The 287,710-nt window shown below is 42.0% G+C and overlaps 3 protein-coding genes across 6 annotated transcripts; 1 reads left to right on the top strand and 2 right to left on the bottom strand.

The window, feature by feature from the left end:
• Positions 1–36,901: 36,901 nt before the first annotated feature.
• Positions 36,902–62,333, top strand: ESD (esterase D). 2 transcript variants are annotated; one of them, XM_004577477.3, is made up of 10 exons: positions 36,902–36,927; positions 40,632–40,678; positions 43,352–43,423; positions 44,266–44,354; positions 47,109–47,207; positions 48,915–49,039; positions 50,912–51,031; positions 53,536–53,634; positions 57,008–57,169; positions 62,200–62,333. In XM_004577477.3, exons 3-10 carry the CDS (start codon positions 43,356–43,358, stop codon positions 62,278–62,280), a joined length of 843 nt encoding a protein of 280 aa, XP_004577534.1. In that variant the 5' UTR covers positions 36,902–36,927; positions 40,632–40,678; positions 43,352–43,355; the 3' UTR covers positions 62,281–62,333. The 2 variants fall into 2 exon arrangements, with proteins under 2 accessions (XP_004577534.1, XP_058526739.1); XM_058670756.1 differs by lacking the exons at positions 36,902–36,927; positions 40,632–40,678 and adding an exon at positions 41,196–41,241.
• Positions 62,334–71,919: 9,586 nt separating this feature from the next.
• Positions 71,920–277,732, bottom strand: LRCH1 (leucine rich repeats and calponin homology domain containing 1). Of its 3 annotated transcripts, XM_058670758.1 has the most exons (21): positions 277,174–277,732; positions 169,548–169,692; positions 153,000–153,126; positions 141,600–141,705; positions 137,625–137,761; positions 136,644–136,771; positions 135,369–135,432; positions 132,624–132,732; positions 129,541–129,662; positions 128,699–128,704; positions 123,900–123,964; positions 121,648–121,734; positions 120,571–120,660; positions 120,425–120,461; positions 114,595–114,648; positions 113,869–113,941; positions 110,788–110,892; positions 102,534–102,643; positions 99,338–99,475; positions 93,298–93,375; positions 83,927–84,964 (listed from the first exon to the last, which is right to left on the bottom strand). In XM_058670758.1, exons 1-21 carry the CDS (start codon positions 277,481–277,483, stop codon positions 84,758–84,760), a joined length of 2,298 nt encoding a protein of 765 aa, XP_058526741.1. In that variant the 5' UTR covers positions 277,484–277,732; the 3' UTR covers positions 83,927–84,757. The 3 variants fall into 3 exon arrangements, with proteins under 3 accessions (XP_058526743.1, XP_058526741.1, XP_058526742.1); XM_058670760.1 differs by lacking the exons at positions 83,927–84,964; positions 110,788–110,892 and adding an exon at positions 71,920–74,757 and having other exon boundaries at positions 277,174–277,730; XM_058670759.1 differs by lacking the exon at positions 110,788–110,892 and having other exon boundaries at positions 83,930–84,964; positions 277,174–277,731.
• LOC131481567 (ran-specific GTPase-activating protein-like) lies at positions 124,934–125,838 on the bottom strand. The gene is given in 2 exon segments (XM_058670757.1): positions 124,934–125,562; positions 125,564–125,838. Coding segments are annotated over 2 exon segments (636 nt in total). The 5' UTR covers positions 125,636–125,838; the 3' UTR covers positions 124,934–124,998.
• Positions 277,733–287,710: the final 9,978 nt, after the last annotated feature.

Raw genomic sequence — 287,710 nt, 5'->3', positions numbered from 1 at the left:
ATTTGTTCTTCTATGTAAACTGGGAGGATAATCTATCATTGCCAAATACATTTGTAAAAATTGCTCCTCTCAATCAGCACCACTGAGGTGTTTGGTAACTTGCTGTGAAATGACTGCATCCTGCATGCGCTCCTTTGAGCAATGAATAGTATGTTGATGTAACTGCATCGGGATTGAGCAATAAACTCAGGTTTCTGGTTGTTGACAATAGTGGAATCTTAGGACATCTCTGTAAAGAGTAGACAGCTTTCCTACTGAGACTCATCAGGTACATTGATGTTTTCGGATTAGTTAATATATACTATTTATTAAAACCATTCAGCCAGGTTCCACAGTCATCTGCTGAGTAGACACTTATGTGTGAAGCAATTTTCTAGGTACTACTAGGGAATATAAAAATAAAACAATGAATACCAACCAAAGAAGGAAGGAAGAAAACATCACTTGAGGTCAACTCAAACATTGCAATTTATCAAGTCACATTCATGTCCTGATTTTAGCTAATCTATCAATAAACATTACAAACTTGAAAAAAAATCAAAAATTGCAATTAACTTAGAAATATGCCTCTCAATCAATTACCAATTTGTAACTGCCAAAATTATGGTCAAAGTCTTTTTGTTTCATATCTCTTTAAAAAACTCATTTGTTTTAGTTAACTCACTACTATGAAACTCACCAATAAAAACAGTAAATAAATCTAATGTTCTACAGAAAAGAAAAACCTTATTAAAGAGGAAAGTAACTAGGAATAGCTGCTTCCTCTGATACTGTAATAGTCAAACACTGTTACTGGAACAGATATTAGGCACATGATCAGAATACTGAGACGGTTCTACGGAATGAAAACTAGTTTTTGCCTAAAGTTTATGGCAACTGTCAGAATGAACCTCACTGTTGCCTGACAGAAGTCTTTTGGCTTCATATATTACAAACATGTTCTTATTTTTCTTTTTTTTTTTCCTCTCCAAAAATATATATTCAAGTGTATATAGACAAATGTCTATCTGTATATATGTACAGACCTGTTCTCATGCACTTTATTCAATATTTATATATTTATACGGAGGGAAAGTCAGTCAGTGAAGACACTTGGTATATACACGTGTGCATGTTTGCATTATGTCCACTGAAATGTGAATCGATCGCCTAATATTCCCATGACCTTCCATGGCTGTCACAGCAAATTGAAGAGTGACAAAGATGCCAGTCCTTTAAATAAACTGGATCTCATTTTGTGAAAAGACTTTAATGCAGTTCTGTGAGGTGGTGAGAAAAATGGTCCATACATCACTTATTGATCTTAAATAAAATAGGATCCTGGGCCCTTCATTTTGTCTGGGGACTTTGTGTCAAGGTTTTTAAAACACTGCTCATGTCTGTGAAGTACATTCCTCACATGATTTACAGTTCTGTGATGAAGGGATTCACTCCTAGACAGTACCATTACACCAGAGTAACAAATATTGCTCTGCTGTAGCTTGAATGATAGAAAGGAATTAAATGTTTGAGGAAACTCAGTTTGAAGCATAATCTACTTGGCCACAGTGCCATCTAATGGTCATTTTTTAAAGTGCTACTATTGCCAAATTGAACTAAATTACCATACTGCTTTTAGCAAAGGGTGCTTCTCCCATTTGTGCATCAATGAAACATATTTATACAATGTTAAATTATTCTGTGCCATATGTAACAAACACAGCGAAGATTATTTTATGTACTGATTTTAACCAAGATGATTCTAAAAGATTTCAAGAAAGAATGAATAATTGTAAATAAAGCATATTCAAAAGTGAATGCAATTTTGTGTGAGTTCATAGTTGTGCGTCTACTAAGGGGAACTGCCAACAGCTTGCTGAGACATCTAGCTGGAAACTCCAGGTATTATTTTGAAAGCTACAGAATAAAAAAAACCCCATGTTTCTGGAACCCTACTACATCACAGAATCAGGATCCACTGGTTGAATTAGCTTTAGACCACGATCCAGTATTCAGTTGTCTGTAGTACACAAATGCTCCTTGTTTGACTGCTGTGTCTGGTTCTACACGTCTTAGTATTATAGGAGACACTATTTTACTCTAAGACATACACACAAACACACTTGAGTACCTATATACCAGTGGACCCCAAGATGTGTGCGCATGTGCGCACACACACACACACACACACACACACACACTTTCAAAGGAAGTAAAGTAAATCAAGGAGATTTGATATCACTGACTGAAATGTAAAGTTTTTCCCTAGTTTATCGCTTCACCTTTACTGTTCAGTAAGGACAGTAAAGGTACAACAGCTCGAATTCAGATTACTCCCTTTAGGGTCAGTACAAAGGCTCAACAGACTAATCCTGCCCTTTCGGTGTCAGTATCCCATACGGATGCTGGTTCAGGTCATGGTTGCTCCACTTCCAATTCAGCTCTATGTTTGTGGCCTGAGAAAGCAGGGAGGATGAACCAAGTCCTGGGAACTCAGATGAAGCTTCTGGTTTCAGACCAGCCCTTCACTGGCCATTGTTGCCAAACAAAAATAAAATCTTTCGTAAAAATAAAGATTACTCCTTTTTATGAATTAAAAAAATGAGATTCAGAGTAGTTAATAATGTGTCCAAAGCCATACAGCTAGTAAGAAAAGTTTGAGTTCTCCCAAGTTCACAGAGTCCAGAAGGAAGAACCCCTGAGAACTAAGATGTGTGTCTCCAGATTAGCTTCCACATCTGTTAGTTATGTAAGTTTTGGTCAGTTACAACCTTGTGGCTCAATTTCATTGTCTTCCAAAATGGAAACATCAACTAGTACATGTCTAGGTTCATTAACAAAACATCTTAAGATTATGGCTATCACTGTGCCAGACGGCCTGCAAAATACTAGGTAAACTTACAAATGTGTTATAACTAAAAAGAGGTGCTGGTGTAATGGTATAACACTTAAGCCATTGCCTGTGACACCAGTATCCCATATGAGCTTCAGTGTGTATTCCAGCCGCTCCATTTGCAATCCAGCTTCCTACTAATGTGCCTGGCAGAAGAGCCAGGCTGAGATCTTCACTCAACTGAGAGATCTAGAAGAAGCTCCAGGATCCTCTAGTTAGGGCTGGCATAGCTTCATCCAGATTGGCCACTTGAAAATTAACGAGCCAACGGAAGACTCTCTCTCTCTCCCCACCATTCCTTTCTCTCATAACTTTGCTCTTCAAATGAACAAATAAATTCGTAAATATAAAAATAAAAGAACTCACCAAAACCTCTAAAAATCTTAGCAATCAAAGAAAAGCAAATTCTGGACAAAACTGTGATGCAGCAACAGTATTATCTTGGCAGCTTCCACTGCCCTTTCTGTGACAGCTTCTCATTAAAAAAAAAAAAAAAAAAAAACACTCTTCTCTTCTACCTGGTCTTCACCATGGTATACTGTTTCCTTCTTTGGTACTCCTTTTATTGTTTCCACCAAGATTCACTTCCCCTATGGCTCATTCCTCAGGTCACTACATTCTAGCAGAGTTCTATCAATATGCTGATGAACTGTTGCATTGCACAAACATCTCTTCAGCTGTCCACCATGATAATAACCAAAAGGCAGAAGCCAGAGGCAGACATGTGCAGTGTCAAGGAGACAAAGGAAAAACAAATTTTAGAGGCATTCCTGTTCTTCCTTAAATGATCCAGAGGGGAAAAATATATACTTACATGTACATAAATAATATATACTTCTATATGTTAAAATTTTTATAGCAATTAATTTTAATCCACGGCAATAATGATAATTTTGATAAACTCATGACCTGCATATTTTTGACCTGCATAATAATTTTGTATCAGCAAATATACAGTACAATAAAACTTATTTGTTCATTTCTGGTTACTTTGCATATGGCTTGCAAAAACAACGTTTTCCCCCCACCCCATTGGTGTATGTACTAGTGTACTGATCCTAGCTCTGTCCTTCCTTTTAGATATTCAAAACCAGTGTGTTCACTTAGAAGAACATATTATGGAAAGTCCCTATCCCAGTTGGAGGCTCTTCCATGTATACCAGTGGAAACAGAAGACCAAGACAGGACACCCAGCACCAATCTGTTGCTGCTGTTAGACTTTGGGCAAGCCCCAGGTGTCTCTTCCCTTGAGCATATACCAAAGGAGTAAGGAGCAATGATCTAACTAGGGAGTCTCTTCCTGATCAATGCTGAGTTGAATGCTAGAGTTCAGTCAAGATGCTCAGGAAATAAGCCACATGCAAAGAATATTCTGGAAGTCATGACTCGTACCTTCTCTTAGATTTTCTAGATCAATTTCAGGTAAAGAACATGAATCTTCATATAATTTTTACATCACACAAGGCAAATTGTTAATGATCTAAGGAGTTTCTAAGATGTAAGACCAAAAATCAGACATCTACATTAATGATTTTTACCATGACATTGGCCACCCCTCTGCATGGTTTCATGGCTACTGCAAGACAATAGGCTGCTCTTTTTCATAGCCCACCAGAAGTACAACCCTTCTCACAGGGAGATTTTTGTTTCCTTGAAGGGTTAGAATTTTTTTTTTTATAATCTATTTTATTGTGTTGTTGTTGACAATCTTTTCATAGTTAATTACAGTTAAAGAAAGAAAAAGAAAAAAAAGGGTTCAGGGGGATAGGGAAGTGGGCAATACTATTATGTCCATATTGTTTCCATCTTGTATCTGAGGTAAAGGAGGATATTGAGGGAGAAGCCCCACCCAGTTTCCCGCCCACCCCGAGTCCCGGATGTGGGGCATGCTCTGAGATATGTGCTCGAGTGGTGTTAATAATTCTCCAGTTATGAATCGCTGCCAGTTTCGCTCGATGAGGTCGTCCACTGATTGATATGGTCCATCATAAAGTCTCCGTTTGCCCCATTTTTCGCTGCTAACATGTAGCTGAGATGAATGATTGATCTGCTCTGTCTTCTGTCTTTTCTTGATTAGAGTTCTGAGTCCAGCAGTTCGATTGGGGAGATCTCCAAAGAAACTTTGAGGTATTCCCAGACTAGTTTCTTGCATGTTCTAGCAAGCACAGGGCCCGGCACAGTCCATCACCCCGATCAGCTGGTGGTTGCAATTGCTGGGTTGGTTCTGTTTTCAGTCCCGAGTTGCACTGGAACCAATGGGTGTTGCAATCCAGTCTGGTTCTGCCCAGCACGTACTCGGCCCTCACACTAACCAGTGGGAGCTGCAGCCTAGTTGGGGCGACCCACGATAACCCTCACCCGGCCCGCCCCTGGTTTGCCAGTATGTGTAGCAGAAGACCAGTCTGTCCCCCATCCCATTTGGCTCTGGCACTTGTCAATGGGTATTAAAGCTTAGTTCTATCTAACCAACTCAACCATCCAGTGCCAGGGTCCATGCAGTAGGTGTGAATGACACAAAGGTGTGAAGAGAACAGCTCCCTGCATGGCAGGGCCCAGGGAGCTTCCAGCTGTTTGGCAGGGCCCAGCGGATTTCTCTCTGACCACCTTGATGCAGTCTCACCACCCTTTTGCATGGACACTCAAGCACCCCACTAAGAATCCTGTAATCTATTGAGGCATTGTTTGCCCCTGTGAGATGGCTTTGGCAAATAATATCAGCTTGAGAGTTAATGTTACTGATAATGTCTTGGTGAGTGAGCCTTTAACTGCACACAGGAGTACAATCAAGCCCATGCTGTTTCCAGACACCTTATTGTGTACCTACCCATTGCCATAAAATCTGGCCTGGACATTTAGCATGCTTTCTGGGAAATGGCTTGATAAGAATTTTACAAACTAATGGAAATGATGGGAGTATGGGTTAAAACTGCCATGACAAAAAATATAGCTACTGGGACCCTAAAAGCTATCTTGTTACTGGGACCCTAAAATTATCTTGTTACTGTGACCCCAAAGGCTATCGTGTTACTGGGACCCTAAAGGCTATCCTGCTAAAGCAAAAAATATAGTTACTGTGACCTTAAGGGTTAGCCTGTCCTTGCAACTCTTTAGAACATAGAAACTGTAGTTGCTTTAGCTGCTTTCATAATTTCTAACTAGAGGAAATATAGGCTGATTTCACTAACATCACAAAGATATACTTTTGATTATTGTTTGATCATTTATGAGGTTGTAGAACCTGCAGTTGTAGAGGAACTTAATGTTTGAAACCTTTTGTCTCAGATCTTTGTTTTTTTCTCTTTTGATGTATTCCTCACATTAAGTGATGGTTAAGTTGTAGAATAAGAATTGTAGCAAGAGTGTATTACTGAATAAGATGTGTTGCCTACTGAGAAATTCTTGGCTGCAATGTTGGAATGGATAATGCCCTGTCTTAAGGTGAAACAATTTGTAGAATTATCTTTGGAAACACTCACTTGTCCATTGTAGAATTGAAACTTATATGGAGTAAACTTGGCTCATTGCTAATTACAATTATCTCCGCCGTTATAACTCTTGCTTTACTTGTTCAGATAACAAACTGTGTGAGCTTGCTGACCTAATGGCCTTTAGTGCCAATGGCCCGTAATCCCCATACACCAAGACCCCGGACTTACTAACCCATACATAATTCAAGGTAGGGGCCTGGTTGTCACAGGTGGCGCCAAGGTTAGAGCCCAGACCTGAGGAGAGTGGATGAAGACTGGCAAACCAAGATAAGCAAGGAATGTGGGACCCTTCCTCAATCATTTCTCAAGAAGTTGTAAATTGTGCCCCCCTGAAGCTATGTCAAAATGCCCCTAAAAGAAAACTTTGTACTGCTTCTGTATAAATAAAGCGGACAGCTTTCTCGCAATGTCCACAATCATCAAGGAATCCTAGTGGTCCGTCTCTCCTTTCTTTCTCTCTTCTTCTTTCTACGCCTATCTCACGCACCCTTCTCGAGCTCCGAACTCTCGGCTGGAGCTGGACTCCGGCAATCCAGCCCTCATGGGTGTTGTTGAGTGCCTCTCTATCTAGCCATCCCAGCCCCCGTCCTAGTTATCATGCCCTCCCACAGGACTAGTGACCCAAGAAGGGGGAACCCACTTTTTCCCTCTCAGGTCTCTCTGTCCCAGTTTATGCACTCTTTAGGTGGTTCTGTGATTTGACTTGACAGAATTAGTCCCCAGTGCCAGCTTCTGTGGCTATGCCCAAACATCCCTCACCCACTCTATTTTATGCTTGCACCAGCAGGAATAATCAGCCCAGCCTGGCTTTTCCCTGATCTATTCCACATGCAGCGCACAGGTGTTGTAGCCTTGCATAGTCTAGTCTGTCTCTATCCCAGCCCACGCTCTCCGGTGGGAGTAGCTGTCCAGCGAGGGAACCAGCCCCTTAATCCCCCTGCCAGTTCTGCCCCTCCCTTCCTTCCTGGATCTCACGTGTGCTGGTTGGGTGCTGCATTCATATCCAGTACAGGCAACCACGCCCTGGCATTCCATAATGTGTACTGGTTTTGTCGCGACCAAACCCGGCTCATCCCACACTCTGATCTGGTGATCGGATTTGCCAGTGGGTGATATGGACTGATTGAGCCTGGTCTGCTCCTGACCCATGCTGAATGTGTGCCAGTGGGAAACTTTCCATGGCCTATTCTGGACTGTTTCCTATCATGCTTCTTGCGCTTACCTGCAGGGACTGTGTCCTGCCAGAGGAGTTGCCCAGGCTCCTCCATCAGAACCCCTCCCAATGGCAGGTTTTGCGCATGCCAGGGGGTCCTTGAGCCAACCCAAGAAGGGTTAGAATTTTTTAAATAAAATAAACAGGTTTAGAATAGTGCAGAGAAGATCTTGCTTTAAAGCTAGATTTTTGTTGAAAATGAGCCAAGATCATTTAAGCTTTCATTTATAATTAAGATTATGAGATCTTAAGAGTGCTTACTCTTTCTTCTAGAGAACAGGACAGTATGTACTTCCTGCCCTATATTTATTTTATGTATTGGGAAATAAAACACACCATTAATCAGATGATCTTGTTTCTGAGGGCAAAGGGGTGCCTCCACCTTGAGTACAGATTATTAACTCTGGAGATGATCTCAGGAAAAAGAATTAAGTAGGGAAAAAGTAAAAGTCTTTATAAGCATATAATATCTACTGTGGTGGCCATGTAACCAAAAGTGTATTTATGCTGGGCTGAATAATCAATGTTGCAATCTTAAGCATTTTGTTAGTGAAGACCTACTGTGCAAGTGTTTTATGTAAGACTCCATTAAGTATCGGAAATCTGGGTAGGTGATTACTCTCCTGATAAATGAAGGATACATTGATGGAGAAATCATATTAGGATCTTTGAAGAAATCACATTTGGGATCAATGATTGGCACAATTAAGATGCCCAAATATCATGTCAGAGTGCCTGGGTTGAAGTTTCTACTTCACTTCCAATCTAGCTCCCTGGCACTACAGACTGTGGAGACACAGTGGATGAAGGCTCAAGCAAAGTTCCTATTATCCCTGAGGGAAATTCAAATGGAATCCTAGGCTCTTACTTTGGCCTATCCCCTTCCCAGTTATTGTTCTCATTTGGGAAGTCAACCACTGAATAGAAGATTCATTGTCAATCTCTTCCTCTCTCTCTCTCTCTCTCTCTCTCTCTCTCTCTTTCTCTCTCCTCCTCTCTTCTTTCCACCCCCCAACTTCTGCCCCTTGCCATCATCTCTCCCCACTCCTCCTTCAAATATGTAAGTAATTTCTTGCAATAATGCTTTTTAAAAATTCATGTTCATTTTGCTCAGCCTGCCAACTTTGTCACAATTTAGTGTAATATGTGGATAACTAAACACCCTAACCCACTAATGCTACTTAAGAGACCGCATAGGGTAAGATGTCCATTGAAACCGCATTAATATTTCAGCAGCTTTTAAAATTTTCACTAAACACTTGTGAAAACCAGAGTTGTGTGGAACAATGGCCAAAGTGTTAAGAATAGAGAAGAAAATTATTTTAAAGGGGAAAATGAAAATTCTAATGTTTAATATCTCTAGGCTCCACTATTAAAGTTCCACGTTCACAATGGGCTATAGAGCAGTCAGAACAAAGGTAGAAGGAAGATCTTACATCAATATTTACTGAACAGTGCTTTTATACTAAGAGTTTTCATTAATATAATTACAGTAGCCTGTTCATTTGGAAACTGAATCTCAAAGGGAAATCTAGTTGAATTTTTTTCAGCATGTACATACTTAGTCATTTATTTCTCTGATACTCTGTAAGAAATGAAATAGTAGTAATGAAGTGGTGAGATTTTTTTCTGAATTAGCAAGTAAATAGGAAATGTTAGTTATTTGCAAGTTACCATAATTAAGACAACCTAACATTTTAAGATTGGAGAGCAAATGTTATTTGCATGAAAATGTGGTGTTATAGTCAGTCATCTTCTAATAAATTCACCAGAAAAACTGACCATGATTAATTCATACCTGCACTTCTCTGCAGAACATGAATACTATGACTCACATTTGTTTCTGTACCAGTCCACCAGCTAGACCTGACCAAATCCAGAAATGCATTCATTAGGAACACTCTAAAGGAATAAATCTTGTCAACCTTAGAATTATAATCACAATCATCATGCAAATTTCTTAAGCCTACATTAAGTCATATAAATAAAACATTAAAGCTATAAAGGCATTTATACAATATCCTGCTTTGATAAATTTACTTTAATGACTGTGAAAGACAAATTAACTATCCCTTCTTCGAACAGAGTTTTTTTTAGATTTGGATTTAGTGATAGTTTATGATGCTAATGGGTTTCAGTGACCCTCCTTGTTGCTAAGAAGCCAGGAAAAGTGCATTAGCCACTGCACATAGAGGAAAACTGGACTACTTTTAACAACGTAAGGAACAGAGCACAAATACAAATCTATTAATTTATACCATTTTCTATCGGCACAGTGCTGGAGATCACAGCATATTTCCTATAAAGAGCCACATGGTATATGTTTTAGATTTTATGGCCCATACAGTATGTTGCAATCACCCAGTTCTGCTATCATATTATGAAAGTAGCCATGGACAATAATCAAGAAGATGAACTGTGTTCCAACAAGACTGAATATACTAAAACAGACTGTAGGATGGATTTGGCCCATGCACCATAATTATTCAACGCCTAGATTATGCAACACAATAATAATTATCATAACTACAATATATATGACTATTACCATCACAAGGGTTTGAGTTCCACAGTGCACACATTTGTACCATGCTTTTAAAATAAAAGATTTACTCATTTTCTTGGAAAGGCAGATTGACAGAGAGAAGGAGAGACAAAGATCTTCCATCCACTGACTCACTCCACAAGTAGCTGTAACAGCAGGTGCTGAACCCATCCAAAGCCATGATCCAGGAGCTTCTTCCAGGTCTCTCATGTGGGTGCAATGGCCCAAAGACTTAAGCCATTGTCCACTGCTTTCTCAGGCCATAAGCATGGAGCCGAATCAAAAATGGGATCCCGGTGTTGCAAGGGTAGAATTAGCCAATTGAGCCATTATACTGGGCCCCTATTTGAGCCCTTATTAGATAGTAAGTGTAATATTAACTATTTGATTATTTCACTTCTTCTTGATAATACCAACACTACAAACTTGAATCATTATCATTTTCATTAAATGTGTAAGGAAATGGAAAACTAAATAACTTATCCAAACTCACATACAGCAATTGGTAGAGCTGGTTTTATGTATTTATTTATTTATTTATGTTTAGAGCTGGTTTTAAATCTAGCATTTATCTTCTCAGCTACTTGCTCTATTTCCCGCCTACCCCAGAAATCTAGGAGCACATCTCAAGCATGACTGCCTTCCGCTTGTGAGGGCCTTGCCTGAATTAGAGAAAGACTGAAGATCAACAGATCCCTGACCTTGGGAAAGCAACCCTTTCTCATAAAGCCTCTAATTGAGGCAAGATAAATCAGATCTTTCAATCCAGAGTATCCAAACGACCAATCCTCTACATCAAGGGTCATTTTTGATCAAAGATAGAATCCTGATACACCAGATACTAGCTCTTGGTTCATATTCATGCTCAGAGATCACATCCAATCTTAAGTTCCTACTAAACAAAGGTGGAACATGTAAAATCTATATCCTCTGTATCAGCAGTTTCAAAAACAAATTCCTGGTATGATACAAAAGAGTAAATTGCAATTGAAAGACAGTACTGCTTTAATGACTGACAGACATGCTTATAAAGGAGGTTCCTTCAGAGAACACAGAGTTTATGGTTGGGATATGTATAGGAGTGAGTAGACAGGTATTTCTAGTGTCAAACAGGCATTACAGAATCAGAGACAAACATCCCACTCCATGTCAGAGCCAAAACTGTCTAGTGGTAGAACTGTCAAGTTCTCCCGTTTTCATCCAAGGCTTCAGTGACCCAATGGACTCAGCTACTCCCTCTCAGTCAGTGTGGCATTGTGCCCTGTTCTGTCATGTTTCCCCAGCAGTGCTTTCCTTCTTGCTGTTTCTTCTTCATGACTTCTGCTCACTTGCGGCCACTTCGCCCCTTCTATCACCTCATGCACTTCTCTCTCCTAAAGTTATCACTATTCATTTTTAAACATTTATTTGTTTTTATTCCAAAGGCAGATTTACAGAGAGAAGCGCACACACACACACACACACACAGAAATTCACTCTAGCAATTCACCCTTCAAATGGCCACAACAGCCAGAGCTGGGCTGATACAAAGCTGAAAGCCAGCAACTTCTTCTAGGTTTCCCACATGGCGACAGGGTCCAAAGGACTTGGACCATAACCAGGGAGCTAGATGGGAAGTGGAGTAGCTGGGACTTGAACCAGCATCCATAAAGGATGCCAGCATTGCAGGTGGAAGATTAGTCTAATAAGTCACCATTCCAGTCTCACAGCTAGTTATTACATGGTCTTTTCTCTACTCTCTTGGGCACATTTCAGAGAGGCTTGACTAGAATGGTCCAGGTTCCCCAGTACAAGCAGAGATTTTTATTTGAGTCCCCACAATAATCCAAATACCAGATCATACAAAGATGCCCTTCCCAACCCAATCAGTTCTCAGAGGGCTATGCAGAACATTCCCTTGAAAATCTGAAAGACTATAAAGTTTCCCAGGATGGCCATTCCTGGATCTGAATGCTAGTCAACATCTTAGCCTAAAAAGAAAAAGACTACTGTCATCCTATTCGGGTAAAGATGGCCACATCTTTCAATGAGTATTCTTATTTTCCTTCCAATATTCTTCCCAATTTCCCATCTATGGCCTGGTCTGAGAAACAGAGGTGTCACAGTAGTTGACATTCTAGGCAATATTATCAAGCAGTAAGTCAGCCAATTTTCTTTTATGATGCAATCTGCAAAATAATCATCATCAAAAAAAGTATACAGACATTTGCATATGAAATCCTAGGAAAACAATGGATGGCAGATGAGCAAACCTGCATGATGTTTTTCCAACGCTTTACCCTGCGAACTTTGATTCAATGCCTGAACAAGAGTGTGATTAAAACAGCCATGCTATAAAAATTAGACAAACTGCTTAAAGAAAATCTGCTAAGACTCAGCAGTGGAGAAAATCACCTAGTACCTGAATTAGAAACATTTTTGTCATTGGGCTGACCAAGTCCTTGGGTCTTCCAAGGTCACCAATCCAATCCCACCAGAAGGATGGCACAGAATGGACTGTGTCTAAATCCCTCAGGAGGATGCCCAGATCACATACTTGTGAACTGAGAATGAATTTCTATATCCATAAACCAGCACTCTCAGAGCAAATTAGTAAACATTAATTTTTAAAAGGTGTTAATACATTTTCCCCTGTAACACAACAGAAATTGAGTAATTCTATGGACTTACAATAATAAGAAAAAATATATAACAGAGCTCTTACACTTTCCTTTTACAAGTTATTACAAAGGCTCCAAATATACAGAAAGGACATGATTTGAAAGTTGTTTTATCTAATGCCAAAAGATTTAGAAAAATATTAGAAAGAGCATGGGCTTAGGGGTTACACAGAAATTATTTTAAAATCTGCTTCTTGTGATTACTGACTGCAAAAGAAAAGCACTTAAATTCTGTAAACAACATATGTTAATGAAAATCTTCTTGAACAGAGTCAGACCCATAAAAGAACATAATGCAGGTGTCAGTTCAAGTCCTGGCTGCTCCACGAAGCCTGGGAAAGCAGCAGAGGATGGCTCAAGTGCCTGAGTCCCTGCACCCCTGTAGGGGACCCACATGAAGCTTCTGGTTCCTGGCTTCAGTCTGGCCCAGCCCTAGCTATTGAAGCCATTTGGGGAGTAAACCAGTGGATAGAAGATCTCAGTCTCTGCCTCTTTCTTCCTATATAACTCTCTCTTTCATAACTCAAGTAAATATTTAAAAAAAAAAGAGTAAAATAGGTAATAACTAAGGCAATGACTAACAACATTACCAACTAGAGGACAAACTAAAAACTCCACCTCTTTGCAACTCCCTTAGAGAGACCATCCTGCCAATGTGCTACGGAAAAGGGCAAAAAACAAGGACAAAGGAGGCTGCACAGCCCCAAACAAAGAGGTCTGGCAAGGATTTCAGATTAATCTATTCCTGTCTTGGTACTTATATAATAAGGTGAGCTATCCACGGAAAAACAATCAACAAAGGCAAATGCTGCATTGTTTCACTTATATGTGGCAACTTAAAAAGTCAAACTTTTTAAAAATAAAAGGTAGAACTGTAGTTCCTAAAAGATGGGAGATCAGGAGATATTGGTCAAATTGTACAAATATAATACATTTAAAGCATGTAAAATAAAGCATGGTGGCTTATTTGAAATGTGCTAGGAGAGGAGCCCAGTGCCATGGCACAATAGCTCAGTGGCTAAATCCTTACTGCAAGGGTCCCATATGGGTATCCATTTGTGGCCCAGCTGCTCCACTTCCCATCCAGCTCTCTGCTTGTGGCCTGGAAAAGCAGTAGAGGACAGCCCCAAACCTTGGAACCCTGCACCTATATGGGAGACCAGGAAGAGTCTCCAGGCTTCTGGCTTCAGATCACCACCTGCTGTTGGCAGCCATTTGGGGAGTGAGTCAGTGGATAGAAGATCTTTCTCTCTACAAATACTATCTGATTTTCCAATAATCTTTGAAATGTGCTGGAAGAACAACTGGCATTGTTGCACATGGGTTAAGCTTTTGCCTGTGATATCAGCATCCCAAATCAGAGTGCCAGTTCAAGTCCCAGCTGCTCCATTTCAATCCCAGCATCCTGCTAACGTGCCTGATAAAGCAGCAGATACCCTAATTATTTGTTCCTCTGAAATCCCTGGAGAAACCTGGATGAGATTCCAAACACCTGGGTTTGGCCTGTCCAAACCCAACTTGTGTGGCCATTTGGGGAGCAAACCAGAAGATGGAGTATTTTTACTCTGTGTCTCTTCCTTTCTCTGCCACTCTTTCTTTTAAATAAATAAAAATAAATATTTAAACATTATTGTCATGAATGGTAGGTGTTAAGTGTCCTAAACACACAATACACACATACACAAATATACAAACTGTATTGAATTATGTGGTAATTAATTTAATTTTGGTTATCATTAGATAGTGGATATATACAGCAACTCAATCATACCTCAATAATGCTTTAAAAAAGTTTGTCATTTTTATTCCTGAAAGATTCACAATATCGTGAAGACTCCAAAAAGTTCTGCAATGAAGAAACCAACTTAACTTTATAAACAGCCAACCACTGTTGGGGTTTTGAACGTGAGGAGTAAAAATGGAAGCAATTCCTCTTCCTGCCACCTCCTATTTCTAAAGGTTTGTGGGTTCTGTCCCATGATAGTTAAACAGGACTGATTAAGTCCCGTGGGATTATTTATCACAGCAGAAGCAAAGACAAATGGGTTAACCCACCATTTTCTTTTCAAATTTTTCGTTTACTTATTTTTATTTTATTTGAAAGACAGAGATTTTTTATCCACTATTTCACTCTGCAAATACCCATAACAACCAAGTTAAGCCAGGCCAAACACCAAGAATCTGGAACTCAGTCCAGGTTTCCCATATGGGTGGCAGAGACCCCAGTATTTGAGCCATCACCAGCTGCCTCCCAGGGTGCACATTAGCAGGAGTCAGGAATTGGAAGTGAAGCCAGAACTCCAACGAGCCAAATGCGTCCCTGACACTAGGGGAAGTACAGGGAGAGCATTTGAACTGGTGAGACAAATCTGTGCTTTATCCCATCCTCAGCGCTGAGTGTGAGAGTGGCTCAGGCCTCTGTGTGGCAGCCAGCAAACGGCAGAGTGCGAAAAGCAGGAAGGATGGCTGGAGTTCTCCAATCCTGCGCCCAGGATATAAGGAGGAAGCCTCGTTGCCTCCTGCAGACAGGGACTTCAGGACCTCTGAGGATGCATGTCCTTAGTCACTTGTGAAGTAAGGCAGTGGGCTTCCAGCAACAGAGGCAACATCTGACATGCCACCAACCTCTGGGGAGAAAGGGAAATCTGGTTCAGATTCATTTTTTATTTAGAATCATTTTTTTCCTCTTATGTGTCATGGTACAGAGTAATAATAAAAGGGAGGAGTGAGGCAAAGTCACGCTTCAGTTCCAAATCTGCCCTTTTGTGATATATTAGACTAGTGGTCCCATCTGTCCACACAGAAAGGGCCCTCATGCCAACCACCCTCCCTGGGTGAAACATTAGCATGGGAACAGAAGGAGTCCTCAACCACGCCGAGCCACATCAGCCTCCAGAACAGAACCAAGAAGAGACCTGAGGGAAAAGAGCTTCAGAGCAATCCAATTAATTTCCATCTACCTTATAAGCCCAGTCAGGCCCTTTTTGCCAAAGACAGAACGTGTCCTAGGCTGACATTGCGGCATAATGGGTTAAGCAGCTACTTGCAGTGCCAGCATCTTATAGGAGCATCAGTTCCCCTGGCTGCAGTACTTCTGATCCAGCTCTCTGCTAATGCACAAAGCAACAAAGGATGATCCAAGTGTTTGGGCCCCTGTACCCATGTGGAAAACCTAGAGGAAGTTCCTGGCTTCGGCCTGAGCCAGTTCCAGCCATTGCAGCCACTTGTGCTGTAAATAAGCAGGCCTCTCTCTCTCCCTCTGTCTTTCTCTGTATGTCTGCCTTTCAAATAAATAAAATAAATCTTTTTCTTTTTAGACATATAAAAAAGAATAAAATTTCCCAAATCTCTGAAGCGCAGTATACAGATGCAGGAAAAGCCATGTGACCTGAAACTTACCAACTAGAAGTCCAGTGCACCTTAGGGGAGTTGTGGTAATCAGGAGATACAGTTCTGTGATGACTATTGTCTGGTTTGTCCTTAAAAACAAGCAAACAGGGCCCGGCGGCATGGCCTAGCGGCTAAAGTCCTCGCCTTGAACATGCCGGGATCCCATATGGGTGCCGGTTCTAATCCCAGCAGCTCCACTTCCCATCCAGCTCCCTGCTTGTGGCCTGGGAAAGCAGTCGAGGACGGCCCAATGCATTGGGACCCTGCACCCACGTGGGAGACCCGGAAGAGGTTCCAGGTTCCCGGCTTCGGATCGGCACGCATCGGCCCGTTGCGGCTCACTTAGAGAGTGAATCATCGGACGGAAGATCTTCCTCTCTGTCTCTCCTCCTCTCTGTATATCTGACTTTGTAATAAACTGAATAAATCTTTAAAAAAAAAACAAGCAAACAAACAACAACAAAAACAGATTAGAAAGCAAAGATTGGGCAGCAGGGAAGAAATGGGAACTAAAGGACAGTGGAGGGGGCTGTCCAACAGGCAGAGAAACACAAAATGGATAGTAGCGAATCACCTGAGGTCTGACAATTACATACATGTTGGGCAAAAAAAAAAAAAACCCACTTGCTTCAAAACAATGGACTTCACCCTTCAAAATACCCAAAGAACTCATTGAAAATGTAGATTCAAGAGCATTTTCTAAAATTCTATTTGAGCTTAGGGTGAGCTCAGGGAGTCTAAAGTGTTTGTTTTTGCAAAGTGATGGTTATTTTGGGGTGAGATCACTTCTCAGCACACATGAACCTAAAGGTATAACTGCATCCCAGTTATCTAATCCTTCAGCTAATATTTATCTAAAACATCCCCAGGCTGGGCATTTGGTGCAGTGGTTAAGATGACACCTGGGGGCCTGGCATGGTAGCCTCGTGGCTAAATCTTCAACTCACATACACCAGGATCCCATATAGGCTCCAGTTCACATCCCGGCTGCTCCATTTCTCATCCAGCTCCTTGCTTGTGACCTGGAAAAGCAGTAGAGCATGGCCTAAGGCCTTGGGACCCTGTACCCTTGAGGGAGACGCGGAAGAAGCTCCTGGCTCCTGGCTTCAGATCAGCCTAGCTCAGGCTGTTGCAGTCACTTGAGGAGTAAACCAGTGGATGGAAGATCTTCCCCTCTGTCTCTCCTTTTTTTAGTTAAAAAAAATCTGACTTTGAAATAAAAATAAATGCATCTTAAAAAAAAAGCCACCTGGGATGCCACATTCCATTTAAGAGTGACTAGATCAGAGTTCTAGTCCTGCGCAATCTGACACAGAGCTTTTACTTCAGGTCTCCTTTCTAAATTCAGGATAATATGGATTTATAAATGCAATTGGACCCAGACGTTTTGGAGAAGGGTTGAAGAACCTATGAACAGCAGAGATGCTGCCCAGCTGAAAGCAACGGAGCAGTAGAAGCAACAGGAGACTTGGGCATGGGTCTGAAAGGAAGGAAAGAATCCCATTTCTGGGTTGGTTTATGACAACAGAGACTATCAATGTCCAAAATGAGCAAAATGAGGTAAAAGGAAGACCCCCAAAGGGTTGTAGACCCTTCAATGAGAATTAAAACTAAAAATATTTTTTCAAATCTCAAACTATTAGGTTTTTTTTGATAGTAGTGTCTAATGGGTAAACTAAGAACCCATTAGTATAGTATTGTTCAAACTTTTCAAAATACACACACACACACACACACACACGTCTTACACTGGCATTCAGAGCTTACAAAGTGCTTTCCTGAAATTATCCCATGTAGTCCTCTATACGCCTGGGCTCACAAAGTCAGAGAAATCTTCACTTTAAAAAGCATTCAGGTCATTTTTATAAATAGGAAGTTTTAAAAATAATATCTCAAGCCAGAAACACCTTTATGTACAAAAAAGGGATCCATGTCCTGCGAAAGGAAGCTATAGAGTTACATATGATCTAATTAGTTACACTTCCACAAAAATGTGAAAATATTGAAATCTAGGGAGGCAGTTGGTAATCACCCAAATCCTCATGTGCCTCCTACCCATGTGGGAGATCAGGTACCTGGCTCCTGGCTTTGGTCTGGCCCAGCCTTCACTATCGTACACATCTGAGGAGTGAACCAGTAGATGGAAAATTTCCTCCCACACCCTGCTGTTCTTTTCAAGTCAATATTTTTAAAATAAAGAATTCAGCAAATAGGGCCTGGCACAATAGCTGAGCAGCTAAATCCTTGCCTTGCATGCACTGGGATCCCATATTGGTGCCAGTTCATGTCCCGACTGCTCCACTTCCATCCAGCTCCCTACTTGTGGCCTGGGAAAGCAGTAGGGCATAGCCCAAAGCCTTAGGACCCTGCACCCATGTGGCTCCTGGCTTCAGCTCAGCTCAGCTCAGCTCAGGCCTTTGAGGCCACTTAGAGAGTGAACTAGCAGATAGAAGATCTTTCTCCTTCTCTCTGTAAATCTGTCTTTCCAATAACAATATATAAATCTTTTTTAAAAAATCATCAAATAATATAGTAGCACTAGAGTGTGATAGAAAAGACCAGCATATTGTACCTCTTGCCTTTTAATCACGCTGTATGGTTTAAGCACTGCTTTCTTTCCAATCAGTGAATTTTCCTCCCTTCTAAAATGTGTAACAGTCTATGCCTGTACATCTATTAGTCTCAAGTGCATTTATATCTCCATTTCCTTAGTCAACAACAAATTCCACTGCTCTATTCTTGATTGTTTTTTTCTTTTTATTCCTATATTTATCAGTCCACACACATTGTCATGTCCTTGCCAACAGTAAAATTAAATATTTCCCTCATTTGGCCCACACTTTTGACTAAGCTCATGCCAAGCTTGTGTGCATGGTCCCAAGGTGGAGAGAAAATTATTCTTGGCAAATTTTCAGTCTTAGCTGAACATTTTTTAAAAGATTCACAGCATGAGAATATGTTGTCATCATAAAATATCCAAACACATAACAGCTCACAGAGGTATAGAACTGACCCTTTCACACCAACACTTCCTCTCCTCCACCTTCAACCTAAAAGACAGGAGAAACCTATTGTTTCCTCTGTTTTCTTTCAAGATTTGCTTTCTTTACCTCCGCCTCTCCACCCGCTCCCACACCTTCCTCTCATTTAGTATCTCCCCCACCAGGGATTTCTGCTGACTGTATGACTGTAGCAGCTCTCTTGCTCATTTCCAGGTTCTTGTTCCTATCCCACCAGAAAACTACCTACAGCACAACAATCAGAAGAAACCCTTTAAATCCTGTCTACTGTTCAGAATCCATCCCTGGATAACCCCCTTATGCAAAGTAAAGCACCAAGAAATCTACCACAGCCCTCTCTCCCTGGTAAGTCTCCTGTCTGTGTCCAGCCACACTTGGCTTCCCTGCTGTTCAAAAATGCCTGGGGAGTGTACATTTCAGGCCACGTGAATGAATGCTTCCCCCTCAACACCCAAGCTTAGTTCTGGGAGACTCATTTCAAAAATCTGATCTCCAGGGCCGGGCACAGTAGCCTAGCGGCTAAAGTCCTTGCCTTGCATGCGTGGGGATCCCATATGTGCACCGGTTCACATCCTGACAGCCCTGCTTCCCATCCAGCTCCATGCTTATAATCTGGAAAAACAGTTAAGGATGGCCCAAAGCCTGGGACCCTGCACCTGCATGGGAGACCTGGAAGAGCTCCTGGCTCCTGGCTTCAGACTGGCTCAGCTCCAGCTGTTGCAGCCACTTGGGGAGCAAATCAGCGGATGGAAGATCTTCCTCTCTGTCTCTCCTCCTCTCTGTATATCTGACTTTCCAATAAAGATAAATAAACCTTTTTTAAAAATCTGATCTCCATAACAGTAAATTTTTATGTTTGTGTTGTTTTAACCAGAGTTGTGATAATCTGTGACATCCACAAATTTGCCATAGCCACAGGCTAGCACCCTTTGTAGACATAAGTGAAACAAGTGCTTCCAACTTAATAAGTTAATGAAATTTCTACTCAATGTGTGGTGAGCTACTTTTGTATTTCTTTATTTATATCTGATTAGAGAGCTAGCCTTAACAGATAAGAAAACCAAATATTTAGATGGTGAAAGGGCAGAGAGAGAAAAGAAAAAAAAAAAAGCTTTGTTTTTGCTAAGTTGAATTTACTGAAAATACCCTATGGAGTAGATACTATAAACATGGCAAGCCCTGTGCCACTGTGTGGTAGGAAGAAAACTGATATATTCAATGACTGAACTCCAAACTGAGGTCATTACTAATCAATCACCCAACTAGAGGTTACTGATCACCTATCACTTAGTACTAGATTAGGCACTAGTACAAACAGGAGCAGCAGAATGAGTCCCTGGTTATGTACAATCAGTCTGACCAAAATAACAGGCCAGAGCCCAGTGAGGTAGCCTAGTGGCTAAATCCTCAACTCACATACACCAGGACCCCTTATGGCTCCCTGGTTCTCATCCAGATCCCTGCCTGTGACCTGGGAAAGCTGTTGAGGATGGCCCAGGACTCTGCACCCGTGTGGGAGACCTGGAAGAGGTTCCTAGATCCTGGCTTCAGATTGACTCAGCTCTGGTGGTTGTGGTCATCTGGGGAGTGAATCAGTGGATGGAAGATCTTTCTCTCTGTCTCTCCTCTCTGTATATCTGACTTTCCAATAAAAATAAATAAATCTTAAAAAAAAAAAAAAGAACAGGCCAGAACTTAGGAATAAACCGAGGGAGGTGCAGGATCATTTCCCTTAAACCATGCATGCTGAAAGGAAAATGAGCAGGGTAAGAGGAAAGTACCATTCATCCTTTGATGGACATTTTTGGGTTCTTTTCAACCTTTGGCTATCATCGATAATTTTACTGTAAATATTTGTGTGCATTTTTGGTGGTGAACACTTGTTTTAATTTCTTTTATCTAGAAACCTGATTGTAGTCTGGTTGAGTTATATGATGATTCTATGTTTAACATTTTTTTAGAAACCAGTATTTTCCATAGCACCTGTACTATTTTGTGTTTCTGCCAAGGATGTGTGAAGAATTCTCACCTACATTGTTAATTTCTCATTTTCAAAATTAGAGCTGGGCTCGTGGTGATAGCCTAGTGGCTAAATCATTGTCTTGCATCTGCAAGATATGGATGCTCTGGTTCCCATCCAGCTCCCTGCCTGTGGCCTAGGAAAGCAGTCAAGGACCGGCCCAAAGCCTTGGGACCCTGCACCAGTGTGGGAGACCTGGTGGAGGCTCCTGGCTCCTGGCTTCAGATCGGCTCAGCTCTGGCTGTTGTGACCACTTGGGGGAGTGAACAGATCTTTCTTTTCTATCTCTCCTTCTCTCTGTAAAATCTGACTTTCCAATAAAAATAAAATAATACTTTAAAAAAAAATTAGAGCTGACCTAGTGGGTAGGAAATATCTCATGGCAGTTTTGATTTGCATTTTCCCAACGGGTAATGATACTGAGCATATTTTTATTATATGAGCTATATGTAAGTTTAAATATAAAAATCAACAAATAGCTTAGGAAAAGAGTAAAGGAAAAGAAATTACCTTTGTTACAGCATTGAGCAGGACTAAGAATGTTAGCTAGTAGAGAACATGTATCTCTAATTCAAATGCCCATTTGAGCAACCATTGGATAAGCCAGTTCCCCATTTAACCAGCCAGATGAATACCTTTATTCATGGTAATTTCTTTTCAATTTTAACTAGAAAAAAAAATTTCTCCCATGTTCTCATTGAAAGCCCTGTATTTTCACTGTGGAAAAAAACCCACACAATTACTCTGTCCTCTAGAAATTACCAAGTCTAATATGTGACATCATCCAGGGACCAAGTAATAAGCAATTAATTAAATACTCCTGGTAAAGAGTTACTTCAGCAAAATAAATGATTAGAAATGCCCTCAGCAGAGTGAACACTTGGTGTTATCTCATTCTGCAGGTGAGAGCACTTGTGACTGACTTTTCATTGATCATACTACTGTGCAGCCCTGAAAAGCATAGTTTACATTATAGAATACTTATGCTGAATGTGGAAGGGAAGTCAGCCTAATACACTGTTGGTGGGAATGTAAACTAGTACAACCATTATGGAAAACAGTATGGAGGTTTCTCAAAAACCTGAATAGAATGGAATTCCCACTCCACTCTTGGGAAGTTACCAAAGAAATTGAAATCAGCATGTGAAAGAGTTATCTGCATCCCAGTATTTATAGTGGCTCAACTCATGATAGCTAAGATATGGAATTAACCCAGATGTTTATCAACTGATGTCTAGCTAAGGAAATTATGGTATACACACACAGTGGATACTACCCACTCACCAAAAATAATTAAATTCTGCTTTTGCAGCAGAATGGATGCAACTGGAGACCATTATGCTTAATACAATAAACCACTGCCAAAAAGACATACATATTTTTTCCCTGATTTGTGGTATCTCCTGATATAAAGAGTATTGAAAAAAAAAAGTAATGGGCTAATCTTCTACCTATGGTACCAGCATCCCATATAGGTGCCTGCCAGTTCACATCATGCTGCTCCACTTCTGATCCACTTCCCTATTAATATGCCTGGGAAAGCAGAGGAGAATGGCCCAAGTGTTTGGACCCTGCCCCTACATGGAAAACCCAAAGGAAGTTTTTGGCTCCTAGCTTCAGACCAGCCTAGATCTGGCCATTGTGGCCATTTCAGGGAGTAACCAATGGATGTTTCTCTTTCTCTCTCTCTCTCTCTAACTCTGGCTTTCAAACATATATTTTTAAAATAAATCATAAAAATGGAATATATGTGAACATATATGTATATGTGTGCATATATATATATATATATATGTATGTACTTGAGGTTGACTTATTATTTATAGCCCTTGCCTATTCTCCTGAGGAATAATGGTATATGTGTGGTCAGGTTTGGGAGCAGGCCAGACTGGGCTAGGTCACAGCAGCATCTACTGGAGCTCACAAGAGCCAGAATGAATGTGCGACAGGCCAGGTTAGGCTGCAGCTAACTGACAGTTCACATGAGCCAGATCTGCGGGTGGGCCAGACTGGACCAGGCTGTAGCAGCCATCAGTGAGAGCTGGAATGAGTGTGGGCCAATTGGGCTGGGCTGCAGTACCCACTGGTGAGTGCTAGGACCGGGAGCCATCCTTGTCAGGCTGGGCTAAAGTACCTGCTGGCATTCATGAGACCTGGAGCTGACAGTGAACCTGTAAGGAAACTTTGTAAACTCCCCTGCTAGACTGCACCTCCCACTGGTGAGTGTGAAAGTCAGGGCTGGGAGCATGCCAGACCAGGCTGGGCTACAGTAACTATCAGCATGTGTGTGAGTTGGGTCTTAAGGTGAGCTGGGCTGGGCCAGTGCCTAACACACTGAGGCAAGTGAAAGCCAGGACATGGCACAGGCCAGGCTGGGTTGGACCACAATACCTGCCGGTTCACATGAGGGCTGGGGGTAGGACAGGCTGGACTAAGCTGTTACACCCAATGCTAAGAGCTGGACTGGGGGTTGGGCTGTATCTGCTGGCGAATGCTGAGATGGTGGCAGACTTTCTCAGAGTGGGCTGCAGCACCCACTGTCACATGCAAGATTTAGGGCTGGAAGCAGGCCTGGTAGAGTAACTGTGGGAACTACCTTGGTGGGCCACTGCTTCCATTGATTAGCATGAGAGCTGGGACTGGGGGTGGACCAGGCTGGGTTAAACTACCACACCCACTGACATGCACAAAAGCCAGAATAAATACATGCCAAATGAGCTAGGCTGAGGCATCTCCTAGCAAGTGCCAGGACTGAGTGCAAGTAATGTCAGACTGGACTGCAGTCCCCCTTGACAGGCACAAGATCCAGGGCTGGGAGCAGGCCTAGCAGGGGAACTGTGGGTACTCCCCTACTGGGCTGCAACTTCCACTGGTGAACATGAGAGCCAGGGCGGGGGCAGGCTAAGCTGGTCAAAGCAACAGCATCCACTGGCCTATGTGTTGGCTAGATCTCAGGGGCAGATCAGTCTAAGCTAAGCTGCAGGACCCATGGGTGTGTATGAATGCCAGATGGAAGGCAGCATGGACCAGGTTGGGCTACAGCACATGCAGAAACCTGGGCTGGAAGCAGGCCTGGTGGGGGTTATTTGGGGTAACCCCAATAGGCCATAGCACCTACTGGTATGTGTGAAGACTGGGCCTGTGGTAGGCTGAGGTGCACTGAGCTAGGCTGCAGCACTAATCAGTTAACGTAAGAAATAGAGCTGGGCACAGAACTGATCAGGCAGCTGCATCTACCAGCATGTGCATTGGCTAATCTACGCGATGAATTAGTCCTGGCTAGTCACAAGAGTCAAATCTAAGGTCACCCCACATCAGGTTTCCTGGGAAACTCGCCAAATAGACCATTGGACTTATACCCTGATCAAAAAGCAAATCACAATATATGTGGTCCAGCCAATGCATGTACTGGAACTGGGTTCCCTCAGCTGCTGATGACTGTACAATGGACAGCATGCCCAGTTGCACATGGGTGACATGACAGCCAGCTCATCTAGGCCAGTAGAGGATATCAAGTGCCTTGTCAGAAGTTAGAAAGCAGAACAGTTTGGCCAATTCTCCTGGCCAAGCTCTGCAACATTTTCCCAGGCTTATTGATGCACTAAGTTGGACTTGGTCAGCCAACAGACCTTGGAAAGATTTTCTCAACCCTGGTGCTAAAACCAATTACATCTAAAAACTATCAAAACCACTCTTAGAACACTCTTTCCCATATTGGGGTCTCCAAAGCATCATCAAATATTGTTCCAATTCCTAGGTGCTGCTATAGTTTGCCACCAAGGAGTGGGTGACCTCCTTATGCCACTATAGACACAGGAAAAAAAATTAAAACATTTGTCTCACTCACCTTCTTCAATACCTTGACATGCCCCACCCTAACTTGAGATCCACATGGGCATGTTTTTAATAATGTAAACAAAATTAAAAGTAAAATAAAATAAAAACATTTAATGGCATGCTTGAAAAAAAAGCTGCACTAACAAAAAAAGTTGATTATGCAGCCAGATCCAATAAAGACACAGCAGTGACCTAGATTGCTATTTTCCAAAATATGTTCTAGAAAACACCAAACTGTCAGAATGCTCTAAGACAAAAAGAACTATATTCCCCAGTGGAAGTTTCATAACCTATCCTAGCATCTTGAAAATCCAGGAACTGGCCCACATTTAATCACAGAAACATAAATCCCAAGTAACTGGAGTTTCTCAATGTCACCTTGAGGAATATGGATTCAGATGGGGAAAAAAAACACTAACTGTTGTTACTTGATACTAAAACCTTAAATGAGACATAAATTCTTAATTCCAACTTCACACCTAAGTTCATTTGTGAAACATTAATTTCTATAAAGCTCCAGAAGTCTGGAAGATTCATAAGAATGGCTGTTTCTAAGCCTGTAATTATAAAGTAAATTAAAAGTATGCCATCACAAAAATTAAAAGAAAGGAATTAAGGGAGATGATTGGATAGAAAGTATCATTATGTGCTAAAAATTGTGTATATGAAATACATAAAATCTATTCTCTATATAAATAAAAACAATTAAATCGGTAAGAAATTTCAAAATAAAAAGAACAGTCTTTTCTATTTCAATCAATCTAAAGTAATAATAAAATTATCATCACCATGTTCCTTATAATTTCATAAGTTCAAAGTGACCTTGGCATTTTTCCTAGGTTTTTTTTTCCATTTTGAGTCATGTTCCAGTCCATTAAACCTCTTTCCTATTCATATAGCTTTTGCCTCATGTTACTGTCTCTGCTAATTCATTTTATTCATGCTGTTTAAACTCTGCTCTTTGCCGCCTATTGATTCCAATACAAGTATCTGCAGACCTGACTCATTTCCAATGTCTCCTAGACACAATATAATGTTCTACAATATTTACATAACATTGCTGACTTCAAGTTGGATGGATACATGAATAGGAAACAGATTGGAAAAGGCCAGAATTTAATAATTATTATGAGCAGAGATTGTTTATGTCTCCAGTTCAACTGAGCAAATCTAGACGGAAAGCAATGGTTACTTATACTCATCAGTTTCCATGCTGTCGGACAAACCTTGCTTTTGGGAGGCAGGCTTTGGTCTATTCTGAAGAATCAGATCCACTCATCATTTGGGTTGGAACCACATCACTTGGGTGATGTAACCTAATCTTTAACATAGTGGCTGGGCCAATGCATTAACTCAAATTATGTATCCCTTTGTGAATCATATCAGTAAAGATCGAATTAACTGTCTTCAGACAGCTGATTCAGTTAACTGAGTTAGTATACTAAAAAGTATTTGCTTTGCTAGAACTAATATTTTTTCCATACTTTTAGAAAAAGTAAGCTCCATGAGGTCACAGGCACTGATTTGAATACTGCTATATTTCTAGTATCTAAAGATACGCCTGGCATATGACAGATAAACAGTGTATAATGTTGAATGAAATACAGGATTGAATTGTGGCATCAATTTACTTTGCCCTGCTACATAAAAAAGACACATTCCGACTCCCAAGTCTTTCACTATTTTCAAAACAAATTCCTCCCATCCAAGTACTAACCATGCCTGACCCTCCTTAGCTTCCAAGATCAGACAAGATCAGGAGTGTTCAGGGTGGTATGACCGTAGACTCAAAACAAATTCCTTCTTGTTTTTATTAGCCATGACTTAAACTTTGACTTCTTCAGTCTATAATATTTTGATAAAAAACATTAAATGCCAGTGTATTATTCATTATTATTGTTGACAAAAGTGGTTGTTAAGCACATGAACCCTGAATCTCAACAACAGAAACAATTCCCATCTCTGCCACATTGCTAGCTCTCACTTAAGAGATACCTCTGAAGTTCAGATTCCTCACTAGCCAAACTACAAAAGCAAATGAAATTATTTCATAACTCCATAAGCTAATGCATATAGAGCAGAAAAATAGATAATTATTTTACTAATGAAATAAATGTGTCCTTTTCACAAATATTTTATAAACTGTGAGCAAATATATAATACATTTTGATAACTAGTCTTGTGGTATGAAACTATCTGTTACGTACTTGGGGTTGGCGTCATGGTATATTAAGTTAAGCCTCTTTCTGCAGTACTGACATCCCATATGGGCACCAGTTTGAGTCTCAGCTGCTTCACTTCTGATCCAGCTCCCTGCTAACGTATGTGGAAAAGCACTGAAAGATGGTCCAAGTCCTTAGGCCTCTGTACCCACATGGGAGACCCAAAGAAAACTGCTGGCTCCTGGTCTTGGACCAGCCCAGCTCTAGCTGTTGTGGACATTCGGAGAGTGAACCAGCAGATGGGAGATCTTCTCTGTGACTCCCCTCTCTATCTTTCAAATGACAATAAACTGATCTTTGAAACTCTGTTATATGCTTTATTAGATATAATTTTTTAAGATTTATTTTTATTACAAAGTCTGATATACAGAGAGGAGGAGAGACAGAGAGGAAGATCTTCCGTCTGATGATTCACTCCCCAAGTGAGCCGCAACGGGCCGGTGCTGTGCCGATCCGATGCCGGGAACCAGGAACCTCTTCCAGGTCTCCCGTGCGGGTGCAGAGTCCCAATGCATTGGGCTGTCCTCGACTGCTTTCCCAGGCCACAAGCAGGGAGCTGGATGGGAAGTGGAGCCGCTGGGATTAGAACCGGCGCCCATATGGGATCCCGGTGCGTTCAAGGCGAGGACTTTAGCCGCTGGGCCATGCCGCCAGGTCCTAGATATAATTTTTAAAGACAAAATTAGATTAATCCTAAAATAAAACCTCTATTTATTCCTAGGTTCCTTTGTCAAGCACAAAAGGAAAGAAGGTAATAATACACAGTAATATTTAAATGTGATTTAGGATGTGTAAGTTGCAGAAGCCTTATGGGAGAAATACTAGATACATTTACAAAAATCTAAATACACCTAACCTGTACAGCAGCAATTCTATTTCAGAAAATATGCTCAGTGGGAATATTTTCATTGCGCACAAAGACACCTAGTTATGTGCTGCCTAATGACGGGGGCACTTTATCAGAAGTGCATTCTAGGTGATTTAATTGTTGTACAAACATGGGAGAGTATATTTACATAAACTTAGAAGGTAGCCTAGCACACACCTACTATATAACCTATAAATCCCATGGCTATTATGAACAAAGCAGCATGAGATTAAACCAGGATGGGCGTTTGGCTTAGTGACTAAGATGCTGCTTGGTAATACCTTCTTTAGATATTGGAGTGCCTGGCATTGCCTAGATTCTAGTTCCAGCTCTATTCCTAGTTCCAGCTTTGTACTAATATGTACCTTGGAAGTCAGCAGCTTCTGGCTAGCAGTTGGGTCTTGTCATCCATGTGGGGCACGTGGACTGATTTCAGTCTCCCAGCTTTGGCCTGACCCAGCCCAGAATGGGTTTTTCGAGAGGGAATGCTAAATGAGAAATCTCTCTCTCCTCTTTCTCTGTGGTGTGTGTGTGTTCTATATGTGTGGTGTATGTGTTTTCCTTTCAAATAAAATGAAAATAAGTAAGCATTTAAAAAGATAAATAATGAACTAGTACAGTGATAAAGCTAGTTAAACTACTGCCTAGTGACCCCACCACTCTGTACCAGAGTGCAGGTTTGAGTCCTGGCTGCTCTGCTTCTGATCTAGCACCCTGCTACTGTGAAAAGGCAGCAGATGATGGCCCTAGTAGTTGGGTCTTTGCTATTCACATTGGAGTCCAAGATGGAGCTCAAAGTTCCTGGCCTCTGTCTGGTCCACCAATGGCTGCTGTGGCCATTTGGGGAGTGAAAAAGAGAAGGATGGAAGATATATTTCTCTTTCTTTTTTTCTCTCTCCTTATCCTTCTCTCTGTAACTCTGCCTCAATTAATATTTGAGATAGAGAGGGACAGAAACAGAAGTCTTCCATCCACGGTTCACTCTCCAAACGAATGCAATGACCAGAGTTGGGGCAGCCGAAAGTCAGGAGCCAGGAGTTTCCTTTGGGTCACCCACATGGGTGCAGGAGCCCAAGCACTTGAACCATCCTCCATGGTCTCTTACAAGGGAATGTAAAAATATCCAAGCACTCAAAAGAAAAATACAAATACTCAAAACTAACTCAGGGAAAAGTATGATAGTAATAATACAGGTAAAACTTTCTCAATGTCATAAAAATATGAAATCTGTATATAAAATGGATCACCCTTTGGGAAAATGTAGATTATAAGAAAATTACCAAAAAAACTACTTAAAGATCTAAACAATCATGTTAGAGAGTGAAAACATGTCACTACTGCTTAAAAACAAATTATCCAGTACAAAAAAAATTTTTTTGTAAAGAAGAATTTTCACCTTAAATAAACAGATTGCCTAATAAAAATTTAAATTGAATTTTCTAAAAATAGTAAATATGAGTGGTCACGTTTGCTTTTTGAGTTCATTCTCGAAGCATTCTACTTTTCAAATTTATTTTGGCTTTTAATATGGTAATGTTAAAAAATATGGTAATGTAATAAAAAATACCTAAAGTTGAAATGGAATATAATTCAAATCATAAAAAGTGTAACAAAATTTTTCTTTTCAGAATAAATACAATCAGTGAAAAACAAATGAGGAAAAGGCAGTGCTAATTTGGAAATGTTGAAAATTTTAGGAAAAAGGAGAGTAGAAATGTAGCCTGGAATCAGACAAGGGGGCCAGTATCAAGAGCAGATGGCCAGGGCACCCCAGAACCCTTCTTTTTTTTGGACATATACCTATTTTTAAGTTATAAAATATGTGCAGGGATAAATAGAAATGTTGTATGTGACCTAAGTTCAATGTAAATTATGAGCTTCATAAGTTACTTGAAAGCTCAACATATATGCTACCCCATATGATACCTACTAATGAAGTGTGGCTACATAAATTATTTAGAAATTAAATCAAGCTTCCACTTTTTTTTAGAAGTTCTAACCACGTTTAAAAAAAAGATTTATTAATTTTTATTGGAAAGTCAGATACAGAGAGGAAGAGCTTCTATCTGCTGATTTATTCCCTAAGTGACCGCAATGGTTGGAGTTGAACCAATGTGAAGCCAGCAGCCAGGAGCTTCTTCCAGGTCTCCCATGCAAGTGCAGGGTCCCAAAGCTTTGGGCCATCCTCAACTGCTCTTCCAGGCCACAAGCAGAGAGCTGGATGGGAATTGAGGCTACTGGAATTAGAACTGGTTCCCATATGAGATCCCAGCGCGTGCAAGGCGAAGACTTTAGCCACTAAGTTACTGCACCGGGGTCTCTACCAACATTTTGAGTATCTGATAGCTACTGCCTTTTGTGTTGGAAAGTGCCAATACAGATAATTCCATTTTTCAAAACAAAGTCTATTGATCAAAACTACTTTAATCCCTCAAAGGTACTTTTTCACGTCTGACCTTTTAGAAACGGGAAAAAAAAAATTCCATCTCCTACCAGTTTTTTTCACAGTACATTTCACTGACCTCCTCCAAGGGATACCCAATATGAATTTCTAAAGCACAAATTACTACACTCTGTCTCAGATTCACTGCTTTTACAGGCTAGAAATGTATTTTAGAATCATGCTACAGACTTCAAACCTTGATTTCCATTTTATAGATTATGCGACCCAGAACAAGCAATTAAGCTCCTGAACCTCAGGAGTTTTAGAAACATAATTATTATGAAAATTAAACCCATGTCAAAAGTCTAGCACTTAGGCCTACATGGTGGTATAACAGGTAATGCCACCAGCTGTGAACCTGGCATCCCAAATGAGTGCTAGGTTGGTTCCCAACTGCTCTGCTTTTGATTAGCTCCCTGCCATTGACCTAGGAAAAACAGGGGAAAATGATTCTTGTACTTGGCCCTCACAACCCATGAAGTTGCTGGCTCTCAGTCTGGCCCAGACCTGCTTGGTGTAGCTATCTGGGAAGTGAAACAATAGATGGGCATTTTCTCTCATTCTCTCTCTCCTTCTCTTCTAACTTGATTTTCAAATAAGGAAATTTTTAAAAGAGAGCGCATAACACTGTGCCTGATTAACAACTTCATAGATGTGGGCCCAGCACAACAGCTAGATTCGCTAATCCTCCCCCTTTCAGTGCCAGGATTTCATGTTCCAGCTGCTTCACTTCCCTTCCAGCTCCCTGCTTGTAGTCTGGGAAAGCATCAGGGGATGGCTCAAAGCCTTGGGACCCTGCACCCATGTGGGAGACCAGAAGAGGTTCCTGGTTCCAGCTCTGGATCAGCTCAGCTCTGGCCATTGCAGCCATTAGGGAAGTGAGTCGGCGGATGGAGGATCCCTCTGTCTCTCTTTCTCTGGATAGACCTGCCTTTCCAATAAAAATGAGATATAACAAAGCATTACTACTCTAAGTCACTAAGTTTTACAGTGACCTGTTACAAAGTCATAGATAACTAGAATACCATCTCACTCTAAAACACCTGTTTAGATGATTTAATGTCAAAAGCAGTATTTGATTTCTAAGTGAAAAAGGAAAATTATTTCCAAATCTTAAAGCAACTTACCTTGGGTAAGAAAACAGATTAATATGTAAACCTAAGGAAAAATATTTCTATGGATAGATTGTGAGTATATACGTTAAAAAGTAATTTAAACTAGGAAATTCAAAAACAAAACCAAAATCAGGGTGATGGGGGTGTGGAGTGCCAAGAATGCCTGTGTCTAACTCTGCTGAAAAACACAAAAGGGATTTAAAAAACGTATCAATGGCATAATCCGTTTAGAAACAACTATGTAAAAAATGGTAGCTTTGCTATATGAGACTTAGCTTTTGTTTCCTACATGTTCTTATGGAAAGCAAATAAAAATTTACTTTTGCATCCTATAAGCTATATATATATATATATTCTAAAAATGTCAGAACTATTTAACCGTTACCTGAGATTATCAGTGTAGTTCTTACTTAGATGGACACTGGAAATAAAAAGACGACCTGCTCTCTGAAAACGGACGATCACATTGCCTTCATGTTTTACAATCAGCTAGGCCTGTAAGAATTAACACAAATATGACACCTAAGTAATACCCAGATGTTGCTACCAATGCTGCATTTATTTTTTTTAAATTCACTTCATCTTTCTTAACAGTCTTATTATTAAGCCAAAACTGAAAATTCTAGAACTTTCTCTGATGCTTTCCCAGGCCATATGCAGGGAGCTGGATGGGAAGTGAAGCAGCCAGGACAGGAACCAGTGCCCATATGGGATCCCGGAATTTGCAAGGGGATGGTTAGCCAATTGAGCCATTACATTGGGCCCACAACACTTTTGCAGATTCTCACATAACATCACTTTTATATCTGGTTCATGAACTTCTCCTTGCCTTTAGCCCAAAAATCTGTGGTTCTGACATTTACAATTCCATTGTAACCCAACATCTATTACAGTGTATTAAGTTTTTATTTCTCTTAATAAAAACAACCGGTCTACTTCCATTATGTAATTTACAAACAGCAAAAATTTGTTGATCTCAGAACTGGAAGATGGCTATTCAGGATCAAGACACCAGCAGATTTGTGTCTGGTAAGGCCTTTCTGCTTCACAGATGACTATTTTGCTGTGTGCTCACTTAGTGAAAAGGGCAGGCTCCTGTGGCCCCTTCCCTAAGGACACTGATTCACGAGGGCTCACTCACTCTCATCACTTACCATTTGCCAAGAGACTTCATCTCCTTGTACTAAAACACAAAACTTGATTTCAGCAATACAAATTTGGAAAAAATATGAACATTCAAGCCACAGCAATTCTTCAAAGACTCCAAAGCCACTGTGCACTTACTATGCACAATCTCTACAGCTAGTACATGACTCAACTCCTGCTTTCAAGGAAGTTCTGTTAACAATTATAATGAAATGTGAAACGTTATCATAGAGGTGCGGCTGTACAAAGGCCATGCACCAAAGCGTACTTTGTTTTACTTGCATATTCAAAAAGTTCCCTGGCTAATGCACGTTTAAGCTAGAAAATGAAGAGCATGTAAATACTTGTCAGGTGTGCCGTGCACAGCAAGCAGCGTGTTGGGGGAACAAAAGAAACAGCAAGTGCAAAGTCATGGTGACATTAAGTATAGGGAGGAGGGAGGATGAATAAGGGTGGAAAGGATGAGAGCAAATGAATAAGGGGTGGGGAAGATGAAAGATATGCAGAGTCATGGTGACATGGATATGGAAGGGGTGAATGAATAAGGTGGAGAGGATGAGAGAGGAGGCAAAGAAAAAGGAGAAGCCTTAAACAGTTATTTTGTGAGGAGGCAAAATAGGGCAATCTGGGGTGACATATGGATATTAGGGTCTTGCAATAAGGCCAAGAAAGCTTGTCTGAAGGGAATTTCTTCCCTATTATCTGATTTTGCATAGCCAGAGATGCTAACCAAGGTCCCAGCTTGAAAAATATAAGGAAATGATCCTGTAACATGGTAAATGCAAGCGATGCACTCCTAGAATTACTGGGCTGTTGGGAACGTAAAGCACCAATTCTGTTTGGCTTTTAGCAGCCAAATGCTCTCCATGGTTGAACTGATAGTACCAAGCTTTCTTCCACTGGCTGAATGTCCCCTAACAGCTTATTTACTTCACTCTCTCTGTTTCCAAAACATTAGAGAAGCATTTTTCAGATATGCTTAGGAATATCTAGGTAACTAGGAAGCGTTTTGAAAACGGTCTAAATGAAGAAGTCATTGGGGATAATAAGGAAAGAACTTTGCAAGTATAGATAATCTTATGGGGAAGATATTAATAATCTAAATAAACCAGACCTATAAACTAAAAATAATAAACTAAGTCTAAGGATATCAGCCTCAATATATTGGTGCCTGCTACAACACTATCAAAAGATGCCTGGACAATAAGATGCTGGACTCTATGTTTGGTATACGCTTGCAATGGGGGAATCTCAACTGAACTTGAGCTGTGGTTATGCAACAAGGTGGAGGAATCCACCATGGTGGGAGGGTTTGGGGAGGGGTGGGGAGAACCCAAGTATCTATGTAATTGTGTCACATAATACAATGTAATTACTGAAGTTAAATAATAAATATATAAAAAAAAAATAAAAAAAAAAAAGATTAAAAAAAAAAAAAAAAAAAAAAAAAAGATGCCAAGTTTCCTTCATCATCTTTATCCTTGTAACAGGTGCTAAGTAGATAGGTACTTTTATTTCCACTAAAAACCTAAAGAAGAGCAGGCACTTTGACAAAGTAGACAAAACCAGTTTGCCACACTGTAATCCCATATATGTGCCAGTTTGGTTCTAGCTGCTCTGTTTCCAATCCAGCTCCCTGACGAAGGGAGCTGGAAGCTGTAACACACACACACACACACACACACACACACACACACCCACATCAGCACTAACAGAACTTCTTGTAATGTGTTCTTGTAATTTTTATCTGTGCCACCCAATGCATCATAACCCTAGGCACTTGTAGCTATTGAGCACTCAGATGTCGCAGGTGTGCATAGCACATAAAAAGATTTTGTGCAACAAATGACCACTGTGGGAAAGATTAATTAATTAGTTAATTTTTGCCAAGACAGTTAGTCAATTGGCCTTTGTGAGTTCTCATATGTGTTGATGGTTAACAAATGGCTACCATCCATTTTAGTCCAATGCACTTTGCAAAATACATCAAGAAACTGAAATTCAACAGATATGTAAGATGTTAAATTGAAAATACACTGTTGGGGCCGGCGCAGTGGCCTAGCGGCTAAAGTCCTCGCCTTGAACGCACTGAGATCCCATATGGGCGCTGGTTCTAGTCCCGGCAGCTCCACTTCCCTTCCCGCTCCCTGCTTGTGGCCTGGGAAAGCAGTTGAGGACGGCCCAAGGCATTGGGACCCTGCATCCGCGTGGGAGACCTGGAAGAGATTCCTGGTTCCTGGCTTCAGATCGGCGCAGCACCGGCCGTTGAGGTCACTTGGGGAGTGAATCATCGGACAGAGGATCTTCCTCTCTGTCTCTCCTCCTCTCTGTATATCTGACTTTGCAATAAAAATAAATAAATCTTTTTTAAAAAAAGAAAAGAAAACACACTGTTGTAGAGCAAAAGAGGAAGGAATCTCTTTGGACAGTTTTAGTTCTCTGCTTTACAAAAACAGTAGATATGGCTCCCACACAGTTCTTGTTCTGTGACAATGACTCTATGTCTTCGCCTTTTTGAGATACAGGAGGAGCAACAGTCCCTGCCTTAGTTACATATTTAAATACGATTTAGGGACCATGGCCCTAGGTAGTTCATATCTACCCACCTTTTATTACTAGTTTCATTATCTGAAACATCATCCTTAGTTCTGACTTCAGCTTAGACTGCTTTCTGTCCATATAAAAGCATGCTCCTAATATTTTAAAGAGGCCGATTTTGTGGATGTTTTAATTTTATTTATGCAGGGTAAAATAAATTTTAGTTCTGATGATTATCAAACTATACTAATACATAAGACCCTTTAGTAAAAGGACTTCAACATTATAGATGTTAGGCTAGCGTGTGCACCTCAGAACACTCAATTTGTTAAATGAACATCTTCAGTTTTGCTCAAATATTCATCAATTCTAAATAAACAAGAATCTTAAATATCCTTTTGGCTGTGAAACTCAATTTGAAGAATCTCCATCCAGCGATTTTATTTTAAATTAACAAAAAGAAAAATGACCTTTTCTATTTTTTACCTCAACATTTTCTTTAAATAACTAATTTTGATTAGACACTGTTTCAGCCCGGGTCCGAGTCCATCCATAGGCCCACAGAGTCAATTCACAGGTTTTCAGTTCAAGATACTTATGCCAAGGACCTGAGGCACACCATGGGTCCCAGCACTTATTCTCCCGTAGGGCAACTCATCTGGGTTTACATCATTTTCCTGCCAGTTTCCCTTAGCAGGATCAGCTCCCGAATTCTCAAGGTCCCTGTCAAGTTCCTAAGTCACTAGGCGGGAAAGCAGGCGTGCGGGCCTTCCTGTCAGCGGCCCCGGGCCACAGTCAGCCTGAACCACTAACCTCGTATTCACGACTTGTCCTTCTAACCACTGCTGAACCTATCCGAGTTCTTCTCTAACAGGTTTGGTTAAATTAGAGAAGCCAAACAGGCAAAGATTGGCAGCAAATTATCAACCAGAAACTCTTACTCAGCTCAACTTTTCCTGAGGGAAATATAAAACAAAACAAAAAACAGGACGTGGAGCGTGGAGAAACTGATAACCGGAAACCCTTTCATCGATATAGCGGGGAGCCAGACCTCACTTGACTGAGGCTTCGTCCAGCCTCCCGGGAACACCGAGGGCGCGCCGCGCAACTGGTTCGCCTGAGGTGAACCCGGCCATCCCAAACGCCCCGGGCACTGACGCAAGCGCGCGGAGGCCGCTGGGAAGTACCGGGAGAAGGGGCGGGGCCTGCTAGGGCCGGAGTCGGAGGACGACCCGACTACTGACCAGAGGGGGCGGGCCCGGAGAAGAAGCGGGGCGGGAGGGGGCGGGGCCCGAGGAGGGGCGAGGCCCGAGAGGGACGGGCCTAGAGAGGACAGGGCCTCGGAGTGCAGGCGCTAGGGGGCGGGGCCAGGAAGGGGCGGGGCCTGCTGGGGCCGGAGTCGGAGGACGACCCTACTACGGACCAGAGGGGCGGGCCTGGAGGAGGCGCGGGGCCCTTGGGGCGCGGTCGTCCGGGTCCCTAGTGGCCATATTGAGTCCCAGCACTTGCCCTGCGGGTTCGTTTCCTCTGCACCGCTTCCTCAGCTGCAGGTAAGACTAGATCGTGGCAAAAAGCCTGTTCGTCCTTGGCTCGCCCGAGCCCGGGGCTGCGACGGCGGCGCCTGCTGGAAGCAGAAGTCGGGGCCTGCAGCCCTGAGGTGCGCCGACACTACGTGGGAACGTCGGCCCCGGCCTTGACCTGGGGGCACGCGCTTCGCTTTGTAATCCCATCTGCTGCGCCGATTTACCCCAGCTGGCCTGTAACCCCGGGCTTGCTACCGCGTTCTCATGCCGCTACTTGGCATACTGCTTTCCGGCATGCGGTGGACGTGGGCCCGTTCCGTGGCGCGCACCGGCCCGCGAAGCATTGGCTGGCACATCTGGTTGGCCGGGCGCAGGGGGCCCGACCCCACGCGGGGGTTGGACTTTCACCCCCGGGCGGGATCAGGGAATGCAGAGGAAGCCCACGCTCTTGAAAGCTCAGGGGCGCCAAGTGTCTATAGAGTTGGCGTGGGCTGGGTTGTTTTCTATAGGGGTTCTTGTGGAAATGGCGCGCCTAGTTGCAAGGAAAATAACAGCTAACTTTAGTGCACAACGTGAATGAACTTTCATTCTTGGAGCAGCGCTGTAAATTGATATTATTGTATGCTCATTTTGCAGTTTGGGAAATGAAGCTTTGGGTTAAACAGCTTGCCTAAACTCATGGGGTTGTAAGGGGTAAAAACATAATTTGAACCTTGAGCGTTTAGCTGGAGAACCTGCTCCGACATCGTTTTTAGCATGGCCAGAGGCCAAGCCACTCGGGAGAAACCTCCCAGTCCATCCAAGAATTACAGAGTTGGATGTGACAAGGAGGAGGGGCGGGCCTGGAGAGGACTGGGCCAAGTGAAAGCATTTGCATCCATGACCACGGAGGGATGAGGACTTGGTTTAAGGACCAAGCCCTGCCTTTCAGGAAGGAGAGCACACAGTTACTGCCAGTTGCAATGGCATCAATCATCAAGCAGATTGTATAACTGACTACTCTGTCTTCAATTTTCATATCTTGCTGGTTCTTAACTATTGGTCTGATTAGCCAAGTCCAATTAGCCATCTGAACCTCCAACAGCCAGGGTGTGGTCACAGTTATTATTTGCTGATTAATTTTGGCTTGCTAATCCTGTTTCTTAAAAATAACTAACAGTATGCTTAGCACTGCTGAAACAGGTAATTATAAAAAGCTAAGATGGTTTTATGTGATTTTTTTTCAATCACAGTTTTGAAATGGAAATGAATAATAGTACCATGTAGGTTAAGTTGCGATACAGAACAGCTTCCAAAACTGGTGGGAGGAATTGCTACAGAACCCCCTAAATTCTCTTGTCCAATGTGCAGAAATCCAGTGACTGACTTCTTGGGTAGAGGAAGAAAGGGAATGTTTGTTGTAGCCTGCGGAGCAAGAGGTCATGTAGCCATGGCTCCATTTCCTGGCTCCAGGAGCGATTATGGGGAAAGCATCGTTCAGGGAATTTTGATGATGACACTGTGGGCCCATCTTCTGGGGGCTGCATGCAGGGTGGTCAGTTTTGCTGCAGGCCTGGATTTCAATCCTTAAGACAAGACGGAACATCAAGAAGTTGTCTGTTGGATAAACAAAGGAACCCCTGCATCTAGTGACTAGACCCTGGCAGATGCCCCTGTGTCTCTCTGCCAATTCAGTGAGATCATTGTAAGAGTGATTGATTTGCAATGGACAAGCACACCAAGTGAATGGAGGGAGGCTGAGTAGACCTTGGGAGATGAAGGTGGGATGATAGCTGGCCTCTGCATGCAGAGCACTAAAGATGAGCTCCTCAGGTACCCTCAGTGGGCTGGGGTCCTGTGCATTCATGCAGAAGTGATTATAGTGAGACATAATACTGGAAAGCAGCTTTCTGCTTTAATTTAACTTACACCTAATCAGGATGATGGCACTGGGAATTCAAAGAAAGGTTCACTTTGGGAGTCTTCAAATGTAGGTGAAGCAAGATGAGCATGGCCCTGGGAAGTAAACAGGATATAAAAATGCTTGGTTTTAGATTTATTAGATGTTGCTAGCTAGTGATGTACCCTGGCAGAAAGCTCCAGCAAGAAAGTCCATTTCTGGTACTAACACTTGAAGGAGATGCAGAGTTAGGGTTTTCCACCCAGAAGATGTTGCTAAAATATAAACTAAAACTGAATTGACAATGAGGTGATCACAGAAGATGGTTAAGAAATCGCAATTGTTTTTAACATATTGGTTACTCAATACTATAACTATAGTTACACAACGAAGTTAATTGTTGCTGAGGGTATGTTGGAGCCTTTAATTGATCGGGTTGATAATCTGATGGTTCTGCCCTCGGACCGGACAGGGTCTCCCCAAGAAGCTGAGGAACTAGATTGGACTATAAGATGTTGGAGTCTATGTTTAGTTTATGCTTGCAAAGAGGGAATCTCAACTGTACTTGATCAGCGGATATGCAACAAGGTGGAATATTCCACATGGGGGGTGGGGGGGGAGGGGTGGGGTGATTCCCAGTTCCAACGAAACTGTATCACATGATACAATGTAATCAATGAATAAAAAAAAAAAAAAGAAAAGCAATCAATGGACAAAAGATATCTTCTCTCTCCCTTTCTCTTTGTGACTTTACCTTTCAAATAAATAGAATAAATATTTATACAAAAAAAAAGAACTAGGCAGTGGAGGGGAGAAAGGGAAGCCTGTGAGAGAAGAGCAGCAGAGGGTGGGAGGACAGGGTGGGAGGGAAGAGTTTCACAGAGGAAGGTTTGCGCAGAGAGGCCGTGGTCAGCAGAGTCGGTTGTAGCATTGCCATCCATTGGTTTGGGGGAGTCTGTCTAGGTTGTTAACTGCCAGTGGAGTGGGACACACTGCAATTGAAGACATGGGTCAAAAGCCAAGGCATCTGAGAAAATACAAACAAGTAAAACAGAGGTATGCAGTGAACTTGAGACACAAGAAAAAAAATGGGTAAAAACTGGAATAACTCAGATATCCCGAGGTCAGTGACATTTCACTTCTGTAATTAAAAAGAACAGATTTGACAATTTGGCCTTTTAGGAACAGCTGCTTTGTGAACAAATACAACTTTTTTTTTTCTTTTAACTGATTGACTTTACTAGTTCTTACCATTGACATGTGTGTTTCTTTTCCAAATAAAGTTAATGTTTACTAACTTTGTAGAAAATTATGTAATTCCCATGGCATTGCAAAATTCTTTGTTTGGTTTTGGGCTTTTGTGGGGAGATTGTTTTGTTCCTTGCTATCTACCCAGCTCTTGTCACCCAATGCTCCCACATAATGTTGGAAAGGAGTTTCACTGGTGAGCCCTTAGTAGAACCTTCCCTTCGTGCATGCTAAGCGTGGCCTCCCCGCCAGAGCCAGCGGCAGCCCCCGGCCCCCCTGAGCCTCCACTCCTGTTTCCTTTACTCTCAGCTGTTGATTACATGTCCTATTCTAAGTAACAGCCCAAGACTAGTTTTTATATCTTTACAAATTACAATATAATTTCTTCACAGCCCAGCAAAAGATTTCAACTCGGTACCAGGCCTTGTGGTCACATAAGTCTTAAGGTGGCTAGATGAAAGCCTGTGAACTGGTGGTGCTGCAGGATCCAGGGTTGAAAGAAGACGACGTCTCAGTTTAGAATGGGTTGTGTGTAGAAGCTCCGTCTGAGAGCTTCTGTGTAGAGCTTTCCATTTGTAAACGCTTTGATTTTTCTTTTTTCCAGGATCATCAGCTTGTGGTGCAGACAAAAAACCAAAAAATAATTGACAGGTATATTTAAGTTTTACTGTTTATGAGTTACTCTGACAGTTGAATGAAAAACAGTCTAATAATTTCATTTGGAAGGCCACTATTTTTCACACAAAAGACTTACTAAAAATATAATCACCCAGTATATCATCATATATATTAAAATATATCATATTTAGTTCTTACCTTTTGTCATATTTTTTTGTTATACTTAACATTTTTTCTTGATTTGTAATTGAAGGTAGTTTCTAAAGTGGTCAGGGGAAGAAAAAAGAGGTTCCAAAAAATATTTTATGGCATTCTACAATTTGAAAAAAGTATTTTCCCTTTGCCTTTTCTAGATAAATGAAAGAATACTACATTTTAAATTTTAATTAAGAAACATTCAAAGAGCCGAATAAATAGACTACTGTGCTTTACTAAAGCAGAGGAATAATAGTATAGAATGTGAGAAATAAAAGGACAAGCTAATTTTTAAAGTTTTATGTAATTAGAATTTTTTTAAAATACTACTCATTAATTCGACAGATAATTATTAGGAACCTCCTGTGTGCCAGACACATGCTCAATATACCACGTTTTGGGTAAGCAGACATAGTTCCTAACAGGGTTCAGAAAATGGGATTCCCTTTTAAAATAACTTGGCCAATTTTACTCTTTGCACTTCTCTGTATAGCTATTCAAAGTGCACAGTATCTGTCTCTGTTCATTATTTAAGATACATTCATCAACCAAAATAGCTGAAATGTAGATATAATAATTAATAATACATATGGGGCACTTTGTTGCTTACTGAGCTCCTGGCTTTGGCTTGAGCCAGTCCCTGCGCTGTGCTCAGTATCTGGAGAGGCTGTCTTTCAAATAAATACATTTTTTAAAATGATTTTTTTCTTTTTATTGGAAAGTCATATTTACAGAGAGAGTGAGAGACAGAGGGATAAGAAATATCTCCTGTCCATCGGTTCACCCCCCCCAAGTACCCGCAACGGCCAGAACTGAGCTGATCTGAAACCAGGAACCTGGAATTTCTTTCCAGTCTCCCATGTGGGTGCAGGGTTCCAAGGCTTTGGGCCATCCTCGACTGCTTTCCCAGGCCACAAGCAGGGATCTGGATGGGAAGTGGGGCCCTCTGGGACACCAACTGGTATATATATGGTATCCCTTCGCATGCCAGGTGAGACTGTAGCCACTAGGCTACCATGTTGGGCCTATCAAATAAATACATTTTTAAAAAGAAATGAAAACATAAATCACCCATAAACAGAGGATAATTTCCCTGTGTTAAATGGTTCTGTAGAATTAGTCAGTCTTGGAATATATTTGTTTCTTTAAGCCGAGAGAGAGAGGGCGGCACAGCAGCCAAGGCTATAGGCTGTGGTGTCAGGCTGCTTGAGTTCAAATTCAAGCTTCCCAACGTAAAACTGTTTAGATTTATTGAAGAGATTAAAGATAAGATTAAAGCTGTTTTGGTGAAGAATTTTGCAAAGATGTATCCTAAATTCTTTTTGAAAGATTATTATTGTATGTCTTTGTAAGAATAATCCTCAAGCTGCAACACGTGTGCTAGTACATTTCCCGAGAGCCGCTGGAGCAGCAGTGCCTGTTCCTGGCTTGTGCTGCTGACTTAGCATGCAGGATTTACTGCTTTGCATTTTAGTGCAGTGCTTGGAGGGGTGGGAAAGGAAAGCTTCCTTCAGAGGCCTGCATCTGAGTCAGTCCGCTTCCCCTTAGTTCCTTGGGCACTTTTGGAAAAGGGAGTTTTCCTGAGTTTTTTCTCTATTGAAAACTAATGTGGGGTATTTATGTAAGTTTAAGATAACTTTTATATAAAAATTTAAAAGGTTTGTTGGTGAGAAGTTAGTCCCCAGATTTCAGAACTTCCTAATGACTTATTTGTAGGCTTACATTTTTGTCAGTTGGTTTGATTTAAAAGGAGATATACAGTGTTATTAACACTATTCCCTCAAATCTTCTGAGGTTGAATAATTTGGTTTACCATATGAAAAATAGATATCATTGTTAAGTGTTTTCTGTTATCAAAATCAACAGTATCACAGCATCTGTCTTCCTCTCATTTTAAATCAACCATGATTATGGGGCTAGCATTATGGTCTAGGGGATAAAGCTGCTGCCCCCAAGACATCAGTGTCCCATTTGGCTGCTGGTATGTGTTCTGGCTGCTCGGCTTCCATCCAGCTCTTTCTGGTGGCTGAGAAAAGCAGTGGAAGATGACTGGTGTTAGGGCCCCTGCTACTCACCTGGGAGACCTGGATGGAATGCCTGGCTTCGGCCTGGACCAGTGCTGGCCTTTGCCACCGTCTGAGATGTGAACCAGCAGGTGGAAGATCCCCGCTCTCTCTCTTCTCCCCACCCCACTTTCCCTCTCTATGACTTTCAAAATAAATAATTAAATCATTTAAAAATGAACTATGATCAGCCCAATTCCTTGACTTCTTTGCTGCAAGTTGGCAGATTATTAATATGTTTTAATTTTAAAATAATTGTTATCTTGAAATCTTTTACAAAGCATTTTGGGCAGACCACAAAAAAAAATTACTAAGCAGCAGTGGTATACTGCAGTGCTGTGGAAACCCAACTTGTGTTCTGGTAATTTAACTGAAAGCGATCAGTTTTGTTTCAAATCTTTCAGGAACTGATTCTCTATAAATTAATGAGATTCATGTTTACCACTAGGAGGATGGCGTTGAAACAGGTTTCCAGCAGCAAGAGCTTTGGGGGATTCCAGAAAGTTTTTGAACATGACAGGTAACGGCTAAGATCAAATCTTAGATCTCTCTTTTTTAATGTTTGTTTGCTGTTTTGATTTTAAACAAGTCATTATCTCTAGGTTACCCCATGTCATTTTCAAACCTGTGTGCGTCAACATCTGTTTAACAAGTTAGCTTACTGAGTGAGTGATTTCACTGCGTGAGGTAAAGGGGAGCCTGAATAAAGACCGTGTTTAGACTTGATAGTCTGCATTTCTGTAAGAATGCCTGTGCTATGTCAAGAATTCTTGACAACCTGTTCCGTGGGTATCTTTTCTATATGAGCTTCTTGATAAAATGTGGCTGGGTAAACACTGGTGCGTGCCTCTGTTGTCACTTTCCAAAGTCTGACTAACATGTAATTAAGTAAAATGACTAAATACAAACACATTTGTACAATAAAGAAACGGAGACAGAGACAGAAACGGTATTTTGGAGCCAAGTGTAGAGATGAGCAAATAATCCCTGGCTTAGTAAAACCTGGAAAGCTGCATTTTAAACACCAGCAAAAAAGAGCCTGGGAATGATAGTTTATACCAAAGTCTTGGGAATTGGAGGCACAAGGTACACCTGGATGTAAGGGTGAAAATGGATCTCAGAGAAAGGAAGATTAGGGGAAGGGTTTTATGAAGCAGGTAAGAACTCAGATCATCCCAGACTTCCCTGCAGCCCTTCCTTCAAGGGATAAAATATATACCCTAAATGGTGGATTCACTTATCTCTTGAGCATTAAATCATCTGTTTTGGACTTTTCTGTATTTCTTACTTTTTTACACAGCATAATTACCTCTGCCTGATTAATTTTAGGGTGGCATTAATATTTTGTTATTAAAATTACAGTGTTGAACTGAAGTGCAAAATGAAATTTGGTGTTTACTTGCCACCAAAGGCAGAAACTGCAAAGTGCCCTGTATTGTATTTCTTATCTGGTGAGTATTATGCACCGAGTTTTATAGAGTTTATTTTTCTTTTGAATTGTCTTATCCTTATTTTGAATTAGTGGTACGGTTTCTAGACCACTTACAAAAGATTTAAAGGCCTGCCATGGTTCACTCTGTTTATTTATCTTAAGAATGTCTTAAAATATGAATTACATTAGATTTTTCTCTTTTTCAGTTAGACCAAATAATTTAATAGAGAATGTGAGGGTCTAGATTCAATGACAAGGGCTTGGAGTGTTATTCACTTAGTTAGTATCTACCCCAGCATTTCTGGTTTGTGCAGACCTTAGTGAAACAGAACAGAATTAGATGAAACTGGGACACCATGCTGCGCCACTTAGAAATCATAGACAAGTACATCTTCTTTAAGTGTTCTCTAGAATATTTTAACTGAACGCCATAGAACTTTTTTTGCAAAAACATGGAAAATTTAAGGCTTCCTCTTAAGTGATTAAAAGACTGTAGAATAGATGGGGAGACAGTAATATTTTGGTGGTGTAGTTTTGAACACCTGTCCTGACTTTTCTTTCACAAAGTGTTGGTATTTCTTTTGAAGCAACCATGACAAGAAGAGAATCATAATATATCATGGGGTGCTGTTTTATTTTTTAAAATAGGTTTTACAACTTTGATTTCCCTAAACCTTCTTTTTGTATGTGTCATCAGGGATAAGCCCCAGACACCAGTCTGAAAATGAGAATGAATATTTCATTGTAAGAAGTGAAAGTTAAGTGCAACTTTAACTCAAAATATTTTTGTGATTGGATAAAGAATACTGATGGAAAGATTAGATCAGTTGTTAGGTTGCTACAGTTAATAGATTAAATGAAATGAAAGCATCCATATGGAAATCCTGAAGGATTGTCTATATATAAATTATTCTTATCTTTTCCTGGTCACAGTGATCAACAAAAGCAGGAAATGTTCATAGCACTCTACTTATAATATCCAAAAAAGTCTATCGGTTGGTGAGATGATAAATAAAGTGTGCTATATCCATATAATGGATTACTATTCTATAAGCAACAGTACATATGTGCATGCTACAGTGTGGATGAACACTGTAAGCTTTATGCTAAGTGAAAGGGGTCATTCGCCGTAGCCTGTATATCACATTCCATCTAAAGGAGGTGGCCAGAATAGGCGACTCCAGAACCTTCATACTAGAGGTCGCATAGAGCTGGGAGAAGGGAGTTGAGGTACTGATTAACTGCTAATGGGTCCAAGGTTTCTTTTGGGGGTGATGAAAATGTTAACCGTTAGATGGTGGTGATATTTGCATAACTGTGAACATAGTAATAATGACTGAATACTTTATGTGGATAAATTGCACATTTAAAATTATTCTGAAAATCCTTCAGGTAAAAAAAAGTATAATTTTAAGTACTAGCCATCTACAAACTCTTATGAGTAGCTCTTCTATTGGTCATAAATTCAGTTCTGTAAGTCTGCAATTCAGTTTCTTCTACATTAGTCAAATTATTTTCTTAGTAGACAAAACACACAATTTTTCCTGCAGTATCTAACATGCATTTCCCAAGTGTGAGACACTGTGTGTTGTGTCCCAGACCCAATTCAAGTATCTTGACATACCATCACATGTACGGTCCATGTGAGGTCTAAAGAGAGAACTGAGGCCCATGGTAGTCTCAATGACTAGTTCTTAAATGACTGAGTGACTACCAGATCTGATCCTGTCTGAAACCCCAAACTCATGCTTCCTGGGCTATAATTGCTCCTCACCTGAGCACACTCATGCTAAGGTCTACAGTTGCCGACCAGTGATCAGTATTTGGAGGAATTTTCCACTACAGGCAAGCAGGGATCCGGTTCATCCCACATGACTGGTCAGTCTTGACAGAACTTAACTTCTAACACTTCATCCAGTGATACTGGTAACTTTAAGTTGTACTTATTATTTTAAAATGTTTTGGGCCCACTTTTTCATAGCCAGGAGCCCAGAGCCTCTTCCAGGTCTCCCATGCAGGTTCAGGGTCCCAAGGCATTGGGCCGTCCTCGACTGCTTTCCCAGGCCACAGGCAGGGATCTGGATGGGAAGTGGGGCCAACAGGATTAGAATCAGTGCCCATATGGGATCCTGGCACATGCAAGGCAAGGAGTTTAGCTGCTAGGCTACCATGTGGGGACCTCTCACATTTTTATAGCAACAGGTACTTATAGAAAGAGAATTAAATTATATACTTCATTGCATGACTGAAAATGCATGAAATTAAGAAAAATGACAGGGAAGATGTGATGGTCATTAATCTCATTTTGGTTTAGTGAGGAATGCAAAGGCAATTATGCTAAATTTTACTGCTGAGAATTATCTATGTAGAATATTCAGATATTTGTGTCAAAATGGCTATAGTTTTAGTTCCCTGTGAATATTTATGTTGTGATGCAGAAATAATAGCATGTTTAATTAGCCATACACCACGTTGCTTTTCTCTACTTTGAAAAATACTGAATTCTGAAATATACATGGTCCTCAGGATTTTGGTCATTTTAACTTCAGGAAGTGATTGTAGCACAGTTACAAGGTGAATTAGCCTAAGACAGTTCTTGGGTTAATAATGTTATAAATTTCGTTGAAGAGAATCTGTTATATCTTATCCAATGCTATTTCTAAGGAAATATTCTTGAAGTAATATCAAGTAAGCTTGTGTTATTACAACAGGAATAAAGCTTATGAACCATTCACATTACAGAATGAAATAACTTTTTTTTTTTAATCTTCAGGTTTAACTTGCACAGAACAAAATTTCATAACAAAATCTGGTTTTCAGCAAGCTGCCTCTGAACATGGCCTTATCGTCATCGCTCCAGATACCAGCCCCCGTAAGTATTCTTGTTCCAAAGAGCCTTTGTGAAAATCTGCCTCTTAGAGACTGTTTGGCGGTATAGCACTCTTACACATTCTGTAGTAATCATTTAATATTTTTTGCTCTCAGTTATTTTCAAGTGACATTGTAGTTCTCAGATACTACACTACATTTTTTCCTCACTGCGTTGTATTCATGACGTGGCACCCAGGAAAGAGGTTAGTTCAGTAGCTATCTTCTGTAGACTAAGATACTTAAACAGAGTAGGTAACTCAACTCATTCCATGTTGGTGGTAGTGTGAAAGTAATAATATATAGTGCTTAAGAAATTACTTTGTATTTCCTGGAAAAATTACCTTGTCACATAATTACATATTTTAATGTAAATGATTAGAATATTTAGAGGCATGAAAATATCAAGTATTTGAGAACTCAACTCAATAGTTGAATATCAAGAGATGAAATTTAAATAGCTGCAAAAGCTGTTATAGTCAAAAAACTAGTCTTTAGAAGTACAGTATAGGCCACATTGTACAAGAGCAAGGCATATCTAGTTAGAAATGGAATCATTAATTTTGAATAAAATATTTTAAAAAGCATCAAAAGTATAAAATTACTAAGCATAAATTTTAAATGCATTTTTCTAGACATAATAATGGACAATTTTAATAAGAGAAAATCCTGTGTTACTAGCTAGGTAGACTGCGTATCATGAAGAATGCCTGCCCTCAGAACGCCTATTACTATCATTTTATTTGTAAATACCTTGATTTTGACTCCCAGCTCCATTTCAGCAGCAGGTAATGGCTCAGGTGGCTCACCCACCTGGGAGACCTTGACTGAGGTCCTGGGGCCTACCATTCACCTCTCCCAATATCAGCTGTCAGCATGCATCTGGGGAGCAAATTAGTCATGGGAGAACTCCCTCTGTTTGCCTGTAGCTCTGTTTGCCTGGAGGGGAAGTGGGACTGCCAGGATTGGGACCAGTACCCATGTGGGATCCTGGCACATTTAAGGCAAGGACTTTAGCTGCTAGGCTACAGTGCCAGGACCGCTCACATTTTCATAACAGGTACCTATAGAAAGAGAATTAGTGAATTCTGCCTTTCAAATAAATAAATATCACAGTGGTTGACTTTGTAATTACATGCAGGTATATATATGTAAAATGAATCCTAGTAAATTTAAAAGCAAATTTTAAAAATGTCAATGGGATATGTAGGCAAAATAGCATGGGATGATTCCAAAGTAAACTGGGATATGTTTTCAGTTCAAGATAGGTAACTGGGCATAAATGTATGCGTCTGTTCCCTTCTAAGACCACGTTTGTAAAGATAATTAAATGTTGTTAGGGAGGATCCTCAGGGAAGGGATCTCAGTTCAGTTCCCTGACAGGTAGACCATCAAGGAGGCATCTATGTGGCATACATCAGAGGAAAATTCATCCCCATGGAAGGCTGGGTGCCTGCCCGTGGCCACTAAGTTCTCCAGTGTGGAAGGATCGTTCCTTGTCCTTTATTGGCCAGAACCAGTCGCATAGCCCTTTTCAAAGATAATGGGCCAAGAAGTCTAATCCTACCATGTGTCTCAAAAGGTGGAGACTGCACGGGATTTGGGGAAAAGATTTACTGTAAATAGATTTTTGATTCATCTAAAAAAATGTGTTATTAAAGCATAAGCAATTATGACAAAGAGATGAAAGCATCAAATTTTTCCTTGATAGGTGGCTGCAATATTAAAGGAGAAGATGACAGCTGGGACTTTGGCACTGGTGCTGGATTTTATGTGGATGCCACTGAGGATCCATGGAAAACCAACTACAGGATGTATTCTTATGTAACAAAGGAGGTAATTTAATTTCTATTGTGAGTGTTAACCGCTGACTGCCATCAATGTGGCTTTGGGCACAGAGTCTTCCAGCCCCAAGAATTTTAAGCTAGGGTTTTATGTTGGTAAGTCTATTTGATACATTTTTACAAATTATCTTAGTAGGGCCCCGTGGCGTGGCCTAGCGGCTTGAACACCCCGGGATCCCATATGGGCGCCATTTCTAATCCCGGCAGCCCTGGTTCCCATCCAGCTCCCTGCTTGTGGCCTGGGAAAGCAGTCGAGGACTGCCCAATGCATTGGGACCCTGCACTGTGTGGGAGACCTGGAAGAGGTTCCTGGTTCCCGGCATCGGATCGGTGCGCACCAGCCATTGTGGCTCACTTGGGGAGTGAATCATCGGACGGAAGATCTTCCTCTCTGTCTCTCCTCGTCTCTGTATATCTGACTTTGTAATAAAAATAAATAAATCTTCAAAAAAAAAAAAAAACAACAGATTATCTTAGTGAAAATTTTGAAGCTACAAGTACAATTTTAGAATTTACTAACTGTCTTGATCCGAGTGATCAAAGGAAATGCTATATGAAGGCACCTTTCATTTCTTCAGCAGCTGGTTTATTTGGAGGTGTTTTATAGTGATGAACCAAGGTGTAGTGAGAAAGGATAACGTCAGTATGGTGTCACGGCAGGCTAATTGTCTACCTGGAGTCCATGCAACCCATGTGGGCATGGATTCAAGTCCCGGCCACTGCACTTCTGATCCTGATTCCTGCTAATGGCCTGGGAAAGCACTAGGGGATGGTTCAAGTTTTGGGGCCCATTCACTCACGTGGAAAACCCAGAAGAAGCTCCTGGCTCCCGACTTTGGTTCAGCCAGCTATGGCCATTGCAGCCATTCAGGGAGTGAACCAGTGGATGGAAGATCTTGCTCTCTGTCTCTTCCTGCCCCTCCACTAATCCGTAACTCTGACTTTGAAGTCAAATAAATCAATGTTAAGAGAAGGGATAAGTGATATAGCATTGCTTTTATTTTTAAGATTTATTAATTTTTGAAAGGTAGATTTTACAGAGAAAAGGAGAAACATACAGAGAGGTCTTCCATCCACTGGTTCACTCACAAAATGTACACAACAGCCACAGCTGAGTGAATCTGAAGCCAGGAGCCAGGATCTTCTGGGTCTCCCATGAGGGTACAGGGAGCCAAAGGACTTAAGCCATCTTGCTTTCCTAGACCATAAGCAGGAAGCAGGATCAAGTAAAACAACCAGGATATAAACCAGTGCCCGGATGGGATACCAACACTTCAGGCTACGCCATCACATGTGCTCCAGCATCACTTCTATTAATAATGTTTATATGTACCTTATATACTTTTCTAAATTTACATGATTTGATTTTTTATATATACATTATAAAAAGTCAACCAATATTATAACACTTTAATCATCTATAATTCTTACTCAATTTTATGAACAATTGTTTTGATATATTTCTATGACTGATTTTCACATAATTATACAATTGTATGCTGTTTTTTGATTGTATAAAAATATTTCCAATATTTCTGCATTAGTTTGTGTATAATTTCTCTCTTAAGGATTTTCCTTAAAATAGATTTCCAAGAAGTAAAATTGTTAGGTCAAAGTTCAGAACATTCTAAATGATCTTTGTGAATCATCTTCCTGAGGTTGCTAAGAAGTCTGTTTCATATCTGCTAGAGATTTAGTAATAACCACTATCAATCTGGGGTGATTTTTCTTCCATTTTCATCTTCGTAAGTTCAAATCATTGTAAGACTGCAATTTGGAAGTACTGATTGTGTGATTATTTTATATAATTTTGTAAGAGTTATTTTCTCTTATGCCTCTTTTCATGCTGTTAAATTCCCTCTAGCTTCCCCAACTTGTAAATGCCAATTTTCCAGTGGATCCCCAAAGGACGTCTATTTTTGGCCACTCCATGGGAGGTCATGGAGCTCTGATTTGTACTTTGAAAAATCCTGGAAAATACAAGGTAAGATTTCTTAAGCTCCTTGTGATAAATATCACTTGAAAATACAATGTCAGCAATTTCTAAAGATTGAAATGATGGAATTGTTTAAGTATTGGCACTAAGCTTTTCTGCTTATTGATGGCTTCGGGGCTGTGGGAGAAAGGTGTTCCACTTGACACACAGTGTGTGCTACAGGACCAGAAGCCCAGGAGCCTGCCCATGTGCTGGTTGGCTCACTAGAACTGGCAGAAAATGCAGCCTGAGTCTCACCGCTTTCACGCGGCTATAGTTATGAGCATACGTTCCCCTGAAGATCACTAGTCTTGATTAAAATATTGTAGCAATATCTTTCACTGATATTTTTTATCAAGAATATGTTTATAAATTCAACTTTGATTTCCTAAGCTCATAGAGCTTTAAGAATTCTATGTCCTCCTTGCCTCTGGTGAAAAGTTAAAGTGCAGGTTTATTGAAAACTTCATTCTTGGCATCATTCATTTCTTTACTAAAAATGATTATATTTTTGATAGTGGTATCTTGCTGGACCACCAGATATTTTATTTTTATTATAAAGGTGAGCATTATATAGTGCATAGCCTAGAAATTTTAAACCCATGTGCAACATCCTTTTTTCAATGATGATAAAAGATAAAATATTTCACATATCAAGAGAGATGAATATTCTATTTTTTCATTGTGTATGATTTTGTTTAAAGCTTATAAATTTATAGAATGTTAGACAGCCATACTTCACTTTATGTACCAAGCAGTCCATTTTAAATAAAAGCTATATTTTATTTAAAAAAAAGTGAAATATTTTCATGGTATGATAGTGGTGTTCTTTTTGATTTAAAATAGCATTTTATTCGTACTGAAAATCAAGATCAAGCGAGCTTTTGCCCTTCTGCTCCACGGGAGGTTTCTGTCCTCCCTGAGCTCGCCTTAGGACACCTGCGTTACCGTTTGACAGGTGTACCGCCCCAGTCAAACTCCCCACCTGGCACTGTCCCCGGAGCGGGTCGCGCCCGGCCGGCGCGCGGCCGGGCGCTTGGCGCCAAGAAGCGAGAGCCCCTCGGGGCTCGCCCCCCCGCCTCACCGGGTCAGTGAAAAAACGATAAGAATATATCCAGAACACTTGTTTTATGAGAAACCAACATGCACTCCTATGCTCATAGCAGCACAATCAGTAATTGCAAAAACATGGAAGCAACCAAAATGCCCATCAACAGAGGATTGGATAAGAAAGCTATGGTTCATCTACTCCATGGAATACTACTCAGCTATTAAAAAAAACAAAATGCAGTTCTTTGTGGCCAAATGGGCCAAACTGGAAACCATAATGCTAAGGGAAATGAGCCAATCCCAAAAGGTTAAATACCACATGTTTGCCTTAATTTAAGATGATATGATGTTAAGTATAACATGTTATGTTTTGAATGATATATGTTGTGTATAAACTAAGATTGAAGTATAGGTGAGGTGGTCACAGAAGGTGACTGGGAACTCGCATTTACTTTTAACATGTTGGTTACTCATTACTATGTCAATTAATTCCATAATGATGTAAATTTTTGCTGATGGTATGTTGGAGCTTTCAATTGACTGGGATGATGCTCTGCTGGCTCTGTCTTCAGACCAGAGAGGGTATACCTAAGAAGCCGTTGGACTTGACTGGACAATAAGATGCTGGACTCTATGTTTGGTATACGCTTGCAATGGGGGAATCTCAACTGAACTTGAGCTGTGGTTATGCAACAAGGTGGAGGAATCCACCATGGTGGGAGGGTTTGGGGAGGGGTGGGGAGAACCCAAGTATCTATGTAATTGTGTCACATAATACAATGTAATTACTGAAGTTAAATAATAAATATATAAAAAAAAATAAATAAAATAAAATAAAATAAAATAGCATTTTATTTTCTATTTTGAGTGTGAGACAGTGTCCTGTATACCACTAGAATTAATTCAGGTTTTTACTCTTTAAAAATGCTTAGTAGACATTGCTAAACTTAAACATTGATAAGTACTTTGAGCCTAAGAAATTCTGTTTCTTCACTTTATCTAGTAGAAAAAAAAAATCCTACAAAAACACAAATAGACACTAAAACACTTGAAGGCATTTCTTACTGTTTTCTTGACATTATTTAAGAGAAAGAATACCTGATATTTTAATCATATATTCACTAAAGCAAAGCATTCATTATTTTTATTTAACAACAGATTTTGAAGGAAAAAAACTAGAAATTTCCATTGTGCTTCATGTAAATAAATTCTGATGTGTTGCTTTGCAGTATTTTGACACCTGTATTTATTAGCTTTCTTGCAAGAATATGCAGAAGATGTGTTACGGAAGACTTGAGATTTAAACCCAAAATATTAGCATAAGGAAAATTGTCCATAGGAAATTTCCTGACAAGTCAGAGATTTTAACAAGCTGCAAATAACTTTTGAATTTTAAGCATTTTACATATCTATACTTGATTTAACAAAAAATATAATTTTAAAATATCTCTTGCTTTTTAAAGTCCGTGTCAGCCTTTGCTCCGATTTGTAACCCAGTGCTCTGTGTCTGGAGCAAAAAAGCCTTTGCTGCATTTTTGGGACCAGACCAAAACAAGTGGCAGGTAGGTACCGGGTGGATATTCTTCATGCTTACTCTTAAGTTTTCAAATCTGTTGAAAGAGTATACTGCATACCACAATATTATATTCCTGGACTGCTCAAGTTAAGGCTTCAGAGCTGAGCATGCATATATATATATATAAGGTATGCTGAGCTAATTTATTTCTAAATTAACATAGCCAAAATATATCAAATATGATTGCTGTTGAACTTGCCTCCTGTTAACTGTATGCTTATTTGTGTAGTAAGAACCAAGACCTGCCTTTGTGCATCTGTATCAGAATGAAGCAACTCTTGGATTTAGAGCTTAAACTTCAGATCTCAAAATCCTTAAAAGAAGATATTTTACAATGTGACATTTATGTAATTAATGTCAATGGCAAGGTTGTTTTTTTTCCAGCATGGGAAGAGGTGCTTTGAAATGGAATTTCTCACAAGAGCCATCTTTACTCTTGTCCAGATGGGTCATTTGAAAACCGCACCAAGAGTTGAAATATTTTGCAAGTGAACTCATTAGCATGTGTGTTTTTAACAAACGGAAAATAGGGGAGCAGATAAAAACCAACTTCTTTGCTCTAAATATTTCTATTGTAGTTTTCTGTCATTTCCACATGGATCCCTACTTTCTTTAAGGATTTATGATTGAAATTCTAACACACTGGAGCATCACCCCTTGGTTACTAGGTTACAGTTTTGTTCGGGTTTAGATTGCATTAGCAGAACTGTTAGGAAGAAGGCGTGCTGAGAGTGTTCATGATCGGGCACTCAGAACTGATGATGTGTGTATACATCAGTGTTTCAAGATTCCGCCCTGTATAATCTCTTTGTCTTGAGATCTTTTGTTGTAAAGATAATAGCCTTATTTGGATAAAAGATCAGCAAATTGAGGGAGAGTGGAAAAGCTTGAGGCCCAGGAAACTTAAAAAGAAATCTCAATGTGTAGTTCCCTCCAAGTGCAGTGTATTCCACTGTCTTAACTGTATTGTGTTTAGGTTAGTGTTTAATAATAATGACAGCCTGAAAGGAGGCCACGTCAAGATTTAGAACTCATTGGATTTCACAGGTTTCCATCCACTGTCTCGTTCTAAGATAAAAGGAGATGATCTTTTAGTACCTGTATATTGTAATGTTAGTGCAATCTCTAACAACCTGTATCCAATGCAATAAGATAACGCGATATAATCTGTAAACCAACAATTAACGTCAGAATATTTAAGATCTACATCGTAAAACTGTAAAACCCACTATACCCTCAATACGCTATGTTAACCGGTAATGGGGAGGGAGTGCAGGGAAATCTTTCAGGACCATAAAAAGAGTGAGAAAAAAGTACAATATAGCCTATCAAGATCAAATCTGGTAATTCATAGACAACAGACTCAAAGCAGCACTAAACAACAATAAAACTACTATACCAATGCATGAGGGGGGAATCGGGTGCGATCCTGACAACCTCTTAACAGGAGGTCATGTGCGTGGAGCAGGGGGGCACTCCAGAGTGGAGCAGGTGGTAAGGAGGAAGCTTGGATCCCAACCACGAAGACTCCCAGACCTTCACCACAAACTATTAATACGAGCAACAAGGACTATACCCCAACTGCCAAGGAGGCCACAGGGAATTGGATGCCCTCGGAGGCTGAGTACTCTGAGGTCACCCACCCCCAACCGGAGCTTCCGCAGGGGATGGAAGAAGTCCAAACACTACCGTGCAGAAACCAACGTCATCGGAAAGACAACCAGAAGCCCTGAGCGGTCCGCAGACACAGAAGAACAACAAATGTCCTTTGGGACCAGGGAGGAGAGCTTTCTCTGGTCCGAGCCTGGCTCCACCTCTGGACCCCCGCCCTCCCTCGCAGTGACCATCGGGATCGCTTTGAAAAACGCCTCACAGCAAACAATCATACAAACTAAAAAAAAAAACCTAAAATAAATAGACAAACAACAAAAAGTAGAGCTTGAAATCTGATAGGAAAGAGCTGGCGTGGATTAGCTCATGCCTTGCTGGGTGGGACACAAAGATTAGTCACTCCTCACCATGGTGTTGAGGATTTTCCTGCACACCCCGCCCCCCCCCCCAAAAATGTTCTGCACCTTAAATGTCGACAAATATCTTGTTAGAGTTACAAGCCAGTCTAGATTATCCCAAAATCTGCCAAGATCAACAAAATTATACTTCAACACAACAAATGGCTAAATACGAAAATGAAATAGACACGAGACAGCTGAATGGTACCTTATAGCCATTTTAAGGTATATAGCAGCCGGTCCTGTATATAAACTAAAATTGAGATGTCAATGAGCTAATCATAGGTTGTGGTTAGGACTTGTTTTTTTTTTTTTTTTTTTTTTTTTTAACATACTGGTTACTCAAAACCATGTCAATTCCATAATATTGCAAATTGCTGTTGATGTTATATTGGGACTCTTAATTGACTGTGATGATGATATACCAGCTCTGACTTCGGACCAGAAATGGTCTCCCCAAGAAACTGTTCAACCCATCTGGACAATAAGTAGCTGGACTCCATGCTTGGTATATGTTTGCAAGGAAAGAATCTTGATTGAATTTGAACTGTAATACTGCATCAAGGTGGAGGAATCCACCAGGGGGGAGGGGAGGGGGAGGGGTGGGGGGATACCCAGAGCCTATGAAACTGTCACATAATGCAAAATATTAATAAAGATTAAAAAAAAAAAGGAGATGATCTTTAGAAATGTAATACTTAGGGAAAATCTTTTGGTAGTTGTTGCCTTGGTCAGAGCCCAAAAGATGTGGTTAGTGAATATGCTTGCATATAATTCTGCAAAAATATTTGAAATCGAGTGGTAAAACATAAAATTGTAACTAATGGCAGCTAGCTCAGTAGGAAACTGGATGTGTTGATATGAGATTCAGATGACTTACATCTCATCTTTCAGAATGGCAGAAGGGAAGGCTAAATTTCTAGAATTGGATCCAAAAAAAAAAAAAATTTGAAGTACAGAATATTTGGAAATAGAAAAAGATCTAATGGAGTTAGAAGAATTTTTTAAAATTTCCAATTGTGGAAGGATTTATAAAGAAACAAAAACATGTTTTTATTAGCGTTAAGAAGTGATTCAGAATTGTAAAGCTTTAAAACAAAACAAAACAGGACATACTGTAAAAAATGTGATACAGGCTTCTTGCCACTAGGCTAGGAATGCTTGAAAGCAGGAAAGAGGCTGTTACTAGGAATCAAGGCTGAAGAGCATGCAGCTAAAAACCTAGCGAGATTGTGGTTTAATCAACCCTCAAGTTTAATGACTTTAAAGTGCATCGCATGCATGGTGTGTAGTGTATTCTGAGAAGGTTTTTTTTTTTTTTTTTTTTTTTAATGTTCTCTTCTTTTACAGGCTTATGATGCTACCCATCTTGTAAAATCCTATACCGGTCCTCAGTTGGACATACTGATTGACCAAGGAAAAGCGGACGAGTTTTACAACGAGTTACACCCTGAGAACTTCATAGCTGCCTGTACAGAGAAGAAAATCCCTGTTGTTTTTAGATCACAAGAGGCAAGTACTGGAAAGTTTTAGCTTGATCACAGTAACTTGAGAAAACAAAATTACCTTGCACTTTTATACTAGGAATAAAATGAAACGCTGCCTTCACTAAGGTAGTTTTTAATCCTGTTAAAGATACTTTAAAGAAAATCTCCCCATTAAATTAATATCTAAGAGCAAATCTGATGGAAGTTGGAAAGCTTTTGGTATTGAAAAATGCCAAGCTTCATACCTGAGTGATCCATCACCATCAGCATCTGAGGACGCATCCGTCTTCACATGTACTCCGTGTGGCCGTGGGTCAAGAGCTCAGCCAGGGCGGAGCAGCGCTTATCTCTCACACACAGGCACTGTATCTCACCCAGTTGCTGTTGCTGTTTATTGAAGAGCAATTACTGAATTTCAATTGACTTGGAAATTTTATCCTGACTAAAACAGTTATCTACAGAACACCCTGACTTGTAAGGAAGTTCTGCTTTTGTTTAAAAAAAAAATTAAAAATACAAACAAAATCTAAATAGAATAAGTAAAATCTCTTTCCGGCTTTCATTTAAATTTCACGCAAATTTGCATCTGATCATGATTCTTTTTAAACATGATTTTCATTCATGACAGGCACATTGATCTAAAATGTAATTACGATGAGAACACCAAACTACTGCACTTTATGGTATGTTACGATTACAAGATGAGCAACATGATCTCATTTCACTGTTGATCCCACTGGATAAGAGGTCATTTCTCCCGTTCATCTGTATGACAGATGAGGACGGGGTGGTGGCGTCAGGACTGGAGGCAAGCTCACTGGCTCTAGGTTCTGCCCTGTCTTCTCTCCAGCTCCTTGAAGCTCGGATGGAGCTAGAGCTGGCTGAGCCAGCTCAAGCAGCAGTCAGGCCATCTCCTCCTCCCTAGGGAAATTTTGAACATGGGATCAATGTCCTTGTGTGTATCATGTGTTTTTCTGTTTTGTTTTGAGATTTATATGAACATTACTCATCACAATGACATTTTAAGTCTGTCACCAACCTTTAGAAATTGTATTATGAAAACAGTATTGTGCTTAGATATAGTAATTGTAGCTCTAAGTGATGTACAAAACCATGTTTTTGTTTTGTTTTGTTTTTTCCAAATGGCACTTGCCATGTTGGGTGCCTCATCTCCTTCCCCTGAGGTTGTGCCAGGAAGTCTTGTTTCCACAAAGTTTCTGCCAGCAAAGTCTGAGAATCTGTGGAGTTCTTTTATAAAAATAGCATAAAGTTACAACACAGATGACATTCTTGGGGCAGGGTGGGGGGAGTAAATCAGCATAATTATTTCTAAAATGTTTGTATCCCAAGCAACTAATAATAGAGCTGAGCGTAGCTAATGAGGAGTCAGGAAGCAGTCAGCTCTTCTTTAAAAGAAAAAAAAAAGTAAGGACATATTGAGATCACACAGTCGCAGTCCTGAGCCAAGGACGGTTTTGCACTCTTTCCAGCAAGGCCAAGGTAACAGTGAAGTGCACAGGGCCCGGTGGCGTGGCCTAGCAGCTAAAGTCCTCGCCTTGAAAGCCCCGGGATCCCATATGGGCGCCGGTTCTAATCCCGGCAGCTCCACTTCCCATCCAGCTCCCTGCTTGTAGCCTGGGAAAGCAGGAGAGGACGACCCAATGCATTGGGACACTGCACCCACGTGGGAGACCCGGAAGAGGTTCCAGGTTCCCGGCTTCGATCGGCGTGCATCGGCCCGTTGCGGCTCACTTGGGGAGTGAAACATCAGATGGAAGATCTTCCTCTCTGTCTCTCCTCCTCTGTGTATATCCGGCTGTAATAAAATGAATAAATCTTAAAAAAAAAAAAAACAGTGAAGTGCACAGTCTGCAGCAGATTGTCTTTGCTGTCATAAATTGAGCAACCAGACAGACATGCCTGAGTGGGGGCTGCAGAGTGGTCAGGGTCAGATTTACTAGCCGACTTGTCTTTGACCTCACACTACCTAAGCTCTTATCACATGCCTGTAGGGTTGGTGGTAGGCACTGTGTAACTGTATTGTGTGTGTGTGTGTGTGTGTGTGTGTGTGTGTGTGTGTGTGTGTGTGAAGTAGTAGCTCTGAGAAAAAAATTCTCTGGGACTAGTAGGGCATGTGTAAAATAAGTAACTGATACAAAGGGAGAAAAATTATTGTAATCATGGACATGATGCGTCCTTCATTCTCTTTGCTCTTTATCCTGGTACTAAATGCTAACAATTTGTACTCTGTCAACTATGGAAATTGTTGAGTGGGAGGGGTTAGTGCATGGGGTTTTTGTTTGGTTATGATTTACGATTTCATTTATATCTATATGTATATAAAATGTGTGTGTGTTAACTACAGATGCTGTAAATTGAAAGAAACCTTTGGGCAATAGAATTTTGACAACTACTGTATGAAGATAAAATCTTAGCCTGAAAGGGAAAATGTACTGAGGAAATTTCTAGAAACAGCTGTTCCCTTTTTGAAAGCTAGGAAGAGAGTTAGTCCTTCCTCTTCAAGTCTCAGGGTCCCTTTGAAGCCTCCTAGGCTGTTTTGCCCACTGTGTCTGCCTTTTAGAGTATTCTAGAAATACCAGGGCCCCTCGCTCATCTGTGTATTCTCTGCTCCGCAGTTATCTAGCCCACAGACTAGGAGTGTTTGTTAAATAAACAAATGAATACCTTTCAGCAGTTTTCTTTGTACCCAGGGATTCATAGTCAAGATCTTCTGATTGAGTGTGGAAAATATGTTGGAACACACTGCCTGTTGGAATAACTGCCCACTGTAGCTGCTGGAGCACTAGGTCGTTTTCTGAGAGTTGAGTAAAGAATGAAAGAATGCCTTCATGTATTTTTATGCAGCAGGAGTCAGAGCTTTCTGACTCAGGATTTTCCCATTTAGAGAGTGATGTAGAGGAGAAAACAAAGGCCCTAAATACATGTCATTAAATAAACACAGTTGTACCAAGTGCTTAACAACTCAGTGCTGAAAGAAGCCACCCGGATTTAATAAGATAAACAGAACTTGCAACTGGTTAGGGTGACACCTTAGCTCTAGTTATGTAACTTCAGCAGAACGCCTGTACTTAACTGTCCCATTGCCTCCCTGTTATCATGTTTTTGAAGTCCTTCCTGGTCTCTCATGCAGGCATTTTACTTTTTTATAAAGGTAAATTTTAAGTAACACAATGGAAGTTAAGGACAAGAAATATACTGTGACTACGCAGTACCTTCAAAGTTGGCACTTTGGTTTATCCTGAGACTTCTCCAACCATGACAGTAGCAGTCGTGGAGGCTCTCTGGCCTATTCCTGCGGCTGTGCAAGACCCTGAATGGGCAAAATGACAGATCAGTGCAGATGCTCCAACTTGGGCGTTTGTCAGACATGTGCATCCTGTACCAAGTCTACTTTCTGCTGGATCCACCTTTGAATTGCTCGAAATGATAGAGCAGTTCACAGGTGTAGGTCCTAAAACCCACGGGCATGTTTAACTTTTTAACAATTCAGGAATTACACAGGTGGAAGAAGCTTTATTTTAAACACTGTTTTTATTTAAGAAACTGCCTTTGCTTTACTTGAAATACTGTTTTTATGTAAGAAATAGCAGTTGTTCAGCTGCAAGTGGATCATTGGGAGATGTAAATCCAAGTAATTTGCAAGTTTAGCCTTATTCTGGCCAACATTCCTGTACAATTGCTTCCATGCTTATAAATTACCTTGATGACTTGAAGCTACAACTTTTCACTACCTGCCATCTCCAACACACACATCCTTCTTTCTTTGGAAGTAACAGATGAAAACATCTGCTGATTCACCAGAACCTTGGTGCTTCCTCTTGTTCCCTGAATCCATAGTGTTTTTTTTAAAAATTCACTTTTATTTCTGCTATGCTTAGGATTCCCACTTTCCCCTTAACAGAGCCCATCTACTAGTTAAACTTGAAAAACACAGATCTTTGCTGGACTTTCATCTCCATCCATTTGTTCCACCTTATATTTGAATTGTAGTTAGTTGGGCAAGGAGGCTGTCCTGAAATTATCTGGTTTTTAACATCGAAAGTCTCACACCTTAATTCCTTTTTCCTTTAAGAGCCCCCTCTGTTTATGTGTTTGGAGCAAGTGTCCGTCACCAGAGAAGGGAGCTCCTCTCCATTTTCCCACAACAGTACTTGAAATGGACTGGATAAATTAAGATGTGTCTCAGCTCGGTTGGCACACTGCATTTTCTGTACTCCTTGGTTGTCTTCAAGTGATGTATTGATTTTTCTTTACTCAATTTGCTAAGGAATGTCAGGATTAAATAAGTTACTCTTTTTTCCTTAAATGAAGATTATATGCTTATATAGGAAGTGGAATTCCTGGCTTTTTGGTTTTCAAGTGTTTATTTTCAAATACTTGACAGAGAGACAGCCTGTTCATTAACTGTATGTCTATAACAGCTAGGTCTGGGCCAGGATGAAGCCAAAAACCCAGAACTCAGCACAAGTCTCCCACGACGGATAACTGAGCAACAGCCTCACTCACAATGCTCACCCCAGGAACTGGAATCCTGAGTGATTTGTAATGGCCATGTTTAGCTTCCTAGGGATAAAACACTGGCCATGTTATGTTCTTTCCTTGTACTTTTCATATTGCTTATATTGTATTTTAGGTCAGTATCTTACTGATGTTATTAACGCTCCTTTTGTTGAAATGTCCATGTTTCTAAATTGTTTCAATCCTGATTTTTACAATTCTTGTTGATGTGCTTGCCTGTTTACTCTGCACATACAACTAATGTGTTATTTTCTCTCTTTGCATGTTAATGACAGCATTTAGAAACTTGGCTGTTAAAAATGTTTCAGTTTGCTTCATGCTTTTGTCACACTTTTATACTTAATGATACCATTTAAGTACGCAGCCACCTTGATGTTGAGTAAAAACCTTCCACAAACTAGTATTTTGACATTTGGACTACTTAAAAGTAGTGAGGCAACAAAAGAGATAATGTCCCTGATGATGGGGTTTCTGAATGGTAAATAAGCCTTGTGTGATCTCTGTTTGACCTTCTAGGGTTATGATCATGGCTACTACTTCATTGCCACCTTTATTGCTGATCACATCAGACATCATGCCAAATACCTGAATGCATGAAAACGTCACAGAAGAGAATCACTACTGGAGATGGAAAATTGTAATAAAGAGAATTGCTGAGAAAGATTTCAAAACATTGATGTCATAATGCTAAAATGGGTTCATTCAACAGTTGAATCATCTGAGTAAATAAACCTACTTCTAATATGACAGATTATTTTTCACCTTTAAAAGTATACTTTACAGCTTTTTCAGTTTCACATGGAAATCCTTGATGTATGATCCACAAATAATTTCCTGTCACATGTTTAATTTGAACTCACCAAGAAAAGTAATATTTTTTTGTATAAACCAAATTGCATTCCTTTAAGATATTAATAAATTTTTTTGAAAGATGCAAGACTGGTTGCTTTAAAAGTATGTTTTTCTGTTGAGAGGCACAAAGGTTATACATTCTAGTGGCGCCTGCTGAAGTTGAGCATAAGGGATCTTCCTTCTGAGATCTAAGCAGACAAATGCTTTATATAAAGCCTGTATGGGAATGTTCACAACAGCACCACTCATAATGGCCAAAATCTGGAGATAACCCCCAAATCCATTTACAATAAAAGGGATAACTTGAATCTGTCCACACGATGGGATACTTTACATGAATGAAACAAATACCCTGAGGAGCTGTGGATGCAGCCATATGTGGGGGGGTCTCAAACATGACCTGGAGCTACAGTCCAGACACAAAATTACTTTCTGTTTAGATACCTTGGTACCATTTCATACAGGTGCTACACTGGGCAATACACATCCATGGTGTTAGAAGGGAGGAGCTAGGGGGATGGGCGCAGTGGACAAAGCGAGAAGTGCCTTCCAGGTGCATGCCTTTAGGGTACTGGTGAGCTGCCTTCTTCATCTGGATACCCCTTCCATACGGTAACTTAGCAAAGGCAACAAACCATACAACAAAGATTCATACATTTAATTTCTCAATGTCCATGAAGCTTACCTTAACATGAATTAAATAGTTACAACATTAAGATCATAAACTACTGTTTGAAAATGAGAAGTTCTAATATTGCCACAAAGAATATTGATCTTGCAAAAATAAAATTCCCAGTGGCTGCATCATGCAGAGATCCAAATAATGCATCTCGGACCAATGAGAGTAAAGACGATGTGTGAGCATAAAAACAGTTTCTAAAAAAGGTTATTAGAGATACAAGTAGTTTTTAGGAAAAGAAAGTCTGATTGGAAACTGCCCCAGGTATTTGAGAAATCAAGAGCACTTCAGAACTGATGACAAAGAGGCTTTCATTTTAATGAAAGAAGTAATTTCTATAAAGTGATTTGAGAGTATTTTGCAGTATAAAATATTAATTTTGAACATGCATTTAGTAAACACTGAAAGTTGGACAGACAGTGCTTACGTCCATCTGCTCCAGGGCCTAGAAACACATCTTGGAATTGAAGTTCTGATCCAAGACATTTAGTTATTGTAGATTATTTCAGAAGAAAACCTGACACGGGTCCTGCTTTCCAAAGGGGCCTTGAGGAGGTCATTTGATTATTAAAAGCTGATTCTTCGGGCCCGGCACGATAGCACAATGGTTAAAGTCCTTGCCTTGCACATGCCAGGATCCCATATGGGTGCTGGTTCTAATCCCGGCGGCCCCGCTTCCCATCCAGCTCCCTGCCTGTGTCCTGGGGAAGCAGTCAAAGACAGCCCAAAGCCTTGGGACCCTGCATTCACGTGGGAGACCTGGAGGAAGTTCCTGGCTCTTGGCTTCAGATTGGCGCAGCACCGGCCATTGTGGTCACTTGGGGAGTGAATCATCGGACGGAAGATCTTCCTCTCTGTCTCTCCTCCTCTCTGTATATCTGACTTTGCAATTAAAACAAATTAAAAAGCAAAGCTGATTCTTCATGTGACACGTGATAGAGGACTAGAAAGCAAAAGCAAAAGCAGCTTCTACTGCTTCTCATCCACAAGACTGCAAAGCAGAGCAGTCAGCTGATCCTCCCAGCAGTGAGCAAGCAAGCGGACACCTGTGCCACTGGCCCCCAGAACAAGGTGTGCTGGCTTCAGGCTGCACCTTGCCATACATATATATGTGCACAAGGGCGTTTTCACATATATATGAATAACAGAATGAAAAGACACGTTTAGAAATGGTGGCATTTAGGATGCCCAGGCCCCACTGGCCACAGTGCCTGATGGTCCATGCTGTTCCTGATCCAGCTTACTGCTAGCACAGACCCTAGGAGGCAGTGATGGCTCAAGGAGATGGATTCCTGCAACTCTCCCTGAGACCTAGACCATGGTTTCAGCATCCGGCTTCGTCACTGATCTGGCTACGGTGGGCATGTGGGCAGTGCCCGGCAGATGGTAGTGCTCTGTTTGCTCTCTAGGTGTGTGCCTCTCAAATTAATTGTTTAAAGGTTAGTGGTTTTTGCAATGGTTTTGCACCAAAATAATGTGTCCATCACACTTTTGTCACTCATCGTATCTATCTGCCAGGCAGAAAAGCTACTTCCACTCACTGACTCACTCCCCAAATGCCCCCCCAATGGTGGGGGCCAGGCCAGGCTGAAGGCAGGAGTGGGGCATGGCAATAAGGCCTTCCCTGTGGGAGACAGGAACCCAATTACTTGAGCCATCATTGAGGCCTCTCAGGAAGTAGAAACGGGACACTGTTATGTGGAATGTGGCTGTCCTAGAGTGTCCCAATTGCTGTGTCAAATGCCTGCTCCAAATGTATCTTTTAAGTCTACTTTCCATTAACTTTTTGTAGTATCCTCATGCTAGAGCTTTTATTTCTATATCTCGCCTCTTATTATTATTTTTTTTAATTTGAAAGGTAGAATATAAAGAAGAGAATCAGAGAAACACAACTTTTCCATCTGTTAATTCATTCCCCAAATGGCCACAATGGTCAGAGCAATGTGACCTGAAGCCAGGAGCCAGGAGCTTCTTGCTGGTCTCCCACAAGGGGTACAGGAGCCCAAGGACTTTGTTCAGCCTCTGCTCTTTTCCCAGGTCATAAGCAGGGAGTTGGATTAGAAGTGACTCACCCCTCTTATTAAAATGTATATGTTGTATATGTGCTTTATTCAAGACACTGGAATAAACACACAGTTAAAAAAAACATTAGTGTAGGTACATGTGACAAATGTGAGATATCTCTCCCTCAGATTATTCTCTTAATTTTTTTTTTAACTACAAGAGTAAAAAGCAGCAGGGGGCCAAAACAGCACATGTGCTGTACTATTCATCTGAACTGTCTGTTCCAAGGCCCATGGCTGGTATAAAGTATCTTCCCCTAGTTTGCAAGCTTCTCATTTTTCAGTAGCGCTGGCAAGTGCAACAGAATGCATCCTTTGCATCTCCAGAGAGCATATAAAGCTGCTGTACCCTTTTTGTACTTGGCCTACATCCGAGACTGAATCCCCAATATTGTTTGGGTCTCTGGCAGACAGTGTGAACTTTCTGTCTCCATCAACACTTAGTGGGCAGGTCACTTTGTGGCGACAGAAAAGAAGGACTAGAACTCCAGCACCTCCTTCTTTGGATGGTAAGGATACAGACAACCAGGAAAGAAACTAACATTTCCATATCATGGAGATTAGTATCCAAGTTCAGATATGACAAAAAATGAGGCATGAGACTGGGCATGCTTTTCAATTTATTGTCAGCATTCAGGTTTTGGCACGTGTTTAACACTGCAGTAGAATTGTGATGCTTAGCACAGGTTGTTCACAAGGTAGACTACTTCCAGGTAAATCGCCTTTTTTTTTTCTTTTCATGAAATAGTTCCTTATGGATTTTCCTTCCACCTGCTCCATCCTCCTCCACTATTTTCCCCATATTATAACAATAGGCTAGTCCAAAAGTCACAAGTCCACCATTCTTCTATTTAATACAGCATGACATTGTAGGTATAGACAATGGAAGTCCAGCATCCTATTAAGATAGCAATGAAGTGCTCTTCTGAAATTATTTCAGTCAAACACTGCCACCTTGTGTTTCAATCAGGAGAAGCATTTTTTTGAGAAAAACTCAACAAAAATATATTGTTATGTTAACTGCTTTCCTGAAATGATCCATTCCCCCAAATATTAAAGGTATTATTATAGTGATTAAAGGAAGAACATTAAAATTGGTTAACCCTCCAAGTTCTTTCTGTTTTTTAGCTGAGGCACATTTTTTCTCAGAATTCCAAATGCGGAAAAGGACAGTAATCTGATACAAACAAAACAAAAACCCACAGAGATGAGGCAGGGCCTGTAGGCTAGCTGGTTAAGGCTGATGCCTGCACACGGGCGCCAGTTCGAGCCCCCGCTGCCCTACTTCTGATCCAGCTCTCTGCTGACAGACCTGAGTTAGAAGCGGAAGATGGTCCAAGTTCTTATGTTCCTGCACCACATGGCGGAGACTCCAATGAAGCTCCTAGATCCTGACTTCAGTTCCTAGTGTTTGGCCATTTGTTAGTAAACTATTGGATGGCAGATCTCTATTTCTTCTCTTCCTCTCTACTTTCATGACTACATTTCAAAATAATAAATAAATCTTTTTTTAAAAAAAAGAGGTGGGGGGGCTGGTGTTATGGCAGAGTAGGCTAAGCCAGTACTTGTGGTGCCGGCATCCCATATGGGCACCAGTCGTGTCCTGGCTGCTCCACTTCTGATCCAACTCCCTGCTTGTGGTCTGGGAAAGCAGTGGAGGATAGCCCAAAGCCTTGGGGCCCTACACCCACGTGGGAGACCCAAAGGAAGCTCCTGATCCCTAGTTTCAGCCATTTGGGACGTGAACCAGAAAAGATATCTCTCTTTTCCTCTCCTTCTTTCTGTAAGTCTGCTTTTCAAATGAAAATAAATCTTTAAAAAACAACAAAAGATGAAGCAATGTTTCAGTTCAAATGCTTGAGTAATTTTGCTGTCGTGGTTTTGTCATGTCTGTGGTTGAAGGTGATCATGTCTGCTAACCAAGATAGAGTGTTGGTAGATCCATTTCTGATGCAGAATTTAAGGTCACGGGCAATAAGATGCTAGTTGTACCTGACCTAAAAAGCAGCCATAAAAGGTCTTGCTGGAAGATCACCAGTTACCTTTGTTCATAATGACGGTTTTAGCATCACCAACATTCAGTTGGCAGCACTCAGTGCTACAGCCATTTGCTTGTGCACCATGAGTCTCTCTTCTCAGTTTTAATCATCTTAGCTTGGGATAACCCAGAACGTGGCATGCTATCTACCCACTGCACCATTTTTTTTTTTACTTACCTACTACAGCGAGCTGTCAATAAACTCCCAAGCTTGCTGCAAAGCCTATCCCAGATACTAGAAAACCCCTTGATTGACACATGGTTTCTTAGATGATCTAGTTCATCACCAGCTGTAGTCAATCATTCTGATTTGGCTCATGGCACAATATTCAGGTTAAGGGATTTGTCACTATTTGCCCAAGAAATTACTCCAGTGCAATTCAGAGTAATCTGAGATAGCAGCTCCAACTGGAAAGCCCCAGCTGAAGAACCCACAGTTCTGTGCTTCACCTCAGCAGAAACACAATTTTCCTTGCCCCGCCAACAGAATGATAGCATAGGTGAACTCACAGCTGGTCAGAAAAGTGCTAGAAGCCAGTATGCTGTGCCCAAATTCCCAGAGAATACACATCCGGCTTTCTAAATAGTCTCACTCATGCCCATCCAAGCAGCAGCCATTCTTGCTCCCGTTCCTGGGACAGGGGAAGATGCGGGAGATGCCCGGATGCCAGAATCTCCCTGGGATTCCGCAGGCCTCTCCCAGGGTGTGTTGGACGGAGGTGGGCTCTGTAGCTCATTTGCAGATGTCTCATCTATTGGAAGGTGGTTCGGAAAGAATAGCCCCACTCACATCCTGCAGCACCCAGAGATATGAAGGAGAATGCTTCTCAGAGTCACCCAGAGGATCAAATGGAAAAAGCCAAATAGAGCCTGTGGCCATCTGCTCTTTATGATCTATTATTAGTTCATTGGTGAGTGCCTGCTGGGCCAAAGATCAAGTGGTTGTAGTATAAGGGAAGGGTGTAGGTTACAAGACAAATTGCAGGGGTTCTGAATCCCAGCTGCACTACTAGGTATGCACAGGACTTAAACAACTTACTACCCCTGTAACATGGGAATTGACTAGGTGCTATTTCACGGAGTTGCTGTGAGACTTGTAATGCTTGCTACACACCCGCTCCTGTGTTCCTCCAATTAGGTCATAATCACTTATATCCATCAGGATTCTCCAGACAAACACAGTCAATGGGAAACAGATAGATATATAGACGCAGATAATATACAGAGGATAGATACAGACAGACATAAATGAGGAGGGATTTGAGTCTGGCATGCTGGAACTATGGCTTACCACAGCCTGCAATGCTGGCATCTGGCATGAGCTCTAGTTTGAGTCCTGGATGTTCTACTTTATCTCCATGATAATATACTTATGAAAGTAGCAAAAAAAACAGCCAAAGTCCTTGGGTCCCTACTTCCCCTGAGGAAGACCCAGATGGAGTTCTCATGGTTATGAAGGCTAGAGAAACATGGAATCCAATAGCATGGCTCAAGTCTGAAGGACTCAGAACCAGCCAACAGTATAACTCTCTATTCAAGGCCAAGGGCCTGCGAACTTAACAGTTCAGAGGCATGGAGAAGGGGTAAGCAGGGAAAAAAATGGTTTCCTAGGTCCAAGAGAAAACTTACTTTTCTTCTGGCGTTTTCTTCTGTTCAAGGCCCTCAGTCACTTGGATGGCACTCGCCCAACACAGATTTTACTGTTCATCAATCCAGCAGAAGAGGGGGAACTCAGTGTAAGGCAGTGCTAGGTAAAAACAGGACAGAAAATATTTCAAAAAATATTTCAATAGTTTTATAGTTCTCTGTAAGATGTTAGAGACAATCTTTCACAATTGCTTTATATTGTCTAATGTTTCTATGACCAACCTGTATCATTTCAGAAGTGGAAACAAATTTCAAAATTTAAAAAGTGTTATTTTATTAAATTGGAAGAGATGTGAAGAAACCCAAAAAGTAAATCTCTTTACTGCTTTCTTTGCTTTGGCCATAATCTATCTTAGCATTTACAACCAGCGTGGTTGGGCTCAGCTTCCCAGGTTTTAAAAATGTGCTTTTTTTTTTTTTTTTGTATCTCCAGACATCTTGATCATTGCCCAGAACTTTCCATTTCTAGAAACTGAAATGGGTCCGCTCTGCTCGGAAGCCCTCTGGGTGGTGATGACACACAGCTGACTGGCTAAGCTGAAATCAGACCAGTTCCTTTTCACCTGCCATGACCTTAAACTAATTATTTTAACAATGAGAGTCTCTTCCTTTCCTTGTTAGTTTGCATTCTTAATTAGAAGCACTAGGAGCCCAGTAAATATTGATGGTTCACAAAACAGCATAGCCTCTATTAAGTAAGTACTCCTGGAAGGTTTGGCTACTCAAAATTCCTCTCCTATTGGGCCCAGGAATGTAAAATCAGAGTTCTTTGCTGAGCCCATGCCTACTTCCGCCGCCCTCCCCACCCACCCACCCCCCCCCCCCACCCCCCGCCGCATGTTAGTTTCACTTGCTAGATTTTTATCTGGTTTTATATCTTCTGTCAGAAGGTCAGGAGGAAATGAATCAAAATCCCAGCATCTTGTTCCATTTTGTGCCATAACAGAGAACTGTAGACTGGATACATTGTAAGAAAAGAGATGTATTTGACTCACCCATTCTAGAACCTGTCAAGTCCAAGATGGAGAGATCCCATCTGGGGAGCGACTTCTTGCTGCATCAGTCTGTGGTGGGGAGCATCCCAGGAACACAGAGTTCACGTGTGTAAGTGATTACAAAAGAGCTGACCTCATCCTTAAGGAAGCCAGTCCCTTGCTAACAAGCCTCTTCCTGTAGTAGGGAAGCCACTCCTGCCATGTGATGTGACCTAATCACCTCTTCAAGAGCCCAGTTCTCAACCTTGTGCGTTTGGGAATTCAGATTCCGGTATGTGCAATTCGAGCATGTGTCTTTGGGAAACAAATTAAACCAAAGCAGTGGGGAAGAAAGAGAGTGTTCAACGAAGAGTCAGGCAGCTGCTCCTAAACCAATGAACTACAGCCAGGTGGGCCATGCCATCCATGAGCACAAAAATCCCTGGGTGCATGAGGCAGGGACAACTCCTAGAAGCACGAAGGGGTAGGGAGCTATTGCGTAGGAGTCCACTCTAAATCTCTTCCTTGCACGGCAAGGCAGCAATTTCTGAGCTGACACAGATTGAGGGCAATTCTCCTGGCACCTCTTTAGCCCATACAACAGGGGCAAGCACAACAAGACACTAGGGCAACAGCGGAGAACCAGACAAGGAACAGACGGTTCAGACAGATTACCTGACCCACAGTAGTTGCTCCATAAACACTGGCTTGAGGGTGAAAGTAGGGAGGCAAGACAGGCTTGGAGAACCCTGTTTTACACTTGCCCATGCTCAAGGAATACTAGTTCCTAAGATAACTTGTGTGCTATCATGCCTGTCTGAGATCCAGCCTGGCAGGGACATTGGTTAGCTGACTTCCTGTGCAAAATTAGGGGTCACGGCTGCCAGATTTGCCTCATCCAGAAAAAATTGGGCAGCTCCTCAGTGCAACTGTTGTCTGGGACGTGCACGGTCTCTGGGGCAGCCCCTCGCTGGGGCCCATTCCATGTGGCTCTACAGCGTGTGTCCCTCGCAACATCCTGCCAGACTCGCCGCTGTGTTGCCACCCCTCCCATTTTCCTTACACACTCACTAGGGGTTCCAGCCAGCTGATGGTGGACAGTGTCTGTGAAGCACTGGATCTCTGCAATGTGCAGAGGGACAGCTAAAATGCTGGGGCATGGCACGGGAGCTCATCTAAGATCACACTATAACAGCTTGCCGGCGCTTTCAACCTTGCCAGTAGAGGTCTGAAATACTGACACTGGTTCCTGTGGAGCCTATGCAGGCTAACGGTCTGATGCTTGTATGTGACACGTGCTGTGGAGAAGGCTGAAATCATTCTATAGGTGTCCAGATAAGTGAGGTGTGAAGCACTGCCTCCCTCTCTAGGTGTCAGCTTCCTATGGGTGAGGCCAGAAAGCAGGGAGGGCCAGATGCTGTGGTTGCCACAGGGGCTGAGCAATGCTAAGGCTCCTCAGAGATGCTGCTGCAGCCATGACCTTGGGCAGGTGGAGGTCCTGAGCCTGTACCCCTACTCCACCCACCACAGCAAGACTGCTTTTGTTGTATGCTCTGTAGTTTCAGCTAAGTTGCAGTTTAGGACAAAACAGGAAATTTCCTGAAGTTTGTGGTATATGTTCATTTAATTTCCCCTTATTACGGCTGTGGGGATGGAAGGTCTTCAAAAAGTTCACCACACATGCATATTATGCAAAAAAGTATTCATGGATTTCAAAAGTTTTTGTGGCACCAAAATAAATTTTCATTACAATTCGTTTTTTCTCGTACTTTTTCAAATGCTCTGGTAATATGCCCTAATATCCCCATGCCTGCAAAACAAGCACACACACACACACACACACACACACACACACACACAGTTTTCCTCTAGGCATACATACTTATAATAAAATTTAATTTAAAAATTAGGCACAGAAAGCAATAAACAGCAACAATACTAAAATAGAACAAAGACAACATACCTTAACAATACGTGAATGCGATCTCTGTTAAACATGTTAAGACAAACGTTAGTATTTTACAGATTTCACTTGATTACGCATAGCTGAAGCCTTAGGAATTGACACCACAGATAAGGGGTGGACTAATGTGCATCTGAGTGTGTTTGTGTATTCTTCTGACAACTACATATAAAGTTGTATTTGCTCTCAAGATCTTGCACACACATACACCCAACATGCATTTATTGTATCCATATATACAAGTATTCACACTAGATGACCTCGACTGTGTTTTAGCAGGGACATCCTACGCTCTCTGTGCATGTGCAATCTAATCAACATTTGCATCACATGGGTAAATCAATCAGAAAATGGCTTGTACAAATTCCAAGTTTTAATGGCTGTTAAATAAGATATTTGCACTCTACACATTCTGTCCATTTGTAGTACTTTCAGCCAGCCATGCACATTTTATTGCACATATAAACAGTGTACAAGGGTCTTGAAGATGTCTTAGCAGTACAAGAAGTGCATTTTAAAGAAAAAAAGCTCTTTTACAAAATACTGAAGCCATTTGTATTATACAGCCAACTTCAAAAAATAATGAAAATCAGTATGCAAAGAAATGTTTTAACTTTGAAAAAATTCTCAAAACAATGATTACACAGCTTTGTAAGTTGCCATATATACATGTAAAAAAAATATTTCAGGACCCTGCATTCTGAATGCCCATGAAGGTTCAGCAGTCTCAATTCTAATGGAATCAATCTTTGAGTGTTGCCTCAATGCTTTGTTCAAAAATGTCTTTCCTCTTTACATTGTTATGCTATTGACAAAACAGATATTTGTGAAGTATAGAATATTAAAATACAATTTCAGTTAAAGTGCACAGTACGTCTGATAAGAAATCACTGCTAGCTGCCAATCCAAAGTCCCATCTGCAGAATACCCCCTCCCGCCAGCCCTAATCCGAGCAGGGGAGCAACCTCCGGACTGGTTCCTGCTGGTGTGGGGTGAGTGCACACTGCCCTCTTCCTGGGATCTTTTCTTTCACATTCACCTTTACAATGGTAATAGAAACAGTGGCTGCTGCTGCCTCAAAACTTCCAACGGCTTTTCCCAGAGATGGAAGTGCAGTGAACACTCACAGGACTTTGAAAGATCAACTACTGGGCTAGTTGTAGCTGCAACATGAGTGTGCGTGCCTGGAAGCGCATGGCACCAGGGGTTGTGTGACATGAAGTCGCCTGGGACTCATAGATCAACACGGACAGGTTCCTTTGCTTTGCTGGTTCTTCCCTTAGTCCTGTTCTGTTTGCATTTGCTCCTCCTTGGCCGCCCTGTCTCACAAACTCCACTTGCTTGACCTTCTCATTAGCCTGCTGTGGCCATGGCTGTGCCTGCAGCTGCCTTCACTGACTCCCACATCATTTGCCTGAGTTTCACATTAAAGATCATGAATCTTGCAATAGATGACACGCTACTTTGAAAATCACCATCTAGACTACATCAACACGAACGTGTCTGTTTCTGAGTCCTTTCCCCTTTTAAAACTGGCAGTTGTAAGAAGTGCTGGTTTCCTGGCCTAGTTCCTATGTGCCTTAAGAAGTTTTTGTTCACTCTGTCAAAGTTTCCTTTGAAAAACTTTTTGGTTAAACAATAAACTTTGTATTAGCTCTACTCTCCTGTTCCATTCCCTTTTTATCAACCTTTGGTGCTAGACTTTCTAATTACCCATGCTACAGTGCAAAATGACACTTCAAGACACATGGTGCTAACACTTACGCTTTGTGTTAAAATGTGAATGTTTTGTGCATAGCAAAAGAAGTCTGAATCCAAGAAAATAACTGTTCACATTTTTATCTTCAAGTTTAATACATATTTTTCCCATCACAGCTATTTACAAATAACTTTGGGGTGCTCTCTTGATTTCAGTTTATTGTATTGGGGGACAAAGGGCTGCTGGAATGTAGGAAACTGGATGGAATGCAGAAGTATAAATAAGAACAATGTTCCACAAACTTAAGTGTAAGCAATGCCTCCCCAGAGAACAGTTCTTTGTCACACAAGCACCTGATGTTGGCTTAATTTTTTTTTCTGAATAATATATACTAGAAAACATGATTACTGAGACCTAAAACTACCACATACCAAAGAGGATAGAAAATAACTCAATATTTATAATATTAAAATAAAGTGTTTAACCACAAAAAAGCAGTAATAAAATAGTTTCCTAATTTACAATTTGCATCCAAAGGATGAATAACGACTCACTAATAAATAATATTTATATAAATATTTTGTATGTCGAAAATAGGGTTTTTTTTTTAAAGGCAATGGTCTCAAGAAACTTCTTGAAAAATTTGGTGGTGAAAAACCTGATTGTGACCCCCTCCCCCATGAAATACTCATGAGTCTGGTTGGAACAAAACAAGCGCATCTTGTTGCTTGGCGGCTGTGCTTGGTGTTCTGGTAACGGCAGTTGGTGAGCGTGGAAGGGATGAGAGGGCATAAAGGCTTTGATGTGGTGCTCAGCTCTTCCCCAGCTCTCTGCTTTCAAGGCAAAAATACCTGTCAAGTCTGAGCGTCCGAGGTCAGCTCTGAAAAGCAGAAAGCCCTGCCTCAGTCTGCAAACCTCTCAATGCAACAGAGTTGGGAAGTGACAGGCAGTGATGGGGAACAAGGGTAGACTAGGTGCCAAGAAGAGGGTTCAGGATCCCTGATGGAGTACAGTCTGAGTGACCCCAAAGGACAGAGAGGGGTTGCCTTCACGTGAACAGAGCCTTCGTGACACTGACATCTAGCAATGCTTGGACGGTAATGCCCACTTTGACCAGGCCTTTCTCTTCAAGGATGTGATGGGGTAGACATAATTTTTCCTACAAGGAAGAACAACAAAACATTAATTTGCCACTGATCAGACTCTGATCGTCAAGCTCTGCAACATCAACGCTGGGGGTTCAGTCTGAACACTGGCCACGAAGCTACCTGGCTATGCTCCTTGCCTGCTTCCACATCATTACAGACTTGCCGTGTTGACAGAGAACAATGATGATTTTCTACATGTGAGACATGTACAAGGAAATTTGCAAAGCCATCTGAACATTTCAGAAAGCTGAACATGAGAAAACTGAGCCACACAGAGTCTGTGCAAAGGATATATGAATACAATAGCAGAATTGTAGAGCATCGCACCCTTTTTAAAGGTTTTCAAAAACTCATTCAAGCAGATCACATGTTGTTAGGCTACCACAGACCTTGAATTAATTTGCCTCATTTCCTGTGATCTCTGGAAGACAGGTATGCTGTAAACCAGTTTTCATGGTTTGCATGTAGCCTTATGGATAACTAATTTTAACCACAGCCATTGATTGCCTCTTTCTTCAGGCTTTTTCATAAAATTGTCCAACACATTAAGTGGCCCGCTTTCTCATGTTACACTTCAGCTCTTAGGGTATATCTTGCACATACTATTCAAGGAAAATAATGAACAGAACCTCATATGTTCTTATGTACTGATCCTCACATGTTCCACAAAACATGTGAGATACAGAATAATACGATAACATACTGCTTGATCTTTGGCACTGGGCCCTGGTCTAACAACACACATGGGAATCTTTTTCCAGGGTGTCCCTGCAATGTAATCACTAATATCTCCACTAATCTACCTGGTAACCAAGTAGCCCAATGGCTACTATGTCATTCTTTTTATTGCAAAGTCAGATATACAGAGAAGACAGAGAGGAAGATTTTCCATCCGATGATTCACTTCCCAAGAGACTGCAACAGCCAGAGCTGCGCTGATACAAAGCCAGGTGCCAGGAACATCTTCCAGGTCTCCCACAGGGGTGCAAGGTCCCAAGGCTTTGGGCCATCCTCGACTGCTTTCCCAGGCCACAAGCAGGGAGCTGGATGGGAAGTGGAGCTGCCGGGATTAGAACCGGCGCCCATATGGGATCCCGGGGCTTTCAAGGCGAGGACTTTAGCCGCTAGGCCACGCCGCCGGGCCCGATTCTAAGTGTTCTTACAAAAGGCACACAAATTGAGTATGCGAAGAAAGAAATATGTTAATTAGCTTGATTGAAACATTCAGCACCATTGTGCACAGCATAAATTTATACTATTTTGGTTTGTCAGTAAAAAAAAAAATGAGATAGCAGCTAAAGTCCTCACCTTGAATGAGCCGAGATCCCATATAGGCACCGGTTCCAATCCTAGGTGGCCCCACTTCCCACCCAGCTCCCTGCTTGTGGCCTGGGAAAACAGTTGAGGACGGCCCAAAGCTTTGGAACCCTGCACCCACGTGGGAGACCCGGAAGAGGTTCCTGGTCCCGGCATCGGATTGGCGCGCACCGGCCCGTTGCGGCTCACTTGGGGAGTGAAACATTGGATGGAAGATCTTCCTCTCTGTCTCTCCTCCTCTCTGTATATCCGGCTTTCCAATAATAATGAAAAAATCTTAAAAAAAAAAAAAGAGCACTTAGAATCCTTAGAATCCACTCTTATCACGTCTCAAGTGTACATTAACTACAGTCACTGTAAACATCTTGAACACACTCCTCCTGTCAAGTTGAGTATTTCTGATTTAACCATGAACCAAATCTCCCCATTATCCAACCCACCTCACCTTCTACCTAGCCCTAGTGATCTATTCTCTACTTCCGTGACTTCAACGTTCTGAGATTTCCACATAGGAGGGAGTTCACAGGAGGAAGTGTTTGTCTTTTGGCACTCAGCTTATGTCACTAAGCATAATGTCCTCTGGGTACACTGATGCTCCAAGTGACGGAATTTCCTTTCTCCTACAGCTGTACTTATGAACAGTGCTGGTTTCAAGGCAAATCCAGTTGGAATGTGCATTCGGATCCTGCAGCAGAGTTGGTGCTCAGCATGGGGGGTGGGGGGTGGGACAGGGCTGGTCAGGGTACTCTGCACTCGGCTGCTCTCTCCCCTTGACTGTTGCTAGTGGCACTAGGTCTCCCTGCTGTTTCGGTGAAGGACTTACCATAAATCACCACTAACATAGGCAGTTGTGTTTATAAGCAATTTCAAGGACATGGTGTAATCTTTGCAGAAACTTCGCCTCTAAGCATTGGTGGGTTCTCCACTCTCAGCATCCTCCTGTCCTCCCTTCTTCCCTAACTTGTGGTAAGTTTACAGCATGTTAGACTTGCAGCCCAGGTGTTGGGAAACAGAAGACAGCTGATTTTTCAAAATACAGTTATAACTGATTTCACATTGCTGCTGCATACTGAAATGGGGTTATTTTGTCAATGGCAGCAAGAATGACACTACTGGTCAATTCAGGAATCAGATTAACGTGAGAGAGGAGGGGCTTCTATCATTTCCCAAGGGAAAGATCAAAACAAATGACTATCTGAAAATGTCAAGCTTTGGGCCCAGCTAAAGTCCTTGCCTTGCACACTCTAGCAGCCCATATGGGTGCCAGTTCATGTCCTGGAGGCCCCGCTTCCCATTTAGCTCCCTGCTTGCAGACTAGGAAAGCAGTTGAAGACAGCCCAAAGCCTTGGGATCCTGCACCCATGTGCATGAAGCTCCTGGCTCCTGGCTTTGAATCGGCACAGCACTGGTCGTTGTGGCCACTTGGGGAGTGAATCAGCAGATGGAAGATTTTCCTTTCTCCTCTCTGTATATCTGACTTTACAATAAAAATAAATAAATCATTCAAAAAAATGTCAATCTTCAAAATTTCTCAAATTAAAAGGTAAATTGTGAAACGTATTTAAACGGTTTTATATGATACATAAGCTCAATAAATCACTAACAAAATACTAAAAGATGGTTGGAACATTGGGGAAACAAACAAAAGAGCAACATAACGACAACAACAACGACAACAAGGGACAGAAACCATAAAGGTGATGGGTTAGTCCCAGGCAGTAGGATAAGATGCTTTGTTTCTTAACCTTGGTGCTTATTCATCGTTAGTCTCAAACATGTCTGAATTCCAGTAGAGACATTTCCACAGAGCCTAATCCCTGTGCACAGCAAGGTTTTTTGATGGGGCATGGTGTCCCAGCTGGAGTTCTGATCAGACAACTGCAATGCAGCATGTTTCCTCCAATTAGCAACTGGCCTTGTCCCATCAGTGAGTGCTGATGACAGTGGTCTACAGAGTTCCCAGGCAGCGGTCAAGGGGAGGGAGGATTTGCAGCAACACAGAGACTAAAGGTGACAGTATTGAGGCCTCAGCCTCCTACTGAGAGGGCATATGGATATTTCCCAGGCTTAGTTAGGTCAAGGTCATCCAGGTCTATTATTTTTCCAACCAGCAGGTCTCTGCACTCCTCAGCTAGGTGCAGGGTCCAAATGCTCCCTTCTATGTCTACAGCCAGTAACCAGGCGTAGGGAGTAGAGACAGGGCTACATCCGAATAAACATACCTACCCCAAGGAGCATGATAGCTTGGTGTTGCCTTCCTTCAGCACGCTTGGGACATTCACAATAGCCTGAAGCTGAATAAGATCATCTAACACAATATCAAAGTGCTGAACAGCTCATGTAATTAACTGAATATGATCGTGGAATTGAAAAAAACAGAATGCTTGAATGGGCATGCTTTGGAGCACTATCAAGTTGGAAGAATTGTGAAGTTGAGCCATCATAAACTGGGAAACACCTGAAGTCAAAGAAATACAGAAAGATCTTCTATCTTTTCTGACTTTCCCTTTTCATTCAGAGTCACACACAAAACAAACAAACAAAAAAAAGATGCTCTCAGTTTACTTGGAAGGATGACTAGCATTGGGAAACAGCAGTTCTGGTTATTTTATCACAGGACTAGGATGAAGACTCATGGAAGTGTAAATCAAGTTGCTCCTTAAAAGGATGACAAAGGGGGACTTGCCAGATGAGGGAAGAATATCAAGGAGCAACCAGAAGACCATTTCTCAAACCAATGTCACTGTCTCATCTCTCTGGGAGAAGCAGCTCTGCAGTGAGCTCAGACATTGGGCTGGGGAAGAAACCACTGCAGATTTACAGGTGGATGAGGGGCAGCAGGACAGAAATGCCTTCTAACAATCAGGTAGGTGATTTAGGTACACAGCAGACCTAAAGCACAGATTACTGTGCATTAGCCCTGTCATGGGATCCTAGAGATTTTTTTGTTTTGTTAAGAATGCAATATTGTACACTCACGTGCTGTTTTTGCTACATTTCTTCCTAAAGCAGAGTGGGTTCATCAAGTAGCATCCTGCATAAACATAATGCTTCTGACCCCCCTATGGAAGAACACACGGATTGTGCTACTTCTCTGATGGTGGCAGAGACTACTGGCATCTACTCCCCTTCTGAGCCACAGCAAGCAAGGCTGGAAAAGGCAGGTAAGCAACAGAAAACTACACTCAATGCTAACTTTGAAAGAATTCTCAGGTGCCTGCACTATGCCTGGTCCCAATGTTACAATTTTGCATCAGTTATGTTTCTTTATGACAGCCCTGTAAAGGTCACATACATATCTCCATTCTGCAGACAGGAAAACCGAGTTCAAGTAACTTTGCTGATGTTATACTGCTGGGAAATGTTCCACCTGTGTCTGATCTTGGAGTTGGAGCTCTTTCTAGGATATCATGCTGACTCCATGAAGTCCTTAAATCAACAGAGAAGGTGCTAATCCTGATCCAGGGAAGCTTCCATGGGCCCTTGGACTCTCAATGTTTAGGGCACCAGAGAACCTCAACTCAGTGATGGGGACACTAGCTTCGCCATTCAGTTTGCTGTAGTGAGGGACAGCACAAAATGCCTCACAGGAGGTGACAGACTTGCTGCCACTTCCTGCCTCTCCTGTCCTGAACCTGTAAGTTTCTTCTGCTTGCCAAGAGTCACACACCTACTTCCAGGCCAGCCAGCCACTGAACTCAAAAGAAGTCACTTATATTTCAGTTTGTTTCTTCAGACTTGAGTCATAAAACTGTTTGTTTTAATTTCAAAACTCTAGCCCCACCACTGAGTGTCTTTGGTTTCTTCCAATGCAAAATAGAGACAGTGTCAACCTCTTGCCACAGAGCCAGCTTCTTGTCATTCTTTTGATGCTCTACTTTGCAGCCATCTACCGTCTACTCTTTCCATAAGACACCTTCATGCACTGTCTTCTGCCCACCACAGACCGTGCCTTTACTCATCTCACTTGGCTTTGCAATAGCTCTTCTGAGTCTTACTGGAAATATCACCATTCGAGGAAGCCTACATGCCATGTATTTCATAGCATCCTCTTTCCTTACCTAGGGATTCACTAGATTGTGACTCTGGAAACCACAGGCTGCTGATCCAATTTGCTGCCTGATTTTGAAAACAAAGGTTCACAGGATATGGTTCAAGGTCATCCATCATGTATTGTCTATGAACAAAGGCAGGGACACATGGTGAAGCAGAGACTATATGGCCCCCAAGGCCTAAAATATTCACTATCCAGGCCTTTACAGCAAAAACATCTGAACTTCTGGGTATAGACTATAAGCTGCATGAGGATGGGGTCATGGACCATGATCATTATTTTAAAAATTTATTTTTATTGCAAAGTCAGATATACAAAGTGGAGGAGAGACAGAGAGGAAGATCTTCCATCCCTTGATTCACTCCTCAAGCAGCTGTAACAGCTGGAGTTGAGCCAATCTGAAGTCAGGAGCCCAGGAGTTGGATGGGAAGCAGGGCTGCTGGGATTAGAACCGGTGCCCATTTGGGATCCTAGGCATGCAAGGTAAGGACATTAGCTACTAGACTACCAAGCCTGCCCTACCATGATCAGTTTTAATCTCTAGAACCTTCCATTGAGCATTGCACATCATTCAGGGGTTGGAGTTACAGTACTGAGGGTTAAACTGCCTTCTTTGACACTGGTATCCCATGAGCTCTGATTTGAGTCCTGGTTGCTCTACTTACAATCCATAGCACTGCTAATGCACCTGGGAAAGCAGCAGAATATGGTCCAAGTGCTTGGGCCCTTGCTATCCACACAGGAGATCTACATGGAGTCACAGGCTTCTTGCTTTGGCCTGGCCCTGCACCAGCTATTGTAGAATCTGGGAAATGAATCAGCAGATGGATGATTTCTCCATCTCTATCTCTGTCTTTCAAATAAATAAAATAGGGCCCAGCACAGTGCCTAACAGCTAGGGTCCTCGCCTTGAATGTGCCGGGATCCCATATGGGTGCTGGTTCTAATCCCGGCAGCTCCACTTCCCATCCAGCTCCCTACTTGTGGCCTGGGAAAGCAGTTGAGGACAGCCCAAAGCCTTGGGATCCTGCACCCGTGTGGGAGACCTGGCGGAAGTTCCTGGCTCCTGCCTTCTGATCAGCTCAGCACTGACCGTTGTAGTCACTTGGAGAGTGAGTTATTGGACAGAAGACCTTGCTCTCTGTCTCTCTTCTCTGTATATCTGACTTTGCAATAAAAATAGATAGATCTTTAAAGAAAGGAAAGAAAAAAACAACTGTCAAACAAATAAAATAATTCTTAGAAGAAAAAATAAGAACAAGAATATATATTTGAGAAATGGTGGCCTGGTGTGGTAGCCTAGCAGCTAAGTTCTCATCTTGCACGCACTGGGATCCCATATTGGCCCTGGTTTGTGTTCTTGCAGCCCCACTTCCAATCCAGCTTTCTTTTTGCATTCTGGGAAAGCAGTCAAGGATGGCCCAAGACCTTGGAACCCTGTACTCGCATGGGAGACCTGGAGGAAGCTCCTGGCTTCTTTTGATTGGCTCAACTGCTGCTGTCACTGCCACTTGGGGGAATGAATCAGAGGACAAGAGATCTTTCTCTCTTTCTATCCTCCAGTCTATATATCTGACTTTCCAATAAAAATAACAAATCTTTAAATATATTTATAAGAGAGAAAGAGAGAAAGAAACAGTGATCATCCAATATTTGAGGAACAGATGAATGTAAGAACGGACAAATCTGTACTAAGAACTCACAGCACCAGACCCTGACAAAAGAAAAAAAGTGTACATTCTTACTGAAAGTTGATTTTTTGAGAACTGATTTTCAAATCCAAAGCCTAACTTTAAAAGCCAAATCTCCAAAAAATAAAACTATATTCAAATACCTTTTACCACCTTCAGACCCAAAACACCTTCAGAAGTTTTAATGCCTCGCCCCTACTTTCTGCATATGACAAAGTTCTTCTCTCATGAGACTCCTTCTGAAATTGATGTGAGCTTTAGAGAGACAATACAAGCCATTATACACTAAATTTAATTTCTCCTAGACAAGCAATACTGGAGTATCCAGGGCCTTTATTTACCTGTGGTCACTGATCACACTCCTTCTATGGGTGTTTTGCAGAGCTAATCCCATCTGCCCTGTTTCCTAAGCGTCTCTCTTAAGGGCAATGAAATGCGTACCAGTCAGAAATGGAAGGAACAATTAGAAACTAATTAGTTGATATACAATCTGCCAATTTTAATACTGAGTGAAGAGTTACCACTAATTGGAGAAAAACCACAAAATGCCTATATCATAAAGAAAATACAAATTCACATTTGTTTTTATCAGGCACTGGAAGGAAATGGTTTTTTTTTGGGGGGGTAGAGATATATAGGTACAATAAATCCCACAAACTAGACCCCTGACCACCTCTCAGACTACAGTGCTCAGGCAACTGCAAGGGCGGGCATGCATCAGGTTAGCAAAGAAGCATCTTGAAGAAGAACCACGGAGAGGGTCAGTAATGCTGAATAGAAATGAACAGAATGCCAATGAGCAGGGAAGTTCATTCAAAGTTCTGCCCAAAGGACTACATTAATTGTGTCCTGCTAGATACCATAGTTCTGAATGAAAAAGAATCACCCAATCAATCCCAAGAAGTGCAGCACATTCGGGTACACAGTCATGACATATAAATTAAAGTGTATCCGAAAGAATACTCTGGATTGAACTATCAAACAGCTAGAGAGCTCTATCCATTCAGTCCCTGAAATTTGACCTGACTGCTCCACTCAGTTCTTATTGGTAGGATTTCTCCTTCAGGTGGCAATCCTGTAAGTTTTCTTTTTTCCATTTCTCTCCCACAAAGGAGGGAAGCCCCAATCAGAGGCCTCAAGGCACTGCACAGCTGCATGGGAATGCTGTGAGCCACTCCGGGAGTGTGTGTAGACACAGGTCCACCTGCCAGCAGAGACTTGGAATAATCACCCACATTGTGTTTATTAAGTAACGTATGGCTCAGGGCACCCACTCATTGTGCAAAGGGATTTTATTGGGTTACAGATTGAAGAGTACAAGATAGCACCAAAGGCAATTCAGTACATCTGTGAGTTATTCATATACAATTAAGGTTAAGCAACTTTAATATACCCTGTATTTTACCAATTCACACAATGCCAGAAGGAAAAAGCTCAAACAACTCAAGGCAATATCATGAAACTTGGTTTCTAGCTAGAAAACATGATTGGATTTAGCAGCAAGGACTCTTCATAATTATATTCTTCTGACTAGTTGGTTTTCCGTATTCTCCATTCCTTGGATTTACACAATTAAATTCAGAAAAAAATATTATCTTCCTAATAACCACGTGTGAGGACTATAGTCATCTAATTAAACTAAGATATTTCTCATAAGGAAGTCAACTTTATTATGTCCCCAACCTAAGAAACCACATTTGGCAAACAGGATGTAAACGAAAGCATAGAAGAGACTGGCTCAACCTTGAAGCAGGGTCTTCTCCTATTACAAAAAATATTCTGGGATCCAGAAATATCCTGGCCTAGATAAAAACCCTAACAGTTTTTTTTTCTTTTATTTACAAACTGATTGCATCACTCTCAAAGCAGAAGTAGTTGATATCTAACCCTTTGATTTAAAAACAACGCAGCTGTTAGTTACTGTCACTGGGATTCAGGTTAAACAGACATTGCAATTAATTAGATAAACTATATTCTTCTGAAGTAAGACCAGTTTCATTATTGGCTCCTGACATCAGGACCCAAGCCCCAGGACCAGGAATGTTCCATGACTCATGGCTTTATATATATATATATATATATATATAGTTATTTATAAAAGAAATACAATCAAATTCATCACATTCTGGAAATGCAGATATTATGATATGTAGCAAAATAATCCATTCCATTATCCAAAAATAGAAATCCCTTCCAGGAAACATCTTTCATAGAGGCCCAGAGCAGAACTGAGGAATTTAAAATGTCATGAAAAGTGGTGTGTAAACCAATCCTCCAGGTGGCGTTCCAGCAGCCTGGTGCCTCCTTTCCTGCAGAGCCCCTCCTGCTCAGGCACAGCGGGCAGCAACCTTCCCTGTGGTTCCTCACAGTTCCCTTACAGGAAACTGGAAGGAATCCAACTGAATGGCTGGCAAAGCAGTCCTTCTCTAGACAATATTTTCCAACTTGGTCAACAGTAGCATCATTAGAAGCTTTTACAGGCCAAGCTGGGCCAAAATACGGATTTTCTGTGTCCTTTTCAAGGTGGTCCTACTACAGCCCAATTGCTTAGTCATGAATTAGGACAGGAGTTAAATGCTGACCTATGGAAAATCCCTGTCTCTTACCAGAGGTCCCCTTCCCTTTTACGGGAGGTGACAGCAGCTCTTTGGAGGAAGGAGGGGGCCTAGATAACATCATTATTGGCACCATGTGGGAAAAGGGCATTAGTCCGGGGATACTCTGCTGCCACTAACGTTGTTCAGTAAAGGAGAGAAATGATAGGAGAACTGCAGTCTACAAGGTTTGTGCTTTTGGAAAATCATATTTGTAAATGTTCAACTTCAGAACTTGAGAGATTACAGAAGAGACGGCAGGAATGGACATTTGCCAGGCAAAGGCCCAAATGGAGGAAGGACCCTGGGATGGGCCAGCGTGCCAGAGCAGAGTATTGGGATGCACATGCAGACGTTAGGTAGACAGAGCATTCCAGTGGTAAGTGATATAGACCAGCACTAAAAAGAGAAGATGGACAAGACAGAAGCCTATAAGGTCCCTGGAGCGGAGGGCGAAAGTTGATTGTGGGGGTTTCTCCCCGAGTGCCAGTAGAGTGTCAACAGTCTTTCGAATGTGACGAAAATCCAACTGCAGGATGTCACACGGAGAGCACAGGTCAGCCTATTCCGAGGGCAGCCATTAGAACAGAAAGAGACAGTGCATACGATTAAAAATACACAGAAGAACAGCTGCAAAGAAGCACACATTGTTGGTTACTAGCACATAGCAGGAGTAACCCCTTACTCAAGCTGGTAAAAACCCTTTGCACCAATATTTCTTAATCCAGTACAAAAAAAAAATGCATGACTCAACATGGCTTTAGGTCAACAGGTTAAAGAACTCCTTTAGTTAGAATTTTACTAAACATTCTGCAATTTACATACAGTCTGGCATTCAAACAGTTTTTATTTCAACAGTTTTATGTGCTCACCTGTGACATAAAAAATAAGAGCTTTTCATTAACACATTTATGGCTTAACCCCAAGGGAAGAAGTACAAACTTCTAAGGCTTAATCCTCATCTCTTTTCTTTGAATGTATCTTTTTCTATGGTCTGTGTAGATTCAATATAAAGTATTTTTGCTGTGAAAGTTGATGCATAATCTAATTTATTTCCAATTTAGAATTGTCAACCAATTCTGGAGAACCCAAGTTCTAACTATGTCTCTATATCAAAAATATATTTGATTTCACATTTTGACAAATATACCTTAACCAAAAGTCTAGACAAGCCTTCTTGAATGTGCAGTTAAAATAAAAGGACATTGACACACAGGTTGCTATATAAGATCCCTTCCTCACTAAAGAAGGATGGTGGGGTACTGCTAGGTCATGTCCATTTAAGAGTTACCATATAAGCAGGTGATGTATCTACTTCATCAATGAAATGCCAATGTAGCATGAATTGACCTCCAGTAGCCTATTGTGGTCAGGAAGTAGTTTTCTGAGACACTGATTTTCTAAATCAGGAATGACCAAAACTGAAAAATTAACAGTGATACAACTGGTATGTCAATTGAGGCTTTGCCTCCAAATGCAACAAGATTTGAAAATATCTGTGATATATTTCATGAATATAGCTTTATTTCCCAGTTAGGCAAAGCTTTTTAAAAATACATGAAAGTGATGATTCTAAAATAGAGGTTTTGTGTTTCTTGTATTCTCTGAATTTAGCCTGATGTCCTCCTGCAGGGAGGAATATGATATCAGGTGGGTTGGATAAGATTAATAACACCCAGACAATTTTATTTAGGAATGTAGAGCTATTCCTATGGGATTTTCAGATTAACAAATCATGCCATACCTCTTCAGATCTTACATCTTCTCAGTAGATTTGAGGGATTGCAAACCTACCATTGTTAGAGTCTCTCAAGAAACAGAACAGCAACACACAGATCAGATTTCACTGGGAGACAGATGTTGGTTAAGCAGTCACAGAGGAGGAAACATCTACGTTTCCTATTGCAATGAGAATGTTTGATTGCAATGCTGTGTTTGACCAGTGATCTGAGCAAAGTAGACACAGGATGGAAGTTTACGTGCATATTGAAATGTGATTTTCACATGAGTGGTATTTCCAGATTACAAGCATACCAGTCCATCTCCAACACATTTCCCAGGACCCTGCAGACCCAGGCTGACCAGAAACATCAAGTGACCAAGAACTCAAGTGAGACAGTCTGTGCAGCTTCAGTGGATTTAGGTGCTTGCTCCTCATGGAGGAGGCAAGCAACATAGGCCAGGCTTCTCATCCTGAAACAACCACATCATGTCCAGGATTGGGGTTCTTTTTTTTTTAAAGATTCATTCTATTTTTATTGGAAAGTCAGATATATAGACAAGAGGAAAGACAGAGAAGATCTTCCATCCCATGATTCACACAAGTGGCTGCAATGGCTGGAGCTGAGTTGATCAAAAGCCAGGAGTCCCGAAACCGGAATCTCTTCCGGGTCTCCCACAGGGGTGCAGGGGCCCAAGGCTTTGAGCTGTCCTCGACTGTTTTCCCAGGCCACAAGCAGGGAGCTGGATGGGAAGCAGGGCCTCCAGGATTAGAACCAGTGTCCATATGGGATCCTGGTGCGTGCAAGGTGAGGACTTAAGCCGCTAGGCTATCGTGCCAGGCCCACAGGTTTGGGGCTTTATCAAAGCAGATGAGGCACAGTGACAGTCTACAGTGGTAGATTTAAACGAACCACTGTGGCAGGCATTGGGCCTGATGGTTAGAATCCCTGCATCCTCTAGTGGAGTGCATGAACTGAATGCTCTCCAACTCATAACTAGAGTTCCCAGATACTGCAATCCCTTGGAGGCAGCAGTGATGGCCCAAGTAATCAGGTTCCTGACACCTGGGTTATGTTACTGGTTTCCAGTTTTGCCTTGGCCCAACCTTGGTCATTTTAGTCATTTGACAAATGAACAAGAAAATGGCAATGTTGTCTTGAGTTCTCTCCCTCTCTCCTCTCAAACACATCAGCTAAAATAAAGCAGTAAAAATAAAGTTAAGGAAAGGCATGTCTGCAGAACTTCAAGAAGTTCCTGTAAACACAAACTGCACTGGCATGTTAAAATACACACAATAAATAAGTGAATAAAATACAAACTAAAATCAAGATTACTTAAAAGAAAAAGGAATGGGTCTGAGCCTGACAGGTAAAAATCTAGACCACCAAAATTCATGGTCATAATGTGTAAAACATGGGCCACTGTGGTCACCTGATAACTAGTCTCTGATTCCAACCCATGTTGCACAGCCAAAGGCAATCAGATCCAGCCCTTGCATAAGGCGGTCACATATACGAGGGCTGCAATTCCCAAGCAAACCATGGATCTTCTGACCTGTGCTTTCCAAAAGAGTCTACGTGAGAGGGATTTAGAAATTATATTTCACATTCTCCCTGAAATTTTTAAATTGGAAAACTAGTTAGGAAGGAAGAAAATACAAGCAGGCAAAATTTATGATGTTTTTACAGAGAAATTGTTATTTACTGGAAAGCATCTGAAATCCACAGTTAATTCTGTCAGTCCAATTCACTCCAGAGGCAAGTGCAATGATCACTCCCATTCAGGTGAGCAACAGAGAGAGAACACAAGGCTCCTTGTTCCCTAACCGTGATGGATACAAACAGAAATGAAGGAGAAAGCCTGGTGTTTATGGAAGTTTCAAGTGTCAAAATTCTAAGAGATAACGCTAAGTTTCATGTAGACATTTGGAATATATTTAATTTACTTAAATATAATTCCAGGAATATTTAACACTCTGAAATGTACAGCTCTCAGGGGACAGACATGTGGATTTCCAAGTTTCTCCAACCTATGACAATGAACTACCTTTTGATGAATTTAGAAGGTTATTCAAATACCATAAATTTATTTAAAAATTTAAGTTGAAGTTTTGTGATGGTGGTGTTTTTCTGAAAAATTTTTAAAAAGATTTATTTATTTTTATTGCAAAGTCAGATATACAGAGAGGAAGATCTTTCATCCAAGCGGCCACAACAGTTGGAGCTGAGCTGACCCAAAGCCTCTCCCTGGTCTCCCACACAGGTGCAGGGTCCCAAGGCTTTGGGTTGTCCTTGACTGTTTTCCTAGGCCATAAGTAGGGAGCTGGATGGGGAAGTGGGGCTGCTGGGATTAGAACCAGTGCCTATATGGGATCCCGGGAGTGCAAGGTGAGGATTTTAGCCGCTAAACTACTGCTCTGGACCTGATGGTAGTGCTTCTAAGCTGATTTATTCTCAATCACACACACTATTTATTCTCAACCATATACATGTAAAAGTCTGTCAGAACACTGACCACAGGTAACCAGGAGTCCCGCACCTGGAAAGGTATATTTACATGAAAATGAAGACATAATTTGCAAAAGGAACTGACACTACAAGAGATAGCCTGGTTGTTTTAAGAAATTATGTATCTAAAAGTTAATGTTTACAATAACAATAAGCCTGCCAGTCTGAACCTTTGGTTATTCAACACTAACATAATCAGTAAAAATGGAAAATTCAAGTTAATCTTACAATGAGAGTCTTAGTTTTTCCCACACAGAATTTTAAACTGATATTGAAATTAGGGGAAGAAAATGAGGCAGAAAAACTTAAAGAGGAAAAGGAACTGTTTTTTCTAACTGCTGACTTGAAACAAAAAAACTATAGCTTCAATATAGACTATCTTTGAACAGCATCTTCACAACAGGCTCAAGTAGAAGAGCCGGGCTTAGAAGTTCAGATGCTCACTCGGATGCCTGCGTCTCATATCAGAGTACTAAGGTTTGGGTCCTGGCCCGCTTCTGAGTTCAGCCTCCTAAGACGTAGACCCCGAGAAGTAGCAGCTGATGGTCCAAGTAACAGATCCTGCCAACCATGAGGGAGACCCAGCTCTCCACTTGCCCATAGAGCAGCATGTGGCAGCCATCTCGGGAGTGTTTCTCTGAGTATCTCTCTGCCTCTCAAATAAGTAAGTACTTCCAAATGTAACATATCATTATAAAACACAATAAAATGCAAATATGAAAGTTATTAAAATGAAGAAAATTCCTAATTCCAGTGACAGTAACATAACTACTTTCAGCATCTGAATATATTTTACGATGTTTTCACTCTATTTGGCTAATGTAGAAGCTAAGGAACAAAGAGACCTGTCTCAGTGAACAGGGAATGACAACCCCCTGCCTGCTACAGTGCTGAGAAATGCCTGGGAGTCCCGGCCTGGCAGGAAGGGGCCATGGGCTGCCAAGGATTCCACACCACCAAGTCTGCCTCTGCACATTTTCCTCTGGGGTCAGTGATGAAGATGAAGGGCTAGATATCAAACCAGCTGGTACATTTCCACCCTGTGTTCCTTGCTCATCTAAAGAGGGCAAGTCTACTACATTAAGAAACTCACTTCCCACAAAGGTCTGAGACCAAGGCTTCATATTTAAGATTCAATAGCCAAATTTCCCTGGTGAACCACATAAATACCTGCGCATGTATATATAAATACACACACACACAGACACACTTTGCTTCACAAATTGGTGCTCTCTCTTGACGAAACAGTCCTACAATGGCTCTAAATCTGGATGGATTTGGAAAGCCCAACAGCCAGCTATGAAATGACTATCCTTAGGCTGGAAGCCAGTAACGGACAAGCTGATCAGAAACAGTAAAACAAACTTCAGCATACCAACACAAAGCCTATGAGCCCAAGACTTACTAGACTCAGATTGCTGTGTGGTACAAAGAGCATATATATCCTGGAGAATCTGGAATCCCACACGGCTAGTCTTCAAGACCAAGCTGACAGAGTCAAAACAGGTACATCATCTGACCAGCCCATCTCAATACTACATTGCATGGTGCCTCACCCAGCCTGTAATTCTGGGTGGAACCAGCCTGATGAAGCCCCATGTAGAGATAAGCCACATTTTCTATAGAAAGTAGGCATACCACTGGGGGACCCCAATCCAGGGAATGGGGGCGATTCCCTGCCACATCCTGTGCAGATACATTTCCCTAATATTCAACAATGAACTGCTTCTGAGGCACACATAACAGTTTCATAAACCGTGATCGACCCTGAAATGAAAATTTGGGGTCAGGTTCACGGAGATCTCTAAAGAAAACATTAGAAACTATAGCAATTAGGACAATTTAAAAATTGCTTCCACCCTATTGAATGACTTGGTGGGTAGTAATAGCTGCACACAATAGCTAAATCGCTCAGCCACTGTATTCCACTCACATGCATCTGATACAATTGTACCAAGTGCAGATTCTGCCTTGTGGCTTCAATTGCCATTCTATCACAAAGGGAAACAAATCTCAAACTTAGAGCACAGCTGTGACTCTTCAGGCTGTCCTGCATAATTCACCCTGGGCATGAGTTTTAACATACAGAAGGCAGGACTCAAGTTCTCTGCAGTGTGTGTGCCTATGCACATAGAGGGCAAAACCAGTAGAAAAATCCCACAAAGTAGAGGAAATTAACTGTTGATTAATGCGTAATAAATCAGTGTCACCCAAATAAGAACTTTAATGCAACAGGAAAAAGTAATACTGCAGACTCTATGTTTTGTCAAGTACCAGTTCTTCAAAATGCCAGAATTTCTGCAAGTGGTCTTGTGATACAACTATCTGTTTAATACAATCACCAGTTGCATTGTGCCAGGTAGGTATTCAAACAATAATCCTCCTAAAAAGTAAAAAAGGCATAAAGATCTAAGGAGGGGGGAGCCATGTGACCCACCTCCCTAAAGAACACATTTTCTCAAGCATTCTGTAGGACAAAAGTTTACTGTTTGGAGCACAACAGCAAGACTGACCAATTGCTTTCTAACTAGGAATGTTCCTTACTTCCTCTACCATTCTTACTAATGGAGTCCAATTACTAGCAGATTTTTATGGTAGTAATGAAATTACAGTAACTCTAATAATCAGTAAAGTACTACTGGATTATATTGGTATACACACACACACACACACGTCTCCAAAAAAATCTTGAATTATTTAAAAAATATTATAAGCTCCCACCCTAATCGGTCATCCACATGGGCATGCATCTTTCTCAACTATATAACATTAAAACATGAATTTAACATTAAAAATATTGTAAGCTATCTACACTTTACCAAGCACAGTTAACTGGGATATTGGCTAAGAAGATCATTTCCTGTATTTCAACTTTCTTGGGAACTGTGAGTTGCCTATTTGTGTTTGGGCCCCTCTGCTAAGGGCATAAGTTGCAAATTATGTTAGATTTTGCTCTGCATTTTATGGTAATTTAATTTCCTTCTTCTCACTTAAAAGGAAATTATAATTACCAATCTTGACTCACAATAAATGGCTTGGGGCACTTCTACTTAATTTTGTCTCACTGTAAGCCAAAAATCACTGATGAATTTTCAGAAAATCATAGAAGGTCAGATGATAACTCACCAGTGTTTTCTAGCACACACATGAATAATTTATCATGAAACTAGGTCTGAGAGTTTGGGTTCACTCATGGGAAATCTTGGCAACCCATATAGAATCCCATCATTAGAAAAGGTACATTAAGCATTTCAGATACATACAAAGCCAAGAATGTATACATTCATAAAGTATTGAGACACACAGATAAACATCACTGAAAGAAAAGCTGACCACAGAGACAATCACTCCATCATCACAAGGAAAACAAGAGCAGGCTTAAAAACTATGTTGAAAGTTACCCTTTACTGATACAGGACAAACTCATTCCTAATGCTCTCCTTTTCCTAAAACCTGATTAGAAGCCAGTCACTAGTCCTGACTTCTAAACCCCACCAAACAAAAAACAAAAAACAGAGGGAAAACAAAATAGGGAAAAAGAAGGACAGAGAGAAGAGGAAAAGTCCTTTTGTCTATTTCCGTAGAGTAATTCTTTCCATACTCAACAAAATCTTATTTTAGTTGTTTTATTTTTGGGACATTAGGAAACCAAAAGATCATAAGAAATACAGTTTCTATCACTTTCTGTTTATCACAATGATATACTTCTCCACTTAGAAGACTAACTCCAAAGTTCAGGTGGTCTGGCTCCTGTCTACCCAAGAAACACTTCTCTGTTACTAACGGTACAGATTTTTTCCATTTTTATTATTATTATTACTATTATTTTCCATGATATTGTTTTGCAAATATAGATTCCTCCCTTCACCTCCTCTTCCTCCTTTCCCACACTCTCTACTCCCACTTCCCCCATATTATTACAATAGACTAGTCCTTCAGCAACAGTCAGAAATCTAACATTCTGCTATTTAAGTGGGTCATGGCATTGCAGGTATAGACAATGGTGGGAAATCTAGTATCATATGGCAAAGCATCAGGATCCACTGTTTTGCCAAGAAGAAAAGGTGGCAGGCTGTGTAGTTGGGTTGGCTGCAGAGAACTGCCAATTGGGCCTACAGCTGACTACAGAAGAGAATGTAAATGTAAATTATTAACAAACTATAAAGCAGCACATATATACTATTATTATTTAGGAAAATAATAACGGTGTGTGTAACATTTTCAGTGTTGATTATTTTGATTTGCATATCAAAAATACAACCATGGGGAATGAAAATCTACAAGCAGTCAATGACTGTAGGTCTTTGCAGAAAGCTGGGTCTGAGCAGAGCCTGCACCTGCCCAATCTTCTCCCACTGCACCTAGGAGAAGGCTCACTTGCAGCTCAGCAATTTCTACCCTGAGATGAAACACAAGCTGATTTATTTTTTGATGTTTAGAATTTCCAGTACTTCAAAACTTGTACAATTATTTTCTTCCTCAGAACTGAGCATTCTCTGTAAAGTCACTGTAATTTCACTTCAATACAGCAGTTTTGACTAATTTATTCAATAATATTCCTTTCTGAGACCTAAAAGGATACTTTACATCCATTCAAGGTATCAAATACACATTTTAAATCAATATTTCACCATAAAACAGTTACTGGAATCACGTTTGATGTTACCTCTGGTACTCCTAATTTTCGGCACGCTTCCAAGAAGTTTTCCACATTTCTTCTGCACTTGGCCATGCTAAGTTTGGGCTAGAGACACAAATATACAGAATAGTGCATTAATAAAATAAGAAGACTTTTAATAACATGTTATAATTTTAAACTACATTATAAATGTCACAGATAATGCATGTTTCTTAGAGAAACAGAAGAGTTTACTAGCAAACTCCAAAGATGTCCAAAAGCATTCAGAACATTTAGGTCAGTCTAGAGGAAATCAATGGAAAAACACATTTCAGGCTCCATAAAGATAATGCATCACCTCTCAAAGTGAGGGAGGACACATTCTAATATTGTTATCTAGATTCATGCAGAGAAGCATGTGAAATAAATGCAATGATTGAAGATTCAACCTTACCATTAGCCAAAATATCAAGGTTTTGACCAAATAGATATTAAAGGGCTGAGAGGATTGGAGGATGGCACTTCTCAGGGTAGAGAACCATCTGTACCAACACTCAAACAGAGAGCAAAGCCAATGCTATAAATGGATGGAGAGTTGGTTCTATGGCTATACGAGGATTAGCCTGGGCTGCCACTGGTAGAGGATGAATGTCCAGGATTTATAAAGCGCTCAAGGAACCTTACAATAAAAAAGCAATCCAGTTAAAAAATGGGCAAAAACCACGAATAGACAATTATCAAAGGATGAAACCAAATAATCAACATACACATAAAAAGATGCTTAGGATCATTAACCATCAGGGAAATGCCAGTAAAAACCGCATCTCCTAACCCCAACTGGAATGATGGTCATCTGAAAACCAAAAAACTGTAACTGTCGGTGGGGGTGTGAGGAACATGGTACTGTAATAATGTAAGCTAGTATAACCATTATGGAAGACAGTATGGAGATTTATCAGAGATCTGAAGAGATCTACCATATGATCCAGCCATTCCACACCGGCATTTTACCCAAATAAAATGAAATCAGTATTTCACTTAGCTGTACCTCCATGTTTATTTCAGCTCAATTCTTGATACTAAGATATGTTATCAACTCTGATGTCCATCAACTGATGATTGTATAAATAAAATGTGGTGTACACACACACATACATAGACTATGGAATATTACTCAGTCATAAAAACTAAATTCTAGGAGTGCTATTGCTGGATCATACGGTATGTTGAATTTGAGTTGTTTGAATATTCTCCATACTGATTTCCATAGAGGCTGTACCAGCCTGCAGCCCCACCAGCAGTGGAGTAGGGTTCCCTTTTCCCCGCAACCTCGCCAACAAGTGTCGTTGGTGCTTTTATTCATGTGGGCCAGTCTTACTGGCGTTAGGTGGTACCTCATTGATGTTTTAATTTGGATTTCCCTTATTGCCAGGGAACTTGAGCATTTTTTCATATGTTTATTTGCCATTTGGGTTTGTTCCTTTGTGAAGTGTTTGCCCATTTCCCGTGCCCATTTCTTGAGTGGCTTGTTTGTTTTGACATTTTGGTTGTTTTGTAGCTCTTTGTATATTCTGGAGATCAGCCCTCTATCACCTAAGTCGTGCGCGAAGATCTTCTCCCATTCTGTGGGTTGCCTTTTTACTTTGTTGATTGTTTCTCTAGCTGTACAGAAGCTTCTTAGTTTGATGAGGTCCCAATTGTTTATTTTGGTCTTGATTTCTACTGCATCTGGAGTCTTTTTTAGGAAGTGAGGGCCTACCCCTAAGTGTTCCAGTGTGTTTCCAACATTTTCTTCCAAAAGTTTGAAGGTTTCTGGATGTAGGTTTAGATCTGTTATCCATTTAGATCTGATCTTAGTGTATGGTGAGAGATGTGGATCTATTTTTTTGTTTCTGCAGGCTATCAACCAGTTGTCCCAACAGCATTTATTGAACAGACCTTCCCATTTGCCTGGGTTGTCGTTTGTCTTTTTGTCAAAGATTATTTGGCTGTATCTGTGTGGGTTTCCTTCTGGCATTTCTATTCTGCTCCATTGGTCTTCCTCTCTATCTTTGTGCCAGTACCACGCTGTTTTGATAACCACTGCCCTATAGTATGTCCAGAGGTCCGGAACTGTGATTCCCCCTGCTAACTTCCTGTTCTTCAGGATAGTTCTAGCTATCCGTGGTTTTTTGTGCTTCCAGATGAACCTTTGGATCATTGTTTCCAGTTCCATGAAGAATGTTTTGGGCAATTTGATTGGGATTGCGTTGAATGTATATATTGCTTTTGGCAGTATAGACATTTTAATGAATATATCCAGAACACTTGTTCTATGAGAAACCAACATGCACTCCTATGTTCATAGCAGCACAATCAGTAATTGCAAAAACATGGAAACAACCAAAATGCCCATCAACAGAGGATTGGATAAGAAAGCTATGGTTCATCTACTCCATGGAATACTACTCAGCTATTAAAAAAAACAAAATGCAGTTCTTTGTGGCCAAATGGGCCAAACTGGAAACCATAATGCTAAGGGAAATGAGCCAATCCCAAAAGGTTAAATACCACATGTTTGCCTTAATTTAAGATGATATGATGTTAAGTATAACATGTTATGTTTTGAATGATATATGTTGTGTATAAACTAAAATTGAAGTATAGGTGAGGTGGTCACAGAAGGTGGCTGGGAACCCGCATTTACTTTTAGCATATTGGTTACTCATTACTATGTCAATTGATTCCATAATGATGTAAATTTTTGCTGATGGTATGTTGGAGCTTTCAATTGACTGGGATGATGCTCTGCTGGCTCTGTCATCAGACCAGAGAGGGTATACCTAAGAAGCCGTTGAACTTGACGGGACAATAGGATGCTGGACTCTATGTTTGGTATATGCTTGCAATGGGGAAATCTCAACTGAACTTGAGCTGTGGTTATGCAGCAAGGTGGAGGAATCCACCATGGTGGGAGGGTTTGGGGAGGGGTGGGGAGAACCCAAGTATCTATGTAATTGTGTCACATAATACAATGTAATTACTGAAGTTAAACAATAAATAATTAAAAAAAAAAAATTTCAATTTTCCAAAAAAAAAAAAACTAAATTCTGTCTTTCGCAACAAAATGGATGCAACTGGAAACCATTAAGATTAGTGAAATAAGAGAGTCCTTTCACCCCCAAAATAACTATAACGTTTTCTCTAATATGCAAAAGATAATGTAGAATACAAAAAAGTATAGTAATAAAACACACATTTAATGTATGATTATTATTTATGCCTTTGTTTATACTTCTGTAGAACTGTGCCCTTGCTACCTCTACTTGTTGAATATGATGGTAAGTGGTGAATTAACCCTATGAGTATAGACTGGACTGAAAATATGCAAAATTTAAAGGAGAGAGAGAGAGAGAGAGAGAGAGAAAGAAAGAAAGAAAGAGAGAGAGAGAGAGAGAGAGAGAGAGAGAAAGAAAGAAAGAAAGAAAGAAAGAAAGAAAGAAAGAAAGAAAGAAAGAAAGAAAGAAAGAAAGAGAAAAAGAGAGAGAGGAAGGGAGGGGATTTAGGGAAGGAAGGAAAGAATGGTTATCTTTTTAGAACTGTATCTACAAAATACATGAAATCTGTTCTCTTTATATTAATGAGATTTTTAGAAGGAGCTCACTGGAAAAAAATATACACTTAAACTGTACAGATGCTTTAACTTTTTGTTTGTCTTATTTAAAAACAAAGACACAGAAATCTCTCATCTTCTGGTTCATTCCCAAAGTGCCTGGGACAGCCAGGGCTTGGTCAAGGCAAGACAGGAGCTGCGACCTTAATCTGGGTCTTCCATGCAGATGGCTGGGACCACAGTATTTGAGTCACCAGCTGTTGTCTCCTGCAGAGTGGCAGCTGGAAACAGGATAAGAGCTGTGACTCAAAGCCAGGCACTCCATTAGTGGAAAGAGATATCTCTACTGGTGTCAAAGCCACTACCTACAATGCCTGCCTTGCAAGCTGCACTTCTAACTATAGTTATTAGATGGTTATAATACATCATTTGCAATGTTCTTTTGTTTACTGATTGATGATTTAATTATTTATTTGAAAGAGAGAGAGACAGAGGCAGAAACAGAGATTATCTACCTGCTGGTTCACTTACTAACTGAAGGCAACAGCCAGGGCTTAGCCAGGCTGAAGCCAGAAGCCTGGAATTCCATCTGAGTTTCTCATGTAGGTGCAGGGACAAGTGGAGAGAAAGAGAGGAGAGACCTTCCTCGGGTAATTCACTCCTCCAATGGCCCCCAGAGTTAGGCCAACCTGAAGCCAGAAGTTTTTTTTGAGTTTCCCACAAGGGTGCAGGGGCCCAAGCCCTTGCGCCATCCTCTGCTGCTTTCCTGGGCATCTTAGCAGGGAGCTGGCTAGAAGGGGAACAGCTGCAACTTGAACTGGCACCCACAGTGACTTAACCCTCTAGGCCATAGTGCTACCGCTAAGACATTTCTAAAATGCTCTAACCTTTTCCTAAAAGAATTAATAAAATGCCAGGGTATTTCAAAAATTCATGGAAATACATACTATGAAGACTACATATGGATTTCAAAATGATTTTCCCCAAAATAAACCTAATTTTTACTTTAATTTCCCATGAGCTTGCTGAAGTATGCCTGTATCCTAAGGAATATGAATGCACAACAGATGGTGCCTTCTTATGTGCTATAAAATGGCAAAAGCACATTCAAATTGGAGGTCAAGGAGTCCACAGCATCTCTCTCATAATTTGGGAAAGACATTGACATTTTCACTTAAGCTATTAACAGAGAAACTAACACTCAGCTCAAACATCTTCAAGGCAGCTTGGTCCTAGTTTGTAAAATATACTGGCTAGTTTCCTATTGCATCACAAGTCAGAACTACTGTCCTACGTCACACTGTTGGGGCAAATGTGAAACAGAGCCAAAATGGTTGTTCTTTTCACTATGTTCTGAGGGAAAGAAAGGATGGGGTGTTAGTGAATGCTTGCATGAAAAACTATGTTCAATATTACAGAAGGAAACAGACAACTGAAATGGTATCATATCAGATCCTCCTTCCTGCTGCCATGAGAAAAGAAAGCAGAACAAATAAGAGTATGTACCGTGATTAGATGGTATTTTAGAAACACTGTGCCTTGAAATTAGGCCTCCACATTACAAAAATCTGACAAAAAATCTGGTGTGAGTGTACATAAATATATACATACATAAATATATTAAAATTATTTACATAAATATATATACACACATACGTATAAAATCATAATGGAGATTTATATCTGCGTGTATATTACACAGCACCTCATCCTCACAAGAACATTCCCGTTACAGGGAAGTCATAGTGCTTTCAGAAGCAGACCTGGAAGTTTCATCTAAACCGTGCATGCTTAGCACTTCAACCTGTCTGCCTCTTCTAGTAAACAGGGGAGAGCAGACTTTGTTCTCTTTTTGTCTGGGACCCAAGCAAGCTTCCTATGAACTGATGGTGGGAGCACTCAACTGGCTCATGTCTAGGATGATACTCAAGGCAGCTGTCATCTTCCCTGCCAGGGAGGTGAGGATTTGGTTGGGGGACTAATGGTCTTGCATTCTCCCCTCCCACCTCTAGAATGTCACTGAGCTCAGTGACTGATGGAGGTGTTGTGGAACTCCCCACTGGCTGGCCAGCCCCCTGCTGGTTTGACAAGGTTACCATATGGTATTTTCCAGATTCCACATCATTTCAGACTTGTCCTAAAATCTCCATTGAGGAATCCAGGAGAGAGATTCCATGCAGAATGAAAGCAACTGACTACACAAAGCTTCCTGCCATGACTTCTTACTGTTGAGTAGCAGGTAAAAACGGAAGCTTCATGTTCCTATAGCATCTCAATAAGTACTTTCTTTCAATTTGACACGTGAGATCACATTACTCTCCTGTTACCCGCAGAAGATGAAATATTTTCCATCTCTACAGTGAAAATGCCGTTTCAGTTCCCTGCCTTTGTTTGATTTGTTTTTCTACTATTTATGGTCCAAGAGAAAGAATCACCCTGGCATCCTTAACCAACTATCCAGTCTAGCTAGTGTCCCCTTAGAGGGTGTTTACTTACAACTGCTGGTGAGGGGACATGGATGCTTGCGACGGATCGTGGGCGAATGTGGTTGACCAGATGGCAGAGCACGACACCATCCATGAGCGCAGCCCCCAGGTCTTCATGCAGACTGACTTTCAGTCTCATTTCAATGCTCTGGTGGGGAGATCAGAAGGAAGTCAGCTGCTATCAACAAGGAGGCAACTGAGGGGAAACAGGCTGTGACCTGGTCCTGCCTCAGCTTTGCAGATATTTAAAAATCGAATCAACACACCGAAGATCTCTGTCCCTCTTTCTTTGATGCTCTGTCTTTTAATAAGTAAATCTCTAACTAGTAGAATGAAAAAACTGATGAAATTACTTCTTGACAAGAATGTTTCTTCAGCCTTGGTTATTAATATTAAAAAGCAGAATGACTTAGTAAAAACCAAACTTGATGGATTTGGACAGACTACATGGGGTAGAAGACAAATTAAGAGGTGCTTTTCAGTTGGTCTATGTTTCAGCTCAGAAATAAATTTTTAACCTTTTAAAAAAATTGCTTTGGTAATTTTGACATACTTTTAGACTCATATGCTTTTGTAAGAGATATAGCACAGGGTGAACACAATGGCATGCTAGATTAATCCTCTGCTACCAGTGCCAGCATCCCATATGGGTGCTGGTTTGAGTCCTAGGTGCTCTACTTCCTGTCCAGCACTCCATGACTGGTCTGGGAAAGCAGTGTAGGATGGCCCAAAGCCTTAGGCTCATGCACCCATATGGGAGACTCAGAAGTCCCTGACCTCCAGCTTCAGATCAGACCAGCTCTGGACATACAGGCTATTTGGGAAGTGAATCAGCAGACACATCTCTCTCTATATATATATAATTTTGCCTTTCAAATAAAAATTTTAAAAATCATAAAAAATAAATAACATATCCCATGTACCCTTGGCCTAGTTCTCTACAATGGCAACAATTTCCTAAAACAACTGGAATACTGGCATCATGGTCAAGACAGACAACATTTTAGGGCCAGCACTGTGATGTAGTGAGCTAAGCTACTACTCCCATATCACCATCCCATTTCAAACTGCTTGTTTAAATCCTGGGTGCTCCGTTTCTGATCTGGCTTCCTGATGAGTGGAGGGTGGTGAAAGGTGGGTGGCCCTTGTACTTGGGCCCCTGGATTAACCACAGGGTCTCAACGTGGTGCCAAGAGGTTGCTGTCTTGGAATTCTTTCCTCCTGATTAGCAGCTCACCATACAGAAAGGTCACTTCTCAGAACAAACTTGCTGAGCTATCTCAATTCCATCTAATTCTACTTTCTTTACAGGACTCATGTCTCATCTGTACAGCTCACTGCTCTCTGGAGTTCTCTATGTTCCCTTTTCTTCACTATCTGTTCCTGGGAGACTGTAGAGGTCTCTCTGTTCTTCCCAGATTCATCACTCAGGATATCAACTGGCAGGGAAATAAAGTCTACAAACACTGGTTATAAAAGATTTAACATAAAATCTTTCTCAAGAAGCTCTCCTATACTCTTCTTGCTCATAGCTATGGTATTTCCCTCTAAATCTAAAGAACTAATCTAGCAATTGACAATGTGCTGCCTTTGATGAGGAATAACCTATTTTATTCCTTGGTGATTGACCCTTGTGCTGCTATTTAACCTTCCACACAAAGTTGTTCCTTGGTATTTATGGAGGATTGGTTCCAGGATGCCCCCGTCCACTCCTCAAAATTCCAAAATTCCATGGAAGTTCGAGCGCCTTAAATAAAATGGTGTAGTCTTGGCAGTCATCTACACATATGCTTCTATATACTAGAAAGCATCTCCAGATTACTTTGAATACCGAATCCAACATAAATTCTATATACATAGTTGTTAATCTGTACCATTCAGGGAATATTAATATAAAAGGGCTGTGCATTCCCCTGCAGATGAAATTGTGGGTTTTTTTCTTTTCTTTCTTTTTTTTTTTTTTATTAACAGATAGCTTTGATGCAGTTTTGGACTCTGGGGACACAAATCCAACAGTTAGAGAGTTGGCTGTACTTCTTTCTGATTTTTCTAAGTGGGAACAGTAACCATGAAGGTAGACATGCCCTCCAGGAGCTAAGAAATACCATGAGCAATGAGCCAATGTCCCTGCTATGGCCAGGGACCATGCTTAAAATCTTACACTTTTAAAAACTCAGACGCTTACAACAAGATGGCATCCTTGGGCTGGGTATGGTAGCCTAGCCCTTACTTCACATGCACCAGGATCCCATATTGGTGCCAGTTTGTATACCGGCTGCTCCACTTTCCTTCCAGCTCTCTGCTTGTGGCCTTGGATGGCCCAGGACCTTGGGAACCTGTGTCCACACGGGGGACCCTGAGGAGGCTCCTGGCTCTGACCTGGTCTGGATCTGGCTGCTACAACCCTTTGAGGGTTAGGTCAGTGGATGCAATACCTTATTCTCTATGTTTCCTTCTCTCTGTGGCTCTTTCAAATAAGTTAAAAAAAATTAAAGCTTATTTATTTGAAAGTTACAAATACAAATACCTTATTCTCTATGTTTCCTTCTCTCTGTGGCTCTTTCAAATAAGTTAAAAAAAATTAAAGCTTATTTATTTGAAAGTTACAAAGACAGATATTTGAGAGAGATCTTCCATCTACTGGCTTATTCCCCAGATGGCCACAATTCCAGGTCTTGACCAGGCCACAACAGGAGTTTCTTCTGGGTCTTCCACATGGGTGGCAGGGCCCAAGCACCTGGGCTTTCCCCAGGTACCTGAGAGAGCACTTGGCTAGACCAGCAAAAGACCAGTCAGGACACAAACTGATAGTTTTATGGGATACAAGCATCATAGGCAACAGGTTGTTACTATGTCATAACACCAGCTCCCAAATGTTTTTCAAAAGTTTATTTATTTTTATTTATTTGGAAGGCAGAGTAACACAGAAAGAGATTTTCAATTTGCTGTTTCACTCTCCAAATGCCCACCGCAGCCAGGAGTGGGCAGGGCTGAAGCCAGCCACACAGAACACAATCCTGATTTCCCACATGTTGAACAAGCACCCGAGTACTGGAGGCCTCACCAGCTGCCTCCAGGTAGGTGCGTGTGTTTGCGCGCAGTGTACCACACTGCCCCTTCCCACTGTTTTTTTTTTTTATCAAAAATGTAAAATACCATTTCAGTTCTGAAAATTACTATTTGGTTACATAATAGTTCTTGGGTACCTCACGAAGCTGTCCCACCAGCTCTTTTTCTTCTCTCATCTGTTCCATTTTCCTCCGAATTGTAAATTGTGGGTCTATAGATTCCAAATTTCTCTGAGGTCTGAGAAACACTATAACAGATAAAGGGAAAAGAGCCTTTAGGACTTGTCTTGCACAGGCTGCCAGGCAGGGCTATTCATATTTAAATTAAACAATTTCCTTGTTTATTCCAAATATCAGATTTACCCCTCAAACAAAGAAATGATTACAGAGAATGTTTAATTTGAATATTCTAAAGAAGATCGCATCTTGAGTTATCCTGGGTGGTGCAGACCTAGCAGCTGTTGGTTTGAGGATAACAAATTGAACTGGGTTAGGGTGAGTACTGCTTCTTGCGGGGTTCACCCCAGGCCTTTCTGTGTCAGGCACTCTGTGTCTCTCATGTTTCCACTGTTGTCACTCTTCAGTTTTAATCTAGTCTCACAATCCTCTAATTAGATTGATAATTTACTCCAACCAGAAGACTGTTAGAACTAGTTTATCTGTTAAAAATAAGCTCAGGTGAACATTTGTGGCCTCACGTTTTCGGTGAACTTGTTCAAGAACTCAGTGAGTCTATGTGATTCCCATTTGAGAAGAGGGAAATTCTGTTACGTCACTGACAGGACATCCTAAAAGTCAGCTCACAAGCGATTCCTTTCAGAAAGGTTGGCAAGATGAAAGGCAGTTGAAGAGGGCATACTGTTGGCTTAGGTTCCTGGCATCGCAACCTCTGAGAACAGTAACTACACTGCTCTCTCTCAAAGTGGAGTATCGAAACTGCATGCCCTCAAACCCTAGAGGGTACCTTCTTTTAAAGACCAGTCAAGATGTCAAAAAAAAACAAACAAAAAACCTTGCATATGGAAGGGTGATCAAAGCAAAGTTTTTAATGGAAATTTTTGTACTACAAAGCCCAAGGTAGACTTTTTTTTTCTTCCTGGAAATTTTTATCCTAGAATATCAACTTTCCCTACATACAGAAGACAGCAAAGAACTGCTAAGAGCTGTGTTTGGCTCCCCCGTGGAGGAGTCCTTTGGGACATTTTGGACACAGAAGTCCAATTTTAGACATCAATATTGCATAGAAGCAGCTTCAATCACTATAATTTAAACAAATTACTCAAGAAGAGCACACAATTTTTATTTTATCCTGAGAAATGCCTCCTATGGATTAGTTCAGAAACTATTTCAGTGAATCTCATTTTAAAAAAATCAAGTATGATTTACAAATATACTCTGAATCAAAAAAGACTTCTTGAGTTCACTCCATATAATCAAATACCCTGTAATTGCCTAACTGTATCACTTTAGTTAGTACCTTCCTATTTTCTTCCTCAATCAGCTCTGGGATGTTTGAAATCAGCACTCAGAGGCTCCAGCAGCTATCAGCCAAGCAGACACACCGTTACTCCCCCCACAAACACTGAAGAAGCATGCTCCACCCCATCAGACCATCTGCCCGAGGGAATCCCAGAAAGGAATCAGCCTGGGGCTTGGTGATTTGCTGGAAATCATCCAAGGGATCTCAGACAGAAGTGCCAAAGGAATGTCCCAGAAAGTCTTTCACAAAGGAAGTGAAGCCAGTTGTTGAAAAAATACAGTCAAGGCCAGCAAAAGATGGACAGAGCCAGCAGGAATGGAGAGAGGATCCTTTCACAGAGAAAAGGGAAAGGAGATGAATGAAGACACATGGAACACACTGCAGAACGTAACTGTCTCTGTAAAACCTTGATAAAACCAAAGTAAAAAAAAAACCTACCCAGTGAAGCATAGCTTTCAAAAGAGACAGACACTTGAATGCAAAATCAGGAAGTCACCCGCACCTCCAAAGAAAGTGATCAGTTTTACCAAAAAAGTCAAGGAATGTGGACAGAGTTGGGTAATACACACACCTGCCAGCAAGAGGTGCTGTAACTCCGTTTAAATGAACCTAATGCTGTCCAGAGGCTTTAGTCTCCTTTGCCTTTCTTCTGGGGGTAATCTCATCTAACAAGGCACGCTTCATATTTTCAATGTGTTTTTATTGGCAGGATCCACTTCAAATATGAAACTAGCAGGAAGTTAAAGGAACCATGAGCTTTTGTAAGAGTATCTATGCAGCTGCAGTGGGGGTCTATTTTAATTTCCTGGCATTGCCTTTCACTTTAAATTCTTGTGCATCTTAAAAATACAACATGCATGATTGGATAATTGTCCTATGCCTGTTAAAAAGAGCAAAAACATTTTTAAAACATTTTAATTGTGGTTTTTAAATGAACAGCTCAAATATGTACAAAATTACTAGATGTAATTACGCTACAATGTATTATTACTACTAGTTGTAACTACACTATGATCAGCTTTCTGAATGTATCATTTATTTAGGCTCATGATAAATTTACTAGTTTTGTTTTTGCTCAGTTTGTTACAACTGTGATTTTAGTGGAACCATATTCAGTAGCTGCAATCATATATATATAGGATACATATATATGTTTTATTGGAAAGGCAGATATACAGAGAGGAGAGACAGAGAGGAAGATCTTCCATCCAATGACTCACTCCCCAAGCGGCTGCAATGGCTGGAGCTGAGCCGATCCGAAGCCAGGAGCCTCTTCCGGGTCTCCCACGCGGGTGCAGGGTCCCAAAGCTTTGGGCCGTCCTCGACTGCTTTTCCAGGCCACAGGCAGGGAGTTGGATGAGAAGCGGGGCTGCCGATGTTAGAACCGGCACCCATATGGGATCCCGGTGCATGCAAGGCGAGGACCTTAACCACTACGCCATCACGCTGGGCCCAATCATATATTTTTTTAAGTTACAAATATAGCCTAAGTCAAACCTTCCAGAAATTATCTATGGAAGAATTCTTCTGGCTTTCTTACTTCCATATCACTAACTTTCAAGAGCTCCTTTACTTAACCTAGGAGAACAGAAGTTGAACTTGAAGCTAATAAATAAGAAAAAGCATTACTGTGAATACCTTTTCTTTTGTCTAACACTTATTAATTTGAACATCAGCGAGACAGAGCTCTCACCCACTGATTCACTCCTCTAATGCTTGCAAGGCTGGTGGTGAACCAGGCCAGACCTAGGAACTCAATCCAGGACTCCCCTATGCAAGGCAGAAACTTAAATACCCGAGCCATCATCTGCTGCCTGCCAGGTCTGCATTAGCAGGAAGTTGGAATTAGGAGACAGGAACCCAGATACTCCAATGTGCAAAGCAGCTGCCCTGGCCTGCATGTTAGGTGATAGGCCAAGCCCTCACTCCTAGCACCTCCTTTCAGAATCAAATACCATCCCGACTCTGTAATTAAAAATGGTAGAGTGTCAGGAAAGTAGAGTTAGTATGAGTGGCTGTGTTTGTGTATTCAAGGAGAGACAAAGGGGTGGGTGATTTAAAATGTCAGAGGGGAAATGAGGCTTGCTTACAGGCTGAATTACTATAGGTCAAAAAATTCACAACGAAAAGAATTGACTATCTGTTCGTATATGTAATCTTAGCGGAAGTAACAAATTTGTAGGAACAGCCCTAGGGAATGATGAATATACTTACGCACAATATCAAATTCATCCTTGTAACCCAGTGCTGTGGCAGAGTGCGTTGTGCTACTACTTGGGATGCCAGCTTCGCTTACCAGAGGACAGTTCATAACCTGGCTACTCAGATTCCAATCTAGTTTCTGCTAGTATGCCAGAAAAGAGAGTTCAAGATGGCCCAAATATTTTGGGCCTGCCACTATGTGGGAGAGCAAGATGGAGTTCTTGGCTTCTGGCTTTGGCATGGTTCAAGTTTGGTTGTTGCAGCCACTTGGGGAGTTAACCAATGGATAGGGAAATCTCTGTTTCCATCTGTCTTTGCTTCTCTTTCTGTAATCCTGCTTTTAAAACAAATAAATCTTTGAAACAAACAAAAACAAAACAAAAAGCCTTCTAATTCATCCTGGTACAGATCAAGTTCCACTGTTTTTCCCATTATCTCTACCATTTCATTCTCTCGCCTCCCTGACCTCATGGCTAAGGTACACACTATCCACCTGGTATGAAGGAACAAAACTTGTTCTCAGGGTCTCTTTCATGGTACTTAGCACCACTGAGCTTACAATACAGACATATTTCCCTCCATCAAAAATGTGCGTATGCCTATGGGCCACAAGAGTGAGTGGAGCAGGATGAAACTGTTGAACGCATAAATGACATGAGTGTTTCAAAAGCCACTTCACTCAAAGCTCATTTTATGGGTACAGCATTTTCACACAAGATCATCCTGTTGTGACAATCAACCATCTGAACTTTTCCTCTCAGAGAAAATCTGCTCAGTTTAGATCGCGGGTCTGAGCATTTAGCCTCTGAAGTCAGTTCCAAGGGAGCAGTCATCCTGTCTTCAGAGCTGCATCTGGAGTAATAAGCTCCGTGGATGCTTAAGGATATATACAGGACCACTTCTCCCATCACGTAGAGCACGCCTTTTGGTTAAGCAAAGAAAATCCCCTGCTCTCAAACTTGTCCGACATGTATTTTATCACTTAATTACCATTTGAAATGCAATTTTCATATAAAAATCACCAATCTGCATTAATTACGTCAATGAGAGATTTCTTCTGAGTAGAAACTTGAGAAAACAGATTTTAGCTCTTACCTTCTTTCAAGTTAAAAAAACAGATTGGGCATGATGTTTTACATTGACAAATTCCAGGATACCAGTTAGTGGCTTTGGAAAACATAATAAGTTTTACAGCCAGTTTTTTGTGGATTATAAATCTGAACAGATCATTCATTCATTCATTGCCCCCTCCCCTTTTTTTGGCTGCCCTCAAAATCCCGATTTCCATTCTCTGGTCTTGGACAGTCTACCTTAACTCAACAGCTTTCAATCCTACTTGAATACATAACACCATATAAAGCAGAGTAAATCAATGGTCAGCATGTAGACTCAATGTTACACGAACTGAGCTGGCATCTTTGAGTATTGGACCTAGGCAACTGTGTAATATGAAGCCAGTGGAGAAACATAAAAGAACTCAGACATCCTCACTCCCAGTCCCAACCCCTCCCTGGGGGTTACACTTGTTTGGTAATGGGAAAAATAATACCTTTCTGCCAGAATGCCGAAAAAAAAAAAAAAACAAAGTAAAAACTAAGAAAGCTGTCTGTGAGTTGGTTCAGGATACATATGTCTATTCACCTGTTTTCAGGTGATCATTTAAATATAAATTTGAAATAAGGCTAAATTAGCACTCCTTGATTCATTATAAGGGGAAAAGCAAAAACGATTAGAAGACAGGAAGGGTTTTCACTTCAAAGAGAAATGACAAGAGGCAGCACACCGGTGTAGCAGGCTAAGCCTCTGCCTATGGTGCTGGCATTCCATACTGTTGTCAGTTTGAGTCCTTGCTGCTCTGCTCCCAATACAGCTCCCTGTTAATGTGTCTAGGAAAGCAGAAAAAGATGGCTCAAGTCTTTGGGCCCTTGTACCATGTGGGAGACCCAGAGGAGGCTCCTGACTTCAATCAGTTCAGTCTGACTGTTCCAGCAAGTTCGAGAGTGAACCAGCAGATGGAAGATCTCTCTCTCTCTTCTCTCTGCAAATCTGCCTTTCAAATAAAAGCAAGTAAACCCTTAAAAAATGAGAGGGAGAGAAAGGACAAGGCAAAGAGTCAGAACAAGAAAAGGGAAGGCACAGAAATGACATCTCCAGGTTAAGGACACACTGAGGCAGAGCTGGCAACCTGGAGGAGGTGTGTGACTCCCATCCTTGCAGCACCCTCAGGAGGCACCACTTTGGAGACCGTGGGAATCTCAGCTTCCAAGGGCCTGACTTCTGGACAGTCTGCCATTGAAAAAAAAAATCTCTTGGAATAATACGTTTCAGAGAAAATGGGGATCTTAAGAGGAGAGAGACTGGCAAAGAGGTATTGAGGAGAATTTAAGTAAAAGGTGGATAATTACAGAAAGTGAGACAGTGAGGTATAAAAATGCCAAAAGTACTCCCCCATAATAACTAGTTAATATTAATAGAAGTCAAGTTACATTATGCCAGCTCCATGGTAATAAGATGCCATTTCCTTGCAAAGGCTGAGACAGATGCAAACAAAGAATATGAGGAATAAATATGTAGATAAAGAAGAAAACAAATTATTGATGCTTCGAATAAGCTTTGAAAGGCCAGAGAGGCCACCTAACCAGATCTTTTACTTTAAGAGGAACCAGACAGAACAATATAAACAGTGGGCTGTATGTCTCTTGAAACATTAGCCTATCCCCTTGTGGTCACACAAGGCAGCTGCTGTCACTGAAGGACTGGATTAGCTAAATGTATTCCAACTCCAGGGCCAAACGGAGCACAAAGACAATGAAGGTATAGGAACCTGCACCAGCATCTGCAAAGAGTGTGTCTACGCAGAAAATGATCTGCTGCCTGGGGCGTGTGGTAGCAAGTAAGAGAATCACAATCACCAAACATCTGACAGGAGCGACGGAGCCGGATGAATACTGCAAACAATCCTTCTATAATTAATGTGATGAATCCCCAGAATCTTCGCTCACAGACCAAAATGCCATGTAATGATGAGAAAACTCTTCCATTTTTAGAAAGGTTTTCTATAATGATTCTTTCCCATGGAACTCATGGAGGTTTTAATAAAAGAGAAGGGATACTGGCTTAGTACCAGGTGCATCGTATCCTTAGGAAACGCCTGCAGAAGGAATGGAAATGTGCAGAGTGGAGACATGGAAGGGTATGAGCTGACCCAAGTGGTGTACCTTACATCCCTGGTTTTAGCTGGCTCATCTATAAGAAAAGATATTCTACTGCTACAGGAGACATCCACTTCTCCCCCAACTTAAATCACATGCATGTACACTTCCACTCACACACAACGCTTTGGTGTCAGATATCATTCCTAAGGAAATACCAAATCAGACATAAATCTTTCCTTCTCAGCTTTATTTTCTTTAAACACCAGACCATAAATAGCCACTATGTTGAAAAACTTTCCCTACACGTCTCCATTTCTTATTTTTAAGCAGAGGAATAGCTTATCAAGGAAGTTTCCATTTAGTTCTCTTTAACTTCCAGAATCAACATCAGAATAATATCAAGAGGGGCTTTTGTTCATGACTCTTGCTTTTTAGTCATATTTATTTTCACTTAAAAAGTGTAGAAATGCATGCAATGCTAAATTTATTTTGTAATTCAGCTGCAAAAACATGCTATCCTTCAACATGAGGAAACCACTACATAGTTTTTGATTGGATTTTAATTAAAAAACATAGTGTTTTATATATATAGATATACACACATATATATTTCCTAAGGATTGCATACAACATCCTGAGGGGGGAAAAACTGGTATTCTCTGGAAATCATCACTTTGTTATCAGAAAATGTATCATCCTATCATATTTCTCCTGTGACTATATCTCACTTGCGTTACCCGTAAATCACAGCTTAGTATTATATTTATCAATTGTATTTTTGAAGTAAAATGTTTAAAATTTAATTAACATTAAACTAAAATGGAGAATGAGATATATGTAGTAGATAGACCCAAATAATTTCATTTATTTTATCTTTATTCTTTGGCTGCTGAAGTATTTAATGGCACAAAGTTGAAATAATCATATAAATTCTTGCTAGACAGTCTCATTTTTTTTACACATTTTGATCTTCAGGCTAACTGATTATTCTTGAATCTTATATAGATGAAATTATAATCAAGATGCTAAAGAATCAAAATTCAAATAATTTGAAAACAGAAAGAAGGCAAGTGATTTTTCTTCCTTTTAAGAAACTTCTCAACATTAACATTTTCTCTGCAACACTCAAGGATCAGACAAGTAACTTAATTACCAGAAAAATTGCATTGGGTTAAATAGAGACAAAAAAAAAAAGATAAAGTTCTTAAGGTATTTAGGTTCAGGTACAGGAGTAAGCAGGAATACTTCAAATGTGTAAACCTCACATATTTGTAGACAAGCCACCAAGGCAAAACACCCAAGCAGAAAAGCTAGAAAAGAAAGGAATGTCAAGTCTTCCCCAAATCCAGAATAGTGGAGATAATTAAAACACAGTTTGATAAACTGCTAGAGAACATTCCCCACATGCAGCTTTCTGGACCTGAGTTCCAGGCTTATTCATCATCTCTCGTCTCAAGCATGCAGGAACACATGCTCTATCCTAGCTGCACAGAGAAGAACAGTCACTATTGGCTTATTAACGAGAAAATTGAAGAAGAGGTACAAAGCCACCTACCATTGTCACAGTCTCCTTCAGATGGAACACTGTAGCTAGAGCTGTCCCATGTTTGTGCCTGTGTAAGTTTGTTGAAGGAGATAGGAGGGAGAATGAGGGCTGGGTCTGCAGGAGAGTGAGAGAGCCAGTCCGCGTATAGTTGCACAAGGACCAGGGAAAACCAAAGGGGCGGCAGCATTTCATAAATGGCATAAGGTGCATAGGAAATGGAGTGGATTTCATTTACATGGGTTTTAATTTCAAATGCACAATATAGGAGGAGAATGAAAGATGGCGCATGGAATAAAAAGAATGACAAAAACTGAATGTTAGTACTCATCAACCAAATACTTTGCATGCAGTTAATATTGTTAATCTTAATAATTCTCTAAGCCTATAGATTTAGAGGAACTAATGAGTCACGTCAACAGAAAGAAAGATTAACCACAGATTACACAGACTGCAAGGAAAAAGATCCAGCTGATAACTTTCTACACAGATAACATTCTTCCCACCAAATACTATTCCCACAGAAACTTGGTTGCATACGAAGTTCAATACATTGGAATATGCTTGATGCTTAAAAATAATACTATTACAGAAACACTGTTTCTCAGTAGAACCCCACCTCCCCCCACAAGGTATTATAAATTTTCTTTTTAAAGAAATCTCTAAGTCTATTGGTATCTTTTATTGATAGCTGAATCTATACATCTCTTGCCTCAACTCTTAACATCTCCTTCAAAAGTGTAAAAAACAAAAGAAATGGAGGGAGGCATACTAGTACAAAACAATTTAACCAACAAATGTCAATCAATTTCATAAACTTCTGAGTTTGTCATTTATCAAATGAAAACATCTTGTGATTTTACAATGAATATTTATATAGTAATTTCACATTTGGGAAATATCCCCATAACAAGTAATCTAACTATTAGGCATAGCTGAGGAAAATAAACGGACACAGTTCTTGGAAGAAATACTTGAGTAAATGCATTACATTTCTTTGGCAGGAAAACACAGGTGCAAAAAGAAACTTCCATTTTTAGAAAACTATTCATCTACTGTAAAATCTAAACTGCTATTTCAATTTGCTAATTTAAGTAGACTATTTTTACTAATAACACAAAATTCATATAAGGTCATATATTTAATTTTGAAGTAAAAAATTACTTGGCTTCAAGTATTTGTTAAGTGCATCAATCAAAAAATTATTTATATTGTTACCACATACTCTCCAGTATGACTCCAGGTATTTTTCTCCAGAAAATATGCAAAATATATATTTAATTTAAAAATTATTTAGTAAAATGAAAATAATCCCCAATATATAATACTAGCTTTACAAAGTTCCAATATTGCCACTTGCTGTTCCTAGAGATAAATAAACATTATATAGAACAATGAAATTCCATAGCACTTTCAACAACTAGAACAATTTCCCCATTGGTTAGTCAGCATTGCTGGAAGGTTAGAAACCTAAAGAGGAAACGAACTTTGTTGTCTGCCTTCTAAAAAAAAATAATGTGCAGTTCTCACTACTACAAACAATGGTTTAACAATGCCAGTACAATCAGTACAATGCACCTAACTTTGAGGAGGAAAAAAAACCACTGGGGTAATGTTATAACTACATTGCACAGTTGCACAAATAACACTATTCCTTGAGATCCTTTCAATTTGTGATCTAATCCATTGCACAGTATTTTTAAACTGTGTAGAACTGTCTAGAAAGATTAGGAGTCTGTCACCCAGAACGAGGTCCTCAGTGTGGTTCCCAGGGATTCTCAGGGAAGCATAGAGCAGCCATGTGTCGGGACTTGCCCCACTCTCAGGACACACCTGAGACCGCAGAAGCGGCCCCACAAAGGACCAACATCCCAGATCAGTCACATAGACGGACCTCAAACATCAGATACTAGAGCCTTTTTTCATGTATAATTTGCTTCCCCATAAAACACACACAAATTCACAGCACGCTCAAGCTCTTTCTTGAATGGCCTTTTCCTGAAGCGCCTGCTCCAACTGCCAGCAAAGCATCACACCTGGCTACATTTTCCCCATTCATCAACTTTGGGATGGAAAACATGTCTGTTATGAAAGAGTCGCCCTTGTTTCTGTACTTCCAATGGCTGTCTTTTATCCAGATATACACACATATTAACTGCTGTCAACACCCTTCTGTCCGAAGCCCAACAGCATCCAAGTTCTTTATCAGTTTACCTCCTATGTCTCTGTGTCCTTCATTAGCACTAGCTTAGCAGCATTAGAAGCAAATGTGTGCTAGATGCCAAAGAATCAGAAACACAAAACCAAAGAGGCTCATGCAGGAAGGAAGGCAACACCGAACTTTAGGAAAATGTGAAAAATCTGAAATGTGAAAAATGTGAAAAATGTGAAGAATCAATTTCCTACAGATAACTCTTCCTTTCTAAGATTGGTAGTTATTAAGCATGTTGCTCTAGGTTATTTTTGTGAATAGACCAGTAACAAATTAAATTACGTAAGATAAGCAAGATGCTATTCCAGAGGCTCTTTTAAAAATTACTTCTAACTACTCCTGCAAGCCTAGATATGACCACTCTGTTGGGACAGCAAACACAGAAGACAACACACCAGGTTCAGAAAATCAGTGAGGAATGTTTCAGGAAGGAGTTCCTCTCTCAGATGCCACCCTGTAACATAGCAGAGGGCCAGGGACCAGAGTGGAGCAGAGAGCAGCTACTTTATCTATGTTGGATAAAAAAAAGAAGTCCAGAACATTCCTTCTTCCCCACATGCATGCTCTCATCTTTCTGTGCTTCTTTGCTCTGAATCAGAAAACAAAACAAGCAAACCAAAAAACAAAACAAAACAAAACAAAACAAAAAACAAAAAACCGAACAACAAGGATGCTGATGACTGACAACAGGGACTAAACAGCTGATTCCCTAGAAAGGAAGCTGCAAGCTCTGTCCTCCCAGAGCTGTCAGCAGGTTGTGACTCCATGGTCCCAACAAGCCAGATCCACAAGGATGTTTACAACTAATACTGTCTAGTCAAAAGGCTACACAGAAACCACAGAGATATTCAGTGTAAGGATGGGAGGAAGTTTTAATTTACCTGATCGAGGCTTCAGGCCAAACGGAGCTATGCTGTTTGTGGTAGGAGAGACTGTAGGAGAGTTCTCGCTCGTCTGTGGCATGAGAAGGCAAAAGAATTAGAGAAAAGCCAAAGCAGAACCACGAGCTTCAGCATACTCCAGGAATAAAATAAAACTGCTCTTATTTTGCATATGTGAGTATGCAAGGAAGTTATAGCCTAAAAACAAACAAACAAAAAACCCTCTTCACAAATGTTTTTGGGGTATAATCCACATCAACAGAGTGCTGTTGTCTTAAGGGGGCCCATCAATTAGTTTTTCTGCTTGTTATAAAAATGCTTTATGATCACATGCAACTGGCAGCACACTTGGGCAGCACAGCTGTGAACATCTGGGGGAAGACTGCTGTAACGTAAGGAGATGAGAGACAGCACTGCACAGGTACTTTATCTAAAGAAATCACACGCGAATCATTTACCTAAAGCAAGACACTCCAAAGGTTGCCCATTTGAGCAGTTTTCCTTCTGCTTCCTATAAAGATGTCCCTTCATTTGTTCTTGAAAATATTTCTTACAAAAATCAATCTTGAATTACAATTAGGACCAGAGAAGGCTAATGAAAATGAGATGGATTCCCCCTAGAGACTCTTCTACTAAAGCACAAATTAGGTATCTGTTCCTGCAAAAGATAGACTCATTCAGCCTGCATGAAACCCCTGAGCTTCTATTAACCTTCAGGAAATGTACCTCATTTGCTGAATATTGGCTCCCATTAGTCTGTAATGCTGGATCATTCTGCACCTGAAAGAAGGAAATGTGTGATGTTATCTTACATGGAGAAGCTGATGCCCCAAGAACTCTTTCTTAATTTTCTCACATCTCTGACCCACAGGCACACATCGACTACACAATGAATTCATTAGCGTGCTAAAAAGCCAGGTAGGTCATACTTCCATTTTCTACAAACCAGCAGCTATATTCACAGAAAAATCTAAGCATCTCATAACTACTCCAGAATGTAACTTTCACCTTGCCTTGGTAGGTTACCAAATCATGAGGTTTCATTAATAGTCCAAGGTAGTAATTCTGATATTTAGAATCATATTGAGACTTTTAAGCATCTACATATACTTGGACCTTGAATCACCTGGCCGGATCTCCTGTAGTGAGTTCAACTCATGTGGCAAACAAAGGTTAAGAGAAAAATGTATGAAATTTTTCTATGGTAATGTTTAGTAGCCATGAGGAATGTCAAGCTGACACCCTGGTCTCCAGCACAAGGGACTGGATGGATGCTGGCATCACTGATGGTGTGAGAGCAGTTCAGGAAGAGTTGATAGCTCAGGTCAGCTCCCAGGAAATGACAAGTCTGTGGGGCTTGGAGATAAGCTCTGCTCACTGGTAAAGGCAGGGGGGATTTAGGGCCTTCACATTAATGTGAAGGTCAGTATTATCCACCTGAGTCCATGATGAGGGCCAGATTCTCTAGAGATACTAAGGATCTGTGGCTGAGGGAAGAATTCTGGGAAATCAGCAGGAAATGAACACAAATAGAAAAGGGGCCCACAAGGGGCTCAGCCTAGCTCATTTCACCCAGATCTGACTCCTGTGCAACCAGGAGACTCAGCGGCCCAGCCTGACAATTTGGTGATAGGCAATCTAAGCATCTTCATAAATCTCAATGATGGTTTCTATTCACCACCAAGGAGTACTATTGAAAATATTCCCAACTTTGAAACAAATTCTTGAAATAAATGGCATTAATGCCCCTATATAAAATGGCTTGGCTGCAGCAACTGCTAACAAATAACTGCAGGCTTGACTCCTTCCTCTAGCTTTCTTCTCCGGGCCAGCTATGCCCTAGCTAAGGTGTACCTGGTACCTGTTCATGTATAAAACAGTAAAGCAATATGCCTATCCCAAGCAGAAATTGACACTCTGGAGAAAAGTACAGACATTATCAAAGCATGAAACCAGTGAGCCTTTGTGGAACCTGGGGACTTTACTGGGGTTATGGCTGGTTGGATGATACAATCAGCACACTTCTGAATAGAAGTCCAATGTCAGAGACGCTACAATTTACACTGGCTCAATGAAGTGCATTTACAAATATAACACACATTTATTAGTTGTATCATAAAGTGTTTTCAGTTACCAAATAAGACCCAGAGATCTGCACATCAAATGAATAGGACACTGAAACTCTGCTCAGCAAAACCTATTCTTAAGAGTCTATTTCTTATCTCCCTTTCTTTTCACTATTCATGGCGTACTTGGTACTAGGTTAAGTTCCACTTCTAGTAAACATACTTGGTGTCTGTGGGGCTTGATTAAGGAAGAAAAAAATAGGATATCAAATACAGATGAGATCAAAAAGTTCATGAAAATCCACTTTGAAAATGTAGCTATAGGGCCCAGTGTGGCAGTCTAGTGGCTAAACTTCTTGCCTTACATGCGCTGGGATCCCATATGGGCGCGCCAGTACATGTCCTGGCTGCTTCACTGCTTCCAGCTCCCTGCTGTGGCCTGGGAAAGCTGAAGAGGACAGCCCAAAGCCTTGGGACCCTGAATCTGCAGGGCAGACCTGGAGGAAGCTCCTGGCTCCTGGCTTCAGATTGGCTCAGTTTCTGCCGATGTTGAAGTGAACCAGCAGACAGATCTTTCTCTCTGACTCTCCTTCTCTCTGTAAATCTGACTTTCTAATAAAAATAAATCGTTTCTTTTTTAAAGAAAATGTAGGGTCCCAGCGGTGTGGCCTAGTGGCTAAAGTCCTCACCTTGAACACGCCAGGATCCCATATGGGTGCCGGTTCTAATCCCGGCAGCTCCACTTCCCATCCAGCTCCCTGCTTGTGGTCTGGGAAAGCAGTCGAGGATGGCCCAAAGCCTTAGGACCCTGCACCCACATAGGAGACCTGGAGGAGGTTCCTGGCTCCTGGCTTTGGATCAGAGCAGTACTGGCCATTTCGGTCACTTGGGGAGTGAATCATTGGAGAGAAGATCTTCCTCTCTATCTCTCCTCTCTGTATATCTGACTTTGTAATAAAAATAAATAAATCTTAAAAAAAAAAAGAAAATGTAGTTGTAGTTCACTTCTGTTGATGGGAATGAGAGAATACTGCACATCAAAAGTGTCTCTGACTGTCAGGAAGGCAATGTGACATGTGAAACCTTTATTTTCCAATACCATCAAAATGCTTACTATCAGTAAGTAATTCTGAATAATGTCTGAATCAGGTTCTAAGCCACAATATCAGAAAACCAACATTCAATGTATTGTTTTTAAAGATGAGATGAAAGCTAGACAGACCCAGACAAAACTGTGAACTGGGCTCATCTATATTTAGGATATACTTATCACTTGTTCCTTCCATATGCCACAAACATTTCTGTATTGCTCAGCTACATGGAAGTACCATGAACTCACTCCATATACCAACACCTGCTCTGAAAAAGGCTGCTACAATTACACCATGCAAAGGTAAGTATGGCCAGACCAAGTGTGCCATTAGCCTGCAGCATGGAAAGGCAATATGTCAAAGCAGAAAGCAGGGCCTACCCACTGACTATGTGAGACGTCCAGCCACTGGCCTTCTTGAGCTTCATGTTCTGCATCAATAAACTGGGCACAATTATTCCTACCTTTAGCTAATACCTCAACTGGGGCCCAAGCTCCGAAGACCAGAGAGAACATTCATTTTTTTCACATTACTTCTACAGAGTTTAGAGCGGTGTTTGACATGTAGTAGACAACTAAGTAAATATTTGCTGAAGGAATTAAATAATGGGAACATCAGATAATACTTCAAATAGTTCTTGGACAAAAGAATTGAAAGATAAGTTTCTTTTGGTGAAAAAGTTTTGAAACTCATACACATGGAGAGGGTCTTTAAGACATTCAAAGAAACTGTACACTACGAAAAACATTCAAAATTTTTTTGTATTAAATGCTTTCTGTAAAATTTATTTGCTTTCTTGAAAGCAAGGCTGACAGAAATGGAGAGACTAGCCTTCCATTTGTTTTTTTCAGAACTGCTCACAACAGCTGTGGCTGAACTTGGTCAAATCCTGGAGTCTAGAAGCTAATCCAAGTGTGGGTGGGCTCTATGTGGTGGGAGGGACTCACCTGCTGCCTCCGTGTGTACTGTAGGAAGCTGGAATTGAAGTGGAGCTAGGACTCAAATCCAGGTATATTCCATAAGAGATGCAGGTATACCATCTGGCAACACTGCACCAAATGTCCTCGCATGAAGTTATTTTTTAATTCCAGTTTTCCACAACATTCTCAAGTATGTATCCTCATATGTCAAGTTTGGCTTACACAAAGGCCTACTATTAAACAATATCAGACATATATGCCAAATTAACATCACCAAAGAGGGACAGATGGACACAGAGTGGCCCTAAATGTGATACTCCAAGAGCACAGCATCACTTATTCAGTATCCAAATAAGATTAGAGTTTGTTAATATAACCACAAAGAAATATCAGCCAAGCACAAATGGGTCATATTCTACTTAAAAAGTGGGAAGCTTCTGTTCTTCAACGTTTAAACATTAGAAAAATCAAAGATAGGATGTGGAAATGTTCCTCCCAGATTAAAGGAGGCTCTAGATTCCTGACAACTAAACACAACACCTGTCACCAGCCTGGCAGGTGCTTTGAACCGTATCATTCGATCAACTGACAAGCAAGGAATACAGGTGGAAGATGAGATGAAAACATGTCATTGTAACTGATGATACTAATAACTGAAATGAGATTACATAAGAAAAAAAAATTCCTGCTCTTGGAAAACAGCCACACTAGCCGAACTTTTGTTGCTACAGTTAAATCATTCCCTGGGATGCCCTCATCCCATACTGGAGTGCCTGGTCCAGCACCCAGCTACTCTGCTTCTGGTCCGGCTTTCTGATAATGCAGATGCTGGGAGGCTCAAACACTTGGGTCCCTGCCAGCCATGTGGGAGACCTGGATGGAGCTCTGAGCTCTTGTTCAGATTCAGTGTGGTCCTACCCCGGCTGCTGGACATTTGCAGAAGGAAATGGAAGATGTCTCATCATTTCCATCTCTCTTTCTTTCAAATAAAAATAATAGAAAAAAAGAAAGTGTACTGAAATATTTATGGATGAAGGAGTATGATGTACGTAACCTATCCTGAAGTACTTCAGAAGATCTATACGGAGAAAGAGAGGTAAGACAGGGGACAAGTCACAGCAGCAAAAGAGGCAGAAAGTCAACAACTGTTACAGCCAGATACAAAATTATGAGTTTTCAAAACTGTTTTTAGGAGACTATAATTCTGTTTGCCATCTTTTTTATAAGTCAAAAAATACTTTCACAAAAGAAGCTTTATAAAACTAAATCTGCACAGTACCTAAAATCAATCACACACGGACATCTCTAAGAAATAGACCAGAGGCAGCCTGCAAATAAAAGACATCCTGATGTTCCACTATCAGGTACCTCGCGGATGCTTCCAACCAGAGCGCGAGTGGTGCCATGATTCAGTCTAAAGACCACATCAGGAACAGTCGTAGGATAAGAGCTAACATTTAGCCTTGTGTGATTTAGTCTAAAGACCATGTCAGGAATAGCCATAGAGTAACAGCTAACACTTAACCTTGTGTGAGGGAACCATCTCATTGAATCTTTTCAATAGCTATTATTATGATCCCAATTTATAATGAAGGTTAAGGTAAAAAATGTTAATTAAGGTGCCCATAGCTATCACAACTATTTAGACGAGACCAACATAATTTCATGCCACTGAACTGAACAATGAGATCACATTCTTTTCCGCCTTTTTTTAAACAGAGATTCATGCTAGTCACAAGTGAAACTACTTTACCACAGGATGTAGGGAGACACCTCAGGTGGCATAAACAGGTTTATGTTCAACCTTGGCACCCAAATTAGCCATCTCGAGCCCGCTAAGAAAGAATGATGAAACAGGCTGTAAACTGCTTCATTTTCACATAATCAGCTCACACCTCCTTCTCTCTGACTTAAGGTCACTTCACCTATATTTGGGAACTTGTAGGCTCATTTCCAATTTTATGTCTAAACTGTTTTTTCTACAGCCTACCTACCCCTGCCCCAGTGTCTCTTTATAATGCTCTTTCCAAACTGACTGTTTGTGTCTCTCTTTTCCAACTTATTCCCATCTGGCCAGCTCAGAGAGTCTGTGGCACTAAAACCTGTGAGAAATGTCATTACTCTGGTTTCTGAATAAACAGAACAGGCTCCCCATGTGCCTCTACTGCCATGGCCTGGCTCAGTTAGACTATCTGATGTTAAGGGAAAAGAGAGAGAGAGAGAGAGAGAGAGAGAGAGAGAGAGAGAGAGAGAGAGAGAGAGAGAGACTCTCACAGAAATTCATCTTTATTAGAAAAATTGGAACTAGTGAGGGTAAAAAAAACAGACAGAAAGGGAAAATCTGTCTTGAATAAATGGACATAGTCTCCTCACACATGAAAATATTCACTCCCAAGCCGTATGAATTTTCCGACTAGGGTGAACAGTAGGAACAGCAGAAAACTGCACAGAATGCTGGTTCCTCCAAGAGCTGTCTTACCTCACACAAGGGTGACGTCTCCAGCTGTATCTGACCACTATAGAAACAGGGAGAGATGGGAAAAACAACACATAAATGGAATTGAACACCCACAGACTTCAATGTGCAAGTAGAAAATACACTTTAAAATTAAAAGGTACACATACTTCAGTGTAGGATCTTGTAATTCTAAGGCTTCTCCTGACCCCATAGGGTACAGGCTTAAAATATTTCTCTCTGTAATATCCGTGCTTAGCCTAAAGAGTAGGGGAAAAACAAGTCAGCCAAGAGATTATGCCTTGATTTCTAACACATGCTACAGGACCACATGGGTCAAAATGATACACTCAACAGTTTCAATTATCTTTAAGTTTCTGACAGCAATTTTGAACTGCCTGGTATTTTCCCACCCATGTACCAAAATCTAATGTTTTTCATCTGCTATTGATACTAAAATACAACTTCCTTGAAAAATAACAGTTAAGTTCAGATAATACATTATTTTCATAGGTAGCATATGTTAAATTTCATTCTACAACGTCAGTAAAGATGCCAAAGTAAATACATTATAGTATATGCTTGGAAAAGTGATGTGAACTTTGGAAGACAGAAACAGGGAGAACATATGGTATAGTGGTTAGGAAACTGTCCAGCAGTTTGCATGCATGTCACAGTGCCTGTGTCTGAGTCTCAGCTCTGCTTCCAATTCTAACTTCCTGCTAACGTGCTTTCTAGGATGCAGAGTGTTAATGAAAAGTATGTTTTCCACTCGTATTCCTTTATTTACCTTTAGCTAAGAAATTTAAAAAAAAATGCTCATTGTATATATAGTGCATTTTATTGTTAATAGTCAATTCAAATCAATAAAAATATTCAGTAACCCAAATCCCAATAAGCATTTACTTAGTTAACATATGTATGGTAACTATTAGAAACAACTGCAGTAATATTCGACATACCAGTTCTTTCCCTTTTTTAAAAAAAAGAATCCTTATATTTACATAAATTAGGGTTTTAAATCCTTACCAAGATAAAATATGCACTTCTATTACATTTCTATTTTCAAATATAAATTGCATGAGGAAATTCAATCCCCCTGGAAGTTCTTCTACTTTTGGATCTTGGGAAAACAGTCAATTAAAATGGGCTAAACTGCAAGTAAAAATATACTAGGAATTGAGATGATGTATTCAATAAAACAGAATACATTTATACATAAAACCTAAGCTAGGAAAGACACATACCCGCTGGGACCTTGCAGCAAGTCTACTGCTTCTCTCAGCTGCTCAATCATCACTATATCCATGTCCTGATCTTTGGATGAACTTATTCTGTAACAAGAAACCAAGCACAAGAACATTAAAACAATCAATGAAACATGAACAGCATCCAGGTTTATAACAGCAAACTTCTAAAAATCCACCTGACTTTTAAATATGATCTTACTGTAGACATGTCAGCATCGGGTAGTGTACAGTAATAGAGTACATTGGGAAGTATCCTGTGTAGGGGAAGCCCTGCTTTGCTGTAAAGCTACTCATGCAAGACCTCAAGGTGCATGGGACCTCAACTCCAGTTCACAAGTCAGGCAAGGCACTAGATGGGAAGGTCTCCCAATGTGCTTTCCTGACTCGCGGGGCTTCCCATAGGTGCTCCTCTGAGCACATCTGCTCTCCTCTCTGGGCCTTCCATTTCAACTCTATCAGCACAGCCTTGCCAGGTGACACAGTACTGCTTTCTGGCCTTCCAACTTTTGTTCAACCAGCATGGCTGGGTCTTACTACCTCCCCATAGTACAGTAGCTTTTGGCTTGGACTCCATGTGGCAATATCATATATGGAGTTCAACATAAATGAATAGTAATAATAACAACAAATCCAAACATTAGGCTACTACTCCCAAGTGGGTCTCATTAGACATTGAGCATTTTATTCACAGACAACCTATTTTATAGGCAGGGTGGAGAACAGTATTAAATTGAGATAGAAAGGTCCAAAGTATACAGTTTAAAACAGCTCTCTTTTCCCCTATGGTTCTGTGATCAAGGTAGGTATCCTTACTTTCTCAGAAGCACAAGTACCTCCAATAAATATGCAGTGGTATTACAGAAATCAAAAAGAAACTTCCAGTGTTTTTATAACAGCAACAGAAATTTGATCATGGTTAGCCCTTCCCACCACAGAACAAAAGCAATGACTTTCTTATAAGCAATGTGGTAAATTCTTACTAAGGAAAAACCTCACAGATGTAAGTGGGAATTTTTGAACTAAGATTTCTAAGATTATACAAAACAAAATCCTAGAAACCAAAACTTAAGCGACATGGTTAAAATTAATTCCTTTAAAACAGTTCATGTGATGTCATTCACCACCCCCACGCCCATGCACTGTGCCAATTAAATCTATAGACAACATCGCAGAAGAGGTATCTGTCTGTTGTCACATTCTTCGGGTTCAAATGCTAGGGACAAGGGAAGCAAATCTGTGCCTCAGTTTTGCCATCTGTGAAATGGGAGAACAAATCTTATAAGGATTGTTGAACAGACCAAACCAATTATGACTGACATGTGTATTTAATAAATGCTTGTGATGGCAGTCAAGGGACGTGTAGCCACAGCACTGGACATCATTGTTTTTCTCAAATCTTAAACCTTAAGACTTTGCATAAAAAAGGGACTGGTATTACAAATGACTTTGGGTCTAGCTATTGGCTTCTTCTGACAAATGAAAAGAAGGGAAGAACATCTCCACTTTTTAGTTAATTCTCAAAATCTTGCATCCAAGCACAGCTTCAGTCACATGAAATTTAGGCCAATAAAGAGGTATAACTTTGATGACAACATCCAATATTGTGACAGCAAGGATCAGATAGAGGGAAACTTAATTTTTTGTCAAAACCATCAGGTAACAGTATCAGCAGATCCAAAGAACAGGAGCTCAAATCCTATTTCTACAGGGCTACCTGTTTGCTTAGAAATGTACAGGAGGGTCCAGCTTGGTAGCCTAGTGGCTAAAGTCCTCGCCTTGCATACGCCAGGATCCCATATGGGTGCTGCTTCTAATCCCGGTAGCCCTGCTTCCCATCCAGCTCCATGCTTGTGGCCTGTGAAAGCAGTCAAGGACAGTCCAAAGCTTTGGAACCCTGCACCTGTTTGGGAGACCTAGAAGAGATTCCAGGCTCCTGGCTCCAGATGAGCACAGCTCCAGCTGTTGTGGTTACTTGGGGAGTGAATCAACAGATGGAAGATCTTCCTTTCTGTCTCTGCTTGTCTCAGTATATATGACTTTTCAATAAAAAATATTTTAAAAAAATAAATAAATAAGAATAGTTGATTTGAGGACTAGTGTCATGGCTTGAATGCTAAGCCTCTGATGATGGCACTGGCATCTCACACGGGTGTTGGTCCTGTGTCCGGCTGCATCAATTCCAAAATAGGTTCCTGCTAGTTTAAAAAAATGTACAGGAAAGGTGGCTCCTAAGCAAGCCTGGCACTTACATTCCCTCACTCGGCCAGTGTGCGTCCTCTTCTATCCTTAACAGCTCTTCACAATCTTCTGGCATCTCCTGTCAACAGAACACATGGATTTCAGAGAACTACTGGCTGCTCAGCAGTCAAGCTGAAAGCCTGCCTCAGCCATGTCCACAGCAGCATTATCCATAACAACCAAAAGGCAAAAACAAGCCACGTGTCCTCTAAAAGCAGAAGTCCTGACACATGGCACACACACGGATGAACCTTGAGGACACTGTGCTCAGTGAGATAAACCAGTCACAACCAGACAAACACTGGATGGCTTCACTCAATTATCAGAAGAGTTAAATGACAGAAAGTAGAACGGAAAATGCCAGGCGTTAGCAGGAGGGGGAATATGGAGTTGTTTAGTGAGTGCAGAGTTTTGGTTTTGCAAGACAAACAGTTTTGGTGTTGGCTGCACCACCAAGTCAATGTGCTTAATACATGCTGAGGTATATACTTAAAAAGGGTTCATTAGGGGCTAGTGCAATGGCTCAATTAGCTAATCCTCCACTAAGTGTGCTGGGATCCAATTCTGGGCACCAGTTCATGTCCCAGCTATTCCACTTCCCATCCAGTTCCCTGCCTGTGGCCTGGGAAATCAGTCAAGGGCGGCCCAAAGCCTTGGGACCCTGCACCAGCATGGGAGACCCAGAAGAAGCTCCTGGCTCCTGACCGGCTAGCTGTAGTCAGCTGCTGCAGTTACTTGGGGAGTGAACCAGCAGATGGAACATATTTCTCACTCTTTCTCTCTGATAAATTTGCCATTCTAATGAAAATAAATGTTTTTATTTTTTTTATTTTTATTTTTTCAGGTTTCAAATGTGTTTTTATTTGCTATCTTTGATGCCTATAAATAAGTGTTTCCACTATGGAAAAAGAAAAGTTAGCACAGTACATTTTCATGACTGGGGAATGGACAGAATTTGAAATTCAGTTCTTTATATAAAGTCCCTTGCAAAAACAAAAAATAAAACAGAAAAGAATGGGGGGGAGGGGGCGCCCAGGGATTTAAAAAAAATAATAAAATAAAGAAAAAAGGCAGAAGGAGAAGAAAGGAATGAGGAAACGGGGCGGCGGCTCATTGCTGCTCTGCGGCTGGCTCCGCGGCGGCCTCCTGGGCCTGCCCCGCTGGCTGCCCACTCTCCTCCTTCACCGAGAGGGCCTGCAGCTTCTCAGCCACGTTCTCGGTGGCGTCGTTCTTGCTGGATCCTTTCTCACCTAGCACCTCCATCTCTTTCCTGCACTCCTCAAACTTTGTTTTGAACTTCTGTGCATTCTCAGCATTGAGGAAACGGATGGCAAGCAGCTCCGGCTTCGGGCACTCGTCGGCAAAGTCAGCATGGGTGTTCCACACCCAGGCGCGGTCGCTGCCTGCGTTGGGCTTCAGCTCCATCATCGGTGTGATGTAGTGGTTGGCGCAGATCTTGAGGGTCTTGTCCCTCCTCATGAGCAGGCGGATGGTCCCCTTCTCCTTGTGCTTCAGGAGCTTCACGTCGCCCGTGCCGCGCTCCTTCCACTCTGGGAGGTCGTTCTCAGAAGCAAATCGGAAGAGCTTGGCCCGCATTTTGAAAAGTTCCTCTTCCTCTTCTTCTAGTGTTTTGATCTCTTGCTCGGGAAGAGACACTATGGGTTCAAACTGGGGGGTCGTGGTTGGACTCGTCGGCGTTTTCCGTGGAGGTGTCGTGGTCCTCATGAGTGTCCTTGGTGGCCGCCATGGGGGCGCGGCGGCTCGGGCGTCCCGGACTCCGCGGCCTCTGGACGGCTGCTCGTGTCGGAGAACTTTTTTTTTTTTTTTTAACTCCCCGTCCGCTTCTGGCGCCGGCGCCTCCCGCCCAGCCGCTCGCTCTTCTCTTCTCTTCCCTCCGCCCCGCAACCCGAACCCCGACCCCTGACCCCGGCGGCGGGAAACGCACCGCGATTCAAAACCAGCGCAGCTTTATCGAAAATAAATGTTTTTAAAAATCGTTAGTTATCAGAGAGTATCTGGAATGTTCTCAACAAAAGCAAATGATATGTCAGAGGTTGCAGATCATATTAGTTACTCTGATCACTGTACACTGCATATAGGAGCACCCCACCACAAATTCATGTATGAAAATGTCACATTGCCCCACTAATAAGTACATATAATCACTATGTGTCAATTTTTCAAATACATAAAAATGGAAACATAGCTAAGATGGTAAATTTTACATTAACACATTTATCACAGTTTAAACACTAAAACAAACTGGCCAAGGACCACATACTTCATTAACTTAGCATCAGAAATTTAACACCCAACTGGATTCGTTACTGTCCTGTTAGCACCTCTCGGTGCTGACAGATCCTGCCCTTGAGCTTGGGAGTCACATGTGCATGTGCACACTAGTGTTTGTGAAAGCAGGAGGTAGGGGTGTGTGTGTGTGTGTGTGCGTGTGTGTGTGTGTGTGTGTGTGTGTGTGTGTGTTTTGTATTGTTGGCAAAGAAGAGAATGTATCAAGGACTTTATGACCTAAATTGATTTAATCATGTGTACAAAATTGGAAATTCACTCAGATGTTCTTTTTCCCCTTCTCACCATCCACTCCACACACATCCGAGTAAAACGGGAGTGAACACTGACAGAAGAGAAAGGTGTGTTCCACTACGGACTTATGCTTCCTTGCACTTTCATCTGACACAGGAAAAAAAAAAGGCAAAAAAAAAGGCTGCTGTACTCAGCCAACCGCCAGAACGGAAGCCACCCCAATGCCCGGTAGGGACCACATTTTCCCGGTGAGGAAGGAACAACAGACAAAAGCTGTTTTCCATGTCAAGGTTCTGGTGGGTCACCAGCTCAAGACCAGACCATTCTGCAGATGTGTCATCAGGATGAGGCTCTTCCTGAGCAGCTCACTGCCACTGCTAAGGCAGGCCTCTGGCTCGAGACAAGAGATATTTTCCACGTGGACTATATTTTCACTGTATCAGCATATTAATTTCCATACCACTCTCCAAACGACAGAGGAATTCATAGGTGAAAATATACTATCAGGAATGACCAAGGCAACCTTTTCTATCTCTTTCTGTTCAGTGTCAGCTATAGGAGCCATGGAGATTTCTTTCCCATTTTCAGCTTCAAGATGAAAAGTAGCCAAGAGTAAGAATCATTTATGCTTCTTCCCCAACCCCTCATTGTGTAGAAAAGGTTTACTGGGCTTCTTGGGTTCCATTAGATGATGATAATGTTGACTCTCATTATTCATGAATTCTATATTTGTGAATTTGACTACTCATTAAAATTGACTGGGAGGCCCTAAATGAGTATTTGTGCTGCTTTTTAAGCCGTTAGCAGACAGCTGCACAGAGGTTTAAAAAAAAAAAGCTGTGAGTCACAGATGTGTCCATTCCCAAATGAGGTGTCAAGAGGCATGTGCTACCTTCTTCCTCCAGCTCCCACGAAGTAACTAAGTGTAAATGCTGTACCTTAATAACATTTTTCCACTCTTCAGCGTTTTTTGTTGGTGATATTTCTATTTCAAACAGCCCCATAGTGCTGCAATGCTGACTAGAGTACCAAAACCCAAGAATACAATAATATGATTTGCAGACAAAGGATGTGTGTGAGATAAGCTTTCTTCAGGGGCTGAGTTACAGTGCTGTTGGCCATGAGTTCAATGAAAAAGAATTCTCTCTCTCCTCCCACCCCCAACTGTCCAAAAGTGTCTTTAAATAGAAAGGAGGCTATGTATTGATTGGCCAACAAAAATTCAATGGCTAAAAGCTCTCAGAAACCTAAATCTGCATTTGCTCCTGAAGCAATGATCCCTCACTGGATAATTTAATACGCTAGGTGATTTCTCATAGTATACCTGTCCTGAATGAAACAAACAACTGCAGTTACAAAAGTATGCAATTACCCTTAAAGGTTGCAATGACTGCGTGTTAGACAATTCAATGCGCTCAGTGACTTCACACAGTGCAACTACCATGAATGACAAAAACACACTGCAATTACAAGAGTACAAGATGCTAATTTTTAAAGAAAACAGTCATGGTCAAAGTAACAAAGAGCTTGACACTTGTCTCTCAGGTGCATTTTTCAATGATAGAAGTCAAGCCCAATTTGGGCCCAATTTTCAATGTTTGGCTTTTTGCTCCACCTACTCCAGATTTAGGTTTCATTTTATGGCCAGGTTCCTCCTGTTGGTGTTTCAAGAAAAGGGTTTTCCAGCAATTATTCACTAAATTGACTTCAACACTTCTCTTAGCCACTCTGTTTCTGTCCAAACTATCCATTCTGCAGGAAAGACACTCCCAAAGAAACTTTTGCTTTAGGAAATTCATGAATCCAGGGAAAATAGCTTTTTTGAAATAATGCATTTTATTTTTCTAATCACCTTGTTTTACTTTAGAACTTAAATTTTGGCATCTTACTAACACGTTCTGCAGGGTTTCCATCTCTTAATCCAACACTGAGAAAGTTCCACTTTTCAATATTGTTATGACTTAATTGTCCCACAGAACTGACAGATGAGTCAAATCTAGGAGAGATTTGTGAAACTCACAAGGGTAATGCGACTAGATCTATATGTAGGAAAATGTCTGCTGGTAGAATACAAAGTGTGTGCATGTGTGTGTAAGCACATGCATGTGTAGATGCTGGAGGTAGGAATCATACACTCATCGACTGAGAGAGGAAAAGGCATAACCAAAGCAGTGTCAATGGAGATGGATGGCAGAAACAAGAACAGAGGGCGAAGAACCGAGGCTTTCTATGTTTATCCTTCTACGTAAGTTAGGGAATCACTGTAGACGGCTTTCTACACACATGTCAAGTTCATTGTTTTGTCTTGTTGATATAATGATATCCTGATCACACCACAGTCTCACACAACATAAAAATGCTCAGAGTGAGTCCAGCCTTCCTGACATGGTCTGCAGAAAATAAGGATATATATTAACAGACCTCATTCTAGGAGGCAATATTATAACTCAGAGATCATCAGCTCTCCCAGGACACAGTGCATCTGCATGCTACTCAAACAAGAATGCTCAACTGGAAACAATGGAGTGGCAGAACCAGACCACAAACCTACTCATGTGCTGACCAGGGGGTTTAGCCACCTGCTTTCAGAAAGGGCTCATTTTTCTCTCCTCTCTTTCCTGGTGTTGTGACCAGGGTTTTGCTGACAATTAGAGACATCTCACCAACACCACAGAGCAACTTTAACAGGTCAGGAACAAGGTTCTGCAGAGTGACCTTTCCCAAAGGAAAACACGTTCACTTCTAGGTCTTTGAAGGCTCTACTTTTCTCTTTGTCTATGGGTATATTCATATTCAAATCAATCACTTAAGATTTACAGAAAAGAAGTTGGAACTCTGCTCAATTTCACCTTCTACTAAGTGGTTGTGGTCACTCTAACAGAATGCACTGAGTGATGGGAAGTGAAGTTATTTTTTAACATCCCAGAAGCACACAAAAGGGAGGCCCACATGGTAGGAATAAACACACAGCCTTTGGGAAGATGGTCTGCAGGCTTTAGGGCAGTTTACACTGAGCTGGACACTGAAGCTCATGGACTGGTAACCTTGAATTTAAAACTGAACAGAAGAAGAGGAGTAAAAACAGTGGCTGATGCAAAACCTTGCCTTGACACAGTTCCGAAAGCCAGGGTGTAGAACATCTGCCGCATGCGGAAAATGATCTCTTTCTTCTCCTGAGTTATCGTTGTCACCCAAAAGGGAAAGCTCTGGCTGGAATTCCTGATGAAATTCCCCTATTAGTAAGATTAAAAAAATAAATAAATAAAACAGCAAGTATCATTTCCTGAACAGAAGAATCAAGCACTGATGGTTCCCAACTACATTATCTGATTATTTTAATCTTTCCTCTTGCCAAAGAGTAAGGGAGAGTAGTGGAACAAGTTTTGTCTTACCTGAATATTTGGGAAAAAAAAAAAAGAAAGACAAAGAAAACCAGAAAGAAGAGAAAGAAAAGTAAAAAAACCAGGAAGTCCCAAATTAAATGGAAAAAGTCAAGCCTTCTTTAACATGTAGTTCCTTACATACCAAATATCCCTTATTTGCACGAGAACAGAGAAAAGAACATATAAAAGATAACTCTCGGTAAAATGTCACTAAACATTGCACATTGTAGTATGCCAAACATTTCATGGATTACAAAACTAGGGGTGGGTGCTGGTGCAGTGATTAAGGCACCAACTGGGACCCTGAGTCCTAAATTGGGGCGCTTAGACTTGAGACCTAGTTCCACTTTTGTTTCAAGCTTCCTGCTAATGTTCACCCTGGGATCCAACAAATGAAGGCTCAAGTGACTGGGTCTGTGCCACCGACATGGGAGAGCAGGATCAAGTTCCTACTCCCAACTACTAGTGACCAAACTGGAGGCTGGGAGCTTTGCTTCTCTGGCTCTCTGCCTTTCCAGTGAAATACTTTTAATGAGTTAAATATGATTCTTTGGACTTAAGCAGCAAATAATTTCAGGAAGAATATGAAGTTAGAACTCAAAAGAAACGACTATGGGGACAGAAACCATGGTATAATAGGAGCTGGAATACCATTTGGGAATCAGTTCATGACCTTGCTGCTCTACTTTGATTTCAGCTTCCTACTCAGGGCCTAGGAAAACAGCTGAGAATGCCGAAGTCCTTGGTCACTGAACCAACATACAGGATCTGGAAGAAGCTTCTGGCTCCTAGCTTCTAATTAATTCAGTTCTGGCTCTTGCAAATCATTTGAAAAGTGATCCAGCAGATGCAAGATCTCTCTCTCACTGTCTCTCTCTAATTCTGACTTACACATAAAAATAAATAAATCTTTAAATAAACAAAATAAGAGATGACTAGGAAAAGGGCCCTACAAAGAAGACAGCATGCACACACAGATAAGATAAATCCAATACAACATCCTTGGCATGCTGCAGAGAGTAGAGGAGGCAAAAGGAATGCCAAGAACATATTTTTGTTGTTGGTGGTTTCCTTTTTGGTTTTATTTATTTATTTGAAAGGTAGAGAGAGAGAGAGAGAATTTTCCATCTGCTTGTTCATTTCCCAAAGGCCACAATAATCAGTGCTGAGTGTGGTCAAAGCCACGAGCCAGGAGATTCATCTGATTCTCCACATGTGTGTCATGGTCCAAGCACTTAAGCCATCTTCTACTGCCTTCACAGTCACATTAACAGGAAACGGGATTAGAAATGGAACAGCTTGAACTTGACCTAGTGCCAGTATGGGATACAGGTATTACAGGCAGTGTTAACTCATTCTTCTACAATTCTGGCCCAAGGAGAAGATTTTTGAGTGGATTGGCGACTGAAAAGGAGCAAACAGGGCTACCTCTCCAGGGCTACCTAAGTCAGCAGAACACCCATGTCTAGAGCAGCAGGGCGATAACTCACTGGTAACAGATGTTGTACTTTTATTTGAAAACCTTGCTTAAAACACAGCTCCTACGCTGATAATATTACCACACTTATCTGCATGAAGCGTGTGGTGATTTCAGCTGAATAGAAACTGTGTAGCTATGTTTCTGTATAACATATGGCTCCAATCACCATCTCAGATAAACATAAAGGCTACACTTAAACGACAATCTTTAAATCCTAATGGAAGAAGTAAAACTAAACATCCTAATGGAAGAAGTAAAACTAAACAATTTTGAGTTGATTTAAACACTTCTCCAATTAATAAGAGTATATCATCCTAATAAGAGTATATCATACTTTTAGAAAGAGGATCTGTATGCCAGTTCAATTCTGTATCATTTACATAGAAATTAGTCTCTGCTACAAATTAATCTATTTACAGTAAAAAAGAAAAAAAAAGACATGCTACAAATGAAAAAAGAGTAAATTTGAGTATTTTCCATAAAAGTCATTGAGCAAAGAGGAATAAACAAATACTGGCTTTATACTTTGTATGGGCCATTCATTGAGTTATGAAAAGGAAGACAAAAGATTTTGCAGGTATGCAAGATACTGTATTTAGTGATCATAAAATGACTCAAAGAATCATTGACCTTCATTATCTCATTTTAATGTCAACCAATTTATCAAGATTAAGCAGACTGCAGAACATACATCTCAAATATATTTCCCATTGTACGTGTCATTAGATGTGGTCACAGGATGAAGTCTACCTTGCAAGTAATGGGTACTCCTTCCAGACCCAACCCATAAAACTCACTGCCAGCAAACTTTCATGCTGCGCACTATGGGGACAGTTTGGAAGTTTTGGGTCAGAGACAGTGGGGTCTTGGGAGGAAAGCTCAAGTCCTGGAGTTAGTCCTTGGGAGAGAACTGCCTACCAATCTCTAACTTCAATTTAGATTATACTGGATTCATGATACTCCACTGGGATTGGGAAACGTTATGTGTTATAGCAGCTAGAGCTGTCCTGACTAATCAGGTATTACATACTAATGTTTTATTCCCAATACTGGATTTACATAACTTCAATAAGTCTTCAGAAAGAATACTGTCTATGTGGGCACTGGCAAGTGACTGAATTCCTCAGGGCTCTATCTTTCCAAGAGGGAGATTATCGGAGAATTTATCTCACAGTTATGAATTTTTTTTCCCAATAAGATCAGTCTACCAAAGGTATGCAATCCTGGGACACAGGAAATGTTCAATAGGTACTAACAATTACCTTGTCACATTTGTATACCTGTTGTGTTAAAAATAACATCTGATATAGAACACAAGCTCATTCTCAGACCTTTAACTGGGCTAAGGCGATGATGGCATGAGTCGTCCTTGGCGATCTGTTCCTCTTCCATGATATTTGACATTGGCACATTGAGGCTCACAGTGTCTTCATCAGAAGGCTAAAAAGACACAATGTACTATTTCATTCAAGAGAGAAGTATTAGCATGGAGAGAATAAAAATTACATAATGCAACATTCCATGATGCTTGCAAACATACTGAGTAAAAACACCAGAGATTAGACAGTTATGCTTACACAGTTCCAAAGTTCAAAAACATAATACTAATTCAAGTTCTTAAACTGGGAGCTGGTTACATGGGTGTGTGTTTCCTCTGAGGACACTCACTGAGCTAACACTAACCTGTCCTGCTCTGCATGTACATTCTGAGTGGAGATCTTGGCAGGGTCAGGGGACAACAAATGACTACATGGTACTAGATGTAAGAGGAACTGCTATAAATACATTCACTACCATATCAGGTCTTACGCAACAGTTTTCATAGAGACAACACTCACATCTGAAAACAAAGCTAATTTACAAAAGTACATTAATGATGCATATGGTTAGTCATAAAGTCAACCTCGGTAGCTCCACTTCCTTTCTTTAGAGTATACCCCATGTGCAACATCAAGCTTAGATTCATTTCCATCTGAGACATAACACACACTTGTACGAAAATGCTACAGAATTGCAGGAAATGAAAAGAATATGTGTTCTATGTACTTTTCAGAAGAGAGCTTTGGCTTAACATGGGGGTTAGTGCTCTCTGAGGATCTCCCCTCCCACATGAGCTGACAATGCTTACTGAAGAACTTGTGACTCAGTGAAAAAGGAGACAGGGAACCTCATTTTGCCCCATCCCCTAATTAATGCTGCTACGTAATGAACAGCTACGTTATGTCAACTCTCAGAAACCTCCGTAGCTGCAAGTGATGGTGGGCTGTGGCCATCTAAGGCCAGGAATTGCCACCGATGGCCTTTGGACACGTGCACAAATTGTCTAGAAATTGGCAGAAGACAAGCATACACGTGGTTCATCACATTTATATTCACTGTGCCCCCACGTGTTCTTGCTTGCTTACCTTGAAGACACAGAGGCAAATGTTCAATCAATGGCAGCAGCCAAAGAAAGGAAAGAGTCAAGATTCCTGAATCCCACAATGAGATGTAAGTAGGGAGCATGACAGACCTTGGATAACAACAGCTGCCTAACAAAAAAATGGATATAAAGGATAACGCAGAGCCCAATGCCATTCTAAAGTAATAGATTTCTCCAAGGTGTTCTTAGCTAATGAGGCTATCATGGGAAGCAAGAAAAGGCCAAAGGGAGGATCTGTGCATTTTGTTTTGTCAAATATAATCCTTTCCAGAGTTCCTCTCCCTTCCACCCACCTCCCTTCTTACAGATATAGCAGAATTCCTTGACATACATCTAATTAAAAGAGAGGGAATGAGTTCTTGGGCTCCATTTAGAATGATATTAGCATCCTGCTTATTCAAAGTGAGGACAAAAGGATAATGGAGTTCTTTGTGTAATGTTTTATTAATGAGCTAATTAGCCTTAGAAGACAGATAAAGGATAAAGCAGAGTCTGTTTAATAGAATATATGATAGAATTTAATAGAAAATAAGCTCAGAATGAGTGGTTTCTGAAACAATGGTCCATTGAGGGGTCTTAGGAGTTTAATAAAGTGTAAAGGGATGAATTAGCATACAACTTCGGAGGCCATGTGGGTAACATCCATCCCTCCCCTGCCACAGTAGACTATTTATGTGGTTAAGTTTCTTTTACTGACATTAGCTTTCTTTCTTTGCTTGTTAACCTTCCCTCTATTAATATACTCTGCATTAGAAAGGTTAAAAAAAAAGAATCCTGGGATTTTAAAGTACACAGCAAAGCACAGCCTTTTGTAAGAAGGCGATTAAAATACCTTAGTCATATAACACACTGTAGTCCTGAGGAGTGCTGGGAGAAAGCTTTCTCCTAGAGCACCAGGTAGTAAAAATGTGAATTCCTTAAAGGTGTAATTGACAGGCTGGATAAAAGGTCAGAAGACAACAATGCTTCAGAAATCAGTGACTATAAGACCTCAACACCTTCCCTCAAAAGGGAAGGAAACTTGGGGCTCCATTCTCTACCACACCTGACCTTCCAGTTCCCTGGGTCAAGAGGCACCACTTAATGGTGAATAATAGTTGAAGAATGTAACGGACTGTGCATGAGATAACCAATGTGTTAACAAAGAAGGCTGACTTTAAAACCACTATAAGAAAACACTGGGGTGTGCAGTCTCTTCGTTCACACACATTTTCATTAAAGAGTTTCATGGACACCTGAACACCATAGAATCTTTTTTTCAAGTATTTATTAAGCATTCAAGAATATCCTATGTAATCTATGCCAGGGGAAGAGGAAGACAGAGATTCTACTTTGGAGACATTTATAAAATAGTAAAGATGCAGAATGAGCTACCAGCAGCTAATATTTACAGCAAACCTTCCAATGGTTTCACCACATGTTCTGCAGATGCAGCAATGCTCTTTCTCAGAAAGGAGCTCAATGAATACTACTGGCAGGGATGAGGCAACTTTAAAAAGCTGCTGGTAGAGATGGGGTAAAGATATATGCTTGTATTGGTAAGAAATGATGGGAATCCACAAGCTTTTTCATGTTAAGTATATTCCACACACTTTTTGAAGACCTTGCATATACCAGGGATCAGAGAGGGGATAAATCTGATTGCAAACTTTACCTCGGTGGCAGATAATCGTTTATCTCCATTATCGCTTCCAACTCCTGAATCAGAATCCTTCTTGCTGGGATAGATGTCATCCATAATTAATTCATTTAGGAAAAAAAAAAATAAAATCACAAACTTTATACCAAGACACATCAATTAAGAATCCAATAATGACTGCTATGCAAACTTTGATTGATAATTCAAGGGAATAAACCAGTGTCCAAATAAATATTAAGACATCAAGTTGATGAAAATCAGGTACTTGCTCTGTTTAAATACAGAAGCAAGGGTGAAGCAGTAACTACACGGTATGTTGTTAGTTGCCCATTTTCTTCTTTATTCTAGCATATGAAAAACAATAAATTACACAAGTCTTTAAACCTACTAGTCATTAACTATAACTACTTTGGGGTTGTCATGGCTTTGTCATGGCTCATCCCTGGCCATTGCACCCTTCTGGGGACTAGATCAACAGATGAAAGATTTCTCTCTTTCGTTTCTTCCTCTTTCTCTATAACTCTTTCAAATAAGCAAATGCTTTCAAAAATATAATCATCTTCTCTAATCTGTAAACTTTCGCAAAGTGATTACATAAATTTGACAGTGTCTTTACAAAGATAAAATAATGAATCCAGGTTAAGCATTATAAAAAGCTAATTCTAAATCAACATGGTTAATCAAACATGAAGGAAAAGATTTATGCAGTGAAGACTTCTCAAAAAAGCAAAACAAAACCACTCCTGCAATTTTATAAGCGTGTTCAGTGTGGGAATTTTGTTCTTTTAAAGTTCAAGGTCTGTTTCATGCCATTAAAAGTTGAAGGACATGTGAAAATGTTCTGAAACTTCCATCCTAAACAGGAAGTGGGAGAAACAAAAAGCCTTACACACTGCATTTTAGAAGGACAATTAAAGAGTAAAGCATTCACAATGTTCTGAAGGCACATAAAAAATTAAAAATAATTGTTACAAAGATACTGTCAATTTACTATCATTATTTTGAATAAGTAAAATGTCAAGTATTTATAGATCTTAGTTATGCATAAACACACATGTGAAGGAAGCATGAAAGATTGGTAGTGGAGGAGGTGCGAGAGATGGAGAGATGTCAGAAATTATCTACAGCCTCAATGTTCTCTTTCTTAACCCAACAATTTCTCCAAGTCTGAACCATAAAGTTCAACTGGTTGAGTGATAAGAAAAGTAATTTTTGAACAAAGTTACCTGGAAGGCCTGGCCTAATCAAATTCTAAGCAGAGGATTTGAAACAGTGAAGGTGCCCACTCACCTGTCTTCCACGTGCTGCTGTAAATGGGGCCTCTCCATGGCTTGGAGATAAAGGGAATCAGCTGACTTAATTTGGCATGCTTGAATGCTCAAGTACTTAAATATGTGCACTTTGCCCTTTGTGCAAATCTGTAGAGAGATTAATGTGCATTTTTCAATGAGAAAACAAAATGTAAACACTGGACACATGCCTCTGGAAATCTGTATTTCCACCACTTCACTTTAGGCAATGTCCACACACTGCTTGCTAAATTTAACATCTCCAAAACATTGAAGAATTTGAGAGATTAATTCCTCCAAATCCCACTCTGAATAGAAAAACCACTCATAATCAATTTCCAATTTTTCTTTAAACTACAAAATTCTAGTAAAAACAGATCTCAATGCTAATTGTATAAGAAGTATAAACATCATATAACTGACCTAATAACACTTTCAACAGAAAAGATAACAGAAATGTAGCCATTTTGAAAGTCACAGAAAAACAAGAGCTTAAAAATAACTGTAGATTACAAAGTCGTGGAATTACTGCAAAAGAAGACAAACTTTAAATAAAAAAAAAATGCCACTCATCTGAAAGCATATGACCTTCTTGTTATCTTTATGTAGCTTAATATTTGAGCAGGTGGCCTGACTCCACATAATCAATAGTCATTTTAAGATGTGTAAACTCCATTTTTCAGGTAATATTCAAATCAGGAATTTTTGATATTTTAGTAAATTGCAAGTTACACTGTAAAGTTTCAAAGGTGGGTACCAATGATCAACTGGCAGACACAGAATGCCAGGGCTGGAGTCATCAGAAAGGCAAGCCACACATGCGCCAAAGGAGTCGCTGCAGCAGAAGGCAGCTTCTGGTGGTTGGATTCACCCCGGCTTCCCATTCAGTAGGAGTATTCATCAGCAGGAGTATTCATCAGCAGGGCTGCTGATAGGCACAACTCCCAGCATTTCCCCAGGGGCTGGCGCAGGACGCCCTCACCTGTGCAGGAGGTGATTGCAAAGGATTGTTTTCTAGTAGCAACACCTGCAGCTGCTTCATCTCTCGAAAGCATATTGGAATCACCAGCACTTTGTTGCAGGAAAAGTCAAACTTGACCAAGGGAAGGTCTACTAGCTCTAAAAGAATGGTTATAAAACAAAACAACAATAATAAAACTTCGAGGGCCATAAAATTAACTCACCAACATTCAACAATTAGTTTCTGTTGACAAGGAAAAATGTCATTTAATATAGGCAAAAGCGAGCTGTGCATGAGGAAAACATGGTGTGTGTATCTGGTACTTCACCCAAGGAGGGAAAGATCTTTCAGTAGGAGCCTAGTAACTGTAAACTGTTTTTAGCTCTGGTATGAGTTGGCAGCACTTGACATTACTTTTTCTCCCCAGCAAAAGATTCACTCATGTCATATTGCACAAGGCATGTTTACGCTTTAACTGCAAACCGTTTCCAAGTAGCACTTGTGAGCACATGGACAATATGCTAATTACAGAATATTCTTTTCCATTCAATGTCTCTGGGCTGGCACAATCTCAGTACTAGTTATACAGGACCGATGTTCGGGATTTTTTTTCCCTCAATTGCACTTAAAAATATGCTATTTGATTCAGAATTTTCTGATGGGTGCTGCCTTTCTGATGTGTTGGGACTTAATTCTGTTCGATTTAAGAAGTCTTCTGCAGCTCTGCTAAGGAGACAGATGTTATATTTAGCTGAAAATCCCCACCCAGTGGCACAGTAAACACTCAGTCATCTCAAGCATTCAAACCGACACTGGCAGCTGCCAGACACAAAGTCAAATACATTCCACAGAGCACAGAGCTCCGCCACCATCTGGGGTGACAAGGCACCATGGTCTTTGTGAGAGAGGTGACGGGGAAAGATCACTTCAGAATGGGAGCCTCATCACTCAGGATGGGATGTGTGAAGGAGAGGTGGAGCTTTGAAATACACCAGCACTGCCCCTGTAGAAGTAGAGCAAGGCCTAGATAAAGAAGAGGCCCCAAAGGCAGGAACCTGGAGCAGGGACCCACACTGTCTTCCCTGCACTGACCTCAGGCTGTCACATTCAGCTCCCAAGATTTCCAATCCTACCAACAGACTCTCCTAACCTGAATGTCTTCTCTGGGTGCCTCAGGGACTGTCCATCTCTCATATGTAAGCAAAGTGTCCTCAAGACAAGGGGTAAGGGAACCAAACTTACAGAAAGAGGCAGAAGAGCTTCTACCTCCAATAGCTTCAAACTCAGATCCACAATGGTGGGCTGTGGGGGCGGGGGGACACTCAGAAAGTCTGGTTTTTGTTCTGTTTTGTTAAAACAAAAACAAAAACAGATTCCTGTGCCTGAAACTTCAAAGCTCCAGGCATTTTTTTTTGGTCAAATAATCAGCATTTCAAAAATTGCTCTGAGGAGGCCATTACTCAAATCCAACCCTTCCTCCAGGCTGAGATTTGCCTTGGGCCATATCAGCCAGTAGGGACTGCTTTCGAAAAAGGGCTATTAACTTACTGGAAAAAGCAGGAGTGTGTCTGCAGGTGTGGAAATTAGGAAAGCTAAAGGAAGGAGGGAAGGTCAGCTTCCCTGTCTCTTCCTCACATGTGCCTGAAACAGGGCTAGGCATTAACGGATAACACTACCAGAGGAATACCTCTTTGTAACACCAGCCCATGCAAACCTGTCTCGGAGATGGCCAACCTCACTCAGATTAGGCTGGCCAATCAATGGGAAAACTGAACTGGAACTGGACTCCAGATCTTTACCAATGGTTTGTTACCTACAAAGAAGACTTGGAACCAAGGCTCAAGGGCTGGGTTCATGGAAGACATAACGGGAGGTAACTTAGAGGTAAATAAAATAAGGAACGGTTGGATAATGACTATTTTCCTTCCTCTCAGGCCCAGTTTGGAAAACAATTATCATCATAGTGTAAGGAAAATAAGAACCAGACAGTTTCACAACAAGAAAGTGGGGGAGAAAATGATAACCCTGCAGAGACAGCACAGAAAATGTCAATGAAATGAAACACAAGGGGGAATAAGAGGGGGAAAAAAACAAGCCCCACTTCCCCCTTCTTACTGCAAAGACAGGTAAGGATGGCTATTTTAATCCTCTGTTTATTCAAAATAGGCTCTCCTCACCCCAGTGGCTGCAGTGAAACCAATACTATACTGATACGGGTAATTAAGCCACAGAGTTTTCTTTTTTTTTTCCCCCTCCTCAAATTGAAAGCATATGAGGACTGGTACCCAGAAAGGAAAAACATGTAAGTAAATATGTAAAATCTTTCAATTGGCTAAGAGCCTTATCAATGCTCTTTTGTGTCAACAGAGCTCTCCAGAAGGAAGCAAAATGACACTTGATATTTGGGAAATTATTAAAAAAATGTATTTTCCAGTAAACTGAAATTTTAGCTTTCAGTGCATTTTAAATGATCAGCACTGAAAAATAAAACATAATCATGGAAACCAGATTTGTAATTAATCTTTCCATGGAAAGGAATGCTTTTAAGATAGATGAGTCAGGGAAGGTGAAAGAAATGAAAACCTAGGGCTTACAGGTGCACTATTCTTCCTGCACATTCCTGAATGATTACAGGCAACTCCAGGATGATCAATTTTTCCCCTTGGAAAAATGAGAGTTCAATTAGTTGTGATCTATTTATAATGTTCAACTTGGAAACTTGAATTTAAAGTCCTCTCATATCGGGAAAGGTGATCTGTGTATATATTTGCTGTTCATGAGAATTTCTCTTTGTACTTGCTTCAACCAAGAAAAAGTTACATACATTGTAGAAAAAAATGGGATTCTGCTGTGAAAGAGCGGAAAAAAAAATCAATTTTCTTATGCTGAGTCACCTCATGTAATAAATCGATGTGGAAACTGCTACTGCTTCTACTTCTTTAAAATGCCAGTCAGCAGGAGGAGGAGGAGAGAGGACAGGCATGACTAAGGTATGTCGCATCTCATGAAGTTGTCTCCTGTTCTTGCGCTCCATTTTCTTGTCTGGCATTGCAGAAGCATTTCCAGCCACAAGTAAAGATGAAGAAGATAATAAATGTCAAGCAGCTCTCAAACAGCTGCATGCAAGGCAGATCACCCACATGTGAACACATTCAAACAGATGCTTTTGCTTTAAAGTATGTGTGTGAAAATCGTTGCTTGAAATTGGGTATGGCTAGAATCCCCCAGTGGAAAGCCACGTGGTCTTTGTAAAACAGAGTGTGTTCAGAAGAAATCATGTGGTGAACTGCTGCCTATCAATGTATTCCTGATTCAGGTCCAAATACCTAGGTGAAAATCAGCTGCTACCACCTACAAGCCCTTAAGCTCTTCATGGTAAACATTTTCTGAACAAAATGCACCTTGTGACTGGCAACCCACATACAACATCAGAGACACATGAGAGAGGCTGATGGCTGTGACAGCAGGGCCGTGTAGAAGTCTTAAGTCGCAGTACTGCAGGATATTACTGTATTTGGAGACCCTGTCTTGAAAGGGGAAAAGAAATTAAAATTATATCACTGGGGTGGGCCCTGGTCCACTGGTGTCTTTCAAAGAAGAGATGAGGAGACACGCACACACAGAGGGAAGACCACAGGATAGCATAGAAAGATGACCATCTACATGCCAAGGAAAGGGGTCTCCAAAGGAACCACCCTGCCAACACCTGGATCTCAGATTTCAGTCCCCAACACAGAGAGAAAACACACTACTGTGGCTTCAGCCGCCAAACCAGTGGACCTTTCATAGCTGACCCGGCATCCCAACGCATTCACCCACACCCCAACATTACGGAAGGGAATGATTTTGTTGCTGTGGCCCTAGATGGAAATTAGCACTTGGACATCACGTTTTTGTTTTCTGCATTAGAAAATTCTCACGAACATTAATAGGCTAATACCCACATGACAAGTTTCCCATTTCTTTCATTTCCACTCCATCCCTGTTTTCTTTTACCTGGCGGCAAAACTTTCAGATAATTTCTTCTGACATTCAGTTCTCGTAGAGATTTCAATTGACCTATTTGCTGAGGCAATGCTGTGATCTCGTTGCAGCTGACATCCTGTATCAAAATCAAAGCAAAAAATAATATAATGTCTTCTTGTGGAATTGAAGTTTTCAGACAACCACGGGGTACACTTCGAGATGAGGCTAACAAGTACCACCCAGCTCAGGGAAGAAGAAAAATTCACATCTTCAGACATCCAGACACAAGACAGAAAACCATGAGCAGCATTCCAGAGCTGCTTCTGCCACTTACACATGCCTCAACCCTGCTCAGTTCTCACAGCAAACCCATGAGGCAGTATTATTTAGTTTGAACTTTGCAGATCACAAAAACAAAGCTCAGGAACCCAAGGCGTGCGAGCATCAGAGCTAACACAAGAAACAAAGGACCAGCCTGCTACTGAGTATCTCTCCCATGGGGTCACTAAGCAGAAAACCACAGGCATCTTGTCTCACTGAACTGTCACACTGTACTGGAGCCACCTCTATTTTCAAGGAAGTGGCTAGATACCATGCAGCTAATTACTTTCTTGAGTATTTGAGAAACAATATGCAGGTATCGGCGCCTTGCTTAAGAAAGCCAAGATTAACACGCTGTTCATCCTTCATTCAAACCACTTCCTGACATATGCAAAATGGAGGCCATGGTATTTACAATCATACAAGTTTTTTTATTATCTCCCCAAATCCAATTGCTCCTCTTAGCTCATGAGCTGTGCCCTGCTCTCCACTCCCCAATTCCAGCAACTGCTTAAGTCTAGATCACAGACTGGTTTCCATACACCAGCCTCCTTCACCAAGCTGCCTGAAGGCAAAGGCCCGAGTATCAGCGTTTTCAGGAGCACCTCGGCAACTGAAGAATAAAATCCAAACTGAGCAAACATGTGTGTGATGTCCGATTCTATAGAATGTCTTCCTTTGCCTCCTACATTCAATGTCACATGATAGCCACGTCCCTTCTTGGTGGGTGCCAAGTGACTGGTCTAGCTCTCTGCCAGATTCGCCAGTACCTAATATTGTCCTCTTGTCCTATCTCCTCTCTTTTGAGACTGCATTCAAATCTTAACCTTCTCTTTACAATCTACGACATTTCCTCTACCTCTCCCCACTCTGATTCCTTCAACTAGAGAGACTGCTTTGTGATCTCTTACATAGTATGAAGGCATCTCAAGCAGTTCATAGAAAATGGAATTCAGACACAAATTGTGAAATCCACATATAGTTTTTTTCATAATACAAACTTTTTGAAGACCCTCGTATGTCACTCTAATTCTCTCACTCATGTCTGCCTTCCCATTTAAGCCTATAGACTCCTGGATGGAAAGGACCCTATCTTGCTCCCTACATCCTCCTAGTGCTGAATGTTTGGTCTAAACTAAGGGATAAACAAAGTTGGGTGAAACTTGTGAAATACAATTCTGTGGCTCCTTCTGCCTGCTAGCTAGGACTTTAAGATGCTCTACTGCACACCTAAACCCTGTTTTGGTTCCACTTAGTAACAGAGAAGCAAGGATGGACCTTAACTAGGAATGCCTGAGTGTGGTCAGGTCTTTAAGCATCATACCTCACTTCTCCATCTGCAATGCTGACTGACCTTTTCATCCTAAGGAGCTGCAAAGCTTCATGTCAGTCTCATTTCACATTGGTTCACATGTGGGGAACTCAACACTAGCCCAGAGCCATCCATGCACAGCACAATGGGATGTGCAGGGGACCCACCAAACAGCTGTGTTCTTGAGTATTCAATGCATACCACTGGCTGGAGGGGAGCAACATGACTGCTGCCGCAAGGGACAAAGCCACCGTATAGATGGCTGAATGAATGTGGTGTCGCAAACCCACCCCAAGCTTCTGTCCTTGATTGTGTGGTGAGAAGTGGTGGGCAGAGCAGGATAGATTATGAACACACCATGTTTTGATGGTATTACTTCGCAGAGGCTGTTGCTGCATTCATAACGGTAACTACAGAAAAGTCAAACTGAATTTGAAGCAAAGCATAGCAAATATTTAAAACTAAAACATGATAATGATGACAACAGTCCCACAAGAACATCTGCAGAGAAAGAAATGCCCAAGGAAGTCATTATGGGATTAAGAGATTTGTGTCATCATCACTCCCAGCCCCTTACTCTGCCCTTCTGGATTTATTTCCACGTGTGCTGTGCCAACAGTGAAATGCCATCTTTCTGCAAATACTGCAGCATTTTATCTGAAAGAGAAGACAACAACCAAATCCTTTCAATGAAAGCTCTCCTTCCTTTTTTTTAACCATTTTACAAAAAGCAGGTGGGACTAGTCTGTCTCACACAAATGGAACACTAATAAACACTAGAAATACAAGAAATGAGCTCATTCTATTAGATTCATAACCAGGAAATTCACTTGGGGAAGGCAAGTTCTAGGCAAGGATCAGTGTAATTTATTTTCCAACTCCAGAGAGAATTCATGTTGCTGACATCTAAACTAAATTTTCAGTAAGTCTTAGGAGTGACAGCACTAGAACAATGATGAAAAACTTCACATTTTCAAATAGAAACTGACAATATTTTGAAGTTCCAGGTTCAAGTTTTTGGTAAAATCTAACAATAGAGGACGGGGATAAACACAATGGTAATATTAATATGCTCTACTTAGGCACATTAGCAGGATGCAATCTCCCATGACGAAACTCAGTGTGATTCCTCTTGAAAATTTATCTGAGGGTCCGGCAAGGTGGCCTAGCAGCTAAAGTCCTTACCTTGAACATGCCAGGATCCCATATGGGCGCTGGTTCTAATCCCGGCAGCTCGACTTCCCATCCAGCTCCCTGCTTGTGGCCTGGGAAAGCAGTCAAAGACGGCCCAAAGTCTTGGAACTCTGCACCCGTGTGGGAGACCTGGAGGAAGTTCCTGGCTCCTGGCTTCAGACAGGTGCAGCACTGACCCTTGCACTCACTTGGGGAGTGAATCATTGGACGGAAGAACTTCTTCTCTGTCTCTCCTCCTCTCCGTATATCTGACTTTGCATTAAAAGAAAAAATAAATCTTAAAAAAAATTTTATCTGAAAGGCTGAGATGGCCACAGACAGAAACAGATCTTCCACTCAGTGGTTCATTTGCAAAATGCCGGAATCAGGGAGGGTCATGCCATGCCAACCCCAGTAACGGGGAAGCCAATCCAGGTGCCCAATGTGGGTGACAACTTTAGCCATTATTGCTGCTGTCCAGATAGTGCCATATTAGGAAGCTAGAATCAAAAGGGGAGTTGGGAATCAAACCCAGCACTAGGATACGTAGTACAGACTCCCCAAGCAGCATCCTCGTCCATGCACAAAATGCCTGCCTGACTCCATTGCAATAGTGAACTATATCACTTTGTTCTCTGCTGATCATCCCTGAGTTGCTCATGAACCCAAGGCATGTTGCTTTCTGAAAACAAGGCAATTTTCTCCAACATATATTTCTAACATGATGGCTTTCTCAAAGAAACTCTATCCCTCCCCCTGCCTCCAACTATTTTTAACTACTTAATTACTGGTAGGGAAAATGTCTATACAATTTACTCTAAAAACAAAACTGCACAATGAATAAAGCAACTTTCCTCAGAATACAGGACATCTGCAGACAATTATGAACACACAGTTCAATTGCCCATTCACATTCTGAAAGGTATACGGTGAAGGTCAAATTAATTCTATAGTCCTGTGCACTGTTGTCAGTTACTTCCCTGTCCTGAGAAAATAATGTGAGGAAAACACCCAGATGGATCTGGAATACCAGCAACATAAAGACTGTTCACAATTGTACAGGCAAATACTGTAGAAAATAGTGCAAACCTCTATTTCCTACAAGTCATTGGCTGTGACCAAATTTAAAGAGGTTAGGAATTTCATTTCAAAAAGAAAATCCCAGGCACGGTGTCATGGCCTAGCAGCTAAAGTCCTCGCCTTGAACATACCAGGATCCCATAGGGACGCCAATTCTAATCCTGGCAACTCCTCTTCCCTTCCAGCTCCCTGCTTGTGGCCTGGGAAAGCAGTCGAGGACGGCCCAAAGTCTTGGGACCCTGCACTGTGTGGGAGATCTGGAGGAAGTTCCTGGCTCCTGGCTTCAGACAGGTGCAGCACTGACTCTTGTGCTCACTTGGGGTGTGAATCATTGGACGAAAGATCTTCCTCTCTGTCTCTCCTCCTCTCTGTATATCTGACTTTGCAATAAAAATGAAATAAATCATTAAAAAATAAATAAATACATAAATAAATAAAACGAAAATCCTAGGCCCAGCGTGGTAGCCTAGCAGCTAAAGTATTCACCTTCAACACACCAGGATTCCATATGGGTGCTGGTTCTAATCCCAGCAACTCCACTTCCCATCCAGCTCCCTGCCTGTGGCCTGGGAAAGCAGTCGAGGATGGCCCAAAGCCTTGGGACCCTGCACCCACGTGGGAGACCTGGAGGAGGTTCCAGACTCCTGGCTTCAGATCAGAGCCGCTCTGATAGCTGAGGTCGCTTAGGGAGTGAATCATTGGACAGATATCTCCCTCTCTATCTTTCTTCCTCTCTGTATATCTGACTCTCTAATACATACATACATAAATCTTTTTTAAAAAAATAAATAGAATCCCATGACAACTGTATCTTAATTAGTCAAAGGATGAGGAAGAAGAAAGAGGTGATAACTATCTAGTATTCCAGGATAAGAGATTTCAGGTTTGAAAGCATGCAATCAATATTCCTTGACATCAGCAGATACTAAGATAAAGTGTGGTTTTTTTCGGAATTATTTAAGATTATATTTAGAAAAGTAAATATTAACATAAATAATACTAACACCTTACATGTAATTGGTCAGAATTTATGAGGTTGTCAATTTCAGATATGGTTTCGTCGTAGAACAGAAAATGAATTCCTTCTGTATTTTTTATTAGCCATAAGCTATGTCTCAGAGAATAATCACTGCAAGCCTCAGTGAAATCAAATTACCATATATTTAGTATCTGTAGTAAACATTTACTGACCTTCTTATGACACATACACAAATCTAATTATAATAATATCAATTCTCAAGCTGAAGTTCATAGGGAACCAGCAAGTCTCATTTTGTCATTTAGGTAACAAAAAACAATTTTAAGTATGATTTAAAATATACCTATTCCCACTAGTTGAATCATTATGTTTTTAAGGAATCAAAAGAACAAAGGCAATTGCGTTTTCTCTTCTCATAAGTCTCCAGAAGTGTCCAATGCATATTAGAAAAGATGTATTCTTAAAAGTTAGTTGCTACCTTAACTTCAGAATGCACCAATGACAAGAACAGAAGATATCAAAGTGAATTCTGAGATTATTACACTAGGTACTAGTCACATTCAGAAAACGATATTGTCCAAAAATCTTGAAGTGATTCGTTTGCTTTCAAGTTTTTAAAGTAGTGATATAAAACAAGCAAGCAAACAAACAACAACAACAAAACAAAATAAATCTTGATCATAGAAAAGGTCCAGTGTGACCAGGCCACACCATACACCTGCAGGTGTATTCTCACAAGTGATCTTGCTGTTAAGTCAGGATTTTAAAAACTCAATGTGCTGGGCCCGACACGGTGGCCTAGCAGCTAAAGTCCTCGCCTTGAACGCCCCGGGATCCCATATGGGCGCCGGTTCTAATCCCGGCAGCTCCACTTCCCATCCAGCTCCCTGCTTGTGGCCTGGGAAAGCAGTCGAGGACGGCCCAATGCATTGGGACACTGCACCCGCGTGGGAGCCCGGAAGAGGTTCCTGGTTCCTGGCTTGGGATCGGCGCGCACCGGCCGTTGAGGTCACTTGGGAAGTGAATCATCGGATGGAAGATCTTCCTCTCTGTCTCTCCTCCTCTGTGTATATCTGGCTGTAATAAAATGAATAAATCTTTAAAAAAAAAAACTCAATGTGCTGTGCACAATTTTTGGAATATGTCCCCTTTATTTACTAAAAGGAGACACAATTATTTGAATAGGAAATGTAAGCCTTCAACCCTTTCCCGCCATCATGCAACCATGCTTTTTTTTTTTAAAGATTTATTCATTTTATTACAGCCAGATATACACAGAGGAGGAGAGACAGAGAGGAAGATCTTCCATCCGATGATTCACTCCCCAAGTAAGCTGCAACGGCCGGTGCTGTGCCGATCTGAAGTGGGGAACCAGGAACCTCTTCCGGGTCTCCCACGCGGGTGTAGGGTCCCAAAGCTTTGGGCCGTCCTCGACTGCTTTCCCAGGCCACAAGCAGGGAGCTGGATGGGAAGTGGAGCTGCTGGGATAAGAATCGCGCCCATATGGGCTCTCAGTGCATTCAAGGCGAGGACTTCAGCTGCTAGGCCACCGTGCCGGGACCCAACCATGTGTTTTTATACAACACATGGTGTAACTTTTAAGCAAAGGTCTTACCCTCTCTGTGGCTATCCTAAAATAACAGAGTGCAATAAACAATTCAAATTGTCTTTCAATGCCAGGAAAACTTAGTTACTTTATCAAAAATAATACATCTTTGTTGAAATGTAGATACATTTAACACAGTAATTTTTATTTCTTAGTAACTTTAAAAACCTTGATAATATCTGAATTCAGAATCTTTTTTTTAACAGAAAAGTCAGTATATTCACTTAAACTTGATACTTACTCAAGCTCTGACATGATACATGATCATCCAGTTTAACACCAGTGTTTTCCCCAGCAGAACTCCACATCACTAATACAGCCCCAGCCCCGCTGCCCCTCACATACTGCTCTTCACAAAAAATGAGCAGAAATGACCTGCAGCAAGCCTTGGATCTCCAGTTGTCCTGCAGGAATCAAAGAGGTCAGGCAGCACCTCCTAAGGTCACCAAACTCTCCATATAACCCAATGCTTTGTGAAAAGAAAACAACAGAACCAAGCAATGCAACTTCCACATGCTTATTACCAGAGCTACATCTTGAGATGGTTCTGGTTGTACAAGCAAGTCTCTAAGTCAGTGTTAACTCTGACAGGAAGGTTAAGAGCTAGAGGATGCATAGGGCAAGGGAAGACGGAATTAACAAAATCCTAACACAACACAGACCATTTGAGCCCACCATGCCACCATATACACAGAATCTGTGGGCAATCACACCAGGCCCCTGCCCTGCTGCCTGGTGGGCCTGGCCTAGTTTACTTCCTCATGGCCTGAGGCACAGCTTTCAGGCTTACACCAGGAGTGTGACATCCAAAATGGCTAGAAGGTCAAGAGGAATACACGGGAACATGACCTCTGACATTACTGGAAGATCAAGGGAAACAGACCTGTCATATAGCCAATTACAGTGTCTTTGGTGGGGGTTGGGGAGTCTGCTAGAAGACTCCCTCCTGCCCTCCACTTTCTTACACTGTAAAATTTGTAACCTGTGCATAATAAAGCAGACATTCCTCACCAGCTTCTCTCCAGTGCTTCTTATGGCCAAAGAGCACCGACACCTCACCCTCAGTGATCTGGGGCCTGCTGGCAGAATCAACAGAGAAACCTCTAGGACTCTGTAAATGCCTGTCAAAAGCTCTTCATCTTACTGTGCTCTAACAGTGTGCTGATCTTCACAGCTGTCTGGTTACGTGCAGCACGTGGCATTTATTCAGTTTCTGTCACCACACAGACCTCTCCTTTCTGGCATGATCTCACAGCATAAGAATCACATTTTCCATGTATTAACGAGCTTTTATTGAGTTGAATGAGGTTTAGTCCATGCAAGAGATGTCTATAGTCGTCATACCTTACTGCTGGTTCAACAGTATGGAAACTTTCAGGAAGATGTGCTCACCCTTGGTGATATCCATTGTTTTGGTGACATGCTCTTGTTCACATTCAGTTGTGCAGGGCTTGCCCCAACTGTATTGGAAAAAAACTTGCAAGCTGATCTGGGGAATCCCAGAGAAACAAGCAAGGTTCCCTCCACGGGGTGCTTGAAGCTGTGGATCAGGGTTCAGAATTTAAGGCTCACAGTCTTACTTATCATTTGATCTGGTGCTGCCCAGGCAAACACAAGCAGACCCAAAATTCAGTAAATGTACTGCAGGTTAATATTTGTATTGCCCATGGATAAAGTTATAAATATGGCCCTTGGGGGGAAAAAAGCTTTATCATCGCTTGTTTGGATAGAGATGCATTTGCTATCATGTGTAGATCTGAATCAGAAGCTTGGTTTTGCAACCAGGACTCCTGTGTAGCCCATGGCTCTGAGTAAGCAATTTGAAACTGAAACTTATCTGTGAAATATAAGCATGACCCCTACATTCCTGGCTTGTCGGTAATATGTACCACATACCTAGCATAGTGTCTGGTATACAGTGGGTGCTCATAAAGGCTAACACTTTATTTTCCCCCTTCACAGAACACGCACACAAAAATACAGCCTTACGTTGTAGCATATACATACAACTACAATTGTGAGGTCACAGGAGCTGGGGAGACCATTCAGCATGCTGAGGCCAGAAAGTTACAGATTAACAGGAAGGATCCTAGAGGGGCCAGCTCCAGAAAGCTAAGATTCTGTTAAATTCTCCTGCACCTACAAATACACCTGGTCACTTCTGTTGATTCAAGAGGAGCATGGGGATTCACTTTCAGGGTAGTAAAGATACTTCCTGGGGGCCTACTGCAGTAGCCTAGCAGCTAAAGTCCTTGTCTTGCACACGCCAGTATCCCCATATGGGCACCGGATCTAATCCCAGCAGCTCCGCTTCCCTTCCAGCTCCCTGCTTGTGGCCTGGGGAAAGCAGTTGAGGACGGCCTAAAGCCTTGGGACCCTACACCCATGTGAGAGACCCAGAAGAGGTTCCTGGCTCCTGGCTTCAGATCGGTGTAGTTCCAGCTGTTGTGGTCGCTTGGGAAGTGAATCATCAGACAGAAGATCTTCCTCTTTGTCTCTCCTCTCTGTATATCTGACTTGGCAATAAAAACAAATAAATATTTTTTTTTTTTTTAAAAAGATGCTTCCTGGGATGCCCACAATCCACATCCCGGGGCCTACACTTGACTTAAGGTGACCCTCCCCAGTTCAGCTTGCTACTAATGCATACTCCAGAAGGCAGAGGTGCTGGTTCAGGTGACTGGGTCCAGACCAGCCATCTGGAAGACCTCAATGGAGCTCCCAGCTGCTGACAATGACCAGGACCAGTCCCAAGCTACTGCAGGCTTTTGGGGGAGTGACCTAGCAGCTGGGAGGTCCGTCTTCAAAACAAATTTTAAAAAACAAAAAAGAATGTTTCAGTAGGCTTTTTTGTTTTTGTTTTGTTTTTTTAAGATTTCACAACCTGATGTAGCTGGAGGAGCCAATGACTGGAGAGTGCTTTGTGTGTTGCCTGATTCTTACATATCCATGGTATAATTGAAACAGTAGCCTATTATCGTCCAACTGCAGTTACTTTCAAATGGAAGAAAATACAACTACTTTCCTCAACATTATTAAGGTGTTTTTATATTTTACACAAATGCTGACTCTGAAATGTTTGTTCACATTTTGAAGAAAACAAAGTTTCCAATTTAACTATGGAAACCACCAGTATAATGTTAAAAAAAAAATTAAAGCAAAAAACTTTTTCCAAAATAGTTAACAAGCAATGCTTTAAGCCTAATAAGTGGAGAGATTTTATCAGCACTCAAGCACTTGGAACTCCCAAGGTTGCTGGGTTTTTTTTTAGACAAGTTGGTGAAGTGTGACAACACAGCAGCCTCCCACTGCAATTCCAGAATTACTTTAGCTTCTCTAGGGGATTGCTTTTCCCCTAACTGACTGCTTCAAATAATCTGACATGGTTACCTATGGTAACACTATTTTAAGTAAAAAGATAGAAAAGATAAGAAAGAATGGATGGAAATTAATCTTTTTTCAGTCTGTGACCTTAAACAAGGCCAATGACTCCTTGTGGTTAAATAACATCAGCTTTCTAAATCTTCATAAACAAATGCTTGTATTACACATAGTTTCATTGGACAGTGTGGGGAGGTAGCGTTTGTTTACTTCGCAACTTAGCCAGAACAGGGTTATCTTCCATATGCTGCTCATGGCCATTCTGTGCCCTGGACTACTACACACCTCTTACAGGAGCCCTCACAGGGTAGGAAAATCACAAACACTGAGAGCTAGCAGTGCTGGAATTAAGATGCAGGGCAACTCTTGCCATAGCTGGGCTGGGGGATAGGGTGCCTTAAAAAGCTTGGGTGTCCCTTAGGCCACCCTGCAGTCACATGTTCTGAGTATCCAATCAGAGCAGCTGCTCTTTCTGGCTCCTTAGCTCACTCCACACCTGCATCATCTGGTCAGCAGAGCTACTGTTTCTCATACAGTAACAGGCATCCCGAAGACACCGTGCCAACAGCCAAATGACAACCTGGAAATGTCAGGTCCTGGAAAACACGACACACACACACTTTTGGGGCTGGGTCTGATGAGCAAAGCCCAGACTGTCAGCTGAGTGTGTCTCCACTCACTGTCTCCATCACACATGTCCTGCATACAACTGCATCTCTGGGACGCTTAGAGTGTGGAGAGTCCCCAAGGGTTCAAGTGTTGGAAACAGCACACCTAGGGGTGTGCTGCTGTTTAGAGGACTTTTTTTTAAGAGTTGCAGCCTCGTGGGTGGCTGTGAGATTCTTGGGAATCCCTGTTTGTTCCTGACATAGTGGACTGTCATGAAAACACAAGCCCAGTGAGCTTCCTGGCTTCCTGTGTGGCCATGTGATGCTCTTTTCTCCCATATGTTCCCACCCTGATGGCACTGGCTGCCATGATGTGCTGTTATCCAAGGCCTTCACCAGAGGCCAAAGAGATGTTGCTATCTGAGCTTGGGATTTCAGCCCACAAAATTGTGAGCAAGAGGTGCTATGGCATAGCAGGCTAATCCTCTGCCTGAAGCAAATGGCAGTGCTCGTGGGTGGAGCCAGATCATGTCCCAGCTGCTCCACTTGCAATCCAGCTCCCTATGAATGGTCTAGGAAAACAAGAGAGCTCAAGGTCTTGGGATCTGGCATGCACATGGGAGACCCAAAAGAAGCTCCTGGCTCCCAGCTTTGGACCAGCCTAGCTCTGGCTGTTGTGACCATTCAGGAAGTGAACCAGCAGATGAAGATCTCTCTTACTCTCCCTTTCTCTCTCTGCAACCCTTCCAAGTAAAATAAATAAATAAATAAATCTTCAGAAAGAAACTTTGAACAAATACATTTCTTTTTTCTTTTTATATTAAGTAACCAATGTCAAGCATTTTCTAATAGCAATGGGAAACACACTAACACAGGGGCACCCTGGTCAAGCTGTTGTCATCTTTAGGGAAACCCAACAGGCTATGATCAAGCAGCAAATCAAAACAGCATCTTAAAAACAGCAACATACCAACTCCATTAACTGTTTGAGCTGACCTATCTCTTCTGGGAGTGATCCAAGCTTGTTGTTACTTGCGATTAAGACTTTGAGAGGCAGACCACACAGGCAGGCAGGCAGGGCAGACAGCTGATTTCGACTGCAAAGACAAGACAACAAGAACACAGGTAAACAGCAAGGCCACTTTTTGTGTCTGTGAATGGGTTTTCAACCAGGAAAAAAAAAAGAGGGACCCAAGATGACAACTTACAAATATAAAAAAACCCAATACATTTCCTGTATGTGTCATCACTCAAAGCCCAAAGTGTGGACAAGATGAAGTGTAACTGAGAAACAAGAAAGGGATGGGCAGTTCTGAGGCAGACAGCTTCCCCCGACACCAGGAATGCCATGAGGCCCAGTTGGCCAAGAAGGCCAGGGCCAGAAGCAACGGAAAGCTGGCACCCACCGACTGCTCTCGCCCGACCATGTGTGCGGAAACTAAGCTGAAGCCGAAGCTACCACCAGCGTGAAGGCATTGTGCGGTGGTTATGGCCACTGTGGCACACAAAACCACCAGGTTGACTTCTATTTTGTCACAGCTTCCTTTGGTTAGAACAAAAACTGCTGCGAGGCTGTTGTGAATGCCTGTGAGAAAGCTGAAGAGAAGTCAGACTGGCCTTCCAACACAGCAAACCTGAGCTGGAAAGATTTGGCCAAGAAGTCGGAGTTGGGCCTGCTGTAAGGAGACTCCAGCAGTGGAGCGCTGAGCTTTCTATGAGCCAGGCTTACTTTTCTGAGAGTTGGAACAACAATGCATCAATGAACTCTATGAATCACCCATATTTATATTCAGCCATTTATTTCATGTTCCGCCCTCTTCTTTTCTGTTACCAAGTAAGATGACAGATGGCTTTGGATGTCTTTGACTTTCTTTACCCACACTCTGCTTGATGAAGCCACACAGCACAACATCTACACATTGGGCATGTTATTACAACTATCTGACCCTTCCTCCCTATGTCGGTGCACACATGCATAAGGTTTCAAAGGTTAACTCCTGCTTTGTGTATTTATTGACATACATACAGCTGCAGCTGCAGGGGGTGGAGGAGAGGAGACAGGATGGAAATACACAAATACATTACTAGTAATCATTCTGAGGTATGAGTACCAGGCATTGTTTTCATTTTCTTTATTATCTTGCAAAGGTTTCTGAAGTTCTTACAAGAGTTATACTAATCAGGAAAAAATTCCATTATAAAAAGAAAAACCCAACTTAACTTGGATGTGTGTTCCTGGATGCTTCTTATTGTTCAGACTCATCAAGATGAATGCATAGGACAGGCACAATGTTTGGTATGCATGTTGTACTTCAATGAACAACTTTACTTTCCCTGCCCTCCCCTTCACCCATGTAGAGGGCAGGAATTCATTGGGCCAAAGCACATCTTAACTGATGGGCTCAGAAAAACCAGGTGCTGTGTGTGCAAAGAACCTTTCTAATCTGGGCACTTCCTTGTCAACACCCTGATTATCACTCCAGCTCCAGACACCCAATGTCCAGGTAACTAGGCTTAGGCAACAAACAAGATGGCCTTATGTTTTTCCATTTTCCTTTTTTTCCAGATCTATAAAAAAAAGGCTATTTCCAGAAAGCAGCAGCTATAGATGAGCTTTTCCCAGTTGGGTCTGGCAGAGCGAGGGAAGACACAGAACCTTGTTGGTGTTCCAAGGACTGGTGATTCGCTCTTCCCTCCCCTCATGAGCAAGCAAAGGGCAGACAGAAGATGGTTAAAGGCTTCCCACTGCCACCCTGTCCTGGTCACCAGGAGTGATTAAGGGGGAACCAGAGCAACTAGACTCTTTCTGTCCTCTCATATCCCTGCTGCTCTCTTCCTCAGAGCCCAGTGGGGTTCTTCTGGCCAGATGAAGAGCATGCCCAGCCCCTATTGGGACAGCAGTCCTCAAGCCCCAAAAGACAATGCAGTTTATGGAAAAGTTGTGATCCAGTAACGTGATATATATATATATAGTTTGTGGTCATAAAACACTGACTAGAATGCAATTTTATAAACTGAGATTTTGCAAATAGAAATGTTAGTTCTCTGACTGACTTTGGATTTACACTATTACACTTAAGATTTACTTTTATGGGAACAAAGATCAGTATTTTCAGAAATCTCTGCATTCCCATTTTCTGCAGAATTAACTATCACAGGTTGAGATTGCTCCTAGGTGATCAAGGGAGTAAGAGTTAAATTATTCCCAGTCCTGTAACGATGATGCAGGCATATAGCCAGGTTAGGCAGACACAGAACTGAAAGGCTTGTTTACTTATTTGTTCATCTGCAAAGCAGAGAAACAGAGCATGGAGACAGTCCATCTCCAGATGCCCTCAAAAGTCAGGTTGGGGTCAGACTCACTCTGTTCTCCCCTTGCACTCTGATATTGGATGCTGGCATCTTCACCACCATTCCAACTCCTTGCACAGGATTTCAAGTTGTGAAATGACATTACTGCTCTTCCGGGTGCACGAGTGATTGTTCCGACACTGGGCTTATTCTCACTGGAATTCTTCCATCCGTACTAACTTAAAACATACAATGTAACTGAACTTGAGCTGTGGTTATGCAACAAGGTGGAGGAATCCACCATGGTGGGAGGGTTTGGGGAGGGGTGGGGAGAACCCAAGTACCTATGTAACTGTGTCACATAATACAATGTAATTAATGAAGTAAAATAATAAATAATTAAAAGAGAAATAAAAAAACATACAATGTATGCTTGTGAAAATAATGGCTATATCTTTGATGAGAGTGAATTCTTTTTCCATTAAAAACCACAGATGGGCCCAGCACCATGGCCTAGCAGCTAAAGTCCTCACCTTGAATGCGCTGGGATCCCATATGGGCGCCAGTTCTAACCCTGGCAGCTCCGCTTCCCATCCAGCTCTCGGCTTGTGGCCTGGGAAAGCAGTTGAGGATGGCCCAAAGTCTTGGGACCCTGCACCCGAGTGGGAGAACTGGAGGAGGTTCCAGGCTCTGGCTTCGGATCAGAGCAGTACCGGCCATTTCGGTCACTTGGGGAGTGAATCATCAGACAGAAGATCTTCCTCTCTATCTCTCCCCATCTCCGTATATCTGACTTTGTAATAAAAATATATAAATCTTAAAAAAACACAGATGACATAGCCTATTTATGCCCCAAATATTTCTTTTATACTGGACTAATCACCTGAAGATTTAATAAATCCAGGATGTCAGGAACTCAGCGATGGGATAGCATGCCCTAGACCTGAGGCACATTTCCTCTATTTCATTCATCTCTTCCCCAGCCTCTGCTTCACATATTTTATCACAGGATGTTCCTGTATTACTTGTAATTTCCCCAATTGAAAAAGGAAATACACAAGCACACAAAAACCCATTAGCTTCCAAGCAAATATTTGTAAAGCAGAGGAAAGCTACACTCCCTTTAATCCTGCACCCACTAAGACCCCATCAGCAGCCTTGGCTTTGGGAAACCACTCATCTGGCAGCAATTTTACCCAGCAAACAAGTGCCTCAGGCTGCAGGCCTCCATGTTATAAACAGTCTCTCACAGAAAAAATGTTTTAAAATAAGGTAAAATGATGGCCAACATTAAGTTTTCCAATCTACCAAAATTCAATCATGCTTTCTCTATTACTATTACTCTCACTATTAACAGCAAATCTGTAAGGAAAAGAGGTAGAATCTACAGACTGAGTGAAGATGCTGAGAAACTTTTTCTTTGCCCTCCGCAAAGCTGTGCCTGCCTGTTTCCTGACACTGTACTTGTCTCGTCTTGGTAGAAGATTGAACAGGGAGGAAAGAAAACAAGGAAAGGCAGTAGGCTTTCCACAGACACATCCTTTCTGCTAATGCGTTTCCAAGCTTTTAAATTAAATGACTCTCGGCTGGATTTGTTTATTACCTCATTTCAGGATGAAATAATCTAAACATTTCTGGCAGCCTACATTTGCAGGATAAATTTTTTCTTGGCTTCAAATAAGAGTCTCTCATTTAATTCCTAAATTAAAGAATTCACAAGCCAAGTTATTTTATGGTTTAACATTTTAAGCATCATATTTTAACACATTATAGCTCTGGCACTAACTCATGTCCATAGTTCCAGACTCAATGACAGTATTGCTATTAGTTATTACTGATTTCTTCAAAAGGTTATTTTTCTCAAAATATGTCATTATAAACATATCATACATTTTATAAGTGATTTTATTATAAGGGCATACTTTTATTATTAGGGCAAGATTTGAGACTATTGGATTATACTTTTTATTTTTAGTGCACGGTTTCCATGAATAACAAAGCACAGCACTCAATCAGGAAACCACTGATGAGGACATTTCTGTAATAGACTGACCTACTCCATCAACCTCTTGGTGTGAAGAAAAGGTCACCTATTGTAGAATCAGAAGACTTGCAGAATTCAAATCCTATCCTGGCCACAAAGCAACTCTACGACTTGAAATAAATTATTCAATCTCTCTAGTTTCATTTGCTATAAAACTCAGATAGTACGACCTAACTAACATGAGCTTATGGTTGCAAAAGTGCTCAATCCAATACCACCTCCATATACAAAAATTAAATGATACTCAGTGTCTAACATAGGCAGGCAGAGGGGAGGTGTTCTTTAGAACACAGAGGTGTTTAGCTTAATTTTATTTAGTAATTTTATTTATTGTATTTTTAATTGTTAAATTTTTAGCCACTTTAAAAACAGGATTTCATGCTACACTTGAAGATAGATCAGATAACTCATAAGTAGGCTGAATTAGAAAATTCTAGGACAAACCAACTACCTATTTTTTGCAAAGGTTTATTTGTTCATTTAATTATTTATTCATTCATCTAGTTATTTTAAAGACAGGCTTACAGAAGAGATCTTCCACCCAAGTGGTCATAATGGCAGGAGCTGGGACAGGCTGAAACCGGAGCAAAAACTCCAGCAGAGTCTTCCAATGGATACCACAGGCCCAGGTACTTGGGCCATTTTACGGCCCTTTCTCTGATGCATTAGCAGGGAACTGGATTATAAATGCAGCAAGGGGCTGGTGTGGTAGCACAGCTGGGTTTTTCTGCCTGCTGTGCCAGCACCCCATATGGGCACCGGTTGAAGACCTAGCTGCTTCACTTCCAAGCCAGCTCCCTGCTTATGGCCTGAAAAAAAGCAGGGAAGAATGGACCAAGGCCTTGGGTCTCTCCGCCTACAAGGGAAACTCAGAAGTTCTTGGCTCCTGATCAGCTCAGCTCTGCCATACTGACCATCTGGGGAATGAGCCAGTGGATAGAAGATCACTCTCACTCTCTTTCAAGTGAAAATCTTGAAATGAAATGAAAGGGAAAGGGGAAGGAAAGGAAAGGAAAGGAATGCAGCAGCCAGAACTACAACTAGTACTCACGGGATGAAGCATTGCAGGTAGCAGCTTAACCCACTGCGTACAGCACTGGCTCTTAAATATCTATTTCCAATCAGAATAATCCAGACTCAACACATAACCCCTTAGATTACATTTTCCTTCTATCTTCTTGAATTCTAGCACCCTTCCACTTCTCTGAGTATACACACATAACCTGTAACTCCCACCTCTATTTACTAATTGGTTTTCAAACAAGAATAGCAACAATGATATGGAACAACTAAACATCACAAAACTGTTGTGAAAATGCCACAGGGAACAGGTAAAAAAAAAAAAAGACTGGACATTCCAAGCTTACTCTACAGTCTCAGCAAAGGAAGGAACTGCCTACTATTGAGCAATTATGATTTGTTTAATATATGTTTTAAAGAGTTTATTTATATTCAAAAAAATACTTTTTACAGAGAGAGGGTGAGACAGAGATATCTTCCATCCACTGAGTCACTCCCCAGATAGCCACAGTAATTGGAGATGAGCCAATTCGAAGCCAGGAGCTTCTTCTAGGTCTCGCACTCAAGTATAGGGGCCCAAGGACTTGAGTATTCCTCCACCATTTTCCTAGAGCATAAGCAAGGGGCTGGATGGGAAGTGGAGCAGCCAAAACTAGAACCAGTGCCCATAGGAGATACTGGCTCCCACAGATGGAGGATTAGCCTGTTGAGCCATGGTGTAAGACCCTGTTTGATAATATTGTCTTGGCTTGCTACTTAACTTACAGAAAACAGCAGCCACTTTACTTTAGGTGAGTGTATTTCCCTGTTCACCTTTCAGTTAAAAAAAAAAAAAAAAAGCCAGGTGACTGCTTCCTGTTTTGCATGTGACACCTGATTGTTGCTGGCCTTCACACGCGGAGCACTGAAACAATATACACACAGAACCATTTCCTTTTTCTTGTTTGTTCTGTTATGAAAAGAAAAATCTACCATGCCAAAATGTCTCACTCTGCTTTCCTGATACCCAAGTACTTCCCTTTCATTGCCACCCCACCCTTCATTCCGGCCATCATTCTCCATCTAAGACAGCTGCCAGCAACAACAGCCTTGCTTTGAAATGTCAGTGATGTTTTGGTCAACTATAACTTCCTGGTATATAGCTTCAGTCAACTGGAGATTACCAAAACACTCAATTATACAACTAAACTCTAATATTTACATGAGGTTATAAGACAGATACCTAATCCAGAATATGTTAAATATAATAGATATGTATATATGTAAGAATGCATGTATACATGCGTAAGGTTTGCTAGTCCAAGCTTAAAACTAACTTTGAAAACAATTATGCTAACGACAACTTCTGTATGATGATCATTTGAAAGCTACAAATGTTTCAAAACTAGAAGTACTAGATAATCATATTAGCTGCATTTTGAACCAGTTCTGGAAAGCCATACCAATCAATTTTACATACAACACAGACAAAAGCCACATGTTTAGGAAATAAAGAATTAACTTTAGAGAGAACTATGAGAAAAGCAAGGAGGATGGAGATCCAAGGCAATTCAGAACTCAGCCAACTTCTATAACAGCTACATATTTTCCTGTTCATTTTTGTGGTGTGTACTTGCCCCATATTTGGGCTGCTACAAGTGCATTAGTTTCCTACAATAACATCCTATCAGTCCCCTCTGGAGCATAAATAAACCACTGCTCAAATACTCCCATTTTTTTTGCAGCGATAGCAGTCAGCTACTACAGTTCCCAGTGTCTATACTTAGATTGCAAAGGGCAGTTATTGATCGTTAGCTTCTTCTCAGCTATTTACTCCCCTTTCTTTTAACTCTTCTTTGACTTCAGAGCTATCCCTTCATATTGCCCTCATTTTAAAATGAAATTGTTGCAAATCAATGGAACAAATTCAATATCTAATGCTAGCAAGGATAGTAACTGGCCAGACACCTGCAGAGGCAACAATATAGTTTTGGGAGTTTTATTTTAAAACTTTACTTTTATTACAAAGTCAGATATACAGAGAGGAAGAGAGACAGAGAAGATCTTCTGTCTGATAATTCACTTCCCAAGTGGCCACAATGACCAGAGCTGAGCTGATCCGAAGCCACGAGCCTATTCCAGGTCTCCCACACAGGTGCAGAGCCCCAAGTCTTTAGGCTGTCCTCAACTGCTTTCCCAGACCACAAGTAGGGATCTGGATGGGAAGCAGAACAGCCAGGATTAGAACTGGCACCCATAAGGGATCCTGGTGCATGCAAGGTGAGGACTTTAGTCACTAGGCAACTGAGCTGGGCCCAGTTTGGGAAGTTTTAAGCATTAAGACTTTAACAGCAACTTCATTGTGCTTGGAATGGTGAAATTGGCAGCAATTCATAACTGTTGAACTATCAAAACCACTTGAGCAAGACCCTGGGAGCATGCCACATCAGGGACCTGGGATGGGTGGGAGACTGGGTGGGGCTTCTCCGTTTATCTCCCCCTTACCCCAGATACAGGGCTCTGAGTCAATTACTCTGATGTGATTCCAGCTTCCTGTTTATTATGCAGGCTCTAGGGGGCAGTAGTGATGAATGCTTGGGTAACTGGGTTCCTGTTACCCTGTGTAGGAGACTTGGATTTTGTTGTTGGTTCCTAGTTTCCTTTCCAAGTCAGCCCTAGCCATTGCTGGCTTTTGGGAAGTGAACCAGGAGATGGGAGCTTGTACATGCTCACTAATAAATTAAATTCTCTGCTTAAAACATTTTAATGATTAGAAAAAGACCATTCCCCAAGTTTGTAGATGTATACTCCAGGGAGAATCAGCTCTACTTTCTATTACTAGGAAGATAAACCTGCTGTATTTCTCCTCTATGCTAGGCCATGAGAGCCAAGAAAACGTACTGTTTTTCAGCATCCAAGAGGAACTGGTTCCAGCTCTCCCACTGAATAGTAAGTCTGGGATGATCTTGTGCCTAATACAAAATGTCACAGCATTTAGATACAACCTATACATACTCACCTGTGTGCTTCAAATCCTCTCTAGATTATTAATGCTAAAACAACATAAATGTATGTAAATAGCTGTCTTATCATATTGTATAGGGATGATAAGGGAGGAAAGCCTTTATATGTTTGGGACAATGATTTTCCTGACTATTTTTTATCCATAGTTGGTTGAAATCCTGATATAGAACAAGGACATGGACGGAATGTGTTGGATTTTTTATTTTAACACTCTCTCCTCACCAAAAAAAAAAGGAATATTGACATTGACTTAAAAAAAAGAGGCTACTGAGAACACTAACTTCATAAAAATAGTCACAATAAAATGAAGATGCTTGGGGCCAGCATTGTGTGACATGAGTTAAATTGTCACTTCCAGTGCTGGCATCCCACATTGAAGCTGGTATGGATTCCAGGTGCTTTGCTTCTGATCTGTCTTCCTATTACTACATCTGGGAAAGCAATGATAATGATGCAAGTGCTTGGGCCCCTGGCACCCACTTACTTGGTAGGCCCAGATCGAGGTCTGGGCTCCTGGTTTTGTTCTGGGTCAGCCCTGGCTGTTGTCTGGGGAGTAAACCAACAGATAAAAGATCTCTCTCTCTCTATCTCTTTTTCTCTCTGTAATTATGACTTTCACACAAATAAATAAGCACATTTTAGAAGCTCACCATTTAAGATTTATTTATTTTTATTACAAAGTCAGATGTACAGAGAGGAGGAGAGACAGAGAGGAAGATCTTCCATCTGATGATTCACTCCCCAAGTGAGCGCAATGGTCAGTGCTGCGCCAATCTAAAGCCAGGAGCCAGGAACCTCTTCCAGGTCTCCCACTCGGGTGCAGGGTCCCAAAGCATTGGGCCATCCTTGACTGTTCTCCCAGGCCACAAGCAGGGAGCTGGATGGGAAGTGGAGCTGCCGGGATTAGAATCAGCGGCCATATGGGATCTCAGTGCATTCAAGGCGAGGACTTTAGCTGCTAGACCACCATGCCAGGCCCAAAATGACAGTGTTTTCAAAAGTGCTCTTTTTTGGGGGGGGTGGTAAATATTCAAGTAGGTAAATAAAAGCAATCTGCAGTTTATTTGGACTAGCAAACTAAACTTTCAAAATTACTTTGGCTGAATAACCAACAGTGAATTAGGCGAAGGCATTTGCTTCACTTCCAGAGAGCTGAGGTTCAGGACAAAGACCTTAACATCTCTACATCAGAAACAGACCTAAAAACAAGACCAACGCATCTGACCGTACCACAGCTATCAAAGTCATAATACATCTTTGTGTGTGTGTTCTTTTTAATTTCAACACTGAATAAGTCAACATCTGTGACCAGGTAATGTGCATAATGGAAAAATCTTCCCAGGAAGCTTGCCAAGTTTGGGTTATGCTAAAAGGAATGGAATTTGATAAGAAGGACCCAATTACTAACTCAGTCCTGCTTTGCAAAGCCTAGAAGCTGCCAATGTCAATGGACATACTTTTATAGGCCCAACAATTTATAAACACATTAAAAATTTCAGAGATCACTGGCTATACATTGCACTTTAAAAGTAAGTGACCAGTGAGCAACAGACAAGGCTAAACTAAGGGAGGGTGTTTGGCATAGTAGTGAAGACTGCTGCTTAGGATTCCCCACATCAGAGTGACGGGTTTGAGTCTCTCTGCTCCTGACTCCAGCTTCTTGTTAATGTGTATAAGAGAAAATGAATTCTCAGCCCCTGACTTCAGTCTGCTCCAGTCCTAGCTGCCGCAGCCATCTGGGGAGTGAACAAATTGATGGGAAATCTCTTTCTCTCTTGTCTTTTCAAAATAAGTGAATAACTTAGTAAAGAGAAGGAGGAGGAGGAGGGGGAGTTGGCGGGTAGGAGAAGAAGTAGCAGCAAGATTTAACACACGAGGCTGGTAAACTTGTGTACTAGATAGCCTTGATAAGTCTTTTTATATCTGTTCTTTGAAAACATTTTCAGATTTTTAGGCAATAATTTCAAGTTCTTTTTTTATATCTTGCTAACTAATCTGTCATTCTATACAATAAAACATGGCCAACACAAACCAGTTCCAACACACACACACACATATATGCTACAGCATTCTCATTGCCCTTTCAATGAAGTTATCTTCAGGCCAAGATATAAACTTCAAGTTTTTTTGTATTTATTTTTTATAGTCTATTTTTTTTTTTAATGAAAGGCAGATGGAGAAAAAGAGAGATCTTCCAACTGCTGGTTCACTTCCCAAATGCCCATACCAGCTGAGGCTAGGAGAATGAAGCTAGGAGACAAGAACTCGATCCGTTTATCTCCCTGTGAGCAGCAGAAAGCCGCTACCTGAGCCATCAGCTACTACATCCCAGCATTCACATTTGCAGGAAGTTGGAATTAAAGGCAGGGCCAGAATTCAAATGCAGGCACCCTAATACTAAGGTATCCCAAGCAACATCCCAACAGTCATACCAAATGCCTGCTCTGACAAGTTTGTTTTAACTTGAATAAAACTCTTCGCTCTTCCCAATGTGGAAGACATCATCAATTTTCTCATTTTGTACAGAGAAGGAACACTTTCTTGCAATTGAGACACCTTCAGAAATGTCAGTGTAAAGACAGAGAAAACAATGAAAATTCCTTCTTATTTTATAATTTAAACACATTGGGCCCGGCACAGTGGTCTAGCAGCTAAAGTCTTTGCCTTGAACGCACCGGGATCCCATATGGGAGCCGGTTCCAATCCTGGCAGTTCCACTTCCCATCCAGCTTTCTGCTTGTGGCCCGGCAGAGCAGTCAAGGACGGCCCAATGCTTTGGGACCCTGCACCCGAGTGGGAGAACTGGAGGAGGTTCCTGGCTCCTGGCTTCAGATCAGCACACCAGCCATTGCGCTCACTTGGGGAGTCAATCATCAGACGGAAGATCTTCCTCTCTGTCTCTCCCCATCTCTGTATATCTGACTTTGTAATAAAAATAAATAAATCTTAAAAACAAATAAGTTAAACATATTAAACCTGTGCTTTCCAGGGCAATTCTTGCAGGATCCTTCAAACAGAGTGACATTATAAGGATTAAAGATTAGTACTCAGAACGACTCCCCAAGGAATATGGGAATACGAGTTACACTGCCATCAGGAAGTACTCTTTTCTGAACATTGTTTAGCAGCCAACAAGGATGCCAGCTTGCAGAGAAAGCAGCCAAAACAGACTCCTTTTATGGCACCATGATTTTTCTCCCCATGAGACGGCCTACTTCTGTGCAGACAATACCTCAGGACACTCTCCTAGCAAGCTGGGAAAGGCAGGGGTTTCTGAGGTAAGCCAGGCCTGGATGGAAAGTAAAACCACTCTCCCAGAGTTTTAGAAGCCATGCGAGCCAGTGTTGTAAGGAACTTTCATTTTTTGGCAATGTCTGTGAGATGAGACTTGTAAGCCAAGGTACACTAACAACATTCCTACTGTGTTGCCAAGAATTTTGGTACTCAGAGTTACCGTGTTTTCCTAAGGTACCCTTCTTCATGAGTCTCCTCAACAATAATCTAACAACCTATAATAGATTTTAAACTTGGGGAAGGCTTTCCTAAGCAGTTCAAGCTCAAAGTCTTTGTTCCACTACAGGAACAATTCTTGCCTACTCATTTTTATTGTTCTTGGCCACATTTCTGGAATTAAGATAACCCGGTAACAGGAAGAGGCTCAGGTTGTGTTGTGAACACCAAGAAACAAAGATAAAAAGCTCAGAGATCCTTTAAGCACAGGCTTTGTAAAAAGCACTAAATCACTATCACCACCACCACTCATGCACTTCCTCATCAGCATCATCACTACTATTATATTCATCTTTACCATTGTCACTACTACCATCATCATCAGTATCACCATCATTACCATCAACACTGTTTATTTTATCATCATCACCATTACTACCACCAGCACAATCATCAATATCATCACCACCACCAGCACTATTATCATCATCATCACCATTATCCTCCAAGATGTGCAGACCTCTACTTTGCTGCAATACACGACATATTGCATAAAGTGTAATAAATTTGGACTGTCTCCCACAAATTCAAAGTAGCTTTGAATGGTACACCCTTGCACCAAAATGCAATCAGCAATTTTTATATATACTTTAGTAAGTGAATTGAGTACCCAGTGAAAACCAGAAAAATCTGTGAATATTTTAAAAAATCAGTTTCATTGATACTATTTTTTCTAATAAGTTTTCTTAGTTAACAGAAATAAGGAGGAATAACAGTGGATTTGGTGCAACACGTTAAGTCACCTGTGTCCCAAATCAGAGGGCTTAGCTTGAGTCTATCTCCACTTTTGATCCATCTTCCTGCTAATGCAGCATTTGTCCTCCTATAATCTATGTGGGAAACCTAGCTGGAGTTCCTGGCTCCTGGCTTTGTCCTGGCACAGCCCTAGTGGTTGCAGGCATTTGGGGAGTGAAATCAGCACATTAGTACTTGAAAGATCACCATCTCCTTGTCTGTCTGTCTGTCTCTTTCTTCAAAAAGATTTTGTAGTAATTATTTATAAAATCAGATGAACTTTCCTGTTTGTTAACGCTTTTTCAACTGAAATGCCACATTTTATATAATTTCACTTAAAAGGTAATCTCAAAAACAAATCGTTATTTCTTTAGTTTTCTGAGATGCATACCAACTGCCCCAATATACTTTTTTTCTTTAAAGATTTACTATTATTGCAAAGCTGGATACACAGAGAGGAGGAGAGACAGAGAGGAAGATCTTCCATCTGATGATTCACTCCCCAAGTGAGCCGCAACAGGCCAGGGCGCGCCAATCCAATGTCGGGACCAGGAACCTCTTCCGGGTCTCCCACGCAGGTGCAGGGTCCCAAAGCCTTGGGCCGTCCTCTCCTGCTTTCCCAGGCCACAAGCAGGGAGCTGGATGGGAAGTGGAGCTGCCGGGATTAGAACCGGTGCCCATATGGGATCCCGGGGCTTTCAAGGCGAGGACTTTAGCTGCTAGGCCACGCCGCTGGGCCCCCCAATATACTTTTAAATTAATGATAATATCATGCTTGGATATCACATTCCTATCTTGAAAGTCCACTTCTTTAGCAAGTCATCCCATAGTCTGAAGCAACTCAGTAGTTCTATTGCATCCTCAGATCCCATTACCTCTTCAAGCTTCTAAAAGTCAGAAGTTCACAAAGTCCATCATATCCCCTTAACATATCCAAGAACATACTCAGTCTATTCTTTGGTTGTTTAGGGCTAAGATGGACAGAATGACCATCTTTAGTTGTTGTGGAGACATCTAGTCATGAATGATCACGCACAAGTACTCATGCACAAGTACAATATTCTAAGCTCCTCCTACTGGATGGCTGAGCAGTAGGGGGTGGCAGTTTGTAAACAAGAGAAATTCATCAACATAACACTTCCATGTGGATTATGTTGCACAACAGTTTAGAAGGTTTAGCAATTTCATTAGATGCTAATTGGCATTTTCTAGATACTACTATACATTACAGGCAGTCACCTGCTTTGCCATATGTGACAAGTGACTTTTTTTGGGCCAGGGCTATATTGTTCTCTTCCTCAAATCACTGCAAAACTGAGAAATAAATTTCAAAGGTGCAATTTCTAGAAGACATGTTTCAACTAAATCCAGAGATCAAATTGGAATTAAAGGACTTGTAACTGACGATCTCCCTAGCCTGCCTTCATTTCAATTTTATGCTTATACATTTATATTCAAGCAGCAAATTTTATAGGAGGCATCAAAAAATCACATTTGTATATATAGTATATGGCTTTTAAAGAGCCTATATATATCTGCACAACGTTCCTATAACCCACCTAGGACATCTGAGATATGAGACATACTTAATTTCTTAATTTTCTCCAATTCTTTGAAAAGATTCATGAGTCAGTAAAGAACAGGTCTCAACCAATGTAGAACTAAAAGTGGGATATTTAAATAAAGAAAAGCAATACAAATATGACCAATACAAATGGAAGAAAAGAGGGAAGGGAACATGAAATTAAATTACGGGGAAAAACAAAATGCAACAGTTGGGTGCTTTCCTTTCTCCTTAGAATCCTTTGAGTCCCTGCCTTAAAGGATTCCTAAGAATCTTTTACTGTATATACTCTTCCTACTTCCCTACAAATACCAAGAATCTACTCTCAACTAGGTACAACACAAAAATCATCATACCAAAACCAATTTTACTAATGTTTCAGAAGTATAAAATTTCATTGCATTATATAGTGTTTTTAAAAAGTTGTAGTATCCTGTAAGAACAATGTCATCTATACCCAAAAGTTGCTCAGTTTACACTTAATAAGGCATTTTAAAGTTAAACCAATTTACTTCTTGCAGCAGGTGTACTCGGGATGAAGATGCCACAGCAGGACAAAAGTGAGGAGACAAACCAGCAAGCTCTGCAGGCTTGAGGCTTCTTAGTTCTCCTTTGTGGCTTGGGAGTAGAAGAGAGCTATCCCAGGGGGACACCGAACCACAATCTGCAAACACCACCGTGGCAGGCTCTCCTCGACAATTTCAACGCAGCTGCCATTCCACAGAAACAGTAAAAAAAAATTCAAAACGGTCAGATGAATTTGTATCTGAAGTGAGGATTAGAAATAGAAGCCTCCAGAACATCTAACAGTAACATACACTTTATTGATGCAAAAGAAATTCAGCCGCTTACAAACATGCCTAGGATTTTTTTTTCAATCCTGATGAAAGACATATGGATTCCTACAGATACGCAACGAAAACCAAGTTTTTAGCCGCAAAAAAAGGCAGGAAAAGCCTCCTAATTCTAAATAACCAACCAACCAAAAAAAAAAAAAAAAAAAAAACCCGACAAAATTTCTCTGGTATTGTTAAATGTCATAAAGTGTTGCTATACCCAAAATGAATTTTGAGCTTTATTTAAAAAATATATTTATTTACTTACTTGAAAAGCAAAGCAACAGAGAGAAAGGGAAGAAGGGAAGAAAAAAGACAGGAGAGGCGATGGGGTGTGGGGAGGAGAGCTCTTTCGTCCGCAGTTTCATTTCCCAAATGGCTCCCAGTAGGCAGCTCTGGGTCAGGTTAAAGTCAAGAGCCAGGGACTCTGTCCAGGTGTCCTACATGGATAACAGGGGCCCAAGTACCTACTGCCTTCCAAGTACATCAACAGGAAGCTGCATCAGACGCGGAATAGACAGAACTCAATCTGGGGCTCCTACACTGAGATGCAAGCTTTACAAGCTGCAGTTTAATCCACTGCTTCACAAGGCTTGATTTGTTTACTTTAAATCCCCTGGGACTTTTGACTTTAAAGTCAAGTTATGTTTCATAGACAGCAAAAACACTGCACAATCAAGTGCCACCCTCTGCACACAGAAGATGCTACTGACAGTAAGTGAAGGATATATGTGAGAATTGAACTTTATGGCCTTATCTCCATAGAAGAGAGGTACTTGGTAAAACAGTTCCATTCTCTTTTCGGAAATCCCAGGTATGATGCAAGGATTTTGGACAAAAGGGAGTCACAATGTGACCAGAGCACCACCCACCCACAAAATCTAACACAAGACCTTAAAATAAAATGATTTTTCCCAACTCCAGGGCTACCCAGGGGTGTTGCTGTGTTAACCCAAGAGTTATAGACACACTCAAGCAATAACAGCACAGCACTAAGCCAGCCTCAGAAACACTGACCTATTTTCTCAGACTGTAATCATGGCAAATTTTATCCACAGCTAGAGTTGCTCAATGTTCTTCCTTAGCTTTCTACAGGAGCCTCAGCATGATTGGGCTCAATATCGCCAAGAACACCTTAAAGACTTGCCACTTACTCTCTCTTACTCCCAATCTGTCTGAACTCCACAATGCTTATCAAGTCAGTTGATTCTTTTCCACGTGATTTGAAAGGTCAGAAAAGACAGAGTGACAGACAGATTGGTCTTCCATCTATTTGTTCACTCCCCAGTGCCCAGCACAGCTGCGACTAGGAAAGCCTAGCACCAAGCCTAGCACCAAAAACACATGAAAGGCACCACAAACTCATTATGAAAAGTACCTCTTCATTAATCTTTGTGGCTGCCTGTTTCAAAGAATGCTGAAGGAATTGCCAAGAAAGAAAAAGGACAAAAATGAAAGCAAATTTATTTCATATTTCTTCATTGAACTTGAACACAATTTTTACAGATTGCCTACCTCAAGTTTAAGTAAGTCAGCATCTGCAGATTAACAATGGCCTCAGGAATGACTCGGATACAATTGTGATAGAGATTAAGAATTTCCAGTGATACAAAATGACACAACTCCATTGGAACTTCAACCAGTCTGTTTTTAGATAAATCTGTGAAAAAAGAAAAGGACATTTTGTCAATAAATCCTCAACAAACTCATATAATCTTGGTAATCATGCATTTTTCTCATATCATAAATTAAATTTAAATTGACATGATCGATTCTTTGCACTTCTTAGTACAACATCATAATTTTTACTCTCTCCACCACATTAGGGTATACATGGGAACGAAACCAAAAGCTTGCTAAAACATTCTAGGTCTCTTAATTTGCCATCCAAGCCAGAAAAGGGGACTTTCATAATGTACCTCACAATTAACTTAGACTCACTCATTTATGCATTCTAGATCACCCCCAAACAATCCCTTCTTTAATATAATTTAATACATACACTTACAAAGCCTAATTAACTATATATATATAATCTCTGGAACTGAGGTATATATTTTTATACCCAAGGAATATGTCTTTCACATCCTTGGCACATCATAAAATTCTAAATATCTTATTTCTTAAAATTACATACCTACCATACTCCATGACCCAAATTAATACCTATTAAGACCCAACTCTCGCTGCCATGTGGCCGCCAGTAAAACTGGAGTCCAGCAGCCAAGTGTATAAAACAATAATAATGGTCTATAGAGCAATGTAAATGTCCAGTATGGGTTTACAGTCTCACCACCTCCACAATAAATGATGGAATAACCCTTAATATTTAAATCTCAGAATGGGCAACAAGACTGCCAGACATCATAAAGCACTGCATAAAGAAGAGTCACCACTCTTCAAAACAGTAACTAAACAATAACAGATTATCTCATCCTATATCAGTAGTAACTGAAAATGCCCAGCCAATAATATTAAACATCCACCCTCACCAAGGGAAGGAACAAAGAACACTTCAGTGCCATGTCATGATAGAAAAGGAAGTTAGAGGTACATTCCTGATTCCCTTACCAACAAATGAATACACAAACAAAAACAGGGCCAATGACTTAGAGGGGGAATTGCAGCAAAATTTTAAGGAATCACATGATAATATCTAAACTATTGCAACTGATATAATGAAAAGAAACATTACCAAATTCTTACTTTAAAAGTGAATATTAGAAGCTTTTGTGGTGTAGCACTACAGCCACCACTTGTGATGCCAGCATCCCCTTGAGGCACCAGGTCAAATTCCAGTTGCTCCACTTCCTACCAAGTTCACTGTTAAAGGCCTAGGAGAGCAGTGGAAGACGGCCCAAGCGTTTGGGCCCCTGTGCCCATGTAGGAGACTAGATGATTTTCCTGCTGTTGGTTTTAGCCCGGCTCAGCACTGGCCACTATGGACACTTGAGCAGTGAACCAGCAGACAGACGATCTCTCTTTCTCCGTTTCTCCATGTCTCCCTGTGGCTGACCTCTAAATCAACAAATAAATCTTTGAAAAAAGGTGAGGTATAAATTGATACAATCACCTAATAACGAAGGTATACAAAAGGGAAACTGCATTCCCATTTCCCTACTAACTACTGATATAAGTTCCAAACTTTAAACATTAGCAAACAGAATTGAGTAACACATAAGAACATTACTATACTATAAGCAGCTTTTATTGTAGGAATACAGGTTACTATATTACTTAATTTTTAAAGATTCATTTTTTTTAATATTCATTTATTCTTTGCTGGAAAGTCAGATTTACAGAGGAGGGATAGAGCGACAAGAAAGATCTCCCATCCACTGCTTCACTCCCCAAGCAGCCACAACAGCCAGAGTTGAGCTGAGCTGAAGCCAGGAGCCAGGAGCTTCTTCCAGCTGTCCAATGTGGGTGCAAGGTCCCAAGGCTCTGGGCCTTCCCTTGTTGCTTTCCCAGTTCACAAACAGGGAGCAGGATGGGAAGTAGGGCAGCTGGGCACAAACTGGTACCCATATGGGATCCCAGCACATGAAAGGCAAGGATTTTGCAATTAGGCTACTGCACCAGTCCCAATGTTATAAGATAATTAAACACACCAACAGAACAAAGTAGCATACAATAACCTCCATGGGTATTAAAAAACTTAATAAAATACTACATTCACTCCATTTTTTTCAGAACTTTCATTAAGATGTATTTTATATACCATCAAAGTTACTCCTTTCAAGCATTTTGATCCCTAAGAACTTTACTAAGTGGTGCATTCATTGCTACATATCAGTTCTCCAAAATTTAATCTTCTTCTATTTTTCATGTCTTTTTTATTAACATGCAGCACATATATATTTTTATAGGACACACTGCAGTATTTTAATCTATGTAAACAGTGTAGCCTGATTAAATGAGGTGATCAGTATTTCCTCATCTTTTATTCATGCTTAGCCCTCCTGGCTCATTATATGGTACTATGAACTGTAGTCACCCATTGGGCTGCATTACTGCATCTGTGTTTCAGTACTCATTACACAACTGCTTAACCGACCAGAACTGCTGGGTATCTCCTTTCCTAATTTATATACATGCACATTAGACAGGGAGAGAAAAGGAAGAATTCTTTTATTACTGCTAGCTTGTGAAAGGCTAGAAGTTTGACCACTAACGTCAATATTGCTACTACAATGACTATTTACATTTATCATTGTTCACAAGATGACCAGACTATGATACTAGAGAAAGAGCATCATAAAACTGGAAAGCAGAAGACAATTTATCATTATTTACAGATAGTATGATTGCTTTTCTGTAAAATCCAAGAGTACAAACAGAAAATCTATTACAAACCATTTAACAGTGTAACAAAGATACAGGGTACAAAATTATTATGCTAAGACATAAGCCTTCACACGCAAACTTACAAACTGACGTAAGAGCAGAAACCTATCATATGGCCACTGCAAAAAGGCTGAAAGACTTAAATTTACATGGAGAAAACTTCAAAGTGCAACACAAAAGTTAAATTAAGCAAGGAGACTCAATATGAAGTGTCAATTCTAATTAAATCTTAAAGGATTTAATGCACTCCAAAAAAACACTTCCAGACTAATCAGATAAGGTAACTGTAAAGCCTCATAGTAAAATAAAAATACAAAACAATGGAAGATCTCTCTAAAAAGAGGAGTTATGAAAAGGAGCAGCTCAATGTTACAAACACATAAGGCAACGTAATAGACAGATGGGACGTTCACTAGAAATAAAGCAAAGCAAAAAATTTAAGGAAATGAAGCAGACAAACCAAGTGGCATTTCAAGTCAATAGGCAGAAGATGCAAGGTCAGTTAACTGACAAAACTGGACGGCACTTGAAATCAATAACCAGGAACGCTGACTCTGCATGAAGAGTGAAGCCATGACAACATTAGGGCAAAACGTGAGAATTTTTGTTTCGAGAATTTAAAAAAATACATATATATTATCAGAAAGGCAAATTTACAGAGAAGAGACAAAGAGGACGCGTAGCAGCCTGAACATGAACCAGCACCCATTAGGGATCCCAACGCCTGCAGCACAAGGATTTAGCCACTGAGCCAAGGTGAGAAATCTGGGTTTATGATCTTGGAATAAGGAAGGCCTTTCCATGGATGACATAAAACAAAATTGATAAAACTAACAAATGAACACCAAACCTAACACATTTAAAATAAACAGAACTCCACTCTAAGCATACATGATAATCCAAGAGTGGAGGGATGGTGATGATGACAAGTCCTACAACTCATAAATCCAACAGGTTAACCTTTTATACATATAAAGAGCTTCTACAATCAGTAAGAATGAGATCAATGGACGTATAAGAGGAAGGTGGCCCAAACAGGATTACAGATGGCTCTTAAGCCTTCACTGAAGTGAAGCATATTTTAGGAATATTTACCAAAGTTACAAATGCAGACGACACACAGAGGAAATGAGGAGCCCCTGATCAAAATGTATGAAGTGGCCATTCTGGAGAGTAAGTATGGACACTGATTAAACAACCGCTGTTAATCATATTTACTGTGTCCTGGAAATCTGCTGAGAGTAGATACTTCAGTGCTTTACACACATACACACACACCCAACTATTCAAGATGATGCATATATTTATTCAGGACTACAGATGTCATTTCACTATGCCTGCATTCAGACACCAAAATATCATGTTATTTAACCTTACACATAATTTTTAAATGACCACTTTAATTCAACAAATTTTATTTTTAAAATTTAAAATTTGCTTCTTTTTATTGGAAAGGCATATTTACAGAGAGAAAGATCTTCCATCCATCGATTCACTCCCCAAGTGGCAGCAATAGCTGGAGCTGAGCAGATCCAAAGCCAGGAACTAGGAGCTCCTTCTAGGTCTTGCACATGGGTCCAGGGTCCTAAGGATTTGGGCTGTTCTCTACTTCTTCCCTAAGCCATGCACAGGGAGCTGGTAGGGAAGTGGAACAGCCAAGACATGAATGGGTGCCCATATGGGACCCCAGCACATGCAAGGCGAGGATTCAGTCATCTGAGCTACTGCATCAGACCCCCCTAAAAACCTTTTTTCACCTTCAGATACACTCATATGTCCAAGTGACATATTTTTAATGCATTTTGAAAGAGCAAAAGACAAAATACATTTTAATTAGCAGTAAAAGTTGGTTAAATATTAATTTGCTCTTAGTCAATATCATAAATATCACTAAAATTACAGCAGTCAATATGAAAATAATTTCACGTGCTGGAATTTAACATTGATCATATTCCATAATGGAACACTGAAACTATGCAGCCCTTAAAAAGAATGATTCAGCCCTTTGTGTTAGGGCTAATGGGAAGCTATCTCCAACACATAGTAAAAATGCCTTGTATAGAAGAGTACAAAACAGTGCATAGTGTTTGTGTTTTCTAGTGGATATTTACACAAATATTTAGCTGTAAAATCTTTTTAAGATTTATTTTTGTAATTTTTACTTGAAAGGTAAAGTTACAGAGCAGAGAAAGAGAGATCTTTCTCCTGTTTATTTACTATTCCCAAATGGTCCACAATGGGCGGAACTGAGCTGAATCAAAGCCAGGAGCCAGGAGCCTCCTCTTTGTCTCCCATCTGGCTTCAGGGGCCCAAGTACTTCAGCAATCCTATATGGCTTTCCCAAGCCATCAGCACAGTGGAAGAGTCAGGACTCGAACCAGTGCTCCTATGGGAATGTCAATGCCACAGATGGAGGCTTAATCTACTAACCACCAACTCTGGTACTGGCTACAAAAACTTTATCTTGGAAAGGTTAGACAAGAAACTGGTAAAATTGGTTATTTCTGAAGCAAGAATCTCTGTCTAGGACAGGAATGAGAGGAAGGCTTCTCACTGTGGATCCTTCCATGCCTTGGCATTACATTTGCTATGAAATATATATCAATGTAGGAATATTCCTGAACAATGTAGGATTATACATATAATTAATAATCATTGTGTGCATAAAGCAAAGATCCCTCCCATCAGCATTGTTATTCTTTTTTCTACTGAAGGAATTTACTTCATGAGAAAATACCTTAAAAAGCCAAAGAAAACTGTGAAGTACTTCTAATTAAGTTAGAAGGAAACATAGAAGAAAGCTCCCTTTCATGAATGTTTAGAACCTAAACAGAAAAAAAAATTCCAGAAGTCTCTTGTGTTCTTGCTTCCTGACACTCCTTGTTAGACATGGGTGATTGCCATGGACTACAACTGCTGGAAGTTTGCCCAGAAAATTCATGTGTTGCTTCCTCAGGTTCAACTAGAAAGAAGAAAATTCCACTGAGGAACCCAGTTCACATTCTAATCTTACTTTTCTGAGAACTGTTAGAACTATATTGTGCAATTAGATGCAAAATATATAGATATAAAATATTTCTAAATCTTTGTATTGTAGGAATATTTTCATTATTTTCAGTGTCACCAATGTTTATTAAAACTTTCACTTGCTTTGAAAGGCAGTGACAGAGACAGGTGATCTCTTTCACCTGCTGGTTCACCATTCAAATGTCTACCACACAACTGGGGCTAGGCTGGGCTGAAGTCAAAAGGTTAGAATTCAGTTCAAATCTTTAATATGGGTAGCAGAGACTCAATTACAAGAGCTGCCTCCCAGAGTGTCCATAGCAAGGAAGACTGAAGTGGAGTTAGGAATGGAACCTAGCCATGTTAATGTAGGATACAGGTGTTCTAAGCAGTTGTACTAAACATAACAGGCTCACCAAATGTCCACCACTAATGCTTTAAGTAAAAACAAAAGTTACGTAAGTTTTTATTTTTAAGAAAACACTGCCATACAGCCACAAGCTTCTTAATAGACAGCAAATCATCAACTCTGTAGCAGAATCACTACAATCTGAGAACAGAAGTTCTAAGCCTACAACAACCTAAAATGCTTGACAAAGTTACTCAGGGGTCTATGTCTCCGAACCCAGAGTGTATGTACAATCAGATCAACTCTAAAACACGTTTCAGAGTTAATATTTCTGTAATTAAGTCAAGGTATCCAGAATTTAAGCATTTTAAAGCAGAAACATGACAAATCTAAATGATTTTATTTTATTAGAACAATAGCAGCAGTTATAAATATGCTATATCAATCATGTAATAGATAAATAATAGTAATATTAGGTATCAGTTTATATTATAAAACACAAACATAATAGATATTGGCAAAACCTTTTAGTAAATTGTTCACTGTTCTATAAGAATATGTTTCTCAGTAATCTGAATTTTAAGTACGCTGTTCTCAAACTTGGAGGTAAATGGTTTAAGAGAAATAAAATTATAAAATCATTTATAGAAATTAAGGATGTTTTAAATTTGGGGATAAGTTTCTAAAGGCGAAAATATTTGTAATTTGTTTAAAAAAATAATAATGTTCTAGTTAAGGTATGAGCCTAGTATTCTTATCACTATTTACAGTACAGATTTTATTTGCTCTCCTCCCGTTCTTCATCAGAATCTCCAGGGTGGAGGGGAAAGTTTAGCAATTTTTCCTACCCTGTGCTGGCTTCTGTGGCAGTCTAACTTGGCCCAAACGCAGGAGCTGCACCCAGGGCTGGGCAGTCCCTGAAAGGTGGGATTAGTCCTGCTTGCTGCCAGCAGGCGGTACACCTGCTCAAACCCAAATCTGCCCTCTCCTTTTAAACTGGACCCAACCTTTCCCCTTAACTTCTTGTTAACTGTGCTATTCAGTATGTGCTTCTTTAAGAATCCTTTTCTGAAAGAAGGTAGGCTATGAGTTACAAGCAAGTAACAACGGTTTCTGCCCTGGCCAGGCCTACTCAGCTTGTCCACTGAGTGAGTGAGGGGATCCCTCTATGCCCTAGGTCCTCTCTCTTTCTGGAGTTTGTGTCCATTTCTACAGGAAAAGAGAAGAAAGAGTATGAGAAATCTGCACATAGCTGATTTAACGTCCATATCAAACCAGTGGCCTTTATCAGCATTGTTCAAGTTCAACAAACAAAACAGAACAAAAATTCTGACCTGTTAATTGAATGAGCCATATGCTGCTTTATTTTTGTATTCAGCAGCATTTAAAGTGTGTATATACAGTATCCACCAAAATGAAAAATGACACAGGTTTACTTTCAAGCTGCTCAAACTTTGTAAAAAGGAGACAAACCCCCAAGTGAACCATAAGGCAAGACGCCCCATTAATGGTTTTACAAAGCACACATTGGGAGCTGGACACATGGTAAAGGGAAGAGAAAATAGAGAAAATGCAGGAGATTATGGTTACCATGCACTGCGCACCTGCAACACTGCAGACCCTGAAGCTGCACAGCTGGCAGTTCATCTAAACCTGCCTGGAACAGGGTCACCAAACAGTGAGCAAATGAAGCCCGAGGGAGCGCATGTCCCTGCCCAAAGCCACACAAGTCACTCTAAAGCTGCACTGTGTTTCCCAAAAGACCACCCTTTTCCCAAGGAATAATGCAAGACTATGATGTATCCTGTAGCTATGTTATAGGAAGATTTAACCATAAAATCTTCTTTGCATTTTACTAATCCAAAGTTCAACTGGGCCAGCATTTGGCCTGAGAGTTGAAACCTTTTCCTGTTACCAGAAAACAAAGAAATAAAACAAGTGAAATGGTCAGGCCACTTGTTAAAAGGGGGAAAAGGGAGGGGGGAGCAGAGTCTAAGATTTGGGTGTAATTTAAGAGAAGAGAGGGCAGACAGTTCATGGTGCTCACAGAGAGGTGGATTCCCAGTTCAGGCAGAAGCAACAGAGCCCGAGCAGCAGTATGGGTGTCCTACTAAAGGTTAGATGCTTCAGGCTGTGAGCCACGAAGGTTTTCCAGCTCAGGAAAGCCACTCAGAGCTCTTGGTATGGCAAATGGGAAGAAGGCAACATGCATCTTGATGTTGAAAGACAACCACCCTCAGGGGGGTAAGTGGCTCTGAGGATGCAAAAGACCTTGCAAAGGCTAAGACACAGAAAGGTAAGGAAGTATTGAAAAATGCTAAAAAGAGATATAAGAAGACTGTTAATCTCAGTTGCTTATCTAAGTGTAAGGGAATACTAATGAATTCAGTAATAAATGTTTTCCAAAATAATAGTGATCTCCTATTTCTCAACCCTGCTAGCAAACCGGAACCCTCAGCAAATTTTTGCTTGGTCTTTTGAAACCAAATGTGAAAATCGGGGCATGGTGGCTAGAAGCTTGAGGATGTGACGTGGACATCAGAGTCTCCCAGGAGTCCTGCTGATTCCCATGACTCTACAAGAAACCCTGTCAGTGAAAGACACCATGAAAACCAAGTGAAAGCAGGCAGCATCATCAGGGACACAAGTGATGCCCAGGAGAGATACAGTTCAGACACCAGAACAGAATCCCACCAGTGCCCCCCATCTTAACTACTCCAGAATTAACCACTGCTAGGTACAATTCTTAGTTCAAATGCTTCCTTGATTAGTTTGGATAGGATCAGAGGTCCAAAGATCTAGTGTGGGGTGGAGCTTTGCTATTTTGAACTGGCTGTGATATTTTATCCTCACCCCTTTCCGGTGAGCCAAGTGCTGCTACTGTCTTCGTTCAGTTACAAAGCAGATGCTGAGGACCAAAGAGGTTAGGGAATTTACCTAAGGATACAGAGCAAGTAAAAGCAGAGCTGAGGACTACACCATATTAGCATGACATCAAAGTCCCACCTTGAACCCTTACTGACTCCATCTCAAAGGACAGAAAGGCCTAGGAAAGACTCCAATCCAAGAACAGTTCACACACGTACATCTCATCAGATGAGGAAGAAAAATGGACCCATTTCAGATGCCTGCTTAAGCAGGCATGAAAAAGACGCTGCAGCTCTGTGCTGAAGGGAAAGGCCCTGTCTTTCTCATCAGGCCCCTTATATTTTACCCAGAAAAAACAATATACATCTTCAGCTCCCTCCATCGAGCCCAAATCCACCACTGTGTCTTCTCGCTGGAAACCCCATCTAGGATCCAGCCATGCAGTGGCAGGCAGGCACAGCACATCTTGGTGCCAGCACAGCCAGGCAGCCAACAGGAAGCCTAGCACCACGAACTCCCCACGTCCGCTTCTTAATTGAAGCATTCACATGAAAGCCGTGTGCAGCCAGAAATAAAACAATACAGGTCACTACTGCCAAGACAAGCTTTGCAAAGCCCTAAAATAAAGTAGCCAGATGAATAAAAATAAGCAAGGTCGGGTAGAAAAACAGCCGATGGAATCTGTTGTGCAGGCAGCAGCACTGTCAGAGAGGGCATGCTGGTTGCTTTTGTATGAAAAAGGAAAGTGAGGAATCATGAGGTCCCCATGCTGCAGCAAAAACATCCCGAGTTCATGGCCACCCTGAGTCAGGATGCACAGGTGTGACAGAGGAGGACAGCAGGGTCCCTCACATACAGTGTCAGAAGGCCTATTCTTGGAAGTCAGAACCATGGCCAACACCAAATGGCACCAGAAATATCCTACCCTGGATATTTGACTGGAGGACCTTAAAACTCTGGACCTGGGCCTGGCACAATGGCTCAATTGACTAACATTCCCTTTGCAAACACTGAGATCCCATATGGATGCCAGTTCGAGTCCCAGCTGCACCACTTCCCATTCAGCTCTCTGCTTAAGGCATGGGGAAGCAGAAGTGGAGGATGGCCAAAGCATTGGGACCCTGCACTTATGTGGGAGACCCAGAAGAAGCTCCTGGCTGCTGGTTCCTGGCTACTGGCATGGAATCAGCTCAGCTCCGGCCATTGCAGCCACTTGGGGAGTGAACCACTGGATGGAAGATCTTTCTGACTCCTTCTCTCTGTAAATCTGACTTTCCAATAAAAATGAATAAATCTTTAAGGCCCTGGACTTCCACTAAGAATCAGGATCTGCTGTTTCCCTAACCATCCTGAGAGTTGCCCCTTGCCTGGTGTCTTCCCCACCCCTTGTCTGGCTGCTCCTGGGACTCACGCCTTGGTGGGGACGGTCCTCTTTGAGCCAACCCATCTCTTCTGCACCTGCACAGAAAGGCTGTCTCTACATCTGCGTGTCAGGCCTGACCTACTTCCCTTGTCTCCACAATGTCCTTGTGGCTGCCCCCCAACTTTTGCCTTCTCTCCCCACAGACTGAAGCCAGGGAAGGCTGCTCTGGTGAAGGGGCAGAGCCCAAGGCTGACTCAATCTTGCCTCTGCAGACAAAACTTTCGATGCTGCCAGGACTAAATGAGCAGGAATAAGTGGATCCCTGTACGTTTCGAGTGAGTCAGGATCTCAGGCTGCATGGTTTGGAGATGAATAAAGAAATCATGGCCAGCAGTGGGAAGGTGACAAGCATTCCCTCTGTGCAAGCCACGAGATTTTGCCTATCACCCACTTACAAAGTCTGCATATCCATTTCACCCCTTGGCTCCAGCCCATGCTTCGTTTTTGTCCTAGCACACAGTTCTATATTTCTTCATGTGTTGAAGGTGGTTAATTTTCCCTCTCCTACCTCCATAAATGAGAGCTTCATGAAGGTTCTAATATTTTGCACTGCCCATGGATGTACTATTACAAATCAATAATACTTGCTGAACAAACAGCAAACAAAAGAAAACATGGCAAGAAAACGGGATCTTAGGTTAGACAGCTTGAATTCAAATCCTGGTCCTACAGTTGGTTGGGTAGAGTTGGAGATAATTGCTTAATTCCTCTATGCTTCAACTTTTCACTTGTGACAGAAGAATCATAAAACAGCAGTCCCACTCAGTTATTGAAAAGACTAAATAAGAAAGATATATATGAAAAGCCCTTGCAGGAGTGTCTGGGATGGAGTAAGACACTCAGAATAATGTATATGGCTATGACGGTTATCACTGGGATCCATGGGACAGCAAGAAACAAGGTATGGATGGGAAGGGGCTTAAGGTCTGACAAGCAATGAAATAGCAGTGCCCAGGAACAGAGATGGTGGTTTAAGATCCCTATGCAGGGGTCCCAGTACAATACCTTGTAGTAAAGTCCTCGCCTTGCATGAACCCGGACCCCATATGGATGCCATTTCTAATCCCAACGGCCCTGCTTCCCATCCAGTTCCCTGCTTGGACCTGGGAAAGCAGTCAAGGACGGCCCACTTGTGTGGGAGACCCCAAAGAAACTCCTGGCTCCTAGCATGGGATCAGCTCAGCTCTGGCTGTGGTGCCTTGGAGAGTGAATCAGCGGACAAAAGATCCTTTTGCCTTTCTTTCTCTCTGTATATATGACTTTCCAATAAGAATAAATAAATATATTTTTTAAAATCCCTATGTAGGGGGCCCAGCAGCGTGGCCTAGCAGCTGAAGTCCTCGCCTTGAAAGCCCCGGGATCCCATATGTGCGCCGGTTCTAATCCTGGCAGCTCCACTTCCCATCCTGCTCCCTGCTTGTGGCCTGGGAAAGCAGTCGAGGACGGCCCAGTGCATTGGGACTCTGCACCCGCGTGGGAGACCCGGAAGAGGTTCCTGGTTCCCGGCATCGGATCGGCGTGCACCGGCCCGTTGCGGCTCACTTGGGGAGTGAATCATCGGACAGAAGATCTTCCTCTCTGTCTCTCCTCCTCTCTGTATATCCGGCTTTCCAATAATAATAATAAAATCTTTGAAAAAAAAATCCTTATGTAGGAAATCATCTAAGGGTTTTTACTTGAGTGGTTTTGATTGATGAAAAAGATTCTTTTTTTTTTAAAGATTTATTTATTTTTATTGCAAAGTCAGATATACAGAGAGGAGGAGAGACAGAGAGGAAGATCTTCCATCCGATGATTCACTCCCCAAGTGAGCCGCAACGGGCCAGTACGCGCCGATCCAATGCCGGGACCAGGAACCTCTTTCCGGGTCTCCCACGCGGGTGCAGGGTCCCAAAGCCTTGGGCCGTCCTCAACTACTTTCCCAGGCCACAAGCAGGGAGCTGGATGGGAAGTGGAGCTGCCGGGACTAGAACCGGCGCACATATGGGATCCCGGGGCGTTCAAGGCGAGGACTTCAGTGGCTAGGCCACGCCGCCAGGCCTGAAAAGGATTCTTTACACAAAATATGGAGGTCTGTTTGAAGGTTTCCTTTTCCACTTAGCACCCAGCTTATCCAATGTGGATGCCATCCAACAATCTACTTGTTTTCCCCGGCTCGATCCAATAATTGACGCATCACAGTGTTAACCATACATGCTCTCTAAACCTTTCCACCTCCTAAACGCTGGAGATAAGTCAGCTGACACACACAAAGCAGTCAGCAGTATCTGGAACTCAATAAATGAATACCGGGAAAGGGCCTACTTGTGTAATTAGGCCACAGCTCATGCTCTGAACTTCACAGCACAGAAAGGGAGATGCACAACCCGACAGCAACATTCTAGAGAGGAGTGGGGACAGTCAAGAGCATTGATAACCATACGGACAGGTGTCCTCAAGGGCAGCCTGGAAGTACAGCATGGTGTGGGTTCTGAGAAGATTTCAGTTTATCTTTTATTACATATTTTTCAAAGAACCAATTAAAACATTAGGAAAGTAAAAAGTGCCCCTCAGAGGTTAAGAGGATGTAGAATTACAGTTTTTACAGCACACTCACATGTTATTGATTTGGTCCTCCCTGTTAAAAAAAAAAAAAAGAAAAAAAAACTCTGGAGGCAAACTGAATATTATCATCTTCCTTTTCTTACCATGCACTGTGTGAGACGGTGTTAAGTCCATGACACCCTGGGCAGGACATGGGTCACTCTTAATGTAGCATGAGAGAAAGGCAGGGGATCTAGGGTTCTCTGCCATGTCAGAAGGAAGAAGCTGTCCACTGGGTGGTCTGTGCCTAAATCACAGAGCTCAGTCTTTCCATGTCAGCAGTGTAAGATACACCTTGTGGCTGAACTCAAATCAAGCAGCTGATAACAGGCTCCAACCAGCAGGTCACAGACAGCCTTTTCATACAGTAATTACAGGAAGGCCAGTTATTAGTGATGAAGGCATCTGGCAAGTACTGCAAGATGAGTCATTTGGGGAATGCATAGAAAGCAAGTCCCATGGACACAGAGGAGCACTGGCCTCCAGCAAGCCCAGACTCGCATGCTTATGTCGGGGTCAGAGAAGAGAGTGGACTTGTGAAAATGGAAGGTAAAGGCAGAGAAGCACTCTTAGACCCCATCTTGCTGGAGTTTTATCATCATTCCCAGTTTGTTATCCAGGATGAAACAATACACTGTTGTGAGTGGATGATTATGTCAATAATGAAACTCTCAACTATTTTTTTAAAGGTTATTTGCAGGAAAAGAAGTCCTTTATAATAAAAAAAGATCAGAACACATTTTCTGGGACTTATCACCTTGCTTGGAAGTTTCTGGAATCAAATATGCTGAGAAAGAGTATACTATACTTCAGTCAACCACAACCCCCATCTAATTAGATTTTTCTTTTATCATATACTTTAAAAATAATAAAAACCTTTGAAAAGCTAATACTACTCCTCAAAGGTAAAGAGGAGTGGAATTATAGCTTATTAACACATCCAAGTAATACTGATTTGGTCTTTCCAATATTAAAAGTCTTTCTGAGGCAAATCAAATATTACTACCTTTTTTTTTTAAGATTTATTTATTTTATTACAAAGTCAGATATACAAAGAGGAGAGACAAAGAGGAAGATCTTCCGTCCGATGATTCACTCCCCAAGTGAGCCGCAATGGGCCGGTGCGCGCCGATCCGAAGCTGGGAACCAGGAACCTCTTCCGGGTCTCCCACACGGGTGCAGGGTCCCAAAGCATTGGGCCGTCCTCGACTGCTTTCCCAGGCCACAAGCAGGGAGCTGGATGGGAAGTGGAGCTGCCAGGATCAGAACCGGCGCCCATATGGGATCCCGGGGCGTTAAAGGTGAGGACTTTAGCCGCTAGGCCACGCTGCCAGGCCCTATTACTACCTTTTTTTAAAACAATGTACTGTACATAATTTCAGGTAGGAGAACATGGAAGAGCTTTTATCATCAAATATATCATGATTGACCCTCTAAGAGACCTTGTAAATTTGGCATGGAAATGTGTTAAAATAGCTCCAACGTAAAGAAATGAATCTTCCCTTTTATCTGGAATAAATTACAGATTGATCAGTCGGAGAACTCATTACTCAAGTTTTCCAAATACCTGAATTAAGCATCAAGTGAGGGCAATGGCCATAATTTTGAAGCAGAAATCATGTGGAATTCAAAACATATACCATATGGTATTATTCACAGCAGCAATTGACTAATCCCAAATAAGCCAAAAATTCAAATGTGACCCTACAAGTTCTGTGCCAGTTTCAACATACTGCTCAAGAAGTCAAAAAAAGGAACCACAACCACAAATTTTAACAAAGAAAACCTCAAAGATATTACTAGTGATACTTTAAAGCAGATGGGATCCAAGAAATTCAAACCCACTATAGTATATTTGGATTCAGTATATATTTCCCATAAGAAAGCACATTTTATGCACCTATATGAAAATCAAGAGCAATTATACATAATGTAAACAGCATTTTTACCATTAATGACATTTTATGTGCATAAAAATGTTGACAGTACCCTAAATTATCATTTCTTTTATATAGTCTCATAAAACAGCTATCATTTGGGATGACTTAACATTCAACTTTGTTATCTTTCAGAATGAAGTAAAAATTTGAAAGGCAGGGGTTGTGGTACAGAGGGTAAGGCTACCTGCTGTAACATGAGCATGCTATACAGGAACCAGTTCAGACTCTGGCTGCTTCACTTCCAAGTCAGCTCCTTCCTAATGTGCCTGGAAAAAGCAAAGGAAAATGGCCCAACTGTTGGGGCCCCTGCCACCAACATGAGAGACCTGGAAGAAGCTACTAGTTTCTGGTTGGCTACTGTGGCCATCTGGAGAGTGAATTGGCCATGTTGTTAAGACCTTTCTCTGGCTTCCCATCATCCCCTTACTCCCCACAACTCTTTTAAATAAACAAGTAAAATCTTTCAAAACAAATAAGTAAATTAATAAATAAATAGGGTTTGTAAAATTTATTTTTTTTATTGGAAAGAAGATCATGATTATGGAGAAAGAGGGACAGAAACAAAGATCTTCCATCCACTGATTCACTCCCCTAGTGGCCACAACAGCCAGAGCTGAGCTGATCCAAAGTAAGGAGCCAGGAGCTTCTTCTGGGTCTCCCACATGGGTACAGGGTCTCAAGGCTTTGGGTCATCCTCCATTGCTTTCCTAGGTCACAAGCAGGAAGGAGTACGAGAAGTGGAGCAGCCAGAATACAAGCTGGCACCCATTTGGGACCCCAGCACTTTCAAGATGATTATTCAGCCATCTGGGCTATCACATCAGGCTCAATAAATGAAATGCCAAATGAAGTCTGTAGTTTAAAGAAAGGCAAATGGACAATAAGCAATGGTTTCTGTTTTGTGAAAGTGTGATCTCAACAGAGTCACTCAACAAATTTTTTCTGTGTGCTGACTATGTGCCTGAAACAGCTCTGAGGAACAGGCCAACAGAGCCAACGCTGGCCAAAACCATGCCTTCTGGAACATACAAACTAGAGGGGGTGACAGAGACAAAACTCACGGGCAAAACTGACAGTACATTAGACGGTGTTAGGTGCTAAAGAGAAAAGACAGCTGGGAGTTATAGGGAAGACACTTAGGAAAGCGATACTTTAGGCAGTACCAAAAGAAGCAAGAGGAAGTTCCCTGCCCCAAAAGAGAACAGCAAGCAGGTAAGTCCTCAGGTGGGCATCAGGTGCACATACACAGGTACCAAGGAAGGGGAGAGCCTACATCAGAGGGAACCAGAGTGAGAACACAGAAAATAACATCAGGTAGGTCACTAGGTATCAATCTTGCAGGGCTTTTGCTACTGCAAAACTAAACCTGACAACTACTAGGTTTTGTATTCAGAACATACTATCTGAATTTGTATTCAGAATAGACTGTGAAGAATCAACAGAAAGGGCAGGAAGACCAAACAAGGGCCACTGTGGTTACTTGGACTACAAAAGGTAGCTTCTAGAAGACCCAAGGGTTGTAGGGGAAGTGGTGAGAAGAGGCCAGACCCTAGGCTGCAGCCTTTGAAAGCAGACCTAACCAAATTTGGGTATGAGTTTCAGAGAAAAGAAATAGCTAGCAACAACTGCTGATTTTCGCTAAGGCAGTAGAAAGATTGAAATGTCATGCTCAGCTAGGGAAGCCCATGAACAGATAAGAGACAGCAGGTCCAGAGTCACATCAGAGCTGTTCATGTCAAGTGGTTAGATATGCAGGTAAGGAAATCAAGAAGAAATACAAGGCTGGAGCTCAGGGAACAAACACTGGGAGTTATCAGCACGTAAATGGAGGAAGGAAGAATTTGAAAGGAGGAAGGAAGAATTTGAAAGGAGGAAGTAGTGGGTCCACTGTGTCCCGTACTGTGGCTGAGCCAATGACGGCTTAAAGGAAAGGGGAAACCCAGTTACAGAGAAGAGAAATGGGACAGCTGATACAGTAATGCTCATGAGGAGTTGGGAGGCGTTGGGACAAAGGAGCCCAGGGGGAGGCATGGCCCTGCCAAAAACAACAAGCCCTCTATGGCAAGAGAGGGAAGCTGAGACCAATGCCAATAACTGAGTAGAGGTCTTGGTGACCTACAGGTGAGGACCTCTCATGCTCAATTAGCTGACACTGAGGGATGGGGAAGACCACATGCTTTCAGAAGAAAGAGTCTGAAGCAGTCAGAGCAGGAAGGTGAGTGCAGCAGAGAAACACAGAGTCAGTGCTGGGAGGTGCTGAGGGCCCCCTTCAGGCAGGCACCTAGAAAGTGACACCTGTATGGCCCTTGTCATACAGAGGAAGAGTGGCCTTGTGGATTGTCACCTTTGGGGGAAACAAAGGAAAAAATGAGGAAGGAAAATGAGCAAGGAAAGAGCCTTCTGGAAGCTGCTACCATGAAGTCAATGCCTTCTTTGACATCATGACTTCTTAAAATGTGCAGACTTGGCATCATGGCCTAAAGACCACAGCAAAGCCTGCATTTCATACCGCCTGAACCCAGATCCTGTGCGTCTTACACTGCAGCACTCTGCTCCACAGTTCACTGCAAAACAATACTGCAGGTGTCAGACATCATGGTGTCTAATACCATGACCAATTTGTTGCCTGCCTGGTCACTCGTTTTATACGAAATGAACATCACCTCTTAGCCTTTTGGCTAAGATCAAGTGTAGAAATAAGTATATTTTCTGTTACGTCACTGTGAATTTCCAAAACAGCCAAAGTCTTACAGGCTAAACTACTAAGGCAACTGAAGAGTTAGACTTCTTCCAGAGTTACTTCCTTAGGTCTTTTATTTTTTTCTGTAGGCCAAGAATATGAAACAAAGAGTGAGTTGTCTACAAAATGCCTGTTTTTCCAATTTCTAAAGTTCACATTTAGCTAGAGCAGCTGATAAGAAAGACATTTTTGTGATGGAGACTGGACATAGTATATTCCATTGTGGAAACATGAATTTTAAAGGCAGAAATCATTTATTTTTTCAGATGATTTCTACATCCTTCTCTACAGATCTAGTTAGAAGCTTCTTACTAAACTAAAAAGAAATGACAGTTAACAAGAAAATAAGAACCATTCCACAATATTAAAAAATACTATGAAAAATAGTACTGAAATAATTTAAAGTAATATACTTAAGTGGTAAAATATTCTCTGGAAGTTATAAATAAACACAATACTATTTTCTTTTTTCTTTTTTTTTTAAGATTTTATTATTATTGGAAAGCCAGATATACAGAAAGGAGAGACAGAGAGGAAGATCTTCCGTCCAATGATTCACTCCCCAAGTGAGCCACAACGGGCCGGTGCACGCCGATCCAATGCCGGGAACCAGGAACCTCTTCCAGGTCTCCCACGTGGGTGCAGGGTCCCAACCTTTGGACCATCCTCGACTGCTTTCCCAGGCCACAAGCAGGGAGCTGGATGGGAAGTGGAGCTGCCAGGATTAGAACCAGCGTCCATATGGGATCCTGGGGCATTCAAGGCGAGGACTTTAGCTGCTAGGCCACGCCACCGGGCCCAACACAATACTATTTTCTGGGACTTCTCTGTTTTCTTAGAATTTTGATCACATAACTCAACAAGAAATCATAAAAACACATTATTATTACTAACATTCTTTAAATGAGATTTTCTCAACAGCAACAAGAGGAAGGAGCTCCAAAGTCTACCCTTTTCAAGCCTCTTACGTTGTATTTTAAACTTAAACTAGGTTTTATTAAAGCTTCATTATCTGTTTCTCTGCAAAAATAATATAACTTTATGCTAAATGTATGTTGAAATTTGGAGTTTTACAAAATGGAATGAAATTATCTGACATGGAATCTAAGAGAGTAGAGATTTGAGTTCTTTGTTAAATATGTCTTTGGGGCAGTGGTTTTTTCCTGTGCTTATTGAAGCTGTACAATCTCAGTCATATTTGCATATGCAGGAATCTCATTATTCAAGTGAGCCTTCATATTTGTGAGCTAATAAAGATCAGCAAAGCTTTCAAAGAAAACATTCTGAAATCCCAATCTGTGAGATAATCAGTTTTTCTCCCTTGAACATCAAACTGCTTGTTTGACCCATGCTAAAGCAGACAAAGAAATTACGCAAAATTACGCAACGTGTACTATGAGAATCATCCAGGTCTTCACTGAGACCCAACAGGCAACACCGGCCCCGTGCATGTACAGGCAGATTTTTGGCATCAGACTCCTCAAGGTTTCTAAATTAGTTAGTGTAGTCCTGCCAGTACTACAAAACTTCAGGGCCACTAACCAACAGTGAGCATTTACTGTGTCCTGTGCACACCAAATGTTTCCCATGAATAAAATCACAATCCCATAAAAATTTAATGAAGGTGCTTTTCCCACTTGCAGAAGAGGAAACAGAGACACAGAAAGCTAAATAATTTAACCTTTAACACACAGATGAAAAGGAGAAATACTGTGCATATACTTAATGCTACTGAATTGTACGCCTATACAAAAAGTTAAGACAGTCAATTTTATGGAGTCAGCACTGTGGCACAGCAAGTTAAGTTGCCACTTGTGAGGCCCAAATCCCATTTCAACGTGGGTTTATGTTTCAGTTACTCTGCTTCTAATTCAGCTTCTTGTTCATGAGACTGGAAAGGCCAGTTACAGATGGCTCAAGCACCTGGGCCTCTGCCACTTAGACTGGGGACTGGGATGAGGTCTGCGATAGTCTGGTCCAGACCTGGCTTTTGTGGCGATCTGGGGAATGAACTGGCAGATGGAAGAGTCCCTCTTTTTATGTTTCTCTTTCTCTGTCACTCTGCCTTTCAAAGTTTTTTAATGATAAATTTTGTTATGCATATTTTACCATAAGAATAATTTTAAGGGTCCAGCGTGATGGCCTAGTGGTTAAGCTCCTCGCCTTGCACGCCCTGGGATCCCACATGGGCGCCAGTTCTAATCCTGGCAGCCCTGCTTCCCACCCAGCTCCCTGCTTGTGGCCTGGGAAAGCAGTCGAGGATGGCCCAAAGCTTTGGGACCCTGCACCCACGTGGGAGACCCGGAAGAAGCTCCTGGCTCCTGGCTTCGGATTGGCTCAGCTCCAGCCATTGTGGCCACTTGGGGAGTGAATCATTGGACGGAAGATCTTCCTCTCTGTCTCTCCTCTCTGTATATCTGACTTTCAAATAAAAATAAATAAATCTTTAAAAAAAGAATAATTTTAAAAAGAATACATAAGAGAGGGTGCATTTGGCACAACTGCGGAGACCTCATTTGGGAACCCCCAAATGCCTGGGTTCAAGTGTCAGTTCTTTTTCTGCCATAGATTCCTACTAACGCACACTGTGGAAAGCAAATGATGACAGCTCAAGCAGTTGGGTCCTTGTCACTTATGGAAGATATGGTTTCTGGCTGGCTTCTGGCTTCAGCCTGGCTCAGCCCCAGCCATTGCAGACTTTTGGGGAGTGAACTATCAGATGAAAAAGCCCTCTCTCTCTCTTTCAAACAAAATGGATTGAAAAAAAGAAGCAAGGGCCCGGCGGTGTGGCCTAGCGGCTAAAGTCCTTGCCTTGAACATGCCAGGATCCCATATGGGTGCTGGTTCTAATCCCGGCAGCTCCACTTCCCATCCAGCTCCCTGCTTGTGGCCTGGGAAAGCAGTCGAGGACGGCCCAATGCATTGGGACTCTGCACCTGCGTGGGAGACCCAGAGGAGGTTCCAGGTTCCCGGCACTGGATCGGCGTGCACCGGCCCGTTGCGGCTCACTTGGGGAGTGAATCATTGGACGGAAGATCTTCCTCTCTGTCTCTCCTCCTCTCTGTATATCTGACTTTGTAATAAACTGAATAAATCTTTAAAAAAAAAGAAAGAAAAAGAAAAAAAGAAGCAAGATGAAATCACTCACTATTTAAAACAAAGAACTAGATCCAAATCTAACTCTTGATAAAATGAATCCTGATCCACTGAAACTTTAACAGTAAAATTAACTAATTAATTTAATTAACAGGGGAAAATGTGGAAAAGCTTGGATTCAGATCCAAGTTATATGGCTTCAGTGTTATATTACACACTCATGGTCTTCCACAAATTGCTATTTCAAGGGTAAAAACAATCCAAACTCTTATTTTTATAGATCCACCTCATTATCATCATCACATTAAGCTCATAATAACTCGGTAGTGCCTCTAGGCTTGCCTGAAAAACATGCAATGCATTAAGCATGTGTAGCTGCTGAGTCTGTGAGGGACGACCCCCAAGACGGGGCTGGACACCTCCTAGAATGCCCAGCAACACAGCCAGTTCATTCCCTGCAGAGGAACAATCACTCTGGATCTCTTTAAGAAGCCTTCCTCAAAAGGCATGCCAAGAGCCCTCGAGTTCCTACTTTCAGAGCCTGTAGTGTAGGGAGAAACGTTTGCTATGGAAGGGATGCACAAAATAATCACATTCATGTTTGTAGAAACCACACACATACAGCAGAGGACAAACAAAATTACAGTTGTCCAAAATACCTCAAATCTTTATTGCAAAATTACAGTTGTCCCAAATACCTCAAATCTTTATTGCAGATCTAAAATAGGGATCAGAGGGTGGATGGAGGCGCAGATCTCAATCTTCTCAGGTCTCCCGGTAGCATTAGAAGGAAACAACAACAACAACAAAAACAAACAAAAAAAACCAGACTGCCAGATCTGGGGAGTACCTCTCTTCCTGGTGGCAGAATTAGAAGGGATCGGCTTCCCAAGACTGTGTTCACTCTGTGAGTTCATAAACGCCCTGCACACATGACCTATATGACCAGCCACTTGGTTTATTTTACCATCTTTCATGTACTTTATTAGCAATTTCAGTCAAAATGCTCCTCTCCTCAGGCATTTTAAACTACACAGCTGCGTCTAATTTCCATCTAACAATGTGATTCCCCCCTCAAGCTGATTTCTTAACACACACAATAGCCTGGCAAGGCACAAAAAGACAAAACAGAACTGGCAGCTTGCTTGAGCTCTTCTCCAGTTGGGAGAGTACACAGATGAAGTAAAGGCACCTTGGACTACCACACAACGGATTGGCTAAAACCAGACACCATCTTTACATTCAGATGTCCCTGACCCACCAGGCCCTTGCTAATTTGAAGCAATCAATAGCATTCTTGGAACAGTTTGATGAGGAAACAGTAATCATAAATAGTGATACCTTTGATAACTTTGGGAGCTACAGTCACAAACAGAATGCCCTTTTCTATGACTTACACTCAACTCTTACTAGAAGGAAGAAAACAATATTCCACCCCAGCCATCTGCGGCTGATTATGCCCCAGGGACCTAAATCCCAGATAAGTTCAGGGACTTTTCCTATGGCCATTATTACCAATTTTCAATGAGCATGCTTTTAGTACTCCATAAGAATATGGGAAAAAAGAAGTTTATCAGTTACCCTGTGGTTCCATGAATGAGGTCCATTGACTTTATTATCACCCTCACAAGCATTAAGCAACACCTTTGTATTTTACCTCTGCCCCCAATTCTCCCTAAATCTTACTTTTCTCTTCTACCTTTCCCTTGATCTCCATTTATCCCAGGACTATCCATTCTTTATAAAGACTTTCTCAGAACGAGATCCCTGCCAATGTGCTCGAGAAAACAGGGGGAGGAGGACCAGGTGCTTGGGCTCTTGCCACACACGGCAAATCCAGATGAAGTCTGGAGCTGCTGGCTCTGGCTTGGCCCATACTGAGCCATTACAGCCATCTGTGGAGTGAACCAACAAATTGAAGACCTCTGTATGTGTGTGTCCATGCACTTGTTGTGCTCTACCTTTCAAGTATATAAATACGTAATTCTTGAAAAGACTCTACTCTTTTATGCCATTATAGATTTCTACCTTTTATTAACTCCTGCTGGACAGACCAGATGAATGCTGTTGTTCATCCAGTCCTTATCCTATCCTACCATGTCACTCAAAGAACCACAGGAAGTAACATGGAACACAAGTTCCAACGTGCACTGCTGATTGCCAATTTCTGTTCCCATTTCTCAAACTTTCCTACCTGCTTCCATAGACTTATAAATGCACAGATCATTCCCCGATCTACTCAGCAGCCATGACACAGAGACTCCTGGGAGTCCCCACAGGATGGGCCAGAAGCATCCTGGGAAAGCTCCACAAAAATAGAATTAAAGGCTGAGTTTCCAGGAGCTGCAGTGGGAGGCCCAGTGCCAGCGCCAGCCAGCTGCTCTCCATCTTCTTCAAGCCGTTCACAAACCATGCAGCTAGAGCCATTCATTGTGCTTATTCTTGTTTCTGATCGGCACAGAAATACAAGTGTAACTCCATAGAACAAGTATGGCAGAGTTGAACATGTAAATGATAAATAAGACTAAGAAATAAAGGACAAATGGGCTTACAAACCATGAGAAGACAATCAGTTTTCATTAGCACTCTTTTACTTATTTAGCAAAGGTGTCTTTTTCCTCCCTAAAGGATTTTATTCTGATTTCATCAGTTTGCTTTCCTGCTCACTGACTTTGCCCCAGGTTCCAAACCCTGGGGAGCTCTGCAACTTCGCCCTTGGCCTTTTTCATGTTTTCCACAGCTCACCAGAGGAAATGCTCTCACAAAGGTCCACTTACATGTCTTTATTTACTTTATGGAGTTCAGGGTGATTTAACAGGTCATTGACAAATCAGAAGGAAGAACACATTCAAAATAATTCCTAAACCTTTCTATGTGCATTACCACTGGGTACATCCAGTGAGCTTCAATGGCTGTAGTAGGGCTACATGCTCCAGGATTTGTTCCCACGATGTGAATTAGAATGATAATAGGAACCTGACTGATGCATAAGGTAGGAATCATGCTGGGCCATCAGCAACTCACCCTTATACAGTATCATCCCCAAATAACATCTACTGGATACAACAGCCCCACTGAAGCTGAACAGGGCACTCCACATGGCTCCGTGTCCCCTTCACCTGCTCCACTCATGGCTAAGCCTGTCGGGCTGTGTCTGAGATATACCCTCTGTGCAGTTCTCACAGATCTCGTGCATTTCCCAAGAGTCTCCCAGGCCTACTCTATCTTAACTCTTCCAATACACTTCCTTCAAGCAGTCCCACATATTTTAGTAAAGTCAAAGTTATATTTACCAGAGTGTCTGTAAACAGCAGGAATTTAATGTCTTCTGAACTTACCCATTCATTGCATTTACTGCGATTTTTTTTTTTTTGCGGGGTGTGGGGAGGGTTATTTCTCTGATTGCAAAACAGTATAGGTTTTGGGCCTGGCGGCGTGGCCTAGCAGCTAAAGTCCTTGCCTTGAACCCCCCAGGATCCCATATGGGTGCCGGTTCTAATCCCGGCTGCTTCACTTCCCATCCAGCTCCCTGCTTGTGGCCCAGGAAAGCAGTTGAAGACAGCCCAAAGCTTTGGGACCCTACACCTGTGTGGGAGACCTGGAAGAAGTTCCAGGTTCCCGGCATTGGATCGGCGCAGCGCCGGCCGTTTGAGCTCACTTGGGGAGTGAATCATCGGGACGGAAGATCTTCCTCTCCGTCTCTCCTCTCTGTTTCTCCTCCTCTCTGTATATCTGACTTTGTAATACAAATAAATAAATCTTAAAAAAACAAACACACAAAAACACAGTATAGGTTTTGAGTGGTTAGCCCCCCAACCCTGTGCTTCCCAAGGCCTTATGGGAATGATTCATTGAACAAGAGGTTTTCTAGTGCTGTCTATATTAAGATAGAGTAGAAATGCCTGTAATAGCAATACAGATCAGAAACACAGAAAAGGAAAAAACAATGTGGATGACTCAAGGATCTCACAAGTCCCAAAGCTATGAAGGGAAAGGAAAACCTAGAAAGAGAGGATTAAATTTATCCTTTAAAATATGCTGCTGTGATTGATCAACAACCAAAAACCACAGCAAGCAAGGGACAGGACTGGTACGCTCTGGTAGGCACCTTCTTGGTCTCTGGAGCAGGTGTGTTTGTGTGCAGGTACAAGTGCTTTATGTTACCACCTGGGAGAAGAGGGACAGAGGTTTACAGGGGGAGAGGGGAGAAAAAACAGCGAAAATGGTAAGACAGGTAGTGACATAATGACAAAACAGAACACTAAACCAAGTACCTAGCTCTTCCTTTGATGAGCTACACACAGGAATTTATATAATTCTTTTAATGTTTGGGGGCCTAATTTTCCTTCTGTCAACTAAAAATTTCAACTATACCTAAAACTCTACAATACAATGCAAAGCCAAAGGCTAGGGCCATGACCAGGCTTTGTACAACCATATTTCCCAGAGAGACAAATGAGTCTGTTTCGATCACCTTTCTACTCACAAACACTAGCACCCACAGCCACACACATGTCTAAGCCCCAAAACTACTACCAAGTTCTCTACAAACACACATTCTCTCAAACTGGCCAAATGGGTTGAATTCACTCTTTCCAAAGGCTCTTTGAGATGACTGTTTTCTTCTTTTTCCAAATATTTCCTAGTAAATGACAGACCAAAATGCAAATTAACCAACAGGGTTAGCATCCAAAGCCCTTTTAATTTTATCATGTCATCTAAAGCTGTAAAAGGCATCTGAAAACGCTCAACTATTCCTCTAACATAAGAAGAAATTAGAGTAAAATATTATCTGGCACTTACTTCATTAACAATACAACAGGAAGGTAGAACTTTAAGATCATCTCCATTTTTTGTTGTTTCAATCTTAAATTTTGTGTAAATTTACTGATAGTGAACAATTAGTGAAACACAATGAAAAAGCTAAGACTGGCTATGTACTTGATATATTAATAATATATTCCCTTCTTCTTCTCTGGTCCTTAACTTAAAAGTAGAAGGGCAACACAGTGTCAGCACATTTTTACCGCTATCCATCCCATTCCTGTCACTAACAGTGATACAACCACAGGGACTGTGCTTCAGAAAGAGCTATCCATCTTTGTACATGAAAAGGGCTGGAAATGTTCTAATGACACCTCAGTCTAATATTACACATTTCACACATTATATATATATATCATTATCAAGGGTTCCAGATTTCAAATTTAATTGAAAAGAAGCTAATCAATACCCAAAGGAAGTAGTTCTGCTTCTGTAACTCCTTCAATTACAAAGAACATTACTGACTATTGAGAACACACTGAGCTCAGAGAGCAATGGAAACTTATTAAAATATCACTTTACATGTTCATAGCCTAGTTTTCAGCTGTAATTTAATTCAATGTAAGACAAATTTATAAAATGTTATATCTGTGCCAAGTGTGTACCCAATAACTATATTAAAAATATAGAGCTCAATCTTGCCCACCTTTAGGAGATATGACATAGGATGACCTCAGCAGCAAAACACCAAGACCCCATCACACTGCAGAAATGAACTATTCCTCCTTATATCTACAGGAGTGCGAACCCATCTACCCATCCACTACTTATTACTTTCTGTGTTGAGCTGGGCTACAGGGGTCACCAAACAAAAAGTCATTGTCCAATCCAGGAAGCAAACAAGCCTGAAAACCCAGAATCAACTACAACATTCTGGCTTAAAACTTAACAATGTCTCATGGTGTTATTCATAATCGCCAAAAAGTAGAAGCAATCCAAGGGTCCACCAACACATGGGATATCCACACAAGCAAGCTACATAAAGTGGAAGGAAATTTTGACACACATTATGATGTAAATGAATCTAGAAGGCACTATAGCAAAGGAGGAAAGGTCATTTACAAAAAGCCAAACATAGGATTTCATGGTTACAAGGTTCCTCATTGAGAACAAACAGTAGTCTCCTCTTATCCCAGGTTCCTTATTTTCATGGTTTCAGCTACCAAAGGCTCACAATAATCTGACAATATTAAACAGTTAAGTTTCAAAATTAAAGTTTTCAATTGTATCCTGCTGTCTGTGGCATGATTAAATTTCATATCATCTTGAAACCAACATATCCTAAGACAATGAGACAGTGGTTTAAGCCACTGCCTATGACACCAGCATCCCATATGAAAACTTACTCAAGTCCCAGCTGTTCCACTTGTGATGCAGCTCCCTGTTAAGGAGCCTGGGAAAACAACGCAGGACGGATCAAATGTGTGGGCCTCTACCATGCACATAGGAGACCCCGATGATCTCTTGGCCTTGGCTTGGCTCCAAACCTGGATATTGTGGCCTTTGGAGAGTAAACTTGTGTCAGAAGGTCTGTCTCTGTCTAACTCCACTTTTCAAATCTAAAAAAAAAAAAAAAAAAACCTCATTCCATCCCCTCTTAGATTTGAATCACTCCTGTGTCCAGTATATCAACATTGAACATACTACCTGCCTGACAGTTACTTAGCAGACTACTTAGTAGTCATTTATATTGCCTGTGTTCAAGCAATCTTCATTATAATGACTTAATAAAAGTTCCAAGGAACAAAAGTAGTGATGCTGGCAATCTGGCTGTGCCAAAGCGAAGCTGCTAATTGTTTCCTTTAAGCAAAAAAAAAAAAAAAAGAAAAAAAAAAACTGAATGCTCTCAACTTACTGTTAAAAACAAAAAAAAAAAAAGATTTCAGTATCTTGCTGGCCTAATTTATAATGAAATTTTAATACAGAGGAAAAAAAAGCCCACAGTAACGGCTATGGTACTAGCCATGACGTCAGGCATTTACTAGTGTAGTCTTGGATCATATCTCCTTTCATTTCCACCCAAAGGAAGAACAGATCCAAAAGCACAGTGATAAATGTAACAAGTGAGTATGGTTAGGACCTGGGCTTAGACAGACCGTGGTGGAAGGTAAGGCCACACAGACTACCCAGGGCCCCAATGAAAAGTACCCAGAGACTATAAACGCCTCAACATTTTAAATAATAACACAAAAGGTTTCGGTAGAAGGAAGACGACTGATCATAACGAATCTGCCTTACACAAAAGTCCACACTACAACTACATAATAAGGGTCAGACTGCATCTCGATAAAGGGGTTAAGCGAGCTGGAGTTGTTCAATGTAGTTCACACTAACGTGGTTTTCCTTTTCTTTTTCTTCCATGTAGACAAAAACAAGCTGTGTCACTAGCTATGAACACCTGAATTCTGACCTTGCAAACTCCACCTGCTCAATCTTCCACCCGTCCCAGGCCATTATCATCACGGAGAACCCCATCCAACACTGACTTTTCACAAGACATTTCACCTCTGTGGGTCTCCCAGAATCCTCAGCAAAATCAAACCACTAGTGGGACAAGAACTCATGTTCACTCACCACAGAAAAATCAAAGTCATCCACTGCAAATGACGAGTTATCTGCCACAATAGACTGTCTTCAAGAGCAGGGATGCCTTAGGAAATGGGAAAGACTGAGGAATGGCCAGAGCACTGTCATTCTGAAACTGAATTGAGTAAGTCCTGGCCAGTTCTCAAAGTACTTTACTTAAAAAGGCGTGGAACACCTCCACTCTCCAACTCCACAACAGACAAATCAAGCACCAGAGAACAAAAGGAACAAAGGAGGCTCTTAGAATGCAGGGTTCTGGGCCCGGCGGCGTGGCCTGGCAGCGTGGCCTAGCAGCTAAAGTCCTCGCCTTGAACATGCCAGGATCCCATATGGGTGCTGGTTCTAATCCCGGCAGCTCCACTTCCCATCCAGCTCCCTGCTTGTGGCCTGGGAAAGCAGTCGAGGACGGCCCAAAGCTTTGGGGCCCTGAACCCACGTGGGAGACCCGGAAGAGGTTCCTGGTCCCGGCATCAGATTGGCGTGTACCGGCCCGTTGTGGCTCACTTGGGGAGTGAAACATCAGATGGAAGATCTTCCTCTCTGTCTCTCCTCCTCTCTGTATATCCGGCTTTCCAATAATAATAAAAAATCTTAAAAAAAAAAAGAATGCAGGGTTCTATTTTGTCCACAAACCTTATCACTGCAATTTGGTCTTACAGAAAACTTAATCTCAAGTTAAAACAGAAACAGTGTGGTTTAAAAAAATTATTTTTGGATCAAGAAAATGAGACAGGGCAGCAGTCGTGGAAAGAATGATTAAATTGGCACCAAACACAAACAGAAGATAGCAGGCTTGAACATGGTCCTGGAGGAAAAGGGTGATTTTGAGCAACAACAGAAAGTGACCCATCCGCCTTGACCCAGGATGAGAAGATGTTTATAAAGAAAACTAGAGATTGGAACTTTGCCTTACTGATACTGAAACGCTAACATTTTAAAGACTTTTTATGAGACTCCTAACTAATCATCTCTATGGCTGACCTCAGCAGGCACAATATTCTCCCTCCTTCCTTCACTCTCCTTTCATTAAATATTTGCTTTCTCTCCACTACCTTTTGGCCAGGACTAAGAGCCACAAGCATTATCTTTGCCAAGACTGTGCATCACTCTTATCATTAATAAGAAATCACTCCCAAGATGGCACAGGATTATGTTTAAACACACCAGATGATTGGTCTCCAAGTCGTATGGGATCTGCAGCCTTCTACCAGCTGCTCTCAGTGGAAGTATAATGTAAAACTCCATCTGAAACCACTTGCCCAATTACAGTGCATGCAAATGACAGACTGGCATCTTTTAACTACAATAAAAGCTTCCAGCCCTGCTCTCTCTGGGACACATGCCAGTGGGATCGGCTATTACACCACGGGTCTCCCTCCAAATGCTGTCTTCCCAAAAGGCTTCGGTTCACTGAGCAGCATGACACCAACAACAGAGCTGCTTTCCTCAAATGACTGAGGGCAAACTTTTTGAGAGACACTGAAGCAAATGTAATAAGTTCTCAATAATAAACAGCAGCTTTTTCAGTGTTCCTCAATGTTGCTGGGTAATTCTGCAGCCAGTCAAGTTGTTCAAATAAGAAAGTCATCTTTTTAATCTTTTTTTTAAGATTTATTTATTTTCTTTTTTTTTCAAAGAACATTCTTTTTTTTTTTAAGATTTATTTTATTTTTATTTTTATTACAAAGTCAGATATACTGAGAGGAGGAGAGATAGAGAGGAAGTGGAGCTGCCGGGATTAGAACCAGCAGCCATATGGGATCAAGGCGAGGACCTTAGCCATTAGGCCACGCTGCCAAGCCCGAAGATTTATTTATTTTCATTTCAAGGTCGGATATACAGAGAGGAGGAGAGACAGAGAGGAAGATCTTCCGTCCGATGATTCTCTCCCCAAGTGACCGCAAAGGCTGGTGCTGCGCCGATCCAGAGTCAGGAACCAGGAACCTCTTTGGGCCGTCCTCGACTGCTTTCCCAGGCCACAAGCAGGGAGCTGGATGGGAAGTGGGGCTGCTGGGATTAGAACCGGCACCCATATGGGATCCTGGCGCATGCAAGGTGAGGATTTTAGCCACTAGACCATGACACTGGGCCCCATTTTTTAAATCTTAATTCTTGGCATAAATTAGTCTCAATAAGCAGACTAGTGCCAGAATACATGTGTTGTTTCCAGACCCTCTTATCTCACGGGTACTTTGTTTCTTTGACAATTCACCTTGGGTTTAAAAGCAACGTGGAAAAGGTCCTAATCATACCAACAGTCTTGGACCAAACTTCCATGGCAGCACGAAGATAATGAAGAAGCCTTTCTGACACTGGCAACCCAATTCACTTACAAGAGTTCTGCAAGTCCCAGCCAGCCTGCCAGGCCCTCAGATTTGCATGGATTTTTAAATGAGCTTTCTCTGCACAATACTCTTGCACATGTTTGTGAGTTAGGAAGATGCAAGTCATACCCACCCAATCTGAACTGAATTAAAATATACTTAATAGCCAAACTGTACATGGCAAATTATATCTTATTTCCTTTGTAGGGTTTCAGTGTCATCGACTACGTTAATGGTATACTTTGTTAACCACTCAGGTGGTTGGTCAACTGCAATTCGGTCCACACAGAATAGACAGGATTCTCATTTCTTGAGAGTGGAGGGGGGTCGTAACCACAGAAACAAATATGCTTATTTATGTTTCTCAAAGTTTTCTATTACAAAGTTTCATCACAGGGTTTCTTTAAATAGCAACTTCTGTTAGCACATCCCATTTCATTCAATTTACTCAAAGTTTACTTACACACAACCTCACATAAACATTTCTATTACGTAAAAGAGAATAATGTATTACTTGTTTTATGTTTAGAGTCCATGTCTGGATCACAGACATAATAAGCCTGTGCCTTATCCGTCCTTTAAATACCTTTCATCTAACATCTTTGAGCATAGAAAGGGAATTAATAAATGTCTGCAGGAACAAGGGATGGAAGCCAACTGCTAATGCAACACCCTCACAAACTTCATGAGTTCTCTATTTTACTGTCCTATCACAGCATACACAAGTGTCAACTGTGTTAAGAAAAATCATTCTTACTGATTTCCAGTCAGTTACAAACTAGATCTATATTCTGGTAAGACACTAGGTATTTTATGTAATTCTGATACCAGGGGCATTATAATATCAAATATATTCAATTGAAAAAGCAGTAAAAGCCTGACATCAGATTTACTTATTCTAAGAAAATCAGTTACAGAAATGGAGAATAAGCAATATAGGGCCTGCCCCTACCCTGCGGCTCACTTACACTAGGCTAGTATGCTACAAACTAATGTCTGATCCCAACCTCCCCTTTCCTGATGACACTAAAATACACTTACTAGGATGCAGATGGAAACCTGCCACCACCCGCCCCCTACCGCCCCCACTCAATGACCATTGATCGTTTCCTGCTTCCCTAGACCAAAGTCTGAACTTAATTGTGCACTCAGAACTGAGTTCTGGCTAGTCACGGGAGTCTCCATTTGTTCAACCAAAGTGCACAGCATTCCTGCTGGGTGCTAGACTCTAGGGGAGAGGCACGGCATAGGCTCTCCTACAACACATCTCCCATGGTCCGGGAAATGTCATTTTGTAGACAGAAATGCCTGCTTCGCAACATCTATGGGATACCTGAAGAGCCCAGGTCAGAGCAAAAATGGGAGGTAGGGTGAAAAAATCCGCTAAATATCAAACAACTTGCTCACACATTCCCCCTACTTTAGGACCCAAGAGTTTCCTGAGTGTTGAAGTGCAAAATCTGAAAACGGCTCATGAGGAAAGAGGAACAGGAGAGGGGACAAAGCCCCATCACAATTCACAGAGCCAAGGGTGCCTAACACAACACCCCCAACAGTCAGAACTCACAGAATCAGACTGTACCTCTTACATATACCCAGAAAGCTAATAAGCCCCCTATTTCATTCCAGCATGTGACCTAATGTAGTTCATTATCTTTAGTTAATTATTTACTCAGCATCTCTATAAGACACAAACTGACACAGATGTTTATTTAGCACCTTCCAGGCTAAAATACAAATGGAATGCAAAGCACAGAAACGTCTAACTCCAAAGGCATACTATCCATTAGTTGTACAGTGACCAGACACCCTCTGGGAACTTCAGCTCCAGAGCATGTCGTTGCTCCAAAAAACTACGGTAAATCACAGACAGGGTCCTGCACCACTGCATGGCTCCTGGTCCTGATGAATCACCTCAACACAGTCTGTTTGATGTTTGGAACACACTGTCTTTCAACTCTATGCCAGTTTCCAGTGGAGAATGTCACTGGCTTTTGTTCTGCTCCATATTTTTCATTTTTTTCTCAGAAATTACTGCACACATCACACAACAATGGACATAACATGTTATCACCCCTATAAAAACAGGAGAAAATAAAAAGCATTGGTATATATTGGTACACACAAGGAAATGTGAGGAGCTGATAACACAGGTTGCCTGGATAGAGATGGAGCAGACAGCTGGAAACAGACCTGGGAAGAAATTTCCTTCCACTTGGTCCTTTTTCATATCTATCCAATTTGGAAACAAGTAAATGTATTACTGAGCCAAAGAATATCAGCAATCAAACAGACGCTGGAGTTACATTCTCTCCCTTCCTAATTTAAATCAAAAGACTGAACCAAAAGGCAATAATGCGCACTCTTTCCCTTAACCATGCATTTAATCCAACGTTAAAACATAAAAGCAATGTAAATCACAATTCTGCACTTTGGAAGCTTCATCACTGGCAATAACACAAAGACCGAATATGCAGGTGGAAAATTGGGGAAGTGCTTCAACATAAGGATCTATTGGAGCTAAAATTCTCAACACATGAAATCTATGAGGCTCGCAGTTTACACTGTCTTCCAAAGAATAAAGAATAATAAGACTCATGCAAGCCCAAGAGCTGCCTCACCCAAATGTTCACTTCTCTTTCTTCCAGCTTTACTTGCCAAACTCTCGATGCATTTCTTTCTAAGAATAAAATTGCCAGAGGATGATTTCTGCCCCCAGGTCTCCTCTCCTCCACCTCTCTTTGCCTTTGTACTCCTAACCTGGGCCTGCATTCTGAGACCGTGTTGCTAAATAATTCACTTCTCAATGGTGTTCCTGCAAACACCCAACTTCTTAAGCTCAAGGAACTGAGAAGGAAAATTCTTAAAAAGAAACCTTAAAGAACTTAGTCAAGAGACCTCAAGAACTCAGCAGGAATTTTCCAAAAAATATTTTTAAATTCTGAAGTACCACTCTTCACAAAGTCAAGATTTCACTTAAGGGCTAGTTCCCTCAAGGGAGATCTCCTTCCCTTTCACAATACAAACCCCACACTGGAAATGTAGAAGGACAAGAGTTGGGGCATGAAGTTCTTAGAGCTACCACCAGGATTCAACTCTGAACCTCCTCATGTACAAATCTAACAGAAAATCTGACTAGGTGAGAAATGCAAAAAAGAAAACAGTAGTCCTACACACTCCTCAAAGCACACCAAGTGTTTCGGTGGTGGTGGTGACTGTTTTACATCAAGTTTAGGCATAACAGATAGGCCTACTGAGGCTCTTCTCCAGGGGGACACACTGCAGTGTAATTCCCAGTGTCCTCAACATTATCTCCATGATAAACGCCCAATCACAAAAGTGCAGCAAGATCTCTATCTGCAATATTGCTTTGCTGCTAGTTAAGCAGAAACAAAGTGAAATTCAGTCAAATATCACAGAAGAATTTCCTCATACAGCAGGCTTTATATACACATTCTCTCATTCTCTCTCTCTCTCTCTCTCTCTCTCTCTCTCTCTCTCTCACACGCACACACACACACACACACACACACACACACACACACACACAGCTTTAGGTGATGCCTGAGGCCCTACTCCCAGACAACAAAGCTTCTTCAAGTAGTGAGCCAGGTCTTTTATCTTTGTGTCCAGTTATTAAGTTACGCCAATGGTTCAGAAGGGTCTTAAAAATACTTGCTGAATGAATGAACAAAATCATCCAGAGCACAAGGAGGAAATGACATCCCATGCTGAGGAGGAAGGAATGTTTGGGCCTAAATTGGATGAGAGCTCTGGCTGCTGTTCAGAAGCTTTCTTTAGAAAAAGACTCTCGGGAGAGTCCATTTTCTTAGGAGAACCCAAGTGGCAAGTCTAAAGGCACTTCTTCCCTAGAGTAAAGGGGAATAAAACCCTGGAGGGCTGTCTTGAGTTCCCCTTGCGATTCAGTGATAGGACAGCTTCCCTCAGCCTCCCTGGGTAGGAAAGAGGAATGAGAAGCTCAGACGACCCCAGACGAGCTATGACTTCAGATATTCAAGCTCCAACTCAAGAAAACAGCAATGGAAGGGACCACCCACATGCACTGATAGCCTTATTTATTAAGAGGGGTAAAGAGAGAATGAGAAAAATGAAGTGAGTCGCCCACACAGTAAGTTAGCGACAGGTTCAGGATGAGAACTGAGTTCCCCTGGACTTCAGTCCCAAGTTGCTGAGTAACTCACCACACTGCTCTGCCTGACTCCCTCCCTGTTCTCAGCCCAGACACCCCAGTGTAAACAACCAAAAACACCTCTGCAAACAGCCAAGACCACCTGGAGAGTGAGAGTGCTGCACCTGCCACGGCTGGGGAGCTCTCACTGCTGGCTCCTGTCATCCGTCACAGCACAAAGAAAAACAAATTTCAATTGCTGAAGTCTGAAATAAGACGCTGACTCAAAGACATGTTTTACAAACGATGGTGCACTCCAGTTTGTCCACATAATGCTATCTAAATGCTCTCAGAACAATCTGGAAGCAAGTAGCTTCCACTTTCATTTTTAGGAACTCACACAGTAACAGAAAAACAGCAGCCTCCAGTGCTACAAGGAACTTGTACCTCATCTTGCCTTGACTGTTGCAGCAATCACACCAGGCCTGTTTGCAACCAAGTGCTTGGATGAGAGACGCTGTCAGGCCTCAAGCAAAGTTATCCACCAGAAGACGGTTCAATGGCTCAGGGTGAGTTTATTTCCATAGCAAATCAGTTATCATTGTGGCGCTGTAGTTTCAAAATCTAGCTTATAGGGTCCATGTTCTGCTAATGTATCATTTACTTTCAAGTTTTATTTTGGAAACTGATCTTATGGCCAGGAAAAGAAAGTACTCATACCAGGGCATAGGTCTTGCATTGTTCCAATTCACTAAATAAAGCCATTTTCCTCATTGGCAAAACCGAAAACCTCTCCAGGATATTTTTTTCCCCAATAGCCAAGTCCTCTGCCAAGTGAATTACCGCATCATCATTCTAAGTCTTATGTTTACATTTTCAAGAAACAATGTTTGAATTACTCTAGAACCAAAATAGAAGGGAGTTTCTCAACTTCTTCACTGTAGCTACCAGAGTTGCTTTACACAGGTGATACAAACAGAGATACAAGGCAGAAAGGAGACAAAGGATCAGGCTATATCTGATAGCTTTTCTTCCCCAATTCTCCAAGCATCAGGCATCCTGGGAAAGTTTTTATATCAAGCTATTAGTAATAATAACTCATTTTAAAGACCAGCTACACAGAATACCATAGTCAGGCATATGTATATGTATCAGAAACATTTGGAGAAAATGTAACTGAAAAACATCCAAGCTTGAGGACAAAAGCATCACTGAAATGCTTGTCCTTAAAGCCTCTTTATTCTTAGGAACAAAAAGACAAAAAATAGATCCCAGTACATATTCACAAAGAAGGTCTTGATGAAGGAATGGAAGGGGATTCAATCCTGGGTTTCAAAGTCAACAAAAATCGCTATAATTACATCTTATGTCACTTATCTATGGCAGAAATGTTTTTAAGAATAAGAACTAAATTATCATCAATATTAATGAGGCAGATTCCCTGCTATGCAATGAATTCACCAGAATGAACAAAAAGTCGGTGTTGTAGCTAAACTAGGACAGCATCTTTACAATGAAGTCCTAAGGAGGCATAGCTGTTAAACAAGGTCAGAGTCCCAGACACTGCTTCAGGTCAGATGGTCAGAATGACTTCCGACACTATGATATAACCCCAACAGGATTTTCTCAGTCCCTGCCATCCTTCCTGGACAAAATGTTTTGATATTTCACAGTGATATCCAATAGAGTAAGGCCTTCTTACATCATTTTTCATCTTGAATGTCAAAATATTTTTAGGATCTGGCAGGTCCTGGAACAGAGAATTAACGCAGTGATTTATAAGGGAGTTGAAACAAGGAGAATCTACTGCACTTATTTTCAAATAAAAGACAAATAACATGTCAGCCAGAAAATATGATTCAGGATATAATTTTGGATGTGCTCTGGAAATGGTATCTACCACTAGCAACTGGGTTTACTAAAAATTTCTTTACAGGGCTGGCATTGTTGTACAGCATGTTGAGCTGCCACCTTTCACACTGGCATTCCACATAGGCACCAGTTTAAGTCCTAGCTGCTCCACTTCTGACCCAGTTTCCTGCTAATGTACCTGGGAAGACAGCAAAAGATGGCACGAGTGCTCGAGTCTCTGTCACACACATGGTAGATTCAGATGGAATTCCTGGCTTCTGCCTTCAACCTGACTTGTTGTAGTCATTTGCAGACTGGAGCAGCTGATGAAAGATCTCTCTCTTTGTCACTCCCTTTCTATGCCACTCTGCCTTTCAAATAAATAATCTTTTAAAAAAATTTCTTGGCAAATATTCACTTAACTATGCTTGCTTTTGCCTCTAAAAACAGTTTAACTTCACCATTCTTTATAAATTTGACATTTCTCTTTTTATTTTTTCCTTTGAGGGATTTGCTTGGCAGATTTTTATGAGTAAATTTTATGATTCTGGTCATGTATCATCTTTAAACTCTGCTCATCTTCTTTTTTTTTCCCCTAGTCTAACAATTTCAACTTCTTGAAACAAGGCAGAATGTCTCCAAATGGAGTAACGGCCACGCTGGCTCAAAAGGCACAATGAGAAGGAATAAAGAAAATGAAGAAAAATAGGTCAAAGGTTATGAAGAAAAAAATCTAGAGATGAGAACTGTTACATACTAGAAATTGACTGAATAGGCTTAAAGGCTCTCACCACACACACACAAAAATAAAATGATGAATATACTAGTTTGCTTAACTACAGTCATGGCACAGTTTACAGTGGTTCTATAACATGTTGCTGTATACCTTCAACATACACAATTTAAAATAATAATAAACTTGAATGCATCATTAAAGAAGTCAGCTTGAAGTGATTAAAAACACATATAGCCCGGTTCCGTTGAAGACATGTAGAAAGTGTTAATGAAGCAGAACACCTTGCTAACTTTTCTTCTTTATTACTGAAGACACATACATAAGCTCATACACACACAAGACCATTGAGAGACACCGTGGACTGGCTTACTCATTAAATGTCCACAGCAGCCATGTGCTCCCAACTGCCAGAACTAGGCAAGCCAGAAAAAGGAGTCAAGAACTCAACCGAGATCTCCCATGGAGGTGACAGGAACTCAGCCACCGACACTATCATATGCTACCTCCCAGCGTCTGCACTAGCGGAAGACCTGGACTCCCAAGTTGGAACAGAGTATGGAACCCAGGTATCCAATACGGACACAGGTGCCCCAACCAGTTGGTGTCTTACCTGCCAGCCAAACATCCTGGAAAGAAGGTATTTGGGAGGGGGTGCTTCAAATACCATTGAGTAAAGGGTAGGAATTTAGAGGACATTGAGGAACAAATCAGATGTGGCTGAGAAAATCTATGGTTGCCCTACTTGGGCCTGTTTGGTTGAATAATCAGCAATAGGTTACAGTAAAGCCATTTCAAAGTGGCTTAAGTCAGAGCCTATATTAACAAAATCAGGATTTTCTATTTTAAAGTGCCAGGTGATTCTTACATAGATGTAGGGTGAAAAATCCCAGCGCTGGACAACTGTCCTTCAGTGGCCAGTGGTAAACCAGTTACTAGCCAAAGCACGCAGAAAGCATAGAGGGGGTTGAGTGAAGCTGAAACATGATTATCAAGGAAGAGGGTGGGGGCAGGTGTTGATGTCTGATGGGGAAGGAGCACAGAGTGTAAGTAAAAGAGATGCACAAATTGTTGCAGAAAGTTGAAGGAAGATGTAGGAAGTTAAAAACCTGGTAACATTTGCTATGGTGACTTGAAGTAATAATGCAAAAATTACAGATTTCTGAAGCTTTTAATTAGCTTGCAAAAACCAGTTAAAATTATTAAAATTATTGATAAAATAGTGATAAAAAATGGATAAAAGTTACTGATTAGTGTACATATACATACACACTGAGCTAGGAAGAGTTAATTACTTAATCATTTAATTCTCTGATTTTAACAGGGTAAAATCCGAGTGTCTTTCATAAATTTCAGTCTTTGACTCAGTGCACAAACAAAAGACATAAATTGAAAGACTGAATAAAGGGAAGGGCTTTATAACCCTTAAAATCATATTGCTCTATTTTTGAGAAATCACTGCTTACCTATACAGAAGTAAAGCACTGTCCCTTTACTATAATAATGTTTTGAAAACACAAAAATGAACCCCCACATGCTGAACAGTCCCAGTGTGAGAGCTGTACACTATCACAGAAAACACACGTGAATGCGGAATGGTGCTCATGCTGGCAAAACAATCGCATGCCAAGAGGGTTGCTTCCAGTCCAACACAGGCAAGCTTATCTCTGCAAAGAAGTGGGAGTTTGAACAAAGCTGTGAGCTCCTAGGAATTTTCATTTGGAACATATAACGAAATAGGCAAGGTGCCAAAACGTTAAGGCATATCCAGTTACTTCTTGCTTATACACACTGAAAACTACAAGAAAGAACTAGTCATAATTATTCCGCACCATATGTTCACATCTTTGTAACTGCTTATATAACTTTTTATTGATGATGCTTTTTTACTGATATTTTATTGGCAATATTCAGTCTTAAAAGCAGCAAACATAAATGGCATGTCTTGAACTATTCTATTTCACTGCATAACTAATAAAGCTGCATCTATATCTTTTAGGTATTTTTAGCCACTTATTAATGATATGAGCGGTCTCAAAAAATTCATGGGAAATGCATGTTATTTTTTAAAAAAACTCTGCATGTATTTCAAACTTTTTGCACCAAAATAAGGATCTTCTATTTCACTCTTTCACAAACATTCTGAAGTGCCCACATGTAACAGGCTCTTAGTTTTGTTTTCCTGGGGAAAACTGAACTCTCCATAAAAGCAAGATAGCCTGTGTTTTCCAATGACAGCGACAATATGGTATGAAAAGGATATGTACTGTGCTACTGTCTATAGAAATGTAACAAAAGCCTCTTACACAATTTATAAATTTTCTAAGAATCACTTTTTTTAAGAAGGTAAACATTTTAATACTATTTCTTATTTATTCTAATAATAGCCCAAACATTAACATCTGATATTCTTTTTTCTAATCTTAAGTCTAAAATACAGCACCTATTTTATTATATGTCTCAATTTGGACATTACCTTTTTAAACAGATTTTCATTTATTTATTCGAAAGGCAGAGTTAAACAGAGCTAAAAGCAGAGCTTTCCATTCATTCTCCAAATGGCCATAATGAATGGGACTTGGCCAGGCCAAAGCCAAGAGACAGGAATTCCAGCAAAGTTGCCCATATGGATGGCAAGGACTCAGATACTTGAGCCATCTTCTGCTGCTTTCCCAGGTGCATTAGCAGGGAGTTGCATCAGAAATGGAGCAACAGGGACTTGAAGCGGCATCCAGGTGGGATGATAGCATCACAGGCAGTGGTTTAACCCACTACACCACAATACCAGCCCTAGGCATTACATTCTTTAAAAAAATTTTTTTTAATAATGATTACATGGTTGATCGGGGTGGGAAGCATTCAAGGTTTAGGGAAAATCAGATGAATTCATTGCTTCCAAATTTGCTATTTCTTCTTGTTGTTCCTGAGAGATGGGGAGAAACAAACAGGGAACCACTCATGATTTCCACATGTACCATTACCCAGAGATGAGGAGCACCACTTCATATCAACCCAGAGTTTCAATGTGGACATATTCCGAGGGTTCTGTCCAAGTGGCTTGGATAGTTCTAAATGCTGCCGATTTCACCAATCTGAGGATGATGTCATCCTCCCAATGTCCACTGGTTCTAATCACCGAGATTTTTTGCTGTCATCGTTTGTTTGGGGTAGTTGTCCAGTTATTTCTGTTCTGCTACAGCACCAAATGTGTTGTCATATTCTCCTTTTAAAACAGGGCCTGTGTCCACTGCTCCACGTTTTTCATATTCTTGCAGGCAAGTCCTAGTATCTGGGCCAGGTGTCCCAAGCATCGCCAAATCTAACCACCACAGGGACTCACAAACCCGACATCCCTAGTAGGCAGGTCCTAGGGCCCAGAACAGGAGACCCAAGCCCCAGCAAATCCCCCACCCCTGGGGCTCACAAACCCTAATAGGTGGGCCCTGGGACCCGGGCCAGCTGACCAAAGCCCTGCCAAATCCCCCACCCCTGGGGCTCACAAACCCAACACCCACTTTAGGTGGGCCCTGGAATCCAAGCCAAGAGACCCAAGTCCCGCCAAATCCCCTGGGGTTCATGAAACCAAAACCTACCTAGTTAATAAGTCCATGCCATTATATTTTTATTGGAAATCCTGGATCATAAAACTTAGTTGAAAACTTAAATTGATATATTCCAATTGGTCCAGTAGCTGATCTGAGTATCTAATTCAGGTTTAAGTTAAAATAGATTGAAGTTAAATAGAAAGCAGTTGTTAAGTCTTGTCACCACATTGAAGTGTTCCTTAGCCTAATGTGGGTTCTGGTTACTGTACTGGACAACCCAGTTTTAAGCCAGGGAGCCAACTGGTGCCCAAGAACAGCTTAACTACTGCTGAACTTATATGGATATGTCTAAGAATAGCCAGCTGTCACTACTTTAAACTGATGCTGTAGGTAAGCCCTTAGATGACTTGCATGGTGATCCACCTTAAAGCATGATGGTGCAAAGCTGGCTCTTAGCAGCACATCCATTTCAGACACCAGCTCCTGAATCTTATGCTAAGGATCTGATGCATAGTGTGGTTAACTGTGGCAGGATGCAAAATCTAAGCCCCCAGAGCCCAACACCTTTCAAGCTGCATCTAACTGTGCCTGTAACATCTATTCCTTGGCAACATGGTCAAGTCACTGTTACCTCTCAAAGACATACATTAACAGGATTAGTGGCTATTCAGATTCTAGGACATTTTCCCAAGCCATTTCTGGTCACCTCGGTGAAAGGTGCTGACCTAAACACCCCCACAGTGAGGTAGCGGGGTCAGGAGAGTGGTACTGATAGTGCCAGATGACAACATACATGGGGGGCTATTGTGCTGGGAAGGAGCTATGAATGGATTAACAAAATTTCACAAGCTCTTAAGTGAAAAAATATATAAATACAACAATCCATATTTTGTGTTTTCCAAGGAACATGATGATAAGGTCTGAAAAAGGTAGAGTAACATTATTAACCTGGAAAACTTCCCTTTGAACAAAAAAAAAATGGGCCAAAAAATGAAATCACATTCCACAATCAAGAATTAAAACACAAGTAGCAGTCAGATGTTGCAAGGAGAGATCCTTCTGGATTATCACTCAAAACTTTCTCTCAAATACAGAATTTACCAGAATTAAAAGCGAAGCTTAAGAAATGGGTAGTCTACTTCTACCTCTTTCCTTTCTGCTGGATTGGATAATGTGGCCAGTGAAGAGCACAAAAGTCTAACTGCCTGCTCACAGGAAGAAAGAGAATGGGGGAAACAAGTTCCCCCACACCTCGGCCTCATCAGCTCACAAAGCACTACCTCTCCAGTTTACGTCTTCCTTCTACACCTTCCTTGTCTAAGCTTTTCAGAGAGTCCCTTTTCCCAGGCTGCAAATCCCTTAGGTAGCTGTGAGTTTGACAAGTAGGATCAGACCATCTTCTCCCTTTTCTGAATTATTCCCATTCACTTCCCCAGTTTATCCACACATCAATCATCCCTACCACCTCCAGGCTCCACCTGGTCCTTCTTTTCTCACAGGGTCTCAAAATCCCTTACCCTCCTCCTTTGGCTCTTGTTTATAGTACAACTGCTTACAAATTACTTGATTACTGCCAGTCACTCCCCGGCCCGTATGCTTCTATGGAGTAATGCTCCTTCCCTAACACACGTTTCCCAGCAAAGGAACACCGAGCAGCAAGTGTTTCATAAATCTTCTGGCTGCACTGAATAATTATTAACTTGTTAAGCTAAGCTAGTTAAGATCTCTCTGCATTCTGGAATTCTGTAGGACATTTTCTGTAAATAAAACTTATCCATCAACAAGATCAACAGTAGACATGTATGAAAATATGCTACTCCTTCCCTTGCACTCTTGTTGCTTACTATCAAAACACAACTTTTAACCTCAGAGAGTAACAGTGGACACAGCTGGAATGGAACTTGGAAGAAATGAAAGCTCTTGCCCTGTCAGCAAACCATCACCTTCCCAGATTGATAAATGCAAGTGTTTGGTCCAAGGCTGTGAACCAGAACATCATGAAATGGGGAAGGCACTCAGGCCTCGTGTTAGTGCCCAAATAGAAAGTGTGTGACCAAGAACCAAAATACACAGGATGGTGCCTGTGCCCATTCTGAGCAGAAATGCCCACCTTGGATTACATCATGACGATGCAGGCACTGACGGCTAAGCTGAGCTCTGGAAGACTTGACAGGCATTGAACAAAAGCATGGGAGGAGCTGGCATGGACCTGGTTCATCAAAGTGTGTCATCCTTTCAAGAGACCACACAACCATAAGCTAGGCAATTCCCCTTCATGATATGAGCCAAAGAGGAAAAGACATGTCTAAGACATCCTATTTAAACGGATTAAATAAATTCCTGTCAATTTTCCTTAAAAGGCAAAATGTATACAGTGCATAGTAATTCTAGAAAATCTTTAAGCTCTTACAAAATAACTTGAACGTTCATTGTCAATCTCATGGAAAATACACCTATTCTCAAACCCATACTGCATCATATAAAAATCCATCTAAGTTAGAAACCTCATATTAACTCTTGTGGTGGCAGGCTAACAAATTTCCCTAATTGTAATGGTATCCATTTGTAATTCAACTTCAAATTATTTTTTCTTTTATTTAAAAGGCAAGTCAAGGGGAATAAGGGAATAGGGAGAGAAAGAGACAAAACGCCCACAATAGCCAGAGCGGGGCCAGACCAAAGCCAGAAGCCAAGAATTCAATCCAGATCTCCCATGTAGGGATTGTGGTGAGAAAAGAAAGATCAATGGGATGGGCAATATGTTTCACTAGAACCTTCTGATTCTACACACAGGAAGACACTGGTGTGATTTCCCAACCAAGTACAGACAACAGCAGCATATTCATAGTCTTGTCAGACTGCACAGCACCCTGCTAAGCACTTACTTCCTTTTCCCATAAATTGCCCCAGTTCTATCTTACCATTTTTTCCTCATACTGAGTGGAAACACAAGTCAAAGTTACTCCGCATGACACAGAGCACTGTCAGTGGAAACTATGATCAGAAACACCATGTACAGGTCTCTTTTTCAACTCCAAAGCAAGTCAGCTCCAAGAGTGAGAGCACTGGCTTCCGTCTCCCTTCACAGCACATCTGGAAGAGACAGGGGAGCTGGGGAAGGCACTGCCCTGGGGTCAAGAGACAACAGGCTCTACTCCCCACTGGACCACCAGCCTGCCATGCGCAGGTCCCATCATGTCTCTAGTGGCCCAGACAGTACCATCTTCCAGCTCTCCTGTCTTAGATTTTGAAGTGGATCATCACTATGAAATCTAAAGTGTGGATTTCAATTAAACAAATACATTCTTATCACTCATTACAGCTTTGTTTTTGCTTCAAAACCACATGTACCATGGTTTTAGACAGCAAGGACACGGAAAGAGAAGAGAATCTAACGATCAAAACAATCTAATCATTCTTTAGGAATTTAATCATGAAGAAACGCCTAATCTCCCCTGACCCGGATGTTTAGAAATCCCATAGAATGTACAACGAAAATATTTACTGGCACATGACAAGAAAACACATGCTTATAATTAGTTTTCAAAAGAAGAAAAGCGAAGAGGGGGGATTTTGAGGAGGAGAGAAAGAAGAAAAAGGAGACATGCCCTTGTGTTCAGCACCTATGAAATGACTTCAAAAAGTTTAAGGAAGATGGGTAAGCATTTGGTATAGCAAATGGGACTCTGCACAGGATGCCTGTATCAGCTCCTGGGATGGAGCTTTGGCTGCCCTCCCCATTCCAGCTTCCTGCTAATGCAGACCCTAGGGGACAGCAGGTGAGGATAAAGGGCTTAGGTTCCTCATATCCACCATGGAGAACAGGAGCGGGAGCCCAGCTCCTGGCTGCAGGTTGACTGAGCCCCAAGTATTGCAGTTATCTTGAAAGTAAGCAAGTAGATGGGATATGTGTGCATCTTTCAAATAAATACATTTCTTTTTTAAAAAGATTCTTATTTTTGTACAAAAATTTTGAAATACATACATATAAGGGACCTTCAAAAAGTCCATGGATGAGCTGGTCGGATGGCCTGGGAAAACAGAGAAGGATGACCCAAACCCTTGGCACCTTGCACCCACGTCAGAGACCCAGAAGAACTTCCTGGATCCTGGCTTTGGATCGTCTCAGCTGTGGCCACTGAGGTCATCTGAGGAGTGAATCAGTGAATGGAAGGTTTTTTCTCTGTCTCTCCTTCTCTCTGTAAAATCTGCCATCCCAATAAAAATAAATAAATCTTTTTTTAAAAAGTTCATGGCAATGTATAGTACGTAAAAAAAGAAAACTGCACATGGAGTTAAAATTTTTCTGTACCAAAATAAACTTACTCCTTACTTCCATTTTCCCATCACCTTTCTAAAATACGCTGGTATACTGTGGCATGCCTCAACAGAAAATTTTCACAATTTTTAAACCACCACTCCTGCATGACAGGAGAATGCTTTCAAAGTGGATACGAATGGATGAAAGGCACAAGGCTTCTGTAAAATAAATACATAAGCAGCATGGAAAGAACACATTATTGTTCAAAAGTCAGGAAGCTTTGGAGCCCAGCCCAGGAAAACACTCTGTAACCCAAGGTGTGCCCTTCCAAGTCTCGATCTGTTTACAAGGGGCTCCAATAATTCCAGACATGTGAGATTCAGCGTCCATCCAACTCTCCTTAGAGAAAACACATTTCTATTCAGAGCATTCAAGAACTGGAAAGTAGAAAGGAGATTCTTTAAACATCCTTTCCAGCTCTTCGCTAAGCTCGTAGAGGCCTCCTGCACAGCCTCTGCAAATGGAGGTATGAATGTGTCAATTTCTTAGGGAAACAGCCCCATGACATCATCACCTGTCACCCAGCCCAATTTTGTTCTCATTCATATCAGTTTCTGCTCAGGATCCCTCAGCCAGTAGTGAACTTGGCTTAGAGCATCTTCTGACGTGTCTCCTTCTGTCTTCAGTGCATGAGGACATTGAGTCTGTGTGTTGCTAATTTGATAGTAGTTACTCTGCGATCGGCTTCTGTAGAAGGAGATGTGAAAACCGTGGATACTGCAGGCATGAGATAAATGACATGAAAGGACTCTGTGTATCTCATTCCTAGGATAATGGGGGTGGGAGGTGGGGTGGGAAGCGAGATGAAAGGATAAACTTTGACGGAAGCCAGAGGTGGAAGGCAAAACAAGACCAAAAGACGTAAGTGCTACCTAACCCCACCCCAGTTACAATTTCATGCTTATTCAGTACCAGGTGGAAAAGGCAGGCAGCAGAGAATTAAAACACCATGATTAGGCCAACTTTCCAAGAGGCTGGCCTACTGTATTCCTTCAAAAGGAAGCCATCCCAGGCCATGATGCCATCATCATCATCATCCTATTCTGAGTGACCGCAGGGAAAAGGCACAGACTACATACAGTGACAGAGAACAATGCAACCTGCTACAATGACCTCCTGCAGCCGCAAGTACCCACCTCTGTCCTGCAGATCTCTCCAAGGGCCAGACTTCACACCCACTCCACCTGAGTTGGGTTACCATAGAAAATAGAAGATCCACAGTTGGATTTGAATGTCAAATAATTTTTAAAAATTAGCACAAGTATTGCCAAGTATTGTATATGAGATGGTTATACTTTTTTTTTTTTTTTAAGATTTTATTGTTATTGGAAAGCCGGATATACAGAGAGGAGGAGAGACAGAGAGGAAGATCTTCCATCCGATGTTTTCACTCCCCAAGTGAGCCGCAACGGGCCGGTACGCGCCGATCCGATGCCAGGAGCCAGGAACCTCTTCCGGGTCTCCCACGCGGGTGCAGGGTCCCAATGCATTGGGCCGTCCTCGACTGCTCTCCCAGGCCACAAGCAGGGAGCTGGATGGGAAGTGGAGCTGCCGGGATTAGAACCGGCGCCCATATGGGATCCCGGGGCTTTCAAGGCGAGGACTTTAGCCGCTAGGCCACGCCGCCGGGCCCGAGATGGTTATACTTTTAAAAAGTCATTAAATTTATGAAACTGACATTTAACTAGGTGTCCTATACTGTTCTTTGATAAATCTGGCAACTCTACTCCTCCATCCTTTCAATATAGCTCCAAGGTATTTTATAATATAAGAGGAAAAAATTGTGCCTAACAACCCAACTCTAGGCAGAAGGAATCAACAAGTTATTTTTTTGAGGCAGCGGGGGAGAGAATATCAGATTTATGGAAAGAAGAGATCAAGAGAAACATCCTCCATCGGCTGGTTCACTCCCCGAGTGGACAAAATGGTCAGAGCTGAGCTAATCCAAAGGCAAGAGCCAGGAGTTTCTTCCAGGTCTCCCACACAGGTGCAGGGTCCCAAGGCTTTGAGCCATCCTCCACTGCTTTCCCAGGCCACAAGCAGGGAGCTGGGTGGGAAGTGGAGCATCCAGGACACAAACCAGTGCCCATATGGGATCCTGATGTTTGCAAGATAGGATATAGCCATTGAGCCATTGTGCCAGGCCCAACAGGCTAATTTTTTATCACCACCAATGATAAATGATTTTAAAGGATACTGTAATAATCATCCAATAAAAAAGTGTGTTACTTAAATAGCTTGTCATCTTTATTTGAAATAATGCCAAAAGCATGGATGGTCTGTCAGATATAACCTCCTTTCATAGTACTTGAATATTAAATAAGACAATCATAAAGGTGAAAAGAAATTTTAAATGTTTTTAAACAGCATGCTTAAGATTCACTAACATGGATCAGGTATTTGGCCTATTGGCTTAGGTGCCACGTCCCATATCAGACAGCTATCATTCAAGTCTCAGTTCTGCTCTGGATCTAGCTTCCTCAGGGAGCATGTGATTGGATTCCTGCCGCCTAGGTAGGGAACACTGACTGAGTCTGCCGTTCCTGGCTTCAGCCATGCCCAGCTCCCTCCCCTGCAGTCATAAGGGAAGTGGTAAAGCAGGTAACAGATCAATCTGTCCGCCTGCCTTGTAAATAAAAACAAAATAATTATTAGTCCACAAATGCTTTCTGAATATTAAAAGATGACTAACTCAATTGTTTATAGCAGATATGATTTTTAAAATCTCCAACAGCACTGCTAGCTTGCACTGCTGTTTTCCACTTCTTTTGTGCTTCAGCGACACATGTGGACTCTCCCTACATTCTTTTCTGCTATAAGGAACCCCTCTATGACACCCGCTCTGGAAACATAAACAATGGAAACCTACTTGGGTTCTGGAACCAGGCTGCTGATGGTCAGAGAAGGAGGCCGGCAGCAGGGAAGACTTGAGTAAGTGTCAGCAGGAAGAAACTGTACTGTTTCCAGGACCTTGGATCCACAGTGTGGCTTTGTTATCCCTGGTGATGATATACCCATTCCCACAGCATGGTGGCATGCCAACCAGAAGTAATCTGATACTGTCTACACCTTGCTCCATGCACACAACCAAGACAAGCCCACCTTCCCTTGTCACAGAAACTGCAAAGAGGATAAATCTCAGCAAGATGGATCAAGTTCTGACAGCTGTGAGCAAGCATGCGGGGAGTGAACTGGCAGTGGGCAGCTTACCCTTCTCTCTTTTAAACTTAAAAAGATATCCTGGAACAGGCATGATAGCACAGCAAGATAACCCTCTGCCTGCAAGTACCAGAATCACACATAGGCTTTAATTCATGTGGCTGCTTCATTCTTATCCAGCTTACTGCTTATGACCTGGGAAAGCACAGGAGGATGGCCCAAGTCTTTGGGCACCTGCATCCATACGGGAGGCAAGTTAGAAGCCCCTGGTACCCAGGTTCCCATGGGATGTAGACGTTTTATGATAAAAACATGAACACATATCCAGCAAAGAAAAGATCTAAGTTTACTGCATGACTCGCTGGTTGATTAAAGAAGTATTGAGCAATGGCTATTAATAACTAACTCTATAATATGTGGAATACGACATGATGTTTAGATAAGAAACTGCTAGCAAAAAGAATAAAGAATGCGTTCTACATCAACCTTCCAACTTACCTTAGGCATCAAAACTTTTTGCTTAGGAAATAATAGTACTGGTGGGTCCAGCGTGATAGCCTAGTGTCAAAAGTCCTCGCCTTGCACACACCGGGTCCATGCTTGTGGCCTGGGAAAGCAATCAAGGACGGCTCAAAGCCTTGGGACCCTGCACATCGGAGACCCAGAAGAAGCTCCTGGTTGTTGGCTTCTGATTGGCTCAGTTCTGGCCATTGAGGTCACTTGAGGAGTAAACCAGTGGATAGAAGATGTTTTTCTCTGTCTATCCTTCTTCTGTAAATCTGACTTTCCAAGAAAAATAAATAAATCTTAAAAAAAAAACCTAATAATAGTGTTTCTAGATGCCAGCCATTGTGTGAACAACTTTGCATAAATGTGTCATCTCATTCAATCTGCACCACACCCTAATGAGTTAGAACTAAATCCTTATTATTTCATCTCATGGGAAGCCTGGGTCTGCAAGACATTAAGAAGCTTGTGTAAGGCCACAGATGTGGAAACTGCAGGGGAGTGATTCAGATCCATTGCAGACTCATGCACAAACAATGCTCTTCACCCCGAGGGGGATCCTGTCCTGGATGAAATGACACGCATTCTGGGTGGTAAGTGTGACCCAATAAACGAAGGCACAACAGATTCCACAGCACTCCCATGAATTTCCTGGGAATGAATGAATGCAATGAAGCTAGATCATTTCCAAAAACCTTCTCACAAACCCAAACCCAGGCTTCACTCAATTGGAACCCAAACTTCTCCACACTCAGCTACACATGGATTCATGCGCAGCTCAGGCTTACAGAAACGAGGTGGCTTTCTCAAGGCTACATGGCTGCCTGTATTCTCATATTTGAAATTTACATTCAGCACAGTCACTACTAAATCAAAGCAAAATCCACGATCTTTTGATTGCATGTCCATGTGGCACAAAAGCAGAGATAAACACAAAATCACCCTTATTATCAGCCTCACTGTAATGTACCAGCTATGAATTCAGCTCATTAGTGGTTTTGCGGTATTTCATATGAAACTGAATTCTGAGCCTATTCTGAACTTATAAGAATTCTATTTAAAAACGTATTGTGAGCCCAGTAAAATGGCTCCATGGCCAAATCTTCATTTTGCAAGTGCCACGATCCCATATGGGCACTGATTCGTGTCCAAGCTGTTCTACTTCCCACCCAGCTTCCTGCTTATGCTCTGGGAAAGCAGTAGAGGATGGCCCAAAGCCTTGAGACCCTGTACCCACATGGGGGCTCCTGGCTCCTGGCTCAGATCGGCTCAGCTCTGGCCACTGTGGCCATTTAAAAAGTGAACCAGTGGATAGAAGATCTTCCTGTTTGTTTCTTGTTTTCTCCATAAATCTGACCTGTCTTTCCACAAAAACAAATGAATCTTTAATTTAAAAAAAAACTGATTGCAAGACACTGAGCTAACTTGTGGGGGGCAAATCATACAACTTTTGAAAAACATCTGCTCCTATTTCCCTATGAGCAATGAGGAGCTTACTAGTCTTCCTCACATATTTATCGTCACAACTTTCTAAAATGCATAATCTTGCCCTTCCTGAAGTAAAAGATCTTGTCTTGTGATTTTTATTTTCCTCAAACTTAAAGCTTTCAGAGACTACCTCAGCTGTCCCTCAGGCCATTTCACAGAGTGTGTCTGTCTGATTCTATATTTAACTTCCTGTTTCCTGTAGGACGGAAGCAAACACAGCAAAGAGGCAGAATGAGATCCGAGACACAAGTCATCACACTGAGGGCTATGGGAATGAAGCACAGACAAGGGAGGGGGCGGGAGCACATGACCTAGTGGCCAAGATGCTGCATGGATCAAGTCCTGGCTGACTCTCAATTCCAGCTTCCTACTATTGTGTACCCTGGGGAGGCAGCAGGTGATGGCTCAAGGACTTGGGTCCCTGCCACCTGTGTGAGTGAGCCAGATGGCGCCCTGGCCTCCCAGTTTTCTTCTGGTCTAGCCAGCCCCAGCTGTCGCAGGCATCTGGCCCATGAGCCAGCAGAGACCTCCCTGTCATCCTCTCTTCCTTTCAAATAAATAAAAAGAAAGATAAACCACACCTACCCCTTCTCTCAAAAGTGTCCATGAGTTAGTGAGACTGTCTGTTCTAAGTGACCACAGAGCCCAATGGGTGAAGAGAGGCTTTAAAGGATAGGATGGGTGACTTCAATACTGCTGCACCTCTCTCTAGAACTTTCCCTTAACTCTGCTTCAGCACAGATACTGGCTTGTGTATGCCCAAAAGGTCACACTTAAGGACTTGGCATCCAGGCTGGTGCTACTGGAAGGTGGTGCGACTTTTATTTGGGGTTTGTGCTCAGAAAGGCCTGAAGGAATCCAGTCTCTCCAACTTCCTACTCACACAGACACAGACTCACCATGATGAGCTGTCATCATCAATCTACCAAAGCCCAACCTACATAACCATCTCCCTATTCAGTTTTGGGATGGATCTCTGCAACCTTAAGCCAAATAAGCCTTTTTTCTTTACCAAAGATAGCTGTCTTGGTTATTTTATTACAGCAATGCAAAGTTGACCGGTACTACCCCCTCCCCACCCCCTAACCACACACAGAGTGCCTCAAGCATGAATTTGAAATTTATTTATGGAAAATTCCTTCTACTCTGCAAGTCCCACTTCCCAAGCATCAGCTGCCCTAGAAGGGCAAGACTGAATGCAAAAATCAGGGCTGGCATGCCTTATCACAAAGTGGTTCAAACACCTAGTAGAATAAGATGGTGACAGGCAAGACAGGAGCAGAAGAGCTGATTGCTGCTAGACAACATGAAAGTTTCATGATGTCAGATGCTCAGATTTTTTTCAACTGCATTTGTAGATCGTGAAATTGATTCTTGTAATTAAATAGAAACAAATACCATAGGAATAACTGTAACATTTTTGCAACTTAGAACAAATACCTTTGCTACAAAACCAGCTGGGATATAAAATGTACTTGTTCACTGGGTGACTTGATTTGAAGAATTTGGGGGGAAAAAAACCTTTTAAAATTTATCTTTAAACTTTCCCGGCCTAGTGGCTAAAGTCCTCGCCTTGAACGCCCTGGGATCCCATATGGGCACCGGTTCTAATCCCGGCGGCTCCACTTCCCATCCAGCTCCCTGCTTGTGGCCTAGGAAAGCAGTCGAGGACAGCCCAATGCATTGGGACCCTGCACCCGCGTGGGAGACCTGGAAGAGTTTCCAGGTTCCCGGCATCAGATTGGCACAGCACCGGCCTTTGCGGCTCACTTGGGGAGTGAATCATCGGATGGAAGATCTTCCTCTCTGTCTCTCCTCCTCTCTGTATATCTGACTTTGTAATAAAAATAAATAAATCTTTAAAAATAAATAAATAAATAAAGTTTATCTTTAAACTTTAAAATAATGGTGGTGGGGGGGGAGAGAGACTGATCTTCCAGCTGTTGGTTCACTCCCCAAATGTGTACAACAACCAAGGCCTAGCAAAGCTAAATCCAATTTGAGTGTTCCATGTGTAAGGCAGATAAATACCTCAGTCATTATCTGCTGTTTCCCAGGCAGTGCACTGGCAGGAAGCAGGAATCAGAAGTGGAGCCAGGAATTTCAACAGGAGAGGCAGTTGCCCTAAGCAGCATCCTAACCTTTGCAAGCAATGCCTGCCCCTGGAGAGCACGGCCTTGGGCACAGCAGTAAAGTCAGGCCTGTGTCCCTGCAGCCAAAGAAAACAGCAATAGGAACTATGATCTCTGGAAGGACAAACAACAACAACAAAAACAACAAAAAATCATTTGAAAGACACAATCTTGATCCCAACTTTTTAATTCTTGGTATGAAGGAATCCAAGTCAGAACTAACTACTGCAGAACACCTAGCAGATTACAAATGGAGATGTCTGGAAGGCCAACACAGAATAAACAAGCAATGTCACGTAAGCAAAGACAGGACTCTGTGTTCCTAAACATTAAAGACACTTTAATAGAGAAAATGCTTATGTTTCTATGCAAAAAGCCTTCCCAGCACACAAAGCTCGGCGCTAACATGAGGTGGTCGCTGGCAGTCTCCGAACATAACGGCATCAACAATGCCTTACTATGCACAAGCGGAATAGCACCAGCTAGCTTCTTCTCACTGCCCAACACATGCACTGAAATTTTATTAATTTGCTAAACATTTGCCTTTGATACTGGGTCCAAATAATTTTGCTTTCAAAATGGGAAAAGAGTTAAAAAAGAGGAGGGCTAATACATATACCCTTTCCCAATCCCATTCTCTCTCTCCGTGGCAGGTATCAACAGCTATCTTCACGGTCATTGATTCACTAACTGAACAAAGATTTGCTCAGCATCTACTAGGTTATGGCCAGTTTTAAGGTCACACAGGGCAATCAGTCCAGTCAGATTTGTTTTTGTGGCTGCTGCTGTTTTTAACCTACTGAGTGCCTAGAAATATTACTAAAATAAAACTTAGTTTAGATCAGCATTTCTTGTCAGGAGACTATAATAGCTCTTCAACAAAATTAAAAGCATCAGATAATGATAAGCAAATAAAATAAGTGTTTGCAAGAATGTGGAGAAATCTAATCTCTTATGCACTGCTAGTGCAGCAATTTGAAAAACATGGTGAATCTTAACAAAAATTAAAAATGGAATGACCCCTTAATTCAGCAATTCTACACATATTTCCATAAAGAAAAGCTCCAGCATTGTCTCAAAGAGATATTTACAAACCTATGTTCATAGCATTACTCACAATAGTCAAAGAAAAAAGCAGCCCAAGTATCCATGGACATAACATATAAACAAACAAACAAAGAAAAAACTGCTACAGAGAAGCAGGAATATAATATGGTGCTTAAGCCACCATTCAGGACAGTTGTATCTCATACATATCCCTGGTTTCCACCTGCCCCAATCCTGACTATTGTGGCCATTTCGGGGGTGAACCAGTGAGTGGAAGATTTCTCTCCACCTTTCTGTGTCTCTCTCTGCCTTTCAAATAAATGAAAACAAGTAAGCAGCTTCAACTGAACAAGCATATAAAATGGAATACTGTTTAAAAGAAAGGAACACCTGATCCACACTACCATATGACCAAGGCTTGAGGAATGATACTATGTGAAGTGAGCCAGCCACAAAGTCATCAACATTGTAAACTTCCATTCAGAGACTAGAATAGTACTGCACAGAAACCCACAAGTTGAAGGCTGCTTTCCAGGGACTGAAGGGAGGCAAGAAGGAAGTGCTGTTGTTTAACACAGACAATGTTCCAAGTGACAAGTGTTCTGAAGGCAGTGTGAATGTACTCAGTGCCATGGACTTGCTCATTTACAGATCAGATAGCTCATTTATGGATATGATTGCCATAATCAAAGTGTCTAACTATCCATCAATCTGTTTATCTATAGGGTTATACACACACACACACACACACACCAAAAAACCAACCCGAGGCTTCGCAGAAGCCCTCACATCCCCAACAGAGAGCCCTTCCCGGAAGTCCTGCCTCTTTCATTCATTGTATAACCAAACAGCCTCACAAAAAACCATTTCCTCAACAAAGAATCAGGCTGTTCAATGGCCTTCTCATTTTGTTTTTTGACAGAGAAAACACACATTAAAAAAAAAAAAAAGCTACAGGCAGCAGAAACAGGTAAGCCCCTCACGTCATCCCTTGATTGTCTTCTGTGAAATTTCATCCTCAAATTAGATGTTCTTAAGCCATAGAATATCATCCGTTTCAATACAAAAGACTCTCTTCCCCCTGAGACAGACAAGTTCCTGTGTTGTCTATTTTTATTGTTCCCTGAACTGGGGCACTCTGGCTGCAAGAGGGCCAGGGGAACTATGCAAAACATCATCTGACATGTCAAGAAAGGGTGTGTTTCTGGAACTTCTGCAGCTGCAGCAAAGTGTCCACTCCGCATGGACACTGTGAAGCTTGAGTTCTGTCACTATTGGACACGATGCCTGGCTCTGGGCTGACACTGTGGCACACTTGTATCTCTACAGCTGCGGTTTCCACCAAGGATAAAAGAGAATCTAGAGGTTTCAAGGCCTGAGCACGCTCACCAACTCGGGAGGATCTGGCTGGTAGGAAAGCACAGGGATTACACCAGGAAGTGCCCCTTGGGACTGGTAATGATAAAACTTGTTATATCAAATCATCTTTATCCCTACATTAGCAAATGACAAACCTTTGCGCCTAATAAAATACAAGCTACTGGTCACAACATTTCTAGCACCACAACTGGCACACATCATCACGGCAAGCGTTTTACTGCTTAAAAAAAAAAGGCAGATTTCATTGATGCATGTTTTTGGTACATGAATATCAAGCTCAGAATCAACAGAAATGCTACTCATAAAAGCTTCATTGACCTTCATATGTTTTTCTCTTTAAGCTATGTTCTAGCTTTCTTGCTCTTAGGAGTATCAAACAATCTGTCAGTCCCAGGCCATTCTGGAAGCAGTTTTCAGCAATAAAATCAGCAATAAAAAGCATGGAAATGCAAAAATCATTTCAGTATACAAAAGATTGCAACAAGGACACTAGTTAACAATCTGAGCCGTGAAACGGGAAGCAGCATTGCATTCTTCACCCTCGGTTGGCTCTACAATCCTGGAGCTATTCAAAGTTGTGTTGCTCTCTACGGGTCTGCGAATGATCACAAAAGCTCCCCAAGTGCTGGTCTAAATAAGTTTAAGATTTACTTTTACTGGAAAGGCAGATTTACAGAGAGATGAAAAGAGAGAAAGATCTTCCATTTGCTGTTTCACTCCCCAAATGGCCGCAATGGCCAGAGCTGAGCTGATCCAAAACCAGGAGCCAGAAGCCTGCTACCTCTTCTAGGCTCGCATGTGGATGCAGGATCTCAAGGCTTTGAGCCATCCTCCACTGCTTTCCCAGGCAACAAGCAGGGAGTTGGATGGGAAATGGAGCAGCTGGGATACAAACTGGCACTCATATGGGATCCTAGCGCTTGCAAAGGAAGGATTAGCCAATTGGGTCACTGTGCCAGGCCTAACAAATAAATTTTAACAAGCTAGCAAATTAAAAAAATGCAGAATCCTTTAATAACAAGGATCAACTATATTAACCAACTGGACATTTCCCTAGAACTACTCAATGTACAGTAATACTTGTGGTCCATTCAAAGCTATTTGTAACAACCCTATGAAGAGGCCACTTAAAAATTCCAGTGTTCTGAGCCACACATACATGTGTGCTAGTCAGTAACTGTCCTCAGGGCCCAACGGCCATGATCCACAGCAGGTACAGTTCAGGGCCATTGGTCACAGGAGATCATCAGCCTCGACCTCCAACTCTGAAAGACCATGATCTAATCATACTCATCCACCCAGGAAGGGATTCCCCACATGCTCCAGAAGGCACTTCCTCAAAACCACCCCCTCTGTCTACTCATGCCTTTATCATCTCGTCTGAAACCTAATTCCAACTAGAATTCACCAACATTTTTCTTTTATTTTTTTTAAGATTTATTTATTTTTATTGGAAAGTCAGATATACAGAGACTGACAGGAAGATCCTTCAGTACCATTCACTCCCCAAGTGTCCACACCAGTCGGAGTTGAGATGATCTGAAGCCAGGATCTAGGAGCTTCTTCCGGCTCTCCCACGCAGAAGAAGGGTCCCAAGGCATTGGACCATCCTCAGCTGCTTTCCCAAGCAGGGAGCTGGATGGGAAGTGGAGCTGCCAGGATTAGAACTGGCACCCATATGGGATCCTGGCGCATTCAAGGCAAGGACTTTAGCTGCTAGGCCACTGCACTGGGCCCCATCAACATTCTTTCACATCCTAAGAAATCCCTGCTCTCAGATCTTCATTTTATTTTATTTCCACATAAATGTTGAAGATAAGAAAGATTGGAAACATGTTCATTTTTTTTCCAACTTGCTACTTCGGGCAACGTCAAGTATGTTCCACCACTAAGACGCAAACATCTGACACCGGTACTGAGACTCACACAGTACCTTTATCAAATAACAAATGATTCTGGAAAACATAAACACTTTGATTATGGTCACTTTCAGGTGGCACCGGACCAGGCTGGCTCCTTTAGAGTGGAGATGATTTGGGGCTTGGTACCCACTGTCCTGGGAGTTCTATAGGGTCACAGCATTTCCTTGGAGCTGCAGAAGTTCAAACTGCAGTAGTTCAACACTCTTGTAATAATAGTGGAAGAGCTAAAGCATGACTCCCTCCCCCAACACAACCTTCTGCTGCTCAGCTCTTCCTCCTTTCCTGTGATACTAAAATAGGAAGTCACTTCTCTCGGAAACTTCTGCTTTTAAGAAGTCTCAAAACTGAATTATTCTTTGAAAAGCCTGTTTGGAATTGAAACCGTAAAAGCTTTTAAGGGGTGGCATCACTGGCTCAGTGGATAAAGCTGTCTCCTGTGATGCCAGTGAGTCCCAGAGGTTCCACTTTTGATCCAGCTCCCTGCCAATGGCCTGAGAAAAGCCGCAGCAGATGGCCCATGGACCTGGATCTCTGTCACCCACATGAAAGACCCAAGAGAAACTCCTGGCTCCTGACTGCAACTGGCCCAGCCCTGGCTATTGTGACCATCTAGGCAGGAAATCAACAGATGGAAAATCTGTTTCTCCCTCTCTCTATAACTCTTTCAAATAAACAAATCTTAAAAAAAGAAAAAAGCTTTTAAGTCTATTAAGCTATGGTTAATATGTTTAAAGATCCACTTTTTGGTCTTAATTGCTTCTCACCATTTTCACACTGAGTGTTCCAAGAGAAAAAGTGGGGCCAGGCATGCTTCGCATTTCCTGGAGCTGGCTTGCCTCTGTGCTCGTCGTCAGCAGGACTTCACATCTGGGCCAACTCAAATGTGTCCAGGGCTTTCCTGTTCCTTCTGTTTCCATGAATCTATTCCTGTCAGGTGCAAATGCTCCAGAAATATAGAACTGGGACAGAAGAAATCACAGGGACTTAAAGTGGGAGTCTTTCTTCCCCTTCTGGGTTCACAATTACAAACAAAATCTAAGATTACCATTGAAGACACAAAGTTTAAGTAGAAGCCACAGGCGCTAATGTGGCTTCAGCTCCAGCTGAATCTGCTTGAAGAAGAGATGTCACCAACAAAGCTCAGAGTGCAGCAAAGGTGAGCTGCTAACCATCTCAAGTCCTCGACGACGATGCTGCTCTGGATTTAAACCATACCACATTGCTTTTCCACACAACAACCTGAAAAAGCATCCTAAAATATCATAGACATGCGCAGAGTAGTTCAAGCACCCCAGTGCTGAGGAAGTCAGAGTGTGAAACAGCCAGATCAGGGTCATAAGAAGCACCATCTGGAGAGCTGTTCCACCTGCTAAGAGCAGGCAGTAGGCCTTGGCCTTGACTTAGCTTGCTGGGCCAGAAAATATGTCAACACCTACATTCAACTCATTCAAATCTGACATTGGAAATGTGACTCTGGGTGGAGTCTACAGAGAGAACAAAGCTGTAAATAATCAGCCATTTCAGATTGACGGTGGGCAGTGCCACGGCCAAAAATGAAATCTGGGTGTGATCATCACAAGAACGATAAATATATATGGTAAAGTTAGTAAGAAAACCTAGAACCTGAAGGTCAGAAAAAGTTCGGACAACAGCATCTGGAAGCGTGAAAACACCCCAGATAAAAATCTGCTCATGAGACTTTCTATAGACATGAACTGTCACAATCAAAAAACTAGGGACAGGGCCTGTGTGATGGCTCAGTGAGCTAACCCTCCTCCTGCAAGTGCCGTCATTCATATGGACACCAGCTTGTGTTCCAGCCTCTCCACTTCCCATTCAGCTATCTGCAGTTGGCTTGGGAAAGCAGTAGAGGATGGTCCAGAGCCTTGGGCCCCTGCACCGACATGAGAAACCTGGAAGAAGCTCCTGGCTCCCAGCTTCAGATCAACTCAGCTCTGGCCATTATTGTAGTCATTAAGGGAGTTGGTCAGTGTTATGGAAGACGTCTCTCTCCTCTCTGTAAAATCTACCAATCAAATACACATAAATAATCTTTAAAAAGAAAGAAAGAAAACTAGGGACAATCAGCGAAATTTTTCCAAAGAATGCTATGGTTCTTGCCTGCTGTTGCTGCCTCCAATGGCAGAGCAGGTAATGAGACTAACCAGACACTTGAAAACATGTGTGTATCTTTTGTGCTGTGCAGCCCAGTAACAGGAGTCTGTTATTGTTTATTACTATGTTATTTACATAGCAAATCATATTGGTAGAGATTAGGAGTCTTGTATCTCTACCTTCGGGTCTTGCTGTCACACAGACGGCTGCCACCAGGGAGCCCCTGGATCACATTACAGGCAGGCAGGTGGGCAGGCAGGCGCCACTGGGCACACTGTAAACACCACAGACTTGTCCACTGTGTTCTGGGCAGCACGTTCTTCAGCCCACAGAGCAAGCTACTAAGAAGATGGGCTCATTCACCTGGAATCTCAGTGATATTTCACTCAATTCACATCACTCTCCCTCATTCTAAAACTCAGTGACTCCCTGTGAAGGCTATTTTGTTTCCGCATTTGTATTGTCCAACTTGACTTGACCAGCAACCACGTACTGGGAAGTCCTAGAAATGCTTAAAGAATGGAGTGGTCCACCTAACTAAATCTGTCTATTCAACTCAGGGTTGAAAAGCTAATGAAAAAGCTAAGGTGCAAGAAATGGCTTAGTGCTGTCTTGTTGGCGGGGGAAAAAAAGGTTGTTTTTGTGTGTGTGTGTGTGTGTGCTAAATAAATGAACAGACTGCTGGCTACTTTCAATTATTTGAAACCTAACCTTCCTCAGAGTTTTAACAGAGTTATAAACACAAGGCTAGAAAGACAGAGGCTATTACTTCCAGTTTGGGGAGAAACACGAAAACCATAATGGGGCATGGCTGGGACCTTGGTCCTAGAAGGACAGGAGAGGTTCAATGGATGGAGACTGGAGGACAGAGAGACACAGGAAGGCAGGTGGTGGGCAGTGCCAGGTAAAGAACAATCAACAGACAGTGGGAGTCAGAAATGTGCCAAGGTGAGCATGAAAAGAAGGATTCATGTGGAAAGGTGGGACAGGGCCAGATCATACCACAAACTAGGGAACTTGGGTTGCGGCCCATCCACAATTGAGATTTTTGGTCCATAAATTATTGGGAAGAACAGATTTGGAAGCAAATGATTTAATGATAAACTTGGCAGAAATGCAAATGCAGTGGCAATGCAAAGCATAGGCTACAGAATCCCTGCTATGTGGTTAACACGCATTCCCAAAGTAACCTCATCTTACAGACGAGACACTGAGGGATTAAACAGGTTACCCAGATCCCTGTGCTTCCAATGGCTTCTAAAACATCCGGTACAGAGAATTCCATATCCACACAAAGAACTGAGCATCATGTTGGGGAAATACAAAGACTAAGAGATGTTAGTGTTTCCCTCCTGCCTTTGCCTATATTAGGTTGAAAAGGAGAAACCAGAGCCAAGAGCCTGTGATGATGCAGTGGCTTATTTCACTGTGGCTCTGCCTCAGGCAGGGCATTTTCAGAGCCCTAAATGACTAACTTGGGAATCAATCTATTAAAAAATTGCTGCCTATAAACTGTGGCTCAGGCTGGCTCAGAAACATGCTTGTTTTTTGCATGTTTAGCAATCCAAAATCAGAAGACCATTGCTCCTTATAAATGAAGTCCTTGATGAAGTGATATACTTTAAAAATCCACAAGTTTGCATTTCAGTAGAAAGACATGTGCAGTGGAGCCTCAATGCAGAACACATTCAAAATAAGGGCTTGAGCTTCAGCACACAGTGCTGGGTATCTGTCTTGTTGGTTTTAAAATAAGAGTCTATGAACATCACATGATACCAGGGAAGTCTTGAAAACCATGGAGCCCGTACACCCAGTTTCAAGTTCAAGAAGGACTCCGAAAAACATTGAGTTTGCAAGCAGACAGTCACGCTCCCCTCACTGCTCAACTTGTGCACAATAGCTTCCTTGACACTAACTGAATGAGCTGAACAGAAAATAAAACTATTATTGGAGGAGGAAGAATGCCAGAAAGAGGACAATCCACATTCTTTCTGATGTGTCCAAAATAACCTTTGTAGGTTTCAAATATTATTGTCTATTGAGAATGTTAATATCTCACATTACACAATGATCAGAAAGCTTCCTGGGGTTCCCTCTAGGCCCAAGAACTCCAATTTTAATTAGATTTGCTAGCATGAAAGCTCTGCAAAATCTTCACTTTTGTGTTAACTACCTGCAAGAACCAGGGGGCTGATCTGGCACTCTACCCACATAAATGACAGCAAGAAGTAAATCCTGCAGGCTGCCTTTCTCCTCAAGGGTACATTCAGAAAGGAATTTTTTTTATTCTTCACCACTGGTTCAAGAACCCATTCCATTATGCCTTTCCATTAGGTAGTCACAACAACCCTACTGGAATTAGATACTAACGAAAGTTTATTCTTACAATTGAAGAAAGGAACTCATTCATTATGAAAGTAATCAATACACATATGCTCTTATCACTGGCCCCTAAAATAAATATTTTCATATGAAAGCTGTGTTTTTATATCCTAAAATTATTTCCAGCATTTGACACAGAGCCAAGGCAATTCAGTTACTTTGCCATTTATAGCAAAGTTTAGTGGAAGTTGCTGGGCACACACAAAAAAACACATACTTGCTTGACATTTTAATGCCATAGAACCTATCAGAACGCTGGTGCAGGAAGGGATTTTTTCTAATTGATGCCTAGAGCTCAGTGAAAGTGAAAGTGAGTCGCATGTCTCCATGTGTGTATGGGTGACTGGCAGAGTCCTTATTAAAAGTAAACACAACACCCCAGGCAACAGAAAATTGAGTTCAGAGAAAATATCTGCCTACTCCTGAAAGGAGAATCCAAACGGCAAAACAGCACTGAAGAAGACACCTGCCGATCTGCTTTACTTGGGCAGACCATGAACACTAGAAGGGCTGATGGCAGCTAACCCAGGGAACAGAGCAAAGCTGAATCCACACGTGCCAAAATATCCCCCCACCTAAGAGATACAAATCCTGTATGGTACCACAAAATGTCCTTCCACACCCAACAGAAGACAGCGTTAAACAGAAATTGTAAAAAGGTCATCCTGTAGGGCCCAGAGAGGTAGCCTAGTGGCTAAAGTCCTTGCTTGAATGCGTTGGAATCCCAAACTGGCACCAGTTCTAATCCCGGTAGCTCCGCTTCCCAACCAGCTCCCTGCTTGTGGCCTGGGAAAGCAGTCGAGCATAGCCCAACGCCTGGGGATCCTTCTTCCATGTGGGAGACCAGGAAGAAGCTCCTAGCTCCTGGCTTCAGATCAGCTCAGTTCCAGCCACTGTGGCTGCTTGGGGAGTGAATCATCGGACGGAAGGATCTTCCTCTCAGTCTCTCCTCCTCTCTGAATATCTGATTTTTCCAATAAAAATAAATAAATCCTTAAAAAAGAAAGTCATGCTGTGATGCCACTGAGTTACATCAGGCTTCAGAAATCGAGGGAAAATCAACACAACTCCTCCCAGGCAGATGGGCAAGACAGCAAAGTGCATCCCACAGCAGCTGGGCTGGCAGAGGCACTCTCATGCCTTCTATGAAAGGCCAAAGAGACACATGGAAGCAACAAGGTGTCAGGAAAGGGGGAGTGATCTAGTCAACTCTGAGTGCAGGTTTTTGTAAAGCAGGAACAGACTTCCAATAAAGGGATGGCTCTTCCTGGTGTTTCTCAGTATTCTCAGTCTGCCATACTGAATTTCTGTCCATCTGCTCCACCTCTCTCTCCCAAAAAGATGAAGAGAAGTAACCATCTCCCAATGTCTGGCGTGGCCTCCAGGTGACTGATCTCTTTAACAAGTCAATGCCATGAAAAGAAACAAATAAACAAAAAATGCTACTTTTCTAGATTCTGGAATGAAAGATTTTACAGCGATCCCTGCACTGAAATGTATGAGCATACACTGGATTTTACCTCTAAGCGGGGGAATTAATCCACATCCAAGATAATCTGGGGAAGGCACGGCCTTTTAAATATGAACTGTTATCAATTAACATGCAAAGAAAATCACTGTTGATCTTTGTTTTCTATAATGTGATTGCAGGCGGACATTGAGGACGTTGGTTAAGCCACCAGTTAGAATGTCAGGATCCCATATCCGAGTCCTGGTCCCAGCTGCACTCCCAATTCTAGCTTGCTGCTCACCACACCCTGGGGAGAAGCAGATGACTCCACTAGTTGGGTTCCTGTCCATCATGTGGAAAGCACTAAGTTCCAAGCTGTTTGTTACTACAGCCTAGTCCAGAACTAATAGATGCCGACCTTTGGGGAGTAAACCAGCAGAGAGCTAATTCCTACTTTCTCTCTTGAATGAATGAATGAATGAATGAACGAATGCAAGAAATTACTTCTAAAATGCTACTGTGATTGTATGGAAGAACAGCCTTATTTTTAGGAGACAGATGTTCATGAATCAAGGACGCAAGCATCACGATGTCTTTCAATTTACTCGCTTCAAACTGTTCAGAAAAATACACAGATTAATTTACTTTCTTTGTTCAAGTTTTCATTTCATTCTGATCCCATACAAGTAGCTTAAGGATGGAGGAGCTAAGACTATTAGAATTATGAGGATACTTAAATAGACAAACACACACACTACACAGATAAATAACGCCAGTACAATGTTAACAATAAAGCAATGTATTATTCTTTCAAGTTAAATTTTTTAAATAATAAGTTGAAGAGAACAAAATGTTACTAAAGAACTTAAACATGTAAAAAGAAAACAGACATTTCTGTAAGGATAAAACACTACCCAAGGAAAGTCACATACTCATCATTTAACTAATAAAGATATTTAATCAGACTAATAGTTTACTTATCTCTGCTAGCCACTACCACTCACAGTATCTCAGATAAATAAGGGTTTTCTACTATAATCTCATCCAGCTTTACTGTATACATAAAAAATACTTTATGACTTCAGATGGTAGCGAAACTGTGTGGCTCTGCTGTGCACACTTCAGTGCACTGCATGCTGTAAATATAAATGACTACAAGATAAGTTAGTCAAGGAAGACCAAATAACTCAGCATTTACAACTCTATCAGAGATGCTGGCTGGATTACTCACAAGGGAGAAGAGCCACACATTCCTCAGCTTCTTTCCTATCAGACTTACATATCCTCATCCTACTGACAGCCACAGGCCCTCCTTCCCTTGACTACCCTAAGGACCAAAAGGAAACAGAAACCTTATAAAGAATATTAGAGGAAATGACGAAGAAGGGAGCAGAGATTATGAATTTTACAGACCTTGCAGAATAAAATAATATATGAATCTTCACTGTTTCATGTAGCTCCCCTAAACCCAGGCTAAGCCTATAATGTCAAATCTTTGTCATCACAGATGTTAGCAATACAACAGACTTTTCACCAACAAAAGCAATCACATCCAGTTAAGATAGTCTCCAAAAGTTTATTGGAAAACAACAAAACAACTGACGTTTGTCTCTAACTTGTAAAGAATCACAATCGTCAAAGGAAACATTTGTTGAGATTCATTCATTCATCCGTTTGGGGCAATTTAATTGTACTGGATCAACACTTCCAGACATTCACAATGTGTTCCAATACCCCAACCATATTTCTCTTCTGTAAGTGTTCCCCCACACAGGACGAGGTAGATCAGAGGACAAGCATCTCCGCAGAGTGCTCTATGCTAGGCTCTCTATAACTCAAGCAACTTGGGGCCCAGTGTGATAGCTCCATGGCTAAATTCTCACCATGCAAGTGTCAGGATCCCATATGGGCGCCGGTTCATGTCCTGGCTGCTCCACTTCCCATCCAGCTCCCTGCTTGTGGCCTGGGAAAGCAGTGAAGGATGGCCCAAAGCCTTGGGACCCTGCACCCATGTAGAAGACAAGGAAGAGGCTCTTGGCTCCTGGTTTTGGATTGGCTCAGTTGAAGCCACGTAACTAGTGGATGGCAAATCTTTCTTTCTGTCTCTCCTCTGTATGCCTTTCCAATAAAAACAAATAACTCTAAAAAAAAAAAAAAAACTCAAGCAACTTGGAATGGCTAAACTTGGAAAGGGTTAAACTTGTTCAGCCTCATCTTAACCTGTGTCTCCCTTCTCTCTATAAATCTGCCTTTCAAATAAAAAACAAATCTTTTAAAACAACTGGTAGATTCAAAATGTTTGGAAATACATGCCAGAATTTCTATCAAGCTTTTCACATTCATTTCAAAAGCCTTATCCATCACACGAGAAAGACATCTGTTCATTTTAAGAGCTGGAAATGTTTCCCATTACCTATGAAAACTGCAGTTCTCTTAAAAAACTACTTCTCAATGTCACTGTTACCCCATAAATTTCTTTTTACTTCTCAATAGTGAGGTGAATGGGGAATTCTCTGCTCTTTCATTACTGAGCTTTATGGCAGCAGTGTGAGGAAGGAACTTTTATAGCCAACCAAAACTCATTTCTCTGTCATTCCCTTCTGGCACCCAAATTCCATCCCTATTTTACATACAGCTTCAGTTTCAGGAAGAGGCACTTTCTTTTTTGTAAATGTGGTGCTTTGTAAAACATTATTAATCGATTCCATATGGATTCTGACTATAAAATTGTCATCAGATTAAAATAAATGTTAAAATTAAAGAATAAAAATCTATCAAGTTCAGAACACTACAAAAATCACATGGAGGGACAGCTGAAAAGCCTAACCAGAGAAACAGAATGTAGCGACCCTCTCTCCCTCTGACAGTGGCCAAGAGGGTGTGGGGCTCAGGGTGGGAAAGAAGCAAGGGTCCACACCTCCGGCTCACCACCACAGGAGAGAGGCAACCCAGACTCAGGGTTGGGGAAGAGACGGACATGGCAACAGCAGAGGAAGAGCCAACTCTGATACCTGAAGCAATGTGCTTCAAACAGATCAGTTGCGAGCAGCAGTTGTTAAATACAGCTTGGATTCCTAAGGCCTGGGGTAGAGCCCGAGACGACATTTCTTACACGCTCCCAGGTGCTGCTAGTACTTCTGGTCCGTGCACCAGATCTTGTCTGGTAAGCTCCTAAATCCTATGTGGAAACAATGGATTAACATAGCCTTCTATGAGAAGCAATAGGGCTGTATGTAACTACTTTAGGTTCTCTGGGAGAAAGACACATATAACTGAAAACAGAATCACCCCCATCATGATACTAATTTAAATTAAGACACTATAATTTCAAAATCTTAATTATCTCATGTCTTTCACTGTGAGATAACTGCCTGATATTCAGCTTATTGCCTGATTTTTGGATTTATACACATGCAATAAAATTATAAGGAAATTATAAATTTTTACCATCAAATGAAAACTTTTCCAATATTTTGTGCTCTTTCTTTTTTAAACATTTATTTTTTTATTACAAAGTCAGATATACAGAGAGGAGGAGAGACAGAGAAGATCTTCCGTCCGATGATTCACTCCCCAAATGACTGCAAAGGCCGGTGCTATGCTGATCCATAGCTGAGAACCAGGAACCTCCTCCAGGTCTCCCACGCAGGTGCAGGGTCCCAAGGCTTTGGGCCATCCTCGACTGCTTTCCCAGGTCACAAGCAGGAAGCTGGATGGGAAGTGGAGCTGCTGGGATTAGAACCGGCGCCCATATGGGATCCTGGTATGTTCAAGGTGAAAACTTTAGCCGCTAGGCTACGCCGCTGGGCCCTTTGTGGTCTTTCTGATAGATAAAATAATTGCCTAATAAAAGGTGGGTATTTGGGATATTAAAAAACTAAACTGTTTCTTGGGCCCCGTGGTGTGATAGCCGGGATCCCATATGGTTGCTGGTTCTTATCCCAGCAGCCCCACTTCCCATCCAGCTCCCTGCTTGTGGCCTGGGAAAGCAGTCGAGGACGGCCCAATGCCTCGGGACCTTGTACCCGCGTGGGAGACTCAGAAGAGCTCCTGGTTCCTGGCTTCGGATTGACTCAGCTCCGGCCGTTGCAGCCTTTGGGGAGTGAGCCATCAGACGGAAGATCTTCCTCTCTGTCTCTCCTCCTCTCTGTATATCTGCCTTTCCAATAAAAATAAATAAATTTTTAAAAATTTACAAAAGACTAAGCTATTTCTTTCACTGAATAATTAAGCTTTGATTTATTTTACTATTTTAGTTGCTCAATTAACAAAAAATTACTGTATTATTCTACGTCAATGTGATGACTTAAAAAGCTACAACATAACAACAAGCACCATTAGCTATCACATTCTCTATGTTTTTCTTGTCTGGCAAGCACTGAGTTTTAGGTGGAGTGTCTCTCAGCATCCTCAGGCCATCAAAACAGCAAAATAAGGCCCCCCAAATGGAGACTTGCCCACGACCACATAAGCAGCAGGCAGCCAGGCCAGAATACGTAAACATAAGGTTTCAGAGATCCACAACCTTCATCACTATCCAGATCATCTCTAAAACACACCTAGAATTTGATCTTTCAAAGAAAGAAACATATATTCCATAAAAATTAACTTTCTAACTTTATGCAACAAAACAAACTCTTGCAACAAAACAAATTAAAAAATTCCTTAGCTAAGTCATTAGCAATTAATACAAAATGTCATCAATAAAGGATGACAATGAAAAATGTGTGGCAATCCCATGTTAGCTCAAATCACATCAATAACATGCATTTTATTAAACAGAGGAAGAATCTAAGCTGTTTACTTATGCTCAGTGGCTTAGAAGCTAAGACCTAAACACCCAGTTCAGAGATGAACACTCACAGCAGAGCACACACCCAGGAACCTTAAAACATCTGGGAACCTGTACGTTCTCCCAGGGGCTCCCATTCTGACTAAACAGCAAGAGCACGCATGTATCTCAGAAGGCAGACAAAGCCACATCACCAACTACTCAATCAGGAAGTGCAGTGCAGCACACAGCTTACAGCCTCAGTGTGTCCCGGAAGGTGTCCTGGTACAATTAACTTCATTCTTCTCCATGTGACCAGCATTTTCACTGGCTCTATGTTTTCTTTGTATTGTTCAAAAACAAGTTTTTCCAATATATCTGACTGGGGACAGAATGAACAAATTTCACCAGTTTTAAAAAAAAAATGGAAGCTAGAAACGACTTGTCTTGGTAGTTATTTGTTAGAACTGATAAACTTAGATAAACCTGTGTCAGTTTGATGACACTAAGTTCACTCCGGGGAGAATCCATGGCAGAATGTTCCATGAGCTACGGGATGGGCTCCAGCTTTAGCAGAGCGGAATTTTTGAGAGTACTTTTTAAAGAAATGCATTGCATTCCTGGCTTCTCTTGAGCTGAATGGAGCTGTCATTTGCTCTCTTAACTGTGAGAGCAAGTCTTTGCGGTGCAAGATATTGTAAGAGCTGGAAGCACTTCTTTATTCCAATAAACTCTGGGAAGGACTTGGTAATACTTCCTGTCTGACTCTAACATAGGCACTGGCTCTTGTGTATGCACACACATCCTGTTAAAACATCTGAAAGAACTCAAAAACAAACATGGATAACCTCTTATTGCTCTCAGCCACTGGAACAATGAAATGATCAAGAAAATAAGAGAAACGGTTGTTTGCTTGTTGATGGCAAAGCTGGGCCATGAGGATGTGCCTACATCTTATGATGCTTTTCTTAAATGTACTTATTTGAGAACACAGAGACAGATAACAGAGATAAAACCCCCACCCATCAGTCCCCTGCTCAAATGCTCGCCATGGCTGGCACCACCAAGACAAGTGGAGGGCAGGGTGAGATAGGAGCTGGCAACTCAATACAGGGATCCAACTAACTTGCGCCTTCACTTGCTGTCTCCCTGGGTCTGCACTACAGAATCTGGATCTAGGCCTCCAACCCAGACACGCAGATGTGGGATGCTGGCCCCTGATCACTAGTCAGCACTTCACAGCACAAATTTTCAAAACTGACGAGTTACCATGAAATTAACTTATCTTAGTATATCTTCTATTTTCCTAAAACAATTATAAGATTTTTTTTAATTAATCACTAAATGGAGGGGAGAACAATTATTATTTATGGCCATTGTCTGTATTCCCACTAAACTCAGATCTTTTTAGTTGTTATAAGTATCAAACCTTTTGCTGTAATGTAATCTGAAATTAGGTATCTCAAAAACTACAAAGAGAGAGAAGGAAAAAGATGGGAGGGAGAGGGGGAAGAATATCATTATGCTTCTAGAATTGTATCTGTAAACCTCATCATTTCATGTCTTAAAAATAATTAAAAAGTTAAAATAAATTTGAGAAGTGCCTTGGACCTTCAGATGATCAGGCCTTTGAGAAGCGATTAGATTGCATTAAACAGCTAGGGGTGCCCCCATCATTATCAAGTTCATGGTGTTTTATAAGGAAAGACACAGATAAACACACTCCCTGCTACTGTGTGATGCCCTGTGCCTCTCTGGGAATCTTGCCATCAACTACCAATCTTGGACTGGGAACCCCCAAAACCAGCAGCCATCAACCTTTTCTCTTTAGACACTAGCTTCTTTCAAGTACTTTATGTTAGTAATGAAAAGCTGACTAATACAACCACTTCCTTTCCGAGAGCTATATTAGCACCAGCTCAGCACAGAAAATTTTGGAATTTCTACCCTTTCTCCTTATTATTCTTAGACTTCATTCTTCTGTTTCCAAAGCTCTGTGCCTCTGGGAATCCCTGCAGTACAGCTGGCTCTTTCATTCAAAATTGTCTCAGAGGCAGCAGTGGGTTTCTTCACTCCATCTGTGCTAACTAACCCACATCTGATAGGACCAAGACAGCACAAAGGAAAGAGATGCTCCTTTTGATCGCACCAAAAATTTATCATACAAGCTCTGCTGCAAGATGCAAACGCACATGCTGGGTGACAGTCTTACAGATTCATCACACAAATCTGTGAGATCAAAAAGTGAGAATCCCTGAGCCTTCTTCAGGACCCATGGAGCAGAACATAGTCTGGCACCACTCCTACATGCTGGCATTGGTGACACATGAGCTCCTTTGTGTTCCCTCACAGTTTGGCTATTAATTAGTTCCTCTACTGGGCAGGGTGCGCATTGTGAATCGTCTTCAAGATAGTTTCATACCCTTACTGTCCCAGCAGAGAATTCTGACAAGGTGGAAGCAAGAGAACTCTTGGGAGTCAGCACTGTGGGACATGGGTTATGCCTCCACTTCCAACACTGGTATCCCAAATGCTGGCTGCTCCACTTCCAATCCAGTTCCCCACCAATGTGTCTGGGAAGGCAGAACACATCCCAAGTGCTGGGGTTGCTGCACCCACATGGAGTTATAGGTTCTGGCTTCAGCCTGTCATAACCCTAGCTATGCAGCCATTTAGCAAGTGAACCAGCAGATGGAAGTCCTACCTATTCCCCTCCCTTCAAAACACCGCTACTTTTTCAAATAAATATATCTTTTAAAAAGGAAAGAAACAAACAAAGTAACAAACAAGTGAGTCCTGGCTAGAAACTGAACAGCAACAACAAAAAAGTTCAAACCCGCAAACAAAGGACAGTCCCTGTTCATCCCACTTGATTGTGAGGTTTCACTTCTAGAACCTCTGTCTAAGCCTGTTTCCAATCTAGACTGCAAGTGTCTCAAATTACTCTTCTACTCCTGAAAAAGATCAATGGCATGAAGCTACAATCCTCTAACCTCAAGGTTTGACATCTTAAATCAACTGATGAGGGGCCACACTGTGGTACAGCAAGTTAAGCCACCATCAGCAGCACTGGCAGTCCATATGGGTGCCTGTGTCCCGGTTGCTCTTCATCCAATCCAGCTCCCTACTACTGCTCCTAGGGAACCAGTAGAAAACAGCAGGAAAAAACGGGTCCCTGTAACCACACAGGAAATCTAAATGAAACTCCTGGCTCAGTTCCTAGCTTCTGACTCCTACTTCACCCTAGCCTAATTCTGACCATTGCAGCCATTTGGGGAGTGAACCAATAGATGGAGGATCTCTGTCTCCTCATTATCTGCTTTTCAAATAAACAAACGAGATTTTTCACTTGCTGGCTCATTTCCCAAATGGCCACAATGTGCGCAGATAGGCTAGAGCAAAGCCAGGAGCCTAGAACTACACAGGTGTAGGAGCCTGAGCACTTGGACCATCTTTTACTGATTGTCCAGGAGTACCTGCAAGCAACTGGATTGGAAGCAGAACAGCCAGAACGTGAGTTGACACCTGTACAAGGTGCCATCATTACAGCAACTTAACCCAGGGCACCACAATGCTGGCACTCAAACTTTTCTTAGCTGACAATGATTTGGATGAGTACACCAACAGCTGGCTTCCTAAGTTTATGCCAAGAGAAACTCAAACACGTAAACAAGATGGTGCTACATCACAGGTGATCTGAGCAAAGAAGCTGGGCACTATTTGCTCTCGTGATTATTAGTCACACAGGCTCCACAGGATCCTATGGACATTGATGCGCCCCACAAAAGGAACCAATGACCCTACCCCCAAATCAACCCAGCTGAAGAAGGAATTGAAAGAGAGCAACAAAATGGGCATAGAGGAAAGAAATCGTCCCAAGAGGGGGAAAATAAATAAATAAAAACCAGAGGCAAAAAGACACAGCAGAGATTTTCTTGTTGCACGGGGTCCTAAGATGGTCTGCCTTCTCAGCGGGATGAATTTGTCTCAGACAAGTCGAATGGATAAACACCGGACTGCAGCGTCAAGCTACACTCTGTGAGGCCAGAGCAGGTGGCCAGCACACTACAGCTTTGCAGAACCAAATGCTGTAACCAGTATATGATAACACTCCTCCTCGGCCAAGTCGACTACACTAGGGGTTCTAAAGAAGTCACCCTTGGCATGGTTTGCCTTGATTCCAAGGCCTGTATACGAATTCTCTAAATGTGCATATCAGACCTTTTCCACCACTACCTACACACAAGAGGAAGCATCCAACCTTCTTCACGAAGGAGGGAACACCCGTTTGATTAGCAGGGAGGCTGAACCATGTAAAATAGTCATAAAAATATGGGAATGCGTCTTCTCCCAGGGAGCATCCCTCAGAGCATGCTTCCATGACCATCCTGGCATGGGGGCCACGCCCTGGACATCCAGCTCCCACCAGGCGAGCATCTGACCGCATACTTCAGATATCTCCAAATCCAAGCTAGCAACAGTCCTTGCTGTACCAGTATAGAGGCTGGTGGACTGGCAGGTGGGGAGAAGCCATGGCAGTTACAAGACCCCAAAACCCCAACTTGTTACTGCCAGGGGGAAGAAAAGGGTTGGGAAACACGGTGTCTTACCATGCAGAAGGCCCACAGAGTGTATCTGATTGTTCATCAGATGAGACAAAGACTTTGTCTGTCCACTGCCAGCCTCTAGTCTCTGTATTTTCTGAATTTCAATGAGATCCTCCAGCTGCTGTTATATGCGCTCTCCTTTGGCCTCGTGCCACACTAAAAGCAGCAATGTTTACCCTAGGTGGCACCCAGGCCCGGAGTCTGTCGGGGAGGCAGGGCTATTGTCTGCACGGGAAGCTTCTGGGCCTAGCCAGAGTGGTCTGAGGTCCTGCAGACTTTCACCATGTGGGCGCCACAAAGCACACACATCCTTTCTGCTCTTCCAAATTAAACACAGATGGTCACAGCTCAGTCTATTGCTTAAAGTGAAACTGCAGCCAGGAGATCTGAGATGAAGGCTTGCTTTGCTTTCCCCATATAATACATCCCTCCACCGCGGACATGTGGGAGGGCGTGCCACATGTGCAAGTGGTTTAAAGGATCAAGGGAAGAAAGATTCACACCCAGGGTTGTTTTTCAGACTAAGGCAGACACTCCATCTTTGGGAACTAAAAGTCAAAACTCTAAAGGGGGTTTCCTTTGCTGGAAGCCTCTGCCCTTGTGCAACCACAACGGCTGTGGACTTGAAACCACAAGAGCAGAACCAGGGACAGCCTCACGGCTCCTGGTCTCAGAGCTACTGTCCACTGCAGCAGCCTGGAGGATGGGGAGAGCGCCACAGAACTCCCACCTGAAGTCAGCCCAAGATGCAAGCATTCCTTCCCTCTCTTTCCTTTCTTCCTGATGTCAGCACCTGCTAATGCTGTACCACAAAGGAGCTCAGAGGGATAGCACTATTTGCAGGTGTACTCTGCAAGTCTCAGTCATCCTACACCACAGCAGCTGGCGGTGCTACCATCTAGCAAAATTCATTTATTTCTTCACTTGTTTGTTCAATGCTACATCGCAGCCCCAGTGTGCCCCTGTGTGCAATCCCTTCCCCTTTGAGTGTGAGTGGGACCTGTGATTACAATGAGACAGCACTCCGTCAATTTTGCTACTGTACATGGCAAAGGGATTTTACAAATGTAACAAAAGGTCCCTGAGCAACTGAGTCTGAGGGATCCTGAGTGAGCCTGACCTAATCAGGTGATGCCTTTCAAAAAGTAACAGGGACCCACACAAATATTCTCCTTCTGATCTGCAAAGAGAAAGCCACCATTCCACAGATGTGCTTCGGTTCAAATTGGGTGTCACATCTGAATGCAGGCAGATGTTTAATGGTATTAAGGCCATAAACATCCACCACAGTGCTTCTGAAGTGAGACCACTGGAGGGTCCTTAGGTCATTATGGGAAGCCCCTTAGAAGATAGCTCTTGCTAGAGGGCTGATTATAAAAAGCCTATGTTTTGTCTGGCTGCTCTTTTTTTTTTTTTTTTTTTTGGTTTGTTTTTTTTAATCTATTTTATTGTATTGTTGTTGACAATCTACATAGTTAATTACGGATAAAGAACAACAATAACAAAAAAAAAGGTTCGGGGGTATAGGGAAGTGGGTAATACTATTATGTCCATATTGTTTCCATCATGTATCTGAGGTAAAGGGGGATATTGAGGGAGAAGCTCCACCCGTTTTCCCACCCACCCCAAGCCCCGGATGTGGGGCATGCTCTGAGATATTTGCTCAAGTGGTTTTAATAGTTCTCCAGTTATGAATCGCTGCCAGTTTCGCTCGATGAGGTCGTCCACTGATTGATATGGTCCATCATAAAGTCTCCGTTTGCCCCATTTTTCGCTGCCAACATATAGCTGAGATGAATGATTGACCTGTTCTGTCTTCTGTCTTTTCTTGGTTAGAGTTCTGAGTCCAGCAGTTCGATTGGGGAGATCTCCAAAGAAACTTTGAGGTATTCCCAGACTAGTTTCTTGTATGTTCTAGCAAGCACAGGGCCCAGCACAGTCCATCACCACGATCAGCTGGTGGTTGCAATTGCTGGGTTGGTTCTGTTTTCAGTCCCTAGTTGCACTGGAACCAATGGGTGTTGCAGTCCAGTCTGGTTCGGCCCTTACATCAACCAGTGGGAGCTGCAGCCTAGTCGGGGCGACCCACAATAACCCCCACCAGGCCCGCCCCCTACCCTGGTTTGCCAGTATGTGTAGCAGAAGACCAGTCTGTCCCCCATCCCATTTGGCTCTGGTACTTATCAATGGGTATTAAAGCTTAGTTCTATCTAACCAACTCAACCATCCAGCCCTCACAGATGTTGTTGAGTGCCTCTCTATCTAGCCATCCCAGCTCCCGTCCTAGTTTTCATGCCCTCCCATGGGAATAGTAACCCAAGAAGGGGGAACCCACTTTTTCCCTCTCAGGTCTCTCTGTCCCGGTTTATGCACTCTTTAGGTGGTTCTGTGATTTGACTTGACAGAATTAGTCCCCAGTGCCAGCTTCTGCCAGCTGATGCTGCGGCTATGCCTAAACATCCCTCACCCACTCTAATTTATGCTTGCACCCGCAGGAATAATCAGCCCAGCCTGGCTTTTCCCTGATCTAGTCCACATGCAGCGCACAGGTGTTGTAGCCTTGCTTAATCTGGTCTGTCTCTATCTCAGCCCACGCTCTCCAGTGGGAGTAGCTGTCCAGCGAGGGGACCAGCCCCTTAATCCCCCTGCCAGTTCTGCCCCTCCCTTCCTTCCTGGATCTCACGTGTGCTGGTTGGGTGCTGCATTCATATCCAGTACAGGCAACCACTCCCTGGCATTCCATAATGCGTACTTGTTTTGTTGCGACCAAACCCGGCTCATCCCACACTCTGTTCTGGTGATCGGATTTGCCAGTGGGTGACATGAACTGATTCAGCCTGGTCTGCTCCTGACCCATGCCGAATGTGTGCCAGTGGGAAACTTTCCATGGCCTATTCTGAGCTGTTTCCTATTATGCTTCTTGCGCTTACCTGCAGGGACTGTGTCCTGCCAGAGGAGTTGCCCAGGCTCCTCCATCAGGACCCCTCCCAATGCCAGATTTTGCGCATGCCAGGGGGTCCCTGAGCCAACCCTACTCAGTTCACCTCCTGTCCTAGCAGGAACAGTGGCTTTTCCTGGCTGGCTTTCACCCCATTCTGGTTCTTGTTGGATGTTTCAGCCCGGCCATGGCTCGTCCATACGCACATACAGCTCACACATGGTTCAGTAGGGGATTGAGACCCAGCCTAGTCAGTCCCACATCTACCCTGGTTCTTCATGACACCAGATGGTGTTGGGATCTGAATCGGCCTGGTGCATCCAATCCCAGTCCACACTAATGCCTCGGGTGACTACAACTGTTTCCTAGATAGAACGCAGCCCCCATTCCAGCACACGCACCCCTTGGTGGGAACCTCAACCCAGTTAGGGTGTCCCCTTACCTCCCCGATTGGGCCTGTTCCTAGCCGTAAATCATACACCTGCCCGTGGTTGCTCTGAGGACCAGTAGGTGCAAGAGTCTAGCTCAGTATGACCTGTGTTCCATGCTGGTTTCCAGTTTTGCTTGTAGGCAAAGGTTTGCTCAGTCCTGCCCAGTAAATTCCGTTCCATTACCAATTTAACCATTTTGGAGCTACTATGCCCTGCTTGTCCGACCCCCAGACCTGGACGACGTGTTCACCAGCAAGAGCTATGACTCGCCAGGGGAGCTTCCCAAGTTCCTTCACTTGATCCACTCCCAGACCCAGTTTACATACATTCCATTGGATTTTAGGCCAGTGCCCGGTGTACTCTGGCCTCCCATTGGCCTTGTATGAGCTGAAGAATGTTGCAGCCCGGCCCACCCCACACCCTATTCAGGATGCACATTTGGGTGCTGCTGCTTTGCCCAGTCCAGTCTGTGGCGGGTCCCTTTGCCTGTGATTGATGGCAGGCTCCTTGGTCACACCTAGCTTAGTCCATAACCACCCAAACTTTTAGGTTTACCAGTGGGGCTAAACTTTCTACAGGGTGTGGCCCACACATCCTGCACAGAATCCACCCTAGGATAAAGTTCTGGAGTGCTAGTTAATATTATGGCCCTGCCTAATGTGACCAGTCTCCTGAAGCATCATCATGTCAGGCAAAAAAATATCCTGCTAGACAAGCTGGAGCTTATCTTTTGCATGATAGGTGTTCAAAGCTCAGCATTATTAAGTGATTAGAAGTTCTTCAAAGGAAGAGTTACTGGCATTGGGAATCTCTGGCATTGACTCAGATACCAGAAACAGTGGGGTCAGCCTAGAGCTATCTAAGCAGCGATTCGAACGTCCATTACCCCAGAGCTCCCTGGCCGGGCAGCCAGCAGGCACAGCCTGATGCCAATTGGCGCACTGGCCGCCCGGGCCCAGCTCAGCATGAGCACATGTTGGCTGGGATCGGGATCCGAGCAAGACGCTCTCTCCTGCAACCCCCAGCAGCCTCCTGGCTGCTGAAGTTTAAACCCGCAGGCCCAAGGTTGCGCCCCACCCCAATCCCATCCGCCACCCAATGAGGGCGGTGGGTGACCCCGGACCCACCCAGTCCCAGAGACCGCCCCCCTCGGTGTACTCACCGGAAAGGAAGCAGCCCCTTGTCTGGCTGCTCTTGCAGTTGCCTAATCATGCGATCCTCCATCCCATGCTATCTCGTCCATCACCTTCATCAGACACGGAGTCAATAGACTGACTGATCTTGTACCATGAACCTCTAAAAAGGTGAGTGAAAATCAACCTCTTTCCTTCATAAGTAACGTACATCAGGTACCTCACTGTCAACAACTTGGCTGACACAAACTACAAGCAAGAGAATTCAGCCAGGAACCTCAAGAATTTGGCAGAGGATACCATGCCTCCTGTAAGAGCAGCCCCAACCAAAATATGGATTACACTCTTAGGAGACCCTGAGCAAGGTGCCAAATAAGCTATACCCAGACTCCTAACCCCTAGAAAATGCAAGGTAACGAATGTGTTGCAAGCCACAAGGTTTGAAAGAGTCCTTTACATTGTTACTGGGATGCTGGGGTCACGTAAGCAGAGAAGTGTAATACACAGAATAAAGATGACAAAAGGGAGCAGATCAATTCTCTACATATTAGAAGCCTTGGATTCTGACTGTACAAAGAGCAGCATGCAGAAGAAGCCTGGCTCGCCAACTTGTCACAAAGCACTCACTGAAAACACAGCAGTGAAGCTACCACTGTGATCGCCTTCTGGGGTCTCAAGACACACGCCGATAATTATCTGGCACAAAGAATGCAATTACTTCTGCTGACCTCTGCAGCAACTGACAACTTCAATCAAGGTTCCCAGTCATCAGAAGAGAGGCATTTCAGTGCTTTCCCTGGGGAATTTGAACAAGTCTGACACGGACAACCTGAATTCTATAGGAAAAAAAAAGTAGAAAAGATTACCTCAATTAGGGAACACTAATATCAGAATATGCCACCTGCCAAAAAAACCTCACTAAGAGGGCTTCTGAGCTTCTGGTTTTCCTGACTTGGGAGGTCACCGTAGAAGACACACACACTGCAGGACCACGGCAAATGTCGAATTCAGCTGCTTTTTCACTGGTCGCCAGCATACCTCGAGGCTGCCTCTTTCTTTGGCCAAGATCAGCGCGTGCTTAAGGAATGCCAATTAATTCCAGCGTTTGTCCAGACTGCACACAGGGGCGTAAATCCACTCCAGAAATAAAAGTGCATTCCAAAGTCAAATGTTACTCTCGGTCCCTGTAGTTAGCAGCTTGCCTCACCCCTGCCAGGGATTTCCTTTCTCACTGCTGTTGAGCAGTCAGTCTCTCTCCCTCAGGACACTACAGCAGACCCTCTTCACTGTGTCACAAGGGCTCAGGAGCCTACCTCACTCCCTCAGTTCAGCTCCCATACCCCAAACAAAATACACAAACACACCAAAACCAACCAAACAAAAAACCCAAACACCTCCCTGGATGCATTTTAGGAAAAAATTCAGACAGAGGAAACAAAATCACATAATGTGCCTAAATGAGAATTGGGCAATGATTTCTACATAATTTGGTTCCATTTAAATCAGTATCATAAGCATCTCTGTTTTCTTTTCCTTAAGATTTATTTATTTATGTGAAAGGCAGATGAAAAGAGGTGGGGAAAAAAGAGTGAGATCTTCCATGTGCTGGTTCACTCCCAGAGCCAAAGTCAGATATCTAAAACAGCAGTCCCATCTCCCACCTTGGGCCATCTTCAGCTGCTTTCCTCAGCACATCAGTAGAAAGCAGAATCAAAACCAGAGCAGCCAGGACTTGAACCAGCACTCATATGTGGGATGTGGGCATTGCAAGCAACAGCTGAACCTACTGCACCACTACATCAGCCCCTCCATTTTCAGGGCATGGTCCAGGTGAAAGAAGAGTGGCTGATGTCAAATCAACCTACAAACTAGAACAACACTGATACTGTGCAAGGCTTTATAAACCCCTGTGTGAGGACTGAAACTATGTCCTCTTGCCAACACACACACATACACACACACACAGTTTTAATTTTGCAGATTTAGCATGCAGAGCAATACTTCCTTCACTATGGAGAAGGACTGCTTTATGTGCACAACCCATGAAGAAGGCATTCCCAAACCCAGTTCTATGCCCAAAAGGTCGCAATAAGTTACCTAGATAACCAATGTGCACATCTAATGACTCACCACACTAGAGATCTTGACCAATGTTGGGGGAGAGGGGCTTAACCTAGTTTAAACTATACACTTGAAAACAGGACCCATGCTGGTGATGGGTACATGCTGGTGATGGCAAGAGGCAGCAACATTCAAAGGCAGTTTTTATTTACACAGGAGACACAGATGAAGCTCCTGGCTCACTGTGGCAATCTGGAGAGTGAACCAGCAGATGCAAGATCTTCCCATGCACTGATAACTCTTCCAAAATAAATTTTAAAATTTTTAAAGAAAAAGGCAGTAATAGTCCATCAGGCACATTTTTGGTCGGATTTTATTGGCCAACAGAACCTGTTATTCTAGTATTCAAGAATGTACTTGTAAATGTTTCATATAAACCTCACCCAAAGACTGATAGGAAGCAGAATCTTTAATACTGCTGCCAAAACAATTCTTATAGTTGGATTTGTCCAAAAAGATAAGAAAAAGATTAAGAGAAACCAATAAATATCCCATGAACCAAAATGAAACACACATACAAATTAATCCCAGACAACCAAAAGTAAACAAGTGTTTCATGGCGGTCTTTAGTTACAAGGGTTGCCTTTATAAAGAACTCTTGGATCGTTAAAGTTTGTCATCTTTTAAAGAACTTTAAAACCTCCATGTAATAATTTGTATGATTAAAAACAGTGAGTAACTGAAATGGAAATGCTTTAAAAAGTAGAGGAGACCCACAAATAATCATTTTTTAAATCATCCACTACAAGAAGAAGTTTTCCTGTTTACCAGCAGACCGTCCCAGAGGAGATGCCACTTCTCCCCTGAGAAGCACCCAGGACAGTTCCTCCCACTTCTTCCCATGCATGTCCCTGATCACTTCATCTGATTATGGGAGAGCACATCAAAATGTCCATAGGGAGAAGAGAACATAAAAATCAACTTATTTTGGTGCAATTTTGAAATTCATGCAAAGTTCTTAAGAAACGTGTATCATGAAAAAAAAGGCATGCATTTCAAAATGTTTTTGCAACAAAAAAAAACTTATCTGTCAGTTCTATTTTTCCAGAAACATTCATAAGCACCCTTGTATACTGTAAGATTCTTTTTTCACTTGACTCACATAGAGGTGGGCACCACATTTTGTTCACTTCTTTTCAGGAAGCACCCAGTATGTATTCATCCTAGTCACTCTCCATTCATTTATTCACTTACAGAGCTCAAATATTTACTAAGCCTGCACCATCAACTAGGCATTGTCCTATGAATGGGAACATCAGGGCCAGCATGAGGGCTCAATTGCCTAATCCTTCACCTCTAAGCGCCGGCTTATGTCCCAGTTGCTGCACTTCCAATTCCAGATCCCTGCTTAAGGCATGGGAAAGCAGTGGAGGATGACCCAAAGCATTGGTACCCTGATGTGGGAGGCCTGAAAGAAGCTTCTCGCTCCTGACTTTGGATAGATCAGCTCTGGAAATTGCAGTCACTTGGGGAATGAACCAGTGGATGAAAGATCTTTCTCTGTGTCTCTCCTTCCCTCTGTAAATCTGCTTTCCAATAAAAATAAACAAATCTTTTTTTAAAAAAAATAGGAAAATCAATCCTAAGAGAAAAACAGGTTCAGTATTCAACAATGGCAAGACAAAATGAAAACAAAGAAGCAAACAAATACACAAAAAGCAATAATGGCTAACACGTACTGTGTGTCTCTCCTATGCAAGGCTCTGCTGTGCTCCTTATGGGTCAACTCCCAGAAGCCCTCAATGATAAGGTTATTATCTAATATTTCTATTTTAGAAATGAGAAAACTAGAATGCAGAGAGCTCTTATGTAACACGCCCAAGGTCACTGGGCCAGGGGAAGTAGGAATGGAAGGCTGCCACAGGCAACACGGTTCCGAGCCACTGAGCACACAGCTCCCTCATTACAGACAGGAACAGGCTGGACAATGGGCTACAGCCACAGACAACTTGCACCCTTTTCTCAGGCAGCCTAGACAGAAAGAGAATCAAACCTCTCTCCTTAAGGAGCAGCAAAAACCAGGCTGGATGGATAGTTACACGAGGTGAGAGTCCACAGGGGAAGAGGCAGTGGCCACCCCTCCATGCTGGCTGGCTAAGGACACAAGGAGACAGACAGCTGCATCAACTAGCACATACGTCCCCACACTAGTGACAGACAGATACAGGTTGGCAGCATGGGTGACAACTGGGGGCAGTAAGGAGACCCCTCCTTCCCCAAAATAGTTCTGCCTCTGTAGCTGCCACCATTCAGAAAGCAGTTACTACAGTGTTATACACACACACACACACACACACACACACGTGTTGGATTTAGAATTTCCTGGACTTAGTATTTACTTTCTTCATCACAACAGCCTTACAAATTTTATTACTTTCACTGTAAAGATGAGAAATCAGAAGCTCAGAGAAAGGCATGGCTTACTGCCAAATCATCTCACTACTAAGTGATAGAGGTGGAATTTGACCCTGATCTGTTAGACTTCAAATCCACATCCTAAACAGCTTTAAACCTCATGGACAGTTACAGCAAGAGACGTGAGCAACTTGGCTAACAAAGTCATGATGACCAAGCACTCTCATTTCATCATTCCAAGAGCTTTCACATCACGCACCATTCTAGGAAGCTCCACAGTCCTTAGGCACAATACATGTAGCCTGCTTTTAAGAAAATCCAGTGCACATGGCTAGCATTTCTCCAGTGACTGAGGGCACAAAAGCCAATGTGCGGAGGACAGAGTGAGTGCTTACTGACATTTGCCTACACTCGATTCTCTCTGGCACTGGTGCTACTGCAAAAACCAGTGACAACTGTTCTCTTGGCACACAGCACACCCAACAGAAAGACACTGTTGAGAACCAAAGTGAGTGATGTTTCTCAAGGCCCAGGAACTCCACGTGATACAGATCTATAACCAAGATGTACAGGATCCATGGGCGGTCACAGTGCATGTTCTGATCGTCAAGATTCTAATGTAAAGTGACATATTGTTAGACTACAAAGGAAGTCTGCTTTTGCAAATTTGGGTCTTGATTTTTTTCATTATATTTGAAAGGCCCAGTGACAAGAGAGCAATCTGAGAAATCTTTCACCTACTAACTCACTCCCTAAATGCCCACAACAGCCAGTGTTGGGCAAGGCTGAAGCCAAGAGCCCAGAACTCAACCTAGATACCCAATGTGGGCTTCAGGCACCCAACTAATGGAATTCCAGGTAGCTGGATCAGTTGTGGAGGGGTCAGGACTCAAAATGGGATGTGGGCACCCAAAAGGTAACTGAATACTCTCCCTGGGAGTGGGTCTTTGAAACAGTCATAATTCTGAAGTTTGAGGGTGAATATCTGAAGTCTACAATCCACCACTAGAAGAAGTTAGGGCCACTAGAAATTGCCTATTAATTTTATCTGAAAAAGGCAGAGAGAGAAGCCATGAAGCTGGCTGCCTGGAGTGCTCATAAGCACTAATTTAATATCTGGAACATAAACACTAAGTCATTTTCTCCTTTAAATGAAACAGACTCCTCAGTTACAAAGGAAAGGTATACAGCACATCTCTTAAAAAATAAACGAGAAATTCTGTGGCCACTATGCTGTTCAGGTATTTATCTCACCCGCTCTTTGTCTCTGATTATCTCCTCCCCCAACACTCTTCAGAGTCTGTGAGACCATCTAGGCCTGATGAGGTCTTAGCCACACCTTCAGGTGGGTGGCACCAGCATTGCCCACCCATTTTCTAATTAATTAAGAGACCACCAGTGGGGAACATCTTACCTGTAGGTTCCCCGCCTAACAAGGAGGGGTCAAGGAAGGCTTAAAATCCCAAGATCCTTCCTCAAACCTTTAGTGTCTCTCTCTCCCTCCCCTTTTGAGAGGCACCCCACCTCCTGGCTTTCTCTCCGGAGGTGCTTCCTCTTCCTCTCCCTTCCCTGCTCACCTGGTCCCTTCGCAAATAAACTTCTCTGACTTCAACAGATTCCCAGCTTTTTATTTCTATACTAAGCTGAGGAAAGCACCCACCGAGCATTTCTGGTAACAGTCAGCTCTTCCCTGCAGGACTATGCCTGCTGACCCTCTTGCAACTATCAAAATAAAAACTATCGCTGTGGTCTTTCAACCCACCCATAACTACTGGAAACATTTCACAAACATCCGGCCCCTATGCTAGAAACAGAGGAGGAATCGAGGGTCAGAAACATCTGATCTAATTTTGATTGTTCCATTTTTCACCAATGCGACCTTGAGTGAATCACTGGAGATTATGATGTCTCCTTTACATCACAGTAGGGGTCATGTCAGACAATATGGTGACCAACCTCTACTTAGGTCTCCTGAAAGTCACGGTTTGTCAGTTTCCTTGTCTAATTCCAATAAGGAGTTCACCAGGGATCAAAATCTGTGGACGGAGGAGCTCTGTCTGCTCTCTGTCCCTGCCTCTTAAAATAAGCATTAGTTAATTAAAACAATTAGATTCTCTTAAAAAATAATAATCAAATCATAACCAAGCTCAAGTCAAACTATACCTGAATCCCAGTGTCTTACCTTAGCAACCATGTGATCTGGAACACTTCTCTTCAAGCCTTAATTTTCTAGTCTTTAAAAGGACAAAAACTGTTTTCTCCTCTTAAGACTGCTGTAGGGATTAAACAACAGAAACCACTAGCGTGGGGAGCAAAATATCTGACTCAATAAATAACACCATTATCATTATTATTGCTGTTATAAATTGTAGAGAAAAGACACAAAACAAAGAGCCCTTGATTTCATCATTGTGAACCATATGATACTAAAAGAGGAGAGATGAACTAGAGAAAGGGGGTTGGGAGTTCAGGCCATCACAGGACAGGAGGCAGCTGACATTGGCTGTTTTGTATCAGTGGGAAGTGACAGTACCTGGATAACTCGGAATTTTTTTTTTTTTCGGTTGTTTTGTTTTCTGTTTTATTCCATTTGGCAAGTGAATGAGGAAAGAAATGGGTGTGATCAAAGGCCAAGTAGAGTCACTTAACCTGGGACAACCGGGAACATGAAAGGAAAAGGCAGCTGGTCCCCAGAGGCACTTGAGAAGGCAGGGAGGAGAACCCAGCAGGATTAAGTAGAGTGGCCTCAGCTCTCAGAAGCCCTTCAGATGGTAATGCCAGGCCGCTGGGCGTGGGTGGGCAGGGAAGAGAGCCACGGCAGGGGTCTGAGCAAGCACTGGGCAGGCTACCTATGTGGTTAGGAAGTCGGACAGTGATCTAACAGCCCCAGGGCTGCAGGGAGCTGGGCGAGCACTCAACTCCCCAGCCCAGAGAGCAGTTCTCCTGGAGGAAAGAAGGCACATCAGACAACTGTGGATAGAACTTCAGCTGTTCCACGTGTGCTTAGGGATCTCCTGTGACCTGCTTCACACTAGGAACTACAGTTGTGTACTTGAGGACATTCAAGGTCAATGCTACCTACAGCATCGGAGATAGGGGAGGGATGTAATCCCACCAACCAAGCATCTGGTATCCAGCAGGTGCATAACTAACGCTCTTAGGCTTTGGATTCCATCCACTAGCAAATATCATCCCTGGGATCCTAGGAAACTTGCCATGAACATTTTCTATCAGGAAGGTAAAATGCCATTTGGAATAAACGGTGGTGAACTATTTTATAAGATTCCTTAAAGAAAGTTAACAAGCTGTTTCAAAATCAGGAAAAGGAAGATCAAAGAACCTGTTCCCCGAAACAGAAATAGTTCTTCTAAAAATAGAATCATTGAGAGAGCTCCACTTTTGTTCTGTTTTTAAAACAGCTTGTCAATGGGGAATCTGCTGCAGATGGAAAGCTTAAAAAAGAAATAAAAATACCGCAGATGCTCCACATAATAAACTGTAGAGTAAGACACAGATGCATCATCAGTCTGCTTTCGGAAGATATGAATTAAAGACCATCAGGGGCACCCACTTTAAGCACAATGTAAGCTGAGTTCTGACAAATGCATACCCCTGTGCGTTCACCATTACAACCAAGACAAAAAGTTTCAAGCGTCCTAACACACTCTCCCAGACAACCACCTCTTTATTTCCAGTCCCAAGTCTATTTTATTATTGTTACTTAAATCATGTATACCTGTTATATAAATTCTATCTATATAAGACAGTTTGTACTTTAAAATTTTATGATGTATTTTGCCTACTGCAACTAAAGATTAATGGCAAAGACCTTTCTGAGGAGGCTTCTTGGCACAGAAGTTAAAACCAATCATCGGACGGAAGATCTTCCTCTCTGTATATCTGACTTAAAAAAAAAAAAGAAGTTAAAACCATCAACCAGGGGTAGGTATTTGGGAGAACTGTTAAGGGGTCATCTGGGACACACATCCCAGAGTGCTTGGGTTAGAGTCACAGCTCTGCTTCTGGCTCCAGCTTCCTGCTAATGTGTACCCTGGAAAGTAGCAGGTGGTGTTGTCTCAAGTATTTGGGTGCCCATCACTCATGTGGGAGACCCAAATTGAATTTCAGGCCCAGCCAGGGATGTTGTAGACATTTAAGGAGCAAACCAATAGGAAGGAGATTTTTCTCTCTGCTGTTGCTGCTGCTCCAGTAAAAATAAGTGGATAAAATGTTTAAAAAGAGAGAAGCCAACCAAGTTCTGTAATTTCCTTCCCAGGTAGTTTGGCAGCAAAGAAAGATGACCAGGCACACTGCTCCAGTCTGGACCAAATCTTAAGCTAGCCACAGGGATTTGGGCAAGTCACTTCACTTTGACTTCAGTCAAAGTGATTTCAGTTTATTTTTTTTTAAATATTTATTTGCTTTTATTGCAAAGTCAGATATACAGAAAGAGAGGAAGATCTTCTGTCTACTGATCCACTCCCTAAGTGAGCCGCAACGGCCAGTGCTGCGCTGATCCAAAGCCAGGAGCCAGGAACCTCCTCCAGGTCTTCCATGCAGGTGCAGGATCCTAAGGCTTTGGGCCATCCTCGACTGCCTTCCCAGGCCACAAGCAGGGAGCTGGATGGGAAGTAGAGCCACCGGGATTAGAACTGGCACCCATATGGGATCCTGGTGTATTCAAGGTGAGGACTTTAGCCACTAGGCCACCACGCTGGGTCCGGTATTTCAGTTTATTCTTAAAATATGGGGTTTCCCACCCACTATGGGAAGGACATATAATTTACCATCCAAATGAGGATGTTTTAAAGTAGGAGGCCATTACCAAAAGGCCAGGGTGAGAGGTAAAAACCCAGACTCCCCAGCAAACCAGGATTTAGCATCTCACTCTTATAAGCACCTCTCAAGAGTATCCTTTGTGCATCCACCTTGATCTCATTTTCTCCCAAAAAGCAAAGGAGTGCTACATGGCAGTGCAAAGTGACTTGTTGGCAAGGTGATGGGGCTTGTCCAGTCCAATCTACCATGTAGTATCAAGAGATACACTTAAATAGCAGAATGATGAACTTAATGACTGATAATAAAGGACTATACTATCGTAATGATACAGGGAAAATCAGTGAGGGGGGATTGGAGGTTGGGCAGGGGGAAGGGAAATCCCAGAGCCAATATAATTGTATCATAACATAATAAAATAAACAAATAATTTTTTTCTTTTTTTTAAGATTTATTTATTTTTATTACAAAGTCAGATATACAGAGAGGAGGAGAGACAGAGAGGAAGATCTTCCATCCGATGATTCACTCCCCAAGTGAGCTGCAACGGCCGGTGCTGTTCCGATCCGAAGCCGGGAACCTGGAACCTCTTCCGGGTCTCCCACATGGGTGCAGGGTCCCAAAGCTTTGGGCTGTCCTCAACTGCTTTCCCAGGTCACAAGCAGGGAGCTGGATGGGAAGTGGAGCTGCTGGGATAAGAACCGGTGCCCATATGGGATCCCGGGCGTGCAAGGCGAGGACTTTAGCCTCTAGGCCATGGCGCCGGGCCCAACAGGTAATTTTTTTAAAAAAGAGCAACAGAGAGATTACAAACAGGCTGCCCAAGCAGGGAAAGAAAGAGAGACTCAGAGAGACCCAAGCCAGGAACTGAGCAGCCACTTTGGAAGACAGGGCTGGCTCACTATGAATGCCCTAAGCTGGGTTACAGTGTTTCTGTCACTCTCCTAAGAGACAGACACTGAGGGCTCTATTAGGACACATTTCCTCCAAACTCCCACAGAGCAAATTTCTTAAGGAGACCAAATCCTCATTAACATACTGATTCCAGGGGCTGGAATGGGAGGGAGGGGAGCGGAGCAGAAGCAAGTCCTCATCACAGCCTACTGAATTTTACATTTGATTTAGGCACATCTGCACTCCTAAATTCACAGCATAGCACACCTTTAGAGTGCTGCTTACACGCACATGGCATGAACTATAACAGCCAAGAGGTTATGACAAACCTATAACCACCAGGAGGACCGACACAACTAAAATCAGGGTTAATCCTGGCTTTCTAAAGACCACACCCACAAGGGGAAAAAAACATAATTACCTTAAATTGCATGCAGAGATTGTCATCTACACCTCTGGGGGAACTGCAGAAGAATTCATTTGCCTTCAATTGCACAATTTGATTTCTTTAAATTAGACTCAATCTGCATACAGGGGCACTAAAATCTTTTTCAGCTGTCATCTTGTGCTGCCTTGCTAGTTCATTTAAATGACTGTAAAAGCAGCTAGGGCATGGAAGGATGTCCCGACCTGCAGGACACGACGCTCAGACCCTGAGGGTGGACTGGGAATGCCGGGCTGCTGGCCCAAGAAACACACGGACACTCGTACTTGGTGGAAAAGAGTGCCTCTCTCTTTATTTTTTCTCCTCATATATATACCTTCTCTAGGGGAGGGGGAGAAAGGGAGGGGTTTCCTGGGAGTAATTATCTTCACTGAAGCAGGAAGGAACTAATCAGCTACATTGAAACAGGGGAGGAACTAATTATCTGAACAGGAACAAGGGTGGAGGTTGTATTCTGTTTGCTCTACAGAGGATGTTTTGGCCTAATATCCTGCTTGCTGTAGCCCTGCCTGCAGGCTTTTGCAATGCAACAGGCTGTCAGGTAGGCCAAGTCTAAGGCCCATAAGTCTTTGGCTCCTAACAGTTCCCCCTTTTATTTTTTCTATGATACAGTAAAGGTATGGCTCAGTGACTGTGCCTGTCTTAGGTCATCTGACCTCCCGTCAGGTCCTTACCCGTCATGGGAAGCTTAGGCAGATGGCAAAGCCTAACTCCTGTCTTAGGTTGGTACCTGACTGGGTCAGAGGTTGCCCGTCTTTGACTACCAGCCCCGGCTACTGTATAGGTGAGAGCCAGAATTGAGGGTCTTGCCTTCCTTCTAGGGCTGCAAAGACTTGTCTTATGGCCATAACCTGAGCCTGTGCTTGCTGTTGTAGCCGCTTAAGCTGCAGGCACAGCAAAAGGAGGCCTATGCATAAGAGTCATCCTAGCAGCAACCCCCACTCAGTTCCTGAACAAATGGAACCCCTGGGCTATAAGAATTACAAGAGAATTCCAGGAAATGGGATCAACATAGGTGGAATAAATGACAAAGATGTGATGTCAAAGCAAGCCTTCAAAGTCTGCATTCCAGGAACTGTTCAATCTGTAAGAGAGCTCAGGAGAGAAATTAGTAGAGAAACATTCCCACTTTACCAAGGTGACACATACTGCATTGAACCCAAGTAATAAATCAACTCTTTGGTTCAGCATTAGTATTCCTGAAAATTCTTCAGGAGGACTCTAGTCGTGGGTCCCAAGGACAGTGGAAGTGGGATCACTCTCATTATTTCCAGTCTACCTCCGTTTTTCTGGGTGGTGGGATCCATAGGAGTAGAAATAGTGAGACTGGGAGAATGATGTTTAACCAGCCTTTCGGGAACCTATCTGGGGCTGTCTTCATCCTGTGGGAAAACACAAACACTTCCTCTTCCCCAGATAAGAACAGGGTCTGGCCCTTGCCATTGTCCAGTCAAAACAGTTTTCCAAAAACCACTGGGTTTTTTCCCTGAGCGTGGGTTCCAATGACGATCTGCTGCAGTTACCCTCATGATCAATATTTTAAAAATTAAGGGTAAAAAGAGCTAAAAGCAGGGGGAAAATATTTAAAGGAACAGAAGAAAGTGTTGGTAGCTTTCATTAGGCCCAAATAGTTAGAACTGATTTTATTCTCTTCTCCTTGGGCATGGGTGCAACTTTGCAGGAGAGAGTCAAAGGTAAGCAAATCTTCTCATTAACGAGAAGATGGCTTGGTTTTCATTGATGCAACTTTAGCAAATGAAAAGCTTTGAGTGTTTGCATTTGAGGGGGTTCTGCAGGTCTTGTCGGGGGCCCTCATCCAAATTCAGCTTTCCAGACTGAGACCTTCAGAATCCTGACTTTGAGACAGGAACTGGGGTGTAGAGGAAGTAGAGTTGTGAGGTATAAATCGCATGCAATGACAGGATAGTACACAATACCACACCCACGTCTAACAGTGTTGACACACACAACACTAACACACAGCTCCTCACAGGTAGCTTTACAACACAACCACTAAGTATTCTTCAGTTTAGAGACTTTTTGGGTGATAAGACCCCTCAGAAATCTGCTAGACATGGTAAAGCCTCTTACGCTTTGGTAGTTTACTTTTTTTCTGGGAATTCCAGGGGTCTGTAGACATTACACTGTCAGACCCTAAGCTTCTAATTCTGAACCAGGCATAACGGCTCATTTTCAATATATTTTAAAACATCTACTTTACTTTCATCTTCAACAGACTTTTGTGAGGGGCTACTCTTCTTAGTTGTAAAATAGAGCCTGTGGTTTTGCAAACAAGATATGACAGCAGCTCTAGACAATTGTTAGGAAGTTCACAAAAGTGATCCACTACCAGTTTCTTGTCATCTGATCAAATCTCAGAATCCTTATGATGATCAAACATCACTATCTCAAGTTTAGCAATGGCTTAACAATGCCAAAATGGAAATAATTGTTTTTTCCCTGAGCTAAATGATATACACAGTTTCACTATGTGTCTACTCAATAGCTACTGAGAGACACTGAGAAAATAAGCTATATTTTTCTACTCTGTTATTGCATGACTACATTAATAGATGTCAAGTATTACTAGAAGCAAAAGTTTTGAGTGTCTTAGTACTACCATCTGCCTGGATACCCATTCACAATCAGGCCATTCTTAATGTATTCATCCACTGAACTCACTAGGAAGGTTCTGCTACTTTCTTAATTTTCTATTCTGACTTCATGCACAGCATGCAAATCTAGTCTTACAGGTTACTACCGGCAAATACAAGAAAAAGACATCAAGCAACCTTGCTACCTACTTATATGTGCATGTCTTAGGAAGCAGCCATATAACTTGCCACAAATGCTAAAATCACATAATTGCCATGATCAAGTTTATGTCTTTTGTTTTGCAAACAAACTAATGACCCTTCTTACCATTTCAATGTAATGTGAAGATATTAATATGTTGTCTCAACTTTCAAAGTTTCTATATTCATAAAGATAAATACACGTGTCCTGGCTTGCTAAGACTGTTTATAATTAACATAGACTTCCCAACAGTATAATCCTTGATTAAAAATTGTTAAAACATTACTAATAGGGGTTGGTCTAACTAATCTCGGGAAAACGACAGAGTCACCCTTAAGAAAGGAAAGAATAAGAGAAGGGGGATAATGTGTATTGAACTTGGCCTGGCAGGACAGGAGTAAAACAGCCCAGTCCAGATCACCACACATTAACCACTATAGATTTTCAGAAGAATAGGGAGTAATTGTAGTGTGGGGGTAGATTACCATTAAGTTTTAATAATTTCATAACTCTAAGCTTGCCTCTGGATTTCCGGGGTCCCTCAGATTATCCCTCGTGCCCCAAGACAGGGAGAAGGTCTGGGGATGAAATGAACTATGCCCCTCCAAAGTTCCAGGGGTCCCTCAGATTGTCCCTCGTGCCCAGAACAGGGAGAGGGTCTGGGGATGAAATCAACTATGCCCCTCCAGAGTTCCAGGGGTCTCTCAGATTGTCCCTCGTGCCCAGAACAGGGAGAGGGTCTGGAGATGAAATCGCTATGCCCCTACAACATTTTTCTTAAAAATGTCCGAGTCAATTATCGACTCACCCTTTTTGCCTCGCACCCAAACGCTTCGGCCGAAGTCTTCTCCGCGAGGTTCCTCAGTTGCTCCACCGTATCAGGGTCCCCGTACGGGCCACCAATTTGTCCCGACCTGCAGGACACGACGCTCAGACCCTGAGGGTGGACTGGGAATGCCGGGCTGCTGGCCCAAGAAACACACGGACACTCGTACTTGGTGGAAAAGAGTGCCTCTCTCTTTATTTTTTCTCCTCATATATATACCTTCTCTAGGGGAGGGGGAGAAAGGGAGGGGTTTCCTGGGAGTAATTATCTTCACTGAAGCAGGAAGGAACTAATCAGCTACATTGAAACAGGGGAGGAACTAATTATCTGAACAGGAACAAGGGTGGAGGTTGTATTCTGTTTGCTCTACAGAGGATGTTTTGGCCTAATATCCTGCTTGCTGTAGCCCTGCCTGCAGGCTTTTGCAATGCAACAGGCTGTCAGGTAGGCCAAGTCTAAGGCCCATAAGTCTTTGGCTCCTAACAGAAGGATCTTCATTTTCAAATTACACATTTTTAGAAATCAAGTTAATGATCCTTATACTGATAAAATAGCTTTTCCTAATATAAGCTGTTAGAGCCCACAGGAAATGTTCCAGAAATTTAAGTTCTTAACCTCCCATTGAGTGACTTTGTTCGTTTATGGAGGGAATAAAATAAACCACCAATGGGCTGTCCAATTAGGCTATATATGACAAAGCTTAACAAGAATAGGGATCAGCACAATGGCCTGCTAGCATCCCACAACAAAGTACCGGTTTCAGTCCCAGATGCTCTATTCTATTCCAGCTCCCTGCTCATGTGCCTAGGAGAGCAGTGCAGGATGGCTCCCCAGAACTTGGGCCCATGTCAACCACATGGGAGATCCAGATTGAGTTCTGGGCTCCTGACTTGTTTTGCCATGCCCCAGTCTTGGCTGTTGGGACCATCTGGAAAGTAAGCTGGCAAACGGAAGATCTTCCTCTTCCCCTGTCTCTGTCTCTTTGACTTTATCTATCATAGAAATAATTTTGTCTAAATTTAAGAAAAAAAAAACAGGAGGAGAAGGAAAAGAAAAAGAAGAAATCTTTTGGGGCAGGGATTATGGCATAGCACATACAGCCACTGCCTTTCATACCAGCATCACATATGGATGCCAGTGTGTGTCCTGGCAGTGCCACTTCTGATCCAGATCCTTGTTAACGGCGTGGAAAAAGCAGTGAAAGATGGCCTAGATGTCTGGGCCCATGTCACCAAGGCCGACCTAAACAAAGCTCCTGGCTCCTGGCTTCAGCCTAGCCCAGTTCTGGTCCTTGAGGAAAATGAAACAGCTGAAGAAAGATCTCTATTTCTCTTTCTCTCTCTCTCTCTCTCTCTCTCTCTCTCTCTCTCTCTCTCCATAACTCTGACTTTCAAGCAAATAAAATCTTCTTTTGGGCCCAGCGCAGTAGCCTAGTGGCTAAAGTCCTCGCCTTGAATACACCAGGATCCCATATGGGTGCCAGTTCTAATACCAGTGGCTCCACTTCCCATCCAGCTCCCTGGCCCAAAGCCTTAGGATCCTGCACCTGCATGGAAGACCTGGAGGAGGTTCCTGGCTCCTGGCTTTGGATCAGCGCAGCACCAGCCATTGCTGTCACTTGGCAGAGTAAATCATCGGACCAAAGATCTTCCTCGTTTCTCCTCCACTCTGTATATCTGACTTTGCAATAAAAATAAATAAATCTTTTTAAAAAATATTTTTTAAAAAAGGTTTATACCAAAACAAAAAATCCAACTGTATCTGCAGAGTTTTAAAATAACAGAGCCTTGAAGAAAACAGCTGCTGGCTGGCTATGCCACTTACTTGGGGTTGCAACTCCCCTGGCACATCCTCTCGGTCCTTTGTACTCACTTCCTGACTAGTGGTGGAATCACTTGCTGGAGAATCTCAGTGCCACAGAGGGCTGGACCACAAAAATCTCAGTGTATCCCCAAGGACTATCTGTCAAAATGCTGTGGGCTTGGTTCTCATCCACAAATTCTCCCTCTCTACTCTCCTTCGGCTCTAAATCCTCAGTGGCAGTGCCAGAGGCTCCCACACTTCTTCAACAAGAGCACAGGTGCCAGTGTTGGCTCTGATATGCCCAGCTTGCACAGGCACACATGTCCTTCTCACAGTGATCCCCCACTCTAAAAAGGGACCCGAGGCATTTCTGAGGAAATGTCCTGAAGCCCCTGGAGCTGCTGTGACCCCACTTTCACCAACAGAATTCCTCCTGCTCCCTCACACATAAGGAGACTTCAAAGGACTGGTGGGAAATGCAATTAAAAGACAAAACGTAACTTGTGATGCCAAAAGAACTGAAATCCCAGCAGCGTTTCTCCACAATAAACATTTTGCACCAACATTTTTTAAGAACCCTGTAGGCATGGATTTCAAAACACTGTAACAACAAGACAAACATCTTTTAACTGTATTTTCTGCAAGTGTTGTGAAAGTTCCCTGTGGTATTTTCAGAATGAGAGTAAACTTATCATAAGAATTCTATTAACTTCTGATTAAAGTTCAAAAGTGCAGGCAGGGTGCGGTAAGAATAAGAAGAGAGTCATTTGAACCTGATAAATCTATTACATCTCTGCTTTGCCACGTGCATTTCCTCACTCTCACAGCAGAAGCCTGGCACAAAGCAGGTGCCATCACAAACAAAGATTCACAAATTGGTTTTTAGCCAAGAGCATGGCAAAATAATTGATTTCCTTCTTTCATTTTTAGTCTGGCAGAGCTTTGTCAATGGCAGAACTCTGCAGAAGCTGAAGAGACCCCCCCTGGGGCCTGAGTCCCCAGCCCTCTGAGGCCCAGGCCCAAGCTGGCCCCTGCACCCTGCATCTGAATGCAGTGTGTAGCCCAGAACCCTGGCCCCCATTCTCCACAGAGACAACTCTTGAGTTCCTCCTTCGTCAACAGCCATGTTCCCTCCAGGATGTAAGGAGATCTTAGAACTCTGCTAAAGAGAAGAACGGATGGAAATAGCATTCGATCTTTGATGATGTGGCCCTGAGTCAACCACTGGTGAGCAGCAAACCCAGAGAAAAGCCATCTCACCAACCAGCTGTGGTGGTCTCCATCCCTGTAACATGGACTAATAGATACCATGTAGCCTTCAAAATGGTCAAGAGACAGTAACAACACATACTAAAATCATGGATACCCAAGCTTTCTATCTATTGAGATTAATTCAGAATGGTCTCCACACTTCTAGAAATTCAGTCTTCTTATGCCTGTAAGGCTGAGTATCTTTTCTGAAGATATAGAGTGGAATAATAATGACAAAAATGATAATGATGATAGCTAAATCATTGCCAAGCGTAGACCTAAGCACTTGACATACACCATTAATTAGTTTACCTCTCACAGCGATCTTACATTTATTACTCCCATTTTATGATTAGCAAACTGAGACACAGGTAAGTAAATTTTTTTCCATGTCTGAATTTTTTAGCCATGTCCTGTGGAGGAAGGAGGAAGACCCAGTCAGAGCCTGTGCTCTTAGCCCCGTTGCTATGACTTGCACAAAACTTCTAAAGCTTTATTTGCCTGAAGGAAACTAAGGCTCATGACCCTAGGGGGATTGAGCAGAAAGAGATATTTTAGCAGGTTACCTTGTGAATCATCACAAATACTTAAGGGTAAACAGCATGTTTTTTTTTTTTTAAAAGATTTATTTTATTTTCATTACAAAGTCAGATATACTGAGAGGAGGAGAGATAGAGAGGAAGTGGAGCCGCAGGGATTAGAACCAGCGGCCATATGGGATCAAGGCGAGGACCTTAGCCACTAGGCCACGCCGCCAAGCCCAGCATGTTTGTTTTTAACAGGCTAGATTACAAACTTAAAAGTTGGCAGAGATTCACTAACTTATCTCCAACTTTAAAGCTTAGCATAGCAATTAAGGAGCTGCTTGCTATGACCACATTCCACATTCACAGTTTCTCGATTTAAGGCTCATTTCCGCTTCTGATTCCAGCTTGCTGCTAATTCAGACTCCGGGAGGCAGCAGAGGACGGCTCAGCTATGAGGGTTCCTGACACCCACTTGACTGAGTCCTAGGCTCTAATCCCAGCTTTGTCCTGGAGCAGCCCTGGTTGTTGTAGACAGTGGGGGAGTGAACCCACAGACGGAACAACTTTGTCTCCTTCAAATTACTTAGAGAAAGTAACATAAAAATCCAGCAGAGAGGGCCTGGCGGCGTGGCCTAGCGGCTAAAGTCCCCGCCTTGAAAGCCCCAGCACCCCATATGGGCGACAGTTCTAAACCTGGCAGCTCCACTTCCCATCCAGCTCCCTGCTTGTGGCCTGGGAAAGCAGTTGAGGACAGCCCAATGCATTGGGACACTGCACCCGCGTGGGAGACCCGGAAGAGGTTCCAGGTTCCCGGCTTTGGATCTGTGCGCATCGGCCCGTTGCGGCTCACTTGAGGAGTGAATCATCGGACGGAAGATCTTCCTCTCTGTCTCTCCTCCTCTGTGTATATCTGGCTGTAATAAAATGAATAAATCTTTAAAAAAAAAAATCCAGCAGAGAAGCATGTAAACTCCTACCTCCTGTCTCACCCGGGACAGTTCCCCATAGGCCTGGTTGGCAGCCTTAAGTCTCGGAACTGACCACAATGGACCCATGGCTGATGCAACCTTTGCTTCCTACACCAGCAAAGGAGACTGAAGTAGTTCAGTCCGAGTGTCAAAAGATAGTGAACTTAGACCCATGTCCAGAAAGGGCTATGGGGAGAGAATCGTTTTCCTTAGTCAGGAACCTCTGTCCCAGCTGGATTCCACATTAGAAGTGACACTGCGTTTTTCCTAAGTCCTTACAAGGAGGAAGGCCCAAGTCTGTATGGCTAAACAATCCTTCACAGGCTAGGGAGAAAACCAAGCCACGGCTAAGGACATTGTTTCTATAGGAAAATGCATTCCGAGTTCTAGAACAAAAAGCCTGCTACGAGAGACTTTTTGTGAGCTCTCAGCTTCAGTTGGGGACTGCCCAACATGCCTTTTTACTACTTCAAATCCAATTTACAAGAGGCCCGGGCATGTCCCCCAAACCACATGCAGTAAAATCCTGAACCAACATGTTTAATTTGTAACTACTGTTCATGGTCTATCTTAATCTCCACAGCTTGGGACCATATGTTTTTAAGGTTGCTCAGTAATTTTTGTTCTTTTGGGGGCCTACTGCATGGCTGGTTCAGGGTAAATCTGACCTGAGAACTCCATTTATGGAAGGAATAACAAGCTCCTACAGCAGTTAAAACAACTAGCAAAGCTGAAATGCGGTAACACATATCACATTACACACATTTACATGAGTGAGAACTTCAAGTTAACGAAAGAATTATTTACAGATCAAGGGTAAATTAAAGTACTAAAAGAATAGCTTTAGTGCTAAAAAAAAATGAAATCCATGGACAGTTTTTCTTAACGTACATTTCTCATGAACTATTTAATACATGCCTAGGTGAAGCTACTAAAGTAATGGCTAGCCAAGAAAGCACTCGTGATATTCTTTCTGCTGTTACACATGACCCATGTCTTCACAGCAACTCTAACCAGTGCATTCTGTAACCAATCTTGCCCTGCAGGAGAATTAACCGGTGCCCAGGATTAGGATTATCTGGCCAAAGACACATTTTTCTCCCCCAAACACATCTATTTGAAAAGCAAAGTGACCCAGAAGGGAAGAGACAACAGGCAGAGATCTTCCATCAGTGATTGACTTCCCAAGTGCCAAAAGCCAAATCTGGGCCATCCAGAGCCCCCAAGCCCTTAGGCCATCATTCACTGCTTTCTCAAGCACATTAGCAAGAAACTGGATCAGCAATGTAGCAGCCAGAACTCAAACTGGTGTTCTGACACGGGATACAAGTCACAAGCCATGGCTTAACACGTTGTGTCACAACTCTGGCCCCAAGAAATCCAATTTTCAAACACCAAGCTAGACCAATGGTGGGCAGGGGGTCGGAGGAAGGAGGCAGAGGGTGGGCAAGGGGAAAAAGATTTCCTTTGCACAAGGACTGAATGATTTTATCTTAAAGTAATACCTGTTAATTAGAATTTTAGACATGTAAAAAAACACTTTCAAGTATTTCTTTAACTCTTACACAACTCCGTCAAGTAAGCAAAATTTTTGTCTCCAAATTTTTTCAGCATCCGTAGGTCCTTCCATGATAAATGCTCCAAAAATTGTTCATTGAGTTTTCGTTATATGCTAATATCAGGCACTATTTGATACAATAAAACCTGTACCCAATCACAGCATTGTAGTCTAGTGGGTTAAACCACCTCCTGCAAACTCTGCATCTCATATGGGCACCAGTTCAAGTCCCAGTGGCTCTACTTCTGAACCATCTCATTGTTAATGTGCCTGGGAAAGCAACAGATAGTGGATCATGTCCTTGGGCCCCTGCACCCACATGGAACACTTGTTTCTCCCAGCCCCAGCCATTGTGGTCATTTGGGGAGTAAACCAGCAGACAAAAGATCTCTCTTTCTCTGTCTCCCTCTCTCTGAACTCCACCTTTCAAATAAATAAACAAATGAATGAATTGAAGAGTGTGCCAGCCTGCTTCAGATTTTATAATCACTCATTAAATGTCCAGATACAACACTGCTTCCCAGACACTTGAAAATGTTGATGAGAAGTAACCTCAGCCTGACTCAGAATAAGAGCAACTATAGGGGCTAACAATCCAGGATGTCTCCCTATCTGTAAAAGATGGAAGCGGAGCTCAGAAAAGCTGTATTTTCAGTGTAAATGGGATCTTTCCTCTTGTGACAGCACAGTCAGGTGCTCAACATTACCTGCTGAGACTTTAACCACAGGCCCAATGAGAGAGAGCAACATGTATGATCCTGACAACGGGATCGTACCTCAGACAAACCTGGTCCCCACCTCCTGAAAGGGCAGCATGAAGGCCATCCTCTTACAGGCTCAACATCCACTTCCTCAGGCTGGGAACAGCGGTAGCTACCAGCTACTCCAGAGTGGTGGGAGGGTGAGTGAGTGCTCACAAGGAAGTCCTCCTCCTGGGCACCTCAGAATGTGACTATTTCTAGAACTTTGAAGAAACAAATGAGGTTATATGATTTGGTGTAAGTAGGCCCTAATTCAACTGGTAAAAACAGGAAATTTAGAAGACATGAGTGCATGAAGAAAGGAAAGATCATAGACAGACACAGCAAAACATGCCATCTGCAAGCCATAGGGGCCAACCTGCCAACATGCTACTCTCAGACTCCCAACCTCTAGAACTGCAAGGAACACATTTATTGTTCAAACCCCCAGCGTGTGGCATTTTATAGGGCAGCACTAGCAGGCAAATGCAGGAGGCAAAGCTAAGACATAAAAAGATGCCATGGGAGCAAAGTAAGTCCACACCAGGAAAATGACAGCAGATGAACAAATACACAGAGGAAGCAGGCATGCCCACCCTGTGGAGGATCTCAGACAGTGGATCCCAAAGACCAAGGCTCGGAGTAAAGCGGGAGTGGGACAAGTCTCTAATCCTTATCCAGTACTATCTGTTTTCACCCCACAGGAATATCAAAAATAAGGGCAAGTTCCTCTTCAACCACATGTCAGATATCAGGGAAGGAGAAAAAAGCAAAACTGGGAGAAAGCACAGTAGGTTCCCTTCTCCAAACAGCGTACATTCCAAAACCCCCAGTAGCTGCTGCAAACAGTAAACAGCACTAAATCTTATGCAGACTCCATTTTTTCTACACATACTTGTCTAAGATGAAGTTCCCTTTATAACTCAGACACAGGAAATTAACAAATAAAAGCAAAGCAGAAAAAATAACAGTATACTACAAAGTGAAGTGGACATGATCTCTTGCTCTCTTGCATTGAACTCAGGCTTCTTGTGATGGAGACAACAGAAGGCTTAGATGATGAGAAAATAAATCATGCAGGCATTGTGAGGTGGTGGTGTCAGGCTACGATGCAGTACCAGGACATGCGTACTGAGATAGAAGAACACAGTGTTTGATAACCAAGATGGCCACCATGGATCACAGGGATACAATTAGCAAATGGATGGTTTGCATTCCAGGTGGGATGGAGGGAGTCAGTACAAGACTTCATCACACTACTTGATTGGAGCACAATTTCAAACTTAACACAAGCTGTTTTGTTTCTGGAATTTTCCATTTAATCTGTTCAGACAAAACTTGACTGCAGGTAACTAATACTGAGGGTAACTGAAAGAATAAAGTATAATCTCAATAAGGGGAGATTCGAGTATCCAAAGAAGAAAGACAGAAAACAAACAATGTAACAACAAAAAAAAAATAATGCCAAAAAAGATGCCTTGGAGCCGGGCAGGACTGAATGCTGATGTGGTAAGCAGAGGCGGTTTCTTTGAGCCAGCGTGGGGACTGGATGGAATGAGACCACGGTGAGGGCAGTGAGGAGAGGAGACGGGAAAGAGGGCTGGGAAAGCCAGATTGAGGGCAATTTGAAGGCAAGGGCAGCCAAACAGTCAGTTCAGGGATGGTGCTCACTTGAACTGTCCCCATTGCTTGTAGAGATAAAACCAGCTACACCAGAGCCAAGCTGACTGGACCAAATCAAACACATAAGGCTGCTCCTCACTCCAGGTGGTCTCCACACCCAAAATATGAAAGACTATTAGAGGAAGACACCGGGTAGCCAGACTGTACATTCTGTACCACTGGAGTCTGCTGTCCAAAGCAAGGCCTCCCAAGAAGCCTCTGGATCAGAAAGGCTAGGCTTGGGGGCTTCTCTCTGCCCATTTGGCAAGGGAAGAGGAAATGCAAAACTCATTAGCTGGAGGGCCCCCACCCTGTTTTATCTCACACCCTTCCAACTCCCGCACCAGCCAAAGGAGGGAGGGTGGGGGGTTGTGGACAGCCAAACAAAGAAAACCAAAGGTCAAGGGAGTTCCCCAACTGGCATAACCTACCCATAAGAATGCTCTAAAGACCCCACTCACCATAAGCAGCAATTTCCCAACCAGCAGAAATAAGAAGTGTTTATGTTATGCAAATCAAACACACTGAACAACTCTGGTTTGTACCCCGCCGCTCCTCCTCCCCCTGCAACTACTTCCTCCTCTATGGCCAGTGCAGAATCTAAATCACAAGGCACCGACTTTCCCTCACTTGCACTGTTGGAGTAACAAGCCAGAGAAACCCCATTCTCACAGTTCGTCAACTTTCAGTTCTTGTAAACAATCTCACTTTATTTTTGAATTACTTTATGGGAACAGATGGCTTCCAAATGTACTATGTGTTACTCCAGGATATGGAAGCAATATTACTGAGCTCTGAAATTCAAACGAAGAACAAGGCAGGCACACTTGAAGCCTGAGTCTATTTTAGTAAGTTCATTTTTTCCCAAACTAAGTCTTACTTAGAATTCTTTTTCTTTGTTTGTTTCAGTTTGGTTATTGTTGTTATTTAAACAATTCAGATCACACACACTAAAAAAATGATCTGAAATATCATGGCAAAATAAAGAAAAGCTTTCATGCAACTTAAAAATGGTAGCAATAACAGAAGCCAGGCATCCTATGACTCATGCATAAATAAAGGCATCAGCTATGTAAATATAGTTCGGCTTTGTGTCTTAAAACTTTTATGACAGATTATAATTTTGCAAGTTGAAAGTACCTCTGCAACAACCGACACATTTTTTGAAGAGTTGACAGATTGGCAGGATTATCTCTACTCACTAGGCCTCTTTCCTCCAACACTAAGGCAAAAGAGATCCCATTTTCAGAAAGGGTAAACAAACATAAAAAACCATGCCTATGAGACACAGTCTAACCAACAGGTTTCTGTGAGGCTTGGAATAAAGCTCCACTTGAAGGGTGCAGTAATCACCTTACATGCAATCAGCAGCATTTCTGCCACTTAAGACGTCTCAGCAGACATCCTAGCACAGAAAGCTAAGCCACTGCCTGCCATGCCACCAGGGCATGTATCCAGGACATCAGCTCAGGCCTCAGCTGCTCAGCTTCCAATCCAGTTACCTGTTAATGTACTTGGAGGGGAGCAGATGATGGCCGGCCCCTGCCACCCATCTAAGCGACCCAGTTAGCTCCTGGCTTCAGCCTGGCCCAGACTTGGCTATTGCATTCACTCAGGGAATAAAGCAATGATTGGACAATCTTTTTCTCTCTGTCTTGCCCCTCTCTCTGGTGTTCTTTCAAATAAAACAAATAAATCTTAAAAGAAAAAAAAAACTAAGCAAATAAATTAAGAAACCTCTGGAAAAGCTCACACAATCCAACATGGGAACAGGGTATGATTATGGAGAGCTATTAAAAGTCAACACTTCCCCACTTCTACATAAAAACTTAAAAACATATGGGAGAAATAGTAGAAATGTATGGAAACTACATATTTAAACAGGTAGTAACGAAGCTGAGTAAGGACATAGAACAAGACTATGTATGCAGACCACAAGGACAGCAAGAGAAAAAGTAGCCTGACTTATGAACTGATCAGCATCAACATGGATTTCAAAATCTATCCCTTCAGACTCATATCAAAGAATTAAAAAAAACATGATATGAAAAATGTGTTTGCTACAATAACTCAAAAACCAAATGACTTCAATAAAAACAGATTATACCAAATGTTGACACAGTATCATAGTAACCCAAAACCAGCAAGATCCCATGGCAACTGTCAAACTCTCCAGTAGGATCAGTTATATGACAAAGGTCAACCAGACACAGTTTTATAAACTGCCACAGGCAAAGAAAAAAAATCCAGAAGCTCCCTAGCCTATAATTGCACACTCTTATTTATTCTGGATGCATGTTAAGTATCTCCTGACTTCTCAATAAACTCCTGAGAACAGTATGCATGCTTGTAGAGATTGCACATGCTGTAATACAGATGCTCGGAAGAGCACATCTGAATATCATTCAGAACCACTGTACCTGGCTACATTGAGTTTTCGTTGTCCTGAAAGCTTTTAACATTAGAAATCTTCTTTATATCAACAAGGAAGAATTATCAACAGCAGGAAGACAATAACAGCGAGGAAAAAGAAATAATTTATACTTAATATGTGGAGAAGCATTTAGAATATCACACAAGTTGGGTCCCTTATTTGTTAATGATAACATTAGCTAACAAGTATAATCCAATAGCAAAAACAAAAGTCAACTTTAGATACAGCCATAAATGAATAGTTTGAGAAAACACATGATTTCAAACATCTCATTGCTTGTATAATGAAAAACCTTTGTGTCCAGAACCATGGAACCACTCACAGAACTGATGATAAAGCATTTCTTTATCTCATCCAGTATGGATTCCAACTGCTAAGGCATGCTAAGATGGGAGTAGGATGGGAAAAGATAGCCTGTCACAGATAATCCTGCTCATAAATCTTGAGAAGATTCTTTGCATCTGGACAGATATGTCAGAGCCAACTTAGACAGACACGGGTGTTAGTTCCCTCGGCTGAAAAACCCCAGGCCTCAAAGAAAGGATCAGGGGCAGCCTGCGCTCAGCCGCACATCAGAAGGTGGCAGCAGGTGACGGGACATGATCTCTTCTCTTCTACCTGCAGAATCACTCAGGTTCTCCCCATCTTGGAACCATCTTTGCTTTGCAGTCATAGAAAGTTCACAGCCCTACTGTAGGGGCCAAAATAAAGAAATACGCATTCACTGAACATTTTTATACCAGATCTCTACATTCCTGCTATATATGCTCTTCATTTCCCATAGTCCTTCCTGCTGTACAGTCACCTTAAAATAATAACACACCAATTTCACCAAGGATCATGCATATCCAATCTAGAAGCTTCCTTTTTATGTTTTCAAAACATGTCTTATTTAGTCTGAAACACTTTCTTTTCCTACTCTTCAAATCTCTTTCAGTCATACCAATACCTTTTGAACCCATTCATCCAAAATGACACTACTTCTTAAGTCAGCATCAGGCAAGCAGTTTGCTTTGCTGATTTACTTGTGTGTGTCTTTGGAAGGAGTCCAATCCCAGGCTTCGGTTTGTATTTCTTTCTAATCATCACTGGTGCATTTGTTGTGAGCCAGCTCAAGTCAATACTAAGCAATGGTGCCTTCACAAAACAGAAATATTCTTTCTATCCCCAAATTCTTCTTCTTCATTAAAATTCGTTTCTTTACCGAGCATAAAGTCCAGCATTTTATTGTCCTGGTAAGTTCAATGGTTTCTTGGTGAGACCATCTCTGGTCTGAAGGCAGAGCCGGCAGAGTATCATTCCAATCAATTAAAAGTCCCAACATAATATTTCCAACCATTTACAACATTATGGCATTAATTGACACGGTACTGATTAACCAATATGTTAATAGGAAAATGCAGGTCCTCAACCATATCCTGTGACTTCTTCATAGACATTTCAATTTTGGTTTACATTCAACCGTATTGTATACACCTTAAAATGGCTTATATTGCTATTCAGCTGTCTCATGCCTATTTCAATTTTAGTCTTCAGCAGTTTATAGCATTGAAGCATGATTTCGCTGAACCTGGCTGTTTTTCGGGTGGTCTAACTCTATAATTCTAACAGGATATATGTCAACAGTTTAGGTGAGCATGTTTAGGAGGGGTGTGCAGAGAAATCTTCCATACCCCAGTGAGAAGTAACTAATCTTTGTGTCCCACCCAGTGAGGTATAAGTGCATCCCCGCTGACCGTTTCCTATCTGGTTCTAAGCTTTCCTTGTTGTTCTCTGTCTATCTATTCTCGTTTTGTTTGTTTGTTTGTTTGTTTGTTTGTTTTGAGGGGTTTCTGGAGCGATCCTGATGGTTATTACGAGAGGGGGTGGGGACCCAAAGTTGGAAGCAGGCAAGGACCAGAGAAAGCTCCTCTCCATAGTCCCGAAAGAAGTTTACTGTTCTTCTGCTCAGGGATTCTGGTTGTTGCTCTGATGACCTTGGAACCTGCAAGGCAGGATTTGGGCTTTATGCTCGGTAAATACCTCCAATGAAAGAGTGTCAACTGAATTTGAACTATGGAAATGCAACAAGGTGGACCAATCCACCGTGGGGGGAGGGTTTTGGGAGGGGGGGGGATCCCAGTGCATAAAAAAATGTATCACATAATGCAATGTAATTAGTTTTTTTTAAAAAAAGGAAATGCAATAAAAATATATATTTAAAAAAATTAATTACAATAATCTAATTGTATTGATCCCAACTTAAAAGCTGTAAAAATTGCTACTAATACATACAGTTTGCCCAAAAAAAAAAAAAATTCATTTCTTCATTGATTTCCACATGCCCTCTCCAGTTAGGGCAGAAACTTTATGAGGGTGACAAGCATATCCTCGTTGCCCAGATGCGTATTTGGCACAGCTAGGAAGATTCCCTCGTGGAATGAGTGTGTCTCCAGAATGCTGCCTGATACTGCACTTCTCAACACCTGCCCTCCGCTTCACGGGATTGCCATCAAGAACACAGAAGCTATGGCAGGGCTCACAATTTAATCTATCATTCACCGTTCAGTTCCTACATGTCCACAAGCCCAGTGCCGGGCAGAGTGTGGTGCTCGATCCAACATGGGTGGCAAACCTACAAACACTTGAGCCACCTTCCGCTGCTTTTCCCAGGCACATTAGTAGGGTGTTTGATCGGAAGCCGAGCTGCCAATACAGGAAACAGCTCCCACAGGGTATGCTGACATAGCAGGTAGCAGTTTGACTAGCTGTTCCACAACAGGCCCAGAAGAGTTACTGTTTACAGAGCACATACCATAAGGGCTGTTTAATAAAATTTTTAACAGGGTAGAAAAGCTGGCCTGGCTATTCATACCTTGTCTTACAAAATGTACAAGAAGTTCTTTACAAATCTTCATATGACATTTAATTTTAAGAAATCTTTTTTACAAGATTTATTTACTTTTATTGGAAAGGCAGATATACAGAAAGGAGGAGAAACAGAGGGAAAGATCTTCCATCCGATGATTCACTCTCCAAGCAGCTGAAACGGCTGGAGCTGAACCGATCTGAAGCCAGAAGCTTCTTCTGGGTCTCCACATGGGTGCAGGGTCCTAAGGCTTTAGGCCATCCTTGACTGCTTTCCCAGGCCACAAGCAGGGAGCCGGATAGGAAGCGAAGCGGCCAAAACACAATTTATTTATTTTTTTGTTTATTGCAAAGTCAGATACACAGAGAGGAGGAGAGACAAAGAAAAAGATCTTCTGTCTACTGATTCACTCCCCAGGTGGCCACAATGGCCAGAGCTGCGCCAATCCGAAGAAAGGAGCCAGGAGCTTCTTCCATGTCTCCCTCGCAGGTGCAGGGTCCCAAGTCCTTGGGCTGTCCTCAATTGCTTTCCCTGGCCACAAGCATGGAGATGGATGGGAAGCAGGGCTGCGGGATTAGAACTGAAGCCCATATGGGATCCTGGCATGTGCAAAGCAATGACTTTAGCCGCTAGACCCAATTTTAAGAACTATTCTATAAACAAGAGCCACTGTATATTTTGTATATATGTATAAATATCTCTCTTGTGCTATTCATACGTTCAACTCCACTAAAACTCCCTGTGTAGAAAATGTCAACCTCAAGCTCAATGGAGACCATTTCAACTATTGCTTTATGATGCTTTTTGCTCTTCCAAAAGTTCAGCTAAGTCTTTAGAACAGAGAGAAAAACACAGGGTGGCTTACAAACAGCTTTTGACCTGAGGCAAAGACTTTTTTAAATAAAGAAACAAATATATCCTTAGCACATTTGGATATTCTAAAGTCATGTAAAATAATGGGCTACACTGAATACTTATTTTTTTCTCTTCCCTAGGTTGGCTTACAGACTTAGTTAACATCCTTCCTGCTCGCCCTCCCTCAAGCAGTACTGCATTTCTGGGTAAAGGGTTAACAGTAAGACTCTGAAATTTTTAGCCAGAATTCTCAGAGAACTAAAATGTGCAGATGAGGCTTATCATTGGAAACTGAAAAAACTCACAGCCTAAGCAAGCAGAGAACGGGAAGGTATTTTTTGCGTTATCTACCCACCCACCTACCCATGACAGGATCTTAATTGGAAGAAATGATCCCCATTTTAAAACAACTGTTTTCCTTAAATGCCAAACACAGCACATGCACCAAGTTCAGCCAACTCTGGAAATAAGTATCAGGTGACAAAGGCAGGAGCAGGAAGGTGGAGTCCCTCCACTGAGCTGTACAAACCGCTGTTCTGAGTCCAGTGCCAGCTCTGTTTGCTACAGTTCTACTCAACCATCCACAGTCCATACTCACTCTATGGTGGAGGGGAAGAGGAGTTTAAGATTTATTTAAAGTTAATGATTCAGGCAATTCCTGAAATAACTCACACTTGAGAAGGCACAACTCAAGAGAGCCAATCAAAAGAGACTCAGCAGCTGCTGGGAACTCCGTTCTGGAAACTCCCTTTTTCTTGGCCATTCCTGACTGTGTCCAAATCCAAACCACAAAGTTGAATGACCCCAGAGGGTCAGAGTTCTTTGCCTCCAGGGAACTCAGAACTCCAGGGCTCTGGATAAATGTTTAGTGAATTAGAGGGCAGAAAGGGCATTGCAAACCAGGTGTCCAGATTCCACTTGCCTGCTACCCCGCCTCACCTCTGCAAGGAGAGGCCCAGAGAGCTTCAACTACCAGTCAAACAGCCAGGATCCAAGAGGCCCGACCGTGGGTTAGCAAGCACAAGCAAGGAGATGACAGTGACTTCAATGTACCAGGCACCAATGCGGTAGGACATGCTGGGTGCTTGCCAGGATGCAAACCTTCCCCACCCCCATTCCCCAGGGAGCTAAACCAGCCGGTCGGAGGAAACCAAGTCAGTTCTGCCCACATCCCCAGGCCTGTTCCACCAGCACCCTCCTTCCTGTTTATGGATCCAGATCCTACCACAGCAGCTACCAAAGAGAAAGCAGACATCTCAATATGTCAACACATGACATAACTTGAAAAAACTGGCTGCCTATTGGCGCGAGTTACAACTTGCCGGGCTCACGCAAGGAAAACCGGCTCGCTTTAATTACTTTTCTTTTCATACGCCTCGCTAAGTCCTCCAGAGCCCCCGCAAAGATCGGCTTACTGGGCACCAGGCAGCCTTCCCCAGAGGACCCATACAGCGTGGGCGGTAAACGAATGCAGGGAGCGAAGCAACTGTTCGCCTTCCCAAGCGGTGGCCGAGGCGGAGCCGGACCCGAACGGCGGCTGCCCGCTCGTCCAGGCGCAGAAAGAGGCCGTCTTGGGCACCCTCTCGCAGGCGGCACCCAATGCCCGGCAGCTCGCTCGCTGTAGGCGCCGAACGGGTCCCCTGCGGCTCAGGGCCGATGCCCGGGGTCATCCGGGGCGCGCCACCTTTGTCTGCTTTCCCCATTAGAACCTGCGAAGCCTCGTTGCCAACCGAGTTTGACATGCTCTGAGGCGCGGCCGCGACTGCCTGCACCCGGTGTGCCCGTACCCGGCGCGGCAGCCCCAAACTTCCGACTTCCACCCGACATACACGCCTGTCTGAAGTCCTGGCCCTTGGGTCACTTCCCCACTGCGCCGCCGCCACCGGCTGGGTGGAGAACCGGGAACCCGCGCTCGCGGACGCACCCCTTTCCACCCCCGCACTGAGCCTCCCGCAACCAGACAAGGGAGGGCCACGAGCCTTTCCGCCCCGCCCGCTTCTCCCGCGCCCACGCGCTCTCTCGGGACGGCTGGTGCTGGTGGACCCCCAGCGAGGCCAATCTCAGACCGGTGGCCGCGCGTCGGGCCCGGCGCGATAGCGAACCAAAGACACCTACAGCCACCGCCTGCTGCCCGCCCCCTTTCTCTCTCTCTCACCTGCCTGCACCGTGTCCGAAAGGTCGTGGCCCGGGGCCGCAGTCCTGGGAAATTCCTTTAGTTTCCTGGCACTGAGGTTCAAGCCCCCGGAGTTGACCGCCTCCTCCAGCGCGCGCTCCAGACCCCGGTTCAAGGGCAGGTTGAAGCCCCCGCTGCCGGCGCCGCCACTGCCGCCAGTGCCGCCGCCAGCTCCGGTACCTCCATGCTGCTGCTGGTGGTGGTGGTGGTGATGAGGGTGATGATGAGGGTGCAAAGTAGCCACCGAGAGGGCAGGGACGAAAGGTTGGGGTTCGCCTCCCGGCGTCGCCATCTTCTCCCGCGCCCCCCCCACCCCGCCCTGCCGCTATCCTGCGGGGGGGGTCGCAGCGTTTCCTCAGGCCGGGAGGACGGCAGTTCCCTGCCGAGTCTTCGCAGAGCTCCCCAGAAAGACGCCGACTGGAAGGGAGTAGGCTGCGGCAGGCGCGCGGCTGAGGGGGCGGACGAGAGGCGCCGCGGCAGCTCAGCCTTGAATGTAGCCTGAGCCCGGGAAGCCGCCGAGTGCGACGGCGGCAGCGCGCATGTGCCTTCCTCTCAGCGGCCTTCTCACGGCGGCGCTCCCTCCGCCGCCTGCTCCCTCCTGCTCCTCCCTCCGGCCCCGCGGCCCGCTCCGCTCCCCTGCTGGCCGCCCGGCCGCGGGGAGCCAGGCAGCTGGACTTGAATTCGGGGGTGGCTTTGAATTGGGAGCCCACCAGGCTTACTACGGTGGAGATGGGCGGAGGGGGACACAGGTTTAAGAGCGAGTGGGGGCGCTTTGAGGAAACGAAGGCAAGGTAATTAGTGGGTGCCACGGGACCCTGTCGTCTCAGTTCTCCCAGTTTTGTCTGAACCAGAGTCCCCCGGAGTTTCTCAGGAGAGGGTCAGCCCCCACAGACTGCCGTTGAGGCTGGTCTAAGTAGTTGTTGTTGCCTGGATCCAGCAAGTGGGGGGCGGGTGGGGTGGTTCCTGTTGGGCTACAGAAGAAGTTGAAACACCTAGCGAGGACAGGCCCTCAGTCGGAGGTGCAGCTGGGTTCGAAGGGCAAACCCTAGGCCTCGGGCTCCCACTCCAAGAGAGTGTGTTTCCAGGGCTAGACTCCGTTGCCAACAATACCTGGTTGCTGAGTGACCAGAGAGAATTGCCGTACAGACCCAGGAAGGAGGGACTGACAACCTCATGGTCCTTTTTTTTAGGGTGGACAGCATAAACTGACACAGGAGGGAGAGGGGCTGGGCATGGCCATGTGAGCCCGGAATTGTGGTGCCCAGAGAGGCCAGAAGGGCTCTAGACGCCATGCGAGGGTCCTCCGTGTCCCCTGCGGGCCGTGGGCACTCCCAGATCTACAAGGCTAGCAAGGAGGTCATGTTTCTGCCTTCAGTTTCCCAGCAGAGCATTCCCAGGCCAAGGCTGGCACGGCAGAGGTCAGGGAAGATCTGACAGGACAGGCCGGCTCTTCCTCTAGCTCTCCAGGGCTTTCTTCTCCCACTCGCGTACTTAAAACTTGGTAGTCCCTGATGGTGGATTTGGCTTGGGGAAATGAGGCTGGAGGGGTCAAGGACAAAAATTGGAGTAGAGGAGCTGGAAACGTATGACTTCATGGAGTCAGCACTTAAATATGGCACAAGCTACGTCCCTTGCACCCGACCTCGCATAGTTGCCCTAAATCCTAAGGGATGCTTGCTTGACTGAGACCAAAACATCTTAATTGCTGGGAGAAGACCAGCGCCACCTGCCGGCACCCCTCCCCCAAAACTTCCCCACCTCTCTCGTTGCTTCAAACCTAATATAACAATAAATGAAAGTATACTTATATGACAGAAAAATTAACCTATCTGCTTTCTTTATTTGGTCTTTCCAGAAAAGTCGAGTGGAAAACACGGGGAAAAAATTTGAATTCAGAATCTTTACTGTCACCAGATGGATGTGGTGAGTGTGCAGGAAGTGATTGAGGACATCTTTAACTACATAGAAACCTAGTATATAGAGAGAATTGTGGTGATGGATCATACTCAGCATTATAGCTAAAAGACTACCAGTTATTTTCTAGAGGAAATAATGACAGCATGACTTCATGATTTGTATTTTAACCCACGATGGATCTTTATGTTCACCTTACCTAATGACCATAGTTTGTTTCATGTTCTGCAACTTATTGAAGTGTAAAATCCTGCAGGCAGGAACCCATTGTTCACTTTGCCTTCCCCAGAGTCCAGAACCCAAACCCAGGGAGGTGCTTTGTATAATGTGATGAGTGTTAGTAATTTAACATTGCATAGTAGGCCGTGTATTTAGCAAGTCATTGCTTGTTGAAAGTTTCCTATTATTTCACAAATAAGTTTTTCCTTAAGAGGGGGGGTGAGTACTTGACCCTTAAAATGGATCTTGATTCTGTCTAAATATTTATGAAATCTGACAAGCCATTTCCCCTTGCTGTCTTGTTTCTTCACTTCTTCTTCCATGAGATGGATGTTTCTGGTTGGTTTACTACCCTGTTTACTTCCTGCTCTACCCCCTGCACCATGTGTGCAGGCCCCTGGGAACAGCTGCATCACTGCATCTGAACATTGTTCTTTAGCCCTGAGGTGGACTGCTGACCAAACTCAGAGCCTGCTGACTGTGTTTAAGCCCAGTGCTGTGGCTGCCTGATCCCTACTCTGTGTTTCTCTGAACTACTCAGTCCATAGATAATACATTCTCCTTATTGCTAAGTCCATTTCACTTGATTTTCTGTCAATGCATCCAATAGTCCTAAGTTATATATTGACTATATTTTAGTCTCTTTTCTCCCTTATTTTCTTATCTAATCCCATTTTTAGATAGTCTAATAATCTTTTATTTGGATGATAGCACAATATACTTTTTTTTCCCATGAACTCTCTTCAGTAGCTACCAATCATTCCATGAAATAGCACACTGAAATTAGTAAGAAAGGTGGGGCAGGAGAAACAAAAGATATTTTCAGGTCAAAAGGTGGGATAAAAGTGATCAAATTTTCCAACAAAAGGAAAAATATATTTCCTGTACTGAGAAACCCAGCCACACTGAAGACATAGCTCTTTTAGACATGCTTGAAGTCAGAGAAACAGAGCTATGGACAAACTTGTAAGAACCAGACTTTGTGAGAGTCAAATCATCAAATCTGAGGACACCTGCCAGTCATGCCTCCTCTCTGAAAATCACTAGGAATTCTGCTATGGTGGAACCCCAAAGGGTTTGCTGAGTGGTGGGTGTGGTCAGCTCTCTGGTGCTGATTGCCACTGTAGGCACCACTGAGCAGGCAGGAGGAGGCTGTCCGGTCAGGTCCTGTCATCCACAGTCCAGGAGCTGGCCCCTCAGACAAAGCCACCGGACACAGGAGTCAAGCAGGAAGAGGTGTCTGAGTCCAAAGGCAGGCACGGCCAGCCGCCTCCATGTTCTCTGACTACTTTGCTTCAACTCCCTGTTGCCTAAAAAGGAGCAGGAGTGCTCTGTGATGCAAGCTGCCCTTTTCTGACTACATCCCCCACGTGTTCTCAGGGCTCAAGCATTCCCTTTGTACTGTATCTGTAAATATTTATCAATAAATATTTATCTCTGAAGAATCAGGGCACATTGTATTCATTAGCCTCCTAGGACATTAAGGGCAGGGATCAGAACTTTGTTTTCTCTCATCCACTGCCTAGATGATTCAATAAATAATGTTGTCTGACAGAGGTATTTTTATGTTGTAATGTAGCTAATTCCACGAATATGAGTTTCTCACAGAAGACAAAACAATACGATCTTGGACATGTTTCAGAGTTTTTTTTTCTCATGTTCCAAAACACTATCACTGTAAACCAGTGAGGGACAAAATGATTCTGACAAAATGAGAAAAATTACTACATATCTGAGATTTCAAAAATCTGAATATATTCAACCTCAAGAATGTGACTGTGAGAATGTGAGAATTTTTCCAGGAAAAAAAACAATAACAAAGCAATGATTACACAGGTTGAGCATTCTTAACCTGAAAATGCTAAATCCAAATGCTCTAAAATCCAAAACTTTGAACCATGACATGTCAAAAGTGGAAAATTCCATATCTGACGTGATGGGTTGGATCACAATCAAAACACATAGGCACACTGAAAAATATATTGTTTAATATGATCTTCAGGCAGTGTGTATAAGATGTACATGAAACCTTAAATAAATTTTGTCTTTAAACTTGGCTTCTATACACAAGACATCTTACTATGTATTTGCAAATATTCTCCCCTTGGGGTAAAAAAAAACCCTTAATACTAACGCTTCCAAAAATTTTGGATAAGGGGCACTTCATCTGTAATAAATGGTACTGTGAAATTCATTTTAAGAGTTTATTTACATTTAAATATATGTGTGTGTGTATATATATATATACACACACACATATATAAACTCAGAAATGTATATATAACTCAGAGAGAGAAAGATTGTCTGCTAGTTGATTCCCTAGATGCGCGCAACAGCTGAGCTGGACTGGGCCGAAGCCAAGAGCCAGAAAGTCCATCTGAATTTCCCACGTTGTTGTCAGAGACATATTGTGCATTAACAGGAAACTTGATTAAAACAGAACCAGGACTTGAGGCAGACATTCCCCTTTAGAATGAGGGAGTCTTAACCTGTGCCTTAATGCTTGTGCCACCTGCCCACCATAACACCATTTTAGGAAAAAAATTTAAATTAAGTTATTTGAATCATTTAACAAAGTTTTTTCTTTGAATGTTACTTACCTTTGAACTTTTAATGCCTGAAAACTACTTGCCTAGATTGTTATTTTCTTGCAAGGAAGGTAATCATAGATAATGCAGTCACTAGCCATAGGGCATTACCTTAAGCTGTGTTTAGATTTCAGATTTTGTTTAGGCACTAATTTAACATAGTACTTATCTATGTGAAAGGATTGTTTATTTGTGAAAGGATTGTTTTATTTATGTCTTCACTTCCATATCCTTTCTGTTTTCTAAGCATTCTCATTATAAAAATTACTGTAAATCTGGAAAGAAGATGTCAGCTTTCTTTATATGTTTAAATTTTTTTTTAAAGATTTATTTATTTTATTACAAAGTCAGATATACAGAGAGGAAGATCTTCCATCCGATGATTCACTCCCCAATTGAGCGCAATAGCCGGTGCTGTGCCAATCCGAAGCCGGGAACCTGGAACCTCTTCCAGGTCTCCCACATGGGTGCAGGGTCCCAAGGCTTTGGGCCATCCTCGACTGCTTTCCCAGGCCACAAGCAGGGAGCTGGATGGGAAGTGGAGCTGCCGGGATTAGAACTGGCGCCCATATGGGATCCCGGCGCGTTGAAGGCGAGTACTTTAGCTGCTAGGCCACGGCGCCGGGCCCTATATGTTTAAATTTATCACAGCTGACCATTATCTGTATTCTCTTTTCTACTTTTTTTAGATTTATTTATTTTTATATGGAAGGCAGTGTTACAGAGAGAGGGGGAGAGACAGAAAGACCTTTCATCTGCTGGTTCACTTCCCAAATGGCTACAACAGCAGGAGCTGAGCTGAGCTGATCTGAAGCCAGGTGCTTCTTTCAGGCTTCCCATGTGGGTACAGGGTCCCAAGAACTTGGGCCATCCTTGCTGCATTCCCAGGCCATAAGTAAGGAGCCAGATTGAAAGTGGTGCAGCTGGAACATGAACTGGCACCATATAGGATGCCAGAGCTTGCAGGTGGATTATTAGCCTATTGAGCTACCATGTTAGCCCCTAGATCCATCTTTTCCACACTATCTGTCCAAGCCCTCCCACAGAAAACATCAACCCTTCCAGGGACTCATTACTGCTTGCTCCCTCAAGGAAGGAAGAGGCAGGAACTCTAGCCCCAGGCCCAGCCCTAGCCTGTCTTGTCTGACTTTCCTTGCTGCCTTTCAAACCAAAACATGATTCTGGTTCCTTGTCTGGGGAGACTACCCTTAAGTCAAGAAACTACAAAATTTTGGCCATTAAGATATAGTTATCAAGGAAACTGTCTTTTGGAGGCATTGTCTGAATGCTTTGAAATTTAAGTGGTATACAATGAAAAGATTATTGATATTTTAGTGTTCCATTTTCATAAATATACTTGATCTTATGATGAAATGACAGTTTTATGTGATGTAAATATCAATATATATTTTGAATTGCTGTGAGACTGGCTGTTTGTGCAGCAGAGCAGCAGTATTGCTGGTCTTATACTTATGAGGGCATCGTAAGTTGTAAGAAACTATGAGTAAGGCATAGCTTGGACCACTCAGGCCAAGAAGCTGATTGTCTCCAAAAGAGTATCTTCAGATTAAGGAGGCTGAGATGTCCTTGAATAAATTGGTAGGGAAAAATATCAGAAGGTGAGGCATGGTTTTTGGGAGCCTGTCCAAAGGTTGTTTTTTTTAAGATTTAATTATTTTTATAGGAAAGACAGAGTTAAAGCAAGAAGGAGATACAGAAAGATCTTCAGTCTTCTGATTCACTTCTTAAATGGTTGCAATGACTGGAGCTGAGCCAATCTCATGCCAGGAGCCAGGAGTTTCTTTTAGGTCTCCCATGTGGGTACAGGGTCCCAAGGCTTTGGTAGAGACTGTAGAACCGCATCCCCAGGCCACAAGCAGGAAGCTGTTTGGAAAGTGGAGCAGCCGGAACACAAACTGCATCCACGTGGGATCGCAGTGCTTTAAAGGTGAGGATTTATCCATTGAGCAATCACTCCAGGCCCTGTCCAAAGGTTCTGGAAAAGGAAACCACTTTAAGTCATTGGAAAATGAAGATTGGAGGTCACCAGCTAACAGGGCTTGTAGTGTATGTTTAGGTAACTCACCTGTAAGAGATGAAAATATCTAATAGGAGGAAATAATATTTGATAACAGCTTTATTATAAATGGTTCATCTAAATTTTTCACTTACACACTATGTTATATATTAGACATGTATGAGATAGATGTGTGTGCATATGTATTGTGTGTGTGTGGACACATTGCATTGGTGCATAATGCAACAAGTTACTGACTTACCAGGAAAACTATTAATTGCTTACAAATCGATAGTTGAACTTGTTTGGCTGTATCCAGTCTGGGTTTCTTTGAGCCTTGATTGTTTAGGATGTTGCTAGGCATTGTACATAAATCATTTTATTACCAGATAAATTTGGGGAACATAAAGTTAATTAAAATTTGTTTTACTGTGAGTCCTCTGTGGCTGATATCCTGATGTTATTGGGAATGTGCAGGAAGGAAAGATGAATGACATGCAGCTTGCTCGTATGTGCTTCATTTGTTGAGGAACCCTGGACTGGTGTAACCGCTCCAAAACTGGTGTAATCTCTTCATAATACCTGTTACTGAGATTATGGATATCTATGTTATAATTGAATTGCTATCATAGATATTATATAAAAGACATATAAGAAGCTATTTTTCCATGGAATCTCTCTGATTCCTTGAGATAGTATCTTAATGCTATGCAATATAACTATAGGTATCATGGATCTATAATATAATATAGAGATATATGATATACCACAATTGGACAGACCCAAATCTACCTCCAAATCATTATTTGAAATGATAATAGGCACCACTCTGGTCACACTCCTCAGCCAGTAGTGACTCTAACAAAAATTTTCCTATTACAATGTAAGTTAGTGTGCATCTAACTGTATCAATAATGTATAGTTCCCCAAAGGTGGTTTTTAAGGTGCTTGAGGTCATTACAGAGATATTTCCCAGGCCCAAGGGTGTCATTAGTGCCCAGGCAGATGCACTTTGGCTCACAGAGCGGCTCTTTCCCCCAGAGTGAGTAGGGTATGCACTGTGGCTACAACAACATTAAGCTTCATGTATCCAGATGCTGTCACTGTTCATCTACACAGGATTTCAACATTAGAAGCTGGCACTGTGGTCTAGCAGATAAAACTGCTGCCTACAGCACCTGCATTCCTGTATGGATGGCGGTTCACATCTCAATTGCTCCACTTTTAACCTAGCTCCCTGCCAGTGGCAAGGGGAAAGCAGATGAGCTAGGTATTTGGGCCCTGTCATTTATGTTAGAGAGCTGTCCCTGACCTTGGCCTGACTCAGCTCTGGTCTTTGAGGCCACTTGGGGAGTTAACCAGCAGAAGATCTCTCTCTGGCTTTCCCTGCCTCTCTCCATAACTGCTTTCAAATAAGTAAATAAATCTTTGAAAAAGAAAGAACCTTCTAATAAGAGACCAGTTGTATTTGAATTTATCTATGCTGACAGGAGCTTCATCTGGCTCTCTGACACAAATGACAGGGGCCCAAACACCTGGCTCATCTTCTGCTTTCCACAGGCCATTGCCAGTGTACTCCTCAGACAGAGAAGCGTCAGGAATCTAGGCCAGCTTCTCTATTCTAAAGATCGGGAAGCTGAAATAACTGCACAAAGGCAAATGAGTCAGTGCACACACTTGGCCAGTGTAGAATGTCAGCTTGAACTCAGGTCTTTAATTCCTATCCACTGTTTTCTCCTAACTGCTTATGAAAATAGAAGTCATCAGCTATGCCACTGCCTACCACATTGGGGAGATCTGTTGTGTCCTTTCATTTGTGTAGATCATTTGCTCTCTGTCTGAATATGGGTTTATTCAACGGGTATCATCAGAGGTGCACTTATAGGACCGATGTTGGATAGAGGCTATGGTTGGAGCTGGTCCCAAGAACTTGAGATAGTCTGGCCATTAGTCTTGGTACAGGGGAGGCAGTGTGCCTTGAGCCAACTGAGAATAGCATAGAGTCTAGGAAGAGTGGAAAGCTATGAATGAGCTGGGCTCTGCTAGGTGGAATGACCTCTTCAGGATCCCTCATGTCACAGTTGTAAAGACTGGCTTCCTTTGGCCTCTAACCAGTGGCTGCAAAATGTATTGGGGTGGCAGATCTTTGGAGGGGTTTTGACAAGAGATTCATCTCCCTGCCAAAATCAACATGAAGTCCTACACAAAGGTATTAGATTTTCTGGACCCTCAAGAGCAAATCAATCAAATCAAGTTGAACAGATTGTTCAACCTCAACTGTGAACAAACCATGTCCATTGTAAAAACAAACAAAAACAAAACCCTCTAAGCTCATGTAGTTGCATGAGACTGCCTCAGAAAATATTCTGTGTCCCACAAATTTTCTGCTCCCAAATCCTTGAATTTCCTTTGGGCACACAGTTGCATGATCATTAGAACTGTCCTCGTATGCTTGCAAGCACATGTATGTGTGAGTGTGTGTGTGTGTGTGTGTGTGTGTGTGTGTGTGTGTGTGTGTTGGGGAGAGGAAGGTTAGTTAAGATGATGCTACAGCTAAAGATACATCTGTTATCACAGCAAGCTTGTCTCTAGCACTGTAAACTCCTCTTTAAACACTCTTGACCATGTTCCTGCTTTGCTCCCCATCCAGCAGCTCCTAATCACCTCCCACAGCCCAGGTTAGATCATTCATTGTGCTCAGGCCTTTCCAGCATCCCTACCATCTGGTTAATGAGGAGTTCTATATATACACAGCAGGATATAGGGGCCTGCCCACACTTGCAACACACACCCAGCGTGTGGCCCTTTCCTCAATGACACAAGGCATCTCTTGCATGCATCTGTAACTGGAACAGAAATGACTGAGGTCCCTCCAAGTCCCGGATAAATTTGTGGCAAATGACTTCAAGGTGTTTGGGTAGTATTTAAGTCATCCATTACATTCCATTTACCTAGAATGAAGAACAACTTGAGTTGTTCCACACGCAAGCACAGATATTATCTAAATAGCCTATTACTCCTTCAAGTTAAAGACTTCAGGAGACAATGGTTTCACTACTGAGTTCATTGGATGCATTAATCAGAGTTTCACCCAGCACCATTGCCAAGGGACTCCAGATTGCTCAATGAATTATGGCTTGGGAGTGGGGTGGGGTTGGGAATGGAGAGATAGTGTGGAGCCTGATGTCAAAAAGCCATTTCTGATACTTAGAGCAGAAACAGAAACTCTCAACTTTCACACTTCATTGGATGGGGAACTGGTGAGCATACAGATTATTCTGTGTACTTGGCACTGAAATTGAAAGGTGTAGAAGTGGGAAGGCCCAAAAGTGTAGTCTCCAGGAAATGAATGCTGACCTCATTATTCTGTAAGAGACAGGTTACTCTGCTCTCCTCTGCTTCTAATTCCATGAGCTTCTTTCTATACATCACACTGTTGGGATCTCGGTGTCTGCATTAAGTAATACTTCATTTTATTACACCTGAAAGTCCCAAAAAATGACCTAACCTTAAGGTTGAAGGCTCTCCAGAAATGAGGTCAAGCTCTAATTTGCTTCTTCCTACCTACTTCCTTTTGGCTCACAAAATAATTTGAATGCAAATGAGAGATATTAAGTCCAGGGCTCCTAATAGTTGACTGTTTTCTTAGTAATTAACTATTGGATTAAGTAGGCAAACAAATATGTATTCAGCAACCATTAGCCAATCTGTGAGTAACTTCAGGGAGCTGAGATAAAAACCCAGAGGGCTTTTGTGCATGGAGGGCGGAGGACTGTATGGC

This window comes from Ochotona princeps, chromosome 12 (assembly GCF_030435755.1).
Source record: "Ochotona princeps isolate mOchPri1 chromosome 12, mOchPri1.hap1, whole genome shotgun sequence".
In the NCBI taxonomy this organism is placed as follows: Eukaryota; Metazoa; Chordata; class Mammalia; order Lagomorpha; family Ochotonidae; genus Ochotona; species Ochotona princeps.
Note: the sequence above shows the minus strand (reverse complement) of the source record. Positions and strands in the feature narration are given on the sequence as shown.

What these genes read in the sequence shown, in the direction of transcription:
- ESD (XM_058670756.1), top strand. Translation starts at nt 41,219, where the DNA reads ATGCTCAATATACCACGTTTTGG. An exon ending in CGCTCCAGATACCAGCCCCC is followed by an intron (nt 47,208 to 48,914) that starts GTAAGTATTCTT and finishes TTTCCTTGATAG; the next exon opens with GTGGCTGCAATATTAAAGGA. An exon ending in ATTCTTATGTAACAAAGGAG is followed by an intron (nt 49,040 to 50,911) that starts GTAATTTAATTT and finishes AATTCCCTCTAG; the next exon opens with CTTCCCCAACTTGTAAATGC.
- LRCH1 (XM_058670758.1), bottom strand. Translation starts at nt 277,483, where the DNA reads ATGGCGACGCCGGGAGGCGAACCCCAACCTTTCGTCCCTGCCCTCTCG. An exon ending in TCGCCTTAGCCCAGTTAAAG is followed by an intron (nt 129,663 to 132,623) that starts GTCTGAGAATGA and finishes TCTTACTAATAG; the next exon opens with GGGAATTTCATCAGGAATTC. An exon ending in CACTGGCCGAGTGAGGGAAT is followed by an intron (nt 121,735 to 123,899) that starts GTAAGTGCCAGG and finishes TTCTTGTTACAG; the next exon opens with AATAAGTTCATCCAAAGATC.